Genomic DNA, 288,358 nt, shown 5'->3' on the forward strand with positions numbered 1-288,358 from the left:
GTGTCCGACTTTACTACCCTCATTTACATTTATCAATACTGGCAGTCCCCTACTTACACATGACTAGAGTTACAATTTTTCAACCAGGCGTACAATAATATAATAGACTATACAAATTATACATTACTGTTTTTTATTACTTATTTTTGTTGTATCATGTTACAGTATTATATAAACTGGTGTAAGTAGTTTAGAACAAATTAAAAGCACTTTGAAAACAACTCAAAACATAGTTTATACTACTGTATATGTCCAAATCCAGAGTTGTAATAAAGTAAATCATTTACACATGTTTCCAGGGCGGGCCGAGGCGAGAGAGGCTCCAGCCTCAGGGCGCAGTGTAGGAGGGGTGCACAACACACTCAGCTATCATTCCCCTATTGTGTTTGAAGCAGAGATAAATAAGAAAAGGGGATACATGGCAGTGACTGCAAGTCAGATAACTAGAGATTAGGGTGTTGGGGAGGGGCCCTAGGGCGCCTCTTAGTCTAATAGCAATCAGTGTGTGATGCTGGTGTGGGGGGATGGAGGAGCGCACTTTGGTGTCTCAGGCTTAGCTGCTGTAGGACCTTGTTCCAGTTCTGCATGTTTCCCTATGTATAACATAGGACTCAACTTACATCAAACTCCTGGGTCCAGGGTCGGCCCTACCATGAAGCAGACTGAATCATGTGATTCAGGGCAGCAGACTGTAGGGGGGCAACATCAGCTCCACACAGTCTCCCCCTCTGCTCTGCTGCTTCTGGCTGACAGGAGCACAGAGTTTGCCTGCTGTGAGTCTGTGTGCTGGCACGCCCCTTAATTAGATATGCACCGTTTTTTGCTAGCCTCCTCTCCATGTACCCTTCTGCCCTCTGGTCTTCCTGTGCAGGTAAGATGCAGCTTATTGCTGTGCACGTTGTGATGCTGTGTGACATTGCCGCAAATATACTGTATATATACTGTATATATATATATACATATACCGCAGCACCGCACATCGCTCTTCATCCAAGTTCCAAAACGACATTCTCTCCACACCCCCCCCCCCCCCCCGGGTTATTCTAGCAATATTGGCAATGATGGCATGCCCGGATCAGGTGGAGAGGGTGGAGAGGTTACACAACGACCGCAGCTAGGCTGTGTGCACTTTTTATATCATGTCTTTATATTTCAATTTTCAAGGATGGAGTCAATAATTCAATAACTTCATAACGTTTTATTGATATATTTAATGGCATGCATGTGCAGAAAGACCTTCAGCACAGAAGAATAATGCCACCTACTGGACTAACCTCAGATAACGATCGGCTTCCAGCTACCTGCTTGTTCTTAAAGAGAACCCGAGGTGGGTTTGAAGAATATTATCTGCATACAGAGGCTGGATCTGCCTATACAGCCCAGCCTCTGTTGCTACCCCAAACCCCCCTAAGGTCCCCCTGCACTCTGCAATCCCTCATAAATCACAGCCACACTGCTGACAAACAGCTTGTCAGAGCTGGCTGTGTTTATCTCTATAGTGTCAGTCTACTGCTCTCCCCGCCTCCTGCAGAACTCCAGTCCCCGCCTGCATCCCTTCCCTCCCTGCTGATTGGAGGGAGGGACGGGGGCAGGGACCGGAGCTATGCAGGAGGCGGGGGATCAGCTGAGACTGACACTACAGATGTAAACACAGCCTCACAGCACGGCTGTGATTTATGAGGGATTGCAGAGTGCAGGGGGACCTTAGTGGGGTTTGGGATAGCAACAGAGGCTGGGCTGTATAGGCAGATCCAGCCTCTTTATGCAGATAACATTCTTTAAACCCACCTCGGGTTCTCTTTAACATCACAATAACTAATGACTATTAATGCAGTCTGACCGCACCACTTTAGAGAATGTGCAGAGCGCTTCGTAACATGATCTCCTCGGGTTGATCATGCATGGAACTTTTATTTTTACCAACTTCTGCCAATCATTTGAAATTGAAATGTCCACTCTAGCTTTAGGATTAGAGATGCTCATTCGGATTCCGCGGAAATGCAATTTCTGAAATTCCGATCGGATATTGCATTTCCACATCAGAATGCGGAAATCGGTAATGCAAGTGCGGTAGGCGGATTTCCGCCGAAAATCAAGGAAATTTCCGCCGGAAATTGCGGGAATTTCTGCCGACTTTAACATCGATTTTCTCAAAAACTACAAGGTCTTTTTGAAAACTTTTTTTTGCATCTTGTTCACAAGATTCAGTTTAATAAACCCTGAAAAAGTGTTTCTAGGACTTACAGGGGCTTTGCTATTAACCGCTAAAGTCGGCAGATTTTTACTGTAATGTAAAATGCAGAAAATCTGCATCTGCCTATTTTCTGCATTTTACATTACAGTAAAAATCCGCCGACTTTAGCGGTTAATAGCAAAACCCCCATAAGTCCTAGACACACCAAAAAATTTTTCAAAAAGACCTTATAGTTTTTGAGAAAATCGATGTTAAAGTCGGGCGGAATTTCCGCGATTTCCAGCGGAAATTCCGCATTGGAATGCGGAAATTGGTAGCGGAAAGCGGAATCGGTAATTGGCAATGGCGGAATGCGGATTTACCGCGGAATCGGAAATTGGCATTTTCAACCATCCCTAGGATGGTATTTTTTTTTATTTTTTTTAAAGCTAGATAAGCACATGCCTGAATACAGTATGTAAGAGAAATGCTGGCCCTACCCAGTATTAGTGTAGTGTTCCTAATAAACGGAGACCCTGCCCAGTATTAGTATAGTGTTCCTAATAAAGGGAGATCCTGCCCAGTATTAGTATAGTGTTCCTAATAAAGGGAGACCCTACCCAGTATTAGTATAGTGTTCCTAATAAACGGAGGCCCTACCCAGTATTAGTATAGTTTTCCTAATAAAGGGAGACCCTGCCCAGTATTAGTATAGTGTTCCTAATAAAGGGAGACCCTACCCAGTATTAGTATAGTATTCCTAATAAAGGGAGACCCTACCCAGTATTAGTATAGTGTTCCTAATAAACAGAGGCCCTACCCAGTATTAGTATAGTTTTCCTAATAAAGGGAGACCCTGCCCAGTATTAGTATAGTGTTCCTAATAAAGGGAGACCCTACCCAGTATTAGTATAGTATTCCTAATAAAGGGAGACCCTACCCAGTGTCAGTATAGTGTTCCTAATAAACGGAGGCCCTACCCAGTATTAGTATATTGTTCCTAATAAAGGGAGACCCTACCCAGTATTAGTATAGTGTTCCTAATAAAGGGAGACCCTACCCAGTATTAGTATAGTGTTCCTAATAAAGGGAGACCCTACCCAATATTAGTATAGTATTCCTAATAAAGGGAGGCCTCACCCAGCATTAGTATAATGTTCCAAATGAAAGGGGCTGCCCAGTATTAGTATAGTGTTCCTAATAAAGGTTGGCTGTGCTTAGTATAGTGTTCCTAATAAAGGGAGATCCTGCCCAGTATTAGTATAGTGTTCCTAATAAAGGGAGATCCTGCCCAGTATTAGTATAGTGTTCCTAATAAAGGGAGGCCCTACCCAGTATTAGTATAGTGTTCCTAATAAAGGGAGACCCTGCCAAGTATTAGTATAGTGGTCCTGATAAAGGGAGGCCCTACCCAGCATTAGTATAATGTTCCTAATAAAGGGAAGCCCCACCCAGTATTAGTATAGTGTTCCTAATAAAGGGAGGCCCTACCCAGCATTAGCTTAATGTTCCAAATGAAAGGGGCTGCCCAGTATTAGTATAGTGTTCATATTAAAGGCAGACCCTACCCAGTATTGGTATAGAGTTCCTAAAAAAGGGAGGCTCCACCCAGCATTAGTATAATGTTCCAAATGAAAGGGGCTGCCCAGTATTAGTATAGTGTTCCTAATAAAGGGAGGCCCTACCCAGTATTAGTATAGTGTTCCTAATAAAGGGAGGCCCTGCTCAGTATTAGTATAGTGTTCCTAATAAAGGGAGGCCCTAACCAGTATTAGTATAGTGTTCCTAATAAAGGGAGACCCTACCCAGTATTAGTATAGTGCTCCTAATAAAGGGAGGCTGTGCCTAGTATAGTGTTCCTAATAAAGGGAGGCCCTGCTCAGTATTAGTATAGTGTTCCTAATAAAGGGAGGCCCTAACCAGTATTAGTATAGTGTTCCTAATAAAGGGAGACCCTACCCAGTATTAGTATAGTGCTCCTAATAAAGGGAGGCTGTGCCTAGTATAGTGTTCCTAATAAAGGGAGTCCCTACCCAGCATTAGTATAATGTTCCAAATGAAAGGGGTTGCCCAGTATTAGTATAGTGTTCCTAATAAAGGGAGGCCCTGCCCAGTATTAGTATAGTGTTCCTAGTAAAGGGAGGCCCTGCCCAGTATTAGTATAGTGTTCCTATTAAAGGGAGGCCCTACCCAGTATTAGTATAGTGTTCCTAATAAAGGGAGATCATACCCAGTATTAGTATAGTGTTCCTAATAAAGGGAGACCCTACCCAGTATTGGTATAGAGTTCCTAATAAAGGGAGGCTCCACCCAGCATTAGTATAATGTTCCAAATGAAAGGGGCTGCCCAGTATTAGTATAGTGTTCCTAATAAAGGGAGGCCCTGCCCAGTATTAGTATAGTGTTCCTAATAAAAGGAGACCCTACCCAGTATTAGTATAGCGCTCCTAATAAAGGGAGGTCCTGCCCAGTATTAGTATAGCGCTCCTAATAAAGGGAGGCCCTGCTCCGTATTAGTATAGTGTTTATAATAAAGGGAGACCCTATTAAGTATTAGTATAGTGATTCTAACAAAGCTAGGGCCTACTCACTGCTTGTATAGTGTTCTGAATGAAAGGGGCTGCCCAGTATTAGTATGGTTAGCTAAAGTCCAATTCATTCAGTAGAGAAACAAAGCACTGGCACCAAAATGCAGCAGGGAGGATACAAACCACAAATGGTCTTACCTGCAGCGTGCTCCACAAAACGTTCAATTTGCAGTCCAAAAAAGATAGGAGAAGATGGGCATCAGCTGCATAAAACCCCTTTATTGTGGTCGGGTAGACACAGTGGTTACAGCAACGGGGGGGGGGGGGGGGGGGGGGGTGGAAACAAAGATGTCTGACAGCTGTTTTGCAGAGATTAACTCTGCTTCTTCAGAGACAAAAGTCTTTTTTTTGTCTCTGAAGAAGCAGCGTTAATCTCTTTCTCCCCAGTGCTGTAACTACTGTGTCTACCCGACCACAATAAAGGGTTTTTATGCAACTGATTCCCATCTTCTCCTATCTTTTTTGGTTAGCTAAAGTCTCCAGAGAGTAAATTAAAGCACCCTCACCTTGTGTAGTTCTGCACCATGTTGCACTAAGAACTAAGTGGTATTGCAGAAGACAAAAAACGAAAAATGCTAAAAATGTTACTAATCAAAGACCGACAGCAGACGGGCAAAACATATAGAAAGATAAAAACAGACAACAACAGAAAAGAAAACATGTAAACTGAGGCACAAACCAGATCATTTTATTAGGACTGTGAAATGAAATATGGCTGTGGGACTTGTTTTTCATTCCATCAGCTCCAGAATCAAAGAGATTGGCTTCACTTTGTAGTTTATGGAAACAATGTCCTCCACATCTTCAAGAGAAGGATTCACAGCGCCCCAGTCTCCATAAATATTCTTATCTTTTATTTATTTAAACCGCCATAAAAAACAGCACATTACAGCTTATGTGTTTCAGACCTCAACAGGGTTCTTAGTCATAGTTGCCAGCTTAACTACAATGCAAGGATTAAAAATAATTCCCCGCGTCCTGATTGGTGGATCCACCACTGAACGAGGTGCACAAGAAAACCTGTGGTGGAATACATGGGGAAAAGAGTCATAACAAAACATAAAGTGTAATATAATGACATCACAGAAAAAATTGCTGAACAGATTTTTGTGAGCAGAAGGACCAGAGGGATGAAAAACCTGCAATTTAAATTTCCAAATGATCGTCACATCTAAAAGAACAAATTTGCATACCAATGCTAGTTGATTCCATCTGGTTCCCAAACAGAAGACCTAAGACTTTTCTCACTAAAAACCTTCTGAAAATACCCTCATTTACTCAGGGTCAACCCTTACTACATCCAGAAAACAAAATATGGACATGTTGCTCCCATGGACTTCAGTAAAATGTTTGACAAGACAAGACAAACAGCATTTATATCGCGCTTTTCTCCTGGCGGACTCAAAGCGCCAGAGCTGCAGCCACTAGGATGTGTTCTATAGGCAGTAGCAGTGTTAGGGAGACTTGCCTAAGGTCTCCTACTGAATCGGTGCTGGCTTACTGAACAGGCAGAGCCAAGATTCGAACCCTGGTCTCCGGTGTCAGAGGCAGAGCCCTTAACCATCCAGCCACAGACTTTGGGGTAGTTTGTTTAGGGTTGTGATTGGTAATGGTATAGATCTGCACTAATTCACCTTCTTCTATCCTCCTCTAGAATCACCTCCTCAAATTTACGTGTACAAGACTTCTTGCATGCTTCACCCCTTCTCTGGAATCTCCTTCCAAAACATATCTGTCACTCTCCAGCCTTTTAAGTCTTTAATCTCTTGAGGACCACAGTGTTAAATCCCCCTAAAGACCAGGCCATTTTTCTGCTAATAGGCCACTGCAGCTTTAAGGCCAAGCTGCAGGGCCGCACAACGCAGCACACAGGTGATTCCCCCCCCCCCCCCCCTCCCCTTTTCTCCCCACCAACAGAGCTCTCTGTTGGTGGGGTCTGATCGTTCCCCCAGTGTTTATTTATTTTTTTACAAATATTTTTTATCAATATTTTTCTAACAAATGTCCTCTTTTTTTTTTTTTCCCTTTGAGCGGATCGTTCAGAAACAGCCTTATCAGTCCGTTCACATGCACTACTGCCGGCTGAACGTCCTCCCAGTGGAAGGGTCTGAAGGACCCATTGTTGGCGGCCGTAGTGCGTGTGTACGCACCTTTAGTGGACAGTTTGATTTCACAGAAGTGTGATTAACTTGGAGTTACATTGTGTTGATTAAGTGTTTCCTTTAATTTTTTGAGCAGTGTATTATTGCCAGTATAACTATGTATCCCATGTTTTGTTCTTACTCTGTGCAGTGCCACAGAATATGTTAGTGCTTTATCAATAATAATAATCCTATATAATAATTTGCCTTTGTCTCTACATCCCATCTCGCTGTGTCAGTGCTTTTGCGCTACTGCGCATATGCCGCACTGACAGCCGCTGAGACAGGACGAGGATGGGCCAGGGGGCCAGGCGGGCGCGCAAGCATGCACTCTGACATGCGGCGGAGGCGGCAGTGACAGACCTAGAGCCCGTTTTTAAACGGGCTTAGGTCGACTAGTAATTATATAATGTAGACTATGTCTATACTGAAGGGTTTGAATGGTTTTCATTAGCACCGAAAGCAAACATAATGGAATTCACCTCTGGAGGTCTAGCAGGCCGCACACAGAAGTGGCGCCAGGGGTCAAAGGTAGAAGATTTTCAACCAAGCTAGAGGTCAGAAGCTGGAGAATCATCATCAACCAAGCCAAGTAGCTGGGAAATGAGTCTCCAAGACTGAGAGCTGCTACTCAAGGTAAACAAAGCCTGCAATGTCTTCTCACAGGTCCATAAATAGTAGTTTTTACAGTCAGAAAGAGAGAATCTGGGAAAGTAAAAGATGATGTTCTCGTGTTCTATGCAATTTCCATCCACTTCAGAATGTTGTGTTCTCCCGGAGACAAGTACTCAGGTGATCCATACTAGGAACGTATTATTTATTTATTTATTTAGTATTTACATATGAATTGGATGTTTCCCCCAAGTGGGCTAATCAGGTGCAGCATAAATGGCCAATCAAGCCAGTGTGCTGGCGCCTGATCTGGGAGAAGCACACCGGCTGCAACAAAATGTATACAGCAGGAGGGAAGAGGACCTGTCCCATCAGGCTTACAATCTAAGAGGTGAGGGAGCTCAGGATAAAGTAGGAGGGGAAAAGGACCTGTCCCATCAGGCTTACAATCTAATGCTGGGAATACACGTTGCGTTTTTGCCTTCGTTTTAGCCTTCGATTCGTTCGGTAAACGAATCGAGTGTGGAAAACGTATGTGAAAATAGTCATAATCTCATTATAGTTTCGATTAATAGACCCCAAAAACGAACGACTAGTGATCGAACATGTTTGATATTATCTCTCTTTATCCATCTAATCGAGCCATTGGTAGGCTTGATGGCTGTTCAGATCGATTATATATTCGTTTATGCTAGTCCGTCCCTGTAAAAAGGGATTTTCGTTTCGTTTCTTTGCAGCCTTCGATCATTGGAAAAACGAAACCATCAGAATCGAAAAAAAAAACGAAACCGTGGGTGGTGATATTAACCGTATGATCGATTATTTCGGGATCGAAAAGGACAAAAGGCACAATCGAAATGAAGGTTTAAACGAAGGCAAAAACGAACCGTGTATTCCCAGCATAAGAGGTGAGGGAACACAGAATATAGGAGGAGGGAACAATAACTGTCCCATCAGGCTTACAATCTGAGAGGTGAGGGAACACAAGACACAGTAGGAGAAGAGGACCTGTCCCATCAGGCTTACAATCTGAGAGGTGAAGGAATACAGGATACAATAGGAGGGAAAAGGACCTGTCCAATCAGACTTACAATCTAAGAGGTGAGGGAACACAGGATACAGTAGGAGGGAAGAGGACCTGTCCTATCAGGATTACAATCTGAGAGGTGAAGGAATACAGGATACAATAGGAGGGAAGAGGATCTGTCCTATCAGGATTACAATCTGAGAGGTGAGAAACACAGGATACATTAGGAGGGGAAGAGGACCTGTCCCATCAGGCTTACAATTAAAGAGATGAAGGAACATGGGATACAGTGGAAGGGGAAGAGGACCTGTCCAATCGGGTTTACAATCTGAGAGGTGAGAAACACAGGATACATTAGGAGGGGAAGAGGACCTGTCCCATCAGGCTTACAATTAAAGAGATGAAGGAACATGGGATACAGTGGAAGGGGAAGAGGACCTGTCCAATCAGGTTTACAATCTGAGAGGTGAGAAACACAGGATACATTAGGAGGAGAAGAGGACCTGTCCCATTAGGCTTACAATCTAAGAGGTGGGAGAACATAGGATACAGGAGACCCGGGTTCAAATCTCAGTTCTTCCTGTTCAGTAAGCAAGCACCTATTCAGTAAAGAGTCCTTGGGCCAGACTCCCTAACACTGCTACTGCCTACTGACCATGCCCTTGTGGCTGCAGCTTCAGTTGGGTAATTTTAAACAGTTAATATCTGCATAATGAGTGTCAATTGGTTAGATTGTTTGTTAGCTGGAGTAAGTGAATTATCTGTGCTTGTAAGTATCTGGGTTTCTCCTCCAACCTATTAGACCTAAAGTGAAGAAGTTGTTCATTACGAGTGATGGAACATTCTCTGAAAAAGGTGCCTGGATTCGGCTTCTTCATTTCTGCTTTGGCTGCACCGTTCCCTGGATAAATGAGACCCTTCATAGGTAATGTTCTGCTTGATGCATCACTACGTTTGCTGGTTATCGGATTCGCTCATATGACTCAATCACTTGTTCTTTCTTCCTTTTCCGATGTTATTATCATTTTCCCTGAGTTGTAATTAACTGCAGTTTGTGTCCCTTCACCTGCTATGTTTTGTCATCTAATACCTTTACTTAGCACTTTACGGCTTAAAGAGACACTGAAGCAAAAAAAAAAATGATGATATAATGAATTGGTTGTGTAGTACGGATACTTACTAGAAGTAGTAGAAAAGAAAATATTCTCATATTTTTATTTTCGAGTATATAGTGTTTTTTATAACATTGCATCATTCTCTAATATTTGCAGTTTACACACTACACACACACATCAGCAATCTAAATGTTTTTACAGAGCAATCTTGTGAACCTGTCCTCTGGAGAGAAAAATACATTACAGTGACTGATAGTTGAGATAACAAGCTTCAGAAGACAGAGCTCTCTGTGACTTTGAAAGTCGTGGAGCTTGATGGCTTTTTTGCATAGATAACAAATGGAGTTTCTTAACTCTTCCTGTACTGGAAACAATATTAGACTTATGTCTCTGCTCCTAATGTTTTATTTCTTAGCTGTACTACACATACAAATCATTATATCATTTTTTTTTTTTTTGCTTCAGTGTCTCTTTAAAGTGGTATGAAACTTACAATGACATATTTACTCTGAAACCTTAAACACGGAAAAAACAAACAAATAGAAAACATAAACAATTGAGATAGATGATACAGAGTCGCCAAATAGAACAAAACAATATAAATCATTATATGAGGTAGTGGTAGACTTAATCCCAGGTAGTCGGACACAGGTTGTTTATTTTCCAAAGCAGTTCTTTCTTGGTAAAAAGAAACAGCAACAACAATAGCTTCTCTACCTACGCGTTTCGCAGGCGCATCAGCTTCCTCAGGCAAAATGATGAGGAGCATCTGCTAGTCCAAGCTTAAATGGCCTGGCGTCTCCATAATAGAATTGTTTTATTCCTTTTGGCGCCTCTTTATCATCAATCTCAATTGCTAAGTTGTCCACCCTTGCTGAAGAGGTACATTCCCACCTTTCTTCCTACTACAGAGCGACAATTTTACCTGAATGAAGACAGGTTTTCGATCCTCACCTGCCTTTCCAGTGGTTACCTTGAAGGTAACCCCCATTTGTGAGTATATCTACTGATTTACTGTACATTCTATCATAACCAGAACCTACTATACCATTGGGGCTTTCGGTTTCTTTCCTACTTTTGTAGAAAACATAAACAGACCATCTAATGTCATTCCAAAGCATATGTATACTTCACTGAAGCTATTTGATCAGATTGCCAATTGCAGAATAAAATAATCATATTGTGATTGTCTTGTAATGAACTAATTGTTGTGCAAATAAAGTAAAGAAAGTTCCTTGCTTCCTCCCACATACACACACACCCACACTCGCAGATACAGTAGATTTTCTGCATTGCTTACACAACTTAGTATAACTAAGTGTAGCTGATCATTTCAGAAGGGCAAAGGCGATCTTATCAGTTAGCTTATGAGTGAAGTGGAGGTTTGAGTATTAACCCTTCCAGTGGCTTGAAAACCATTTATGTATATGTTTGCTATTTGTTTTAGGCTGCATTTAATAAAATTTTATAAACCAGACTGGGTGAAAAAGAAAAGAACTGGACATTTCCCCAATGGGAAGAACACCAAGCTGTCCGTGGTTCTAACTATTTATTAAAAAACTAGAAAACAAATTATTATAATTTTAGGTGAAGTCGAATTTATTATTAACTTTGGATACAATATAAAAATGTCACACATTAAATGTTAATACTATATGAAATAATTTTATAAAAATAATAAACATGTAATACAAAAATGAGACTCTCATTAAAGACTTTATTATTATTACAGGTAGTCCCCAAATTACGAACGCCCAACTTACGAATGACCCGCCGATACAAACGGCATGGATTCAGTGTTTCCATGGGAACATGCCCCAAAAATGTTTTCAAATTGTCAAAAGTTTTTGAGAAAATCGATTTTAATAAAAAAAAATGGATTTTAAACTTGTATAAGCAGGCATATACGGCAGAGGTGACACAGAGGGGGACACTGGAGGCACAGGGGGGCACAGAGGAGGTACAGGAGACAGAGATAGCACATTGTTCTGACTTAAGAACAGATTCAGGTTAAGAACGAACCTACAGTCCCTATCTCGTTCGTTAACTGTTACCTGTATTTATTAATAAAGAGGCAACATATTCCGTGGCGCTGTACAGAGTAAGAAACAAAACATAGGGTAAATAATAATACAGATAATGGTATACACAAAATACAGACACTGGTACATAATAATACAGAATTGGTAGACATAGTATTTACAGCAAATATAGTTAAAAAAAATGGGGACCCTTCCTTAACCAATTAACCTTCCTGGACGTAAAACTTACGTCCAGGAGGCCATGTGTGCTCCTGCGCGCTCCCGCGACCGATCGCGTGCACGCGCACTCGTGGCCTGTGGTTCGTTAGCCAGGCAATCAGTGAATCGGGCTATGGTGCCCGATCACTGATTCCTCTCCCCCGCAGAAAAAGCGACAGCTTCTCTCGGAAGCTTCGCTTTTTCTGGCTCTAGCTTCCCCATGGGTCTCTCTAAGCGTACATGTTACGCTTAGAGTGACGTCACGTAAACAAACTCATGGCTGCCATCTTGTGGCCAAAAAGTAAAACTACACCTAAATGTAAAAAAATAATAAATTACATATATATTTACATTTAAAAATTACAATTTACATCCCACCCTCCCAAAAATACCCACATAAAATGTTTAATAAAAAATATATATATATATATATATATATATATATATATATATATATATATATATATAACAATTAAAAAAAAAAAACCTGCAAATATTTACCTAAGGGTCTAAACTTTTTAAATATCAATGTAAAGATGAAATATTTATATTTTTTTTAAATTCTAAGCTTGTAAATAGTGATGGATGCGAAACGGAAAAAATGCACTTTTATTTCCAAATAAAATATTGTCGCCATACATTGTGATAGGGACATAATTTAAACGGTGAAATAACCATGACAAATGGGTAAATACAATACATTGGTTTTAATTATGGAGGCATGTATTATTTTAAAACTATAATGGCCGAAAACTGAGAAATAATGAATTTTTTCCGTTTTTTTTCTTATTCTTCCTGTTAAAATGCATTTACAATAAAGTGGCTCTTAGCAAAATGTACCACCCAAAGAAAGCCTAATTGGTGGTGGAAAAAAACAAGATATAGATCAGTTCATTGTGACAAGTAGTGATAAAGTTATAGGCTACTCAATGGGAGGTGAACATTGCTCGGATGCATAAAGTGAAAACGACTGAATGCGAAGTGGTTAAAGAGAAACTCCGACCAAGAATTTAACTTTATCCCAATCAGTAGCTGATACCCCCTTTTACATGACAAATCTATTGCATTTCACAAACAGACCATCAGGGGGCGCTGTATGACTGGAGTTCCTCTTTAAGGTGGCCACACACCATACAATTTTTTAAATATCTGTTCGATTCAAGAATAGCAATCATTTTTTCTGACTGATATATGTAAGGATCCGCTCAGCTGGCTGCACAGGCAGACAGCTGTTTGACCATTCTTCCAGTCTGTGGGCTGCAGGTTTCTGGAATAGAGACCTGTCTTTCCTTTGCAAGTTTCTGATCTACACTGCTGCTGAGGAATTTGCATACATCGGTTATGCAAATCATCTAGCTGTCTCATTTGTAGGCTGGCAGTATAAGAAGCTATGTTTCCCAGAGTCCTTTGCTGGTCATTCCTTCCTGGTTTGTTGAAACACTCCTAGAGTGTCAGCCATGCTATTTCTTGTCAAAGTTATCTTAGAGTAATTCCTGGGACTGCACTAGGCAGTTTCCCTAGTGCAGTTAGGTTATCTGTTTTGTCTGTCTGTTGCGAGTGTCCTGTCCCAGCGGTGGTCGACAGGAAATCGTTCTGTTTGTCTGGGTGCTAACCGGGGCAGCGGTTGCTACCGGTAGCCCCTTCTGATCTGTCTTGCTTGGATCGCACTAGTCTTGCGCTAGTGCTGTGGATCCTTCTGTTCTGTTTTCCTGGATCGCACTAGCCTCTAGCGGTAGTGCTGTGGATCCTTCTGATCTGTCTTGCCTGGATCGCACTAGCCTTGCGCTAGTGCTGTGGATCCTTCTGTCCAGTTTCCCTGGAGTATAGCTGGAGCAGCGGTTGCTACCAGCTATCTCATCTGCCTGTCTTGCTTGGATCGCACTAGCCCCTAGCGGTAGCGGCTGTGGATCCTTCTGATCTGCAATTCTGTTTCTGTACCTGGATCGCACTCGCTCTGGCGGTAAGAGCAGTGGATCTTTCCTAGCTTATTCCTGTTTTCCGTTTGTTTGTCTTGTCTGATACGAACGCTTGCTGTAGCCTCGGTGAGGTAACCGTTTAGCAAGCGCTCGTGTTCTCTGTTTCGTGTTTGGGTGGCGGGGGCTAGTTAGGCGTGCTTGTCTCTGTTGTGCTTAACACGTGGAGACCGCGCTGTAAACGCGTTCGCTGTATCGAATGAGTGCGGTGTTCGCGTTTAGTTAGCGTTTGTTATTTTCCTTATCTTCTCATTGTATGATTTGCTGTGCCTTTGCTACTCTCGTCCCCTGTCTTGCTTAAGCCTTGTGTCACCTCTAGCAATCGCCTCTCTTGCGGTTGCATTCCTACTTTGTTTCTGCTGATGTGTGTTCACTGTCGCTGGGTTGCGACTAGATTGGTGAACACACATTCATCCTGTACCTGTGCTCTTTCTCTTTAAGGGCTGTTCAGCCCCGCATTGTCTTGATCTATACTATCCCCATCTGGCATCTGTGGCCGTGCAGCGGTTGTACTCGTCTGCACTCCACAGCGCCATCTGCCGGTGGGAATTGCCCTCTACTGGTGCTTGCACCAAAGCTGGGTTTCCCCCTTCATATGCTTGTGGAGGATTTCCGCCGTGTCAGCGCACGCCTTGTGCGCTGATCACGGAGATTATTCCGCAATCGTTACAATATATTAGTGACGTTTCTAAATTCTGACCAATGTACCACACACATGCAAAATTTTTCCTGAATTATGATAAAAATGATTGGAAATTCTGAGAAAATTGCTTGCGTGTATATATTAATAAATTGACAATCTACCACACACCATTCAATTTTCATAAAAACTGATCAGAAAAATCCACCATTCCCGATCAACTTTTATCAAATAAAAATGGGAAATCTGATCGGAATTCTTGCTCCAATAAAAAAAACGTTTGCTTTTTTTTCGGAAATCTGATTTTTTTTTTTATCAAATTGCAGTAAAATTGGATCATTTTGTTGTATCGTTTGTGGCCGTCTTTAATCTAATAAAGGTATAATGACTATAATTTCAGGGGATATCTCTAGCGCTTTTTGTGTTTACCTTTATTTGATTTACTGGTTCCCATTCATCAATTAGCCACTGCTTCCACTAAGCATTGTGAGTAGCCATTCTTTCTAAATCCATTAAAGGGAAGGTTCAGGGTGGCTCTTAAAAAAATAAAAATGCCCATCCACTTACCTGGGGCTTCCTCCAGCCGAGGGCAGCCAGGACGTGCCCTCGGCGCCGCTCCGCAGGCTCCCGGTCCCCTCCGGTGGCCGACCCGACCTGGCCAGGCCGGCTGCCAGGTCGGGCTCTTCTGCGTTTCAAAATGCGCCTCACGGGGGCCTGCGCAGTACAGCCCGGAGGACGTCCGATGACGTCAACGCGCCCTCGTGAGGTGCATTTTGAAACGCAGAAGAGCCCGACCTGGCAGCCGGCCTGGCCAGGTCGGGTCGGCCACCGGAGGGGACCGGGAGCCTGCAGAGCGGCGCCGAGGGCACATCCTGGCTGCCCACGGCTGGAGGAAGCCCCAGGTAAGTGGATGGGCATTTTTATTTTTTTAAGAGCCACCCTGAACCTTCCCTTTAACCTAGAGCTGCAAGGTACGAGTATGGATTCCCCTGTGGGACCATCCGTTGCAAATTTGTTCATGGCTCAGCTTGAAAAATCACTGTTTATCGACAATGCGGAGATTGCTCGAGATATTCTCGCTTACTATCATTTTGTCGACGACATTCTTATTTTATGGCAAGGTTCCTCTGAGAAGTTTGAATCTATGGTGGCACGGCCAATTGTTCTCATCCGACAATCAAGTTTACCGCTGTGTCAAAAACCTGATCGGTTCTTGCCTTTTTCATGATTGCTAACTCAGTAAAGGACCAGCCTTTAAAGCGTTGCTATTATATAAATCCGGCATAGCGGGGTTTGAACCCTCTATAACAGTAATTATAGATTGGCGGTATACCTTGAAATGAATCAGAGCACTCAGTATATGATTTTATATAAAAAATTGTATTTGCTTATCATACAGCATATATACAAAATATGAACAGTTCCAAGTAGTGTTTCGTTCTAACAGTATTCCATCTCATCAAGGCTTTATAGCCAAGCGATCATCAATCTTCTAAGTACATTCAAAAAAGAATATACTGTAACAGTTGTGTTATGTAGAATAAGATCAAAAGTAGTCTCATCTGTATCAATAGCTGTGTATATAATAGCTGTGTAAAACTTGTAGTAATCTTCTTAAAGAAATAGCATAAAAAATAGCTTCTAAAAAAACTTCTTGTTAACATCTGAACAAAACTTAATGCTGAAAAATTAATAAAGTAAATCACCAGAACATTAAGCATTTCACCCCTTCTCTGTCATCTCTTCAGCATCTAGAACCACTTGTGGGAAGGTAGCTTCTGCCTCGTGTCTTCTCAGGAGATTGTTGGGCTTCTGCAAACTATGAGCTTTCAGCTCCTACTTTTATAGGGGCAGGATGCAATATGGCTGCCTAATCTGGAATTTCCCTGAATCCCAGGCTCTAATTGGCTAAAGCTTAGTGCGTCAACTCGCTATCTTTGACATTTAAAATACCCATAACACTTTTTTGTTTTGAATACCTTAATCATAATATTATTGTTTATAAATTCCTTTGTTAACTTATCTTGTGGGAATTAACGTCATTTGGAGTGCTTGACATTTGATATAGGGTTATTTCTGACGCAGTTAATTAAAAATGGCCGTCACCAGCCATCTTGTCTGCTGGCTGCCCCAGACATTGAGGCTAAACAATGTCATTCATGACGCATTTCTGATAAAGTGTTCTCTGCTAATTATGTTGGAATGTCTCGGTACTTTCCCAGACATAAGATTGGTCAGGTTGACACTTACACTATAAAACTGTACACAGACCTGTAAGAGCCTTCAGCAATTTAAGGCTTATTGAAGCATACAGGGCTTCTTATATACTTATTTAAATATAAAGCTTATTATATAATTCTTCTTAAAACAATTAATCATATAAGATATAATTGCATATTAAATCTTAATAATATAAAATCATGTTTTATATATTATGAAGAAATAAATATAATAATGTCCACCGGCAGAGGTCAGCATTTCATAACAAATAATATTAATTTTATAAGACTATTAAACCGCCAGGTAGCATAATTTGTCCTAAATACGGGACAATACAAAAACCTTGGAACTTATTATTGACATTCCAAAGGACAATCTTAGTCAAAACATGGCATTATATTCTTGCTGTCTGTAACGGCCTTGTAACAAGTACGTCAACAATCTTCTAGCTTACAAGTTAAAACAATCTTATACAAGTTTTACTTTCTCTAACTATCACTGACAGAATCCAGCATTAAATGTAATTCAAAGTATTAAATTATATTATAGGTTTTAACAATAATTATTTATTTCTTTAGAAGGACTGTATTGATTATTAATATTTATATATACATACATATATGACAGCTTTTCCTGCATAAATAAAACCGCTAGAATTCTGATAGCTGAGTGTTCTATGATAGCGATTAATTATTTGAATGTGTCCATTGTCAAACAAGATGGGCAATTGGTCACTCGGATGTTTTCCAAACCAACAGAGTGCAATAATCTCCTGAGGACGGACAGTTTTCACGCCAGCTGTGTCAAAAGAGGTATACCTAAGGGTCAATTTTTATGTGTGAGGCGTATTTGTTTGTTCTCTGGAGAATATGATAAATCCTCTGAGAGGCTTATTGAAAAATTTGCTGCCAGGGGATATGATAGGGATCCCCTTCTGAAGGTTTGTTCTGAGGTCCATGAAATGGATAGAGAACGTCTCATCAGACAGATGAGTAGGAAGTCAGTAAGAAAGACCAGTGAACGTATTCCGTTTGTAACCACCTATTGTCACCAGTCTGAACAGATTAGGAAGGTTATCCGCAGACATTGGTCTATCTTGCAGTTGGATAGAGAGTATGGTCAATTGTTCCAAGAAGCACCATTGTTTGCGTATAAAAGAGGCAGATCTATTTGTGTGTAAGTCGGATATTCGCAAAAAGGCGCATGATATGGCGGCACCAGTGCAGAGAGGTACGTTTCCGTGTTTGGGGTGCAATTGTTGCAGTTCAATTTTGAAGGGCAACTATGTTTTGCACCCATGTATTGGGAAAAAGATGTTCATTACCAACCGTTTTTAATGTTACACACCATTTATTGTCTATGGCCTGAAATGCCCATGTGGTCTCGTCTATATCAGCAAGACAACTCGCATGGCCAAAAGCAGGATTCAGGAGCATAGACAAACCATCACAAAATTTGCTCCAGGGAAACCTGAGTATGGGAAACCTGAGTATGAGACACCAGTCTCTAGACATTTTGTGCAGGCTGGTCATGCAGTGTCCCAATTGCGTTGGTTTATTATGGATGCCATTCCCCCCCTTAAGAGAGGAGGCGACAGAGATAAACTCCTCCAACGAGAAGCTAGGTGGATTTGGAGGTTTGACTGTGTGTCACTGAGGGGACCTAATGAGAGTAATAATTATGCCTATTTTCTTTGATTCTACAGATGAATAATGGACATTGACCTCTGTTTTGCTGTAGTCCTTGACTACATTATGTTCGGTTACTTTGTGTATCTGTAATGATCTGCTCAGCTGTCTGCACAGGCAGACAGCTGTTTGACCATTCTTTAGGTCTGAGTGCTGCAGGTCTCTGGAAAAGAGACCTGTCTTCACTTTGCAAGTTTCAGAGTTGCTCTGCTGGTGAGGAATTTGCATATACTTGTCATGCAAATTGCTTAGCTGCTTCCTTTGATGGTTTGCAGTATAAATACCATTCTCTCCCAGAATTCCTTGCTGGTCATAATGGTTTGTTCCTGCTAACTTACCTGGAGTCTCAGCCATTGCTAACTGTTTGCTAATATTATCTTAGAGTAATTCCTTGGGACTGCACTAGGCATCCCTCCTAGCGTAGTCAGGTTGTATATTTGTACTGCCTATTCTGTCTTGTCTATCTGTTGCGATTGTCTTGTCGCCAGCGGCGGTCGACAGGAAATCGTTCTGTCTGTTGGGATCGCACTCGCCCTAGCGGTAGTGGCGGTGGTTCCTTCTGTACTCTGTCTGGGAGTGTAGGCCAGAGCTGCGGTTGCTACTGGTTACTCCTTCTGTCTTGCGATTGTCTTGTCGCCAGTGGCGGTAGACAGGAAATCGTTCTGTCTGTCTGGATCGCATCCGCTCTAGCGGTAGTGGCGGGGGTTCCTTCTGTACTCTGTCTGGGAGTGTAGGCCAGAGCTGTGGTTGCTAATGGCTACTCCTTCTGTCTGTCTTGTCTGGTACGAACGCTTGCTGTAGGCTCGGTGAGGTAACCGTTTAGCAAGCGTTCGCGTTCTCTATTTCATGTTTGTGTTACATTGGTTAGTTAGGGTGGCACGCTTATCACTGGGCGCCTAACACGCAGTGATCGTGTCTTAAACGCGTTCGATGTTGCGAATGAGTGCGGTGTTTCGCTAGCGTTTGTTATTTTCTTTGATGTTCTGATCATTGTTATTTGCTATGTCTTTCTTGCTACACTTGTGCTCTGTCTAATTCGGTCTTGTGTCACTATTTGGCAATCGCCACTCGTGCGACTGCGTTCCCACTTCGTTTCCGTTGTTGTGTGTTCACCATCGCTGGGTGGCGACTAGATTGGTGGACACACATACATCCTGTCTCTGTGCTCTCTCTCTTTAAGGGCTATCTTGCCCTGCATTGCTTCAGCTCGTACAATTCCCATCTGACATCTGTGACAGTGCAGAGGCTGTGTTCATGTGCACTCCACAGCTCTATCTGCCGGTGGGAATTTCCCTCTACAGGTGCATTGCACCAAGCTGGGTTCTGTTATATTACACGCTTGTGGAGGATTTCCGTAGTGTCAGCGCACATCTTGTGCGCTGACCACGAAAATAATTCCGCAATCGTTACAGTATCCTTTTGATTAATAAATGGAATTAATGCTTGTAAGCTACATTATGATTTGTATATTTGATGGTTGTAAGCTACACACACGTGTTCTTTGCTTATTTTGTCAGGGTAGACATTAGTGTGTATAGTGCTTGTTATAATTGTACTTTTTGCTAATTACTATCCCTGATGGGGGGTGGGTATATATATTACCTGTTTGGACTGTGGGAGGTACACCTGAGGAAGGGCTCCACCTGAAACATGTTCTGTATCTTGTGACTTCAATACAGCATGTTGCTACACAGCTTCTGAGTAACATGTCCTTCCTTTTGTCTTGTCCAGTACTTGCAGAGGTTGTGTGCCTGCAGGACACTGGTCGGTCTAGAACCGTTTTTTCCCAGGAAGTGGAGTTTTCCTTTTCATTGCTGAATCCATTAACCTGTAGTCACCCCTCGGGGGGCCCCGGATGCCGCCTCTGGCCTATGTCATATCTGTTGTAATTTGTGGCCTTTCAATGGAGAATGCAGAAAACTGCATTGTGTAACGAAACATCAGGGATTCAATACTAGGGTTATTTAGTAAAAATCACCAAAACCAACCCGAATAACCCGTGCACGGTTTTTTGGAAGGTGTTGCATTAAAGTTATGAGGCCACGTTACATAAAAAAAAAAAAAAAGAAGGAGGAGGAGGAGGAAGAGCCTGACAGACTCTTGAGAGTTATTCGTGGCATACGAGATCCCCAGCGCTGCTTTATCTGATATTCATGCTGACTTAATGAAAAATAAATCTGCAGCCTGGTCGAGAGGATGTAGAAGGTGGGAGTCGGGATCAGAAGAATATAGAGACTTGCTATAGTGTCTATAAAAATATACTAACTCCAAAGAGAACCTGCCTGTCACTAGGTTTTCCAGTGCTGCACTATAGTAAAATTACTGATCATATTAATTATTATATCATGTCAATATATTCTACTGCACTGTACAAATAAGGCCCTCTTACACACGGATGACTAAACTGCACCTTGCTGCGCAGCTGTGCCACAGACGATTCTGCCAGGGACGAAGCAGCATCCAGTCACTGTGTAATGCAGACAGATGGCAGTGTTTGTATCTACATGCGTTTCAGAGATTGACAATATGGTGCGGTTGCTGGGACTGCCCATTTAGCCTGCCATCTAACTCTCTATGGTCAGAAATAAGGGGGGGGTCACATCAGAAGAGAGAACAGATGGGTCAGCAAAGCTTCCTGGATGAAGCTCCATCCATTCGCTGTCACCCTTACTTCCACAGGTCACTTGGGGTCTTTGATCCTGAGCACCATTCTTTTTGTCCCTGGTTTACCTGGCTATTTTTCTAGCTTGTAGTTGGCTATGGCCCCCCATTTGAGGTGAAAAACACTCAAGTAGTGACACACGATTTAAAGAAAGGAAAAAAGGAAACACTGGGCAATGCATTTTGTGAACAACAACTAACTTGTTCAGGTGTTTATAGACAAGTGCAGCACGGCTGGAGCACCAGGGTAAACACACTGGACACAATGGAGCAGTATCTCCATTTTTGCTATGGTTTCTTCACTTCTTGTTCTTTATTTTTACCCCTTTCCTCCCCTGCTTCATCCCTCCACTCCACACTTCCTCCCCTTTTGCTCTCCATATTTTCTCCCGCCTTTCTTGTGATGCTGCTTTTTTTCCCATTTCCTTCTCTTAATTCTCCCCGCCCAATTATCACTCCACCCTTCTTTTCCCCTCTCCTCCCCTTCCCATTCTGTTTCCCTCCCCTCCTTCCTTCACTCCCCCTCCTCAGTCGCCCTCCTCCCACTCTGCTTCCCCTTTCCTTCTCTTTATCCCCTCTGCCCAGTTATCTCTCCACCTCTTTCACCCTTCTCCCCTTCCTATGGTATAGCCCTCTTATTCCTTCATCCTTACCTCCCTCTTCACAGTCACCCTCCCCCTTCCCTCCCCTCCACTCTGCTTCCCTTTTCCTTCTCTTTATCCCCTCTGCCCAGTTATCTCTCCACCTCTCTCACCCTTCTCCCCTTCCTATGGTATGTGACAATGTGACCAGGAGGTCTTGGAGGATGAGGCCCACTTCCTGCTACGCACCTGTGAGGACCACCCACTTCCAGAGACTCTCCGCCTACATCCAGGATTTTACCTCCACAGATGAGGAGAGAAAACTCTACATCCTACTGGGGGAGGAGGAAACTACCGTGCAAATAGCTGCCCGATATGTCACAGCCTGCCACCAACTGAGAGGAACATGATACCACATGGACTGTATACCCCCAATACCCCCCTATGGACTGTATATCCCAGTCCCCCATGCTGTATTTTACATCTTCCACACACCTATGGACTATATACCCTAACCCCCTATATCCTTCCCTTATTCCCACAATCCCCCCTCCCCATGTTAATGTTTTGTTTTGCTTTGGCAATGCTAAATGTATTTGGTCCTGCCAATAAAGCTTTTTTGGATTTGGATTTGGTATAGCCCTCTTATTCCTTCATCCTGCCCTCCCCCTTCACAGTCACCCTCCCCCTTCCCTCCCCTCCACTCTGCTTCCCCTTCCTCCATTTATTTTTAAGCTGTGATTCTAGAGTTTAGCTGTAAACTAAAAATACAAATAAATTTGGAGCTGCTGCCTGCGGGGAATGTATGCAGCCCATTTCCATTTGAAAGCTGTGACATGAAGATGCTGTGGTGGCTGTATTACAAGCGGCCAGAGACTCCGACATGAATTCTTAGTTTCTATCCTCAGTTCCTTGGGAATAAAGCAGCAGATTTTGGTGTCAGTGTTCACCTAAACAGAGGTGCAGCTGTGGATTCCAGTAGTGTGGCAGTGGAATGGTCATTGGCATTAAGGGGAACCCAAGGCAGCCCATAAAAATATAAGATACTCACCTAGGTAGAGGGAAGCCTCTGGTGCCCCCTCTCCCCCACCATTGCCATGCATGGACCCTCTGAACGTATCCGACAAGTGCTTGTAGGATATGTTCTCGTGGCCACACTCCTCACCTTATATAAGCATGATCGTACTACAACTACCGCAAACAACTGTAAAAATACATACCTATAAGGTGTACATTTGATCCACAGTAAAATGCACTATAATTACTTCTTTCCTATGGAATACTGTCTTTGACCCCAAGAACACTATCCCTATGACAATGACCCAAAACAAATGGCCAAGGCACCAAAGGAGTGGCCCAAGAAGAGGCATATGAAGGTGGTCCTGGAGTGGTCCAGCCTGTCTCCAGACCTTAATCCAATAGCAAATCGGTGGACGAAGCTGAAGGTTCCAAAAAAACATCTGCCTTGAAACCTTACTGACTTGGAGAGGATCTGCAAAGAGGAGGGGGCCAAAATCTCTCCTGAGATATGTTCAAACCTGGTGGTCAATAACAAGAAATGTCTGGCAAACAGGAAAATTCTTTCCCTTACCATAAATGGATCAGAGTGTTTTCAGACGAGGGCAGACAAGGTAGGCCACCAGCCGGGGTGGCGTGGCAGAGAGGGTTGAAGCAATTCCATGCAGTGTGTGCAGTGCACCAAAAGGGAGAAGTGTCTCTCCCCTCCTAGATGTCCACCGGCTAAGGGTCCCTCTGGTAGTTACCAACTACTGTGGGATACTTCTGGCTGCCTATACTGGTGGCCTACATAATACAGGATTTTCTTCTGGCTACCGCATCAAAACAATGTGCCCTGGGGAGGGGAGATTTTTCCTTACGTCAACCTCGTGTATAAGTCGACTCTAATATTTGACCCTCTTAAGCTGGATTTTTTTAATTGACTCAAGTATCAGTCTACCCAGCAAAGTATAGGGCTGTAGTTGGGGACCAGGAGAGGTTAACCCATTCAGGTTCCGTCGTTTTCACGTGAGAAATGTTCACCTCCCATTCATTAGCCTATAACTTTATCACTACTTATCACAATGCACTGATCTATATCTTGTTTTTTCCGCCACCAATTAGGCTTTCTTTGGGGGGTACATTTTGCTAAGAGCCACTTTACTGTAAATGCATTTTAACAGGAAGAATAAGAAAAAAATGGAAAAATTCATTATTTCTCAGTTTTCAGCCATTATAGTTTTAAAATAATACATGCCTCCATAATTAAAACTCGCATATTGTATTTGTCCATATGTCCCGGTTATTACACCGTTAAAATTATGTCCCTATCACAATGTATGGCGACAATATTTTATTTGGAAATAAAGGTGCATTTTTTCCATTTTGCATCTATCACTATTTACAAGTTTAAAATAAAAAAAATATAGAAATATTTCATCTTTACATTGATATTTAAAAAGTTTAGACCCTTAGGTAAATATTTACGTTTTTTTTTTTATTGTAATGGTTTTTTTTTTTTTATACTAAACATTTTATTTGGGTACTTTTGGGAGGGTGGGAGGTAAACAATAGATTTATAATGTAAATGTGTGTTAATTCTTTTTGTTTTGTTTTTTCAGGTGTAGTATTACTTTTTGGCCACAAGATGGCGGCCATGAGTTTGTTTACATGACGTCACTCTAAGCGTAGCACGCGCTTAGAGTGACGCATCGGGAAGGAGACGGCCAGAAAAAGCTAAGCTTCCGAGAGAAGCTGTCGCTTTTTCAGCGGGGGAGAGGAATCAATGATCGGGCTCCATAGCCTGATACATTGATTCCTTGGCTACCGAATCCGCGGCCGGGAAAGCGCGTGCACGCGCACGATCGGCCGCGGGGGCGCGCGGTAGCGCGCATGGTTCCTGGACGTAGAAACTACGTCCAGGAACCAAAATAGGTTAATGACTGCACTGCATACAGTATTGCAGCCATTAACCCCTCCTGCCCCTTAAGTGCAGCCAATAACTCATCCAGGCCCCCAAGTGCAGCAATTATGCACCCCTCTTCCTGCAGCCCAGTATGTTTCTCCCTGCCCCTTTCTTTGTTAATTTTTGTGGCCAGGACTTTCAGACCTGTTTTTTCTTGTTTTTTCCTTTATCAAGAAAGTATCACTTACCATAGGGTAAATTGCTGCAAATCGGAATGTCTATAATAGTACACACATTACTCAGTGTGCTCAATGTTACCCATGACTCGTATATAAGTTGATCCCTATACTTTTATTTAGTGAGTCAGACCTACATTTCTAGACTTATAGTCAAATATATATAGTACTCGCCCTGAGAGCTATATAGCCCTGTGATGGAGAAACACAAATCGTCTGGACTCTGTTTCCAGAGAGTCATTCTAGGATCTAATGAAAATGATGACATTTCATAATGGGCTGTTTGTTTTCAGAAAGGCGCATGGGCCCTTTTCTTGTGACCGGTAATCGGTTTCAAGTGTGCACAGAAAAAGAAACAGACAATGTTAATGGCGTCAGACATGAGTGGAGAGCGCTCTTCTCACAGCAGTGCTCGGCTACACTCACCGCCATTCTCTTTAATTCCCAAGGACAATCAGTCAGTGGTGAAAAGGACACACACAATCAATCATCTATTTTTGAGCTTTCAGCGCGTCTTCAGCTGAACGTTACAAATGGTGGAATAAGAAAGAGCTAGAAAACACTTTCCCAGGCTGATTACTTGCAAATTCCACACCTGCATGCTGCATTTTAACATCTCCTAATTACCAGATTCTCATTAAGTCATTAAAAAAATACTACAGGGCCTAAATATCAAATTAATGCTGTCGACGCTGCTAGGTAATGTTAAATAGAGGCTGTCTTGACAGAGATGCGTAGACTGCTATTTACTGCTTAAACATTTATTTTAGGAACCTGGCGGAGGACAAAAGTACAGATGCTATGTGCACAGATGGTCAGAGGTGTGCAGATCATCTATTGGCTGGATGATGCCGAAAAGGAGGCTTGGGGTCACATGTGGATCTTCTGATTAGCCCCACCCCTTTTTTCATAGATGTTTTTGGCCTGGATTGGCAGTCTGAGGGGCGAGCAGGTTTTTCTCCACAGTTTATGAATGGTTAGCTGGAAAGTGAGCTAAAAACACAAATAGATGCTATCATGATGTATTCTACTTATAGCAGCTTAAAGAGACACTGAAGCCACATGAAAAACTTGATTTTACCTGTTATTTAGCTGAAGGGATATGGCCAATGCTAAAACGCTGCATTCCCGCGGCAGAACAAGTGTTTTATAACCCCCAAATCCTGGGGCAAAAATCTACGACTTTCAAAGTCATGGATTTTGCTGCCCGGGGAGGCAGAGCTTAGCGCTGTAGCTCTGCCTCCATTAGCATCAATCCTCTGCTGATCGTCGCCTCTCCCCGCCCCTCACAGTGAAAGAAGACTGAGAGGGGCGGGGAGAGGTGGTGATCAGCGGGGATTGACGTGAGTAGAGGCAGAGCTACTGCACTAAGCTCTGCCTCTATCAGGAAGCGCTCCCTGATTTTTGCCCCGGGGATTTGGGGGTTATAATACCCTCGTTTTGCCTCGGTGTTTTAGCACTGGCCATATCACTTCAGCTAAATAACAGGTAAAATCAAGTTTTTAATGTGGCTTCAGTCTCTCTTTAAAGCCTAGCTGCTTTTAACAACAAAAGCCATAAAAACCATTCCTTGCATTTCTTTTGCTTGAATCCCATGACATTATTATTATTTTATATTTATATAGCACAACATCTTCCGCAGAGCAGTACAGAGTACATAGTCTTCTCACTTAACTGTCCTACAGCGCACACCCGTGGCTGGGAGCGCTCTGCGCATATGTGTGACATAATTATGTCATGTGTATCATGTCATAGGGACGCACACAGCCCGGCCAGCGCCTGCGCAGTAGTGCCCGACACCGGCAACCCGGAAGAGGCTGCCAGAGGGGCATTTAGGTAGACTGCGAGGGCAGAGAGGAGAACGGGGGGAGCGGTAGGCATCAGGATAGTATACACCTGCCACCCGTTTCTCTAGCTTAAAGTGGTCTGAAAGTCAGCATTTCTACTTAGCTCTAAAAGATTCCTCACAGCTTTAAACCTACTATCGCAGAATTTTTTTTAGCAGAACATCACTGAAATGGTTAAACAAAGCACTTTGTCCTGCTATTCAGCTTCAAATTGCATCCAAACTGAAGATAACAGTATCTTTGTTTACATTCAATGTTGATACAGAGTGTGTAACAAGTAAAAAACACTTTGAGAAGCTGTCTCTGCTTCAGGCCCACACACAGTTCAGAAAAACTCATTAGGAGATTTTAATATATAATAAAAAGCAGTTAGAATAAAACGCAATAGCAGCTTTCAGGGCAAGATAAACAACACTTTGTAAACTTGTAATTTGTAGACAGACAATATTGCGTGTGCACAAAAGCAAATATGATTACTGTATGAATAATAATAAAAAGTAGAAAAACACATTTTTATTGAATGTTATGTCAGAGTTTCAGACCACTTTAATTAACATTTGGTATCCTTTAAAAGGAAATAAATATAGCAGCCTCCATATCCCTCTCGCGTCAGTTGTCCTTTAAAGGGAACCAGAGAGGAACGTTCCTAAAAAATAGAAAAAGCTTTTATACATACCTGGGGCTTCTTCCAGCCCCATAAGCCTGGATCGCTCCCACGCCGCCATCCTCCGCTTCCTGTATCGGTGGTACCGGGTCCCGTCACTTCCGGCGGACGCGACCAATTGTCCGCATCACAGGGGCTCCCTCCATACACGTACGCATGCGGCTGCGCAGTAGGCAGCCTCACGCGCAGGGGAGGACTGGCCCAGGGGGACGGGGGGCAATTGCCCCCCGGGCCGCCCGAATCTTAAGTAATTAGGGCCAGCCGCTGCTATACGCAGCGGCCGCAGACATACCACGGGTGACAGGTTCGCAGTGGGGATCGCAACCTCGCACGATATTTCCCGGCAAGTTGAAGTATCCAATCAGAGAAGGGGCTGAGGCGGCCGGCCGTGGTGTGCCCTTGTGCGTGGCTGCGCCTGCGGTGGATGTGAGCGGCACAAGGACACAAATAGCTTAGGTCCTCTCCGGCCCGGTAGGTTGACCCTGCTTGACTCCGCCCCCCGCCTGGAGCCATTGCCGCCCGCAACGTGCTGCTGTGCCTGCGGCGTCATCGGAGTGAGCTGTCTCACTCTTCAGCTTTCTGTGCTGGGGGGGCTGGGGGCCTGGAGCTGTGGCTACGAGTGGCTGGCTGGAGGAGTCGGACACAGTCCTCCCCTGTGCTGCTGTGCCTGAGGTGTCGTCGGAGTGAGCTGTCTCACTCTTCAGCTTTCTGTGCTGGGGGGGCTGGGGGCCTGGAGCTGTGGCTACGAGTGGCTGGCTGGCCTGGCTGGAGGAGTCGGACACAGTCCTCCCCTGTGCTGCTGTGCCTGAGGTGTCGTAGGAGTGAGCTGTCTCACTCTTCAGCTTTCTGTGCTGGGGGGGCTGGGGGCCTGGAGCTGTGGCTACGAGTGGCTGGCTGGCTGTCCTGGCTGGAGGAGTCGGACACTCTGGGGGCTGGGAGTCGGAGATGCCACCAATAGCTGCTTGCTGCTGTGGAGGAGGAGGAGGTGTAGGACTGAGGAGACAGGAGGACAGAGGAGGTCGGGTCCAGGTCGCCAGAGGAGAAGGTGGTTTTTATCAATTTTGTTTCTGTACTTCTTCTCCCTTCTTGTCACTGAGTTACTCACACTTTGCTGCCTGCCTGCTACTGCTGTCAAATTCAATTCTCTGCCCAGGCCAGTGCCCTCTGAGTTTTTTTTTGTGTGATAATCATCCCTATCCTGACCCTGGCCTGAGGGGGAACGTTTTTTCTTCTTGTGGTGTGATTGGCGGCAGGGGAGGGGGGAGGCAGGCAGTTAGGCACTGTCAAACAGGTAGTTGGGAGGGGGGGGGGGGTAGGTGTCAGACAAGTAGTTTGTATGGTGGGTGGGCAGGAGTGGGGTTAGGCATCACCAGGTAGGTAGGTTTGTGTGTGTGTGTGTGTGTGTGTGGGGGGGGGGGTTGTTTAAAGGAGTTATCAGGCATTTTTAATGAAATAAGTGCTACTTACCCGGGGCTTCCTCCAGCCCCACGCTCCCAGCATGTCCCTCGCCGCAGCTCTGCAGTCAGCCATTCGCTGCCGCTGCCTCCCAGTCCCCGGCGATGGCACCAGTCCGACCTGGATGTCGGCCTGTACTGCGCCTGTGCGAGCAGCACTGTCAATCACCGCCACGTGGACCGGAGTGTACTGCGCAGGCACAGTAGTTCTGCGTCTGCACAGTACGCTCTGGTCCATGTGGAGGTGATTGACAGCGCCGCTTGCACAGGCGCAGTCGGCCTGACGTCATCGCCAGGGTCTGGGAGGCAGCGGCAACGAACAGCTGACTGCAGAGCTGCGGCAAGGGACATGCTTGGAGCTTGGGGCTGGACGAGCCCTGGGTAAGTAGCACTTATTTTCATTAAAAAAAAAAAAAAAGCCTGATAACTCCTTTAAGGTTAGGCATCAGACACAGACAGGTAGATTGTGCGGAGAAATTGGGTTAGGCATCAGGTAGTACATAGTGTGTGTGTGTGTGTGTGTGTGTGTGTGTGTGTGTGTGTGTGTGTGTGTGTGTGTGTGTGTGTGTGTGTGTGTGTGTGTGTGTGTGTGTGTTAGTCATCACAATTTGAAGATTTGCACACAAGAAAGATATGGCTTTGGGCTGGGGATGCCGTGAAACGGGCCTCTAGTTTGTGTTGTCCCCCCAGGCCAAAAGGTCCCAGTCCTCCCCTGCTCACGCGTACGTATAATGGAGGGAGCCGACTGGCGGTAATGATGGGACCCGGTACCGGCTGATCCAGCCAGCAGAGGACGGCGGCGTGGGAGCGATCCGTGCGTATTGGACTGGAGGAAGCCCCAGGTATGTATAAAAGCTTTCCCCCAACGTCTCTGGTTTCCTTTAAATTAAAAAAAAAAGAAAAAAAAATGTGCTGTGAGAATCAGAAGAAGTCCAGCACCTTGGACAGTAATTCAGTTCCGTGTGCTCAGACTACTGCATCAGATAAGGAGTTGTGTTTCTTCTGGCTTCTATTGTCTGATTTCGGGTTGTCAGGTCATCTTTGTAATTACTGGCAATTGTAGCTTCTGGTACCTTTAGGCTGTCTGCAGAAATTGTAGCGGTTGTGATTCTACCGAATATGACTGGTTGCCAAGACCTCTACCAAACAAATCCTTCCATAGGATGATATCAACTCTTTCCTTGCACTGGTGAGGCCAAACAAAAGCTTAAAATACCTCCATGCAAGCCGAATCATATGACTTAGTTATTAGGCTTACAGGTGTGCCATAGACCAGATGTATTCCTCGCTCGGACAGTTCTGATGCCCACCACGACCCTCGGTCTGCTTTATCACGTGATGATGCACAACCTGATGACATCACATCCATGGCCACAATAATGCCTCTTGTACATCGTCTTATTATCTTTTGGGAGACACCTATGTCATTTCCTGTCAAAAAACGACTTGCTTGTTGAATAAAAGTATGTTTAATTCAAAATTTGCCAGGGGTATGAATAATTATGGGCAGCACTGTATATTTAATTTAAAAAAACAACAACAACCTTTTAGCCCATCACATTCTTAGTGGGTATTGGGTATATGGGTTTATAGGTAAAGGCGGTTAGTGCTGTTTTTTATGTCTGAATGAATGATCTACAGGCTAACGTGGATCAAACAACATAGACGAATTACATGGTGAGTAAAAATCATTTTTTGATCTATCCTCTATTTTTTAACTCCTTACTTTGTAATGTATTGATTTATCCCCCCCTCCCCCCCCCCCCCCCCCCCACTACTATATTTCAGTAGGTAAAGTGCCTTTGTAAAGGTTCGTACACACGTCCATCAAATCTGCCTGATTGTCACCTGATTTTGGTCTCTTAGACAACAATCAGGCATGTGTACGCATGGCAAACGACTAGACTAGGGACTGAAAACAGGCAGTTTACCCGATCCATCCAGTGGATCAACTCACATGACTGTCGGGCTGATATTCTGCAGTTGATCACGTGTGTACAAGTCGTTCACACGGTGTACTTAATTTGAATGCGGCCATGTCATGCAGTTTGTCGTTTCACTTGCGCACACAGTTCGCTATTCAGTTGCTTGGTGCGCGGAAAGTACAAATCGTGTAAACGGTTTGTCGTTGGATCGGTCATGTCGTGGAGTTGGACGTTTGTACGGGCCTAAGAGCTCTGGTTACTATGGTTCAAGAGGAATTTCGGCAGAGGCAGTGCTGGATCTAGGCGGTACAGTACGTGAGCAGACCCTGCGGAGGAGGCTGGAGGTGGGGTTACATTAGGAGTAGCTCAGGTGATGTCAGCAGATTGGGAGGGACTTGTGACAAAAAAGCCAAAGGCCAGAATGAAACACAGTAACCATCATTCGGAGAGTGGAAGCTCTGGTGATACCAATTGGTGTTGCCATTGGTGGATATCCTCCATGCACCTCAAAATCCCAGCCCCTCAGACCTCATTTAAATGTTTCCAATAATCTAATGTTTCAACTCCATTGAGTCCTCGACCGAGCAAATAATTGTTCAAACACAGTCGTATATCACCATTCACATTTTATTTTGGAAGTGTGCGAGATAAAGTCTCTGCGGGTTGCGAACATCAGCCTAATAATATCATTTAAATGTACTTCCCATGGTTGGGCGCTCCCTTTCAGTGACTTTAATTAACAAAGCTGAGCGTGTTTCATGTAAGGTATCCCCCCGAGTCCGCTATGCTAATACGCAGGTAGTGCTGCTGCGCCTTGTATAATGATTCCGGAGCCGGATGAATTGGGGGGAGGGGGGGTGCGGGTCACAATAATTTGTGATAATTAAACTTGTCATTTTGATAAAAAATGAAAAGTCCAGCTCCGCACTCTCTTCCAGCAATTACTGCCAACTTCGCTGAGCTAATTTTATGCCCAAAGAGTTTATGATAAAAAGGCTCATTAGAATAATCTTTGTTCTGGGTGTTCCTGACGTTCTGCCGGCTGGATATCGGCTTTATAAAGTCACAGCAGGCTTCAGATACGCAGTCCTTACATACGAGAGCGTCAGCAGCGCCGGCTCTAAACCGATACTCAGTCTTATTAATGCCTGCCACGCCTCACTGATGTCATCAGCCTGAATGAATAGAGGGCAATGCCAAAGATCTATCCAGTCTCAGTAATGTCACTAATGTCTAGTGAATGGATAGGCTCCATTCTAAGGGATGTCACTGGTCTCTAGTGAATGGATAGGCTCCATTCTAAGGGATGTCACTGGTCTCTAGTGAATGGATAGGCTGCATTCTCAGTGATGTCTCTAGTCTCTAGTGAATGGATAGGCTGCATTCTCAGTGATGTCTCTAGTCTCTAGTGAATTGATAGGCTGCATTCTCAGTGAGGTCACTGGTCTCTAGTGAGTGGATAGGCTGCATTCTCAGTAATGTCACTGGTCTCTAGTGAATGGATAGGCTGCATTCTCAGTAATGTCACTGGTCTCTAGTGAATGGATAGGCTGCATTCTCAGTGATGTCACTGGTCTCTAGTAAATGGATAGGCTGCATTCTCAGTGATGTCACTGGTCTCTAGGGAATGGATAGGCTGCATTTTCAGTGATGTCACTGCTCCTTAGTAAATGGATAGGCTGAATTCTCAGTGATGTCACTGGTCTCTAGTGAATGGATAGGCTGCATCCTCAGTGATGTCTCTAGTCTCTAGTGAATGGATGGGCTGCATTCTCAGTGATGTCTCTAGTCTCCAGTGAATGGATAGGCTGCATTCTCAGTGATGTCACTGGTCTATAGTGAATGGATAGGCTGCATTCTCAGTGATGTCACTGGCCTCTAGTGAATGGATAGGCTACATTCTTAGCAATGTCACTGGTCTCTAGTGAATGGATAGGCTGCATGGTCAGTGATGTCACTGGCCTCTAGTGAATGGATAGGCTACATTCTTAGCAATGTCACTGGTCTCTAGTGAATGGATAGGCTGCATGGTCAGTGATGTCACTGGTCTCTACTAAATGGATAGGCTACATTCTCAGTGATGTTACAGATCTATAATGGATAGGCTGCCTTCTTAGTGATGTCACTGGCCTCTAGTGAATGCATAGGCTGCATTCTCAGCAATGTCACGGCACCGCCATAGGGCCAATCACTGCATGTGATCAGTAGCAGTGACTTAGGTATCAGCATTGTGACTCCACATCCGCCATCATGCTGGCCCAACACTGTCCCTCAGTATCAAATGTGCCCCCAGTGCACTATTCTTTACCTGTCCGTGTCCCAGCTCTGTCCTCTGTCCATACATTCTCCCTACGTGATTGCAGGAGCAACATGGGCATGTGTGACGTTATTCACGTGCCCATGTGTACGCCAGCGACCATGTGGGGCTTGTGTATGGACGGAGCCCGGAGGAAGCGGCGGACACAGACAGGTAAAGTAGAATGCACCCAGGGGGCAGATTTGACCTTAGGGGGTTCCATCATATTCGCAATCATCCCAATATTGCTCGCCGTTACCACAGCGCACTGGATCGATTGCAGCAACCCGACATCTTGCAGCATTATCCGATTGACATGTTTGGCCTGAAATTGGTCACATCGTCGACTGGGCATGCACTTGGTGGTACCAATTTTCATCCGATTCGATAATAATTATTGAATTGGGTGGTTGATCAGCTGCCAAGTCCATTGGGCAATTTTACTGTATGTTTCTGATAAATAGATTGCAATCTCTATGATATCACTGATCTGTCAGCCATGTTTGTTGTTCTTTATTCTCCGCACTGGTGTACATTGAGTGAGCAGGAGGCATCTTCTGTGCCATTACCTGTTTTTTGCTGTCATCACGGTAGGTCCAGAAAGGCACTCATTAAAGTTAACCATAAAAGAATTGGTGTATGTGACTCGTGTGCGCGAGCTGAGAGATACATGGGAGCGGACCCCGGGAACGAGAAAACAAAATAAATCAGATGTGATATTCCCCGTCCCGAGAGCCGGAACACTCAGCGCTCACAATGAGCAAGACATATAGGTGTAATTACGGGTTTCCAGCCAGCAGAAGCTGCTCCATAGATGGAGACCGCGAAACAGAGCAGCACTTCCAGCTCTGATGAATAGGATTGCCTGGAGCTCGCCGTAATTGCTGTTATTATGTTGGGTAAATGGTAACTTCAACTCTGCCAGACAGCAAATTTTATATCTAAAAATCAACCTGTTTTACATAGTATAAAAAAATCCGCTGTGTCACCCATCGCCGCAAACCTCATGCATCTCAATGGTGAGACCTCTGCTCCTCCGAGAACGCTAAACACCAGCCCGCGGGAGACGAAAGCACGTAATGGGCGGTCAGGGACGGAGAGACACTTCCGGATGGCGGGAGGGGACGGTCCTCAAAGAACGCCATAACGGACACGCACGGCTCTGAATTTGGATTAATCTTTCCCTTTGCCTATTTTTCAGGCACATTTGTTTTGCAAAATTGCAGGGCCCGATGCCTGAGTGCGGAAATTGGCCACCAAAATTCAGTGAGCAGCTTGCGCTGTAGCATTCCAATGGCTCTATTATTAATATCGTTTATATTTTACAAAGTGCACCATTAAAGGGAGTCTGAAGCAAATCTATAAAAAAAAACAACAGATACTTACCTAAGGAGATGGGAAGGCTTTGGGTCCTATAGTCTTCCCACTCCTCTCACAATATGAAGAGAAGCTTGAGCAGACTAGAGTAAAAACATTTTAAAAAACGTTTAAAAGGGACGGCAGTGGTGGGCTTACCTCCCCAACAAGTAAAACTCAGACTGTGTTGATTAAAGTTTCAATAAATATACTGTTTATTTAAGTACTCCAAAATGCAACACAACACATTTCACAGGTTCTATCCCGCTTCCTCAGGCAATCAAAGGAGTAAAAACTAGTACAAATCTGGGTCCAAGCCAAATGCCTCTGAAACTCCTCTCACATAAAAAAGGAGCCCCTGGAGGGGTACTTAACTCGGGACGGAGAAGTCTCTGGATCCTAAAGAGGCTTCCCCCGTCCTCTTGAGCCTCGGTATCCAGCGCTGGCAGCCCCCAAACAGCAGCCTGTAAATATTTTCCTTCCGTGTTCCTGGGCAGTGGGCAGGCGCAGTTGCGTTTTTTTTCAATCGGGCACAGGCGTAAATAGCTGCACAATATTGCACACAGTAGAGCGGACCTGATTGGACTCAGCTATTTCCACTGGAGCCCATCGGAAAGCCACTATTGCGCTTGTTAGCGTTTTTTTTTAGTAGGGCTGCCAGCCATGGATCCCGGAGGGTGAAGAGGACAGCGGAAGCCTCATTAGGATCCAGAGGCTTCCCCCCCGAGGTAAGTACCCCCTAGGGTACTTGTTGTTGCACCTTACCATTCATATCTACTAACAACTTACCCCCCCCCCCCAACTCTATACAACATATGTTCCCCTGCCTTCTGACTTAAAAATACAGTATGTACATTTATATGCCTATAGACACCTAATACTTACTGCCTCTTACCTACAGCTGTATACTCCAATCGAACTGCCTGATGAAGCAGGATCAAGCCTGCAAAACGTGTTGCAAATACTTGTGAAGTGTATCAATAAATATTCATTAAACATATACACGTTTTGTCATATGTCTGGAGTAGGTAAGTTCACCACTACGTCTCCAATATTTTAAAGTTTTAGCATTTTTTACTCTACTGGTGCCTTTGTTCACTATTTGCTGGTTAAAGTGAACCAGAGACGAAGCTCCCTTGTTTATTTTACCATATATATCAGTAAGAACATTAGAGAAAACACCTACCCTGCTCTCTGTTTCATCCTCACTGCTAAAAGTGTCTGTTAACAGCTGTGATAAGAATCCCGGACTGAGCATTCAGTCTGGTTTTGCAGGGAATAATTATAGCTGAGTCATTATAGCAGAACCACGAGGGGGCAGGCTTGGGCTTGAAAAGACACCAGAGAAGACAGACTCAGCTATAATCATTCCCTAGCAAAGCTAGACTGAGTGCTCAGTGGGGGATTCTTATCAGAGGTGATAACAGTCAGATTAAACAGAGAACAATGAAACAAAGAGCAGATTAGGGGCCTGATTCACAAAGCGGTGCAAAGTGTTTGCACGCGAGTGAAAAGCCCTTTATCACGCCTAAACTCAGTTTAGGCATGATAAGAAGAAACTGGCGCGAATTTTCCGCCCGCAACCGCGCACGTGCAGCGCCCCCGCTTCGCGCGCAGCGTCCATTAAGCCCTATGGGACTTTGCGCGCGGGAGCTTCGCGCGAAGAGCAGCACAAATCGGTGATAACTAGGTGGTGCAAAGGTTATCATGCCTAAAGTCTTTTAGGCGTGATAACTGAGTTATCACCGCTTTGTGAATCAGGCCCCAGGTGTTTACTGTCATGTTCCCAATGATTCATAAAGTAAAACACAAGAGGGTGTTTCATCTCTGGTTCTCTTTAAGTCCACCCCAATCTCCTCACCTGCATCTACAGTGGTTGCCTTGTTTGTGAATATACCGATACCTTATAATCTATCCTACCCTTCCCAATACATACGACACTAGATTGGGCTTTCGTTGTCTTTCTTTTCTGTCTTCCTCGATAGGAGCATACAATGTTTGGGGTGTGACTATAATAAAAGAGCATAATCGGGGGGGGAGGGCGGGGGGTGTCTTACTCTACTTATTTATCTATGACGCTGGCCTCATTCTGCTGTAACCAGCCATAGAAGCTAAATAAGCTCTCCAGCTTTACGTTCCTGCAGAGGATAATCTCGCTAGGTCTTAATCACAGGTCAGCATTAAGCAGCAAAGCACTTTGTAATTGAACGGTAATAAAATTAATAACGGTAAAGAATCCGCGACAGGTTCGCGTAGAGTAACAGGAAAACATTTGGATGACAGCGCCGCGCGACCCAATTTGCCAGTCGTAAGACAGATCGGCTGTAAAGAGGAGTGTGAGATTCCAGCAAGTGAAAAAAAAAAGCTATGAATATCTAACACCCCATCATGCATAATTCACTGCTGGCGTACGTGTGAGATTGGGGTTACCGCTATGATCATACACTTCCCTGCAGACACATTCCTGGAGAGGGAAGGTGCTGGAGGGAGAAGCATGCTTATAAAAACCCTCCAAAGCATCGGAATCTGTCTACTGACGGGGGGCTGCCTGCGAGGCTCTCTGGTGGGGTGTTATTGTCTCACATTACACACAGCACACCTTCAAAACCACATTAAGTGCTATTTATATGTAAAATGTCAGTATAACAAAACTCCTCTGTTAACTTAATAACAATACAAACTGCAAATACCACCATTAAACAATATGAGAGTGTTAAATGTAGTCGTGGCTCCATCAGGCAAGTCCTGTGGACTGAGGGAGAGGAGGTGGAGGCATAGCCAGATTTACCATAAGGCACTGTAGGCTTATGTCTACAGGTGCCTTATGTAGAATAGGGAGCTCCCCTCTCCAAATGCCCCCCTATCTATTGGGGGGGGGGGGGGGGGCTACTGAATATCCACTGGGGTATGTGCACCACATGTTGAGAACCTAGGGAATAGATTTCTTCTGGCTGGGGGGGAGGGACACAATACTACACACTCTGAATTATGGGGGGAGCCAATGGCTTTCGGACCATTGTAGGGTAGGAGCATTCCATTGCACATTCTGCATTATGCGGAAGACAGTGGCTGCAGGACTTGTTGGGGTAGATACACTCAACTGCACACTCTTAATGATGGGGGAAGCCATTGTGGGGTAGGGACACTTCACTGTACACGCCACCAGTGGCTGCAGGACTGGCCGGGGGAGGGGGCACCACTGCACTACCCTGCATTATAGGGGGGAGCCAATGGCTTTGGAACTGGCTGGCGGAGGGACACTCCGCTGTACTCTTTACATAATTTGGGGAGCCAGTGGACATGGGACCATTGGGGAAGGTACATTCCACTGCATATTCTGCATTATGGGGGAGATCATGCCTGTGGTACCAGCTGGGGAGAGGTACAGCTATGCTCTGCTCCTCAACCTGCATTAGGGGGCGGGGTGGGTGAGGTGACAGTGGCTTTAGGACCAGCTGGGGGATACACAGCCAACTGCACACTCTGCATTGTCCTGGATACAGAATAAGATCTGATATAAGGGGTAATTTTTAGTGAAAAATTACTATTTATATTGAAGCATTGGGATCAGCAATCAGTGGCGTAACTACAATTCATGGGGCCCCCTCTGCAAATCTTTGATGGGGCCCCCCAATGCTCACACCCTTCCTCTTGCCTCCCCTTGGTGACCCTCATGCCTGGGGGCCCTTCTCACAAGGCTCATAAAACAAGTGTGGTCATCATGATCTTCTCACCCATAACAAGCGTAGCCACAAAACACCTGATCTGAAGTATAATCCCCTGTATTAGAGGAAGGGAAGGTTAGAAGTTGGGCCCCCCCAGGGGCGTAACTAGAAATCACTGGGCCCCCCTGCAGAACTTTGGATGGGGCCCCATCCCGCCAAACCCTACTCCCGCCAGTCATTATAACAATTGTGCAGAGAGCAGAAAGTGCTTTCTCTCCGTGCCCAGACTCCTTAAGCACCACTACAGGACATAGCACTTGGGGAGGGGTACAGAGCTGGGGGTAAAGCAGCCCTGTACACAAGACCCTGCTGAACACTGAATAGGGACTGTCTACAAATTTTAGTCTGCAAAGCTTTGTATGATTCCTTATCAGTGGCTGAGCAGATTAAGTCATTTGAACAATTGTGCAGAGAACAGAAAGTTTTTTCTCTCCTTGCTAATAACTGTCAGTCTCTCAGGACAGGGCCCCCTGTGGCTTCTGGGCCCCCCTGCAGATGCATCCCTTGCGGGGTCTATTGTTACGCCCCCCCCCCCCCAGCTCTGGCCCCCCCTGTGATCTCAGGAGCTGCTCCCCCCTAATTACATCCCTGCCAGCAATTCTCTTTTACTCATTCCAGGCAGACGAGAAACAAATGTTGAAGAACGGACGGACAGGTTTTTTTTTTCTCTCTCTCTCTGTTCTGATTAATTATTCATGGTGATTTTTTTATAATCTCATATTCAATTTAATATGATAATGACTGTAAAAATAATTCACAGACGCCTCGGCTGATAAATATATAAGCGCATCTGTAAATACAGCCGAAAAGAGGGTTGCTGGCTGTGCGCTCACCTGCAATATTCATTCCCTGAGAATTTGTGGCGCCATTAGGAGGGAAATATATGCAAGGTATAACTAGAGCCTAATATCTGCTAAATAGGATGTGAAATACATGACAGAGGCTGGCTGGAAGCAGACCATAGCCCCATCAGCATCAGGGTATACAATACTGAAGAGTTGTATGAACAGCAGCTCTGTGTCTATTACAGGCCCAGACGGCAGAGCTACGGTGAGTCGAGCGAATGGAAATAGATATTGACATGCCGAAGACATCCACTAGATGGCGCTGCTCCTTTATCTGGCTTTATTTGGGTATGTGTGTAAAAACTCTGGTGCCCTATAAGTGGCCTGGAGGCTGCAGACCTTTAGGCCTGTGAGACCTATTAGGCCTATGCTAAAGATTTACAGTATCAACCTTTTACAGAACCATAGAAACTATTAATTAGCTGGAAGTGCCCAAAAACAATAAAATCGTAAAATGGACTTTAAGTTAAACTAGGTGCCTTGGGCCGAAACCAAAGTTGAAATTGTACCAACCTGAGGAAGTGGATTCACGCCACAAAACGCATGGTCACGCATCTACTTCAATGAATCTTCTTATGACCAATCAACAATTTGTCATTCCTGGTGGTAAGTTTTTTACTTAAACTCGATTTTATTATTGCAATTAGTTAATTTGTTTTGAGTGTTTCCACCAATTTACAGTACTAGTTGTTATTATATCATATAGAAAATTACCCTTTTTTTGGGAGTTTGACCCTCTCTCCACCTCCTTCAGTGGTTCCTTAAAGGGTAATCTAATTTTTAATAATAAAGTATTAATAGAACATTTTCACCAACTTGACCAGACATAGCGCTCTATATTAGCTTTTGGTCCTCTGCCTTCTTTTTGTTTTTAAGGCTTTCTCATTCCTAGCTGTCACACTATCACATTTAGAGTCATGCAGATCTGTAGGAGGCTATTCAGTACCATAGGACTACAATTTAAAGTGGAATTTCCAAGCAAATTAAACACACCTTAAAGGAAACATCCAAGCTGTAAAAAAAAAAAAAAAAACCTCCACCTACCTGGGGCTTCCTCCAGCCCCTGGCAGTCGTTCTGTGCCCTCGCCGCAGCTCCTCTTACTCCCAGTGTCCTGCGCTGAAGAAGCCAACCTCGCCAGCCTCGGCTTCATGTGCGCTCCACGGCGGGGGTCACGTGGTGTATGCGACGTCATCTGGTCTCTACTGCGCAGGCGCAGAACTATTGCGCCTGCGCAGTAGAAACCAGATGACGTCACGTACACGTTTTTTTTACAGCTTGGACCTTTCCTTTAAGAACTTCTAGGGACAAACAACTATTTGATAGAAAGTCACAGAAAGGGTTAGTAGACTGTGTTTCACTTTGCCCAGAAGGTTCAATGGTTGCAATGCTGCACTATCACAGGAGGTCCGCAGTGCACAGGAATTGGCTCATTTTTGCTACTCTACAAGAGCCAACAGCTAAGGTGGGGGGGTGACCTGGGGAATGGGGGAGGCAAGCAAAGGAACCAGCTGGGGGGCCCAATGGGTGGGGGGAATTTAGCATCAACAAAGGGGCCCCTAATGCTGCTGTGGGGAAGGGAGGGATCAGGTCTGTCAGGGTGTCCCCAAGTTAATTTTTCCCAGGGGCGCCATTGCAGCTAGAACCGGTAATGTGTAGAATCTACAATAGCGGCTGTCGGAGTACGGTTCAATCGTTGAAGGGGAAGCCACCTGTATTATGCTAAAAATTTCCTCTGACGATAACTCCAGACAAGCCCAACTATCGCAGAGCTGCCCAGGCCTTCCAGATCATGCATAGCCCTCTTCTCCGCACTCTGCTGGCTGCAGGAAATGATTTGTCTCTGGTGATGTCACAGCCACTACAAACATACATAATCAAGAGGGGAATTATTTCCTTATAAACCACCTGTCAGGCTAAGTTCACAGTGGGACATTAAAGTTGCGCGTTAAAACAGCATTTAACGCAGAATAACTCACTGCAATGAAAAATCAATGCTCTGTTCACGGTGCACACATTGCGTTGGTGTCTAACGCTGCACGTTAAGTAAAAGTGCTGCATGCTGTGCGTTATATACGTTATTAGCTGCATTAGTCTGTTTGCACATGCTCAGTAATGACTTGGAAGCATACTTTTCATTGCCTGTATTTTTTACTGTATCTGCTGTATGCGACGGTAACGCTGCGTTGCCACTTTTTGCGTTGTAAGCTTGCGGTGCGACTTTAACGTGGCATCAAAATGCAACGTCCCACTGTGAATCTAGCCTCCATGTTTCCCTGGAGTCCAGCCACTCTCTGATGTGAGATTTCAGTATTACATATTCTTGTCTTGTGCACTGAGCACTGACCTCCCCCCTCCACCAGTCTCTGGACCCCCCAGCAGTCGCTGTGTCTGTTGTAGCACCCCGGCTGCCATCCCCATTATCCCTGCTTCAGCGATGCTATGCAGCCGCCTCCAGTGATATTCCACCCTGGTACATTTCCTTTATCAGAGAGGCTTTTCCTGCTCTCACTGTGAAGCCCTTCAGTATTCTGAAGCTGCACTCCTACCTAGCTGTATAATTAATGCATCAGACCCATAAACTGAGGGGAATCGGGGAGAGCGAGAGGATAAAAAACACAGCCGAACAATTCACATTGAGCGCTTCTCCATAAAAACAACAGTGCTTTTAATCTTGCTTTTGCAACAGGAGAGGGAGTATTCTATCTCTGCGAATGACCAAAATAAATGAGTAATGTGATGGCGGAGAGAGGCACTTCACCGCTTAATGCAGAAACACACCTTCCCCTTCCGCTGGTTTTACACGCCGAGGGGTTCGCTTAATAACATGAGACCCACACGAGGCGTCCAGGCAGCGCTGCCAGGCCATGCGGTAAATTTACGCGGAGGAATCACGGACGTTGGCAGAGCCGGGATTTATACCGGTCACCTGAATCAGAAAGATATATGACCAGCTTATAAAGGAAGCGTATGAACGGCCGGGAGTGATGCATTCCCGGAAAGACGCGTTATCCGTTATGTGTAATTCCTGCGCAGGAGATATTCATGGAATAGGAAGGTGTACCGTTCATTATAACGCGCGTCGCAGCAAATTATCAAAGCCCTCCAGGACTGTCGTTTGTTCTGCAGGAAATAAGACCTATTCAGCAACTATTTCTGCAGTGGGGAAGGTTTTCCAGCACATAGGTTTCGTCTTGATGCCGTATGACAATTGCACGCTTTTTCTTTGTTCTTTTTTTTAGCTGTCGGAGGGCAGTGAATGTTAGATATGCTCCTCTATCCACGGTCACAAGAAAAGAACCTCTTCGGATAAACAGAACAATAGAAAAAAAAACTATCAGTATTCAAATTAACCACATAAAGTAAGGCTAATGGAAATTCACAAAAGCAAACCTTTCTGAAAAAACCTCCAGAAAAAGCATGGTTTGTGATGAGGGGTGTACACATTTATAGACACACAGCCAGTGGTGCAGGCAAAGCAAGCAGCCGCTTGGGGCCTCACCCATAGCAGAGGCCTCCCATGCTTCTGGGTCGCACTGTCTGTGACTTGCTTGTACATCGCTGCCTCTCTGTCACTCACACACAAACCTCAGAGCAATGGCAATGAGAACAGAGGGGAGAGCGTCGCAGTGACCATGGAGTACACTGCAGATGTGGAAGTGAGGTCATTGGTCACTTCCTGCATATGAAGTGTGCTTCACAGTTACTGTGCAGTATAGAGATGGGAAGTTCGGATCTTTTCAATGATCCGGATGATTCGAATCGGATCATTGAAAAGATCCGGATCTTTGATCCGAATCTCGGATCATTTTACTACCGAAGCAATGGGGGGGGGGGGGGGGTGAACTGACTAGCAGGACAGGAGAAGGGGGGGGGGTGGACACACAGAGAAGGAGAGAAGATGGACAGAGGGCAGGGAGTGGACAGAGAAGGGAGGAGGGACGAGCAGAGAGCAGAAATGTTTGTTTGCACACAATACCCACATGCTGCAATCATATGCTTTACATGTATTTCACCTATATGCTCATCTGTGTACTTTGAAAGCAAACGTCGCACAGTGAAAGAAAGCATTCCCCAAAGCATTCCCAGAAGTGAAGTGCAGCTGTTTAGAGGGAGTGCAGGAGGATCAAATTGCGCTGCAATCACAGTGCCTGCAAAGTTACTGAGCTGTGCTGAGCCAAAAGCTTCCAATTTGTTTACTGTGCAGCACAACTATGGAACAGACAGCCTGTAATCAGCAGCACGTTATAGCCAGTATGTGTGCTCTACATATATCTGGCAGTGGCACCCATGTCCCCTCTCTCTCATCTACCTGTCTCCCTGCAAGGCTGGCTCCCATCCAACAGAGCGATCCATCTCAGCTCTGCTTCCAGGACCCCGCTGCACGCTGAGAGGGGGCGTGCCGCTCCTGGCCCCGCCCCTTTTGCGATCCGAATCACTCATTTTGATGATTCGGATGATTCGACTCACAAAATAGATTCGGATCAACGATCCGAATCGTTCATGATCCGGACAACACTAGTGCAGTACTCTCTTCGCTCTGGGTCCCCGCTGATCTACAGGACTGTGAGTGTTGGGGATGGGGAGGCAGCAGGAAGCTACACACCCCCACTGACATTGATGCCCTATACCAGGGACACATTTGGCTACCCTTGCTGGGGTGGCTACCTATGTGGGGAGACACCATAGGCTACCTATTATTATGGGAGAATGGGCCTCTGACTGAGGGGGGGGGGGGGCACAAATGATATGTTGCTTGGGGCCACAAAATCATTAGCAGCACCCTTGCACACAGCTGAAAGGTAGAGACCTTGCTTTAAACTTTCCCTTGCATCCGAAGTTAGGTAGTGGCGCAGCTAAGGAGCTTTGGGCCCCAGTGCAAGTTTTACATTGGGCCCCCCCAAGCACTCTATACATAACAATTGATATGGTGCTCCAAAATCTTTCGGGCTAGGCGCTAGGTTACTGAACAAGAATAGATTCAATCTCTGGTCTCCTGTGCCAGAGCCCTTAAAGGGGTTCTGTAGGGCATTTGAAAAACAAAATCTGACACTTACCTGGGGCTTCTACCGGCCCCCTGCAGCTGTCATGTTCCGCACCGTTCTCTACGATCCTCCGTTCACTGCCGCCGGTCACCGGCCAATTATTTGTGGAACTAGACAAATGCAACTGTGCCTGTGTGGCTGCACGCATCCTCACTCGCACTCGCATCTCCGGGAGCTTCCCTTGCAGGCGCAGTACCAGAAAACTTCGTACTGCGTTTGCATAGGAAGCTCCCGGAAACGCGAGCAAGGACGTGAGCAGCCGCAGTTGCATTTGTCTAGTTACATGAATAATCGGACGGTGACCGGCGGCGGGGGAATGGAGGATTGTAGAGGACAGCGCGGGACAGGACAACGGTAGTGGGCCAGAAGAAGCCCGAGGTGTCAGTTTTTGTTTTTAAAATACCCTATAGAATCCCTTTAACCAGTGCAATATCCAGCCACTCCATTCTAAGTATACAAAAAGTATGTTTGTTGAGCCGCTATAGACTGAGCATGTGTAAGATATCATGAGTTTGAAACCAAAATGTCAACCATGATTATTTGTGCATTGTGATTGGCCGCAGTCAGAGCCCAGGCTTGGAAATAAAGTACAATGGCGATGATTGGCTGAGTGTGGGCATGTGACGTGTCCAAAATAATGGCATTGTGATTGGTTAATACTGTAATTATGCATGAATTAGAATCTCTGTGGTACTTAGGGGTATGTTTGGAGGTTCAACCTTAATTATGCCAATGAGACTCTGGGGAGACCTGAAACCTCAGTTATTTCAGAGGCACAAGCACGTTTATCAAAATTGACTCCTAAATTCCAAATGATTCTGTGTACAGAAAGCTAGTTTGACTACAGCAGCCCTATCAGGGTCGGATTTGTACTCTTTACAACCCTAGACCACTGTCACCACCAGCCGCCCCCTATCAGTATAGGTAGCAAGATGACCCCTCCCCCCTTTCCTTTAGTATATGTAGCCAGATGACTCCTCCCTCCTTTCCTTTAGTATATGTAGCCAGATGACTCCTCCCTCCTTTCCCTTAGTATATGTAGCCAAATGACTCCTCCCCCCTTTCCCTCCAGCATTGGTAGTCAGATGACTCCCTTAATCCCACCTTTTCCCACCCCCACCATTCAGTATAGGTAGCCAGCTCACCTTCACACTGCAGCAGCCATCTGTGTCACTCATTTCTCCGCTCGTCTCCAGTGCAGAAACTTCCTCTTCCTTTCTGTCTCCAATGCTGCCCAAGTCCATAGCCGCCGGCCACAATGCAAACGTGCACCGAGAGCAAGGTGGCTGCTGCACAGGCGGCTAGCAGCAGAGTACCGTGGTTAGGCGCTCGCCTGATCTCCCTGCATTGTAGCATTTGCAAGCTTGCAAATGCTGCACCAGTTTAGCCTGCTGCTTTGGTGCCCTTCCTCCTGTGGTGCCCTAGGCCTAGGTGGCCGTGGCCTTGGCCTAAATCCGGCCCTGAGCCCTATCCCCAACCTCCTCCAATCTGATAATAGGCAGCTAGCAAAACTAGGGTGGTATTTTCAGGGGTCATGTAGCAAACGCTGGGGTTACTTGGCCCAATCTGGGGTGCTGCCTGTGTGGATGCACTCATTCCATTATCTGTAGTGAATAGTAGGCAGTAGCTGATTGGTGGTTGCTTAGCGACAGAATTGCGCAGTTGTTGTGCAGCTCAGCCATCCGTGCAAAGTAGCCATTAGTTTAAAAAGGTTTGGTGATTATGCTGACTGCAGCATCTTCCATTAAGAAATTAGGATGTAAGTGCTGTATTAAATGCAGTATTTCTGAATGATCGCGGTGTGTTTAAATAACGCTTCTGCTGCTTTCCTGCTTTACTCGTCCTCAATTTGTGCGCTATTTTCTAATGAACACTAAAAACACTGAAAAAGGGCTCCCAATCCCAATAATGGTCTGTATAAAAGAGCCACTGCAGTCTACACAGAATGGTTTATAGAGGCCCTGTCATAGGAGAATGCAGCACATTTTTCAGGATATTGCTTAATATTGGTACGAAGCCCCGCCCTCCTAGTGATGTTTAGCCCAGGCTAATTAGCTATGCCGAATTCCCGAATTTTTTAGGCTTCCTTCACACAGTCACACTGTCTCACATCGTGCTGCAGTGCGCTCCCTGCCGTAGCTCATTCTGAGGGTAAGTCTATGGGGAGTTGGGGACTTACACACTATGGCGGCACAGTGTGGTGCAACAGAAGTAACAAAATCGCCACAAGCTCTGCAGTGCATTGCCGCATGATCCATGCCTACCGTACGGATTATGCAGCAATGCAAGTCTAGGGCGATGCAGTGTATTCTCGATTGTGGTAGCGCAGAGCGACAAAACTTCGGTGACGTACTTCCTGTCCAGCAGGGAGCACATCACTGAGCAGGGGTATCGCTTGTATGTCGTCAACTTTTATTCAAGTGTTCCACTTTACAAATGTTTGCATACAGCTCAGACTGGGGCCTGCAGTACTGTAAAAGCAGAAACTGCCAGCACTATCCCACTCTGTCACTCCCTTCACTCAGGGCCGGTTCTCTCATGAAGCAAGGTGAAACATTTGCATCAGGCGGTAGAGATTACAGGGGAAGCATGTTTGTACTGTGTTTACGCTAACAGAATGCAGAGTAAGAGGAGAAGCAAGAGGAGAGCGAAGTAAGGAGGTTATCACAGCTTGTTGTGCTGTATAAGGAGTCTGACAGTGAGTGAGGAGGGGGGAGGCAGGAGAGCAGCAGTGTTTCATTTGACTTGTACAGCAGAAGAGAGGCAGTGGCATTGCTGTCCTGACTGAGGAGGAATGGAGTGGCTGCCTTCGCTGCCTGCCAATCACACCTCATCCACTCTCATCCCGCTTCTCCAGCCCTGTACCCCTCTGTCAGTCCCTTCACTGGCTGCCAATCACATCTCATCCACCTCTCATCCCGCTTCTCTAGCTCTATCCCCCCCTGTCACTTGCTTCACTGTCTGCCGATCACACCTCATCCACCTCTCCTCCCGCTTCTCCAGCCCTATCCCCCTCTGTCACTCCCTTCACTGGCTGCCAATCACACCTCATCCACCTCTCATCCCGCTTCTCTAGCCCTATCCCCCCCTGTCACTCGCTTCACTGTCTGCCGATCACACCTCATCCACCTCTCCTCCCGCTTCTCCAGCCCTATCCCCCTCTGTCACTTACTTCACTGTCTGCCGATCACATCTCATCCACCATTCCTCCCGCTTCTCCAGCTCTATCCTCCTCTGTCACTCGCTTCACTGGCTGCCAATCACACCTCATCCACCTCTCCTACCGCTTCTCCAGCCCTATCCCCCCCTGTCACTCGCTTCACTGTCTGCCGATCACACCTCATCCACCTCTCCTCCCGCTTCTCCGGCCCTATCCCCCTCTGTCACTCCCGTCACTGGCTGCCAATCACACCTCATCCACCTCTCCTCCCGCTTCTCCAGCTCTATCCTCCTCTGTCACTCGCTTCACTGGCTGCCAATCACACCTCATCCACCTCTCATTCCGCTTCTCTAGCCCTATCCCCCTCTGTCAGTCCCTTCACTGTCTGCCGATCACACCTCATCCACCATTCCTCCCGCTTCTCCAGCTCTATCCTCCCCCTCTGTCACTCCCTTCACTGGCTGCCAATCACACCTCATCCACCTTTCCTCACGCTTCTCCAGCCCTATCCCCCTCTGTCACTCCCTTCACTGGCTGCAAATCACACCATATCCCCCTCTCCTCCCGCTTCTCCAGCCCTATCCCCCTCTGTCACTCCCTTCACTGGCTGCAAATCACACCATATCCCCCTCTCCTTCTGCTTCTCCAGCCCTATCCCCCTCTGTCACTCCCTTCACTGTCTGCCAATCACACCTCATCCACCTCTCCTCCCGCTTCTCCAGCCCTATCCCCCTCTGTCACTCGCTTCACTGGCTGCCAATCGCACCTCATCCACCTCTAGTCCCGCTTCTCCAGCCCTATCCCCCTCTGTCATTCCCTTCACTGGCTGCAAATCACACCATATCCCCCTCTTCTCCCGCTTCTCCAGCCCTATCCCCCTCTGTCACTTACTTCACTGTCTGCCAGTCACACCATATCCCCCTCTCCTCCTGCTTCTCCAGCCCTATCCCCCTCTGTCACTCCCTTCACTGGCTGCCAATCACACCTCATCCACCTTTCCTCACGCTTCTCCAGCCCTATCCCCCTCTGTCACTCCCTTCACTGGCTGCAAATCACACCATATCCCCCTCTCCTCCCGCTTCTCCAGCTCTATCCCCCTGTCACCCCCTTCACTGGCTGCCAATCACACCTCATCCACCTCTCCTCCCGCTTCTCCAGCCCTATCCCCCTCTGTCATTCCCTTCACTGGCTGCAAATCACACCTCATCCACCTCTCATTCCACTTTTCCATCCCTATCCCCCTGTCACTCCCTTCACTGGCTGCCAATCACACCTCATCCCCCTCTCCTCCCGCTTCTCCAGCCCTACCCCTCTCTGTCACTCCCTTCACTGGCTGCTAATCACACCTCACCCCCCTCTCCTCCCGCTTCTCCAGCCCTACCCCCCTCTGTCACTCCCTTCACTGGCTGCCAATCACACCTCATCCACTTCTCCTCACGCTTCTCCAGCCCTATCCCCCTCTGTCACTCCCTTCACTGGCTGCAAATTACACCATATCCCCCTCTTCTCCCGCTTCTCCAGCTCTATCCCCCTGTCACTCCCTTCACTGGCTGCCAATCACACCTCATCCACCTCTCATTCCACTTCTCCAGCCCTATCCCCCTGTCACTCCCTTCACTGGCTGCCAATCACACCTCATCCCCCTCTCCTCCCGCTTCTCCAGCTCTATCCTCCTGTCACTCCCTTCACTGGCTGCCAATCACACCTCATCCACTTCTCCTCCAGCCCTATCGTCTCTTCATTGGCTGCAAGTGGCTGGCTGGCACAAATCATAAATGACCGTGGATGACATAAGTCTACTGTGTGTTGGTAGCTGCAGTGATCATTTTGAAGTTGGCAGTCAGGGTTAGACATGAAAAGGTTCTTGGGTTAGGCACATGATAGGGGAACAAACATCTAAACCGCTGGTAAAAACCTACAGCACAGCCAAGATCTGAACCACCAACAAACCTCTACGCCAAACACCCAGCGCCCCCGCGGCCCAACAAACCGCCACCAGATCCAAACGTTCCCGCACAATATCGATATGGCCGCGAGTTTCCTCATGAATTCTGATAGAAGTTGCCTTTTAAATGCTTAAAAGGATGTCTGTTTTCATAAGAGTTCCCCTCTCCGCCGCGAGCGATTTGCCCGCATTTCCTAAAAAATCTGAAGATCTCATTCTGCCGTTAAATATTCATTACATCCGACACGACTCGTGTCTGGGAGAGAGAGGCAAATACCGGTCAAATAACTATTTTACTGCACAGCTGCGAGGGATGAAGTCTTGCGTGCGAAAAAAGCAGATATTTGACATTCACCTCCTCACTTAGTAAACATGAAAATATCTTTAAATCTAGATAGTTTTGTGTAATGGAAAGCTGAGCGGCGGCAGCTCTGTTGGTTCTCCATCCCCTGGGTTTGAGTTTTCTCCTAGCAACAATCAGAGGCGTAGCTATGGGGGGGGGGGGGGGGCGCAAAGGGGGACATATGTCCCTGGGTACAGCACTGTGACAGCGCTTAGCACGGCCGCTGCACCCCCACATGCGTGAGAGGCGGCTCACTGACTGCCCGAAGTGCCCCTGGTTCTCTCCCTCCATCTGCAGGGCAGCGAAGAAGCGTTAACAGCAGCAGAAAAAGTGGGGCATGTATGGCTATCTAAAGGGAGCACATATAGCTATCTATATGGGGGCACATTTGGCTATCCATAGGGGAGCACATCTAGCTATCCAAATAAGGGGGAACATCTGGCTATGTAAAGGGGGGGGGGCACATCTGGCTATTAATATGGGGGCACATTTAGCTATCTAAATGGGGACATATCTGGCTATCTAAAGAGGGGAGCAGATCTGGCTATCTATAGGGGAGCACAACCGGATATCTATAGGGGGCACATCTGGCTATCTATGGGGGGGGGGAGGGCACATCTGGCTATTTAAAGGGTGGCATATTTGGCTATCTATAGAGGGGCACATCTGGCTATCTATGGGGGGCACATTTGCCTATCTATAGGAGACACATCTGGCTATCTATAGAGGGAAGGGGGCACATCTGGCCATCTTAATGGGGGAAGGGGGCACATCTGACTATCTGAATGTGGGAAGGGGGCACATCTGGCTATCTATAGAGTAGCACATCTGGCTATCTGAATGTGGGAAGGGGGCACATCTGGCTATCTATAGAGCAGCACATCTGGCTATCTGAATGTGGGAAGGGGGCACATATAGCTATCGTAAGAAAATTTGACTCCATCCATGACCAGGACCACATTCTGGTGTGTGGCCACACCCATTTTGTCTAGGCAGGGGTCTTTATCCCCGGGCACTGAAAACTCTAGCTACGCCTCTGGCAACAAATGCTTATTTTCAAGGCTAAAACATGCCTCTCGTCAGCGTTAATTTGCAGCACAGATTACATACATAAGCAGTTCTGTGTCATATATCGCGTTTTGCGCTCCGTTGCCTCCAACCGCCGAAAACTCATCCACCTCCCACTTCAGATTCCGCCGCGTGGAGCTGGGAAAATAACTCTGTTTTAACTCAAATAAAAGAGTGATTGAATTCCGTGTTCTTTGTGCGGTTTCCCATGCTGAGCAGTGAAAAATGCCATTAAAGCAATTCCGTAACCAGTGAAGGATTTTCTAGTGGATATTTTTATTATTTTAATGGCGGCGGGCGGCGAGACGCAGAATTTCGGTAATAACGCAAGCCTGCTAAGCCAGATGAGTTTGAGCTGATCAGCCTTGTACAGCTTGTTTTGAGTTTCCATTAACAGGCAGAACTGTACGATGTGTTCCGAGGCTACGCTTGCACTGCAGCGCTCAGGCAGAGTGAATTACAGCAAAATGTTTAGTTGAATGGGAATGCTTGGGGCGGCTAATCTGTGAGCAGTGCCGGGACAAGGTTCTCCAATCTCCAGAACCGGGGCAGAGATGCCAAAGTGCGACCCCACAAAGTGTGCCCACCCCAGTATAGGTAGCCAGATCCCCCTCTCCCCAGTATAGGTAACCAGTCCCCCCCCCAAATATAGGTAGCCAGAGCCCCCCAAAGTATAAGTAGCCAGAGCCCTCCCCTAAGTATAGGTAGCCAGAGTAAGTATAGGTAGCCAGAGCCACACTTTAAGTATAGGTAGCCACTAGCCAGAGTCCCTCCCTCCTTTCCCCAAGTATAGGTGGCCAGAGTCCTCCCCTAAGTATAGGTAGCCACTAGCCAGAGTCCCTCCCTCCTTTCCCCAAGTATAGGTGGCCAGAGTCCTCCCCTAAGTATAGGTAGTCACTAGCCAGAGTCCCTCCCTCCTTTCCCCAAGTATAGGTGGCCAGAGTCCTCCCCTAAGTATAGGTAGTCACTAGCCAGAGTCCCTCCATCCTTTCCCCAAGTATAGGTAGCCAGAGTCCCCTCGTAAGTTTAGGTAGCCAGCGTCCTCCCCCTATGAAGTATATGCTGTTTGCCGGCCAGAGCACACCACATGCAATCTATCCACAGGTGTCTCTGGGCTTACCTTTCATCATAGTCCTCTCTGACCTGCAGTGCCATCATATACAGTCATGCTCATTTGTTTATATGCCATGGCAGAATTTATGATTTCTTAACCATTTTCTTATAGGCCGTTCTCTTTCCTTCGGGGTTGGGGACAATCTGCATATAGCCACAGAACCTGTGGCTTCATCTGGCACTGAATACAGCCTCCCCAGCCTTGCCTCCATTTTTTTGTTTTTTGTTACAGAAAATTTTATCATTTTTTCCAGAATAAGTATAAACGGAACTTAAAATAACCCTGTAACAAAACAGAACAAAAAAAAAAGCAAAAGTCATACTTATCCTGGTAGAGGAAAGCCTCTGGATCTTCCAGCGCGTTCCCCCATCCTTCTCGAGAGCACCGATCCAGCGTTGGGACCCTTTGAAGGCAGTGGCCGCACTCCCATCCATGAACGAGCACGGACGCCTTGTGCATGCACAGTGTAGCACAGTCATTTGGGGTCAGCGGTAAAAGCAGAGCCCGAGCAACTCCATGCTACTGCCCAGTGCGGCTGACCATATGGCGCAGTAGCGTTTCCTTCAACAGAGATCAAACTTCTTGTATCCATATGCAATAGCAAAGTGCTACAGTGACTGTGCATATTTTAGACTGAAATGCCAGCCAGGACATTTTCCCCAGCCCCCCTTTCCCAATCCTTGGCGTTCAATCATCTAAGTAACCAGGTATGAGTCCAAGTGGGCAGAGTCAATCGGACATCCATCTACCCAACATGATCCTGTAGTTATTTAACTGGAAGCACATTTTCCCCCCAACCTTTTTATGAGCATATAGCCCAAAATGACCATCAGCCATCTGTGACCCACCCACCAAGATTGTCATTGAGAACCTGTAGATGTTATGCGATTGTTTGTGATACTTTTTGATACACCAGTTGAAGACTTAACTTAACCAGAATAAATGTGATTGCTAGCAGTAATGGCCTTTCCTCTCTTCCTTGTTTGCCATGTTGAACTGCCTCCTTGCACCCGTGACACCCATCTTCTAGTGTTTGACTACACTTTTTAAAGGGGAACTGAAGAGAGAGGTATATGGAGGCTGTCATGTTTATTTCCTTTTAATCAATACCAGTTGCCTGGCAGCCCTGCTGGTCTATTTCTCTGCAGTAGTATATGATGAAAACCAGAAACAAGCATGCAGCTATTCTTGTCAGATCAGACTTATAAGTCTGAACCACTGAAACACCTGATCTGCTGCATGCTTGTTCAGGGGCTATGGCTAATAGTATTAGAGGCAGAGGATCAGCAGGGCTGCCAGGCAACTGGTGTTGTCTAAAAGGAAATAAACATGACAGCCTCCATATACCTCTCTCTTCAGTTCCCCTTTAAGCATAGCAGGGGGATAGTAGCTTCCATGATGAAACTTGAGAAATTAGTTTATTCTTAGTAGATAAACACAGAGACAAAGCGTGGAAAGACCTCCTCCCAGGACTCCTGTGATAAACTTGGCAGGTCCTCACTCCAAGGGTCAAAGAGTCTATTTATGATTGTGGACTCTATTGGGCAGATAGATTTAAAAAGATAGGAGAGAACCAGAGGAGGGGACTCAATAGAAGGAAGGTCCTCCACAAGGACATAGTCCTCTCCAACTTTTGCTGAGCTGTTGAAAACTGTGCCTGGAAAGCATGGTCGAACAGAAGATCGCGAAATAGCATTTAATTAGGGAGGCTAAACTTAAAAAACTTAAAGGTAGCAAGCTGAGGGGGACACTGAGCACGTCTGTTGCTTCCCTACTCAAGGCGAAGGTCCCAGAATGGTTACTCCTGATTTTACTCTTTCCCTTCCTGGGAATGAAGCCCGGCAGATCTGGTTGGATTTGCTTTGCCTCCCTTTTAGTGATTGGGTAACAGTTTGGGGAAGATTAAGCTGGAAAGGTTGTGTTCTCAGGAATTGCATGCAGGAGCGATTGTTGGGTGAGTAACAATGTGGCTTGGTAGTCCTTTTGGAAGCATCTCAATCTTTGACCAGTGGCCTCTCTCTGTCTGCAGTTATAGGTGGCCAAAATATCTTCCAGCAGTCATAGATCGGCCCCAATATCACCCAGCATTCATAGGTGCCACCCCCCCCAATATATACCAACTGTTATAGGAGGTCTCCAACATCTGCCAGCAGTTAGCCACCCACCCACATCAGCTAGCTTTAATAACTACCAACCCCCTCCCCCTCCCCCACTGCTAAGCTTAACCACTCCCCACCCCCACGGCTAAATGTAACTACCCCCAACCCCGCAACCAATTCGTCACAAAAATAAGAAGTGAAAAAAAAACAACAACTTATTTTTAGGTGCCATGGGTGCTCCTGTTTCCCTTTAAAGCTGATATTACAATGGGCGTCTATGGCAACGCCTAAACCTCTGCCGATAGAGGGTACCCAAGTTTCCGTGATCCAGTATAGTCCTACTCCCACCTACCCACTATTATTCCCTCCTGCCAATCCTAGGAGAGCACGACCCCCTCCCCCAGGCTTCCAAGTCAAATACCATTATATGGCATAACTGGCATAACCCTGCTGCAAAACTGCCCCTCACCTACCTAGTCCTCTATTATAATCTCCCTGTGTCGCTGCGTCCTCCTGTCCCTGTGTCTGTGCTTTTGCGCCACTGCGCATGTGCTGCACGGCCAGCAGTTGGGACAGAAGGATTGGGCCGGGTGGACGGGCGTGTGCGTGTGTGGGCATGTGCGTGCGGGCACGCGGCAGGCACACACGCGTGCTGACATGCGGTGGTGGCGGCGGTGACAGAGCCCGTTTTTAAATGAGCTTCGGTCTACTTGTATTATATACTATTCCCCAATCACAGGGGATTATTCTGTGTGGCTGTATCTATTTACATTTATCAACCCCCAGTTACTTCTGATCTGCGTTTCAAATTTCAACCATTGAGGCTGGAAGCCCCGCAGCAGGCAGAGTATGGCACCGTGTAGCCATCAGATAAAGCTAAACGTTTTGAGTAAGGATGATACGATTTATGAGCTACCTCAGTAGATTGAAAAAGCAAGCTTTCAAAATGCTATAGATTTCTTCTTCAGGCTATCACACTGAATACTGAACTAAATCTTAAAAGCACAACCTAAATACATTTAAGACATTAGAAGGCAGAAAGGAGATTATTTTCACTCAGACAGATCAGATTCCACGATGTTTCTTTTTACAGCAGTCTGATAATGATGACAGTCAGTTCTCTTGAGGAACTACCGACCTAACGCAAAACTTTTTTGCTTTGAAAAAATAAAAACTGTGTACCATATAAACTTGAATATAAACCGAAATACTGTATTTTTCAGACCATAAGATGCACCTAGGTTTAGAGGACAAAAACCGGGGGAAAAAATATATATACTAAACCTGGTGCATCCATGGTGAAGGGGCAACTTGTGGATTATGCCCCCTTGTACCTCTTGTGTCTCCCTGTGTCCTCCTCTGTCCCCCTTGTGTCCTCCTGTGTCCCCCATGTGTCTGCCTCTGTCCTCCTTGTGTCCTCCACTATGCCCTCTTGTGTCCTCCTGTGTCCCCCATGTGTCTGCCTCTGTCCTCCTTGTGTCTTACTCTATTCCCCTTGTGTCCTCCTGTGTCCCCAATGTGTCTGCCTCTGTCCTCCTTGTGTCCTCCACTATGCCCTCTTGTGTCCTCCTGTGTCCCCCATGTGTCTGCTTCTGTCCTCCTTGTGTCCTCCACAATGCCCCTTTGTGTCCCCTTGTGTCCTCCATTTATCCCCCTGCATGGGCACAGTACAGGAAGTCCCTGACATTGCAGCGGGTTGGAGGTACGTATTGTCAGGCGTTCACAAGTCAGGTACTCCTTGCATTTGGACTATACGACGCTTTTGGGGGAGAAAAAGTGAGTCTTATAGTCCAAAAAATACAGTACTTATTTTTTCCTTGAGAACCCATAACATTGTTTTACTCAAGCATAAACCTAGGTAGAATCGAAGGCCTCTACTTTTAACATGCCAGCCCACCCCGATAGTAGTATTTCCTGATGGTCGAGGGGTTCCCCAATCCCCATACAGATTTCCTGGTGGTTTAGTGGTCCCCCTCCACCTTACAGTAGACCCTGGTGGTCTTGTGGTCCCCCTCCCCCTTACAGCAGGCCCTAGTAGTCCCCTTATACCACTTCCTGCTGGTCTAGTGGTTACCCCATCACCATATCGTTTCTCTGGAGGTCTTGTAATCCTTCTGCCCCCCCCCTGCACTTCCCTGGTAGTCTAGTGGCACTCCTCATGTGATCCCCGAATGCAAAGTATCCATTGTCTCTTTGTATGGGTATAAAAGTCAGCCAACACCCAATATTGTCAGCATCTTGACAGGAGTGTTTGTTGACAGCAACTTTGCCGTCAAACCTGAGAAGCTTATCAGGGCATATGGGGCTCCATAGGGATATTGTTGAACCTATCTGACCGAGGTTTGACTAGGGATGAGCTCTCGAAATCGGAACCGTTCAGAGTTTCAATTTTCACATCAGAACTTATCTGTTCCAAGTAAAATTGTGAGAATCGGAAATTACTCTTTTCTGAGTATCGCGTTGCTTTCTGCCAATGCGAAAATTGGCTTCAGAAATAATAATTTATCCAACCACTTTGCTTTCCAGAGAACAGAATAAGACAGGCCACCAATATGTATTCCCCATTGATTCAGTGGTGGGGCTTTGCTAAACCAAAACCCATTCAGTTGAACGGCTCTCAAACCAAAGAGTAGCCTCTTCAAACGGCACTACTGTAGTCTGTTTCTGCTAATTGTCTTCATAGCTTAAGAGGAATTACCTGGCCTAATCTGACTGATCAGTGTGAAATGGTTGCGGAAATAGCAGGCGTGAAACTCGAGAAGATGGCATGAGAGGCAACTGGAGCTACCTTGGATATTACGCAAGAGGATGCTGCTGGCTCAACTCACAGGTTCCTCATCATTCCCCAAACGTACACAATACACAATATAATAACATTGGTAATGTGTTTTCTCCCACAGGACTCAAAGTGCACAGATACTGTATGTCTCAGATCAATACAGGGTTGCAGGCTGGACTGTGCTATAGAAGAAAAAGTCAGGTTTTCATAAATGCCATGCTAAACAGGTGGCTTTTCAGTTTGGATTTAAAGTGAACATGAGACGAGAAGCGTCTCATGTTCAATACTTACCTGGAGCTTAGGGACACTTAAGCCAGGAAAAAAAAAAGAGTTTTACTCACCTGGGGCTTCTACCAGCCCCCTGCAGCAGTCCTGTGCCCTCGCAGCCACTCACTCAACCTCTGGTCCCCCGGTGCCAGCTAGTTTCGTTTTTGCCCACAGGCCCGTCAGGACTGGCTATGCGTAGCTTTTTCCGCATTCCCGACTGTAATTAGTGCTATTGCGGGACGCAACATGTACAAAAATACGCGTTGCCGCATTACGCACGCATAGATATGCGACAACGCGTATTTTTGGACGCGTTGCGGCCCGCAATAGCGCTAATTACAGTCGGGAATGCGGAAAAAGTTACGCATGGCCAGTCCTGATGGGCCTGTCGGCAAAAACGAAACTAGCTGGCAGCGGGGGACCAGAGGATGAGTGAGTGGCTGCGAGGGCACAGGACTGCTGCAGGGGGCTGGTAGAAGCCCCAGGTGAGTAAAACTCATTTTTTTTTCCTGGCTTAAGGTTCACTTTAACCTATTTTGGTTTCTTTGGTTCAGTTTTTTTTCTTATTCTTCCTGTTAAAATGCATTTACAGTAAAGTGGCTCTTAGCAAAATGTACCCCCCAAAGAAAGCCTAATTGGTGGCGGAAAAAACAAGATATAGATCAGTTCATTGTGATAAGTAGTGATAAAGTTATAGGCTAATGAATGGGAGGTGAACATTTCTCAAGTGAAAACGACGGAACGCGAATGGGTTAGAGAACATGTACTGAGTAAAAATTTTTAAAATAAACACACGAGGTAACTTCAAATGAACATTGCATAAGTTACCTTGCCATCCGTTCCTCTCAGAAGCTCACCATTTTCTTCTGACAATGATCCCTTCCAGTTCTGACAATATTTTGTCAGATCTGAAATATATCAGTTGCTGTCAGTAAAATATCAGTTGCTGTCAGTTATAGCTTGAGAGGAAAACTGATGTACAAGGTAATGTCCGTGTTTCCCTATGGCTCAAGTGGGCGAGGTTACAGTTTAACGGTGTGCTGACCAGAAAGCTGTTATGGGTAATGGCCATTTTCAAAATGGAGGACGGAAAATTCCCTTGATCACAGTGAACAAACAGGACGCGGGACAGGAGAAAGACACTGAGGAGTAGACTACATGGAAGGTAAGTATAACTTGTGTATGCTTATTTTGACTTGTATTATTTTCAGTTCAGGTTTTCTTTAAGCCCCCTTATGGTTGCTTGTCTCTTGCCGTTTTCCTGGGTGATTAGTCTTGTCACCCGCAATTGTCCCCTTAAGCTTAGCCGAGTTATGCTCCATCACACATGTGCGGCCCGTCGCGCTCCTAGGAAGTAAACCACGGCGGAGGGAGAACACCTGGCCAGCCACGCATGCGCAAAGGAGTGCGACTCGGCCAGGCTTTCGGGGACAATTGCGGGTGATAGGAGTTACCCAGGGAGACTGAGGGAGGAGCGGCCTTAATGGGACTTAAGGAAACCTCAGGTAAGTATGGAACCTGAGATGCTTCTCACCTCTGGTACACTTTAAATGCTTCTAGGGATGTAGATGTCCTGAATGGGTGTGGCAGGGTGGTCCAAAGTGTAAGGGCAGCATGACTGAAAGATGTGTCTCCAAAGGATTTGTGGTGGACTCTGGGGGGTGACTAAGTTATTAGATCCTTTTGAACGAAGTTGGGGTGGGGAGGCTCGGGGGAGAAGGGGGGGGGGGGGAGTGCAGTTACAACAATTTCTTTTCAGATAAGATACATTACTAAATCAATTAAGATTGCCATAAAAAAAGACACTGCAGCGAAGCAAGCAAATGTATCTGCATCCCATGTTCATGCCTAAGTGATCACGAGAAAACTCTCCTATAGAACTATATTCCAGCAATCTTGCAAAATCAATTCCCCCACACACTTTTCCCTGTAATGATGTAATGAAACTTTTCCCTTGCAAGCTGGCTTCTCTACGTTACATGACTAGGAATGTACAGAATTGTTTTATAGCATACGGGACAGGGAACAAGACACAGTTAAAGTGGTCCTGAACTCTTGCACAGGACAGAAGGAAAACAGAGAAATGAGAAATGCACCCTGTATGTATTTAGAGAGTTTAGCCTGTCTAATCCCCCTCATCTGTGACTAATCACAAGTATAATTTGATCTCTCAGCTGTGTCAGCTGGCTGCCTCGACACAGCAGCTAATGTGTAAACACAAGATGTTAACCCTATGTCTGCTTCCATGAAAGCAGGAAGTAGACAAACTGCAGATTTATTGCAGGATTTGTATCAGCTGTAACAAAAGAAATGTTTTTTTTCTGTAAAGGTTATTATGCTGTTGCTTATCTTTTAGAGTAGACAGGAAGTTCTGAGTTCAGGTCCGCCTTAAACAGCTTTGTCTGAAGCGAGAGATAAGAATTTCCTTGTGCAGGAAGACATGGGCTCTTCCATGCCTGGTAATGACATTCACCTGAGTTCACATACAGACAATGGAAAGGCACAGTAGGTTGCCTACAGAAGAGTTGAGATAAGCAGGTAATATGACTGCTTCCATCATCAGCTGTGTCAGTTAAGCTCTGTGCAGACGGTGGAGTTTTGCCAGCCAGAACAATTGTTCGTGATCGTCTCAGCCAACACTCTGCCCGCGGCCAGTGACAGTTCATGCACGCTAGTCGGCCAAGCGGTGTGTACGCTTCCCTGGAGAAGGGAGGGGGAGCAGGAGGTCCCCCACAGTGCTGTAGACATAGCTACATGAACATTCCAGCCTGTTGCCTGTATTAAGCCAAGCAAAGAAGACAGGAATGCCTGTAGAGACATCAAACGGATGAAGAATAATCATTTCTACCATCAAAGCTTAAAGTGAACCTGAGGTGAGAGGTATATGGAGGCTGCCATATGTATTTCCTTTTATGCAATACCAGTTACCTGGCTATCCTGCTGATCCCCTGCCTCTAGTACTTTCAGCCATAGACCCTGAACAAGCATATTAGATCAGGTGTTTCTGACAATATTGTCACATTTTAGGCATCTTAGGAATCTTAGGCGCCCAGTCTTGTGACTGAACGGATACAGGCACTTGTTATTGACCCGAGGAAGCGGGCTGAGACCCGAGAAACGCGTTGTCTTTAGTGCATCAATAAATATACCTTTCCATTATCTATGGTTTGTTTTCTTCTGAGAAGGTAAGATAGTATACTTCTCATTTACATCAAACACCGCCAACTAATATCATCAAGGGCACCTCCTCCAGTGTTTGTGCATTCAGTCTGGTAAGAATAGCTGCATGCTTGTTTCTGGTGTTATTCAAACGTTAGCAGGGCCGTTGCTACCATAGAGGCAAAGGGGGCAATTGCCCCAGAGCATGTAGGGGGGGCCAAAGGGTCTTCCACCATCTTAACTGTTGCTCCCCGACGCCTCTGCAGAGTCTTTGGCAGAGCAGCGACTCACCTGTGCTGGCGGGCAGCTGATACACTACACTACCAAAGACTCTGCAGAGGCCCCGGGGAGCACAGTTAAGTTGGGAGGTGATTGGGAGGGTTCACAGCCAGCTCAGAGGCCCAGGAGGGAAATTTGGTTGCAACAAAGAACCTCTAATGCTGCTTTTTGGTCGAAGGGTGTCTGTTAGGGGGGCCCCTGGGCTAATTTTGCCTTGGGGCCCCATTGTTACTAGAACCGGCCCTGAACGTTACTGCAGCCAAATAGATCAGCAGGACTGCCAGGCAACTGGTATTGGTTAAAAGGAAATCAATATGGCAGTCTCCATATCACTATCACCTGAGGTTCACTTTAAAGTAAAACTGACCCCTGTGACTGAAAAATCACATATGCACCTGTGAAGAGGGACGGCTCTAAGAAGTGTTCCCCAACCCTGTCCTCAAGGCCCACCAACAGGCAACAGTGCATGTTTTGTAGAAATCCACAGAGGTAGTTAATAACCCTGGCGTTCAATTTTCCCAGGATTTCTGTGCAAAAAGTGATAACATTTATTTTTAAAACTTTATTTTTCCCTGTAACTTGCCAAAATGTGTCAAGCAAGGTTCTAGTATACAGTGCAGGAGAGTATTGATGTGTATGCACATTTATACTGTTCACAGCATGTTTTTATGGACAGGCATATCTGTCCATACTGCTAGGGAGGTAATCAGCTCTGCTACAACACTAATTACTCCACCTGTGCATGTTTGTGGTTTTTGCAAAGCATGTACTGTTGGTGGGCCTTGAGGACAGGGTTGGGGAACTGTGCTATAGAGCCTTACCGGTCCTCTCCTCCTTGTTCCAGCGTTGTCACCTTGATTGATTGTTTTTGACCAACTGGTCAAATATGCCTTTTGGGATCCTCGGGAGCCTTGGGGACACAAGTGCTTCCAAAGACAGGCAGCTATGTACTGTGAGCACGCATGAGTGCATGCGCAGTATGGAGACGTCTATCCTTAGAAGCACTTGGTGGGGCGAGTGCTTCCGTGGGGCTCCCAGAGGTGTCAAATTTGAATGGGGACAGGACACCGAGGGTGGAACGGGAAGGCTCTATAGCAGGGCTGCCCAATAGGTCGATCGCGATCTACCGGTAGATCGCGACCGCCTCCTTGGTAGATCGCGGCCTCTTGGCCGCGTCTCGTTAATGTTTGTTGCGGCCAGCAGCTCGTGTTTAGCTGCTGGCCGCTGGCCAATAGAATGCATGCAGGCGAGGAGAGAGGGAGGAGAGAGGCGGCGCGTCCGCTGCGTCATGGCTGGGGGCGGCGGAGGGCAGCCTGTGTAATGTGCGTGTGTAACGTGCCCGGCGCCGCCCCCAGCCATGACGTAGCGGCCGCGCCGCCTCTCTCTTCGCCGCCGCTTCTCTCCTACATCCCATTGGCCTGCCAGAGTCTCTCCTCGCCGCCTCTTCTCCTCCGCCTGCAGGTACATATACCTGGCTAACCTACACTGGGGGGCCCTATACCTGGCTAACCTACACTGGGGGGCCCTATACCTGGCTAACCTACACTGGGGGGCCCTATACCTGGCTAACCTACACTGGGGGGCCCTATACCTGGCTAACCTACACTGAAGGGACCTATACCTGGCTAACCTACACTGGGGGGCCCTATACCTGGCTAACCTACACTGGGGGGGCCCTATACCTGGCTAACCTACACTGGGGGGCCCTATACCTGGCTAACCTACACTGGGGGGCCCTATACCTGGCTAACCTACACTGAAGGGACCTATACCTGGCTAACCTACACTGGGGGGCCCTATACCTGGCTAACCTACACTGGGGGGCCCTATACCTGGCTAACCTACACTGAAGGGACCTATACCTGGCTAACCTACACTGGGGGGCCCTATACCTGGCTAACCTACACTGGGGGGGCCCTATACCTGGCTAACCTACACTGGGGGGCCCTATACCTGGCTAACCTACACTGGGGGGCCCTATACCTGGCTAACCTACACTGGGGGGCCCTATACCTGGCTAACCTACACTGAAGGGACCTATACCTGGCTAACCTACACTGGGGGGCCCTATACCTGGCTAACCTACACTGGGGGCCCCTATACCTGGCTAACCTACACTGGGGGGCCCTATACCTGGCTAACCTACACTGGGGGGCCCTATACCTGGCTTACCTACACTGGGGGGCCCTATACCTGGCTAACCTACACTGGGGGCCCCTATACCTGGCTAACCTACACTGGGGGCCCCTATACCTGGCTAACCTACACTGGGGGCCCCTATACCTGGCTAACCTACACTGGGGGCCCCTATACCTGGCTAATCTACACTGAGGGCCCCTATACCTGGCAAACCTACACTGAGGGCCCATATACCTGGCAAACCTACACTGAGGGCCCATATACCTGGCAAACCTACACTGAGGGCCCATATACCTGGCTAACCTACACTGAGGGCCCATATACCTGGCTAACCTACACTGAGGGCACGCAACCTATGCTGCAGGCACATATACCTGGCTAACCTACGCGCGGGGGGGGGGGGGGGGCGCGTGCTTAGCATTTGAGACGTTGGTAGATCTCCTGGCCTCGGCAAATTTAAAAGTAGCTCGCGAGCCGAAAAAGTGTGGGCACCCCTGCTCTATAGGGTCCAGAACTTTCCTTCTCCATAGGTGAGTTTGCAACTTTTTCTTTAGGGTCACTACAGATTTGCTTCACTGCAGATTTGCTTTAGTAGGCACTAAAGCAAATCTGTAGTGACCCTAAAGAAAGAAGTCACACACTCTCCTTTTAGTCCATGCAGAAGAATGGAAGTGTTGTCAGAAAACAGATAATTTACAGAGAACAAGGAAGCATTACTGTGATAACATGGGCCACATTTGAAGTCTGAAGATTGTGGCAAGTCCTCGTGGTTCTCAGTGTGTGTTAATAATTCACAGCAAGACGTGTCCATGCATCAATTTTTAAGTGAAAACGAAGTACCCAAGAAAGCATCTGATGTAACAGCTACAACAGTGTACAAGAAATCATGATTTAGAGCCCAGACCAGTCAGCTTTAAAGCGGACCTGAACTCCTCTCTGCTCTATTAGATAGGAGAAAGCATAATAACCATTTCTTTGTTTCAGCTGATACAAATCCTGCAATAAATCTGCAGTGTGTCTACTTCCTGCTTTCATGGAAGCAGACATAGGGTTAACATCCTGTGTTTACAAATGAGGTACTCTGCCATGGCAGAGAAGAGATCAGATCAACCTGTGATTAGTCACAGATGAGGGGGGATTAGACAGGCTAAACTCTCTAAATACATACAGGGTGCATTTCTCTGTTTTCTTTCTGTTCTGTGCAAGAGTTCAGGTTTACTTTAAAGTACTGTTAAAGCAAACCTGAAGTGAAATTAAACTTATGAGATAATAATTTGGAAGCAGGAAAAAAGGGCGCCTGCGGCTAGTGGACGAAAAGGGCGCAGCCATAGACGCTAATGCATTTATCGTTAAATGCACCCTGAGCAGTGCCAGAAATGAAAAGATTACACTTATCTGGGGCTTTTTCCAGCCCACCGTAGGCGGCGAGGTCCCCCAGCGTCCTCCTGGCTCCTCTCCGTATGCCTCCGCCGACCCCCGTTACCGGCGACACCCGCGGAAAATGGCGCATGCGCAGATCTGTCACGCCGGCCGCCGTGATGACAACAAACGTGTAGGAACCAGGAAGAGCCGGCCCGACACTCGTCCTGGGTGTCGCCGGTAATGGGGTTCGGCAGAGGCATACGGAGAGGAGCCAGGAGGACGCCGGGGGACCTCGTCGCCTACGGTGGGCTGGAAAAAGCCCCAGGTAAGTGTAATCTTTTCATTTCTGGCACTGCTCAGGGGTTCCTTTAATACGGCGCCCAAAGCGGAAAAAAGGGAGCCGCAATAAATATCGTTAACAGCATTAGAACATTAAAGTTTTTGAAGTATGTTATCGTTTTAGAAGCTTGCAACGTTATACTTTTTGTCATATTATTTCGTTTGTATGTTCTGATTTTACGTTATCAAAGATATTATCATTTCTATGTGTAAAGGTGTTTTTGCAGAGAGAGTGGTTAGGGTTAGGCGCCACCAGGGGGGGTAGTTAGGGTTAGGCGCCACCAGGGGGGTTGGTAGAGTTATGCAACACTGGGAGGTGGTTAGGGTTAGGCACCATCAGGGGAGGGTTCTGTGTGAGAGTAGGGTTGGGTTAAGCTGTATTGTTGAATTACGTAACGGTATTTATCATTAACCAATTTCGCTAACAATGTTTATTGTTGAGATTTTGTTATCCACTGGCTCCAATTCGTTATCCCTTTTTTCCTGGCGCCCTTTTTTCATGCACGCAATGAATTGTATGTGTAGTACCTCAAAAAGAGCTTCTCTGAGCTATCGGACCCAGATTGTTTGAATACAGTCATGTTTTCTGAAGCACTTAGACAAAGAAACAATGAGACAGCTTGAGATAAGGTTTTACTGCAGGAACGTTCAAAGGATAATTATTTCTGCTTTGATTTATAGCTTGAAGTGAACCAGAGACAAAGCACCCTCATGTATTTACCATATATATATCAATGGGAACATTAGAGAAAACACCTACCCTGCTATCTGTTTCATCCTTCACTACTCAGCCTGCTTGTTATCAGCCCTGATAAAATCCTTGACTGAGCATTCAGTCTGGCTTTGTTCAGGAATCATTATAGCTCAGTCTGTCTTCTCTGATGTCTTTTCAAGCCCAAGCCTGCCCCCTTCTGGCTCTGCTTTCCTGCTCTGTATACTGCAGCATCGAGAGAGCAGTGATGAGATAGGAGGAGCTGCTAATGTAAAGGTATATTGAAAAATGCTTTTTTTTTTAAATCTACATTTGTTAGTTGTAAGAGGTTTTTAGAAATGGTGATTTCATTTTTCACACAGCCCATTAAATAATATGCTTTTCTGATGAACTTTGTTTTGCATGGATTTTTAGTAAAAAAAAAAAAAAAAAACACACAAAAAAAGTCACACTAGAGCGGCAAAAATACCAGGTATAGCATTTATTTTGTAAGATCTATCGGGGACATTTTTATTTTGTGCCAAAGCATTCATCTCTGGTTTCCTTTCAAAGACAGAGTGTCGTTTTAACATTGCAACTGTGACAGTATGATGCAATGTTATAAAAAAAAAAAAGCTATATAACTGAAAATAAAAATATGAGACTATTTTCTTTGCTACTAATGTTCTATCCATAATCCATACTACACATATAATTCATTATATAAGTTTTTCTTTTTGCTTCAGGTTTACTTTAAGTGAAATGTAATGTGGCTAGTTACTTACCTGGGACTTCTTCCAGCACCCTGAAGTCATCCTGGTCCCTTGCCGTCATTCCACCTTGCTGTGCTCCCCCGGGTTTCCCCTCCGTAAGCTGGGCCATCAGTGAGTCGTCACTGCACATGCTCTTCGATCACACTCCCTGCGCATGCGCAACAGCAAGTGCAGAACGCTATCGGCACATGGCCATGAATGCAGCATTCAGAGGAGGACAGTGGAGGAACAGAACAGGGCGGGTTGATGACGTGGGATCAGGAGGAATGGAAAAAGCCCCAGGTATGTAACTGGCCCCATTTTCTCACATTAAGTTTCCTTTAAGTGAACCCGAGATTGAGAACCCAAGAACCCAAGGCTGAGACGCCAAAGTGCGCCCCTCCATCCCTCCCACCCCAGCCATCACACTGATTGCTATTAGACTAAGAGGCGCCCCAGGGCCCCCAACACCCTAATCTCTAGTTATCTGGCTTGCAGTCACTGCCATGTATCCCCTTTTCTTGTTTTTTTGCTTCAAACACAATAGGGGAATGATAGCTGAGCGAGTTGTGCGCCCCCTCCTACACTGCACCCTGAGGCTGAAGCCTCTCTTGCCTCTACCGAGGTGAAAGGTATATGGAGGCTGCCATATTTACTTCCTTCTCAACAATATCAGTTGCCTGGCTGTGTGTCACACACCTGAAACAAGCATGTGGCTAATCCAGTCAGATTTCTGTCAGAAACATCTATATGGTTTTAAAGGCTTGTTTCACACTGTAAAACAGCGTTGGCGATGCACCAACGCACCGCATCGCACTGTAAAAAACAGGCCTTCAGGGAACACCACTTTATTGCGTGGTGGTCCCTGTCTGGCCACCGGCCAAACAGGAAGTGACGTGCGCATGATGCATGATGCGCGCTTACCGTCACTTCCTGCATCGGGTATGACGTCGCTTCGACGTCTCGTTGGTAATCCATGCGTCGCCATAGACTAACATGACTTCCGGGACGGCTTCCAGGACAGATCGCCGCAAGTCGACGCATCATGCAGCGTTAACGTAGTTTTGGACTTGCATCGGGGATGCAGCGATAACGTCACTTCCGTCGCGTTGCGTCATACCGCGGAAGTGTGAAAGTCTCCATAGAATTTAATTGCCCGTCTGTGGGGTGCGGTAAAAATACCGCACCACATTGCCCCAGTGTGACAGCACCCTCAGGGCCCTATGGCTACAAGTATTAGAGGCAATGGATTCAGGAGGACAGCCAGGTAATATGCATTGTTTAAAAGGAAATAAATATGGCAGCAACTATACAACGATATCCCTCTCACCTCAAGTTCCCTTTAAAGAGACACTGAAGTGAAAAAAAATATATGATATAATGAATTGGTTGTGTACTATGAATAATTACTAGAAGATTAGCAGCAAAGAAAATATTCTCATATTTTTATTTTCAAGTATCTAGTGTTTTTTCTAACATTGCATCATTCTCTAATATGTGCAGATTACACAACACTCAGCATTCAAAATGATTATTTCAGAGCAGTCTGTGAACTAATGAACTCTCCTCTGCCAGAGGAAAAGTAAATAGTTAACTAACAGTTGAGATAATAAAAGTCAGAAAACAGCCCTCTCCACGACTTTTGAAAGTCGTAGAGATAATGGCTTTTTTGTATAGAGATAACAACTGGAGTTTCTTAACTCTTCCTGTACTGGAAACAATTAAACTGATGTATCTGCTCTTAATGTTTTATTTCTTAGCTGTACTACACATATAAATCATAATATCATAGTTTTTTTTCCGCTTCAGTGTCTCTTTAAGGGACAATTCTTTTACTTCTCATTTAATGGAAATGTAACAAAAAAAAATATGCAAAAAAAAAAAAAACTGAATAAAAACAAGCCTAACTAACTTGTAGACAGCGAACAGCAGAAAGTGGAGCAGCGAAATTCAAGGTCAAGTCATTGTGTCTCTCTAATGAATAGCTGTTTCCTTTTTTATGATTCGTTATGTAGTGTGTGGGCACAGAGGGAAGACTCCTAATTAGAAAGGGGAAAAAACACAAAGGATAAGCTACATTCATTTGTAAAGTCATCATTTCTCTATAGGTGACGTTTCAAAGGTCAGTGCGAAATGTGAAGCCCACCCGATTCGACGCCCACCTCTGGAGTCAATAAGTGGGGCAGCGCACAATGAGGATCCGTATAGACAAAACGCCTGGGCTGGGATTCCATATGGAGTCGGTTATTTCTTCATCTACAGTAGATTTGTATATATATATATATATATTTTTTTTTAAACATGATCATTAGTGTTACTGCAAACAAAAATCAAACTTCACAGCAATCAATCTTCCCCGAGCGTCCATTTTATCTTCAGGCATAACTCGGTGCCTATGCTGCATCTAACGAAAACAGAAGAAAGAGTTGTATTTTCCTGCTGCTTGTAATCTGTGCAGAAAAATTCTAACAGCCAATCGTGCCGATTGAAGGGCGCCAGTTGCAGGTGGGGATGCTCATCCGGATTCCCCGGAAATGCAATTTCCGAAATTCCGATCGGAAATTGCATTTCCGCATCGGAATGCGGAAATCTGTAATGCAAGTGCGGTAGGCGGATTTCCGCCGGAAATCACGGAAATTTCCACCAGAAATAGCGGAAATTCCACCCGATTTTAACATCGATTTTCTCAAAAACTATAAGGTCTTTTTGAAAACTTTTTTTGCATCTTGTTCACAAGATTCTGTTTAATAAACACTGTAAATTTGGTGTTTCTGGGACTTAAGTGGGCTTTGCTATTAACCGCTAAAATCGGCAGATTTTTACTGTAATGTAAAATGCAGAAAATCTGCATCTGCCTATTTTCTGCATTTTACATTACAGTAAAAATCCGACGACTTTAGCGGTTAATAGCAAAGCCCCCGTAAGTCCTAGAAACACCAAATATGCAGAGTTATTAAACAGAATCTTCTGAACAAGATGCAAAAAAAAAGTTTTCAAAAAGACCTTATAGTTTTTGAGAAAATTGATGTTAAAGTCGGGCGGAATTTCCGCGATTTCCGGCGGAAATTCCGCATTGGAATGCGGAAATTGGTAGCGGAATCGGTAATTGGTACATGATGGAATGCGGATTTACCGCGGAATCGGAAATTGGCATTCCGACCATCCCTAGACTTGCAGGGCAGGATTTACCATAAGGCACAGTAGGCACATGCCTACAGACGCCTGATGATGGAAAGGCGGCTCACTCCCCGCCCCACTGCCTCCCTCCCTCCTTCCCAATGCAGAGTCCTAGCAGAGTGTAAATAAGAGGTTACTCACCCTGCTCTTGGCATTCCACTGACCAGATCTCCCTTCAGTCAGGTGCACCTCTAGTTACTTAATACTGAGGGTACCTCTGGCTACCTAAAACTATTGGACACCTGTAGTTACCTATGACGGGCAAGGGAAGTAAGGGAGGAGTGACCGCTGGGCCAGCCAGCACACTTGTGGTGCGGTTCAGTGGGGTTTGTAGGTTCGTGGAGGGCGAAGTCTGGAGTGCCAGGAAACTGCCAGGAAATCCTGTGATGTAAATTCGGGCCTGGCCTGTTGCAGCTTTACACGGAGACTGCCCTGTGAGCAGGGAGGCCAGCATCATTGTTTGAATCCTTTTTAGGGAATATCTTTATAAAGAAAAAAAGCCTTGCTAAGATTCCCCTTTGAAGAGATGGACTAGTCCAAAACCTGTCACTTCTGTCAGATTTCTACTGCCTACTGTAAGTGACAGCAACATAAGACAAAAGTAATTTATGGCTCATTTTACTCTGGAAGAGACGTACTTCTTATTTGTATATGTTTGCACAAATTTTACATTTTACAGTTTTCCCCTTTAAAGATCCTCTTGAAGTTATTTGTGTGTCTGGCACTATTCTGCGAGGAGATGTTTAAGAGCAATGCGGACGGGGCGAAGCCGCAGCTCGCACATCCTACGCCGAGGACTCAGTCTCTTTGGACTCTACCGGCGGATACTTAATGACCTCCCTGTGGGAGACAGACTACATTTAAAACCCGTGTGCTGTGAAGTATTCCTCTCCTAATGCCCAGGCATAGTCTCCGCTTACAATGAGGAATGAGCTGCAATCTTCTAGATGGTTACTTCTTACAAAGACAAATGGGTCAGATTGCTAAAATCATCGAAATTTCTTCCGTGCGGCAGAACTGGCAGCCCTGGCTGTCATCAGACCGTCTAATGCCGCCGGCGCTGGGAGGTGTCGGTGACGCCGCAGCCGGTGATACATGGGAGTTACTTTACAATTAGGAAAACTGCTTGCTCGCGCGCTTCTCGGTAATGTAATTAGGGGGAATTTAAATTTTGAAGTAATCTATGATTGTATCTGAAAATGACTGTTACAATGGAGTGCGTTGCAAGACACGTCGCCCTGGCAGTATTTGGCTTTTATTTAATGCCATCTTAATAAGATATTAATTATTCAGCGGTTTGGCGTGCCCGCCGCTCTCATCCGGTGACAGGTCGTATTAAGCCGAGATAAACTGCGCGCCTCTTTCTTACAAATGATGTTGATATTTCTGCTGACGTGCGAGGAGGAATAGGTGTCTGGGCTCCTGATTATAAAACATCTACTTAGAACTTTTGCTAATAAGTGAGCGCGCTTACCCTTTGTCTTATATAATTTACAGCTTCCATATATTACGGAGAGAGAGGGCCATTCAAGAGGCCCTGTAGTGATATATAGTAAAATGCAGTAAAATATTCAGGATACCCACTTTTACGTTAAAGCCAATGGGTACCGCTATCAAAATAAAAAAGTCAGATACTCACCTAAGGAGAGTGAAGGCTTGGTCCTAATGAGCCTTCCCTCTCCTCTCCCGGTGCTATCGGTGCTGCGCTGGCTCCCCCGTTCGCGTCCGCCGTCGCAGGAACTTCGGAGGTCTTCGGGAGCACTCGGGCCTCCGAAGACGGGCCGCTCCATACTACGCACGCGCGAGTGCGTCATAGAGGGCGCTCGCGCATGCGTAGTATGGAGCGGCCCGTCTTCGGGAGCCCGAGTGCTCCCGAAGGCTTCCGAGACATCCCTTCGGCGGCGGAAGTGGCAGTATTTGACCGAACTGGTCGAATACTGCTACGGGGGATCCTGCGCGGGACCGGGCACCGGGAGAGGAGAGGAAAGGCTCATTAGGACCGAGCCTTTCCTCTCCTTAGGTGAGTATATGACTTTTCTATTTTTAAAGTGGTAAACATTCACTTTAAATATCCTGGTTTCAGCATCAGAAACACTTCCGCCCTCCCACTAAGGTCGTGGGTATAATGTGCGGTGCAAATTGTGGGGTGTTGTGTGATCATTCCAAATGGCGGGGGGTAAATATACTTGTCGGCCCTCGAGCTGGTCTAAGTTTTACATTTCGGCCCTCTGTCTATTTGAGTTTGACACCTTTGCCTTAGAATGTAAGGTGGAAAGGGCATTGCTCTCTCTTCTAGTGTGTTTTACCTCTGTGTAACTTGTGTACATATTTTCCACCTCTATGTAAGGTTCTTTAGCTTGAAGCTGTATACTGTATACTTCAGCATGTATTCTGTGTTGTACAGCCCCGCAGAAGATGCTGGTGTTATATATAAATCCTATATAATAATAACAATAATAACAATAATGTATCCATCTATATGAGATGACACTTCCTGTGGCACTTTAGAACAATGAAGCGATCCCATAATGTTGATAATACAGAGAATCTGGAAACATGCGGAGATAATTACATTTCCTTGGAGAATTCTTTGAGCCCATCGATGTAGCAGGTGATCAATTTATACTTCAGTACCATTCACAGCCTAAATCAACCCTGACAGCAAGATTGCTTCCATTGTCCCCTCCGCCCCCCCTTACTCTCCCCAACCCATAAATGAGCACTAAATCAGGTCTCCCCAGATAAATCATGTTTTTCATTTGAGAGAAAAGAACTAATGGTGTGCGGGCCCAGCGGCAGCATCCTCAGAGCTGGATGGTCTCCTGCAGTGACAGGCTTCTGCCACACCCAGGGCAGCCATCAGGGGGGGGGGGGGGGGGGGGCAACTGACACTGCAGTGAGGGTCCCAGGGCTTCTGGGCCCCCCCAAAGCGCTGGAAGGGCTGCATGTGCTGGCTGTGGGCCTGTGGCTCACTAACCAGCACACCGCGTTCCAGCACTGAGAGAAGAGTGACATCAGCGCTTGAACGTGGGGAGCAGATGAGTGAGCCCGCTACAGTGGACTCTCTATACTGGAGCACCACCTATATCTGGCTACCTATACTGGGGCTGGAACCACCTATACCTGGCTACCTATACTGAGGCACCACCTATACTTGGCTACCTATACTGAGGGCACCACCTATATCTGGCTACCTATACTGGGCCACCACCTATACCTGGTTACCTATACTGGGGATGGACAAAAGAGAACAGATAAAGTATAAGAACAGACCTACAAGTCCCTATCTCATTTGTTAACCAAGGTCTACCTCTATTTTGCTAGTATTTGGCCCCACCCACAACATGCCATGGTCACACTCACTTTTTGCCGCATCACGCTGGTGAAAAGCTCTTTATCACGCCTAAACTCAGTTTAGGTTTGATAAAAACAAACTCGCGCGAAATTCCTGCACGCAAGGACTTGCGCGCGCAAAGTTTAGTGCGCATAAAGTTTTGCGCGCGTAAAGTTTTATGCACCCATTAAACCCTATGCAACTTTCTGCACGCACCGGACTTTACGCGCGTAAAACTTTGCGCACGAGTTTTATTCCTGAAAACGGTGCTAACCTACTAGTGCAAAAGTTATTACGCCTAAACTACTTTAGGCGTGCTAAGTAGGTTAGCACCACTTTGTGAATCAAGCCCAAACACTCAATGACCAAGTTTGTGAGCTTTGGGGTCCTTGGCATTAATAATTTGTATATTCCCATAGAAATTAAACAAATCAGATTGGCTGTTTGTGGCTTCACCCCCTCTCCAGCATTTGAACCCCAGTCACCCAATGACCAACTGTAGCAGGTTTGAGGCATCTGCTATTACCAGTATAAAAATGGCAGCAATTTAAATATTCCACTTGAAAATTAACAGGTGAATTTTGATTGGCTATTATAGGCTCCACCCACCTCCCTGAATATTAATCTCAGTCACTCAGTGACCATCTGGGCAAAGTTTGGGAACCTTGCCATAAACAGTGTAAGAAGGCTTGCAGTCTACATTTTCCCAGTGAAATTAGTTTTTAGCTCCACCCACTTTTTGTAACCTATATGTACAGTCACTCAATGACCAAGTTTGTGAGCTTTTGGGTCCTTGGCATCAATAATTTGTATTTTCCCATGAAATGAAAAAATCTGATTCACTGTTTGTGGCTCTGTCCCCTTTTCTGAATTTGAACCCCAGTGACCCAATTACCAACTGTACCAGGTTTGAGGCCTTCGCCATTAACAGTGCAAAAATGGCAGCAATTTTAATATTCTCCTTGAAAAGCGACATGTGATTTTTGCGACTTGGCATTTTTAGGCTCCACCCACTTTCCTGAATATTCATCCCAATCACCCAGTAACCAGCTGTGCAAAGTTTGAGAACCCTGCCATTAACAGTGAAAGGTTGCAGTTTACAATTTCCCAGAAAAATCTGTTTTTCACTTCACCCACTTTTTGTAACCTTGACATACAGTCACTCAATGATCAAGTTTGTGAGCTTTTGAGTTTCTGGCATCAAAATTGTGCTAATGGAAGCAGTGTATACAGCAAAGAAATCTGGCTGTTTTTGGCTCCGCCCCTTTACTGAATTTGAATCCCAGACACTTAACGACCGGCTGTAGCAGGTTTGAGGCCTCTGCTATTAACAGTGTAAGAATGGCTGCAGTTTCAATATTCCCCTTGAAAATCAATAGGTGAATTTTGATTGGCTCTTTTAGGCTCCACCTACTTTTCTGAATATTAATCCTAGTCACCCAGTGACCAACTGTGTCAAGTTTGAGAACCCTGCCATTAACAGTGTAAGAATAGCTGCAGTTTATATTTTCTCATGTAAAAAGTTAGTTGCTTTTGGCTTCGCCCACTATTTCTAACCTTGACATACAGTAACTCAATGACCAAGTTTATGAGCTGTGGGGTCCTTGGCATCAATAAGTTGCATTTTACCATTGAAATTAAACAAATCTGATTGGCTGTTTGTGGCCCGCCCCCTTCAGAATTTAAACCCCAGTCTCCCAGTGACTGACTGTACCAGATTTAAGGCCTCTACCATTAAGAGTGCATGAATGGCAGCAATGTAAATATTCCCCTTGAAAATAAACAGGTGAATTTTGATTGGCTGCTGTAGGCTCCACCCACTTTCCTGAATATTAGTCTCAGTCACCCAGTGGCCAACTGTGTCACGTTTGAGAACCCTGCCAATAACAGAATGGCGGAAATCAATCTAACAAATCTGATTGGCTGTTTGTGTCTCCACCTCTTTAGTGAATTTGGACCCCAGTCACCCAATGACTGACTGTATCAGGTTTGAGGCCTCTGCCATTAACAGTGTAAGAATGGTAGCAATTTAAATATTCCCCTTGAAAATCAATAGGTGAATTTTGATTGGCTGTTGTAGGCTCCACCCACATTTCTGAATATTCATCCCAGTCACCCAGTGGCCAATTGTGTAAAGTTTGGGAACCCTGCCATGTAAAAATTTTAGTTTATCAGCTTTGGGGTCCTTGGTATCAATACTTTGTATATTTCCATTGAAAAATAAACAAATCTGGCTGTTTGTGGCTCCGCCCCCTTTCTGAATTTGAACCCTAGTCACCTAGTGACTAGTAAGCTGCGTTATAAGACTTTACAACGCGCGACCATAACATCCCACTGTGAATGCGACCTTAGAGTTCCACTCCTGTCTGACTAAGGACAGCAAGGGAAGTGTCATTTACAGCCCTGAATTCTTAACCTTTACAGTGAGAAGAAAATGTCGGATTGGGACTGCACCTCCTGTACACTTGTTTATCTCAGCATCATGCCACGCCATTTCAGTTATCCTTTATTACAATGTATATTTTCAAACACTAATATTACGTAATATCTTGTAACGAGGACCAGATCAGGACTTATACAACAGCAATGGACATGTGTAAAGCATTTATTGAGAGCAGCCATTAAACCAGCTACAAGCGAGAAAAACAAAACTAACCCATCGTTAATGAAATGATTAAAAAGTCATAAAAATATACTGGTCAAAAAAGTGAAAAGAAAATGGAAAATCTGAACTCTAGAGACAAATATAAAAGCCAAGGTAAAAACCAATAGATGGGGAGAGAATAATTAGCAGCAAATAATTTACATACAAATTGATTTAAAACCATGTTGAAACAGCAATGCCTAAAAAAGGGAACTAAATACATTAGATTTAATTATTGAGGTAGAAAAAAATTAGGTTGGAAGAACAAACAGATGAGAGTAATCATAGTCGCCGGGGCTTCAGAAAAAAATTATGCGAGATGACGATGTTTCAGAAAATTAACAAAAAGTAAAAAAAAAAAAAAAGTGAAAATGTACCGTTCTGTGCTAAAGGGAATACATTTGTTAAAGGGGCACTATGGCGAAAAATGTTAAAATTTAAAATATGTGCAAACAGACAATCAAGAAGTATATTTTTTCCAGAGTAAAATGAGCCATGAATTACTTTTCTCCTATGTTGCTGTCACTCACAGTAGGTAGTAGAAATCCGACAGAAGCGACATGTTTTGGAGTGGTCCATCTTTTCATAGGGGATTCTCAGCAAGGCTTTTATTCTTTATAAAGAGATTCCCTAAAAAGGATTTAAACAATGATGCTGGCCAGCTTCCCTTCTCCCTGCACAGTTTTTTGGCAGTTGGACAGAGCAACTGCCATTCGCTAAGTGCTTTTGAAAATAAATAAATCCCTGAGAATCCCCTATGAAGAGATGGACTAGTCCAAAACCTGTCACTTCTGTCAGATTTCTACTGCCTACTGTAAGTGACAGCAACATAAGAGAAAAGTAATTTATGGCTCATTTTGCTGTGGAAAAAACATACTTCTTATTTGTATATGTTTGCACATATTTTACATTTTACGCCATAGTGCCCCTTTTAAGTTTCAGGGGTCGGACGCACTTCTCGTAGCATCTACTGCATGCGAGTTTCTCACTTTTACAAATCTGCACTAGTGACTTTTCTGTGGTCTTTTTTTTTTGGGTAGAACTTTTGTGTGTGTATTTGTGATTATTATTTGCCTTTGTATGTGCAATTTTTATTTTACAATTTTTTTTGCATACCAATGAAGATATATTAAATGAAAAATACTTCTGATTTACCGTAAAGAATGCATGTGATTTTGTGTGTGTGTGTTTTTAAATAAAACACAATATCAGAATCAGAATAGATTTATTCTCCAAGTACTGGTTATTGTACAAGGAATTGTTTGTTGGCCCAAACAGCACAGCGAATGAACATGGGCAGGGAAATGCAAACGTGGGTACCCATGACACATAACATAATGAGATATGTACATAGTAATTTACATAAACACAAAGTGGATTGCTTATTGCATATTGCGTTTGATTTCGCAGTGGGGTTGCTGATATGGATGGTGGCAGAGCAGGGACAAGGTCCTCCAGCACCCAAGGCTGAGACACCAAAGTGCGCCCCTCCATCCCTGCCTCCCCAGCCGTCACACACTGATTGCTATAAGAGTAAGAAGTGCCCCAGAGGCTCCCCCCCCCCCCCCCCCCCCCAACACCTTAATCTCTAGTTATCTGGCTTGCAGTCACTGCCATGTATCCCCTTTTCTTATTTCTTTCTGCTTCAAACACAATTATAAATGACAGCTGAATGAATTCTGCGCCCCCTCCTACACTGCGCCCTGAGGCTGGAGCCTCTCCAGCCTATGCCTCGGCCCGGCCCAGGATGGTGGGACAGAGTTGAGGGTTCGGACAGCATGGGGGAAGAAGGAGTTCCTGCGCTGCGCCTGGCGGTCCTGTTGGAGATGGTTCTAAAGCGACGGCCCGATGGGAGTAAGTTGAGGTCGCAGTTACCTGGGTGGGAGGGATCTTTTGCAATCTTGGCTGCCCTGGATTCCAGCCTGGAGGAGTACAGGAGGTCTAGAGGTGGGAGGGTGGTCCCGATGATCTTCCCAGCTGCTTTGATAACTCTCTGAAGCGTATGCTTGTCCCTGCAATTTTTATGCATTACCATTGCCTTGCATAAAAATACAAATCGCACATGAACAAAAAATACAGACACACCATCCGCTTGCAACTTCTAATAAGTGTTACAGCCTGCGGTAAACACTCAGTATTTGAACTCCAGAGGTCCGCAGGACACGGTTTGTTTTACAGGCCAATCCAAAAAGCCAGAAAGTGCACTTAATTGGTCAAAATTCCAAGCTGTGTTTAATTTGCATTCATTTTGCACGCAAGCCTGAGAAACTGGCCTCTCGCTGACCATCTATACTCATCACTTGTAGAAGGTGGTTCTGGTTGAACTCGATGGACGTATGTCTTTTTTCAACACAAATAACTATGTAAGGTTATCAATATTTGTGGATACGAAGATAGAAGATGAAGAAAGGGACAACAAAGTACACAGCGAGGAAGAGATAAAGAAATTAGAAAAGGCGAAGCAAGTAAAAAAAAAAAAAAAGCAGACTACGAGACAGGATGATCACAGGAAGGCGCACAGGGAAACATAAGCAGGGCAGGATTTACCATAAGGCACTGTAGGCATGTGCCTACAGGCGCCTGATGATGGAAAGGCGGCTTACTCCCCTACCTGAGGGCTCCCTCCCTCCCTATACAGAGTCCTGATGAGAGTGTAAATGAGCGGTTACTCACCCAGCTCTCTGCATTCTACTGATGAGATTTTCCGTCAATCGGGGGCACCTCTAGCTATTAATACTGTGAGTACCTCTGGCTACCTAATACCTCTAGCTACTTAATACTGAGGGTACCTTTGGCTCCCTAATGCTAAGAGACACCTGTAGCTACCTACACTGCGCCTATAGGCTTCTGTGATGTAAATCCGGGCCTGAACATAAGATAGAAAAAGGCCATTCCCACCAAAACTAGCTCCGTAAATCCAACTTTCCACACAAACTACATCAGTCTCTAGTAAACCTACAACAGCCAAACTAAAATGAATGCTTCAAAATCAAGGAATAGATCTCAGAAGATGACCCCACCACCACACACACTGTGCCGAAGCGTCAAACTGAAGTCAACTTGAGCATAAGCCCCTCAATTTGTGACCCATAGAAGTTAGAAAATGTTTATACTTAAAGTGGACCTAAACTCTTGCACAGGACAGAAAGAAAACAGACAAAATGCACCCTGTATGTATTTAGAAAGTTTAGCCTGCCTGATTCAGCCTCATCCATCACTAATCACAACGGTAATTTGATCTCTCAGCTGTGTCAGCTCTGGAATCTCCTCTGCCATGGCAGAGCAGCTAATTTGTAAACACGGGATGTTAACATGTCTGCTTCCATAAAAGCAGGAAGTAGACACACTGCAGATGTATTGCAGGATTTGTATCAGCTGTAACAAAGAAATGTTTTTCTTTATAGGTCATTATGCTGTTGCTTATCTTTTAAAGCAAAGAGGATGTTTTGAGCTCAGGTCCGCTTTGAAGAAAACCCGTGGAAACAGTGTCGGACTGGGAGCTGGAAAAGCTGAGGAAATCCACTTGCTGGCCAAGCAGCAGTAATCAGGAGTTGCTGCTCACAGTGAAGACTTGCTGCAGGTCTCTATTGGGAGTGATAACACAGGGTTACTGCTGCTTGGCAAGCAGGTGGATTCCCTCAGTTTTTCCACCTCCCAGTCTGACACTGCGTGGGGGAAAAAGAAAGAAAAGTTACATACCGTACTTACCTCATTAGAGGGAATCAGAAAAACTGATTGTAATTCTCAAATTGAAAAATAATATATAAAAAATACAGTTCAGATAGTTTTAGAAAATCAAAGTTAAGTGGAACAACCCTGCCAGCTTCTAACAGAATAATACATTAAAGAGGAACTGTGGTGAAAATAACATAATAAATAAGCAATTGTATTCCTTTTACAATAATTCATTTAAAGATTATTTAGTCGGTGTTTGCCCATTGTAAAATCTTTCCTCTCCCTGATTTATGCTCTGAAATGTATCACAGGTCGTGATATCTTTACTTCTGTCAGGTGCAGCTCTGCGGAATGGTTATTTCTGAGAATTCCAAAACCAGTGAAAATAATACCCGGGCTCCCAGAATGCCCAAACAGCCTAGGCTAAGCATTGCAGGGGAATCCGTGGCTACATACAAGTATACAGAAATATATAGATATAGATATTCTGATGCTGACACCAGGAAAATTACCATAAAAGTGGGTATTCTGAATAATCTACTGCATTCTACTATATGTTACTACAGGACCTCTTTAAGTCATAGAAACATAATATGAACCTGCAGTCTGCATACGGTATATGAAGGAGTACACGAGGCGAAGCGAGCACCACTTCACTGTATATTTCACAATCCTTACAGCTAAATCAATACAATAAGGCGGTTTGTGCAGTAATTAAATGACTGCGAGCGACCGCTTAGCTGACCTGTACTGAAGACACATCATAAACTGTCAGTCAAAGTCCCTATTTTACACATCTAGATTAACTAAAAGGGAAAGCAGAAAAATCAATAGCTTTTTATATATAACCAGAGTTATGGGTAAAGACCTGACACGGTCATTAGGAAGACAGCCGGAGTAAATTGGACTAACATAAAAGAAATGACTTATTAGTAAAACATTCTGATCTTTTCACAGAATACGCTATGGCGGGGTGAAGGACTTTGAAACAGAACGCAAGAAGTTACCTGCAGAAAGTTGGCTGTGATCACATGGTCACAGCTGCAGAAAGTTCGCGGTGGTCACATGGTCACAGCTGCATAAAGTTGGCGGTGATCACATAGTCACAGCTGCAGAAAGTTTGCGGTGGTCACATGGTCACAGCTGCAGAAAGTTGGCAGTGATCACATGGTCACAGCTGCAGAAAGTTGGCAGTGATCGCATGATCACAGCTGCAGAAAGTTGGCGGTGATCGCATGGTCACAGCTGCAGAAAGTTGGCGGTGATCGCATGGTCGCAGCTGCAGAAAGTTGGCGGTGATCACAGGGTCACGGCTGCAGAAAGTTGGCGGTGGTCACATGGTCACAGCTGCAGAAAGTTGGTGGTGATCATATGGTCACACCTGCAGAAAGTTGGCGGTGATCACATGGTCACAGCTGCAGAAAGTTTGCGGTGGTCACATGGTCACAGCTGCAGAAAGTTGGCGGTGATCACATGGTCACCGCTGCAGAAAGTTGGCGGTAATCACATGGTCACACCTGCAGAAAGTTGGTGGTGGTCACATGGTCACAGCTGCAGAAAGTTGACGGTGAACACATGGTCACACCTGCAGAAAGTTGGCGGTGATCACATGGTCACAGCTGCAGAAAGTTGGCGGTGATCACATGGTCACAGCTGCAGAAAGTTGGCGGTGGTCACATGGTCACAGCTGCAGAAAGTTGGCGGTGATCACATGGTCACAGCTGCAGAAAGTTGGCGGTGATCACATGGTCACACCTGCAGAAAGTTGGCGGTGGTCACATGGTCACACCTGCAGAAAGTTGGCGGTGATCACATGGTCACAGCTGCAAAAAGTTGGCGGTGATCACATGGTCGCACCTGCAGAAAGTTGGCAGTGATCACATGGTCACAGCTGCAGAAATTTGTTGGTAATCGCATGGTCACAGCTGCAGAAAGTTGGAGGTGGTCACATGGTCACACCTGCAGAAAGTTGGCGGTGATCACATGGTCACAGCTGCAGAAAGTTGGCGGTGATCACATGGTCACAGCTGCAGAAAGTTGGCGGTGGTAGCACGGTCACACCTGCAGAAAGTTGGTGGTGATCGCATGGTCACAGCTGCAGAAAGTTGGCGGTGATCACATGGTCACACCTGCAGAAAGTTGGCGGTGGTCACATGGTTACAGCTGCAGAAAGTTGGCAGAGATCACATGGTCACACCTGCTGAAAGTTGGCTGTGATCACATGGTCACAGCTGCAGAAAGTTGGCGGTGATCACATGGTCACACCTGCAGAAAGTTGGCGGTGGTCACATGGTTACAGCTGCAGAAAGTTGGCAGAGATCACATGGTCACACCTGCTGAAAGTTGGCTGTGATCACATGGTCACAGCTGCAGAAAGTTGGCGGTGATCACATGGTCACAGCTGCAGAAAGTTGGTGGTGGTAGCACGGTCACACCTGCAGAAAGTTGGTGGTGATCTTATGGTCACAGCTGCAGCAAGTTGGCTCTGATCACATGGTCACAGCTGCAGAAAGTTGGCAGAGATCACATGGTCCCAGCTGCAGAAAGTTGGCAGAGATCACATGGTCACAGCTGCAGAAAGTTGGAGGTGATCACATGGTCACAGCTGCAGAAAGTTGGCGGTGATCACATGGTCACAGCTGCAGAAAGTTTGCGGTGATCACATGGTCACACCTGCAGAAAGTTGGCGGTGGTCACATGGTTACAGCTGCAGAAAGTTGGCAGAGATCACATGGTCACACCTGCTGAAAGTTGGCTGTGATCACATGGTCACAGCTGCAGAAAGTTGGCGGTGATCACATGGTCACAGCTGTAGAAAGTTGGGATAATCAAAATTGTCAAGAAATGCATCTGATTCGGAGCAGTGCTTTTCAGCGCTGCTAGATTTGGGCGCAGCCAGCGCCTCCATAGACTTCAATAGAAATCATTCCTATTGAAGCGCTCAGTGAGTAACGTCAGAAGACGGAGCCGAAGTTGCTTAAAAACATAATAATTCGGCCTCCAGCAATCGCTGGAAGCCGAATTATTTCATTCCCGCACTATCCATGTCGGCCTGGAGGGGGAATAGTAATTAAATCGGCCCGGACTTGTGCAGAAGCAGGATCAGCTATATACCGCTGTATCCTGCGCCCAAGTCTACCGGCGCCGATTTCAAATGTACTCATCTGATAATTCTGATTAGCCCAATTGCAAGCTACACACTCTTTACATTATATCTCTAGTCGACATCCACTGTAAAAGACGTGTTGCCTGCCTTATGAATATAAGTTTGTATATCAGAATCTACCTTGGCTTTGAGCAGTTTGATAAAGGTGTAAACCGAAACAGCAGTCTGTCACTGCTGCCACTTTGGTGCTATTAAAAGAGCTTTGATACAAGACAGCGGTGCCGGTCCTTTCTGTTTTATCTGTATATCAGAATCAGAATTTGCTTTATTTGCACCCAGAATTAGTTGAGGTTCACATGACATTGGCAGTGTTACAAGGTCAGATATCTCATTGGCATTGACAGGACATTGCATTGACAAAAACATGGGGGATATCCATCAAGATGGGCATAGAAGCCTACATTGCGGTGTGGGGTACGACCATGAAGACTTTAGATGGCTAGAGTGTAGGGCAGTACTGCCCAGTGGTGCTCGTAAATGTTCAGAGTGGGCAGCAGGGAACTATTACTTACTAGGGGCTGAAGTGCCTAGGTGGACGGACCTGGCAGCAGGACCTGGAGTTCAGTTGGAGTACTGCCAAGAACTACTGAGAGAAGAATGTACTCCTGTGTCTGGTAGTTCTGGAGGGGAGGGTTCTGTAACGTTGGCCCAATAGAAGGAAGCGCCTGCTTGGATGGTGGGGTCATGTGCAATCCTGGAGGCCCTCCTTTTTGTTCTTGCAGTGTGGAGGAGATCTAGAGGTGGCAGGGGTGATCCGATATTCTTTTGCCGCTGCGCTAATTACTCTTTGAAGCTTGTACCTGTCCCTTGCAGTTGCACCGATGCACCATACGATGGCGGAGGAGCAGAGGATACATTCAATGGTATTGGTGTAAAAGCTGGTCAGCAGCTCTCGTGGCATACCAAATTTCTTCAGTTACTGCAGGAAAAATACCCTTTGCTGAGCTTTCCTCTGGATTCTGGTGGTGATCTGTTCCCATCCTAAATCATTAGTCATGGTTGTGCCGAGGAATCGAAACGTCAGATAACTAGAAACTTTGATCTCATCGATGAGGACAAAGATGGCGCCATGCTGCTGCCTCTGTCACATGGCATATACAGTAGAGTCTCAGTTATCCGGCACCGATGGAGTGTGCCTTCTGGTTGCTTGTTAAAAATAGGCTTAGCTAATACAGTATTGTACCCTGCAGAGCCCACAAACAGCCTAAGAAATTGGCCTTCACCACTGAGTTCTGCTGACGATTTGTGCTTGTTGGTCGAGATTGCTGATCAGTTGAGCTCTGGCTCCTGCTTGGATAACTGGGACTCTACCCCCTATGCGGTCCCCTCTACAACTTGTAGTAATCAGGCAAAAATGGAATCCTCTGTCTCTACTGTAGCGAGTAATTGTTTACTGGCGGTAACGAGGGTATCGATAATATTCACCATTAAGAATAGCACATTTATATTATGCCTTGTACTTGTGTATCAGAGGATCAGATGGGAAAGGTGGGGGGTTGTTACCTTTTATTCCAAGCTTCTTTAGTTACTTTTTTTCTGGGATTGTGCAAAAGCGTAATAAATGTTACAAAAAAAGAAACAAAGTTCATACAGAACCACAGAACACAACCCCTTAAATTCAAACATTCACATGCCCCCCACCCCATGACCCCCCTGTGCAATATCCATAGGTGTGTGCAACTGCTTTCAAGCCCAGTATAGAGAGAGGAAACGTGACAGCCCCGGTTTCCAGGCAATGCTATGATCTACTGCTGAGATGCTTCTTAATAGAGATTTATGTCAGGATAGTTTCACGTTGCTTCCCCCGGATAGCAGATTGGCAGGGGCCTGATGTCTCGGACCCCGCTGTTGGGGCCATATCTCCCGGGTGCTTCTGTAGTGGCTAATTGAATTTTGAAATACAGAGATTCCTCCACACTGCAGTAAGTAATGTGATGAGAGCCCGTAGCTAAGGAAAGACCAAAGACAAGGAGTTGATATTGTTAATGAAGCTGTGAATTTCATATTCTCCCGACATGAGGATTCCAAAGAAGAGCTCTTCACACATATCTCAGTCCTGGTTCTTCAGTCCGCACAATTATAGGATCTTGTATTACTAGCCATCTACCCAGCAAGACCTCTTTTACAAAGGACAAGGATGGGATCCAGGCAAGACAGCGGGTATAGTTGGCAATAACAGTACATCACTCTGGCTTGAGAAATATTGAACTTCTAAAAATGTGTCTAGAACTCACTTCCACAATCTGTAAAGCACTCAACCACTCTCAACCTTTGGACACATTATGCTTTGAGGGGGGGTTTCTGCTAAGGCATACATGTCAAACCCAGGCCCGCAGGCCAAATCTGGCCCTCAAAGCCATTACATTTGGCCCTTAAGTGGTTTCCCACTTTGCTATTATGTTTGGTCAACTCTAGACCACCAGGGAAGTTATAATGGAGGTGAAGCCCTAGAACACCAGGGAAGCCATATGGGGGAGGTAGGGCAAAATCACTTAACACTAGGAAACTGTATAGAGTACGGTGGGGGATTCTAGACACCAGGGAACAGTATGAGGGAGGGTGAGGGCCTCTAGATACCAGGGAACTGTATAGGGGTTGGAAGGGGGTCATTAGACACCTGGGAACTTTATAAGGGAGGAAGGTGGACAGTAGATATTGAGATTGGCCCATGACTAGGTCCCAGTGTACAACTTTGGCCCACTTTGTATTTGAGTTTGACAACCCCGTGCTAAGGGGACAGGGCACCTTAACAGTATCGAAGGGACAACGGTCATGTACTGTCAAATCTTTGGCGAGCAGTGCACCTCCTCTCAGTGAGGGCATTGAAAATGGGTCATGGATGGGTATTCCAGCATGACAATGACCCAAAGTAGTGGTTCAAAAAGTAGCACATGAAAGTCCTGGAGAACCAGAGCCACTTTCCAAACTGTAATCCAATAGAAAATCGATGGAGGGAGCTCAAGGTTTGGGTTGTCAAACATCAGCCTGAAAACCTTACTAACAGCAGAAATAACTATGCACAGAAATAACTATGCTGTGTTCCTTTTTTTCTTTCTCTGTCTGAAAGAGTTAAATATCAGGGGCCATATGTAATTCACTTTTTCACCTGAGTTTTCTCCTAGGAGATAATTTTTCATCTTTGATTTAAAAGAACTTTCCAGCACTTTTCAACTAAAATAATACCACAAAGTAGGTGAAAAAGTGCTATCAAAATATTATTTTCTTGCTTTCTGGTGGCTTTAAAGGCATTTTATTGACAAGTTTAAAATTATCACCTAGGAGAAAACTCAGGTGAAAAAGGGAATTGCATATGGCTCCAGGTATGTAAGTGGCTGACTAAATCCTGACTCAGACAGGAAGTGACTACAGTGTGACCCTCACTGATAAGAAGTTCCCCTTTTTACCTCTTTCTTGCTCTCAGAAGCCATTTTCTGCTAGGAAAGTTTTATAGTTGGAATTTCTTATTAGTGAGAGTCACACTGTAGTCACTTCCTGTCTGAGTCAGGACTGAGTCAGCCACTTACATACCTGATATTTAACTTTTTCAGGCAGAGAAAGAAAAAAAGCATAACACAGCCTAGTTATTAGTGTGCTTGGCACTGTACATACACATGTCTATCTCATCATGTCACATGTCACTTCGGGTATCCTTTAAAGGAACCTCTTTAGTTTCATTAACCATCATTCATTATATGGGTCCAATACTGATTTTCCTTCACAGGATCATCGCACCCTCCCCATGCCAGTGCTCTATTCACAGGTATTAGTGTATTAATTTTTAGAACGCACGATCAGCAATTCCATATACATATTAATTCACCATCTCCGCTATCTCACAGTGCAATTATTTCTACCCCTTTACTCCATCTCCTACCTGTACCGGATACATATTTATATTTCAGACCCCTGTAAGAATCTATACGTTGGTTGCTATGGGCAACAACACTACACCTTTGTTCGTCACCATATCACAGGAAGTTGGATAACTCGACACTCATCACAGCAATAGCATAGGAGATAGAACTTCTTAGGTGTCATCACAGTTTCAAGGCGTTTATTCAGTAAACAGATATACAGAGGCTTATCTAACAGCTAGATGTCAGCGAAGCAATTGGTCTGTAGTAAGTCCTCTTTGCGTTACTTGCATACTTGATCTATCTCTAATAGCTAGATCAGGCCTCTCTTAGGTTACATCTACAGTATACTACGTGACACAGAGGCCTATATACAGCATACAGTTAGATAATATGACAATACGTTACAAATAAAAGTAAAGGGCGGAAGTCATCAGCCAAACATCAGAAGAAGCAGCAGTAGTCAGAAGTGGCTCTCTGGAGCCCGTCAGCTGCTTTAGTACCGACCACTAAAGAGTTACATGTGACATCATCTGAGCAAGACCCCATCGCCTGCTATTGGCTGATAAAACCTCGTGATATAATGACAGGCACGGTCTTTACTGCGCATGCCCGAACTATCACCTAGTTCTAAGAACTGTCATCTTGTTCTGAAAAGCCCATTTGTTTAATGTTCTTGTGAGAATATTTTCATAACAATGGCTCATGTTTATGTTGTTTGTCGCCAGCTGGTCTGGCCTCTGCACTTGATATCTCTGATACAGCCTTGGGTGTTCCCGTATCACACTGTTCTTCGGTAGAGTTGGGCCGAACGGTTTGCCTGCGAACGGTTCCATGCGAACTTCCGTGGTTCGCGTTCGCGTCCCGCAGGCGAACCTTTGCGGAAGTTCGGTTCGCCCCATAATGCACATGGAGGGTCAACTTTGACCCTCTACATCACAGTCAGCAGGCCCAGTGTAGCCAATTAGGCTACACTAGCCCCTGGAGCCCCACCCCCCTTATATAAGGCAGGCAGCGGCGGCCATTACGGTCACTCGTGTGCCTGCATTAGTGAGAGTAGGGCGAGCTGCTGCAGACTGTCTCTCATAGGGAAAGATTAGTTAGGCTTAGCTTGTTCCTGGCTGCATACCTGTTCAGTGAACCTACCACTGCATACCTGTTCTGTGAACCCACCACTGCATACCTGTACTGTGAACCCACCACTGCATACCTGTACTGTGAACCCACCACTGCATACCTGTTCAGTGAACCCACCACTGCATACCTGTTCAGTGAACCCACCACTGCATACCTGTTCAGTGAACCTGCCACTGCATACCTGTTCTGTGAACCCACCACTGCATACCTGTTCTGTGAACCCACCACTGCATACCTGTTCAGTGAACCCACCACTGCATACCTGTTCAGTGAACCCACCACTGCATACCTGTTGTGTTCAGTGAACCTGCCACTGCATACCTGTTCTGTGAACCCACCACTGCATACCTGTTCTGTTCAGTGGACCCACCACTGTATACCTGTTCTGTTCAGTGAACCCGCCACTGTATACCTGTTCTGTTCAGTGAACCCGCCACTGTATACCTGTTCAGTGAACCCGCCACTGCATACCTGTTCTGTTCAGTGAACCTGCCACTGCATACCTGTTCTGTGAACCCGCCACTGTATACCTGTACTGTTCAGTGAACCCGCCACTGCATACCTGTTCTGTTCAGTGGACCCGCTACTGTATACCTGTTCTGTTCAGTGAACCTGCCACTGTATACCTGTACTGTTCAGTGAACCCGCCACTGCATACCTGTTCTGTTCAGTGAACCTGCCACTGCATACCTGTTCTGTGAACCCGCCACTGTATACCTGTACTGTTCAGTGAACCCGCCACTGCATACCTGTTCTGTTCAGTGGACCCGCTACTGTATACCTGTTCTGTTCAGTGAACCCGCCACTGTATACCTGTACTGTTCAGTGAACCCGCCACTGCATACCTGTTCTGTTCAGTGGACCCGCTGACACACATACCCTGCATGGCACATGTCATGAATCTAGTTGTTCAAAGATTTGTGGCAAAGTACCCTGGCTTAGCGGATGTCCTGAAGCAGGCCAGGAAGTTCTGTGGGCATTTGAGGCTGTCTTACACAGCCATGGCACGCTTTGCGGAAATTCAGCGGAAAAACAACATGCCGGTGAGACGCCTCATTTGCGATAGCCCGACTCGCTGGAATTCGACCCTGCTTATGTTCTCCCGCCTGCTAGAACAGAAGAAAGCCGTCACCCAGTACCTCTACAACTACAGTAGAATGAAACAGTCTGGGAAGATGGGGATGTTCTGGCCTGACAACTGGACACTGATGAAAAATGCATGCAGGCTCATGCGGCCGTTTGAGGAGGTGACCAACCTGGTGAGCCACAGTGAGGGCACCATCAGTGACTTAATTCCCTACGCTTACTTCTTGGAGCGTGCTGTGCGTAGAGTGGCGGATGAAGCTGCGAATGAGCGTGACCAGGAACCGTTACGGCAGGAACAGGCATGGGACCAATTTTCATCAGACCCAGCTGTTTCCTCAACACCTGCGGCAGCACAGAGGGGGGAGGAGGAGGAAGAAGTCGTGTGCAGAAGATGAGTCAGACTCAGAGGATGATGAGCAAGGTGTTTCTTTGGGGGAGGAGGAGGAGGGGACGGTGGCAGGAGAACACCTGCAGCAGGCGTCACAGGGGGCTTGTGCTGCTCAACCTTCCCGTGGTATTGTTCGCGGCTGGGGGGAGGAGGTTGACTTACGTGACGTCACTGAGGAAGAGCAAGAGGAGATGGAGGGTACTGGATCCGACTTTGTGCAGATGTCGTCTTTTATGCTGTCCTGCCTGTTGAGGGACCCCCGTATAAAAAAACCTCAAGGGGAATGAGCTGTACTGGGTGGCCACACTACTAGACCCTCGGTACAGGCACAAAGTGGCGGACCTGTTACCAACTCACCTGAAGGTGGAAAGGATGCAGCACATGCAGAACCAGCTGTCAACTATGCTTTACAATGCCTTTAAGGGTGATGTGACAGCACAACGCCAGCAAGGTACCACTGCCACTAATCCTCCTCCCGTGTCCACGCAGTCAAAGACAGGACGCTCCAGCGATCTCATGGTGATGTCGGACATGCGGACGTTCTTTAGTCCAACGCCTCGCCATAGCCCTTCCGGATCCACCCTCCACCAACGCCTGGAACGGCAGGTAGCCGACTACCTGGCCTTAAGTGTGGATGTAGACACTGCTGTGAACAGCGATGAGGAACCCTTGAACTACTGGGTGCGCAGGCTTGACCTGTGGCCAGAGCTGTCCCAATTTGCCATCCAACTTCTCTCCTGCCCTGCCGCAAGCGTCCTGTCAGAAAGGACCTTCAGCGCAGCTGGAGGCATTGTCACTGAGAAGAGAAGTCGCCTAAGTCACAAAAGTGTTAAGTACCTCACCTTTATCAAAATGAATGAGGCATGGATCCCGGAGGGCTGCTGCTCGCCCCAAGACTAAGTCAGTCCCCGCACACACAGCATCTCTGCCTGCACGCCGTGTGACTGGCTGCCTGGCCTGCCCCAAGAAGACTAAGTCGCTCCCAGTCCCTCCACACAGTATGTCTGCCTGCAGGCCGCTTGACTACCTTCTCCGCCACCACCAACAGGGTCCGGGACTCCAGGCGGATTGCTGAATTTTTTTAGGCCGCTGCTAGCAGCGGCCGCTGTAATAATTTTTCTGGTGCGTGTACATGACTGCCTAATTTTTCTGGCTGCACTGCGGGCAGCTGCAACAACAAAAGAAAAGGCAGGTACATGCGCCCATTCCCCTTCGTGATCATTACCTTGCCGTGGTGAAGGGGCTTGCGTATCACAATGAAGCAATGACCGGCGCCTAGATGAGTGTCTCGGGGGGCACACAAAAGATAATAAGGTCGTTGCTTCATTGTGGTCAGACCAAATTTGATCAGCTGGACAGTCACTGTTCTGTCATTCAGCTACATCAGCCAGGCGACCATATGGGCTGTAAAGCCACCAAAACCTGCACTCTCGCTATGGTGCGCACCAGTCCAGCACGGCCGTCACTACACAAACAGCTGTTTGCGGTGCGTTACACGGTGAGTTTGGTGTGTCAGTGTAAAGCAGTACCTTAATTACACTCCCTGATTGATGTATACACATGCAAGATGTTTTAAAGCACTTTAGGCCTGTCATTTAGCATTCAATGTGATTTCTGCCCTTAAAACGCTGCTTTGCGTCAAATCCAGATTTTTCCCGGGGACTTTTGGCGTGTATCCCACTCCGCCATGCCCCCCTCCAGGTGTTAGACCCCTTGAAACATCTTTTCCATCACTTTTGTGGCCAGCATAATTTTTTTTCTTTCCAAAGTTCGCAACCCCATTGAAGTCTATTGCGGTTCGCAAACTTTAACGCAAACCGAACCTTCCGCGAAAGTTCGCGAACCCGGTTCGCGAACCTAAAATCGGAGGTTCGGCCCAACTCTATTCTTCGGTGGTTCTAGAAATTATCTTTAAAGGCATACTCTGCAAATCAAGTCTTTTAACTAACCTCAGTTAAAATAACGGAGGCCTACAAATTTAATCATATAATACTTAAATTCTAACAACCTCCTTTATGTCACATGCTGCATAATTAGTTGTCTGCTATAAAGCAATTTAAATCAAGGTCTATATTATGTCCCCCTGGTTGCAAACAGCCCATGTCATAGCCCCAATGAAGCGGCTACACAATATAACCTTGCCCTCTCATCTGCTTTAGACCAAGCTGCCCCCTCAATCTTCCGCCCTAACAAGCCCCCCAACCCCCAACCTTGGCACAACACCCACACACGCAACCTCAGAAAAGAAACTCGAGCAGCCGAACGGAAATGGAGGAAATCACATCTCAATTCTGACTTCCTAGATTACAAGGCCAAACTGTTACTCTTCCACACTGCCCTCTCTGAGGCTAAACAAAGGTACTTCGCAGCATTGATTGGAACCCAAGCTTCCAACCCTCGACAGCTTTTTGCTACCTTTAATTCCCTCCTCAACCCCACTCCTCCCCCTCCCAGCTCCTCCCTCTCAGCCAACGACTTTGCCAACCACTTCACCACTAAAATTACAACAATACGCAATGAAATTTCCCTCCTCCATCCCTCCCTTCCCAACGCCTCTCAGGTTGTCCCCTTGCCTTCCCTCCCAGCTGCTCCCCTGTCTCATCCACTCCTCACCTCTTTTGCTCCTGCCACCATTGATGAAGTCAGCCTGCTGCTAGCGGCTTCCCCCACATCCTCTCCCTGTGATCCGGTACCTGCCAATACTCTTCGTCCCCACTTCCCTGACCTGGCCCCAGTCCTCACCTCCTTGTTCAATCTCTCCCTTTCCACAGGCACCTTCCCCAAACCATTCAAACAGGCCACTGTACTTCCCATGCTGAAATAACCCTCACTCGACCCATCCCTACCCTCAAACTACCGCCCAATCTCCCTCCTTCCCTATGCTTCTAAACTCCTTGAACGCCTAGTACACCAACGCATTACCCAATACATCAACACCAATACCCTACTTGACCCCCTACAGTCTGGATTCCGACCTGCACACTCAACTGAAACAGCCCTTGCCAAGGTGGTCAACGACCTTATCCTTGCCAGGGCCAAAGGCAGTTATTCCATCCTGCTCCTCCTTGACCTCTCCGCAGCATTTGACACCCTTGACCACCCCCTCCTCCTCCAATCACTACAGTCCATGGGCATCCATGGCCTTGCCTTGGCCTGGATCTCCTCCTACCTATCCAATCGCTCCTTCACCACTTCCTTCAATGGCTCCTCCTCAACCCCTGCACCCCTCGCAGTTGGGGTCCCCCAGGGCTCTGTTCTAGGCCCCCTTCTTTTCTCCATATACACTTCCTCCATTGGCAAGCTTATCTCCTCCCTGGGCTTCAATTACCACCTTTATGCAGATGACACTCAGATTTATCTCCATACCCCCGATCTCTCATCCACCACCATAAACAAGGTCTCCTTGTGTCTCTCAGCAATTTCCTCCTGGATGTCAGCTAGGTTCCTGAAGCTTAACCTAGACAAAACTGAGCTCCTGATCTTTCCACCGCATGCTGCTGCACCCCTCCCAGATTTCCACCTCACTATCGACAACACAACCATTCGCCCTACCTCCCAGGCCCGCTGTCTGGGTGTCACCTTGGACTCTGACCTCTCCTTCATCCCACACATCCAAAACATCACCAGAGCCTGCAATTTCCACCTCCGTAATATCTCCAAGATCCGCACCTTCTTAACCCCGGACACGACCAAACTGCTCATCCATGCCCTAATCATCTCCCGCCTTGATTACTGTAACTCCCTCCTTTCTGGCCTCCCCCTAAAACGCACTGCCCCCCTTCAATCAGTGATGAACGCGGCTGCAAGACTCATCCATTCCTCGCACCGCTCCGCATCCTCATCTCCCCTTTGTGAATCCCTGCACTGGCTCCCTATCCGTTTCAGGATAACTTTCAAGATTCTATGCCTGGCGTATAAATCTGTGCACAAAACCTGCCCTACCTACATCTCGGAGCTTGTTCAGAGGTATACACCAGGTCGCCCCCTCCGATCCTCCAACGACCTTCGCCTCACCACCCCACGCATTTCACACTCCCATGCCCGCCTGCAGGATTTCTCAAGGGCTGCCCCCACCCTCTGGAATGCCCTTCCACCACCCATCAGACTTGCTCCCTCTTTCAACACATTCAAGCAAGCCCTTAAAACCTACCTCTTTAGGATGGCCTACCCACCTCCTACCGCACAGTAACTCTCTAATGAGTATTTAACAGCCCCACCTAGTGTTTCCACCCCACCCTTTAGATTGTAAGCCTCTGGCAGGATCCTCCACTCCCTAGTGTAATCTACAGGATTGTGTGCGCCTGTCCTATGACAGCCTGTACTTGTATTACTGGGCCTACCTAACCAGCCCATTCACACGATCATGTATTTTGAACAATTTGCATGTTTACCTTTGTTCTATGTTGTATAACCCTATGTATGTCATCCTTGTATCATTGTATATATTTATTGTCCAGCGCTGCGTAATATGTTGGCGCTTTATAAATTCAATAAATAATAATGTCATAGATCCATTTGGTCTCCCTTCTGGAGACCTGTCTCACTTTATGGCATCCTCTCCAACTATATTTAACTTTTTGAAGTCCACAAAAGAAGAGCTCTCCAGGGTCACAATTATGCTGGACCCTAAAATGCTCTAACACGCTGTGTCCAGTGTAACCTCTTTTCACATTTCTAATGTGCTCCAGCACTCTGGTTTTCAATGCTCTTGTGGTTCTACCAATATACTGCTTCGCGCAGGTGCACCATAGCATATATACCACACCCCTATACTGCTACATGTCATGTTTTCCAGGATTTTAAATTCACCTTAGTAAATGATGTTACTTCCTTCACTTTCCTCCCATTGGCCTCCTCAAAGGCAGTACTTCCGGGATGGGAAGAATCCCTTCTTTTTCCACAAAGGGTCCATGTTAGATTTTGGTCACTCCACTAAGCTAGGTGCCAGAATTTGCTTCACATTTGGGGCCCTTCTATATATAAACTGTGGATGTGGTTCCCCATAAATAAGTTTGCCAGTGAAGGTGCAAACCATGCGCCCATAGCACCCCCCCTAATTTGTATGTAATACTGTCCTTTATACCAAAAATAGTTTCTTTTTAAGGCAAATTTCAGCAGCTCCAATAGGAATTCCCCCTGTTGTGAATTTAAGTCACCTTCTATATCCATATAGAATTTTACTGTCTCTATGGCTGGTATATGGGGTATATTGGGATACAAGCTGGCCACGTCTGCTGTGACCATAATACTATTTTCTCTTACTCCTTCTACCTCCAATATCTGCAGCATATGTGTTGTATCCTTTACAACCTGGGGTAATTTCTGGACTAGGGACTGCAAGAAGAAGTCTATATACTGGCCCAACCTGTGTGTGATTGAGCCTATCCCACTAACCTGAACATTTAATGGACTTGCATGTATAAGAACTCTTGTGAGAGGTGTGCGCTAGAATCTTTTATTGACATGTGATTTGGTTTTGCCTACACCTGATTGAAGTGCACTCCCAGGAAAATACGTGATTTTTATTTGAACACCCGCTGGAGTGCGTTGATATTAATCATCTGTACTGCTGGCAGACAAAAAAAAACACAGAGAGAACCTACTGCAGTTATCTATAAACACTACCGCTAACAACCACTAACAATGTGATAGGCTAAAAGGTTATTTCCCACAATGCAACAAGGTCACAATATCAGCAACACAGACATAGGTGGCATCAGCTACTGATAGGTATGAAGTTCAATCCTGGATTCTATCACCAAAATCCTGGATTCAAGTTCCTCCTAAAACAATACTAATTGCCTTGCAGTCTCTTTGGCTTCAGTCATGTTCAATCACCCACCTTAAAAACCTTAAACAAACATGCAGCTAATCTAGTCAGACTTCAGTCAGAAACACCTGATCTGCTGCATGCTTCTTCAGGGTCTATGGCTAAAAGTATTAGAGGCAGAGGATCAGCAGGACAGCCAGGTAACTAATATTGGAAATATTGGAAATAAATGTTGCAGCCTCCATATCCCTCTAGCTTCAAGTTCCCTTTAAAACCTGACTCATTCTATCCCTTCTTCAAATTATCCAAAGAGGCAATTCTTTTTTCCTGCCAGATCTCAGCTCTATGCGTGATACGCAATTCTCAGTAAAAGCAGAAGAGGACTGATGAGCGCAAATGACTTTTTATACAGTTACATTGTAAACTTGGCCTGCTCGTGCTTTTCAAAGATCTCTTTGTCGAGAGTGAATAATAGAGGAATAAAGAAAACAAAATATTCAGATCTCCCCCTTGGGTGATAATGCCATCAGTTCTAAAAGATTATCCCTTTTGCTTTTTTTCAATAACAGCATTATCAGAAAGGAAGCCAGCAGGCCGCTGCGCAACAGGAGCAGCTACTGAGCCGTCCGCCATCAACGCGTACGGCGCCAAAAAACTAATTTACTATCAGATACATACATTACCTTCCACAATAGAGACAGAGCTGCATTACCATGGAAGAAAGATGCTCACTCCAGAGGCTGGAGAGCCTTGCACAAGACGTTCCACCCCTCGCATCCATCTACCACATTATTCCCCTGTGACACCTACAATTCAGGACTCTTTACCACAAGTTGAGCGTCAGAGATAATCACAGACGGCCTCTTTGCCTTTGTGTAGCGGAGTATGTGGCGAAACACAGTCACGTCTTCTGGGAAAAAACACAGTCGATTGCAAATGGTGTGTGTGGGAAGAAAGCCTGGCAGGACATGGTCCGGGGAATATGTAACAAATAAACAGGCAGCAAGGATCGTGTGTAGGCTGCAGCTGTTAAAATGTAGCAATATTTCAGAGGATCGGAGCTAGTTTTTCTTGCTGCAGCCACTTCGGCTGGTTTTGCAGGCCCTCTGCGGGCCTATGTTTAAATCCATTATATCTGGGCAATGGATCTTGCCGATAATTAGGGTATTATAATTGCAGTATTTTGTTATATTTGTATTGCTATATCACTCTCTCGGACACACTACTATTAACTTTTTGACAATCCGTTTGTCAATGCTTTTCATGTTGCTTGGCTATCCCTAACTAATTTACAGTTAGGGCCTGTTTCCACTACACGCAGATTGGATGCAGAATGGATGCAGAGAAACTGACTCCAATTAGTGTTGGGCGAACAGTGTTCGCCACTGTTCGGGTTCTGCAGAACATCACCCTGTTTGGGTGATGTTCGAGTTTGGCCGAACACCTGATGGTGCTCGGCCAAACCGTTCGGCCGCATGGCCGAACTAAGAGCGCATGGCCGAACGTTCCCCGAACGTTCGGCTAGCGCTGTGATTGGCCGAACGGGTCACGTGGTTCGGACCCGAACGCGCTCTGATTGGCCGAACGGTCACGTGGTTCGGGTAAATAAATACCCGAACCACGTCATATCTCCGCCATTTCTCTGTGGGTTTAGCTTTGGGTAGGCAGGCAGGGTAGTTCGCTCTCCAGCCACGCTAGCCAGGGTCCCCCCCAGTCATTGTGTGTCGCTGCTGGGAACAGTAGTACACCGCTCGCTCAGCCACACTATATATAGCATTGTTTACTGCCACTGTGTACCTCGCTCAGCCACACTATATATAGCATTGTTTACTGCCACTCTGTGTACACCGCTCAGCCAGACAATATAGCATTGTGTGTACTGCCACTGTGTACCTCGCTCAGCCAGACTATATAGCATTGTGTGTACTGCCACTCTGTGTACACCGCTCAGCCAGACTATATAGCATTGTGTGTACTGCCACTCTGTGTACACGGCTCAGCCAGACTATATAGCATTGTGTGTACTGCCACTCTGTGTACACTGCTCAGCCAGACTATATAGCATTGTGTGTACTGCCACTCTGTGTACACCGCTCAGCCAGACTATATAGCATTGTGTGTACTGCCACTCTGTGTACACCGCTCAGCCAGACTATATAGCATTGTGTGTACTGCCACTCTGTGTACACCGCTTAGCCAGACTATATAGCATTGTGTTTTTGCCACTCTGTGTACACCGCTCAGCCAGACTATATAGCATTGTGTTTACTGCCACTCTGTGTACACCGCTCAGCCACACTATATAGCATTGTTTACTGCCACTCTGTGTACACCGCTCAGCCAGACTATATAGCATTGTCCGACCCCGGAAAACATGTTGTATCGTGTGTTTAGGTACTAAAATCTGCGTTCCCAGTAGTGTTGGGCGAACAGTGTTCGCCACTGTTCGGGTTCTGCAGAACATCACCCCGTTCAGGGTGACTATATAGCAGACTATATAGCATTGTGTTTACTGCCACTCTGTGTACACGGCTCAGCCACACTATATAGCATTGTGTTTACTGCCACTCTGTGTCTGCTGGGAACAGTAGTACACCGCTCACCCGCCACTGTATAGCATTGTACTCTGTGTCGCTGCTGGCAATAGTGGTACACCGCTCACCCACCACTGTATAGCATTTCTGTACTGCCACTGTACTGCAGCCAGTCAGCGTGTACTTTAAGGATAAGTGAAATGAGGAAGAAATCCGGTGAAAGAGGGAGGGGCAAGGGAAGAGGTGTTTCCCCTGACGGTTCACGTACAGGCCACAGGGGAGCACCCAAGGAAACCCACTCAATACCGCCCATGTTGTCCAGGACAACCACCCTCACAGATCCAAAAGAACAGGACCAGATAATTACTTGGATGACCTCTCAAGCGTCCAGCAGTGGGTTAAGCAGCACCAGCACATCACGCACGAGGTCCGAGTCCTCAGCCAGTTACAAGGAGCCAGTGGGCACAAAGCTGACTCAACCGGCAGCGACACCACGCACACAACTGCCAGATAACCAGACGACGTTGGAGTGAGCTGCGCAGAGGTTGTTCTGGGGGGGTCTACATGAAAAGGGCGCCGGTAAAAAAGGGCGCCTGGTGGAGCCCATATATATACCAACTTCGGCTACAAAAAAGGCGCCTGGTGTAGCCCATATAAACTTCGGATACAAAAAAGATGCTTGGTGTAGCCCATATAAAAACTTTGGCTACAAAAAAAACAAGGCGCCTGGTGTAGCCCATATAAAAACTTCGGCTACAAAAAAACTCCGGGATGTGTTAATTACTATTCCCCCTCCAGGCCGCCATGGATAGTGTGGGAATGAAATAATTCGGCTTCCAGCGCTTGTAGCCCATATACAAACTTCGGCTAGAAAAAAACTCCGGGATGTGTTAATTACTATTCCCCCTCCAGGCCGCCATGGATAGTGGGGGAATGAAATAATTCGGCTTACAGTGCTTGTAGCCCATATAAAAACTTCGGCTACAAAAAAAAGTCAATAATATGGGCTACAGAGGGGCACCTTACTGTAGCCGAAAAAAATATGGGCTACAAAGGGGAGCCCGCTTGTAGCTGAAAACCTTGTAGCCAAAAAAATATGGGCTACAAAGGGGAGCCCACTTGTAGCCTATATCAAAACTCGGGCGCCCTTTTCTACACCTTGTAGCCCATATTTCCAAAAATAACATTGATGTCTATGGCGGCGCCCTTTTTATACAGGCAGCTCGGGTGCCCTTTTCAACCGATCCCGTTCTGGGGAGCTCTACTCCACGGCGGCGGCCCCCCACAATGACATATGACGAGTTTGAGGAGATGGAAGAGGAGGGTATGGACAATGTGGACATAGACCCAGATTTTGTTTGTGAACGAGAACATCGCCGTCGTAGCAGCAGCACAGATGAGTCTGTTGAAGAACCCACTGCTGCACGAGTTCGCCTTGTGCCACAAGGTAGGCGGCGCGCAATTTCAGGCACCACAAGCGTGGAAGTTCAAGTGAGAGGCAAAAGAGGCGCAAACAGAAATCGCCAGCAAGGCAGGTGCTCCAAAGTCTGGGCTTTCTTTGAAGACTGCACTGAGGATGTTACCATGGCGATTTGCAAGGTGTGCAAGACCCGCCTGAGCAGGGGGAAAAGTATTAACAACCTCTCCACCACCAGCATGAGCCGCCACATGCTATCCAAACATCCCACTCTGTGGGCAAACGCGGCAGGACAGGGTACCACCAGCAACACTGCCTCCCTTGGGGTCACCAGACTCACCACCAGACCCGCCTCAGCAGCAGCAGTAGCCCAGCCATTGCGTGGTTCACAACATTCACAAACATCAGACGACGCTGACACTGTCACTTTCCGGAGTAGTGCTCTTGAGGTCTCCCAGTGTTCATCAAACACAACAACCAACAGCCCTTCGGTGTGCAGCCCTACGGTTCAGTTGTCTGTCTCGGAGATGTTTGAGCGCGAGAGGAAATTGCCAGCAAATGACCCCCGGGCCGTGGCAGTAACAGCCAGCATAGCCAAGCTTCTGGCCTGCGAAATGCTGCTATATCGAGTGGTGGAGACAAACAGCTTCAAGGGCATGATGTCAGTGGCCATCCCACGTTACGTGGTTCCCAGCCGCTACCACTTTGCGCGCTCTGCAGTGCCTGAGTTGCATGAGCACGTGGTCAGCAAAATAACCCGAAGCTTGAAGAATGCCGTTGCCTGCAAGGTTCACCTCACCACTGACACCTGGACGAGTGCGTTCGGCCAGGGTCGATACATCTCCCTTACCATGCACTGGGTGAACCTTGTGGAGCCTGGCAGCGATTCCTCACCTGCTACGGCGCGGGTGTTGCCAACGCCGCAAACAGCTGCACCGCCGTCCCTCCCACTGGATAACAACAGCAGCACCTACCTCTCTGACTCCTTCTCCTCCAACGCATCTCAAAGCTGTACCTCATCCGGAAACGCTAACCCAGCACCAGCAGCAGTAGGATCGTGGAAGCAGTGCAGCACAGCTGTTGGCATGCGTCAGCAAGCGTTGCTGAAGCTGATCTGCCTTGGGGATAAGCAGCACACAGGGGAGGAAATTTGGAGGGGAATAAAGGAACAGACGGATTTGTGGCTGGCACCGCTGGACCTGAAACCGGGCATGAAGCTAGACACCTGGCACGAACTGGCAATGTACGCAATAGAGGTGCTGGCTTGCCCGGCAGCCAGTGTTATGTCGGAACGCTGTTTCAGTGCTGCCGGAGGCATCGTCACAGATCGGCGTATCCGCCTCTCCACAGAAAATGCAGACCGTCTGACTCAAATTAAAATGAATCAATCCTGGATTGGAAACGACTACGCAACACTCCAGGACCCCAACAGAGTAACATGACCAATGAACATCTGGGATGGTTTAGCGTTTCCGGTCCCTGTTTATTGAACCTCTCATCTGTATTACATTTATGACTGCATGGCGGCAAAAAGCATTGCTGCTATATCCGCACGCTTTTTGTCCTCATGCAAGGCCTGTGTTGTTGTGTCTCAAAAAGCATGGCCTTCTCCTCCTGCGCCTGCTCCTGTTCCATCACGTGTGCTGCTGCTGCTGGGTTACCGTTGCCGGTCCCTGTTTATGGAACCTCTTATCTTTATTACATTTATGACTGCATGGCGGTACAAAGCATGCTATCCGCACGCTTCGTGTCCTCATGCAAGGCCTGGGTTGTTGTGTCTCACAAAGCGTGGCCTTCTCCTCCTGCGCCTCCTCCTCCTGTTCCATCACGTGTGCTGCTGCTGGTGCTGGGTTAGCGTTACCGGTCCCTTTTCCTGGAACCTCTTCTCTGTATTACATTTATGACTGCATAGCGACAAAAAGCATGTTACCTGTGCAAAGAAACATGACATTTTCCACATTTAAAAGACAGTTTTTTCTTTGAAACTTTACAATCAATTTTCTCAAAAACTATAAGCTCTTTTTCAAATATTTTTTTTCCTCTTGTACCCACTCCCAAGGTGCACATACCCTGCTAATTTGGGGTATGTAGCATGTAAGGAAGCTTTACAAAGCACGAAAGTTCGGGTCCCCATTGACTTCCATTATGTTCGGAGTTCGGCGCGAACACCCGAACATCGCGGCGATGTTCGGCGAACGTTCGCGAACCCGAACATCTAGGTGGTCGCCCAACACTACATCCAATCTGCGTGTAGTGGAAACAGGCCCTAAGGGCCCATTCTCACTTGTTCTTTACAAGCGATTTCAGCATCGCTGAAAAGCGCTAGCGTTTTGAAAAGTGCTTGTACAATGCAAAGTATATGGAAGTGTTATCATCTAAGCAATTTGTTGAAACGCAAACGCGATGCCTGCAGCATTCTTTCAGCAATTCTGAGCGATTAGCGTTTCAAGGCCCATTCACACTTACAAACCGCCACACGCTAGGGATTAGCGCTAGGGTTTTGCGCGGGTGATTTTTTTCGCGATTTAACTCAGAAAAATCACTGGACACTTCCGGGATTTCAGAGCGATCGCGGTCATTGCTTTAATAGTACTGTACTGCGATCGCTCCAGAATCGCCTCAAAACTGCTGCAGGTAACATGTTTGCGATTGGTGCTAATCGCAAAACGCCCACGATCGGCACCAATCGCGGCAGTGATAACACTGCCATAGGGTAGAATAGCACTAGCGATTTTTTTTTTAAAGTTAGCGCTTTGGCGATTAGCGGTAATCACCCGCTAATTGCCGTAGTGTGAATGGGCCCTCATTGTTAAAGAGAATCTGTACTCATTCTATTCATTATGTTCTCCTGGGCCCCTCTGTGCTGTTTCTGTCACTCCCTGCTGCAATCCTGGCTTGTAATTGCCAGTTTTGGGCAGTGTTTACAAACAAAAGACATGGCTGCTAACTAGAGTGTGATAGGCTGAGAGGAGAGCTTGGAGAGGGTGTGTAAAGTTTCTGCCTATCACAAGCAGTGCTGCACATTCCACAAAATTCTAGCCTGAGCCCGACACAGCCGACAGAGGAAAGAAGATAAGATTTATTACAGAGTCAGTGCAACTAGAAAAGGCTGCAGTAAGCCAGACCACATTAGAACAGGTATAGGAACTTACAGGATAGAAGAAATAAGGCTTACAATTTTTACATTTTTAAATCTTTAAGTTGGTAAATCGCTCTGAAAACGCTAGCCTGTTCACAATCAATAGAGTTTTTCCAGCGATTTTACCCATCAAACTTTGCAGTTAACCCAATCAGAATGTATCAAGGGCCAGGGAGCCAATCAACTCAAAAGAAAAAACTTCTCACTAAGGGCTCAAACCCTCTAACAGCCTTTCCTAAGTGCTAGTGATGTGAAAAGCTCTTGCTAATGCATTGCTATGGGGGATTTTTACAAAATCACATCGCTCAAGTAGGATCGCACCCATAGCATTACATTAGCAAGAGCTTTTCAGATCGCAAGTTCTTACTAACGGCTTAGTAACGTACTGCTAGTGGGTTCCAGGCCTAAGAGTGGATACAATGTGGAATGTATTACCACAGGAAGTATTTATGCCAAATTCTATATCTGTATTTAACCATTTGCAGGGGCGTAGCAATAGGGGGTGCAGAGATAGCGACTGCATCGGGGCCCTTGGGCCAGAGGGGCCCCGTATGGCCCTCCATCAACCACAGTATTAGCTCTCTATTGGTCCTGTACTTGTAATAAATCACTTCTATAGATGCTTTGAATAGTAGTGATCATTAATATACTGTTCCCCATCCCCTTCTTGCACCTCTAACACTGTAGTTGACATTGGCAGGTGTTTGTGTGCCGTATCAATTGTTATGTATAGAGAGCTTGGGAGGCCCATGTAAAACTTGCATCGGGGCCCCCAGCTTCTTAGCTACGCCACTGACCATTTGAGGACCAGAGGATTAAACCCCCCTAGTGACCAGGCCATTTTTTACAATTCCGCACTTCACAACTTTAACGGTTTATTGCTCGGTCATTCAATTTAGCTCCCAAATTAATTTTACCACCTTTTCTTCTCACAAATAGACCTTTCTTTTGGTGGTATCTGATTGCTGCTGCAATTTTTAGGTTTTTTTATTTATTTATAAAAATAAGAGTGACATTTTTGTATATTTTTTCCTCCCTCACTCTCCCCTTCCCCCCTAAATTGGCCCTACACTACAATATAGACATTACAGTACACATACCTAGGCATTTGGCTATGTCAGGGATTAGTGCGAGCGCTCGCTCCCCGCTAATCTTGCTCTTCACGAGATGACGTCATATGGCGTCCTGGAAGAACAAAAGAGCCACGCTGCGGCCGCCAATCTGCGCTAGACGGTCGCAGAATGGTTAAAGGGGGCTTGGATACTTTCCTTGCATCAAAGGACATTACTAGGTAATTCCCAGCTATGTTCATTCAGGGATTTTATCTGACTGCCACCTGGAAGCCGAGGTGAGAGGGATATGGAGGCTAAGATGTTTATTTCCTTTTAAATAATGCACATTGCCTAGCTGTCCTGCTGATCCTCTGCCTCTAATATTTTCAAGGACCACTGTCGTGAAAACCTTAAAATTTAAAATATATGTAAACACATACAAAGAGGAAGTAAGATTCTTCCTGAGTAAAATGAGCCATAGATTACTTTTCTCCTATGTTGCTGTCACTTACAAAAGAAAGAAATCTGACCGACAAGTTTTGGGCTAGTCCATCTCTCCATAGGGGATTCTCAGCATGGCCTTTATTTTTTATAAAGACACTCCCTGAAAAAGATTTATACCAAGATACTGGCCAGCCTCCCTGCTCACCGTACACTTTTTTGGCAGTTGGACGGAGCAACTGCCATTCACTAAGTGCTTTTGAAAATCGAGAAAACCCTGAGAAACCCCCATTGAGGAGATGGGCTAGTCCAAAACCTGTTGGTTCTGTCCGATTTCTACTACTTACTGTAAGTGACAGCAACATAGGAGAAAAGTAATGTATGGCTAAGAACAAATGTGCTTCTTATATGTATTTTTTTAATATAGTTTTCATTTTATGATTTTTGCGACAGCGGTCCTTTAAAGAGACTCTGAAGCGAGAATAAATCTCGCTTCAGAGCTCATAAATAGCAGGGGCACGTGTGCCCCTGCTAAAACGCCGCTATCTCGCGGCTAAACGGGGGTCCCTTCACCCCCAACCCACCCCCCGCAAAAGTGTGTCGTGAAAAAGTCGCTGGCTGTCTCTTCCTGGAGGCAGGGCTAACGGCTGCAGCCCTGCCTCCAGTCGCGTCTGTCAGCGGCGCATCGCCGCCTCTCCCCCGCCCCTCTCAGTGAAGGAAGACTGAGAGGGGCGGGGGAGAGGCGGAGATACGCGCTGACAGACGCGCGTGGGGCAGGGCTGCGGCGGTTAGCCCTGCCCCAACCAGGAAGCGTTCCCCGGCTGTATTGAGGGGGATTTGGGGGTGAAGGGACCCCCGTTAAGCCGCGCTATAGCGGCGTTTTAGCAGGGGCACACATGCCCCTGCTATTTATGAGGTCTGAAGCGAGATTTATTCTCGCTTCAGACTCTCTTTAAGCCATAGACCCTGAACAAGTATGCAGCAGATCAGAGGTCTATGGCAAATCTGACAAGATTAGCAGCATGCTTGTTTCAGGTGTGTGATTTAGACCCTACTGACCAGAAAGATCAGCAGGACTGCCGGGCAACTAGTATTCTTTAAACAGAAATAAATATGGCAGCTTCCATAGGTCTCACACTTCTGGTTCCTTTTAAAGTTTAATTGGCATAAGCCTTGTAATTGTTTTCTGGCCTTCCTCTGGATGATCTGTGTTCTGTGAGGCTGCAAGACAGAAATGTCTGATCACAATCACTGTGCCTGCTGCCCTTTTTGTGCAGGAAAACCGCATAACAATCACACCGCTATGCAATTTTTTTTGAAATTCAGAATATTTTACCGCCCATTTTTTTCCTATTGGAAAATCACAAATGCATTGTAATCGCACTGTACACAAATCAGATCGCAGCTGAATAGAAGAGGAATCGCGGTAGTGGAAATAGAAATATATGCATTTGCATCACAGCTGATTGCACTACGTTTCCACTAGTGCGGTGCGATTCCGTTGCGGAAAATGCGTAAACAAATTTGCATGCGGATGTGAATTCATACGCGCTTGTATGCGAATTTCAACACGAAAACGCATGCATTTCCACGCATTTTTGTAAGTTTGCGATTTTAGCAATGTCAGTGCCTGTGTGCTTTTACATTCATTTTATGCGAAAACGTACGCGAATTCGCCTGGAGAATTTGCATGTAGAAAAGGCATGCGATTTTCCTATTAATTACATTACATGCGAATTGCACACTATGCTTGCGGTGTGCGAATTCTGATGGCTCTGCTGTGCAGATGTTTTCTGTACAGCCCAGCACACAGATTTTTTTGCTACTAGAAACAGGCCCATTGACTTGTATTGTATTTACACACATCAAGCCATAGGTTATAATGTTACCGAAGAATGCATATTTTAATATTTCAACAACAGACCAATTCCAAGTAAGAAATACAATATAAAATACTGACTAATTGTACACCAAAAATACAAACAAAATAAAACAGTTGTATGCAGATAGCTTCCTATGCCAGCCTAAGTAAATGTAAAGTTTGACTGAATATATAAATATGAAATTTGGGCTATTTTCTTTTTCTCTGGCCAAAGATAATAAACAAAGCACCCACTTCATTCATTCGCACTTACATGCACTAAAGTGTACTGTGCTGTGCAAAACACTGGAGTCGGGGGGCCCCCTTAGGATGAACCATCAGTAGTTGCAGTGTTTCTAGGATCTCCCGGCTAACTGGTCGATTCCCACAATAATACAAGCAGTTCAAAACAGCTCTGCAACTGGCCCACAGCAATGGGACAATCTCATCCGGCTTCAGTGTACAGTTCCTCTCTAGTCGGTGTGGCTCATCTATAACGATGCAAAGGACACCACATGATCCGGTTCATCTGCCAGCGTTAGAGCCCGACGCCCCTTACCATCCGAGAGGCACATACAGGAACAAACAGTCACCTCAGTGACAGAACGCTGCCAAACATGCGGCCGGCTGAAGCTCCGCCCACCTACGCGTTTCGAACCGTCCACTGGTTCTTTGTCAGGGTGTATTGGTTATGTGAATCCGCATGCAGAAAATGCATGCGAATTCGCGCTAGCGGAAATGGGCCCAGAAACAGAAGGTTGCGTAACAGACACAAGTGTCTCTGCAGTAGCCCTAATCATAATATTTATCCACAAAAATGCGTGAGTGGCAGTGGGTTTGTTAAGAATGTAAATGAGTACATTATAGGAGATTTCTGCCGCGTTCCTCTACGTGTTCTTTTCTCCGTGTTTGAAGAAGCACAAAATACAAGAATTAGATTCAGCCGAGGTGGTAATTATTGGCAGCCCGGAATAATGCCTTCTCTCCGCGTTCTCTGTTTTCGGAAGTTTTTTTTGCTCAGCGAGGGACGAGGAAGAGGTGTTATTGTTCCACGATAATTATCCTTGGTAAAAACTTCTCACCAGGTCTGAGAAAACACAATGTTTAATTCAAAGCCACGTAACGAGTTCCCCTGCTGGCTGCGAATGCAGATAGATGTACACGGGGAAAGCATTGAGTTTTTATTTGCCAAACATTTTATAAAGTAGAAGCACTTAAGTTCCGTATCGACATCTAACAAGGGAATCCTGGAGCAACTGCCGAGGAGGCCTCTGTGACCTTTATGTTTTCTAAAAGAAAAGTGCCTGAAGGAAATTGAATTCTGCCTGAGCCTCACTGTATACATTTTATTAAAGTGCCCCCCCCCCCTCCCTCCCCTTATATTTTTTTTCCAAACGAAGATATATATATATATATATATATATATATATATATATATATATATATGTATATATATATATATATATATATATATATATATATAATTGAGTAAGTGCCTCAACCTTCGAGCAAGAAGAAGAAGTACTTTGCATGAGAAAATGTATGCGTGCTCAATCACCAAGTTTTAGGCTTCTTTTCCACGGACTGTTGAGCTGTGTGCTCAGCAAGCAGTTACCAGGCAGCAGTAAGCAGTTACCAGGCAGCAGCAAGCAGTTACCAGGCAGCAGCAAGCAGTTACCAGGCAGCAGCAAGCAGTTACCAGGCAGCAGCAAGCAGTTACCAGGCAGCAGCAAGCAGTTACCAAGCAGCAGTGAGCAGATACCAGGCAGCAACAAGCAGTTTCCAGGCAGCAGCAAGCTGTTACCAGGCAGTAGTGAGCAGTTGTAAGAGTTTGAGAGGCATGTTACTGCCTATCAACTGTCCGTGGAAAAGAGGCCTACCCTAGCAAGTCTGGCTTTGCAAATCTGGCCTAATTGGCTATTCATGAGGCAATGCTCATGCAAATATGCATTTGCTTTTGCATGCCAAACTATGCAGGGTCAAAAAACCAATACTGCAAAGCAGTCGCCCTGCTACATGCCAGTGATGAGCGAAAATGCAAAAATTTGTTTCGATAAATTTTTACCGAATTTTCGCCTAATTTCGTTTTGACAGGCAAATTTTCCATCTAATTTTTTCACGTTAATTTTCGCCTAAGGCCAGTCATTTTCGCATTACTTGCGTATGATTGCGGACATTTTCCACATAAGGGCATTAGCGCCCGCATTCAGAGAAGTTTCTTGCGCATTATTGCGGGCATTTTTCCGTATAAACGTCCGCATAGATTGAATTTCCATGCGGATTATTGTGGACATTTTTCCGCATAAGGGCATAAGCATCCGCATACAATGAATTTTCGATGCTGGTCGAAAACGCAAATATTTCTGAAGATTTTCGTGAAAATTCGCCAAAAAACGAAAACGGGATTTTCGAGGCGAAAATTCGCAAGCAACACTGCTACATGCTACATTAGCACTATCCAGGAGCGCCACGGGGAGGATTCCCAATGCCCCCCTTTTATACAACCGGGGGGACCACAGGGTCCCAGGCTCTCTCACTGCCTGGGAACCACAGCGACACCCCGGAGGGGGAGGCGCAGGCGACCCCCCCCCCAAGCGTGGCCAGCGTCGGGGAGAGCCGTCCACACCCACCTCCCAATATTAAAAACAGGCACTTACCTTAACGTCCATTGCGTTCTGCTACATGCGCATTAACTTGGGGGCACCACATGAGAAAGGAGTGAAGCATGGGTCACCCCGAGCTTTAGAGCTCAGGGCTGGCTCACATACAGCACTCCAGAGGGGGGGGGAGGACAGGTGCAGACAACTCACTCCAGGGCTCACACCACCGGAGCAAGCCATCCACCACCTGCCTCCAAAGGATACAAACTGCACAAAATGCTTTCCATGAGAAAATTAATGCGCATGTAGCAGAACGCAATGGACGTTAAGGTAAGTGCCTGTGTTTAATATTGGGAGGTGGGTGCAGACGGCTCTCCCTGGCGCTGGCCACGCTTGGGGGGGGTCGCCTGCGGCACCTAGCCTCCCCCTCCGAGGTGCCGCTGTGGTTCCCGCGGTCCCTCCGGTTGTATAAAAAGGGGGCATTGGGAATAGGGATGCTCAAATTCGGCTTCGGGAGATATCCGGATTTTTGCTATCCGGATATCTCCCAGTAATGCTGTGCGGGCTGGGCGGGGGGGTCAAGCTTACCTCTCTGACGTCTTCTTCGGTCGTCCCTCGGCGCCTCCCACGATGCACTCCATGCGCGTCACGTGATTACAAACACTTCCTCCTTCAACCCGGAAGGAGGAAGTGTTTGTAATCAGGTGACGGCCGCTTGGACCGCATCGTGGGAGGCGCTGAGGGACGACCGAAGAAGACGTCAGAGAGGTAAGCTTGACCCCCCCGCCCAGCCCGCACAGCATTACTGGGTGATATCCGGATAGCAAAAATCCGGATATCTCCCGAAGCCGAATTTGAGCATCCCTGATTGGGAATCCTCCCTGTGGCGCTCCTGGATAGTGCTAATGTAGCATGTAGCAGTGTTGCTTGCGAATTTTCGCCAAAGTCATTTTCGCATCGAAAATCCTGTTTTCGTTTTTTGGCGAATTTTCACGAAAATCTTCAGAAATATTTGTGTTTTCGACTAGCATCGAAAATTCATTGTATGCGGATGCTTATGCCCTTATGCGGAAAAATGTCCACAATAATCCGCATGGAAATATAGACTATGAATGTATTTTGTAGGTACTGATCTTTTGCAGGAACGGATCTTTTGCAGATAATGATCTTTTGAATGTGTACAGCAACTTTGTGTGCAGCATCTTGCAAATATTTCTATCTAATGGGGAGTGCAGCTCAATAAATAGAATAGACTGTGTAGGTGTGGCTCCGATACTACATGGAAGGGGGTAAAGTTGGTCTGTGATCTTTCATTTTTCCAAAGACTTTTATCTGATGTGTGTACCCACCTTTATTCTTCTTGCTTCAAGGTTGAGGCACGTACTCTATTAGATAGATAGAATATGCGGCGTATGCTACGATGCGGGACGGCTAGTATATATATATATATATATATATATATATATATATATATATATATATATATATATATATATATTAATATAGTTTAACCCTTACTGCTTTGACGCACAGATGGGTACATGACAATTTCCTCAGATCTGGACATGAATCTGTGAAGTTCTTTTCTGAGATGAAAATTCCCAAAAAGCCGATGAATGTGGAGTGGAGGTTCTGCTGGTGTCAGGTCTACCCAACTCCAACTGCTATGCCCCAATGGCAACCGCTCATCATAAACTCCATCGCTTGTTATACACTCTATTTCTCATCATAGTTAGGGCTCTGCCTCTGACACCAGGGTTGGAATCTTGGCTCTTCCTGCACCTATTCAGTGAGACCTTTGGAAAGACTACCTAACACTGGTACTGCCTATAGAGCGCACCCCAGTGGCTGCAGCTCCAGCCCTTTGAGTCCACCAGGAGAAAAAACGCAATATAAATATTCTGTGTCTTCTCACCTTATATAGACTCTGCTACTTGTCACATACTCGTCATAGACTCTTCTTCTCATCATAGCCGCCACCATCTTACCCCAATTCCACCACTTGTCATACACTCTACTTTTCCTCTCAGTCTCCAGTCTCCACCACTTATCACGTACTCATCATAGACTACATGGTTCATAATAGACTTTACTTCTCATCATAGCCTCCACCATCTTACCCTAATTCCACCACTTGTCATACACTCTACTCCTCTTATCATGTTCTCATTATAGACTACATGGTTCATCATAGACTCTACTTCTCTTCATAGTCAGACTCCATAACTCATCATATACTTTACTTCTCTTCATAGAATCAAATGGCGTAGATTCTACAGCCCTTATTCAATTCACTTTTTCTCCTAGGTGATGTTGTCACTCCTTATAAATAAAATTACTCTTCAGCCACCAGCAAGCAAGAAAATACTCGGGATAATTTAGGTAGTACTTTTCCACCTACTTTTCTGTACACTTTCAATCACAGAGATCAGAACAGAAGAACAGAAGATGAATAATATATATATCCTTAGCGAGCTCCACCCCTATATTAACCTACACATTCACTGTGGGCTTGCTGCAAATTCAAATGTTACACCAACACAACAGTCTAAAAATTATATAAAAATTGCGCTGCCTTACAGTTAGAGTTGGGCCGAACGGTTCGCCTGCGAACGGTTCCATGCGAACTTCAGTGGTCCGCGTTTGCGTCTCGCAGGCGAACCTTTGCGGAAGTTCGGTTCACCCCATAATGCACCATGAGGGTCAACTTTGACCCTCTACATCACAGTCAGCAGGCCCAGTGTAGCCAATTAGGCTACACTAGCCCCTGGAGCCACTCCCCCCCCCTAATAAAAGGCAGGCAGCGGCGGCCATTACGCTCTCGTGTGCCTGCGTTAGTGAGAGTAGGGCGAGCTGCTGCAGACTGTCTCTCATAGGGAAAGATTAGTTAGGCTTAGCTTGTTCCTGGCTGCATACCTGTTCTGTTCAGTGAGCCCACCATACCTGTTCTGTTCAGTGAGCCCACTGGATACCTGCATACCTGTTCAGTGAACCTGCCACTGCATACCTGTTCTGTGAACCCACCACTGCATACCTGTACTGTGAACCCACCACTGCATACCTGTTCAGTGAACCCACCACTGCATACCTGTTCAGTGAACCCACCACTGCATACCTGTTCAGTGAACCCACCACTGCATACCTGTTCAGTGAACCTGCCACTGCATACCTGTTCTGTGAACCCACCACTGCATACCTGTTCTGTGAACCCACCACTGCATACCTGTTCAGTGAACCCAACACTGCATACCTGTTCTGTGAACCCACCACTGCATACCTGTTCAGTGAACCCACCACTGTATACCTGTTCAGTGAACCTGCCACTGCATACCTGTTCTGTGAACCCACCACTGCATACCTGTTCTGTTCAGTGAACCCGCCACTGCATACCTGTTCTGTTCAGTGAACCCGCCACTGTATTCCTGTTCAGTAAACCCGCCACTGCATACCTGTTGTGTTCAGTGAACCCGCCACTGCATACCTGTTCTGTTCAGTGAACCCGCCACTGCATACCTGTTCTGTTCAGTGAACCCGCCACTGTATTCCTGTTCAGTAAACCCGCCACTGCATACCTGTTGTGTTCAGTGAACCCGCCACTGTATACCTGTTCAGTGAACCTGCCACTGCATACCTGTTCAGTGAACCCGCCACTGTATTCCTGTTCAGTGAACCCGCCACTGCATACCTGTTGTGTTCAGTGAACCCGCCACTGTATACCTGTTCAGTGAACCTGCCACTGCATACCTGTTCTGTGAACCTGCCACTGTATACCTGTTCTGTTCAGTGAACCCGCCACTGTATACCTGTTCAGTGAACCTGCCACTGCATACCTGTTCTGTGAACCCACCACTGCATACCTGTTCTGTTCAGTGAACCCGCCACTGCATACCTGTTCTGTTCAGTGAACCCGCCACTGTATTCCTGTTCAGTGAACCCGCCACTGCATACCTGTTGTGTTTAGTGAACCCGCCACTGTATACCTGTTCAGTGAACCTGCCACTGCATACCTGTTCTGTGAACCCACCACTGCATACCTGCTCTGTTCAGTGAACCTGCCACTGCATACCTGTTCTGTTCAGTGAACCTGCCACTGTATACCTGTTCAGTTAACCCGCCACTGCATACCTGTTGTGTTCAGTGAACCCGCCACTGTATACCTGTTCTGTTCAGTGAACCTGCCACTGTATACCTGTTCTGTTCAGTGAACCTGCCACTGCATACCTGTACTGTTCAGTGAACCCGCCACTGCATACCTGTTCTGTGAACCCGCCACTGCATACCTGTTGTGTTCAGTGAACCCGCCACTGTATACCTGTTCAGTGAACCTGCCACTGCATACCTGTTCTGTGAACCCGCCACTGTATACCTGTTCTGTTCAGTGAACCCGCCACTGCATACCTGTTCTGTTCAGTGAACCCACCGCATTAGTGCGCATACCTGTGCAGTTAAGTGAACCCACCTACCTACGTGAGTGCACGCAGTGTGATATACCACTCCGTGCATACCCGATATGGACAAAACAGGTAGAGGAAGAGGTAGTGCCAGAGCCAGAGGAAGGCCACCCGGCAGGTCTGTGCGAGGTCGTGTAAATGTAATTTCGTGTGGACCTGGCCCACAGTACAGTGCTCGGAAGAAGGCACGTCCCATCACCTCCCAAGATTGTCAGGACGTGGTTGAGTATTTAGCGACACAGAACACCTCATCTTGCTCAGCCACCAGCGCTACTACTAGCACCACTTCCGCTGCATTTGACACTTCGCAAGAATTATTTAGTGGTGAAATCACTGATGCACAGCCATTGTTGTTACAGCCAGATGAATTTTAACCAGCTCATATGTCTGAGTTACGTGCCAACACTATGGATGTAACGTGTGAGGAGGATGAAGGACCTACTGATGGTGCATGTTTGGATTTTTCGGAGGCAAGCGAAGCTGGGCAGGATGATTACGATGATGACGATGATACGGATACTCTGTATGTTCCCAATAGAGGAGATGAAGAGGGGGACAGTTCAGAGGGGGAGTCAGAGAGTAGTAGGAGGAGAGAAGTTGCTGAAAGAAGCTGGGGCAGCTCTTCGTCAGAAACAGCTGGTGGCAGTGTCCGGCACCATGTATCGTCACCTATGTACAGCCAGCCAACTTGCCCTTCAGCATCAGCTGCTGAGGTCCCCATAGTGCCCACATCCCAGGGTGGCTCAGCGGTGTGGAAATTTTTTAATGTGTGTGCCTCAGATCGGAGCAAAGCCATCTGTTCGCTCTGCCAACAAAAATTGAGCCGTGGAAAGGCCAACACTCACGTAGGGACAAGTGCCTTACGAAGGCACCTGGAGAAAAGGCACAAACCGCAATGGGATGGCCACCTGAGCAAAAGCAGCAGAAGCACACAAAAGAAAAGTCACCCTCCTTCTCCTCTTCCTCCTTCAGGTGCATCATCTGCTTCTGCCGCTTTCTCCCTTGCACCTTCACAGGCACCCTCCTCCACTCCGCCTCTGCCCTTGAGCGGTTCCTGCTCCTCTGCCCACAGCAGCAGTCAGGCGTCCGTGAAGGAAATGTTTGAGCGGAAGAAGCCAATTTCGGCCAGTCACCCCCTTGCCCGGCGTCTGACAGCTGGCGTGGCGGAACTGTTAGCTTGCCAGCTGTTACCATACCGGCTGGTGGACTCTGAGGCCTTCCGTAAATTTGTGGCCATCGGGACACCGCAGTGGAAGATGCCAGGCCGCACTTATTTTTCTAGAAAGGCCATACCCCAACTGCACCGTGAAGTTGAGAGGCAAGTGGTGTCATCTCTTGCGAAGAGCGTTGGGTCAAGGGTACACCTGACCACGGATGCCTGGTCTGCCAAGCACGGGCAGGGCCGCTACATTACGTACACAGCCCATTGGGTCAACCTGGTGAACGATGGCAAGCAGGGTGCAGCGGACCAAATTGTGACACCTCCACGGCTTGCAGGCAGGCCTCCTGCCACCTCCTCTCCTCCTGCTACATGCTCTTCACTGTCCTCCTCCTCCTTGGCTGAGTGGCAGTTCTCCTCTCCAGCTACACAGCCCCAGCTCCGCAGGGCCTATGCTGCATGCCAGGTACGACGGTGTCATGCCATCTTAGACATGTCTTGCCTGAAAGCGGAAAGTCACACTGGAGCAGCTCTCCTTGCTGCTCTTAAGAAACAGGTGGATGAGTGGCTGACCCCGCACCACCTGGAGATAGGCAACGTGGTGTGCGACAACGGCAGCAATCTCCTTGCCGCTTTGCATATGGGGAAGCTGACACACATACCCTGCATGGCACATGTCATGAATCTAGTTGTTCAAAGATTTGTGTCAAAGTACCCTGGCTTAGCGGATGTCCTGAAGCAGGCCAGGAAGTTCTGTGGGCATTTGAGGCGGTCTTACACAGCCATGGAACGCTTTGCGGAAATTCAGCGGAAAAACAACTTGCCGGTGAGACGCCTGATTTGCGATAGCCCGACTCGCTGGAATTCAACCCTGCTCATGTTCTCCCGCCTGCTAGAACAGGAGAAAGCCGTCACCCATTACTTCTACAACTACAGTAGAACGAAACAGTCTGGGAAGATGGGGATGTTCTGGCCCGACAACTGGACACTGATGAGAAATGCATGCAGGCTCATGCGGCCGTTTGAGGAGGAGGTGACCAACCTGGTGAGCCGCAGTGAAGGCACCATCAGCGACTTGATTCCCTACGCTTACTTCTTGGAGCGTGCTGTGCGTAGAGTGGCGGAGGAAGCTGTGAATGAGCGTGACCAGGAACAGTTACGGCAGGAACAGGCATGGGACCAATTTTCATCAGACCCAGCTGTTTCCTCAACACCTGCGGCAGCACAGAGGGGGGAGGATGAGGAAGAAGAGAAGTTGTGTGCAGAAGACGAGTCAGACTCAGAGGATGATGAGCAAGGTGTTTCTTTGGGGGAGGAGGAGGAGGGGACGGCGGCAGGAGAACAACCGCAGCAGGCGTTGCAGGGGGCTTGTGCTGCTCAACCTTCCCGTGGTATTGTTCGCGGCGGGCAGAAGGCGGCAGTGTGCAGAGGAGACGTCCTCAGGATTGTTTTATGATATGCCTGTAATCTTTTTATGCTTGTGAGTAGTACTCTTTTTTAAATTGATCTTATTAAATGGTTTTACACTATTTAAGCATGTTCAGTTGCAGTGGGCTGCGTATACACTAATTGCCCTGGAGGATCACACACTGGCTAAACATTGTTGTGAGGATCGCTCACCAATAAGCTAGATAGCTGTCTGTGAGAGGGGCAGCCGGTACCAAAGGTGAGCTTGGTCCTGTTAGGTGGTGGATCACCTTGAGTGAAGTGGTGACCCCCATAGAGTCATAAGCACGGTGTAATCAGTGTGGGAGTGGTCCACCTCAGAAATCTATGTGTAGCAGCCTATGCAATGATATTTTATATTTTTCTTCAATTGTGATCTAAATCTGGAATCACTTTGAGCATTGGGAATGATCTGAAGCAAGTTGAAACTTGGACCTGGTGGTTACCTTAGGCGCTGTTGGCTGTCTGTAGGGTCTGGGCAGCTACGACCAAAGGTGAGGGCGGTTCCTTCGGGTGGTGGAGCACAGGAGGAAGGTGTTAACCTCTAAACATCACACGGGGCCTAGTTGGTGGAGGATCAAGCTTGGACTGATAGTCTACGCGATGATCTTGTTTGTTTCTTTTCTTTTCTGAGGATCATTGGATGTGAAGACGAGTGGAAGTATACTTGGTGGCCAATTGGTGAAGGACTTTTGCTCATGAGTGGACTGTGAGGCAGTGCAATTTTTATATAATTTTTAGAAGATGAATAATGATCTCCTAGGAGAGAGGAGTGTTCCATGGGAAAAAAAACAAGCCACTTCCTAGAATCCAATAGAAATGCAGGGGCAAACTCAGCATTTTCAAAGGGGGAATTTCTGAAAGGTCTTCCTCTGCCACGCACAATATAATAATATGGTAGGACATCATGCGGGGTACACATGATACAATTTCCCATCCGATTCATGGGATTATATCCAACATGTCAGATTTGCTACCGCTCGACAACGGAATTGATCGGGAGCAGTTTGGATACAGATAATAATGAGGACAGCTGCCATTTGTAATGCAGGGGAAAGTGAAGCATTCTGCGAGGTCCTAACTCCCTTCTTTACCAGCACACAGCAGGGCACGGGGCTGTGCTCATACCTGGCTCTGTCAAGTTCCCCAGAGCTGCTCCATGCTCTGTACGCACACTGCTGCTCCATGCTCTGTACACACGCTGCTGCTCCGTGCTCTGTACACACACTGCTGCTCCATGCTCTGTACCAGCCTTTCTCAACCTTTTTACCCTGGAGGAACCCTGCAAATACTTTTTGGATCTCAAGGAACCCCAGCAAGTAATTTTGGGATCTCAAGGAACCCCTGGCATGGTCTTTAAAAGCTGGTCGGGCTGTTTATGTCACTACCCCCTATTACAGTGCCATCATTACAATGTCTCCTTACTCTTGTCCTTTTTTATTAATGTGATCATTATTGTTCTGACCCCCAATTTAGTGCTTCTTTTTTCAGTACCCCCTATTATAGTATGCTCTCTCTCATACTTCCCCCAACCCCCACGATGGGAAAAAATGCCAAGGAACCCCTGCAGAGTACTCAAGGAACCCTGGGTTCCAGGGAACCCTGGTTGAGAAAGCCTGCTCTGTACACACACACTGCTGCTCCATGCTCTGTACACACACTGCTGCTCCATGCTCTGTACACACACACTGCTGCTCCATGTTCTGTACACACACACTGCTGCTCCATGCTCTGTACACACACACTGCTGCTCCATGCTCTGTACACACACTGCTGCTCCATGCTCTGTACACACACACTGCTGCTCCATGCTCTGTACACACACACTGCTGCTCCATGCTCTGTACACACACACTGCTGCTCCATGCTCTGTACACACACACTGCTGCTCCATGCTCTGTACACACACTGCTGCTCCATGCTCCATACACACACTGCTGCTCTATGCTCTGTACACACTGCTGCTCCATGCTTTGTACACACACTGCTGCTCCATGCTCTGTACACACACACTGCTGCTCCATGCCCTGTACACACGCTGCTGCTACATCCAAAGTCAACTGTAGCCAGGAAAGAAAGGGGGCGGTACGGTACATAGTGCAGGCAGCAGGCGCTGTGAGCTGCAGGATGCCTCAACTTGTGCCTGTCCCCAGACTCTGCAGCGGCCTCAGTCTAAGGGGGTACAAGTAATCCCCCCTAAACTTGCCACTGAAATACTCAAATACCATGAAAAATATAAAACTACCCACATAATCTAACCTGGGCAAGCCTTCAAGACCAGTGCATTTAAAACAAGGTTTCTTTCACCCAATTTCTGACCATTTCCTTGGAGACCAGCTTGATATCCTCCCTCACCAACCTCCATTGCTGAAGAACCTTCAGATTTAGCGCAGCATAGGCTGGAAGATGATCAAGAGAGAGTCCATTAAGGTAGCCATACACTGGTTGATTTGCCATCAGATTCGACCAACAGATAGATCCCTCTCTGATCGAATCTGATCAGAGAGGGATCGTATGGCTGCCTTTACTGCAAACAGATTGTGAACCGATTTCCGCCTGAAACCGTTCACAATCTGTTGTGGTGGTGGTGGTGCTGCCGGCGCCCCCCCCCCCCCCCGCCCGCATACATTATCTGCTCCGCCGGCACGACTGCCCCCGGTCACGGCTGCTCCTTCTCCGCTCTGGTCTCCAGGTCCGGCATGCTTTACTTCTTCCTGCCCGGCAGGAAGTTTAAACAGTAGAACGCCCTCTACTGTTTAAACTTCCTGCCGGGCAGGAGGAACTGAATCATGCCGGAGACCAGAGCGGAGACGGAGCAGCGGTGACCGGCCGGGGGCAGTCGCGCCAGCGGAGCAGGTAATGTATTGCCGCTCTATTGCGTCGGGCACTCGAACGCTGCTAGCGACGCGCTCCCTACGGGACGGGATTGACGAGATCGGACGAAATGGATCGAAATTCGGCATGTAGCGCGAACGATTGGCAGCAGATTCGATCCCAGTGATCGAATCTGCTGTCGAAACGGCGGCAAATCGGGCCAGTGTATGGCCAGCTTTAGACTCCTTTAATGGCCTCCAGTCTCCCAGTCCACAAGTAAAGGCCTAGATCAGGGGTGTCAAACTCAAATACAAAGTGGGCCGAAATTGTACACTAGGACCTAGTCGCGGGCCATCCTCCATGTCTACTGGCCACCTTCCTCCCTTATAAAGTTCTCTGGTGTCTAATGGTTCTCCGCCCCTATACAGTTCCCTGGTGTCCAGCGGCCCCACCTTCCCCTATACAGTTCCCAAGTGTTTAGTGCTATCCCCCTACCTCCCCATATGGCTTCCCTGGTGTTCTAGGGCTTCACCTCCAATATAGCTTCCCTGGTGGTCTAGAGAGGACCAAACATAATGCAAAGTGGGGAAACCCCTTAAGGGACAAATTTAATGGCTCTGAGGGCCAAATTTGGCCCACGGGGCAAAGTTTTACATGTATGGCCTAGATGAAGAATGTATGTAACACAGAACAAGAAATCCCCAGCATCCTCACTTATGTTCATCCAATGTGCCACAGTCCTTTCTAGTCAACATTAATTACCTTTAAACTTTGTCTACACGAAAACCAGTATGCGCCAAAGCTGTGGAGTCGGAGCAATTTTTGGGTATCTGGACTCAGAGTTGGTGGTTTCCTAAACTGAGGAGTCAGAATTGGGTGATTTTTGTACCAACGCCCCAGCCCTGGTAAGTATTAAACTAAGGAGTTGGAGTCGAGGTTGGAGAAATTTTGGGTACCTAGAGTCAGAGTTGATGGTGGTTTCATAAACGGAGGAGTTTGATTACCGTAATTTTGTACCAACTCTGCAGCATTGGCAGACATCACGTTAAGACTTATTCCATTTTCTTTTGTTCAATCTTGATACACTACATCATTATTTCACATAATGACATTGTAATCTTTCTTCATCCTTAGGACTGAATGCTTCACTGTATAAATAAATCATTTTTATACACTGCCACAATGCAACTATGTCCTTCAGCCAGTAGATTTGAGGAAGTTACTAGGAGTATTGTGGTTTATGTTTATATGTGGTGCTTATAGGTTTGTGATTTATATATTAGGACACTCCCAATCCTAATAATGAAGACAGACTGCTATGTCATTATGTGAAATTATGATGAACTGGATGTACAACACAACAATGGAATAAAGGAATGTTACATTAAAATTGAAGGACTTTTAAAATTCAATCACCACATGTGGTGTTTATGATCACTGCAAATCGAATACTCAGCTCACCAATCTTGTAGGAAAGGCTTTACTAATACTTGCTAATCATACAATGGATTACAGAGACTCAGAAAGCATCTGACATTATGGAAGAAGGAACTAGAAAACTATCATAGAACAAAGCAACATGACAGACTAGAACACAGAATATGCACATTCGCAAGATGGACAGAGCCTTGTGGGCTTTAAGAACAAACACGGTCTAAGCATGAAAGCTGTTGCATATTTGAACAGCCAGATCATTAACCTCCCTGGCGGTAAGCCCGTGCTGAGCACGGGGTATGCCGCCGGGAGGCACCGCTCAGGCCCCGCTGGGCCGATTTGCATAATTTTTTTTTGCTGCACGCAGCTAGCACTTTGCTAGCTGCGTGCAGTGCCTGATCGCCGCCGCTACCCCCCGATCCGCCGCTATACGCGTCGCCGCAGCCGCCCCCCCCCCCCCCCCAGACCCTGTGCGCTGCCTGGCCAATCAGTGCCAGGCAGCGCTGTGGGGCGGATCGGAGTCCCCTTTGACGTCACGACGTCGATGACGTCGGTGACGTCATCCCACCCCGTCGCCATGGCGACGGGGGAAGCCCTCCAGGAGATCCCGTTCTTTGAACGGGATCTCCTGATCTCCGATCGCCGCCGGCGATCGGAGGGGCTGGGGGGATGCCGCTGAGCAGAGGCTATCATGTAGCGAGACCTCGTCTCGCTACATGAAAAAAAAAAAAATTTAAAAACGTATTTGCTGCCCCCTGGCGGATTTTGACAAACCGCCAGGAGGGTTAAAGGAATACTTAAGCCAAAAAAAAAAAATGATTTTTACTCAACCGGGGCATCCCTCAGCCCCTTGAAGCTGTATGGTGCCCTCGCAGCCTCGCTCCGATCCCCCTGTCCCCGCCGGCGGCTACTTCTGGGTTCGGCGACAGCCGCCGACAGGCTGGGAACGCGGCTGATTCACCACGTTCCCAGCCGCTATAATCACCCTCTATGCTGCTATAGCGTATATATACATGCTATCAGGGCCGCCATCAGAAATTTTGGGGCCCCTCACACATCATCAGGCCTGGGGCCCCCCTCCCTGGGCCCACCCACTGGTTGCTGTGCCCGCCCACTAGCCACCCCATCCCCGTGCACGAAGTGTGCTGCGGCAAAAAAATTTTCATGGCTTCCGACACTGAAGAAAACGGCATGCGCAGCAAGATGCAGCAAAAAGTGGACGTGGCCATGGTATGTTGTGTCAAATACTAGCAAAATACAGGTAGTCTCCGGTTAACAAATGAGATAGAGACTTGTAGGTCCATTGTTATTCTTTAGCCATTCTCTTTTGTCCCCCTCTTTTCTTCCTGTGCCTCTTTTGTCAGTGCTGGAACGCAGTGTGCTGGTTAGTGAGCCACAGGCCCGTAGCCAGCACAGGCGGCCCTTCCAGCACTTGGGGGGCCCGGGGCCCCCAGAAGCCCTGGGCCCCTCACTGTAGTGTCAGTTGTCCCCCCCTGATGGCTGCCCTGCACGCTATAGCAGCATAGAGGGTGATATAGCGGCTGGGAACGCGGAGAATCACTTGCGTTCCCAGCCTGTTGGCGGCTGTCGCCGAACCCGGAAGTAGCCGCCGGCGGGGACAGGAGGATCGGAGCGGGGCTGCGAGGGCACCATCCAGCTTCAGGGGGCTGAGGGATGCCCCGGGTGAGTAAATATAATTTTTTTTTTTTGCTTAAGTATTCCTTTAAGGCCAGGGGCATAGGGACTTGATAGGGCCCCCCCCCCCTGCAAAAATGATAGCATGGGGCCTCCTTTGTCCCCAAACACCAGGGGATTGGGAGCCAGCGAATGGCAGCAGAGAGTGTTCGCTGTGAAGCAGGCTCTGGAAGCAGGAAATAATTACACATGCTCCTGCACACGGTTTTCTTGAGTGAATGGGGAGGTTTCTTTGCTAATTGGCTGCACATGCGGTTGGGGAGAGGAAGGAGGGGCCCCCATAGCCTCTGCCCCCCCCCCCCCCCCTGCAATGGCAGGGGTCGCAGGGGTGATTGCTACGCCCATGATTAAGGCTCAAGGACAGACCGAATAATAAGATAAAACAACTATCTATTCTACTTCTATGACTACCTTGATGAAAAGGTCACCAGGCTATGGTAGATAGAGTTGGGCCGAACCTCCGATTTTAGGTTCGCGAACCGGGTTCGCGAACTTCCGCGGAAGGTTCGGTTCGCGTTAAAGTTCGCGAACCGCAATAGACTTCAATGGGGATGCGAACTTTGAAAAAAAAAAATAATTATGCTGGCCACAAAAGTGATGGAAAAGATGTTTCAAGGGGTCTAACACCTGGAGGGGGGCATGGCGGAGTGGGATACACGCCAAAAGTCCCCGGGAAAAATCTGGATTTGACGAAAAGCAGCGTTTTAAGGGCAGAAATCACATTGAATGCTAAATGACAGGCCTAAAGTGCTTTAAAACATCTTGCATGTGTATACATCAATCAGGTAGTGTAATTAAGGTACTGCTTCACACTGACACACCAAACTCCACTGAACAGAACAGGTATGCAGTGGCGGGTTCACTAAACAGGTATACAGTGGCGGGTCCACTGAACAGAACAGGTATGCAGTGGCGGGTTCACTGAACAGGTATGCAGTGGTGGGTTCACAGAACAGGTATGCAGTGGTGGGTTCACAGAACAGGTATGCAGTGGCAGCAGGATCACTGAACAGGTATGCAGTGGTGGGTGGGTTCACAGAACAGGTATGCAGTGGTGGGTTCACAGAACAGGTATGCAGTGGCAGGATCACTGAACAGGTATGCAGTGGTGGTGGGTGGGTTCACAGAACAAGTATGCAGTGGCAGGATCACTGAACAGGTATGCAGTGGTGGGTGGGTTCACAGAACAGGTATGCAGTGGCAGCAGGATCACTGAACAGGTATGCAGTGGTGGGTGGGTTCACAGAACAGGTATGCAGTGGTGGGTTCACAGAACAGGTATGCAGTGGCAGGATCACTGAACAGGTATGCAGTGGCAGGATCACAGTACAGGTATGCAGTGGGCTGAGGGCTCACTGAACAGAACAGGTATGCAGCCAGGAAGAAGTTAAGCCTAACTAATCTTTCCCTATATGAGAGACTGCAGCAGCTCGCCCTACTCTCACTAATGCAGGCACACGAGTGGCCGTAATGGCCGCCGCTGCCTGCCTTATATAAGGGGGGTGGGGCTCCAGGGGCTAGTGTAGCCTAATTGGCTACACTGGGCCTGCTGACTGTGATGTAGAGGGTCAAAGTTGACCCTCAGGTGCATTATGGGGCGAACCGAACTTCTTCCGCAAAACGTTCGCGTGCGGTACCCGCACGCGAACCACCTAAGTTCGCGCGAACCACGTTCGCCGGCGAACCGTTCGGCCCAACTCTAATGGTAGATGCACTTGCAATAGTATAGGGTGGGGTGCCTACATTAGCAGTGCAGGAGCAATGGTGGTAGAGAAGGGTTAAGGTGGCCATTCTTGTTATAGTTATTGCACTAGCTTTATATGACCCCAGGGGTCACCAAGGGAGAGAAGGGTAGTAATGTGGGGGCATTAAAACGTGACTGGGTGACCCCTGATTTGTTTTCACTGAAAGCTCCTTTAGTGTAATCCAGCTCTATTCTCTTTGTATCGACTCAAGCAGACCTGCAAGCAGTTCCAGGGATTTTATGCCTGCTCTTTTGCTTTTTGACAGCCGTTTTAAATCCTTCAAACAGGTTGGTGTCTTTTTTGCTCCTAGGCAGTGGTGCTCAGCAGAGCTCGAATATTCGAGTAGCTCGAATATTCGAGCTCTTTTCCAGCTATTCGAGCTCGGTATTCGAGCTCCGAATAGCTGTAGCTATTCGAATGGGCTATTCGAGTACACTCGAATAGCCCATTCACTATTCGAGCTATTCGAGCAAACGGCGCTATTCGAGCTCGGTACCGAGCTCGAATAGCGTCATAGCCCAGATTGATGTCCTTAGAGCCAATCAGAGGGCTCCCAGGCCCTCTGACGGCAGCCAATCACAGAGGGGGACCCTGGCCAGCCCCTACCCTATAAATAGCGGCCGCCATGTTCCGTTTCTCCGTGCTTGCCTGAGACTTGTACAGAGAGAGAGTTGCTCCTTTGTGCTTTGGCTTAGCAAGAGCTCTATTGTGGTCATTTACCTAGCGTTTTTGCTCACATACACCTCCTATACACACCTATATTGTTGTTAGTTAGTTAGACATTGTATTTTAGTTAGTAGCTTTTGTGTTACATAGAGACAGGCCAGCTGCTGCAGGCTTACAGCTTTAGGCCTCAGGGCCTTGCCTGTGTGGGCAGCTGTCCTCCTGTCCTCTGTTTATTTCTCTCTATTCTATACCAGTATTTCTGCTGTCCTTTACTACTGATTGTATTAGTATTGTAGTTATATACTGTAACTGTACTAGGACACTCACTGTCACTGTTCATAGGCTACTAGCTGCTCCTGCGTGTGTGCACTCACTTTCTGTGTACACACTACACACACTCTATTTCCAAGTTCTGATAACTGATTGATTATTGTAATTAGTTAGTTGTACTTACTGTTACTACTTACTGTACTAGGAGTCTAGGACACTCAGTCACTGTTCATAGGCTACTAGCTCCTGCGTGTGTGCACTCACTGTCTGTGTACACACTACACACACTCTATTTCCTTCTGATAACTGATTGATTATTGTAATTAGTTAGTTGTTTGTACTTACTGTTACTACTTACTCTTACTGTACTAGGAGTCTAGGACACTCAGTCACTGTTCATAGGCTACTAGTTCCTGCGTGTGTGCACTCACTGTCTGTGTACACACACTACACACACTCTATTTCCTTCTGATAACTGATTGCTTATTGTAATTAGTTAGTTGTACTTACTGTTACTACTTACTCTTACTGTACTAGGAGTCTAGGACACTCAGTCACTGTTCATAGTCTACTAGCTCCTGCGTGTGTGCACTCACTGTCTGTGTACACACACTACACACACTCTATTTCCTTCTGATAACTGATTCATTATTGTAATTCGTTAGTTGTTTGTACTTACTGTTACTACTTACTCTTACTGTACTAGGAGTCTAGGACACTCAGTCACTGTTCATAGGCTACTAGCTCCTGCGTGTGTGCACTCACTTTCTGTGTACACACTACACACACTCTATTTCCTTCTGATAACTGATTGATTATTGTAATTGATTATTGTAATTAGTTAGTTGTACTTACTGTTACTACTTACTGTACTAGGAGTCTAGGACACTCAGTCACTGTTCATAGGCTACTAGCTCCTGCGTGTGTGCACTCACTGTCTGTGTACACACTACACACACTCTATTTCCTTCTGATAACTGATTGATTATTGTAATTAGTTAGTTGTACTTACTGTTACTACTTACTCTTACTGTACTAGGAGTCTAGGACACTCAGTCACTGTTCATAGGCTACTAGCTCCTGCGTGTGTGCACTCACTGTCTGTGTACACACACTACACACACTCTATTTCCTTCTGATAACTGATTCATTATTGTAATTAGTTAGTTGTACTTACTGACTGTTACTACTTACTTACTTACTGTACTAGGGACACTCACTCAGTCACTGTTCATAGGCTAGCTCCTGCGCGTGTTTGCGCGTGCGTGCACTCACTGTCTGTAGTGTACACACACTAAATTTACTTGTGATTACTACTGATTATTGTAACTGCTAGTTGTACTTCCTGACTGTTACTACTTACTTACTGTACTAGGGACACTCACTCAGTCACCTCACCCACCAACCCACTCCATTAAAGTACCCCACTTTTCACCCGCCCTTTTAAAAAACTTTTGTCTATACGCCCAAAACATCGAAGATGTCTGGAAGTGGCAGCCAGCGCGGTTTGGGCAAGGGGAAGGGCAGCAAGGGAATCAGGAGGAGAGGGAGCAGCATTGTGGCAGGCCGCGGCCGCGCCACCATGCACAGTTCCGCAGCAGCAGCAGCAGCGTCAGTGGCTAACATTCCTCCCATAGCCACTGGCCGTGGACGCCTTGGGCGCCGCCCAGCAGGAGCATCTGCAACTCACGCTGCAGAGACACAGCAGCAGCAGCGTGTAGCACCTGCTCCGATTTTCCTCCAGCCGGGTCGGAAACGTCCCATTGAGGAAAAGCATGCAGACACTGTGGTGCAACTCATGACGGAGGATGAGCAGCCCGCCATCAGCTCTGCATCCGAGGCCTCCACCCTCACCACCACCACCACCACCACCCCTGTTCGCAGCAGCCGCCCAGCAGGGTCTGGGGAGGAGGCCAGTTCACCGTCACAAGTTGGCGACCTGTCACTCAGCAGTATTTTTACCCCAGGCACCATCAGGGTATTGTCTGCTGTTGTTGGCGATTTTGAGGAGGAGATGCTGATGGGCACTTTGGGGGATGAGGGATTGGACAGCAAGACTGTGGCGACAGTCAAGCAGCCCATCCATGCATCAGGAGAGGAGTTTGGGGGGTCATCATCCCAGCAGGACATGTTTCAGGAGGGGGAGGATGATGATGACCCGGTGACAGACAGAGACTGGGTGCCACCACCTCCAGGGGATGTCGTCCTCAGCAGCTCTGAGGAGGAGGATGCTCTTGTGGGCCTTGCAAGGAGGCGCATCATTGCAAGCATTGGCAGCAGTAGGCAGGTCCCACAGCCTGCTGGTGTCTCAGGCTCAGCAGCAGCAGCAGCAGCATCTGCCAGTACCACCACCAGCCGCACCCAAGCCCCCCCCCCCCAACCACCACAGGGAGACAGGCAGCAGCGCTTCCATGCCGTAGGGGGATGTTTCTGTCACCAATCTGGCGATATTTCACCATGCCCACTGTGTACAGCAAGTACGCCACTTGCAACCACTGTCAGCGGAAGTTGAGCAGAGGTGCAGACCCCTTAAAGTTCAGCACCAGCTCGCTCATCAACCACCTTGCTGCGAAACATTTCCACCAGCATGAGGAGTTCCAGAGGCTGAAGGCATCTGGTGCTGGCAGTGGCACCACACCCATCACTGCACAGCCTTCAGCAGCAGCAGCAACAGCAGCCACCCGCCCTCCTGCTCCTCCAGCAGCACCAGCAGGAGTGCGGAAACGCACTGCTCCTCCACCCTCTGCAACTCCTGCCGCCGACACTGAGGCCTGTTCTGGCAGCCAGTCCTCAGTGGCCTCCTCCGCTGTGTCTGCTGATTCCCGTGCCAGCAAAAGGCCACGCCAGAGCCTTTTGAGCGAGTCCTTCCAGGGGGTGGTTAGGGCTCTGCCTCCCAGCAGCCGTCGCGTGCGGCAGCTGAACGGCTTGCTGGCACGGGCCATGTGCTCCCAACTCCTGCCGTACACGCTCGTGCAGGAGGGGAGCGACATTCGTGCGCTGCTTGCTTGCGCAGCCCCAGACTGGCAGCTCCCCAGCAGACACTTTTTCTCCCGCAAGGCCATTCCTGCACTGCACCGCTTTGTGATGGCCAATGTGGAGCGAGGGCTGGAGCACGCGGTTGGTGAAAGGGTCCACGTCACCATGGACTCCTGGAGCAGCCGCTTCGGGACAGGCCGCTACCTGTCCTTCACTGTCCACTGGGTCAGCTTGGTGGAAGGGGGTGAGGATGGGAGAGCAGCAGCGGGCACAGCAGCAGCAGCAACACAGTGGGTGGTGCCACCCCGCAGGGTCAGGGGAACTGCAGCAGGTTCCTCCGATCCTCTGCCATCCTCCAGCACACCTGGCCAAACCCCCCGCCTCAGCAGCAGCGTGAAGGCCCGCCACTGCCAAGCGCTGCTGCACTTGGTCAGCCTTGGGAAGACCAAGCTGACGGCAACCCATGTGTTGGCCAAACTCCAGGAGCAGGAGAGGATTTGGCTGACCCCCAGAGGCCTCAGAGTCGGAGAGGTGGTGGCCGACAATGGGGCCAATCTGGTTGCCGCAATAGACAGGGGAAACCTGACCCACATCCCCTGTCTTGCCCACGTGCTGAACCTGGTGGTGCAGAAGTTCTTGCGCACCTACCAGGGGATGGGCGAACTGCTGGAAACGGCAAGGAACGTTGTGCGTCACTTCCGGCGCTCGGCTGCAGCCTGTGCGAGCCTGGAAGACGTGCAAAAGGAGCTGGATCTGCCACGCCATCGGCTGATCCTTGACGTTCCGACTCGCTGGAACTCCACCCTGACGATGTTGGAGCGTCTGGTTGAACAGAAGCACGCTGTCAACCAGTACCTTGCCCTGGCCACTGTTTCCGCCGCTCAGAGAAGGGACAAGACCAGCAACATCCCGTCCATCGTCCCCGATGATGACTGGAGGCACATGCAGCAGGTGTGCTTAGTGCTGGCTCCCTTTCTGCAGGCCACTAACATGGTGAGCAGGGACCATGCTATGGTCTGCGAGTGGGTGCCCCTGGTTTGTCTGCTGAACAGGGCCCTCGATGCTTTGCTGGAACAGGGAGCGGCAGCCTTGGACCAGCAGGAGCGGCAAGCAGCTGCACAGTCCACCTCTCAGGGGGAGGAGGAGGAGGACTTGGTGGAGGTCCCTGACCTTGCTGGTGATGAGGGGGAGCAGCACAGTGCAGCTGAGTTGGTGCGGGGGTGGAGAGAGGATGAGGCTGACGAGGCAGAGGAGGAGGATGAGGACAGCAGCACTGCCGTCGATGTGCCAGCAGACGTGGCCCGCCTCTTCCCAATGGCAGCGCACATGCTGACGTGCCTGCGCAGAGACCCCAGGGTGATCCAGATGAAGCAGAGGGAGGACATCTGGATCAGCATGATGTTGGACCCACGCCTCAAGGGGAAGTTGAGCCAGTTCCTGCCGCCTGCAGGAGGAGACCCAGCGCAACAAATAAGGAGCTTGCAGCAGGCCCTTGTTGAGCGCTTGGAGGAAGCCTTCCCCCAGCCTTCCACCCCCACTGTCCAGCAGCCAGCACAGAGGCAGCAGCAGGTGCCTGCATCCAGCAGCAAGCGCCCCACAGACCTGCTGTCTCTCAGCCATGAGCTCTACAGGACTGTAGAGGCTCCGGCAGCAGTGACTAGAGAGGAGGTGCATGCAGCAGCATCCTCCACCGGTCACAGCCAGCGCCTGACCCGCATGGTGGCTGACTACATGGGGTCCTACAGCGGGCTTGACAGCGATGCCCCTGTTGATCCCATGGAGTATTGGGTCAAGCGCCTGGAGATCTGGAGCGAGCTGGCGCAGTACGCCCTGGAAGTGCTGTCCTGCCCCCCTTCCAGCGTGCTGTCCGAGCGCTGCTTCAGTGCAGCTGGTGGTGTGGTCACCGAGAAACGCTCACGTCTGTCTCACAAGTCTGTGGACAGACTGACGTTTCTCAAGATGAACCAGGCGTGGGTGGAAGGCGAGTTCCTGGCCCCTGTTGTCGGCGAGAGGGGGACATGAACTGGCTAAGAACCATCGTTAATGTGCCTTACCACCCTTTACCACCTCCTGGCTCCTGCTCACTAAGCCAGCCTGGTTCACTTTGACTATTACGTCGCCTGCAGCCACACATTTTACACCTACAGTGGGCTGCTGTGTACTGCCCTTCTGCTGTCTGTCTGTGTTTCCCACTGCCAGGGTACACAGATTTACCTTCTGCTGCCACTCTGCCACCAGCTATTACGTCAAACAATAGCTATATATCTGTGTAATTTGTTTTACAAACAAAACCAAAAAACCATTAAAAAAAAAAAAAAAAGGTTTAATTTTTCTGAGGTGCCCGGGTTGAAAACTGTGTTGTCCCAGTTGTGTATTGGACACGATGTGGGCTGCACGACCACTGTCTGGGACCTCCTGTTGTGTTCATTTACGGCCTGGTATCACCGCTAGGTACCAGGGCTATTATGTCACGCTGCCTACCTGCTGCCACACTCACACTACTCCTCCATTCCTCCTGCTGATGCTGCTGTCTGTCTGTGTTTCCCACTGCCAGGGTACACAGAATTACCTTCTGCTGCCAGTCTGCCACCAGCTATTACGTCAAACAATAGCTGCACACATAATTACTCCTCCATTCCTCCTGCTGCTGCTGCTGTCTGTCTGTCTGTGTTTCCCACTGCCAGGGTACACAGATTTACCTTCTGCTGCCACTCTGCCACCAGCTATTACGTCAAAAAATAGCTATATCTGTGTAATTTGTTGTAAAAACAAAACAAAAAAAACCAAAAAAAAAAAAGGTTTAATTTTTCTGAGGTGCCCGGGTTGAAAACTGTGTTGTCCCAGTTGTGTATTGGACACAATGTGGGCTGCACGACCGCTGTCTGGGACCTCCTGCCTGCTGTGTTTATTTACAGCCCTGGTATCACCGCTAGGTACCAGGGCTATTATGTCACGCTGCCTGCCTCATTGACTGCCTGCTGCCACACACTCATCCTCCTCCTCCTGCTGCTGAATTTACCTCCTGCTGTCTGTGTGTTTCCACTGCCAGGGAGCACATACAATGGCGCTTCCAACATGCGTGCGCCACCAGCTATTTGTTACGCTCAAAAATAGCTGCATTTCTTTAAAAAAAAAATTTGAAAAGAGAAATAAGTGAAGAAGAAGACGATATTGAAGAAGAAGAAGAAGATGATGAAGAAGAAGAAGAAGAAGAAGAAGAAGAAGAAGAAGAAGAAGAAGAAGAAGAAGAAGAAGAAGAAGAAGAAGAAGAAGATGAAGAAGAGAAAGATGAAGAAGAAGAAGATGAAGATGATGAAGAAGAAGAAGATGAAGAAGATGAAGAAGGTGAAGAAGAAGAAGATGATGAAGAAGAAGATGATGAAGAAGAAGAAGAAGATGATGAAGAAGAAGAAGAAGATGAAGAAGAAGAAGAAGAAGATGAAGATGAAGAAGAAGAAGAAGAAGAAGAAGAAGAAGAAGAAGATGAAGAAGATGAAGAAGAAGATGAAGAAGAAGATGAAGAAGAAGATGAAGAAGATGAAGAAGAAGATGAAGAAGAAGAAGAAGAAGATGAAGAAGATGAAGAAGAAGATGAAGAAGATGAAGAAGAAGATGAAGAAGATGAAGAAGAAGAAGATGAAGAAGAAGAAGATGATGATGAAGAAGATGAAGAAGATGAAGAAGAAGATGAAGAAGATGAAGAAGAAGATGAAGAAGATGAAGAAAAAGAAGATGAAGAAGAAGAAGATGATGATGAAGAAGATGAAGAAGATGAAGAAGAAGAAGAAGGCAATATAAAAGAAGAAGAAGATATAGAAGAAGATATAGAAGAAGAAGATATAGAAGAAGAAGATATAGAAGAAGAAGAAGAAGAAGATATAGAAGATAAAGAAGAAGAAGAAGAAGTATATACAGTACTGAACAAATTTCTGGACACAACTTCTCTTTTCAACTTTTTTTTTTTTAAAGGAACATCCCCACATAATCACTTGCTGTTGTTACTTGGAAAAAAAGAGGTTTCTTGCATCATTCACCCTCAAAACAAGTGTTGGAAGCTATTTAAGGCCATTTCGAATAGTCAGCTCGAATAATGAGCTCGAATACCGACTCGAATAGTGAGCTCGAATTCCGAGGTCGAATCGAATAGTAAAAATTATTCGACTCGAATATTCGACTGACCTCGAATAATTTAGTATTCGAATTCGACCTAACTCGAATTTTGAAAAGGGGTATTTGAGCACCACTACTCCTAGGATTTAAAAGTCCAGACACACTTTTCCTACCAGAACATTTCCACACACTTTCTGTTGCCTGGTTGTTTTTGTTGTTGAGGCTCTTGAGGCACAGGAGGTCCATGGGCAGACATTGTTTCTGAGAATACTGGTGTCTGCTTTAGTAGCTCCACCTTCTCTTCACCACAGGAGGCTTCGAGCATTCTTATCCTTTTATGGTTTATGGTATGGTTATAGCTTTTCATGGTCCTTCAGCCCTTCCACAAACATCCCTCTAGAAGCTTCCAGTGAATATGTGATTGTATTCCTGGGGTGCAATCTGCTTCAAAAGTTCCTTCAAAGTTTTGTTGCATTTAATTATTCCTTTTGCCGGGTTTTCCCATATCTATCAAGTCTACTTATCACTAGGTCCAACTGGGGGTAATGCAGCCTTTCTTAGGACACTTTTGCTGACTGAAGTAAATCTACACTACCAACAGTAAGATGCCCCCAGGGGCGTAGCAATAGGGGTTGCAGAGGTTGTGACCACATCAGGGCCCTGGGGCCAGAGGGGCCCCAAAGGGCACTCCTTCAACTACAGTTTTAGCTCTCTATTGGTCCTGTGCTCATAATAATCACTTCTATAGATACTTTGAATAGTGGTAATCATTAACAAACTGTTCCCCATTACCTTCTCACTCCTCTCACACTGTAGTTGCCATTGGAAGGTTTTGGTGCGCCGTATCAATTATGTATAGAGTGCTTGGGGGGCCCCATTGTAAAACTTGCATCAGGGCCCACATCTCCTTAGCTACGCCACTGGATGCCCCGCTGACAGCAGTGGAGGATACCTGGGCCAGTGGACACTGGAAGGCCAAAATATGCTGTAGAGAAAACTGGATCCCTGGGAAACACTATATGGGACACTGGGAAGAAGCGATAAACCCTAAGAGGACACAGGGAAGCTAGGGAAACTACTGAAAACCCCTAGATACAGCACAGAAGACACTGAAAAGATGGATATTGGAGAGCTTGGATATGCTATATAAAACATCAAGCTTCAAATTTTGGGGGGCATAATAGCTGGCTGGGCCCATTTGGGTGATCACAATTGATGTTAGTTTGGTAAACTTTAGATACCTTTTGCCTAACTCAGTTGATAAAATTAAATCTAACTAGTTCAGTGATAATAGGAGCTAAATGTAAACATCACAAACACAAATCAGAGGCTATTGAGCAGAGCAGATTGTCTAAATGATGGTGCTATTATTGAAGAAAGGTTACCTAGTAGTAGCCTAATACCTCAGCTATAATGATTCTTGAGCAAAGCCAGACTGAATGCTCAGTTGGGGATTTTATCCGGGCTGATAACAAGCAGGCTGAGCAGTGAAGGATGAAACAGAGAGCAGGGTAGGGGTTTTCTCTAATGTTCCCACTGATATACATGGTGAAATACATGAGGGCGCTTCATTTCTGGTTCATTTTAAGCCGTGCCTCAGGACTCTACAAGCAAGGGGAGGGGGAAGAAGCAGGAGGCAGGGAACTTCAGAGGAGCACAGTGATTTCTGGGGGAAACAGTGCCACAGCGTGCTCCTCACCAGACCTTAGCTCAAATATGCAAGGAGAGAGGGAAGTTCCGGGGGGGCAGGGATAGCTCTTCCACTAAAGAATGAAGTGCAGAGGCTGGGACAGCTGCAGGTGGAGGCAGAGGAGGCCGGTCATATTCATCACCAGTACATGCCAGCACAATGTTGTGCACCGCAGAATGTCTGCTGTGTTTTCACATAATACATAGAGTGTAGTCAGGGACAGATTTAGGCCAAGGCCACCTAGGCCATGGCCTAGGGCACCACAGCAGCAAGGGCACCAAAGCAGCAGGCTAAACTGGTACAGCATTTGCAAGCTTGCAAATGCAGCAATGCAGGGAGATCAGGCGAGTGCCTGACCATGGTACTCTGCTGCTAGCTGCCTGTGCAGCAGCCACCTTGCTCTCTGTGCATGTTTGCATTGTGGCCGATGGCTACAGACTTGGGCAGCATTGGAGATGGAAAGGAAGAGGAAGCTTCTGCACTGGAGACGAGCAGTGAAATGAGTGACACTGATGGCTGCTGCGGTATGAAGGCGAGCTGGCCACCTATACTGAAAGGTGGGGGCAGAGGCGTAGCTAGGCTTTTCAGAGCCCGGGGACAAAGACAGTTACAAATTTGGCATGCCCATGCATCAGAATATGGGTGTGGTCATGGGTGGAACCAAATGTACAAATGCCCTTTAGATAGCCAGCTGTGCCCCCCTCTTTCTTCTGCTGCTAACACTTCTGCACATCTCTGCAGAAGGAGGGAGAGAAGCAGGGGCTCTTTGGGCAGTCAGCGAGCTGCCTCTCACTCACTTGGGGGTGCGATGGCCATGCTCTGCGCCCCCTTACAGTGCTGCGCCTTAGGAAATGAGCCCCCCCTTGCCCACCCATAGCTATGCCTCTGGGTAGTGGGGGAGGGATTAAGGTAGTCAACTAGCTACCTATACTGGAGGGAAAGTGGGGAGGGATCATCTGGCTACCTATACCGGGGGGGGGGGGGGGAGTTTAGGCTACCATACTAGAGGGAAGGGGGAGGGGTCATCTGGCTACCTATACCTATACTGAAGGAGGGCAGCTGGTAACCGTGGCCTTGGGTGGTAAAGAGTACAAATCCGGCCCTGGGTGTCGTACTACCCCCTGTACACCGGAGGGTGCCCTGGGCCTTTGCCTGGGTAGCCTGTGCCGAGAAACATCCCTGTCCACACCTGCCACTGACATCACTGAGAATCTCACTCAGCTACTTCTGCAGTGTAGCAGAGCACAGAAAGCAGCTGGAGGGACAGATTTCAAGCAGCAAAGCAAGAGAGGTAAACATCTCATTTTCTAGAGTAAGCCTTTCTGTAAATGTTAATCATGATGTTCGCAGACACACTGCAAACAGTTCATCAGCACTAGACAAATAAGACAAGGTGCAAATGGAGCAATTACACTGAATTCACATCTGTATTTACCTTTCTGGACTAGGCAGGTACACAACATTTAATGCCTAAACTGTGTCTCATATGGTGGCTGATCTTTCACTCTCACAAAAAAAAAAAATTCCCCTTTCCATGAAACATGAGCCAGGAATACACCATGCTTGATCCCAGATATAATCCATATGTTCCCCGATGGAATGTTCATCTACCGCCTGGCATCAGTTAATGATGACAACCTAATTTCTGCGGAGAAATCAATGGAACAGCACCAACTCTAGATCTGTGACTAATAATGCAGTACAAATCTATGCAGCTGTCAAAGGGACCCCGAGCAGAGTAATGAAATTACTAAAATCTGAACTTACCTGGTGCTTCCTCCATGTAAGGGACCCGTAGCCCGTGAGGTCCTTTGGCATCCTCTGGGTCCCTTCCGAGGTCCCGCTGGCGGCTCCATTAGGTGTGCAACTTCAGCTGAAGCCTTGTGCAACTGCACATGTGCGGGCCATCCGCGCACCCGGCTCGATCACACGCCTGCCGTGGGCGTTCTGCGCAAGCACGGTTCTTGAAACACTGAACCACAGATGCGCAGGATGCTTACTGTGACAGGTGCGCAATTTAGCCGTGTGTGCGGACAGGGTGCACAAACGCAGTTGCGCACCTAATGGAGCCACCAGTGGGACACGGCGGTGACCTAGAAGACGCGGAGGGACATTGCGGGCTATGGGGGAGCTGGAGGAAGCCCCAGGTAAGTTCATATTTCAGTTTTATTACTCTGCACAGGGTCCATTTAATGGCAATGACCCCGACATTGCCTATAATTCACCAGCTGTTATCTCAGCCTGTGACCTTGACATTACTTGTTATTGTTAACCACCATCCCTTACTTCAGCCTATGACCTCAACATTGCTTGTTAACCACTATTCCTTATTTTAACCTGTGACCCCAACATTGCTTGTTAACCACCATCCCTTATCTCAGCCTGTGACCACAACATTGCTTGTTAACCGGATCCATCTGAAAATGGCGCCTGCGAATAATGGCGCACGGTGTTCTAATCCGTTTGCCGCTTATCGCTATTTAACGTTAAAGCCTTATCGTTATTTAGCTCGGTTTATTTTATTGATAATTAGTGTTAACATTGTATCGTTATTTATCGTTGTGAAAAGTGGTGATATAAAAGGTATACCTAACCCTACTCTCACACAGAATCCTCTCTGTACCTATCCCTATCCCCTAGACCCGCCCTCCCTGGTGGTGCCTAACCCTAACCACCCCCCTGGTGGTGCCTAACCCTAAGACCTCCCTGGTGGTGCCTAACCCTAAATCTCCCCTGGTGGTGCCTAACACTAACCACCCCCCTGGTGGTGCCTAACCCTAAGACCCCCCTGGTGGTGCCTAACCCTAACCACCCCCCTGGTGGTGCCTAACCCTAAATCTCCCCTGGTGGTGCCTAACCCTAAGACCCCCCTGGTGGTGCCTAACCCTAATACCCCCCCTGGTGGTGCCTAACCCTAAATATCCCCTGGTGGTGCCTAACCCTAAATCTCCCCTGGTGGTGCCTAACCCTAAGACCTCCCTGGTGGTGCCTAACCCTAAGACCTCCCTGGTGGTGCCTAACCCTAAGACCCCCTCCCCTGGTGGTGCCTAACCCTAAGACCTCTCTGGTGGTACCTAACCCTAAGATCCCCCTGGTGATGCCTAACCCTAAATATCCCCTGGTGGTGCCTAACCCTAAATCTCCCCAGTGGAGCCTAACCCTAAGACCCTCCTGGTGGTGCCTAACCCTAACCTTGACAGTGTTACATTAAATCCATTCACCGTTTTGCAGTTAAATAACGTCTGCAGTTTGGCTTATGTAGGGCGCTATTGATAAATAACGTTAGTGTGCGCAATAACGTCTGCTGTTTGGCATATGAACGGCACTATTGATAAATAACGTTACTGTGTGCCATTTTTCTTCTTATTTCCCTGTACGCCATTATTATGCAGTACTAACGATAAATAGCGATAAGCGTATCTCTTTAATTTGGCGCCATTTTTATGCATAGGCGCTGTGCGCCATTATTCACTGACCCGTGTTAACCACCAGCCCTTATTTCAGCCTCAAACCTCCATTTTGCTTGTTAGCCACCAGGTACATTGATTGGTAGCCAGGTACAGGTGCCCCAGTATAGGTAGCCAATTACAGGTGGTGTCCCAGAATAGGTTAGCCAGGCATCGGGAAATGGAGACTTACATAACCCGGTTTCAGCACCAACTCCTCTTACCGTGCTCTCCTCCTTTTGCTGCGCTCTCCTTCTCTTGCTGCCTCGCTGTGTCTTACCGCCATGGTTACTCTGATGTCATGAGAGGTGCTGTCGGGGTAACCATGGAGACAGGACATGAACCAGGTGAGGTGGCAACAGATGGAGAGCAGCGGTGAGCCGAAATTTTACAATTATGCAATTATGCATCGTAATGCAAAATTTCAGAGAAAATCTTAATTGATTTCGTATGTAATAGTAATATTTCATAATTTTGCTTAATTTCTCACATAATTTTGTGGGTACAAGTAAAAAAAAAGATTTTTCCCAAAATACCTTGTAGATTTTGAGAAAATCGATTTTAAAAATGCAAAGAAAAATATTTTTGAAACTGTTATTTTTCTGAGTTTAAAAACCCTTTTTTCTGTGCATTTTCAAAAATCGATTTTCTTGAAAAAATGTAAGTTTTTCTTAAAACTTTAAGATTTATTTTTTGACTTGTACCCACTATTCTCCTTAACATATGCTGCAATTTTGGTGTCAATAACATGTATGAGGGTGAAATTGTACGCAAAATTAAGAATGACTATACAAAATCAATTCAATTTACAAATTGTAATTACGTTACATAGTTACATAGTTATTTTGGTTGAAAAAAAACGTACAGTGGGTTGCAAAAGTATTTGGCCCCCCTGAAGTTTTCCACATTTTGTCACATTACTGCCACAAACATGCATCAATCGTATTGGAATTCCACGTGAAAGACCAATACAAAGTGGTGTACACAGGAGAAGTGGAATGAAAATCGTACATGATTCCAAATTTTTTTTACAAATCAATAACTGCAAAGTGGGGTGTGCGTAATTATTCAGCCCCCCTGAGTCAATACTTTGTAGAACCACCTTTTGCTGCAATTACAGCTGCCAGTCTTTTAGGGTATGTCTCTACCAGCTTTGCACATCTAGAGACTGAAATCCTTGCCCATTCTTCTTTGCAAAACAGCTCCAGCTCAGTCAGATTAGATGGACAGCGTTTGTGAACAGCAGTTTTCAGATCTTGCCACAGATTCTCGATTGGATTTAGATCTGGACTTTGACTGGGCCATTCTAACACATAGATATGTTTTGTTTTACACCATTCCATTGTTGCCCTGGCTTTATGTTTAGGGTCATTGTCCTGCTGGAAGGTGAACCTCCGCCCCAGTCTCAAGTGTTTTGCAGTCTCCAAGAGGTTTTCTTCCAAGTTTGCCCTGTATTTGGCTCCATCCATCTTCCCATCAACTCTGACCAGCTTCCCTGTCCCTGCTGAAGAGATGCACCCCCAGAGCATAATGCTGCCACCACCATATTTGACAGTGTGGATGGTGTGTTCAGAGTGATGTGCAGTGTTAGTTTTCCGCCATACATAGCGCTTTGCATTTTGGCCAAAAAAATAAATTTTGGTCTCATCTGACCAGAGCACCTTCATCCACATGGTTGCTGTGTCCTCCACATGGCTTGTGGCAAACTACAAACGGGACTTCTTATGCTTTCTGTTAACAATGCCTTTCTTCTTGCCACTCTTCCATATAAGCCAACTTTGTACAGTGCATGACTAATAGTTGTCCTATGGACAGAGTCTCCCACCTGAGCTGTAGATCTCTGCAGCTCGTCCAGAGTCACCATGGGCCTCTTGACTGCATTTCTGATCAGCGCTCTCCTTGTTCGACCTGTGAGTTTAGGTGGATGGCCTTGTCTTGGTAGGTGTACAGTTGTGCCATACTCCTTCCATTTCTGAATGATCGCTTGAACAGTGCTCCTTGGGATGTTCAAGGCTTTGGAAATCTTTGTGTAGCCTAAGCATGCTTTAACTTTCTCAATAACTTGATCCTTGACCTGTCTTGTGTGTTCTTTGGACTTCACGGTGTTGTTGCTCCTAATATTCTCTTAGGGCTCGTTTCCACTATAGCGAATCCGCATGCGAGCACTGCATGCGGATTCGCTTACTTAATGTTAGTGGATGGGGCTGTTTCCACGTGTGCGGCGGCGGCGGCGTTTTTCGGTGCGGGGAAAATCTGCACGACAGGGTCGTGCAGATTCGCGTGCGGCAGGAATGCGGGCGAATCGCCGCTAATGTATTTAATAGGGAAATCGCATGCGGCTTTGTCATGCGGATTTCCCCGCGATTTCGCATGCGATTTCGCATGAAAGCCAATGGAACTTAACACAGGCAGTGACATGGTTAAATTCGCATGGCTCCTTGCCATGCGAAATCGCATGCGAAATCGCGGGGAAATCCGCATGGAGAAACGCAGCCGCATGCGATTTCTTCAGCGGTGGAATCCAGGCGATTCCGCACCGCTACAGTGGAAACAAGCCCTTAGACAACCTCTGAGGCCGTCACAGAGCAGCTGTATTTGTACTGACATTAGATTACACACAGGTGCACTCTATTTAGTCATTAGCACTCATCAGGCAATGTCTATAGGCAACTGTCTGCACTCAGATCAAAGGGGGCCGAATAATTATGCACACACCACTTTGCAGTTATTTATTTGTAAAAAAATGTTTGGAATGATGTATGATTTTCATTCCACTTCTCATGGGTACACCACTTTGTGTTGGTCTTTCATGTGGAATTCCAATAAAATTGATTCATGTTTGTGGCAGTAATATGACAAAATGTGGAAAATTTCAAGGGGGCCAAATACTTTTGCAACCCACTGTACGTCCATCAAGTTTAACCAGAGAGTACAACTCCAGCCTGCTCCCTCACATATCTCTGTTGATCCAGAGGAAGGCGAAAAACCCTTACAAGGCATGGTCCAATTAGATCCAAAAAGGGAAAAAATTCCTTCCTGACAACAGATGGCAATCAGATAACATCCCTGGATCAACATCATTAGGCATAACCTAGTAATTGTAGTCATGGATGTCTTTCAACGCAAGGAAAGCATCTAAGCCCCCTTTAAATGCAGGTATAGAGTTTGCCATAACGACTTCCTGTGGCAATGCATTCCACATCTTAATCACTCTTACTGTAAAGAACCCTTTCCTAAATAAATGGCTAAAACGATTTTTCCTCCATGCGCAGATCATGTCCTCTAGTCCTTTGAGAAGGCCTAGGGACAAAAAGCTCATCCGCCAAGCTATTATATTGCCCTCTGATGTATTTATACATGTTCATTAGATCCCCTCTAAGGCGAATTTTCTCTAGACTAAATAAACCCAGGTTATACAACTTATGTATAGGCGTAATTGCGAAAATGTACACAAAATTTTGCGTAATCATAATTAGCTGATTACGATCATCACTAGTGGGGAGCAGGAGAGAGTGGCGAGAGGAGTCTGTGCTGGGTTATGCAAGTTACTGGGGGCCCCCGGGGATGCACAGCACAGGGCAGCCCGGCAGCCACCAATAATAAAGCAAGACCCCTCTAATGTGAGGCCCAAAGCAGGGGTGTGCATCGCTTGTATGCTTGCGGCGCTTCTGTCATTAGCATTTGTTCACGTTTTGTGTGCGTGGGGGGGGGGGGTGTTTCCTGAAGTTTGAAATCGCTCAGCATTCTGCTTTTTTTTCTGCTTGACTTGAATGTTTGTGATTACGGTGTATTCTGCCAAATAAAAAACAAAACATGGAACAAATGTGAAAAATTATGTGCAGAAGGCAGGATTGCAAACGCATATGCACATTGATGGAAATCCAGGGATTGTTTGAAGGGAAACCCCCTGCAAGAGTGTTTCCTATCTCACTGAAAACATTTTCTTACTTAAAGTGAAGGTCCAAGCTGACAAAAAAAACAAACTCCACTTACCTGGGGCATCCTCCAGCCCCTGGCAGTCGTTCTGTGGCCTTGCGCAGCTCCGGGTCCCCTCCGGTGTCCTGCGCTGAAGAAGCCGACCTCGCCAGGTCGGCGTCTGGGTCGGCTTCATGTGCGCTCCACAGCGCGGGTCATGTGGTGTACGTGACGTCATCGGGTCTCTACTGCGAAGGCGCAGTAGTTCTGTGCCTGTGCAGTAGACACCCGATGACGTTGCATACACCACGTGACCCCCCCAGCCGCGGAGCGCACATGAAGCCGACCCGGATGCCGACCTGGGGAGGTCGGCTTCTTCAGCGCAGGACACCGGAGGGGACCCGGAGCTGCGCAAGGCCACAGAACGACTGCCAGGGGCTGGAGGAAGCCCCAGGTAAGTGGAGTTTTTTTTTTTTTGTACAGCTTGGATGTTTCCTTTAAAGGGAACCTTAACTGTGAAGCAAAAAAAAAAAGTTTCACTCACCTGGGGCTTCCCCAAGCCCCCTGCAGCCACCATGTGCCCTCGCAGAGTTTTCTCTGGTCCCCTGCCGTGACTTAGTTTTGTTTTTGGCGGACTGACAGTCGGCCCCACCGTCAAGCACGACATGCGCAGGCGGCCCCCATACTCTGCCTGTGCATGATGCGTTTGATGGCGAGGAAGGCGAAGAAGAGGACGCGTTGCCGGGGGGCGACTGTCAGTTGGCCGGAAACAAGACTAAGCCGCAGTGGGGGGCGGGAGGACACACTCGATGAGCTGCGAGGGGACAGAATGGCTGCAGGGGGCTTGAGGAGGCCCCAGGTGAGTGAAACTTTTTTTTTGCTTCACAGTTAAAGTTCACTTTCATTGAGGTTAAACCTCCCCTGCCCTAAACACCAACCAGAATCAAATTAATTGATAATTACATTATTTCCCAATCAGCATGCCAATATTTTGGATAAACCAAACACACTATCAGCCAATCATTATTTCCAATAGTTATTTCCAAGCCAGTATTGCTTAGTGCAGCCAATCACATTGCTCAAATTGTCATGGCACTTGAGTTTCAGAAAATGGCTGCACATTTTCACAGCCATTCCTTTGAGTTTCCAATACACAACAGCCAGGTGATTGTCAGCAATAGGAATCGCACGGGAAGTGCAAAAAACAGAAACAAAGTTGGTATTGTACTGTAAGGCACACAACTAAAATGTTAGTACACGCTCTTATTATATGTCGCTTGGACTACTGTAATATATTGTTTGGTGGACTTCCAAATAACCGACTGGCACCCCTCCAATCTGTACTGAACTCTACTGCTCCTCTCATTCATTTCTCTTCTCGTTCTTCCTCTGCTGCTCCTCTCTGTCAATCTCTTCATTAGCTGCCAATTAACCAGAGGATCCAATTCAAACTCTTCACCCTAACCTACAAAGCTCTCCACAATCTCTCTCCCCTGTACATCTCCTCACTAGTTTCCAGATACCAACCCAACTGCAATCTCAGATCTGCACATGAACTTCTTTTATCCTCTTCTAGAATTACCACCTCACATTCACGTATACAAGACTTCTCACGGCCTCACCCCTCCTCTGGAATGCCTTTCCACAGCACATCCGTCGCTCTCCCATCTTTGACATCTTTAAACGCTCCCTCAAAACTCACCTTTTCCAACAAGCATATGCTCTAACTTAGGCCATTCACCCTTTGACCTTGCGTCTCGTTTTACTGCTTACTAAATAACCTTAACATGTACTGTGTGAATGGATACTGTATACTTCCCAACCTCTTGTCTCTCCCCCCTTTCCTTCATTCCTTTAGATTGTAAGCTCACAAGGGCAGGGATCTCTCACCCTTTTGTGTCTTGGAATTTTTATTTATTCAATAGCTTGCTCTCTGTTTTATTCATCAAGTTATATCTGTCATTGTAATCACCAGTTCTGTATTTTGTCCCAGTGTCCATATTTGATGTATATCATTGTCTGTATCATTATGTTCCCCTTGTTTGTTTTCCTATTTTGTACAGTGCCACGGAGTATGTTGGTGCTTTATAAATTAATAATAATAATAATAATAAGGAGCAGTGATTTTATAAATGTTCTATATGCATCTGAAAAAAATAACATTATTTCAGAAATAAATGGTCTGTCTCCGCTTTAGGTGTGGAGCTACTGTTCACTGTCTATTCCTATCCATTCTGGGGGTCCACAGCTACTAAACAGAGAGTTCTGTGCACAGCTTCCATCCCACCCACCATGCAAGCAGAATATTCTACAGCAGGAGATACTGTAAAGCCTCTGCCTATTTTACTACATTATCTCCAGTTCTTAGAGACCTGTCACCTCATCAGCTTCATACCGTAAGGTCGAGGTCTACACGATGATTAGGAAAAATGTATATTTTCCATTCATATCTGACACAAAGAACATCTCCTCACACGGCCTCCGCTACCGCCGGGTTCAGACAGCTACATCGCTCTGAATAAACCGGTAATTTGGGTCAAAATCTACCTGTGGTGGACGGGTTGCTTTTAGCAGAACAAATGCATTACTGTCTCTATGTGCTGGAACATTGAAATGAGAGAGTTCAGCAAGTCTATCATTAGGGCAACAGAACAGATAGAATATAATTCCGACACAACTCGCCTGCTACTCATGTTTTATTAAAAAAATTATCTTTTCATTTGCTGCATAAGTGAACTCTTGAACTATTTTTTCTCTCCCTTAAAGGAAACCAGAGACGAAGCACCCTTGTGTATTTTACCATATATATCAGTAAGAACATTAGAGAAAACACTTACCATGCTCTCTGTTTCATCCTCACTGCTAAAAGTGTCTGTTATCAGCTGTGATAAGAATCCTGGACTGAGCATTCAGTCTGGCTTTGGAAGGAATAATTATAGCTGAGTCATTATAGCAGAGCCACAAGGGGGCAGGCTTGGGCTTGAAAAGACACCAGAGAAGACATACTCAGCTATAATCTTTCGTAGCAAAGCTAGACTGAGTGCTCAGTCAGGGATTCTTATCAGAGGTGATAACAGTCAGATTAAACAGAGAACAATGCAACAGAGCAGATTAGGTGTTTACTGTCATGTTCCCACTGATTTATAAGGTAAAATACAAGAGTGTGCTTCATCTCTGGTTCTCTTTAAAGAGTACCTGAGGTGGTTCTTCAAAAGGTAGATGGGACACAGAGGCTTGGTCTCTGCCTCCTGACATGCCTCTGTGTCCCCACACCGCGCCCCCCCCCCCCACTGCCACGCTATAGCCCCCGAGATTAGAGACAATCTTTGTCGCTATCTCGGAGGTAAACATTAAGGAGAGGAATTCCCTGCTTAAAATGCCCACCAGGGATGTTCCTATCGGGTTTACAGAGCTGCCATTAGGCAGCTCTCTCTCCCTGGCCACGCCCCCTGCCGCTCCCCCGCCTACCTGCACGCTGTGTGAGACACACTGTCTTTCGTTGCAGCGCTGTGACCGATAGGTCCCGCAAGTGAAAGTGGGCCATTGTGGCCACAGGAGCGGTGGGGAGCTGCGTTTTTTTGCAGCTACCTGATCCACTCAGCCCTGTGGATCAGGTAACCTACTTTTTTTTTTAGCCCACCTCAGGCTCTCTTTAAAGGGAACCAGAGACGAAGCACCCTCTTGTATTTTACCATATATATCAGTGGGAACATTAGAGAAAACACCTACCTTGCTTTCTGTTTCATTCTGCACTGCACAGCTTGCTTCTAATCAGCCCTGATAAAATCCCCGACTGAGCATTCAGTCTGGCTTTACTCAGGAATATTTATAGCTCAGTCTGTGTTCTCTCGTGTCTTTTCAAGTCCAAGCCTGCCCCCTGCTGAATGCTCAGTCAGGGATTTCATTGCGTCTGATAAGAAACAAGCTGTGCAGTGCAGAATGAAACAGAAAGCAGGGTAGATGTTTTCTCTAATGTTCCCACTGATCTATATGGTAAAATACATGAGGGTTCTTTGTCTCTGGTTCACTTTAAGGCTAGTTGGAAAGTGGATGGTAAAGAGTAATTCCAGAGTTACCATCAGGGCCGGATTTACAACTCAGGGGCCCAGGTGTTTTGGTGCTCTAAACTCCGTCCCTGAACACAGGCCACACCCTCAAGTAAAAATAGTCTGAATTCTAATCCCTTCTTTATGTCACTAACTGTCCTTAGAATCTTACACTTTAATCACTGTCTCATTTCATCCTTAGTGACATGAGACAAGGATAAGGATGTAAGCGCCTGAAGTCAGTAATATGAGACAGGGATTATTAGACTGTAAGCTCCTGAGGTTAGTGATCTGCGTAGGGGGGCCACCTCTTCCACATAAGGCGCCTAAAGGCATATGCCTACAGTGCCTAATGGAAAATCCAGCCCTGGTTACCAAAAACAATTGGGAACCAAAACTTCTCTCCTCACCGTGGGGGAGGGAAAAGGGGTGCGAACATAGGAGGGGCCCCACTTAAATTTTTGGGACTCGTGGTTTGTGGTTACAGAATTGTCCATAGACTCTCTCATCCCGACAACAAATCTGCCCTTCATGAAAACCTCTGTGGTGCCAAAATGTAACTTCTTCTTTTTACAAATTGCCCCCCTCCCCCCCCCCCCCCACAATTGATCCACAACCCTAACCTTCCCTCCTTAATGATAAAACAACTTGTACACACTTGGAAATAGACCTATCAAATTCAGCATTTGTAAGATTACCCTGAAATAATCAAAAATAATCAATGCAGAAGTATTTACATCTGACTGCTCTAATCTTGGTGGAGGGCTGCTTCACTTCACTGCTGGGAATTGTGAGCACTAATTATATTACATTGCTGTTTGTACAGGGGCGTAGCAATAGGGGTTGCAGAGGTTGCGACCGCATCGGGGCCCTTGGGCCAGAGGGGCCCCGAAGGGCCCTCCCTCAACTACAGTATTAGCTCTCTTTTGGTCCTGTGCTCATAATAATCACTTGTATAGATACTTTGAATAGTGGTAACCATTAACAAGCTATTTCCCATCCCCTTCTTGCACCTCTGACACTGTAGTTGCCATTGGCAGGTATTGGTGCACCATATCAATTGTTATATATAGAGTGCTTGGGGGGCCCCATTGTAAAACTTGCATCGGGGGCCCACAGCTCCTTAGCTACGCCACTGTGTTTGTATATTGTTTTTTGCTGCTGCAATATCTGGTGGATTGTCTGTTTTGGTTCATCTGATATTAAGCAGCAAGTGTCAGTTTTTAAAAGTACAATTTTTTTTTCTTTTCCCTCTAGTTTGTTTTGCAGCAGGCAATTGGCTAGGGGGAGGGACTAGCTGCAACAGGAGGTATTTGGTCAGCTTCAGGACTCAGTACTGAGCTTGCTCAGTCTGTGGCTTGCTCACTAAGTGGCTGCAACACAAGTGGCATAGGCGTTAAAAACAGGCGTTACAACACAGGCACAAAGAGAGTGGTGAGAGGAAGTAGGTAAGGACTAAAAAAAAAAAAAAAAAACCTTCAATCAATATTGCGGTTTTTTGCATTGGTTAGAATGTGCTAGGCACGTTGTGGTGTAGTCTTTAAATTTTGAGGACTCCACCCCAACTTCACTCACTCCACCATCACTCCTCCACCCCTCCCGCCCCTCCTCCTCCCCTCCTCCCCCCTCCCCCTCCCGCCCCCTCCCCCCCTTCTCCTCCCCTCACTCCCCACACTCCCCAACTTTACTTACTCTCCCTTTCCTCCTCCCCAGCTACACTCAATCTCCCGTTTCATCTTTTACCGCCACAGTTTACTTTAAATAACTTTCCCCACACAATAGTCATCATGTTGGACAATGCAGTACAGTGTACATCCTGCAACATGTATGCATGCCTTGATCAGCGGATTGAGGGTGTTTACTGTTGCCCTGGGTGTGTGCGTGTTGCTCAGTTAGAGGTGGAAGTCGCAGAGCTAAATAAGCATCTCGCAACACTGAGAAGCATACACAACATGGAGAAGAGCTTGGATCTCACGATCCAGACACTGGATGGAACCGTTGAAGATGAGGAGGGTGGAGTACAGCCGGACCAAGAAGCAGAGGCAGCCGCTAGTTGGGTCACAGTTAGAAGGGGTAGGGGAAAAAGTGGCAGGGAGGCTAGTCCCGAGTTGTCCCTCACTAATAAGTATGCTTGTTTGCGTAATATTGGGGAGGATGATTCAGGAGTAGCAATGCTGCAGCAGGATGTGCTCCTTAGCAACCAAGGGGCAGACTGCTGTAACGAGAAAGGGAATAGGAGTGCAGCTAAGGCTAGACAGGTACTGGTGGTAGGGGATTCAATTATTAGGCGCACAGATAGGGTAATCTGTCGAAGAAACCGCGAATGCCGTACAGTATGTTGCCTCCCGGGTGCTCGGGTTCGGCATGTAGCGGAAAGAATTGACAGATTACTGGGTGGGGCTGGGGAAGACCCGGCTGTCATGGTACACATTGGCACCAATGACAAAGTTAGTGGGAGATGGAAGGTCCTCAAAAATGATTTTCAGGTACTTGGAGATAAACTTAAAGCAAGGACCTCCAAGGTGGTGTTTTCTGAAATACTGCCAGTGCCACGTGCTACATCTGAGAGACAGAGGGAGCTTAGGGAGTTAAATAAGTGGCTGAGAAATTGGTGTAGGAAGGAAGGGTTTGGGTTCCTGGAGAACTGGGCAGACTTTGCAGTCGGCTACAGGTTCTACAGCAGCGATGGACTGCACCTTAATGGGGAGGGTGCAGCTGCATTGGGGGAGAAGATGGCTAAACGGTTGGAGGAGATTTTAAACTAGGATCTGGGGGGAGGCGGGAGGATAAAGTCTCAATACGTAGACAAGAGGAGGTAAAAAGACAGTGGGAACCTATCATTATGGAGGGTGGAGAGGGGGGTGGGGACAGTGTAAAGATTAAGGAGGTTGGTAAAAATTCAAGTAGCCCATTTCATGTAAACAAAATTGGTAAATGTGGTGGTAAAAATATAAAGTGCATGGTAACCAATGCTCGGAGCCTTGCAAATAAAATAGACGAACTAGAGTTCATTCTGAATGACAAAGGCTATGACATTGTGGGAATAACCGAGACATGGATGGATGAAAGCCATGACTGGATAGCTAATTTAAAAGGATACAATGTGTTTAGGAGGGATAGAACAGGGAAAAAAGGTGGAGGGGTTTGTCTCTTTGTTAAGAATTCTCTTACAGCTGTCCTCAACGATGAGATGGAGGAAGATTGCCAAGATGTGGAGTCCGTTTGGGTAAATATTCATGGTGGAAATAAAAGTTGCCAATTGCTTATTGGGGTATGCTACAGGCCACCTCTTATTAATGAAGCTGCAGAACTGCGATTACTACAGCCGATTGAAAAAGCTGCAGGTAAAAATGAGGTCATAATTATGGGCGACTTCAACTTTCCAGACATTGACTGGAGTATTGAGGCTACCCATTCTGGTAAAAGCAGCAGATTTCTGGCAGCACTACAGGACAATTACTTGACTCAAATGGTAACTGAACCAACTAGGGAGAATGCGTTACTGGATCTGATCATTTCTAATAGACCAGATAATGTATCAAATGTGCAGGTTCAAGAACATTTGGGAAATAGTGATCACAACATGATAACGTTTGATCTGGTGACTGATAGGCCACGGGGCAGCGGGACCACTAAAACTATGAATTTTAGAAAAGCAAAGTTCACTCAAATTAGGCAGGCACTAAGTTTGGTGAACTGGGATAATGTACTACAAGGGGAAGACACTGAAGGGAAATGGCAAGCTTTTAAACTTATACTCAATCAATACTGTAGTATGTATATCCCATATGGAAACAAAATGTCTAGGAATAAAAAAAGGCCTCTATGGATGAATAGAAAGGTTAAAGATAAAATGAAGAGGAAAAAGAATGCCTATAAGGTCTTAAAACAGGAGGGGACCGAGGCTGTACTAAGCAATTATAAGGAGTGCAATAAAAATTGTAAAAAAGAAATTAGGCAGGCAAAGATTGAAGCTGAAAAAGAAATCGCTAAGGATATCAAATCTAACCCAAAAAGGTTTATAAGTACATTAACTCTAAAAAAAGAAAGGTTGACTGTATAGGACTCCTAAAGGATGAGGATGGGAACTCAATGGTGGATGACCAAGGTAAGGCAGAGTTATTAAATGCTTTCTTTGCTTCTGTCTTCACAAAAGAAACAGCACTGTTGCAAACTACAGAGGCGGAAGAGTCTCAATCTTCTAACTGTAATATTAAATACTTAACGCAGGAAGAAGTGAAGGCAAGACTAAATAAATTAAAAATAGACAAGGCACCTGGCCCGGATGGCATGCATCCTCGGGTCCTAAGGGAATTAAGTTCAGTTATAGATAAACCCCTTTATCTTATCTTTTGTGACTCTCTTGCAACTGGCAGAGTCCCAGTGGATTGGCGTACAGCCCACGTTTTCCCATTATTTAAGAAGGGCAAAAAATCTGATCCAGGAAATTATAGACCTGTAAGTTTAACATCAGTTGTATGCAAACTATTTGAGGGGTTACTAAGAGATACTATACATGACTTCATAGTAGAAAATAATCTTATTTCTCAGCATCAACATGGGTTTACTAAAGACAGGTCCTGTTTGACTAACATGCTCAGCTTTTATGAGGTAGTGAATGCTAATATGGATATTGGGAATGCTGTAGATGTGATATACTTGGACTTTGCAAAGGCCTTCGACACTGTTCCCCACAAAAGTCTGGTGCAAAAGTTGAGGATGCAAGGACTGGGTAAGAGTCTGTGTTCATGGATAGGGAACTGGCTAATGGACAGAAAACAAAGAGTTGTGGTCAATGGATCGTACTCAAAATGGGAGACTGTTAGCAGTGGGGTCCCACAGGGGTCTGTTCTGGGTCCAGTGCTCTTCAATTTATTTATTAATGACCTAGTAGATGCAGTAGTGAGCAATGTTGCTATTTTTGCAGATGATACAAAATTGTGCAGAATCATCAACTCTCAGGAAGATAGTGTCATATTGCAACAGGATCTGGATAGGATGGCTATATGGGCACATACATGGCAGATGAAATTCAATGTTGACAAATGTAAGGTCATGCATTTTGGACGTACTAATGGTCTAGCACCATACAAAATAAATGGGATACAGTTGGGGACATCAAACTTGGAGAAGGACTTAGGAGTACTCATAGACAACAAGTTAAATAATCGTACTCAATGCCAAGCAGCTGCAGCTAAAGCTAACAAAATTTTGGGATGCATTAAAAGGGAAATAAAAACTCGAGATGCTAGCATAATATTGCCCCTGTTTAACTCTCTAGTAAGGCCACATCTGGAATATGGAATTCAGTTCTGGGCACCACATTACAAAAAAGATATTGCAGTTTTAGAGCAGGTGCAGAGACGAGCAACAAAATTGATGCGTGGGATGGAAGGTCTCACTTATCGAGAAAGGTTAGATAAACTGGGTTTATTTAGTCTAGAGAAAAGACGCCTTAGAGGGGATCTAATTAACATGTATAAATACATCAGAGGGCAATATAATACCTTGGCGGATGAGCTTTTTGTCCCTAGGCCTTCTCTAAGGACTAGAGGACATGATCTGCGCATGGAGGAAAAACGTTTTAGCTATTTATTTAGGAAAGGGTTCTTTACAGTTAGAGTGATTAAGATGTGGAATGCATTGCCACAGGAAGTCGTTATGGCAAACTCTATACCTGCATTTAAAGGGGGCTTAGATGCTTTCCTTGCGTTGAAAGACATCCATGGCTACAATTACTAGGTAATGCCTAATGATGTTAATCCAGGGATTTTATCTGATTGCCATCTGGAGTCGGGAAGGAATTTCTTCCTTTAGGGGCTAATTGGACCATGCCTTGTAAGGGTTTTTTCGTCTTCCTCTGGATCAACAGGGATATGTGAGGGAGCAGGCTGGTGTTGTACTTTATACTGGTTGAACTCGATGGACGTATGTCTTTTTTCAACCAAAATAACTATGTAACTATGATAATCAATAACCTCCACTGGCCGTGTCCTCTAAGCTCAACTGCCTCATATTTGCTCTTCAGTGTCAGTTCTCAATTCCTGCACTCGGGTCTGGCGCTGCCATTGAGGTAAAAGTGGCAATTGCCCCAGGGACTCAACCACTTCAGGGGCCCCTGTGTCTCCACAATCCCCCACTTAGCCTCCTCCTGTCTGCTCCCCGTAGCCCCACAGGTTTGGAAGTTCAGCTTCCCTGAAATATCTCACTTGTCCCGGCGGCTGCTCTGTCCCGATTTCTGTCTTCAGCCACGCTGCCTGGCCTGCCTCTTCTCTATGTCGGATGGAGAAAACGCTGGCAAGCGGACTGAAGACGGAAATCGTGACAGAGCAGCTGCCGGGACAGGTGATATATTTCAGTGCAGCTGAACTCCCGAAGATCCGGGACCACAGGGAGCTGTCAGAGGAAGGCCACCTAGGGAGTCCGGCGGTGCAGGGGGCCCTCGGGAGCTGACTTTGATGGGAGGGTAGGAGCACCCCAAGTTACTTTTGCCACAGTGCCTCTGTGTGGCTTAGACCAGCCCCACCTCCACCTCTCCTGTAACCTTCTCAGACACACAACCACAGCACAGTTTTGGCATCAGCACCATGTTCCCGAATCCCTGCCCAAGCCCCCTGCCCCACCTCCGGGGCAGGTGGTGTAGCAATGCATTGGTGCCTGAATCTGCCAACTACCATGCTATGTGTTGCTTGTCAACATTTTTAGTTTTTTTTACTATTGTACTTGTAACATGTAAAAGTTTTCCACATCTAGCTCAAGACAAAGAATTCAGAGCACCCAATCTGCTTACTTGACCTGAGTTAGTGACTCATAAAGGTGCAGTGGCGTAACTACAATTCATGGGGCCCCACAACAAAACTTTGATGGGTCCCCCAATGTTCACACCCCTTCCCTTGCCTCCCCTTGGTGCCCTTCACTTCCAGGAGGTCCATCTCACAAGGGTCATAAAACAAGTGTGGGCATCACGATCTTCCCACCCATAACAAGCGTAGCCACAAAACACCTGATGTGAAGTATAGTTCCCTGTATCGGAGGAAGGGAAGGTTACTAGTCGGGTCCCCCCACAGCTCCGGGCCACCCTGGGATTGCAGGGGCTGCTCCCCCCCTAGTTATGCCCCTGTAAAAGAGTAAAGGTCGAGGGGAGCAGGATGGTACTCAAAATCTTTAGAAAGAAGCCAGGAAACACAACATGGGTCTCCTTTAAAGGGGTCATCAGGCAAAAAAAACTCCCCCCCCCACTCTATTTACCCGGGGAATCCTCCAGCCCCTTGCAGCTGACATGTCCTACGCCGCAGGTCTGCTCTCAGCCGTTGGCCCGCGGTCACCGCCGCTGCAGAGGCTGACCTCCTCTAGTGCGCCTGCAGGAGTGCCGCTGTCCATGAAGTCCACGTTGTCTGCAGTGTACTGCGCAGGCGCAGTAGTTCTGTGCCTTCGCAGTACACCATGGGCAACGTGGGCTTGATGGACAGCAGCACTCGCGTACTAAAGACAACCTCGAGGTTGCCCTCTGCACCGGCGGGGACTCCGAGCTGGCGGCTGAGAGCAGAGCTGCGGCGTGGGACATGTCAGCTGCAAGAGGTTGGAGGAAGCCCCGGGCAAGTAGAGCGGCGGCCAGCGGGGAGGTTTTTTTGCTTGATGACTCCTTTAAATGGTTACAAAGCCCACTCAGGCCTCACACTGACAAGAAGTGAAACACAAAGCTCCATATTATCATGCAGAGAGGAGAGTCAGGACGTCTGAGTGAATTCCAGCTCTGGTATAATAAGAATCTTCTCTTATTAAGTGGTGTTGTAGATGGGCGGCCAGGGTGGTGTTCTAGTGGCTCTGTAATCAGCACAGAGATGCCTCTTGTTGTGGATTGTATCTCGAGGAGCTGGATAATGCAAGAGGAATACGCAGCATGGAACAGTGTCTCAGTGTGAACAGATTATCAAGAGCTCCAGGAAGTAGTCATAATCATCGCTGGAATATATACGGGCTGTTTTAAAAGAGGCAGAAAAGTTTGGTTCTGTCTTCAAAAGCTTCCCAAAGGAATGCTATCAAACCACCCAAAGACTTGACATGCGCACTCCTTTCAACAGAACCTCTAATAGAGCTGGATTTTAGTCCAAGTACTCACTCGTTTGTTCAGGGATGGTAGCATCAAAAAGGAGGTTGAGGAACTGTCATAATCTAGTAACTACAACTAGAGTCTAGTATTTGTATAAGCCGTAGTTTCTTGAAGAATTAAAGTTCCAACAAGCTAGATACTTACCTCAGTTATAGGAAGCCTCCTTCAGTTGTAGGAAACCTCCCACAGCCCACCAATCCAGCGTACGTTCCCTCTAAACCTTCTCAACTCAGCCCAAGTGGAATAGGTTGCTTCTGGTTATGAGCTGTCATGGACAAGCACGTCTATACTGGGCATGTGTGAGTAAGGTCTGTGCATGCCCAGTAGAACAAAGCATTTGTGCACCAAAGAAAAAAGCCCTGTGGTTTCGATGTACTGGGCATGCACAGATCCTACTTGCCAATGCCTGGTAGAAATGCACGTCAGCTCTGATCTAAAGAGCAGATTTCTGACGAGATAAATAACATTTATATGGAGCTTTTCTCCTGGTGGACTCAAAGCACTCGAGCTGCAGCCACTGGGGTACGCTCAGTAGCCCTGTGTGTTTAGCAGTGTTATGGAGTCTTGCCCATGGACTCCTTGCTAAACAGGTGCTGGCTTACTGAACAGGAAGAGCCAATATTTGTGATCTTGAGTCAGAGACAGAGCCCTTAAAGGGAGCCTTAACTGAGTTAAAAAAAAAAAAAAAGTTCACTTACCTGGGGCTTCCCCAACCCCCTGCAGACATCCTGTGCCCGCGCTAACACTCACCGTTCATCCGACCCTTCACCGTAGCACAGTTTCATTTTCAGCAGTGCACCTGCGTGGCTCTGGCCGTGCGCGTCCTTGATCGCACTCCCATCCCTTTGGCCGTTTTGTGCCTGCGCAGTACGTATGCAGTACTACACATACTTATGTACGTAGTATGCATCCTGCTCAGTTGCAAGACAGCCACAGGGACAAGAGCATGATCGAGGATGCGCATGGTCAGAGCCACACAGGCGCACTGTTGAAAACGTAACTTAGCCACGGCAGGGGACCGGATGAATGGTGAGTGACGGTGCAGGCACAGGACGTCTGCAGGGGGCTGGGGGAAGGTAAGTGAGACTTTATTACAGCTGAAGGCTGTAGAGAAGGTTTTTGGCTTCTAATACAGACCTGGCCCTCATGCCCTCAGTGTACTTAAACTTTCAGTGAGAGGTTGGTAGGCTGCATGCCCTCAGCATACACCATCACTGAGTGTTTGGAGGTCTGCATGCCCTCAGCATACTTCCTCCATCAATGATTGGTTGGTGGTCCCATTGCCCTCAGCATACAGTACTTACAGCATCAATAAGTGGTTGGTGGTCCACATGCTCTCAGGGCTGGTGCACACCGAGCGGCTTTTTCAGCGTTTCTGCAGCTGCTTGCGGCTGCGGATCCGCTTGGTCAATGTATCTCAATGGGGTGGTTCACACCAGAGCGGGAGGCATTTTGCAGAAACGAAAAATGCCTGGGTGAGGCATTTTTTGGATTTCGGATGCGTTTCTGCCTCAATGTTAAGTATAGGAAAAACGCAAACCGCTCTGAAAAACGCCTGTTCAGAGCGGTTTTGCCGGCGTTTTTGTTACAGAAGCTGTTCAGTAACAGCTTTACTGTAACAATATATGAAATCTACTATACTGAAAACCGCAGCAGCAATCCGCAAAACGCTAGCAAAACGCCATAGAAAAATAAGAAAAAGCGTTTCAAAATCTGCTAGCATTTTGCGGATCTGCTAGCGGTTTTTGATGTGCACCGGCCCAAAGTGTACTTACACCATCAATGAGTGGTTAAAAGTCTGCATGCCCTCAGTGCACTTACATCATCAATGAGTGTTTGGTGGTCCCCATGCCCGCATACTTACACCATCTATAATTGGTTGGTGGTCTACATGCCCTCAGTGTACTTACACCATTAGTGAGCGTTTGGTGGTCTTCATGCACCATCGGTGAATGAATACTTACACATTCCAGCTATTTAGGACCAACTTAGCACTTAAGCATAGAAGGCACCAAACAAAACGCAATGGCATCACCCCTGCTGGATATTTCTACACGGCAGTAATCACAGCGATACCGTTTTTCTGCTGTAATCGTCAGGGACACAGGTAATTACGCTCTTCACAAATAATAAGTAGAATAGCTCAGGTCAAAGATCAAGTTCTACCAATTAAAGTGAAAAGGCGGTAAGTGTGTGTAGAGGAGAAATCCTTTATGTAATGCAAAATGTCGACAGTTTACTGTGACTGAGGAAGAGTAGCGCTTTTATGGGGCAAAATAATGGGGGTCAAGGCTATTTATAATAGTAATCATAGCAAGCTTCCAAAGAGGAACAACCATCAGAATTCTGCCTCTGCTTCATTAGATAAGCCACACTACAGTATTATATTCTAAGAACAACTTTTTTTTTTAAAGGGAACCTTAACCCTGGCACTTAATAAAAGTTTCACTTACTCGGGGCTTCCCCAAGCCCTCTGCAGCCGTCCTGTGCCCTCGCCGCTCCTCGAGCGCCTTCTGGTCCCTGTTGCGCGTTAGTTTCTTTTCGTCTGACTGCGAGTAGGACTACAGGGGCCCGTATTCTTCTCCGCCTTGCCGCAATTAAGCACATCCTGCGCAGGTGCAGTACGTCTGCGCAGGACGCAGTACGCGCTTGATGGACGGCCAGGGTTAAGATTCGCTTTAAGGCCTTAAAGGACACCTGAAGTGAGAGAGAGGTGAAGTCGGCCATATTAAATGCCTTTAAAAATGTACGTTGATTGGCTGTCCTGTTGATTCTCTGCCTCCAATACTTTTAGCCATAGACCGCGAACAAGCATGCAGATCAGGTTCTCTGACTGTAGTCTGACTGGATTAGCTGCATGCTTGTTTCAGGTGTGTGATTCAGACACTACTGCAGCCAAAGAGATCAGCAGGACTGCCAGGCAACTGGGTTTGTTTAAAAGGAAATATATATGGCAGCCTCTCATTTCGGGTGTCCTTGAAGGGGTTAATAGGTATAATTTGATTTTGTCTTATATGTTTTTGTATCTCAGACTTGCAGGAGATAAAAGGCTAATTTATAACATGGAGCTTCTGTGTGCAAGTTACAGTGATTGCAATTGTATTCTCCTGACAGCAAAACTTTATCATTGAACTAGATATTACATATTTTCTGCAAGATGCCCACCTCCAGGTCTAGTCGACTGGGACCAGGAGGAGAATTGTCATTTTGATACAAATGTCATTACTTTGGGTCCAAGGCAGGTAGGATAACTATATAGGCAAGGAGGAGTTGGGAGACAGATCTGTGATGATATGTAAGTTTGCCTTAAAGGGAACCTGAAGTGAGAGGGACATGGAGGCTGACATAATTGTTTCCTTTTAAATAATGCAAATTGCCTGGCTGTCCTGCTGATCTTCTGCAGGTAATATTTTTAGCCATAGACCCTGAACACGCAGCAGATCAGATGTTCCTGACTGAAGTGTGACTGGATTAGCTGCAGCATGCTTGTTTCAGGTGTGTGATTCAGACACTACAGAAGTCAAAAAGATCAGCAGGATAGCTAGGCAACTGGACGTAAATATGGTAGCCTCCATATAACTATCAGTTCAGGTTGCTGGATAGTGTAATGGTTAAAGAGTACCAGAGATAAAAAATAATAAAAGATTTATAGATACCTGGGGCTTCCTCCAGCCCCTGTGCACGGATCGCTACCACGCCGCCGTCCTTCGCTGCCTGCAGATCCGGTATCGGATCCCGTATCTTCCTCCAGTCGCAGTCCGTCTGCGCAAGAGGAAGTGCGCTCTCTACGTATGTCTCTAGCGGCCGCTGGAGAGTTACGTAGAGAGCGCACTTCACTTGCACAGACTAGCCGCGACTGGTGGAAGTAATGGGACCCTATACCGGAGCTGCAGACAGCGGGGGGCGTCAGCGTGGGAGCGATCCGTGCACAGGGGCTGGAGGAAGCCCCAGGTATGTATAAATATTTTATTCTTTTTTATCATTGGTTTCCTTTACGGGCTTCGCCTCTGACATAGGAGACCAGGGTTTAAAATCAAATCTCAGCTCTGCCCACTTTCAGTAAGCCAGCAGCTATTCAGTAAGGATTTAATGGGCGAGACTCCCTAACACTGTTACTGCCTACTGAGAGCGCTCTAGTGGCTGCCTCGCAAGCGCTTTGAGTCCGACAGGAGAAAAGTGCTATATAAGTACTGGAATTATTATGGTTTAAAAGCAACCCGAGGTTTGAGACCTATGGCAGCTGCCATATTTATTTCCTTTTAAACAATACTAGTTGCCTGGCAGTCCCTGCTGTTCTTTCTGGTCAGTAGTGTCTTAATCGCATGCAGCTAATCTTGTCAGATTTATCATAGACTGATCTGCATGCTTGTGGAGGGTCTATGGCTTAAAGTATTACAGGCAGAGGAAGTGCAGGACTGCCAGGCAATCTACATTGCTTAAAAATAAATAAACATGCCAGCCTCCATATGCCTCTCACCTGGGGGGGGGGGGGGGGGGGAGGTTAGTGTTAGGAGTGGAGAGGAGGAGGTTAGTTTGGGGATGTTGGAGGCAGGGGCATTGCTAGGATTCTAAGAGGTCCGTGGGCACTCCAGCCAAAAAATGGGTGTGGCCATGCACCAGGATGTGGGTGTGGTCATGGGTGGAGCCAAATTTACACGAACTTAACAGCAGTCTAAGAAGACCTGCCCAGCAAAATGTTGAATGAAGCTCCCCTCTCCATTGATACAAAAAAAAAAAAAAGGAATGCTGGGGCATGCTGGGTATTGTGGTGCCTTTATGGAACATACTGGGTGCTGTGGTGCCTCTATGGGACATGCTGGGTGTTGTGGCGACATGCTGAAAGCCAGGGAGCATGCATCGTTGTTTGTGTCCTTACTGTTACTCCCCCCAAATCCCCCCTACTCATCTCCTCCATCCACTCTCCAAGTCTGGAGAGATCCTCTCTAGCTGGCAATTCTCCCCCTAGCATTCGAGAATCAGCTCTAGCTTCTGATTCCTTCTCAGACACTGATGCTTTGTTCACATTGCGTTCAGTCCGCGTGTCCATCCATGTTGGCTGGTTTTTGAAGCTTTTTTTTTCGATTTCTCTGCGTTGGACGGTTTTCTTAAGTGCATTTCTAAGCGCTTTTGCAGAGCGATTGCGTTTTTTGATCCGGAAAAGAATGAATACAATGGGCTTGATTCACTAAAGCGTGCAAAGTGTTAGCACGCCAGTGAAAAGCCACTTTGCACGTGCTAAGTAGTTTGCATGTGCTAACTAGGGTGCTAAGTAGTTTGCACGTGCTAACTAGGGTGCTAAGTAGTTTGCACGTGCTAACTAGGGTGCTAAGTAGTTTGCATGTGCTAACTAGGGTGCTAAGTAGTTTGCATGTGCTAACTAGGGTGCTAAGTAGTTTGCATGTGCTAACTAGGGTGCTAAGTAGTTTGCACGTGCTAACTAGGGTGCTAAGTAGTTTGCACGTGCTAACTAGGGTGCTAAGTAATTTGCACGTGCTAACTAGGGTGCTAAGTAGTTTGCATGTGCTAACTAGGGTGCTAAGTAGTATGCACGTGCTAACTAGGATGCTAAGTAGTTTGCATGTGCTAGCTAAAAATTATCAAAATTTCCCCTAGTTTGAATGAGATTTAAGGGGAGAAGCCCAGAAAAGATGTCTGCAGAATCTGGAGACCAAGCAGCTGGAGAAGAGTACTGCCGCCCGCTGCCTGACTCTGCCTGGGGGACATCCGGGGCACCCTAGCATAGATCCGGGGCACGTGCCACTGATATTTGGGGCTATCAACACCCCTGAGGTGGGGGAAGGTTAGTATGAGAATTAAACTAGTTAAAGTGAAAGTAGAGTACCAATAAAATTACCAGTATTCTACTATCGCTAATCTTAGGCCCCCAAAATCTCGGGCACTGCTGAAGCTGCATGGGCTGCTCCCACCGACATTACACCTCTGAGGCTGGTATTTACCAGTACAGGTAGCCTCTAGATAAGTCTGCTATGAGAACCAGATGGTCAGTGGATAGGCACCAAAGTAAAAAACAACAAAACAGTGTTTCACTTACCTGGGGCTTCTGCCAGCCACTTGCAGCCTTCCTGCCCTGTGCTGGTCCTCCACGATCCATCCATTCTCCCGCCGCCAGATACTTTCGGTTCGGTTATACTGTCGACTTGTAATTCGAAGGCAACTGCGCCTGCGCCCCCAAGCCACGCGTAGCTTTCTTTGCGTCCTGTGCTTATAGTGCAGGGCACCATAGCGGGCGTAAACGCTAAGAATGCTAAGCGTGGCCCAGGGCGAGCAGACGCAGTTGTCGCTTCAACCAAACCGAAAGTAGCTGGCGGCAGGAAAACGGAGGATCGTGAAGGACCGGCACGGGACAGGAAGGCTGCAAGGGACTGGCAGAAGTCCCAGGTAAGTGAAATACTTTGTTTTTTTTTTGTTTGTTTTTTCAATTTTCAGTTCTGTTTTAAGTAAGCCTGGTAAGGGTTAAAGAGAATCCTATGTCCCCTGCAGCTTGGATATGAGCCAGTCAAATTCACTTCCTGCTGATTTGGACTGGCTGAGGCTGCCTACAGTACTTGCATTGGCAGCAAGCCAGAATAATTAGTATCTGAATGACCACCTGCATGCACCAACTGCGACGGCGAGTCCACCTGTCACCATTAGAGGAGCACAACGAAGACGTACAAACCGATCACTTCAACTCCTTCTCATGTGAGCCGACACCGGCAGGCTCCACATCTGACCTGGAAATCTTCAATAAAACGAGAAGGAAAAAAAACAACCCAGATCTGATATGGGAGAAAAGCCTAACGCTCCCAACACGGTAAAACCATCTTAACTCCTCCACTCAGTCCGCGTCCGCCGCTCATCGCCGTACAGTGCGTAGAAAGACTCTTAGCATAACCCCTTTTACCAGCGTCGTTATTCTAAGTGCGTTTTGTGGCGAGCTGCAGGAAGTAGGTCATCCAGCAGCAAGTACATGGAATTATGTAAACCTACTTAGACTCTTCCGCAGTCGCCGAGAAAGGCAGAACGAAAGCGCAGAAATCATCCCCTCCGGCATCTGTTTTATTTCACTGTGTATGCAAAGCTCACACGAAGCCGCTCAGGTATTAAACACAATGGCGTGATTAAATACGACTGCTCGTAGGAAGATAAACCCACCACACAAAAAACGGTATAATTCGATCCGGAGAGGACGTAAAGCGAGATTGCAAGCGGGCCTAGGATGATTGCTCTGATCGAGATGACCCGAGCGCCATCCGCCGTGCCTCTCACCGACGCCGTTTCCCGGCCTGGCCGCCAAAGCAGGTTTGGCGTAATTGTTCCAGCTTTTATCTCCCACTCATGGGTCTCCTACCATGCGGGTAAATGGTTGTCTGCGTAAGAAGCAAAGAACAACATTAAAATCCAGCATTACAAATAGAACGAGTACATAAAAAAACAAAGAAAGGGACGTTCGCACAAACACACACACAGGAACTGTACTGAGCCAAAAACGAGAAAGCCGTGCAGAATGTTTAGTGTGAGATACGGGATTAGTCTGCGGAGGGGAAGGAGATGTATGTCAAGCGCTGCATGGCTTCTCCGCTCCCTTGGCTCTTATATTACACATCCGGACATCTATTTTCTTTACCGTTGCGCTGTAATGGTGAAAAATAACATGTCTGCGGGGAAGAGGCTACAGATGACTCCGCTCTGAGTGTTGTGGATGGAGAGGCCGCATGGTTCTACCCTACAGTATATACCAGAAAACCCAGAGAAATAGAAAACACAGAAGAGATGTTCACTGACACCCCCCCACCGCAGCTGCAGCAGGCCCCGAGTCTGGCTGTATGCTGCAAACAAGAGAGGAGATCTCACTGTGCTACACTGTATAAATCTGTATGTTTGTTTCATACTAATCAGAACTACACAGGACTCTCTCCTCTTATTTAGTCAACTCCGACCAGTAGCAGCCATAGGCTCGGTTAACACTGGCGTTAAAACAAACAAACAAAACATTCCATTCGCGGTTCGGAAGGGAACGGATCGGAATGGATGCAAAGGGTCCAATGTTAAGCTATGGATCTGTTCAAAGCCGTCCGTTCAAACGGATCTGTTACACACGATACACTAAATGGGCCAGGAGTTCCCTGCTGCAGCAATTCTTCCAGACCCACGCTGAGCCAAGCGGAACAAAAACGGAAGCTGAAGCCCTGCAGTGGGGTAAATGAGAAAACGGAACGTTTCTTCACACTATAGAAGAAATGGACCGATCGGCCGCTCCATTTTCATGGATCCGTTTGCCACTCCAACGCAAGTGTGAACCGGGCCATAGCAACTGCTATAGGGCCCATAGCCAGGCAGGGCCCTGGTCCCAGCATTTTTTTTAGGTGTTAAATTATTCTTTATTGTCTATCCCTTCCTTCTGTTTTTCTGGCTCTCCCCCCAGAGGGGAGGGGGCCCTACACCACCAGGGAAAGCTATATGGCAGGGGGGGGGGGGGTGACCACTAGACTATTATGGAAATTAATATAAGAGGGGGCCAGAGCACCAGCGAAAGCTAAATGGAGTGAAAGGTTTGCTATGGGGCTCAGTGAGTTCTAGTGACTCCCCTTACTCTGACATTTTGTAACCATGTGTACTTCTGCATGCCAAATGTCTTTGTCAACCACTGCTTCTTTCAGCTGTTGCATAGGCACTTTCATAGCTTCACATACAGTATTCTTTCTATCCACTTTAGCAAGGGCTCCTGGTCCACAAGGCATCTCAAGCAGTCGCCTGGGGCACCAAACAGGGGAGGGGCACTGCCGTGTGGGGGGGGGGGGGATTCTGTGCCCAACCTCTGCCAGATTGTGGTACCCCCATGGTGAACTGACTTGCGGGGTCTCCAGTTCACTGCCCACAGCTGACCTCAGCCTGCAGAGTCTTCCAGCAGACAGAGCAGGGCTACGGGAATATGTCGTCCAAAGACCTGCACTAGAGACTAGTTATTTTCTAGTGAAATATTGCCACATTACGATTATTTTCTAGTGAAGCATTGCTGCGGTACGATTGTTTTCTGGTGAAACATTGCAGTGTTAAAATTATTTTTAGGTGAAAGATGGTCACATTACGTTATTTATTAGTGAAACATTGCTGCATTACGGTTATTTTTTGGTGAAATATTGCCGCATTACGATTATTTTATGGTGAAACATTGCCACGTTATGGTTATTTTCTAGTGAAACATTGCTGCATTACATTATTTTCTGGTGAAACATTGCCACATTATTATTATATTCTGGTGAAACATTGCTGCATTACGATTATTTTCTGGTGAAATATTGCCGCATTACTATTATTTTCTAGTCCATACATTTGTAAATTGTTTATTGCAACAGATGACATGACTTTATTTTTTTTTACGTTAACCAGTAGACCAGCTTTGCCGCTTTCTTGTTTGGCATTCATGATTAGGCTTAAAGAGAATCTGTATTGTTAAAATCGCTCAAAAGTAAACATACTAGTGCGTTAGGGGGCATCTCCTATTACCCTCTGTCACAATTTCGCCGCTCCTCACCGCATTAAAAGTGGTTAAAAACTGTTTTAAAAAGTTTGTTTGTAAACAAACAAAATGGCCACCAAAACAGGAAGTAGGTTGATGTACAGTATTGTCCACTCATAGAAAAATACATCCATACACAAGCAGGCTGTATACAGCATTCCTTTTGAATCTCAAGAGATCATTTGTGTGTTTCTTTCCCCCATGCACTGAAGTTTCAGGCTGCTCTTTTCTTCCTGCAAACAGCTTTGCCCTGGTTTGTAATTCCTCAGTATGTGAAAGCCCAGCCAGCTCAGAGGACGATTTATCCAGCTTGTAAAAGATAAGAGAGAAGAGAGAAGCTGCTCTAATCTAAATAACACACAGGCAGTGTGCAGAGAGGGGCCTGGAAGGGTGAGTTCATAGCAGAACCACAACACTAAAGAACTTGGCAGCCTTCCAGACACAGGCCGACAAGTCTGACAGGGGAAAGATACATTGATTTATTACAGAGACAGTGATAGTATAAAGTGCTGCAGTTAGCCAGAACACATTAGAATAGCTTTTGGAACTTGTAGGATGATAAAAAACAGGATGCAATTTTTGTTACGGAGTCTCTTTAATTCTTCCTCAGTTTAGGTGCGTACACACATGCGACTATAGTCGTTTGAAACGATCATTCCCCGATCGTTTCAAACGACGATCGTTTAAAAAAAAAAGCAGCCAACGACCATTAAGTCTAACGACGGACGAGCTAGATCGTTCAAAACGAACGATCTATCTTGGCGGATTTTTTCCAACGACGATCGTTTGCAAAAGTAGTACATCATTGGGAACGGTCGTTCGTACTAGGCTTGACATGCGCATTTCACTATTTCTCTATGGAACTTTTCATTTTTATGCGCAAGCGCAATAGTTGCTTTCTGTGATGTAACGTTCGTTCTAATGATCTGATCGTTACACACCTTTTAAAACTAACTTTACTTAGGTCGTTCTTTCATCAATTAAAAGTTAGTTCGTCGTTGACAACGAACGATCGTTGTCGCATGTGTGTACGTAGCATTTCAGCCACTAGAGTGGTATCATCAGCAAATTTGCAATCACTGCACACATCTTATGTAGCTTGTTTTTTGTGTTAAGTGATACTTAAAGTGACACTGAAGCGGAAAAAAAACTTATGATATAATTAATTCTATGTGTAGTACAGATAATTAATAGAACATTAGTAGCAAAGAAAATAGTCTCATATTTTTATTTTCAGTTATATTGATTTTTTTTATTTTTTTTTATAACATTGCATCATTCTCTAAGATGTGCAGTTTACACACTACTCAGCATTTTAAATCATTTCACAAAGCAGAGCTAATGATCTTTTTAAAGTTTCTCTGCAGGAAAACCATAAACAAACAAAAAACGATGAGAGACAGTTTAGATAAGTGCTTCAAAAGACAGTGCTGTCCACGACTTTTGTGGTCACAGAGCTCAGTGAAGCTCTTTTGCATACATAGCAACTGGAGTTTCTTAACTCTTCCTGTACTGGAAACTCATACTCCAATTTGTGCTGCTAATGTTTTATTTCTTAGCTGTACTACACTTACAATTCATTATATCATAAGTTTATTTTCACTTCAGATCCCCTTTAAGTGAAAATAAAGTGAGGAGATAAACAATTGTATCTATCCTGCTACTCCTATAATAAATGATAAAGCCCTATCTACACAATACGATTCTTTGTGCGATTCGATTACGATTCTATTTACAATAGAATTCCAATTCCATTCTATTTACGATCCGATTAAATCCGGCATGTCCGATCAGGATTCGATTCCATTTGACATTGCAAAACAATGGCAAATCGAACTGAATCGAATCGAATCCCGATCGGACATGTCGGATTTAATTGGATTGTAAATAGAATCGTAATCGAATCGCACAAAGAATCGTATCGTGTAGATATGAACTCTTGACCTTTTTTTATCTATCCTCTCCTGGCAGAGAACTGGGCTTCCTAGAGCAAAGTCATTCTTATGGCTGTGGTTCCTCATTAGTAGTCTGACTGGGACTGGAGATAAACTGCCAGTTGCATTGTGGGATATTAACTCTTTCAGGCAGGAAAAGAAGAAAAGCATCACAGCATATTTATTTGTGTGCTATGTATGTACATACACATGTCTATCTCATCATGTCACAGGGTCACTTAAGGTTCCAAGCCTTTGAGACTGCAGAACACAGGTTCACTTTGAGTCCCCAGGGAGAAAAGTGTTATAAAAATACTATAATTATAATTTAAAAACAAATCTCACCATGGTCGGAGTGTCACTTGTCCCAGTGAATCTAAAAACAATGAAGACAAAAAGAGTATATTAGAAATGGTACAAACATATAAATATATACAAAGGAGCAGACACCCAGATTGCCTGCTTTGGTGTGCAAGGGCCCATACAGGCAGAACATTAGCAGGACAGCCAAGCAATGTGCATTGTTTAAAAGGAAAATAAATATAGCAGCCTCCATATCCCTCTTGCTTCAGGTGTCCTTTAAAGCGGGATTGTCACCATAAAAATCAAATTTTAACAGCAACTGGTCTGAGTGTATTAAGTGATAAAGATGCTAATCCTGCATTTAAAACTTTCAAAACTTTTTCTGCTGTTATGGTTTGGAGTTATCACATACCTTAGGAGCACTGGCCCTTTAATAGTCAGTGCCAAACAGTTGCATGCTGGGGGTCCTTTTTATCTATAATATATTCCTCCTCTTCCCTTTATTTCCTTGCCTAGCTGCCTGTCTGAAACACAATCCTCTGCTCACTTGTGTTTACAAGCAAGGCTGAGGTGACTCAGCGATTGGAGGAGAAAAGAAAAAAAGTTAAGGGCAGAAATGATACCAGGATTTAGCCTCAAACTGTGGGCAAAAGACATGGTTCCCACCAGGAACAGAATTCTCTTCATTTACTATATACAATTCACTGAAATCAAATTGTGGACAGTACAATATATGTGTTATGTAAGTAGGTCAAGTATTTATCTATTTATATTGGTGTTTTTTTTTCCCCTGACATAGTATGGCCAATCCTACTGCTTTAACTTCTCAGTATGTTTTTGGGTTGTTCAAGGAAACCGGAGTGCCTGGAGAAAACCCATGTAGACATGGGAAGAACATACAAACTCCATGCAATGAGGCAATGCGTTAAGAGGCAATGCGTTAAGAGGCAATGATTGCACTGCTCCACGAGCATGCATGTGAGCAAGGCCAAAGTATTATCGTCACAAGCCTATGTAGAAAGAACAGCTCACTAATCATTGCTGACAACATCATACCTATTATTATTTCACAAGAACTCATACACTGAATGCCCTGCGTGTAATTAACACATCGCCATAATTACAACAAGCTCTTCATTACAGCGGTATAAAGGCAACACTTGAAAGGCATTCATACCATGAGCAGAACATGTCCCATATATCACCCACATCTATACAAATACAGAATAGGGGCCCCGCTGCCTATAGCACAGAAACATACACACGTACATCTCCTGGTACAAGTGCAGAATATCAATTACAGAGCCCGTCATTGTAGTGAAGAGGCTGCTGTAAGGAAGGCTATCCTATGAATCATCGTATGGAGTGTATGTATTGTAAGAATCCTTGTAATATTATCGGGTACTGTGCCTTGAGTCTGAGAGGGCGGGAGCAAGCTTATAATGAGATGCTAATGATTCCAATCAAATACTTTTCCTGACAAATTGGATTGGCCCAGTGAAGGAGTATATTTGCATAAAATTTGCATGTTAGCAAGTAATCTCAGTGAGATCGTCTCCAACCAGCACCCCACTTTAGATAACTTTTTTGTTTTGTTTTTGTGTTATTTTGATATGTGAAGGGAGGGCATTCCTGATCAATATTAAAGGGAACCCGAGGTGATAGGGATAAGGAGGCTGCCATATTTATTTCCTTTTAAACATTACCAGTTGCCTGGCAGTCCTCCTGGTCCTCTGTCTCTAATCATTTTAGCTATAGACCCTGAACAAGCATGCAGCAGATCAGGTACTCTGACTTAGCCTGATTAGCCATATATAGCCATATTTTCCTGAAGCCTGGCTGCGCAGTAGCCATGCAAGTCCGCTCGCGCATGCGCAGTACCAATGGAGTCCACTGCTCCGGCTTACTACGCATGGGTAGGCGGGCTGGGTGGACTATTGCGCAGCCACGCTGGAGGAAGAAGAGATATGCGGCATCGATATAATTTAGCGACAGTGCAGGGGCGTAACTAGGAATCGCCGGGCCCCCCTGCAGAAATTCTGAGCGCCCCCCGGGGGGGCCCAGAGGGGTCACAGCATGAGCGGAGAGCTCTGTAGCAGGTCGGTGGGGATGGTCCCCCCCTCCCTCACCTCTGGCTCTCCCCTCTGTGCTCCCGTCCAGCATTGAATAAAGTGTATGCAGGCGGCGGGGCAGCGGCAGATACATACCTTCCGTGCGCTCCTCGGATGTTCCTCTCTCTAGCTTCTGACGCGACTTCCTGTATAAACAGGAAGTCGCGTCAGACACTAGAGGGAGAAACATCCGTGCTGGAGCTCACGCAAGGTATGTATCTGCCGCTGCCCCGCCACCTGCATACACTTTATGGGGGGGGGGGGGACCACACTCAGCGACGGGGGCCATCAGAGCAGGGAGGGAAGCCTCAAGAGGATCCTGGGGCTTCCTTCTCTTTAGGTAAGTAACTCATTTTGTACCCGACCTTCAGCTGAGCTAAGGTACACTTTAATCAATTAATGAAACTTTTTATTTATTTTATTTTAGACACACTGTATGTCCTGATTATTTCCACAGATTCACTTACTTTATTTAGACATAGTTAAACAAGGAGAAAACGAGCATGCATAATCATGCAATAAGTATAGCTAATAAGCTATACCACTAGTGTATAAAAAAGGGGGGTAAGGTCACAGACCTGGAATCATACCTATCAAAAACACAAAAGGACAAGACTACCCCCTTAAGTATATAGAAATGACCGTCTGAAAACAAATAATTGTTCAAAAAGCCAAGAGTAAATGCAAATCTCTTTATTCAAGCCAACTACAAAAATTCACAAAAAACATTAAAACCAAGGCAAGCCGTAACCAAGCCAGGAAGGCCCCCTAACATCATGCAATAAGAGTTCTGAGCCTTGCAAAAAATGCTAATGCACAAAAATATATATAAATGTATATGTTACTCTCAAGGAGTAGTGGTAAAAAATCTCCAGTGTCAAATGTATATACAGTGGGTTGCAAAAGTATTCGGCCCCCTTGAAGTTTTTCACATTGTGTCACATTACTGCCACAAACATGCATCAATTTTATTGGAATTCCACATGAAAGACCAACACAAAGTGGTGTACACATGAGAAGTGGAACGAAAATCATACATGATTCCAAACATTTTTTTACAAATAAATAACCGCAAAGTGGTGTGTGCATAATTATTCGGCCCCCTTTGATCTGAGTGCAGTCAGTTGCCTATAGACATTGCCTGATGAGTGCTAATGACTAAATAGAGTGCACCTGTGTGTAATCTAATGTCAGTACAAATACAGCTGCTCTGTGAGGGCCTCAGAGGTTGTCTAAGAGAATATTGGGAGCAACAACACCATGAAGTCCAAAGAACACACAAGACAGGTCAGGGATGAAGTTATTGAGAAATTTAAAGCAGGCTTAGGCTACAAAAAGATTTCCAAAGCCTTGAACATCCCACGGAGCACTGTTCAAGCGATCATTTAGAAATGGAAGGAGTACGGCACAACTGTAAACCTACCAAGACAAGGCCGTCCACCTAAACTCACAGGCCAAACAAGGAGAGCGCTGATCAGAAATGCAGTCAAGAGGCCCATGGTGACTCTGGACGAGCTGCAGAGATCTACAGCTCAGGTGGGGGAATCTGTCCATAGGACAACTATTAGTCGTGCACTGCACAAAGTTGGCCTTTATGGAAGAGTGGCAAGAAGAAAGGCATTGTTAACAGAAAGCATAAGAAGTCCAGTTTGCAGTTTGCCACAAGCCATGTGGGAGACACAGCAACCATGTGGAAGAAGATGCTCTGGTCAGATGAGACCAAAATGGAACTTTTTGGCCAAAATGCAAAACGCTATGTGTGGCAGAAAACTAACACTGCACATCACTCTGAACACACCATCCCCACTGTCAAATATGGTGGTGGCAGCATCATGCTCTGGGGGTGCTTCTCTTCAGCAGGGACAGGGAAGCTGGTCAGAGTTGATGGGAAGATGGAAAGAGCCAAATATAGGGCAAACTTGGAAGAAAACCTCTTGGAGACTGCAGAAGTCTTGAGACTGGGGCGGAGGTTCACCTTCCAGCAGGACAATGACGCTAAACATAAAGCCAGGGCAACAATGGAATAGTTTAAAACAAAACATATCCGTGTGTTAGAATGGCCCAGTCAAAGTCCAGATCTAAATCCAATTGAGAATCTGTGGCAAGATCTGAAAATTGCTGTTCACAAACGCTGTCCATCTAATCTGACTGAGGTGGAGCTGTTTTGCAAAGAAGAACGGGCAAGGATTTCAGTCTCTAGATGTGCAAAGCTGGTAGAGACATACCCTAAAAGACTGGCAGCTGTAATTGCAGCAAAAGGTGTTTCTACAAAGTATTGACTCAGGGGGCCGAATAATTACGCACACCCCACTTTGCAGTTATTTATTTGTAAAAAATGTTTGGAATAATGTATGATTATCGATCCACTTCTCACATTTACACCACTTTGTATTGGTCTTTCACATGGAATTCCAATAAAATTGATGCATGTTTGTGGCAGTAATGTGACAAAATGTGGAAAACTTCAAGGGGGCCGAATACTTTTGCAACCCACTGTATAATATCTGTAGTAACTGACACTGTACCACTACAGTTGAAGAGAGAAAGACATACATGGGAGTAAAAATATGCATAATCTGATCAAAAACTCCTGCAATATGCAACTAAAGAAAGATATATAAAGTGCTGGTGCTTTAAGTAAGACCTCTATGGAGGAGAATAAGGTCGTCCATAAGCAGCTTCGGCGGAACTAGTCGGCGGGCTCAGGTGCGCCAATGCAGACGTCTCCAGGCCTTTGTACTGTTTCATCTAGGTGAGCTTTGCATATTATCTCTTGCTCTCCGCTCCTATTCTCACTTTCTATTCACCTCGCTTTAATATATACCTTCATGGCCATGTTTGTTCGATGATTAAATCTTGGCACATTTAGATGTTTCTCCCTTATTTGTTTTTTTCTATTGATGAATTTTGGCACCTTATTTTCCTTGCCTTGGTTTTAATTGTTTTTATGAATTTTTGTAGTTGGCTTGAATAAAGAGATTTGCATTTACCGTACTCTTGGCTTCTTGAACAATTATTTGTTTTCAGACTGTCATTTCTATATACTTAAAGAGACTCTGTAACAAAATGTTCAGTCTTAGTTCTTCTATCCTATAAGTTCCTATGCCTGTTCTAATGTGCTCTGGCTTACTGCAGCCTTTCCTAATTGCACTGTCTCTGTAATAAATCGCATCTCCTTTCCTCTGTCGTGTCTGTCGGGCTAAGGCTTGAATGTGTGAAATGTGCAGGGCTGCTTGTGATTGGATAGAAGCGATACACACCCTCTGCAGGCCCCCTGCACACTCTGTATGACTCACACACTCTGCTTATGTGAGCCTATCACAAGCTGGTTAGTTTGTTTGTAAACACTGCCTAAAACTGTTAATTACAAGCCAGGATTGCAGCAGAGAGTGGCAGAAACAGCACAGAGGGGCACAGGAGAAAATAAGGAATAGAATGGTATGCTTTTTAGTGTAAGAATATTAGAGTACAGATTCTCTTTAAGGGGGTTGTCTTGTCCTTTTGTGTTTTTGATCACCTTCTTTATTTAGAGCAATACTGAAGCAACACTGAAAAAAATAGTTAGAGATACTCACCTATGTAGAGGGAAGGCTCAGGATCCCATAGAGCTTCCCCGATCCTCTCTACGTTTCATTGTTCCATCCCGTCTAAGTTATTTGACCAACTGGTCGGGTCTCCTCGGAAGGCTTTGGAAGCACTTATGTCCTTGAGTACTTTCGAAGACAACAGGTCCGTTCTGCGTACACAAGAGTCCAGGCCTGCGCATGTGCAATATGGATGTGCCCGTCTTCAGAAGCACTTGGGGTGAGGACACGAGTGCTTTAGAAGCCTTCTAAAGGCCCAAAGGTCTGGAATTTCTATTTCAAAGGTTTTATGAATTTTTTCCCTTCACTACTCTGTGCTGGCCTACTCTAACCTGGTGCTAGTCACCCGAATGGCCCTACTCTGTGCTGGCCTACTCTAACCTGGTGCTAGTCACCCGAATGGCCCTACTCTGTGCTGGCCTACTCTAACCTGGTGCTAGTCACCCAAATGGCCCTACTCTGTGCTGGCCTACTCTAACCTGGTGCTAGTCACCCAAATGGCCCTACTCTGTGCTGGCCTACTCTAACCTGGTGCTAGTCACCCTAATGGTGTATGAGAGATAACGGCGCGGGAGACTTGGGCGCAGGATACAGCCGGTATATGGCTGATCCTGTTGCTGCACAAGTTCCCGGCCATGTTAAATACTATTTCCCCTCCAGGCCGCCATGGATGGTGGGAAATGAAATAATTCAGCTTCCAGCAATTGCTGGAGGCTGAATTATAGTGTTTTAAAAGCAACTTCAGCTCTTCTGACGGCGCCGAAGTTACTCCCTGTGCGCTGCTATAGCCGAAATTCCTATTACGGCTTATGGTGGCGCCGGCTGTGCCCAAGTCTCCAGCGCTGGAATCACGGTGTTTGACCCTAATGGCCCTACTCTGTGCTGGCCTACTCTAACCTGGTGCTAGTCACCCTAATGGCCCTACTCTGTGTTGGGTGCTGTGTGTGTGGTGTCTGTGCCCTACTCTGTCCTGCCTCTAGTGTGTGCCATTGGGTGGAGGAAGAACATACTTTAACCCTATGACCTGTGTAGTTACCCCTATGCTACAATCCATGGTATGGGGAGAGTCTGAGTATGTCAATCTCAATATGTGTCATTGGGTATCAGTTAGTGTGTGTGTCTGTTAATGGGTATGTAAGGGAATGGTGTGTGTCAGTGGGTGTGTATCAGTCATTGTCGTGTGTCTTGTGCGGTGGTCATATAAACTACTTTAGGGTCCTCTTACATCCCAGCAAGAACGATGGTTTAGTTTCCTGTCCGTTGATTTATCCAGTTCTGAAGAGAAAAGGATGCACAGGGCCCAAAAGGACTACTGTATAGGTGCCCAAGTACCATCCCATCAGACACCGTCCCACTGGCGTAACAATAGGGCCTGCAGCCCCTGCACCCGCGGGGGGCCCGCTCAGGGCCGTTTTGGGGGGCTGGAGGGGTCACAGCATGAGGGGAAAGCCATGCTACACAGTCCCCCCACCCACTCCCTCACCTCGGGCTCTCCCCTCTGCACTCCCCTCCAGCATCAATAAGTGTGTGTGTGTCTAGGCTAGGCGGCGGGCAGCAGCAGATCCACATACCTTCCTTGTGGTCCAGCGTGGACGTTCCTCTCTTTAGCCTCTGATGCAACTTCCTGTTTAAACAGGAAGTAGCGTCAGACACTAGAGGGAGAAACATCCGCGCTGGAATGCAAGAAAGGTATGTGGATCTGCCGCTTCCCGCTGCCTAGCCCTAGACACACACTTATTGATGCTGGAGGGGAGCGCAAAGGGGAGAGCCTGAGGTGAGGGAGGGGGAGGTCTGTCCCCCCTCCCCACCGATGTGCAGCATGGCTTTCCCCTCATGTTGCGACCCCTTCAGCCCGCCAAAACGGCCCTGGGCGGGCCCCAGAGGGAGGAGGGCCTGCTCAGAATTTCTGCAGGGGGGCCTGGTGGGACCTAGTTACGCCCCTGCATCGTCCGTACCCAATAAGGATTTTTGGAACACTCCATCTGTAACAAACTGGGATGATCGGGGTACTGTACCTATACGTCCTCAGTAAAGTGGTATTCCCCTCATTCCCTACTTTACAGTCGTGTGAGGCAATCAAACCATATAGACAACAAAGTGGACCTTTTATTGAAATTTATAACGAAATGTATAATTATACAATCAAACAGCTGTATCATAAAAATACTGTACATTATGAAGACGGATACCATGCATGTGATCCTGTGTTTTGGACCCTTCTGACTTAAGGTGACCACTAATCATCCAATCTTTTTCATCCAATCTTACCATTTCTATGTAATATAAGGTAACTACCGGAAGTATCCATTCAGTATATTCACTCAATTTACCTTTCTACTACATAGATTTGGTAAGATTGGATGTAAAAGATTGGATCATTAGTGGCCACAATAAGTGGATGTTCAAAGGCACACATTTACAATACATTATTTGAGACTCTCGAGTAATTCTACAGTATCCAATATTTCCAAGTTATAGGTTCAGATTCAAACCTAATTTACCAGCAACGATGCTAATGCTGGATACACACGGTGCGTTCCTGCACTCGATGCGCCGCTCAATTCTTGGCCGCTCAATTATTTCCGAGCATTTCCGAGTGCATTTCGCTGATTGTTAGGTCGATTCTCATGCAAAGTATGCCAAATCGATGTAACGATCCATCGAAACGGGAATCGGACATGTCGGAAATAATCAAGCAGCCAGAAATCGTCGGGAATCGAACGGGGAATCGAGTGCGGGAACGCACCGTGTGTATCCAGCATAATTTTGAGGAAGAGATTAAAGAAAGATTAAGAAAGAATACATAAAAGAAAAATATCTAAGAAATTAATAGTGGTCTTAAAAACGTTGTAATCTCAATAAGGTGGCATCGACAGACTGAGGGCACAGAGAGAGAACCAGGAATTCAAATCATGGGGCCCTCCCAGAAAAGCTTTGATGGGCCCTCCCCCAATGCTTACATCCCTTCCTTTGCCTCCCCTTGGTGCCCTTCACTGCCTTGGGTTCTGTTATACAAGGGCTATAAACAAGTGTGGCCATCATGATCTTCAAACCCATAACAAGTGTAGCCACAAAAACATCTGATGTGAAGTACAGTCCCTGTATCTGAAGAAGGGCAGGTTAGTAGTTGGGGCCCCTCACAGCTCTGGGCTTCCCTATGATCGCAGGGGCTGCTCCTTTCTAGTTACCTCGCTGCCAGGAAGGTTCAATGGGAAGCAGAGCCTACCTTTGTCAGCAGGGCCGGATTTGTACTCGTCACAGCCCTAGGCCACTGTCACCAGCCGTCCCCCTTCAGTATAGGTAGCGAGATGACCCCTTCCCTCTAGTATAGGTAGCCTGATGACCCCCCCCCCCCCCCCCCCCAAGATAAAGGTAGCCAGAAGAAGACCCCTCCCCCTTCACTCTAGTATATGTAGCCAAATGACTCCCCCCCCCCTTTCCCTCCAGTATAGGTAGCCAGATGACTCCCTTAATCCCTCCTTTTCGCACCCCCCACCTTTCAGTATAGGTAGCCAGCTCACCTTCACACCGCAGCAGCCATCTGTGTCACTCATTTCTCTGCTCGTCTCCAGTGCAGAAGCTTCCTCTTCCTTTCTGACTCCAATGCTGTCCAAGTCCATAGCCGCTGGCCACAATGCAAACGTGCAAGGTGGCTGCTGCACAAGCAGCAGAGTACCCCGGTCAGGCGCTCACCTGAACTCCCTGCATTGCAGCATTTGCAATCTTGCAAATGCTGCAGCAGTTTAGCCTGCTGCTTTGGTGCCCTTCATCCTGTGGTGCCCTAGGCCATGGCCTTGGCTTAAATCCAGCCCTGCTTGTCATAGGTGAGTATCTAACTTCGTTCAATGTCACTTTAGATTTGATTTAAGAATATATTGTATCTTTTTACAAGGTTGGAGGAGTTGGAGAGTTCCACACAGCTAATCAGCCTAGGTTAAGCATCACTGAGAGGGCGGGGCTAAATACCAATACACAACAATAAATAGATAGGAAGCACAGTGCTGTAGTGGTTAAAGAGAGTCTGAAACCTTTCAAAATACCTCTTTTTATGCTGCAGGCTTCTCCATTATTATAACCCAAGATGAGGTCTTAATCCTTCCAAAATCCCTGGGGGGAAGATTCAGGGCTCCTTCTGGGTAGAGGCAGAGCTTTCTGCAGTAGCTCTGCCTCTACTCGCGTCAATCTGCGCTGATCGCCGCCTCTTCCTGCCCCTCTCAGTCTTCTTTCACTGAGAGGGGCAGGGAGAGGTGGCGATCAGCGCAGATTGACTGGACTGGAGGTAGAGCTACAGCGATAAGCTCTGCCTCCCCCGGGCAGCAAAATCCATGACCTGGAAAGTTGTGAAATTTTGACCTCAAAATTTGGGGGTATAAAGCCCTCGTTCTGCTGCGTCCCCGCGGCGAATCAGCTTGGGTTATATTGATGAAGAAGCATGCAGCATTTAAAGAGGTATTTTGAAAGGCTTTAGTCTCTCTTTAACTCTATCGCCTTGCAGCGCTGGGTCCCCGGCTCGAGTCTCAACCAGGTCAACATCTGCAATGAGTTTGTATGTTCTCCCCGTGTCTGTGTGGGTTTTCTCCAGGCACTCTGGTTTCCTCCCACATCCCAAAAACATACAGATAAGTTAATTGGCTTCCCCCTAAAAAAAAAAAAAAAAAAAAAATTGGCCCTAGACTTCGATACATACACTACACGATACATATGACTATGGTAGGGATTAGTTTGTGAGCTCCCCCGAGGGACAGTCAGTGACAGGACTATGTATATACTCGGTAAAGTGCTGCGGAAGATGTCAGCTCTATATAAATAATCTATATATATAATAGAGTAAGTGCCTCAACCTTCGAGCAAGAAGAAGAAGTACTTTGCATGAGAAAATGTATGCGTGCTCAATCACCAAGTTTTAGGCTTCTTTTCCACGGACTGTTGAGCTGTGTGCTCAGCAAGCAGTTACCAGGCAGCAGTAAGCAGTTACCAGGCAGCAGCAAGCAGTTACCAGGCAGCAGCAAGCAGTTACCAAGCAGCAGTGAGCAGATACCAGGCAGCAACAAGCAGTTTCCAGGCAGCAGCAAGCTGTTACCAGGCAGTAGTGAGCAGTTGTAAGAGTTTGAGAGGCATGTTACTGCCTATCAACTGTCCGTGGAAAAGAGGCCTACCCTAGCAAGTCTGGCTTTGCAAATCTGGCCTAATTGGCTATTCATGAGGCAATGCTCATGCAAATATGCATTTGCTTTTGCATGCCAAACTATGCAGGGTCAAAAAACCAATACTGCAAAGCAGTCGCCCTGCTACATGCCAGTGATGAGCGAAAATGCAAAAATTTGTTTCGATAAATTTTTACCGAATTTTCGCCTAATTTCGTTTTGACAGGCAAATTTTCCATCTAATTTTTTCACGTTAATTTTCGCCTAAGGCCAGTCATTTTCGCATTACTTGCGTATGATTGCGGACATTTTCCACATAAGGGCATTAGCGCCCGCATTCAGAGAAGTTTCTTGCGCATTATTGCGGGCATTTTTCCGTATAAACGTCCGCATAGATTGAATTTCCATGCGGATTATTGTGGACATTTTTCCGCATAAGGGCATAAGCATCCGCATACAATGAATTTTCGATGCTGGTCGAAAACGCAAATATTTCTGAAGATTTTCGTGAAAATTCGCCAAAAAACGAAAACGGGATTTTCGAGGCGAAAATTCGCAAGCAACACTGCTACATGCTACATTAGCACTATCCAGGAGCGCCACGGGGAGGATTCCCAATGCCCCCCTTTTATACAACCGGGGGGACCACAGGGTCCCAGGCTCTCTCACTGCCTGGGAACCACAGCGACACCCCGGAGGGGGAGGCGCAGGCGACCCCCCCCCCCCAAGCGTGGCCAGCGTCGGGGAGAGCCGTCCACACCCACCTCCCAATATTAAAAACAGGCACTTACCTTAACGTCCATTGCGTTCTGCTACATGCGCATTAACTTGGGGGCACCACATGAGAAAGGAGTGAAGCATGGGTCACCCCGAGCTTTAGAGCTCAGGGCTGGCTCACATACAGCACTCCAGAGGGGGGGGGGGGGGAGGACAGGTGCAGACAACTCACTCCAGGGCTCACACCACCGGAGCAAGCCATCCACCACCTGCCTCCAAAGGATACAAACTGCACAAAATGCTTTCCATGAGAAAATTAATGCACATGTAGCAGAACGCAATGGACGTTAAGGTAAGTGCCTGTTTTTAATATTGGGAGGTAGGTGCAGACGGCTCTCCCTGGCGCTGGCCACGCTTGGGGGGGGGGGGGGGGTCGCCTGCGGCACCTAGCCTCCCCCTCCGGGGTGCCGCTGTGGTTCCCGCGGTCCCTCCGGTTGTATAAAAAGGGGGCATTGGGAATAGGGATGCTCAAATTCGGCTTCGGGAGATATCCGGATTTTTGCTATCCGGATATCTCCCAGTAATGCTGTGCGGGCTGGGCGGGGGGGTCAAGCTTACCTCTCTGACGTCTTCTTCGGTCGTCCCTCGGCGCCTCCCACGATGCACTCCATGCGCGTCACGTGATTACAAACACTTCCTCCTTCAACCCGGAAGGAGGAAGTGTTTGTAATCAGGTGACGGCCGCTTGGACCGCATCGTGGGAGGCGCTGAGGGACGACCGAAGAAGACGTCAGAGAGGTAAGCTTGACCCCCCCGCCCAGCCCGCACAGCATTACTGGGTGATATCCGGATAGCAAAAATCCGGATATCTCCCGAAGCCGAATTTGAGCATCCCTGATTGGGAATCCTCCCTGTGGCGCTCCTGGATAGTGCTAATGTAGCATGTAGCAGTGTTGCTTGCGAATTTTCGCCTAAGTCATTTTCGCATCGAAAATCCTGTTTTCGTTTTTTGGCGAATTTTCACGAAAATCTTCAGAAATATTTGTGTTTTCGACTAGCATCGAAAATTCATTGTATGCGGATGCTTATGCCCTTATGCGGAAAAATGTCCACAATAATCCGCATGGAAATATAGACTATGAATGTATTTTGTAGGTACTGATCTTTTGCAGGAACGGATCTTTTGCAGATAATGATCTTTTGAATGTGTACAGCAACTTTGTGTGCAGCATCTTGCAAATATTTCTATCTAATGGGGAGTGCAGCTCAATAGAATAGACTGTGTAGGTATGGCTCTCATACTACATGGAAGGGGGTAAAATTGGTCTGTGATCTTTCATTTTTCCAAAGACTTTTATCTGATGTGTGTACCCACCTTTATTCTTCTTGCTTCAAGGTTGAGGCACGTACTCTATTAGATAGATAGAATATGCGGCGTATGCTACGACGCGGGACGGCTAGTAATAATAGATTTAAGAAATGTTACTGAGGCTGAAAGCAGGAAAATGACTGTAAAAGTAGGTGACCTGAATAATTTACTGCATTCTACTATATGTCACTTCAGTGCCTCTTTAATGCAGATTTTGTGATTATTATACCACCGTGGAGAAATCAATAATGACATTATGATTAATTAACAAGCATGTGACATCTGCATGGATTTACATGCTCAGTACACGCTGTCATATGGCAGCCTGAAGGTGACCTGAATGCATCTGAGGCCCTCGTTAGGTCTGAACTTTGCAATATTATGAAAAAAGAGATCTTTTGTTTTTTTAGGTTTTACAAACCTATCATGTTACCATAGTTGCAAGCAATTGCCTGTGCTTCTAATGAAGTGAATTTCTAATGTATATGTGTATGAGCGAGAATCCAATTATATGCATACCGGCAGTAAGCTAGATGGAAAAAAAGCACATATGTTAATCAGGTTCAACCTTTTGAGCCTCAATGCACCTCAATCCAGAGGAAAGTATAGTCACAAGGGCAGAAACTATCTCCTAACTGGATCGAAGTATTACATTCAAACACCGAACAGTCATACGGTAGCTGTGGATGCCCTTTAAAGAGAGTCTGAAGCGAGAATAGATCTCGCTTCAGACCTCATATATAGCAGGGGCACGTGTGCCCCTGCTAAAACGCCGCTATAGCGCGGCTTAACGGGGGTCCCTGTCCCCCCAAACCCCCTCCGTGCAGCGGGGGAGCGCTTCCTGGTTGGGGCAGGGCTAACCGCCGCAGCCCTGCCCCATGCGCGTCTGTCAGACGCGTATCTCCGCCTCTCCCCCGCCCCTCTCAGTCTTCCTTCACTGAGAGGGGCGGGGGAGAGGCGGCGATGCGCGTCTGATAGACACGCTGGGAGGCAGGGCTGCAGCCGTTAGCCCTGCCTCCAGGAAGAGAGACAGTCAGCGACCATTTTCCGACCATCTTTTGCGGGGGGTGGGTTGGGGGTGAAGGGACCCCCGTTAAGCCGCGGGATAGCGGCGTTTTAGCAGGGGCACACGTGCCCCTGCTATATATAAGACCTGAAGCGAGATTTAGTCTCGCTTCAGTGTCTCTTTAAGGTAAAGAAAGCACCCAAGCCACTGTTTAATGCAAGTACAGAACTTGCCATGACTACTTCCTGTGGGGAAATATTCCACATCTTAACCACTCACACTTGAAGAACCTCTTCCTAAATAGGTGATAAAATCTATTTTCCTCCATACACAGACCATGCCTTCTTGCTCTTTGTACAAAACTAAAGATAAAAAGCTAATTGGGCAAGCTTTTGTGCAGCCCTTGGATGTACAGTATTTATACATGTTAAGTTACTTCTAAGTTGTCCTTTTCCAACCCACATAAGCCTATTTTTTCTAACCTTTCATGGTGAGACTTTCCATCTCTTTAATTAATTTAGTTGCCCGTTTGTATCTGTTCTAAAACATCAATATCCTTCCTATAGTTTGGTGCCCAAAACAGTAACTCGTACTCCAGATGTGGCCTCACAAGTGAGTTATAATGAGAAAGTAGAATACTAGCAACTTCTGATTCAGTGGCGTAGCTAAGGAGCTGTGGGCTCCGGTGCAAGTTTTACAATGGGGACCCCCAAGCACTCTATACATAACAATTGATACGGCACACCAAAACCTGCAGAGGACAACCACAGTGTCAGAGGTGCAAGAAGGGGATGGGGAGCAGATTGTTAATGATTACCACTATTCAAAGCATCTATAGAAGTGATTATTACCAGCACAGGGCCAATAGAGAGCTAATACTGTGATAGAGGGTGGTTCCTTCGGGGCCCCTCTGGCCCAAGGGCCCCCGATGCGGTGGTTACCTCTGCACCCCCTATTGCTACGCCACTGTTCTGATTGTATATCCAGTTTTATTCATCCCAGAATTTCATTGGTTTTACCTGCAGCTGCTTGGCATTTAACATTATTGTGGAGCTTATTATCAATCAGTATTCCCAGATCTTTCTTCAAGTTTGATGTTCCTTGCGGTTTTGTATGTGGCTTTCTAAGATTGCCTCACCGACTATGCATGACTTTCCATTTAACAACATTCCATCTGCCACAAGTTAGCTTACATAGCCAAGCTGTCAAATCCTTCTGTAGTATTTGACATAGTAACATAGTTATTTGGGTTGAAAAAAGACATATGTCCATCGAGTTATTATTATTTATTATATTTATAAAGCGCCAACATATTACGCAGCGCTGGACATTCATTTAGGTTACAGACAATATTTAGGGGTGACATACAGCAATATGACAATACCTGATACAAGAAAACCAGATCACACACCATAGTATGAGTGCCAGGTAATGCTTAGTCACTGGATGGAGCATGTAGATTAGGCAAGTTAGGTTCACTAAGATGCATAGCATGGGTTCACAGTAACGGAGGTGCATGATCAGGTAGGACACACAAGGAGGAGGACCCTGCCCAAAGCCTTACAATCTAGAAGGAGAGGTAAGGACACGAGAGGTAGGGGACCAGAGTTCAGCTGTGGGTTTTAGAGCACTTGTGAGGGGTGGTAGGCCAGAGTGAAAAGGTGAGTTTTGAGGGCCTTCTTGTAGATGTTGAAGGAGGGGGCTGCCCTAATGGGTTCAACCAGGAAATATGGTGCAACGCTAGCCTGCAGCCTCATATATCCCTGTTGATCCAGAGAAAGGTAAAAAAAAACCTTACAAGGCTTTGACCAATTAGCCCTAAAAGGGAAAAGAAAGAAATTCCTTCCAGATGGCAATCAGATAAAATCCCTGGATCCACACCACCAGGAATGACCTAGTAATTAAAGCCATGGATGTTTTTCACTGCAAGGAACTAAGCCCCAGTAATCGCAGATAGGGCCCTTTTCCACTAGAGGCGCTTGCGATTGCAGAATGGCAAAATCGCAAATCGGTAGTGATTTTAAAATCTCTAGGGTTTGCTAAATAACATAGGAATTGCGGTAGGTTATTTCCACTACCGTGATTCGATTTTTACAAAAGAGTGATCGCGCCGCAGAGCGATTATTGCTGCGATTTTGCTATGCCATGCAGTGCATAGCAAAATTGCAATCGCCAGGAAAAAAAGGGACTTTGCTGAATCGCAAATGCTAGCGATTGCTGGTGGAAAAGGGCCCATATAGAATTTGCCATAACAACTTCCTGTAGTAATTACATAATTATGTATCGTCTGTTATGCTGAGAATACACCATGCATTTTTTCCGCAAATAGATGGTTCGATAGATAATTTCCGACATGTCTGATCTTACTTTCGATCGTTTTACCGCTCGATTTCTGATAGAAGTCAATGGAAAAGATAAGAGAGTCGAGTGGGAAAACGACCGAAAAAATGCATTGTGTATTCCCAGCATAAAGGTGGCTATATTATTCTGTATACTATCCACTAGGTCATTAATAGCTAAACTAACCGGAGCCAGTACTGAGCTATGCAGGACTCCCCTGCTAACAGATTTCAATGGCCAGTAAGATCCATTTACAACTACTCGTTGCCTTCAGTCCCTTAGCCAGTTCTCTATCCATGTTTATACATTTTCTGCTAGTCCCTGTATCCTCATCTTCTGCACCAGGCTATTGTAGGGAACAGTGTCAAAGGGCTTTGCAAATTCCAAGTATACTACAGCTATAGTCTTCCTCAAGAAGATCTACATTCATCTTCACCACTTCATAAAAGCTGAGTATAGGGGTTAGGCAAGACCTGTTTTTAGTAAACCCATGTTGATGATGTGAAATTATATTATTCTATATGATTTTGTATAGCATCCTATGGAATACCTTCAAATGGTTCAAACACAACTGATGTTAGGTTTACAGGCGTATCGTTTCCTGGTTCTGATTTTTCCTTTCTTGACTAATGGGAAAACATCAGCTGTACACCAGTCATAGGCAAGCTGACCCAATGAAGTGGTCTACTGATACCTCCACTCCAATGAAGTGGTCTATTGATAACTTAACTCCTTTAATACCCAGGGGTGGATGCCCTCTGGGCCATATACTTACCGATCTTGATTTTACATAAATGGGTCTGTACACCTATGGACAAAGCTGTGGGTGGAAAAACCTCCAGTCCAGCCAGGTTAATGATTAAATTACCATGTAACCATTTTGACTGAAGGGCATGAGACTAAGGTGTGTAGTCTGACATACACTGTGGTGGGGGATGTCCAGACTAAAAAAACTGTTCTTTTTAAGTCTCCACACATTATACAAGAAAAGACAAATAACATTTATATTGCACTTTTCTCCTGGTGAACTCAATGCGCCAGAGCTGCAGCCACTAGGACGCGCTATGTAGGCAGTAGCAGTGTTAGGGAGACTTGCTTAAGGTCTCCTAGGGAATAGGTGTTGGCTTACTGAAGAGGCAGAGCCAAGATTTGAGCCCAGGTCTCCTGTGTCAGAGGCGGAGCCCCTAAACATTACACTATCCAGCCACACTACAACACGTTTTACAGATTATATGTTCAATAAGAGTGATTTAGAATCTAATGAAAATTGATATTTGATATTGACTATGCTTGATATTTTGTACCTAACTAAATTATGGTATCCTGGGAGGGGGGGGGGGGGGTGGACATGGGTGTCAACGGTACACAACCAACAGCTGCAGTAGCTGGGTAGTCCTTTGAGTATCTAGTGGTGGCAGCAGTGTGACTGATATTAGATCTTTGCTTGGACCTGATCTAATGACAAGTAGGGCAAGGAGGCAAGTAGGTAAAGTTCAATGTCATACAAGACAATATCTTTTACCTCTTACATCTTATAGTGTATGGCTAGTCAAAATGCTCATCTCAACACATTTTCTGTATTTGAGCACTCGGTGATAAACCACTGCTCAACTTAAGAACTGACTTTAATATTCCCATTTGCAAAAGTGTAGATCTGATCTCAACAAATCTTTGCCACGCCTCCAGCCAAGCCTATATCATACCCCCAAAACACACCTCCATCCATGCCCATATCATGCACGCCCCCAAGACCCAGAGCATGGTTCTTCCATGACTTACGTGCTTCAGGGCAGCAACAATTAGAGGGCGGCAAGAGGCGGCTCCCCTCTCCAATGTCCCCCTCCTCACACTCCCCGTCTCTCCCTCCATAAATGCGTGATGCCGCTTCACTCACCTTCTCTCAGGGTTTCTGCAATGGGATCTCCATCTGCCCGACCAGTGTTCTGTATCCATGGCTACATCGGTGCCTCATGTGACCTGTTACGTGCTGCCGGGTCACTTGAGGCACCACTGTAGTCAGAGAGAAAGCAGGACTTCACGTGTGGCTGGTGATCACATTGCTAATCTGCTGAGAGTGAATGAGTGATGCGGCGCTGGCGCAGCACATACCCGACATTCAGGGGATCAGATGCTGCGGGCCAGCAGGGAGGAGATGCTGTCTTGGAGGAAGCAGAGGGAGGTAAGCGTAGTGCTAGTGCCTGCAATGTACAGACAGATCTGTCTCCTCTCTACACACACACACACACACACACGCACACGCACACACACACACACACACACACACACACACTTGCTCAAAAAATCTAGCACCGTCCCTGGGTCAGAGGGTTCCATAAGATGATCTGTCCTTCGGAAAAGAGGACAACTGGGACTTATGCTGTCTTCATTTTACCTCCGGGAACCCCAGAGCAATTTCTTTTTGCACTCTATCCTCTGAACAATTATAGGAATAGATTTCTGTTACACTGACAACCCTAAAAAGCATTTGAGATTAGCATTAGACATATGAGTAGGCGGATAACTGTTTTGGCAACTAGCACTCCGACATAAGATACTAAAATATCTCCAACTAGTCCCCCCTACTGTGATTAGACCATATTTCAGTCTTTAAAAACGTTCTATAACAACTAATTATCACAGATAGATCAAATTCCTTGCAAGGTACAATAAGTTAAAGAAGTGAACAGAGAGTCATTACAAAATATATATCTGTATAAAAAGGGGTCACCATGCTTGGGAGACCCCCTAAACATTTGGCCATGGCCAGAAAGGCCAATGGTTTTGAGTAACTTATTTGGTATCTGATTTAATTTCGATTTCCACAAATGCCAATTACCAATATCCCAACATTCCAGCGGATTTTTGACTTCTGCAGAAAATGTTTTTTTTTTTCCCATTTTCGTTAATAAAGTTAGGAGATTTAAAAAAGGTTATTTTTTTTACAGAATCCGTAATATAGTCTGACTTGGAAATGTTTGGTAGTATTAGACCAACCAGAGAATGCAAAACTGTTTGGCAGAAATCGGAAAACCACAGAAATTTTAAATCACAAGACTCAGAAAAACACAAGCACGTGAGCAAGCGCTGTAACAGCGAGAAACACAAATCCGCTGGTCACCGTACCTCCCTCCACACGTCACACATATGAAGCATGCTTGATGCAAGTTGTCTGACACAGGCTTGATGCATCTTATCATTGGACTTTCATGATGTCAATCTTGCCGTAAAGTTTGGCAATAAATGCTGATAGCAGGACAGTGCCCGGTCTATTTGCTTTGTTTTGCAACATGTTTTCATGCTGTCCCTAATCTTTTAGAGCAGGTAATCCAAGTACGGCTAGCACACCAATGTAAATATTCCAGGAAGTTTATTCCTTAATGCATGCGCAACATAAACTTCCTGGAATATTTACATTGGTAAGGTGTGCTTCTCCAATACCTGACATTGCATGGGAATTTTAAATTAATTTCTTGAGTTAAGCAGCGGTTTATTGCTAAGTGCACAAAACAACAGTAATGTTTACATGTAAAAATGTGTTTTTAACTTAAACAAAATCAAATGTATAGCTTTGGCACTGGCCCCTTTCCTTAGCAGCTGAGAGAATCTGTTACATAATGTGACTACAGACACGACATGAGGAAGATAAACAAACAGTAAATCTTGTGGACAACCAGCACCACCTTGTGGTAAGCTGGAAAAATAGCATATGTTAACACAGTTGTAACTGAAGAATGATTTAATTACAATAGTAAATGTGGGCTCAAAACCATTTCTACCATAAGTTTAGCAATTTTGAGTTATATTATATTAACCACTTTACCCCCACCCGTACGGATTTCTCCGTCCCTTTTTCCATCCTTTAACCCCCAGGGACGGAGAAATCCGTACTTTGCGCACTCCCACCGCTGCCCGTGCTCCCGCTCGTAAACACGCCACCGGCCGCTCGTAAACACGCTGCCCGCCCGGAGATCAATGAACGGAAAAATCCATTCCCGTTCGTTGATCTAAGCCCCGCAATGATCCGCTGCTCTCCGATGAGCAGCGCGATCATTGTGAAAAAAAAAACACTTACCCAGCCTCCTAGTACTTTCTCCAAGAGTCCGGAAGGACTCTTGGAGGTCGCATTAAACAAAAAGTTACTGTGGCCATCTTGTGGCCAAATAGTAAAACTACACCCTAAACATTTTTCACATACAAATAAATTACTTTTACACAAAAAATTAACTCATTACCTCCCCCACTCCCAATTTTTTTTTTTTTTGTAATTAAAAAAAAAATAAAAAATGTACAATAAAAAAAAATACATAAATAGTTACCTTAGGGACTGAACTTTTTAAATATTTATGTCAGGAGGGTACAACACTGTTACTTTATAAACGATGGGCTTGTAATTAGGGATGGACGCAAAACTGAAAAAAATGCACCTTTATTTCCAAATAAAATATTGGCACCAAACATTGTGATAGGGACATAATTTAAACGGTTTTATAACCGGGACAAAAGGGCAAATACATTTCATGGGTTTTAATTACAGTAGCATGCATTATTTAAAAACTATAATGGCCGAAAACTGAAAAATAATACATTTTTTCCCAAATTTTTTCCTATTTTCCCATTAAAACACATTTAGAATAAAATAATTCTTGGCATAATGTCCCACCTAAAGAAAGCCTAATTGGTGGCGGAAAAAACAAGATATAGTTCATGTCATTGCGATAAGTAATGATAAAGTTATAGACGAATTAATGGAAGGAGAGCTGAAAGGTGAAAATTGCTCTGGTGGTCAGGGGGTAAAACCCCTCAGTGGTGAAGTGGTTAAATAATGAATTCATGTATAAACAAAATTTGATAAGTGTTAAGGGATTTACAAACAAAAGGGAAATCATCTATACATAATCTGGGTGTACTGCTAATACATCTATAGGTGTCCATGGTTCTTGGTAGGCACAGGCGTTTATAAAGCGGTACATGCCAAAATCACACTGGCCTACTGGCTTCCCTTCCAGCTCCAAAATGAATTGATGACAATATTACATGTCCAAGGATGTGGCACACAAACTTTTCAGGAGCAAAAAATACTGTGTTAAGTGATTTTTTTAACCACTTCCCCTCCCCCGGGATGAGTAACTACATCCCTGCATTTCCCATATCTTCTTGCAGGGACTACATCTGTCCCCGTTGCGCACTCCCGCTTTCCCCCCGCGCTTGTTACCGCTGCCGATCGTTAGCCGGGAGATCAATGAATGGGAACACAGTTCACATTCATTGATCTAAGTCCCCGTGTGAATGAATGCCGCTGTCTATGAGACGGCGTCGCCATTCACAAAAAACGATACTTACACACCCACGCATTGCTTCCTATTTGCGTAGTAATCCTATGCATAAGGAAGTTATGCGCGAGGACATCTTGTGGCCAAATAATACAATTACATCTATAAACATTTTTATATTTTTTTTTATATTTAAAATTAATAAAAGAAATATTGACAATCTTCCATGTGGAGATGGACTAATCCAAAATCTGTTACATCGGTCAGGGTTTCACTACCTACTGTAAGTGACAGCAGCATAGGAAAATAGTACTTAAAATGCATTTTACTCCGGGGGAAATGAGCATTTTTTTATGCATGTATTTAAAATGTTACAATTGTTAACAATAGTACTTTAAGAATGTATTTGAAATGTTCACTTGAAGATACAGCAATCTAAGAAAAGATTGAGCCATGGAAAATAAAATATATCTTGGAAGAGTCACTGAGTCCCTTTAGACCGCGCCACAAACACACATGGTTTAGAGGCTAGAAGTGTTATGGATGCCGAGCTGCAGAATAATGGCTCCCCAGTCATTACTGAAACTCAAGGAAGCTGTCATTCAGAATACTGCTGTCCTGCGGCTTGCATTGAATCATTGTGCCTGCTCCTCCTGGCAGCGGGAAATATCATCACACCGGATAATGCCATTCTGTGAGTCGTCTGCTTTCCAATCTCATTCTCTGATTCTCTCTCAGCAGCCGAGAGCTCTGCGGAAGCTCAATACAATCCACCGCCAGCCCACCGCAGCGCAAACACCGCGCCGAGATGCTGGGGAGATGCAGATGCTGGGTGCTGGCGCTGTGGGTACATGGAGGTGACCACAATCATCCACACACACAGCTGTGAGTGTCACTACAGACACCAGGGAGATGCAGATGCTGGGTGATGGTGCTGTGAGTACATGGAGGTGTCCACAATCATCCATACACACAGCTGGGAGTGTCACTACAGACACCAGGGAGATGCAGATGCTGGGTGATGGCGCTGTGGGTACATGGAGGTGACCACAATCATCCACACACACAGCTGTGAGTGTCACTACAGACACCAGGGAGATGCAGATGCTGGGTGATGGTGCTGTGAGTACATGGAGGTGACCACAATCATCCATACACACAGCTGGGAGTGTCACTACAGACACCAGGGAGATGCAGATGCTGGGTGATGGTGCTGTGAGTACATGGAGGTGTCCACAATCATCCAGACACACAGCTGTGAGTGTCACTACAGACACCAGGGAGATGCTGGGTGATGGTGCTGTGAGTACATGGAGGTGACCACAAGCATCCACGCACACAGCTGTGAGTGTCACTACAGACACCAGGGAGATGCAGATGCTGGGTGATGGTGCTGTGAGTACATGGAGGTGTCCACAATCATCCACACACACAGCTGTGAGTGTCACTACAGACACCAGGGAGATGTAGATGCTGGGTGATGGTGCTGTGAGTACATGGAGGTGTTCACAATCATCCAGGCACACAGTTGGGAGTGTCACTACAGAGACCAGGGAGATGCTGGGTGATGGTGCTGTGAGTACATGGAGGTGACCAAAATCATCCACACACACAGCTGTGAGTGTCACTACAGACACCAGGGAGATGCAGAAGCTGGGTGATGGTGCTGTGAGTACATGGAGGTGACCACAATCATCCATACACACAGCTGGGAGTGTCACTACAGAGACCAGGGAGATGCAGATGCTGGGTGATGGTGCTGTGAGTACATGGAGGTGACCACAATCATCCATACACACAGCTGGGAGTGTCACTACAGACACCAGGGAGATGCAGAAGCTGGGTGATGGTGCTGTGAGTACATGGAGGTGTTCACAATCATCCAGGCACACAGTTGGGAGTGTCACTACAGAGACCAGGGAGATGCTGGGTGATGGTGCTGTGAGTACATGGAGGTGACCAAAATCATCCACACACACAGCTGTGAGTGTCACTACAGACACCAGGGAGATGCAGAAGCTGGGTGATGGTGCTGTGAGTACATGGAGGTGACCACAATCATCCATACACACAGCTGGGAGTGTCACTACAGACACCAGGGAGATGCAGAAGCTGGGTGATGGTGCTGTGAGTACATGGAGGTGACCACAAGCATCCACACACACACAGCTGTGAGTGTCACTACAGACACCAGGGAGATGCAGATGCTGGGTGATGGTGCAGTGAGTACATGGAGGTGACCACAATCATCCACACAGACAGCTGTGAGTGTCACTACAGACACCAGGGAGATGCAGATGCTGGGTGATGGTGCTGTGAGTACATGGAGGTGACCACAATCATCCACACACAGCTGTGAGTGTCACTGCAGACACCAGGGAGATGCAGATGCTGGGTGCTGGCGCTGTGAGTACATGGAGGTGTCCACAATCATCCACACACACAGCTGTGAGTGTCACTACAGACACCAGGGAGATGCATATGCTGGGTGATGGTGCTGTGAGTACATGGAGGTGACCACAATCATCCACACACACAGCTGTGAGTGTCACTACAGACACCAGGGAGATGCAGATGCTGGGTGATGGTGCTGTGAGTACATGGAGGTGTCCACAATCATCCAGGCGCACAGCTGGGAGTGTCACTACAGACACCAGGGAGATGCAGATGCTGGGTGATGGTGCTGTGAGTACATGGAGGTGTGCACAATCATCCAGACACAAAGCTGAGAGTGTCACTACAGACACCAGGGAGATGCTGGATGATGGTGCTGTGAGTACATGGAGGTGACCACAATCATCCACACACAGCTGTGTGTGTCACTACAGGCACTAGAGAGATGCAGATGCTGGGTCATGGTGCTGTGAGTACATGGAGGTGAGCACAATCATCCACACACAGCTGTGAGTGTCACTGCAGACACCAGGGAGATGCAGATGCTGGGTGATGGTGCTGTGAGTACATGGAGGTGTCCACAATCATCCACACACAGCTGTGTGTGTCACTACAGGCACTAGAGAGATGCAGATGCTGGGTGATGGTGCTGTGAGTACATGGAGGTGTCCACAATCATCCACACACACAGCTGGGAGTGTCACTGCAGGCACTAGAGAGATGCAGATGCTGGGTGATGGTGCTGTGAGTACATGGAGGTGACCACAATCATCCACACACACAGCTGTGAGTGTCACTACAGACACCAGGGAGATGCAGATGCTGGGTGATGGTGCTGTGAGTACATGGAGGTGTCCACAATCATCCAGGCGCACAGCTGGGAGTGTCACTACAGACACCAGGGAGATGCAGATGCTGGGTGATGGTGCTGTGAGTACATGGAGGTGTGCACAATCATCCAGACACAAAGCTGAGAGTGTCACTACAGACACCAGGGAGATGCTGGATGATGGTGCTGTGAGTACATGGAGGTGACCACAATCATCCACACACAGCTGTGTGTGTCACTACAGGCACTAGAGAGATGCAGATGCTGGGTCATGGTGCTGTGAGTACATGGAGGTGAGCACAATCATCCACACACAGCTGTGAGTGTCACTGCAGACACCAGGGAGATGCAGATGCTGGGTGATGGTGCTGTGAGTACATGGAGGTGTCCACAATCATCCACACACAGCTGTGTGTGTCACTACAGGCACTAGAGAGATGCAGATGCTGGGTGATGGTGCTGTGAGTACATGGAGGTGTCCACAATCATCCACACACACAGCTGGGAGTGTCACTGCAGGCACTAGAGAGATGCAGATGCTGGGTGATGGTGCTGTGAGTACATGAAGGTGACCAAAATCATCCACACACACAGCTGTGAGTGTCACTACAGACACCAGGGAGATGCAGATGCTAGGTGATGGTGCTGTGAGTACATGGAGGTGACCACAATCATCCACACACACAGCTGTGAGTGTCACTACAGACACCAGGGAGATGCAGATGCTGGGTGATGGTGCTGTGGGTTCATGGAGGTGACCACAATCATCCACACACACAGCTGTGAGTGTCACTACAGACACCAGGGAGATGCAGATGCTGGGTGATGGTGCTGTGAGTACATGGAGGTGACCACCAGAGCAGGGACAAGGTCCTCCAGCACCCAAGGCTGAGACACCAAAGTGCGCCCCTCCATCCCTCCCACCCCAGCTGTCACACACTGATTGCTATTAGACTAAGAGGGCCACAGGGCCCACAACCTCCCCAACACCTTTATCTCTAGTTATCTGGTTTGCAGTCACTGCTATGTATCCCCTTTTCTTATTTCTTTCTGCTTCATACACAATTAGAAATGACAGCTGAATGAATTGTGCGCCCCCTCCTACACTGCGCCCTAAGGCTATGCCTCGGCCCGGCCCTGGTGACCGCAATCATCCACACACACAGCTGTGAGTGTCACTACAGACACCAGGGAGATGCAGATGCAGGGTGATGGCGCTGTGAGTACATGGAGGTGACCACAATCATCCAGACACACAGCTGGGAGTGTCACTACAGACACCAGGGAGATGCAGATGCTGGGTGCTGGCGCTGTGAGTACATGATGGAGGTGACCACAATCATCCATACACACAGCTGTGAGTGTCACTACAGCTACCTATTATGGTCAACCCCCCCGTCCCGTCCCGTCCCTTCACCCTGCCAGGCGGACAGACCTGCGATTTTCCAATTGTGATCCTACAACTCCCTAGATTTCTCTCTCAGAAGAGGCAAAACTGAACAAATGCTGAACACCTGTATTTTTCTTTAGTTTTGAGGGGGGCATATGTTTTTTATTATGAAAGGCGGGATTATTATGAAGAAAGGGGTTCCTTGCTGTACAGGAGCGACAACCTGCCAAATCCCCGGTGGCACTGTACCCCTGTGAGTGCAAACACATCCCCCCCCCCCCCCCCCCCCGCTTAACTGTTTTCAGGCTACAGCAGCATACACTGAACATGATAGGGTCTGCAAACAACAAACAACTCTCGATGTCAGCCTGAGTCTATGCAGGTGTTAAGTAAACCAAGGTCTTATCTATTTGCCATAAATACCTCACAGTCCTTCCAAGATCCCTTGTAATTAATGTATCTGGATGAAACTTATATTTGCAAAAAATCTCTCTACCTCCTTCTGATTGTATGTTCTAATTGTCAGACAACAGGAATAGAATCTGAAGAATGCTTACTAGCTGAAAGCTTACTGGTTTTCTTTAAAATTAGCCAATACATGATTTTATCCTAATTCAAAACTTCCTTTCTGTAAAATACAAGCTTTAGTCTCCAGCAATGCTTAACTATTAGGATAAGGAATTACACACACAGTGTTTCTCTCCCTCCTCCCCTTGCTTGTAGAGTCGGCAGGCACAGGCTGGGAGCTGGCATGATTTGTCTGTGATCTGTCCACACAGGAGCAGCTTGCTAGTAAGTAAGGATTAGAGCAGGCCAGCCAACTAGCCAAGTACATCTGTAGGTAACATTTCTTCCATAAAAGAACCATCATTTGGATATTCAGCTCTGTTCAAAAGCCTCTGAGTTCTGTTTGTGATATTTACATTTGGTTTCTATCATTGCTGAACTAGTCAGCCTTAATTGAATTGAATTTGAAGCTGGGGCTGCTACTGCAAATCCCGCAGCACATCCCTTGAATTTCCAGTACACGAACGCACAACCCCGCTGCAATAAAGCTGCTCTTTAAAGGCAAATTATTCTTTAAGGTTAAGGTGAGCGGAGTGCTTACACTGAAGGATCACTAATAGACATAATGAGGTACCCTATCATCCAAACTGTAACACCAAATAAAGGTTTCATAAAATAGCAGCTCCCTCGGAAACCTATTATTACAGAGGGATAGCAAAGCAATAAAGCCGTTTGAAGATTGCTTACAATGGCTCACAAAGATCACTTTACAATTGCCGGTTTGTGGTTATAAATAAGAAAAAAAGGGAAAGGAGAGATCTTCCGCTGGGGTAAGTGTGCAGATATTGTTAAAAGCACAAAGAACGCCAAGTGAAGAGCATAAATCGGGAAAACGTTTACTCGATGAGGCTTCAGATCAAACGCACGTGAACGTCGAGCATAAAAATTCTGCATTTTAACTTCCCCCGGAGGCCGACCTGCTGAGCAGCTGTAATATTCATCCTACCTGACCATTAAACAATCAAATTTCCCAGCGGTCAGCCTGCCGGCCAACAAAGAGAATGTAATTAGGGCCCGTGTGCCTGTCCAGTGTATGAATGTAAATGTCTTGTTGGCACGTATCTCCCAACATACAGTATGCGGAAGATACAACAGGAAGCCAGGAATAAAGACAACTCCGGCTAAATTATAGCACTGATTCGCTGGGGCTCTCCGGAGGGAAGTGAATAATTCAGCAAAAACATGGACTAGATTAAATATATACAGTATATATCATCTGCTTTTAGGCTACTTGCACACCAAGACGTTGCGTTAGGTGCCACGTTAAGGTCGCATAACGTGCACCTAACACAACGTATGGTGCTGCAAGAGCCGACGGTAGAGTGAGCCGCGTTAGGCGGCTCTATCCGTATAATGTCTCCCAGAGTGGCGCTGATTGGCCAGCGGGACCACGTGATGCGGAGCGAGACACTCCGCATCACGTGGTCCCGCCGGCCAATCAGCTGCCACCAGTGCAGTGAATATTAAGTAGCCATGTGCGCGGCTACTGTAGCTGGCTCTCCCCGCCTCCTCTCCGCCCCCCACTGCGCATGTGCAAACAGTCTAACGCGGCTATAGCCGCTCCAACGCCGTAGCATGCTGCACTTTGTGGAGAACGTGCAGCGTTACATGTAACGTAACGTGGGCTGTGTGAACAGCCCACTTGTGTTACATTGCTGTGCGTTGGGGGAGCGTTACAGGCGCACTAACGTGCGCCTGTAACGTCTTGGTGTGTAAGCAGCCTTAAAGAGGAACTGTAGTGAAAATAATGGAGTGAAGAATAATTTATTTATTTTTTACAGCATTCATTTATAGATTATTTAGTCAGTGTTTGCCCATGGTAAAATCTTTTCTCACCTTGATTTACATTCTGAAATTGTCAGGTGCATCTCTGCGGAATGTTTGTTTCTGAGAGTTCTAAAGTTAGTTAAAAATATACCTGGTCTCCCAGAATGCACACACCACATCATTTTGCCTGCATGAGACCATGTGCTCGCTGGAAGGCCACAGCAGGGCAGAGGTGAGTATGACAACTGCATTAAAGTGGGCCGTACAGAATTATATATTTTTTTTTTAATTAAAGCAGATCTGAACTCAGAACTTTCTCTCTGCTCTAATAGATACGCAACAGTGTTATAATCTTTACAGAAAAATAAGTTCTTTGTTACAGCGGATACAGATCCTGCAATAAATCTGCAGCTTCTACTTCCTGCTTTCATGGAAGCAGACATGGGGCTTGATTCACAAAAGAGTTCTAACACTTAGCTGCTTTGCACGTGATATCATGTGCGTAAAGCTTTATGCGCGTTAAAGAGACACTGAAGCGAGACTAAATCTCGCTTCAGCTCTCATATATAGCAGGGGCATGTGTGCCCCTGCTAAAACGCCGCTATCCCGCGGCTTAACGGGGGTCCCTTCACCTCCAACCCAACCCCCGCAAACCTTGGTCGCAGACTTGGTCGCTAATTTCTTCTTCCTGGAGGCAGGGCTAACGGCTGCAGCCCTACCTCCCAGCGCGTCTATCAGACGCGCATCGCCGCCTCTCCCCCGCCCCTCTCAGTGAAGGAAGACTGAGAGGGGCGGGGGAGAGGCGGAGATACGCGTCTGACAGACGCGCGTGGGGCAGGGCTGCGGCGGTTAGCCCTGCCCCAATGCGGAAGCGCTCCCCCGCATTACGGAGGGGATTTGGGTGGACAGGGACCCCCGGTAAGCCGCGGGATAGCGGCGTTTTAGTATGGGGCACACGTGCCCCTGCTATATATGAGGTCTGAAGCGAGATCTATTCTCGCTTCAGACTCTCTTTAACTAATGACTGCACGTGAAGTCATTCATTTACTTGCGTAAAGTTTTGTGCGCATTACATCGCGTGTAAACCAGCTCAGCAAGGGCGTGCTAAGCATACACTTTAATAGATTAGCACAGTTAACACGCGAGTACTAAAACTTTGCACGCGCATCACGCGCGCAAAATGGCTTGCACGCAAGTTTGCATGTGCAAAGCTTTTAGGCGTGATAACTCAATTATCACTGTTTTGTGAATCAAGCCCATATTGTTAACATGCATTGCTTTCAAATGAGCTTATCTGCTTATCTGTTGTGGCAGTCAGTTGACACAGTGGAGAGATCAAATTACAACTTGTGATTAGACACAGATAAGGGGGAATTAAATTCTCTGATACTGGGTACACACGATGCGTTTTTTCCCGTCGATTTTCCATCCGATTGATTTCCTATTTGATTTTCCGATCAATTTCCGATTTTCAAATGAGGTATAATTGGCGCAAGTGTGTGGTGGGGATACAAGGGGTTATTTACCCATAATTCCACCGTCCGCCGTGCGTTCCAAAGAGCTTGCACGCATCCTATTGGTCGCACTTCCTCCTTCCGGCTTGAAGGAGGAAGTGTGCCGGGGTTAGGCTTGCAACGCGACCAATAGGATGCATGCAAGCTCTTTGGAACGCAAGGCAGACTGTGGAATTATGGGTAAATAACCCCCTGTAACCCCGGCACACACCTGCGCCAATTAAACCTTTATTATTATTTAGTATTTATATAACGCCAACATCTTCCGCAGCGCTGTACAGAGTATCTATTGTCTTGTCACTAACTGTCCCTCTGAGGAGCTCACAATCTCATCCCTACCATAGTCATATGTCTATGTATGTATCGTGTAGTGCATGTATCATAGTCTAGGGCCAATTTAGGGGGGAAGCCAATTAACTTATCTGTATGTTTTTGGGGTGTGGGAGGAAACCGGAGTACCCGGAGGAAACCCACGCAGACGGGGAGAACATACAAACTCCTAGCAGATGTTGACCTGGCCGGGATATGAACCGGGGACCCAGCGCTGCAAGGCGAGAGCGCTAACCACTACGCCACTGTGCTGCCCGAAATCTCATTTGAATCACGAGTAATCACTCATGACTTCTTGTGAGAGCATCCGGTGAGCATCGCTGCTCTCTAAATACATACAGGGTGCATTGTTCCTTCTGTCCTTTGCAAGAGTTCAGGTCCACTTTAAGCATTCTCCCCTGCAGGGGCTGCTGCACATCTCTCTGTGGGTATGATTTTTTTTCTTGCTTTTAGGGTCTAAAAGATCATGAAAAGAACTGTACCACTTTTAGACCCTAATATACAGGTTGTTATTATGTTCATGTTAAATAAGATAAATGTATTACCATGCCCCCACAAGGGCCAGCCATAGCCTACCAATTACTCCCGGGTATAATAAAGGTGACTTGTGGGGAGACACAGTGCTGGGAATCCTACGCAGGGCAACAGAAATAAATCTGGATCGGGGGTTATGCTCTATAAACCCAGCACAATACACATAAATAAACCGCGACAGACCATTTAAGAGCTAATAAAGGAAGTGAATGGAAAACAGATGCATGATTTTTTTTTCTAGCCAGGTTCTGCTATTGTAATCAATGGAATCCTCAGCTCCCACCAAGCCAGGCGGAGGGGGAAGCAGCCAAACAGGTGCGCAAGGTGCTTGAAGTCTCCGCGCTGCTGAATGTCGCACAGCAAGCCATTTACATATTACGCTCCGCACACTTCAGCGATCTCAGCTCAAAGATGGCTTCCAGGAATACCTCCAGAAACAGCGGCGGAGCAACAGTGGGATGCAAAAGATCACACCTGGACCAGAGAGTTCATCCGAGGCCCCCCGCTGCCTCCTCCACGACCCCCTCATTGGTGCTACAGCCGAAATGATCACCTCTAGGAGGCCTGTTTATAAAGGTGGCGGTCGGCCAGATTTCTGCAAAATGTCATTACTTTTCAGATCCACGATTTTGTAAAAGCAATGTTCAGTAAAAAAAAAAAAAAAAAAAAAAAATCGCCACTCTAATTCACTCACAATTTCAGCAGAGAGGCACAATCAATATCGGCGATTGCAATATTTATACATTGTTTATAAATAGTCATAGATGCATCTGCCAGTATGGAGAATGCCCCAGGCAGTGGTACATGAGGGACACAATGGGGTGGTTTTTCAGACAAGCTGTTTACCATTTTTGCACACGTGGAGACAACCCACCATTGTGAGTACCTCTCCCCATTCCTATCCTGGGTTTCCAGGTGTTTGGGGTAATACAACAGTTCTGGCTACCTGTATTTTTCTTTTTTTTCTTCTTGACAGTGCAAAGGAATTCCTGGAATGGCCTTCAGATGTGCAAACAAATGGTATTTGCCTATGTGAGCAGAACTTGATTACTTGCAATTTTGTTTGCAAAAATAGGCATAGATCTAAAAATATCATCTAACATCCCAGAAATAAGGGTGTTTCAGTTTTTTTCAGTAACTTTTGTTTCCTGCAGTTAAAAATTTCAACCTTCGATCACATGACCAGAAGCTTGGAATTCTGTGAGTTAGTTTTAAGGCTCTGTGGGTGCTAGGAGGCGGGGCAAAGACTCTGTCTGAGGAGATTGCAGCCAACAGCACAGGCAGTCTGTGAAACAGGAAGTGGCGAGTGTCTGGACTCCAGACAAGGCATTTTACAAGTGAAAACATCATCTAATCAAACCCCTATAGCAAATTCTGCGTCTTCGAATTTTAAAAAGTATTTCTAAACCCACAAAAAGCATGTAGTGTAGTGTGTATAAGGCTGGACAAAGGAAGAACCCGCCCCTCGTCCCCTCCTGTACAGTGTGAAAGATACTATGTAAAGAAGGTATTTGGGCGCCAGCAAAGTAAAATGGGCATCACATAGACCAGGGGTCCCCAACCTTTTTAAGCCCGGGGCCCACTATCCCGACCAAACTTTTCTCTGGGGCCCCCGGGGGGAGGAGGGGTGTGGTTAGTGGCGGCGGCAGCCCCCCTCTTCTCCCTGATTTTGAGTGTAGTATATAGGTAAGTAGGTATCTAGGTATAGTTGCCCCCAGTATAGGCAGCTAACACAGTTGCCCCTGTATAAGGACTATAGTTGCCTCAGTATAGTTAGTTAGGTAGTATAGTTACCCCAATATAGTTAGTATAGTTACCCCAGTATAGTTAGTACATTTACCCCAGTATAGCAAGTACAGTTACCACACTATAGCTAGTACAGGTACCACAGTATAGCAAGTACAGTTACCACACTATAGCTAGTACAGGTACCACAGTATAGCAAGTACAGTTAGCCCAGTATAGCAAGTACAGTTAGTCCAGTATAGCAAGTACAGTTACCACAGTATAGCAAGTACAGTTACCCCAGTATAGTAAGTACAGTTACCACAGTATAGCTAGTACAGGTACCACAGTATAGCAAGTACAGTTAGCCCAGTATAGCAAGTACAGTTACCACAGTATAGCAAGTACAGTTACCCCAGTATAGTAAGTACAGTTAGCCCAGTATAGCAAGTACAGTTACCACACTATAGCAAGTACAGTTACCACAGTATAGCTACTACAGGTACCACAGTATAGCAAGTACAGTTACCACACTATAGCAAGTACAGTTACCACAGTATAGCTACTACAGGTACCACAGTATAGCAAGTACAGTTACCACAGTATAGCAAGTACAGTTACCACAGTATAGCTAGTACAGGTACCACAGTATAGTAAGTACAGTTACCACAGTATAGCTAGTACAGGTACCACAGTATAGTAAGTACAGTTAGCCCAGTATAGCAAGTACAGTTACCACAGTATAGTAAGTACAGTTAGCCCAGTATAGCAAGTACAGTTACCACAGTATAGCAAGTACAGTTACCACAGTATAGCAAGTACAGTTACCACAGTATAGCAAGTACAGGTACCACAGTATAGCAAGTACAGTTACCACAGTATAGCTAGTACAGTTGCCACAGTATAGCAAGTACAGTTACCACAGTATAGCAAGTACAATTAGCCCAGTATAGCAAGTACAATTAGCCCAGTATAGTAAGTACAGTTAGCCCAGTATAGCAAGTACAGTTAGCCCAGTATAGCCAGTACAGTTAGCCCAGTATAGCAAGTAAAGTTAGCCCAGTATAGCAAGTACAGTTACCACAGTATAGCAAGTACAATTAGCCCAGTATAGCAAGTACAGTTACCACAGTATAGCAAGTACAATTAGCCCAATATAGCAAGTACAGTTAGCCCAGTATAGCAAGTACAGTTAGCCCAGTATAGCAAGTACAGTTAGCCCAGTATAGCAAGTACAGTTAGCCCAGTATAGCAAGTACAGTTAGCCCAGTATAGCAAGTACAGTTAGCCCAGTATAGCAAGTACAATTAGCCCAGTATAGCAAGTACAGTTAGCCCAGTATAGTAAGTACAGTAAGCCCAGTATAGCAAGTACAGTTAGCCCAGTATAGCAAGTACAGTTAGCCCAGTGTAGCCAGTACAGTTAGCCCAGTATAGCAAGTACAGTTAGCCCAGTGTAGCCAGTAGTTACCCCAGTATAGCTGCCCCAGTGTAGCTAGCAGAGGTGCCCTCTCCCCCCCGCGGCCGCCGCTCCTGTTACCTTATGAACGGGCGGCCGCTTCCTTCCTTATATTCCTCCAGCCGCGGCTCTCCTCTTCGCAGCATGTCGTATTACAGCAGCGCTTCCAGCGCGGCTGCTGTAAGGAGGGAAGGAGGTGGAGTAGCGGCTTTCTGTAGCGGCGATACGCATCACCGTTACTATGGGAACCGCTGTCCCGGCTCCCTACAGCAGCCGTGCAGGAAGCGCTGCTGTAATACGACATGCTGCGAAGAGGAGAGCCGCGGCTGGAGGAATATAAGGAAGGAAGCGGCCGCCCGCTCATAAGGTAACAGGAGCGGCGGCCCCGGGGGGAGAGGGAGAAGCCGCGGCCCCCCAGAAATCTGCCCAAGGACCCCCAGGGGGCCACGGCCCCCAGGTTGGGGACCCATGGCATAGACCACAACGTTAATTATGGCTATAGCGGCACGCTGAGGTTACTTTGGATGCCAGCAGCGATAAACAGTGGAAGAAAGGGTAGATTAAGCAGAGAAGGCGGTGCGTATATCAGCAGAAACTGGGAGGGTTGTTTAGTGTTAGTCCTCGGTAGAAGGAGGGTTAGTGGAAGAACAAGTATTAGTTATGTATTAGTAAAATATTGGATAAAATAGATCATCTACAAGGCAACCTAGGCAGGTGCCTGGTGCCTAGTGGGCGTTAAAGGGCCCAGCTGCCACTTTATCTGACCACTCTCCCACCTACATTTACCAAAAAGACTATAAGAAGAAGCAAATGCTGGGCCCAATTTCATCTTAAACCCTTTTTTGCAATATTTTTCTATAGGAATCAACCACTGACGATAGTGGAACTTGAGTCATGTTTCCTATCATCCACTAGAAGCTCTCCCCAGCACCCAAATTACCGCTGCACCCTTTTTCAATGTCCACCATACTGTGTACATGGCGAGTAATTCCAGAGCTCTGCACCACGCCGCATTCCAACACAGCAAACGCACAAGAGGTCGATAAATCACGTCGTCTGTAAATAAAATTACTTTCTTGCTCTCCTTCTGGAGCCATTCATCAATTCTGCATCGCTATGCTAATATCCCGGCTAAATGACTGATTCCCAATGCTGCTGATCGTCCTTGTGTTGTAAAATGGGCAGAGAGTAATCCGCAGTAATGTCTACATCGCTTGTCACCTGCATGGCGCTCGTGTTTATACAGCACCTGTCAGCACTACAAATACTCATCATTGCCAGAGCGAGACTCCTCCCCTCTTGAGCTGCCCCATGTGTCAAGTGATTAGAGGCTGGAGGCAGCATAAAGTGGGATGCGAAAGTTTGGGCAACCTTGTTAATCGTCATGATTTTCCTGTATAAATCGTTGATTTTTAAGATAAAAAAATGTCAGTTAAATATATCACATAGGAGACACACACAGTGATATTTGAGAAGGGAAATGAAGTTTATTGGATTTACAGAAACGGTGCAATAATTGTTTAAATAAAATTAGGCAGGTGCATACATTTGGGCACTGTTGTCATCTATATATATAATAGAGTAAGTGCCTCAACCTTCAAGCCAGAAGAAGAAGTACTTTGCATGAGAAAATGTATGCGCGCTCAATCACCAAGTTTTAGGCTTCTTTTCCACGGACTGTTGAGCTGTGTGCTCAGCAAGCAGTTACCAGGCAGCAGCAAGCAGTTACCAGGCAGCAGCAAGCAGTTACCAGGCAGCAGCAAGCAGTTACCAAGCAGCAGTGAGCAGATACCAGGCAGCAACAAGCAGTTTCCAGGCAGCAGCAAGCTGTTACCAGGCAGTAGTGAGCAGTTGTAAGAGTTTGAGAGGCATGTTACTGCCTATCAACTGTCCGTGGAAAAGAGGCCTACCCTAGCAAGTCTGGCTTTGCAAATCTGGCCTAATTGGCTATTCATGAGGCAATGCTCATGCAAATATGCATTTGCTTTTGCATGCCAAACTATGCAGGGTCAAAAAACCAATACTGCAAAGCAGTCGCCCTGCTACATGCCAGTGATGAGCGAAAATGCAAAAATTTGTTTCGATAATTTTTTACCGAATTTTCGCCTAATTTCGTTTTGACAGGCAAATTTTCCATCTAATTTTTTCACGTTAATTTTCGCCTAAGGCCAGTCATTTTCGCATTACTTGCGTATGATTGCGGACATTTTCCACATAAGGGCATTAGCGCCCGCATTCAGAGAAGTTTCTTGCGCATTATTGCGGGCATTTTTCCGTATAAACGTCCGCATAGATTGAATTTCCATGCGGATTATTGTGGACATTTTTCCGCATAAGGGCATAAGCATCCGCATACAATGAATTTTCGATGCTGGTCGAAAACGCAAATATTTCTGAAGATTTTCGTGAAAATTCGCCAAAAAACGAAAACGGGATTTTCGAGGCGAAAATTCGCAAGCAACACTGCTACATGCTACATTAGCACTATCCAGGAGCGCCACGGGGAGGATTCCCAATGCCCCCCTTTTATACAACCGGGGGGACCACAGGGTCCCAGGCTCTCTCACTGCCTGGGAACCACAGCGACACCCCGGAGGGGGAGGCGCAGGCGACCCCCCCCCCCCCCCCCAAGCGTGGCCAGCGTCGGGGAGAGCCGTCCACACCCACCTCCCAATATTAAAAACAGGCACTTACCTTAACGTCCATTGCGTTCTGCTACATGCGCATTAACTTGGGGGCACCACATGAGAAAGGAGTGAAGCATGGGTCACCCCGAGCTTTAGAGCTCAGGGCTGGCTCACATACAGCACTCCAGAGGGGGGGGGGAGGACAGGTGCAGACAACTCACTCCAGGGCTCACACCACCGGAGCAAGCCATCCACCACCTGCCTCCAAAGGATACAAACTGCACAAAATGCTTTCCATGAGAAAATTAATGCGCATGTAGCAGAACGCAATGGACGTTAAGGTAAGTGCCTGTTTTTAATATTGGGAGGTGGGTGCAGACGGCTCTCCCTGGCGCTGGCCACGCTTGGGGGGGGGGGTCGCCTGCTGCACCTAGCCTCCCCCTCCGGAGTGCCGCTGTGGTTCCCGCGGTCCCTCCGGTTGTATAAAAAGGGGGCATTGGGAATAGGGATGCTCAAATTCGGCTTCGGGAGATATCCGGATTTTTGCTATCCGGATATCTCCCAGTAATGCTGTGCGGGCTGGGCGGGGGGGTCAAGCTTACCTCTCTGACGTCTTCTTCGGTCGTCCCTTGGCGCCTCCCACGATGCACTCCATGCGCGTCACGTGATTACAAACACTTCCTCCTTCAACCCGGAAGGAGGAAGTGTTTGTAATCAGGTGACGGCCGCTTGGACCGCATCGTGGGAGGCGCTGAGGGACGACCGAAGAAGACGTCAGAGAGGTAAGCTTGACCCCCCCGCCCAGCCCGCACAGCATTACTGGGTGATATCCGGATAGCAAAAATCCGGATATCTCCCGAAGCCGAATTTGAGCATCTCTGATTGGGAATCCTCCCTGTGGCGCTCCTGGATAGTGCTAATGTAGCATGTAGCAGTGTTGCTTGCGAATTTTCGCCTAAGTCATTTTCGCATCGAAAATCCTGTTTTCGTTTTTTGGCGAATTTTCACGAAAATCTTCAGAAATATTTGTGTTTTCGACTAGCATCGAAAATTCATTGTATGCGGATGCTTATGCCCTTATGCGGAAAAATGTCCACAATAATCCGCATGGAAATATAGACTATGAATGTATTTTGTAGGTACTGATCTTTTGCAGGAACGGATCTTTTGCAGATAATGATCTTTTGAATGTGTACAGCAACTTTGTGTGCAGCATCTTGCAAATATTTCTATCTAATGGGGAGTGCAGCTCAATAGAATAGACTGTGTAGGTATGGCTCTCATACTACATGGAAGGGGGTAAAATTGGTCTGTGAGCTTTCATTTTTCCAAAGACTTTTATCTGATGTGTGTACCCACCTTTATTCTTCTTGCTTCAAGGTTGAGGCACGTACTCTATTAGATAGATAGAATATGCGGCGTATGCTACGACGCGGGACGGCTAGTTTTATTTATTCCAAAACCTTTAGAACTAATTGTTGGAACTCAAATTGGCTTGGTAAGCTCAGTGACCCCTGACCTACATACACAGGTGCATTCAATTATGAGAAAGAGTATCTGAGGGGGTCAATTGTAAGTTTCCCTCCTTTTTTAATTTTCTCTGAAGAGTAGCAACATGGAGTTCTCAAAACAACTCTAAAATGACCTGAAGACAAAGACTGTTCACCATCATGGTTTAGGGGAAGGATACAGAAAGCTGTCTCAGAGATTTCAGCTGTCTGAATATACATTTAAGAACATACTGAGGAAATGGAAGACCACAGGCTCAGTTCAAGTTAAGGCTCGAATTGTCAGACTTAGGCTCAACACACCCCATGCAATCTTGTTTGTTCAATCTTACCACTTTTATGTAGTATAAGAGCTTATTGTAACGTTTGCGGAATCGTTTTCGTGGTCAGCGCACAAAATGCGCGCTGACACAGTGGAAACCCTCTACAAGCGTGTAATTAAGTGAACCCAGGCTAGGTGCAATGCACCAGCAGAGGGCAATTCCCACCAGCAGATGGCGCTGTGGAGTGCAGACGAGCACAGCCCCAGCACGGCCACAGATAACAGATGGGAATTGTACAGATCTAAGGCAATGCAGGGCTGAACAGCCCTTAAAGAGAAAGAGCACAGATACAGGATGAATGTGTGCCCACCAATCTAGTCGACACCCAGCAACGGTGAACACACATCAGCAGAAACAAAAGCAAGAAGGCAATCGCAAAGAATGGCGATTGCCAACAGACACCAGACAGAAAAGGACAGAGCACGAGAGGAGCAAAGGCACAGCAAACAACAATGAGAAAATAATGAAAACAACAAACGTTGGCTAAATGCGAACACCGCACTCATTCGCAACAGCGAACGCGTTTACGGCGCGGTCTCCGCACGAAAAGCGCAACAGAGACAAGCACGCCACCCTGACTAACCAATGACAGACAAACATGAAAAGAGAGAACATGAACGCTTGCTAAACGGTTACCTCACCGAGCCTACAGCAAGCTTTCGTAACAGACAAGACAGACAAACGGAAAACAGGAATATGAGAGACAAGGTCCACCGCTCTTCCGCCAGAGCGAGTGCGATCCGGGTTCAGGGGCAGGATAGGAAAGATCCACTGCTCTTTCTGCCAGAGCGAGTGCGATCCGGGTTCAGGGACAGGATAGGAAAGATCCACTGCTCTTTCCGCCAGAGCGAGTGCAAGCAAGACAGACAGATGAGGTAGCCAGTAGCAACCGCTGCTCCAGCTTACACTCCAAGAACATAGATCAGAAGGATCCACAGCCGACCGCTAGAGGCTAGTGCGATCCAAACAAGACAGACAGATGAACAGAAGGAGCTACCAGTAGCAACCGCTGCTCTGGTTAGCACTCCCAGACAGACAGAACGATTTCCTGACGACCACCGCTGGCGACAGGACAATCGCAGCAGAGAGGCAACACAGACAAAACAGATAAGCAAGCTAACTGCACTAGAGGAGCTGCCTAGTGCAGTCCCAAGAATTACTCTAAGATAACTTTAACAAACCAACAGGGAAGGCTGACACTCAAGGAGTGTTTCTCAGTAACAAACCATGAAAGGATGACCAGCAAAGGATTCTGGGAAAACATGGCTTTTATACTGCCAGCCTTCAAAGGAGGCAGCTAGGTGATTTGCATAACAAATGTATGCAAATTCCTCAGCAGCAGAGCAGGTCAGAAACTTGCAAAGGAAAGACAGGTCTCTCTTCCAGAGACCTGCAGCCCACAGACTAGAGGAATGGTCAAACAGCTGTCTGCCTGTGCAGCCAGCTGAGCGGATCATTACACTTATCCAATCAATCATTCAAGGTATTAAAGAAAAATCTCAGATAGACAGAAGCAACGAATGGTGAGAAAAGTCAGAGTCAACCCATAGACCAGCACCAAAGACCTACAACATCATCTTGCTGCAGATGGAGTCACTGTGCATCGTTCAACTATTCGGTGCACTTTGCACAAGGAGATGCTGTATGCGAGAGTGATGCAGAGGAAGCCCACAGCACAGAGCCGTTTGAGGTCTGCTAAAGCACATTTGGGCAAGCCAGCTTCATTCTGGAATAAGGTGCTGTGGACGTATGAAAATAAAATTGAGTTATTTGGGCATAACAAGGGGTGTTATGCATGGAGGAAAAACAACACAGCATTCCAAGAAAAACACCTGCTACCTACAGTAAAATATGGTCATGGTTCCATTATACTGTGGGGCTATGTGGCCAATGCAGGGACTGGGAATCTTGTCAGAGTTGAGGGATGCATGAATTCCACTCAGTATCAGCAGATTCTGAAGACCAATGTCCAGGAATCAGTGACAAAGCTGAAGCTGCGCTGGGGCTGGATCTTTCAACAAGACCACAACCCTAAACACTGCTCAAAATACACTAAGGCATTAATGCAGAGGAACAAGTACAACGTTCTGGAATTGCCATCTCAGTACCCAGACCTGAATATAATTAAAAATCTGCGATGTGAGTAAAAGAGAGCTGTCCATGCTCGGAAGCCATCAAACCTGAAATAACTAGAGATGTTTTGTAAAGAGGAATGGTCCAAAATATCTTCAACCAGAATCCAGACTCTCATTGGAATCTACAGGAAGCATTTAAAGGCTATAATTTCTGCAAAAGGAGGATCTATGAAATATTGATTTAATTTCTTTTTTTGGTGCACAAATTTATGTACCTGACTAATTTTGTTTAGACAATTTTTGTGCACGTTCTGTTTATCCCACTTCTCAAATATCACTGTGTGTGTCGTCTATACGATATATTTAACGGACATTTTTTATTGTAACAACCAACTATTTATACGGTAAAATCATGACGATTAACAATGTTGCATAAACTTTCGCATCCCACTGTAATAGTCTATTGTTTTCAAGCATAAATAATCAGTGTGAATAAGGCTCCATTCACACTGGGGATCTCAGAATGCTAGCAAAGTCCCTAGCGTTTCGCAAAAGGCGTATGTTTTACTGGACAATTTTACGATTTTTGTGCAATCGCAATTTTTTTAACATTGCGATTGATGTATAAGCGTGAAAAAGCATTGCATAATTCCCCGTGTTAGCATTTTACAGCAAGTTGCGGATCGCCGGCGAACACTGCAGTGAAATCACTGCCATGAATGCCTGAAGGGGCATATAGTTTTTATTTATTGTATTTATATAGCGCCAACATATTATGCAGCGCTGGACATTAGTTTAGTTTAGGTCATAGACAATATTTCCAATAGATCCGCTATGTACTTGGGTACCACGTGGTTTAGAGCCTTGAATGTCAGCGGGCATATCTTAGAATGGATTCCCCATTTCACTGGGCACCTGGTATAGCCGAAAAAGCTAGTTTTAGTTTATAAAAAGGATGCTGTTATAGGCAAAATTGGTTGGGCTATAAAAGGGCTCTAGATATAGCTAAGAAAAGAGATTACTATAACCTAACTGCTCCCTACTCTCACACAGAACCCTCCCCTGATGGTGCCTAACCCTAAGATCCCCCAGGTGGTGCCTAACCCTAAGACCCCCCCCCAGGTGGTGCCTAACCCTAAGACTCCCCAGGTGGTGCCTCACCCTAAGACTCCCCTGGTGGTGCCTAACCCTAAGATCGCCCAGGTGGTGCCTAACCCTAATACCCCCCAGGTGGTGCCTAACCCTAAGATCCCCCAGGTGGTGCCTAACCCTAAGACCCCCAGGTGGTGCTAACCCTAAGACCCCCCAGGTGGTGCCTAACCCTAAGATTCCCCCCCCCCCGCTTGTGATGCTTAATCCTAACCTCCCCTGCACCATCGAATCAAAGATCTCGGCTATAAAAGGGCGCCCTTTTGTAGCAGAATCAAAAACCTTGTAGCCTAAAACCTTGTAACAGAATAAAAAATATGGGCTGCAAAAGGGCGCCCACTTGTAGCCTATATCAAAACTCGGGTGCCCTTCACCACCTTGTAGCCCATATTTGCAGAAATAACATTGATGTCTATGGAGGCACCCTTTTCATACAGGCAGCACAGGAGCCCTTTTCAACGGATCCCGTGTGGCGTCTTGACTTGAGGCGCAGCTATATCATACTTGGGGCACATCTGGCTATGGGGAGGGGGGCTGACTTGTCCCAGGGGCACATCTGGATTCTATGGAGGGGGCTATACTAGGGAGGGGCTTATATGCGAGTCATTCACTTTTTTCCTGTTTTCTTAGGGAAAAGTGGGTATCTCGGTTTATACGCGGGTCAGCTTATATGCGAGTATATACGGGTATATTTCTCAGATTGAAGAATGAGAAATTGAGGAGTGTTAGCTTTCTGCACGCCATCTCCCCAATAGCATGAAATTGGGAGAGTTTGGGCCTTTATCCATTACCACCTAGACCACTTACCACTAATATCTCTGTTTTGTCAGAGTTCAGCCTCAACCAGCTGGTGTTCATCCAGTTTTGTAATTCCACTAGACAGGCACTGATGTGCCAGGCTTGAAGGACAGATACAGTGTGTGTTGTCTGCATGAGATACACAAGTGGCATGCCTGTTGTATGTATGTATGTATGTTTAGCGTTTACTCTCATATGTCTTTGCTTCTGGTTACTGGAGTTCAGTACCTAGGTATTATCTGAGTTCAGTTCCAGATGTCCTGAATCTTATTTGGGTTCAGTGAAGTATGATGATGCATTCCTGCATCCTGCTACAACCAGTTTCAGCAGGTAGTCCTGAGATTTTGGTGCATGAGATACGCAGGCGTAGTAAGTAAGACATTGTTTTCCCATTCAGTGAGCACGAGGTGTCCACGCTTGGCTGTGCTGTATTGCGCAGAAGCAGATATCATAGATTAGTACTGTGATCACGCGCCTACCACAGCGACCATATATGCGCTTGCGTGTGTATCAGTTTAGGGAGTATAATTGGGTTGGGAAACCGCCTGGACTCTGGGAGACTTTGCTGAGACTAACAGATGTGATGGATTGTGTCGCCAGGTGTTTTCCCCTACGGAGGATTGACGGAGTCCCCTCTTCCTTGGGTGATACTGGTAGGAGAACAGAGGCGCCAGAAGAATAAAAGTGCATAAAATTGAAAAAAAAATTCTGGGAGGAAGTGATGGACTTACCTCCGTAAATCGGACACAAATGACTGTCACTATGTAAACATACACATTTATTGAAAGTACCCCAAGAATGCAACGCGTTTCGCAGGCACAGCCCACTTCATCAGGCAATAAGCAGGAGACAAAAATAGCACTTCAGTTATAGCCAGTGGAGCGCCTCTGTGTGACTTCCTTGGATGATGTTGCTACAACACTTGGTAAAGAAATGTTGATGCATGCTTACTAATAATTACTAACCCTTAAAGAGACACTGAAGCGAAAAAAAATATGATATAATGAATTGGTTGTGTACTATGAATAATTACTAGAAGATTAGCAGCAAAGAAAATATTCTCATATTTTTATTTTCAGGTATATAGTGTGTTTTCTAACATTGCATCATTCTATAATATGTGCAGATTACACAACACTCTGCATTCAAAATGATTCTTTCAGAGCAGTCTGTGAACTAATGACCTCTCCTCTGGCAGAGAAAAAGAAAACTGTTTACTTACAGTTGAGATAATAAAAGTCAGAAGACAGTCCTCTCCATGACTTTGAAAGTCGTAGAGCTTAATGGCTTTTTTTGCGTAGAGATAACAACTGGAGTTTCTTAACTCTTCCTGTACTGGAAACAATTACACTGATGTATCTGATCTTAATGTTTTATTTCTTAGCTGTGCTACACATACAAATCATAATATCATAATTTGTTTTCGCTTCAGTGTCTCTTTAAACTATGATTACGATTCTGCAAGCCTAGAAGATTAATATAACAGGATTGTAGCTCAATAAATATTATTTTTGAACCTTTCCTCATGTTTTGCTGCAATTCATTTTACCCACTACGGTGGTGAGCGAAGTTAAAGGGTTTAAAAACCCTTCCCGTGAGGCAAGACACTGCATCACTATGGTTTCCTTAGGTAAGCATTTCATTATTTTTTTTATTACCGCCTCAGGTACACTTTAAGCTAATCTTCCATCATACACTTAAAAACAACAGAAAGTTTGTCATTCGGCTTTAAGACCCAATCCACAGACTCTGCTTTGTGAACTTGCAGAGTAGAATTTACAGCGAAGCGTTGAGAATCCCAGCAGTAGCTCTGCCGCCTGTGTGCCGCGTATATTAATAATGATTTACTAAGCCGCCCCACACCCCGCTGCTTTCTACATAAATTAAGTGTCAAGACAAATGCTGCGCTCTCGTGTTTAAAGAAGAGAAAAAGCGCCATTTGAGAGGACTGCGGGAGCGCCTGGTCCAGATAATATTTGGTATGTATCGCCGGGGCCCAGCCATGTTTCCGCATTAGCTCCAAAGCGTGCCGGGCCTGTGATAACATGCTTCTCCCTTTTAATGTCTATATCGGTAACATCAGCAATTCTGTTGGAACATTTGTCTCTCCAAGTTCAGCGAGGAATACAAATAGATTGGGGATGGTGCTGCTGTTATCTCCCTCTTGTCAGCGAAGACCTCGCGCCCAGTCTTTTTTTCTTCTTCTTCTAAAATGCGTTTAATCGCGCACTTGGTTTGCTAATGGTATTCAGATCTAGAAAGTATAGCCAACCGCCGACTGTTTTAGTATGATGTCCGAGCACAATCAAGGTTTTAAAGAGGAACTGTAGTGAAAATAACTTAATGAATAAAATTGCTTATTTTTTACAATATTCATTAATAGATTATTTAGTCAGTGTTTGTCCATTGCAAAATCTTTCCTCTCTCGGATTTACATTCTGAAATGTATCACTGGTGGTGATATCTTTAGTCCTGTCAGGTGATCTGTACGGAATGTTCCTTAGTGAGAGTTCTATGCACAGAGGGAGATGCTGCTTGCTTGGCGGTTGGAAACAGCTGTTATTTCCCACAATGTAACGAGGTTCACAGACAGGAAACTGTCAGGACCTTGGTCATGACATCACACTGGGGGAGGGGTTTCACCACAATATCAGCCATACAAACACTCCTAATGATCTATTCAAGAAAAGATAAAAATTTCTCATGGGAAAGGGGTATCAGCTACTGATTGGGATGTAGTTCAATCCTTGGTTAAAGGTTCTCTTTAATTTAACCATGCTGGGCCCCTGTCCCCCTCTACATGGTGTTTGGTGTGAACCCCCCACTGTGTGAGCAGCTATGAAATGTACTTCACTCCCCCCCCCCCCCCCCACACACACACACACACACCACCACCACCACCAGATTTTGAGGAGTAGCATGGAAGTGGAGCTTCATACTGCACCAAGTTCCAGCAGTGGACAGTTCCTCTTCACTACCTCTTTGGTGTAGTCATGTGCATCAAATCACCTAGTGGCATGTCTTGCGGCAGGCATCCAGAGCTCCCAGATGATTGGCTGCCCTGGGGCTACTCTGAAGAGGATGTGAAGAGAACTTGTCCGCTGCAGGAACACAAGGTATAGTATGAAGGTCCACTGCAGCTGCTCTGCTCCCCTGGACTAGGCCCCTTAGCCCTTTCCCCCCCACACAATTACAGGGGTCGTGGGGGCTATTGTTATGCCCCTGAGATCAATGGATGCTAAACTTGTGTCCCTTATTCTATATAAAAAAAACTCCCAATACCCTGTATTCCTTATTATAAAACCTGCCTGGAATGTAAACCCTAGCACGATTTTTCAGAATTTTTCAAGATGCTCGAAATACAAGTCCTACTCCAAAAATAAGCCCTAGAATCAGTTTATAAAAAAAGTCTATGCATGTACAATACATTTGCAATAGAACTGGGGACTGTTCTAGCTACAATAGGAGCCCCGGGAAAAATCAACTTGCCCCTCCCCCGACAGACCCAACCCCCAAGCCCCTCTTGCTTGAGAGCCAAAGGACCTGATAGCGCATGACTCACCTGTGACAGGAGTGACACCAGCAGGACTACCCAATCTGTCTATGAGCGCCCGTATTCCATCCACCATCGGTACTGGCCAAACCTAATTTTTGGGAGTCTCAAGGAGTCTTAAATGTGATTCTTTTGGGGTAGCCTTCTCTCTTTGTTGAAGGGTCTATCCACCATTTACTACGGTACAGTAACCATGGCCGGATTTCTGGCAAGGCCACATAGGCCATGGCCTAGGGCACCAGATAAACAAGGGGCGGCCTGCAGACAATGGGCATTATTTGCAGGGGATTATTTGCAAGTGTCCAAACAAATGAAAGGGGTCAGGATAACTGCACTATTAGTACCAGCTGGCATCTGCCTGTGCTGTGCTACAGGCAGCTGCAGTCCGTTAACCAAACGTTTGTGAACAGTGTGTGACTAGCAAAAAGCCAGGCCTTGTCCAATGACATAGCAGCAGCTGCAGGCAGTTACAGAAGGCCAGGTCTCACGCACTTGGCGTGGGGGATGAAAGGACCAGGGGCAGCACCAGCAAATAGTACAGAATACAGAAGGCAGCCTCTCACAGTACCCATTTCTTAATTATTGATTGGCCAGCGCTGTTACCCTGAAAACAGCAGTGGGTACAGGACTCACTTTTATGTGTTGCTGACCCCACCCAATGTCCAATTGTGAGCCACTTTTGACAATGTGTGTGTGGTGGGTGGCTCCCACCACGCCCATCACCTGTAGATCGCTTGATTAACCAGTTCCCCGTGAGACGTGATTGATTCACTTCATATTGCCATGGAGACCTCGGCACTAGCCGCAATAGAGGACACCAGCGGCCCAAAAATGTTTGGGTGGGTGTGTGTGTGGAGAAAGGTGGTAGGATACGGTTTCGGTTGGGGCGGCTGGTAATAGTCGGCCTTGGGCAGTAAGAAGTACAAATCCGGCCCTGACAGTAACTTGTGTAAGAAAAAAATTGGGGGGGGGGGGGATGGTAGACCCAAAAAGATTGTCAGTGTGGCTGGTCAACTTGTGCAGGTGTTGGGGGGAAGAGTAGATGTCCAGTCCATAAAGCTGACTGTCACGTTAAGTGACATGGTCTAGCGGCAGAAGTGTGATAACGTGGATCTGAATGAATATTACAAAAAGTTTTCCCAGGTGTAACAGAAATTTAGCTTGTCTTGATGTCTGTCAATGGACTGGAGGAAATGATGTTGAAAACAGAATCATGTGGCTGAACTTCAATACAACACTTGGTGTCTGCACCGAATCCATCCACACCTGACTCATACATACTCAATAGAGGCAGGAAACGGTATCTGTATTACTTTAGAAGGAAAGAAATGCTAAAGATGTGGATGTGAAGAAGGGTCAGATCTCCATATGTGGTGGAGCTACCCAATAGTAAGAACATTTTGGGGAAAGATAGAAGACTTTGGTAAAAAGCATTTGGTAAAAATCATCTCACAACATCCCCCTTATCGGCTATCTTTGGACTTTTGACAGAAGTGATGGAGGAAATCGGCACACTAGCAGCAAGACAAGTGATCGCCAAAAATTGGAAAGATTGCAGGAATAATAATGGATAATGAAGATGTGCAATTTCTTTGAGGACTTAGGTATAGAAACATGATTGAAAAGGAAAAATACATTTCAGAAAACTTTTTGGAACACTAAACCTACCAAAAAGGAAGAGAGAGGCCTACGTATTATCCCGCCACCGGTGAGTTGGGCGCAGGGTGGGCCGAATGACGGCTCACCCTGCTGCCGCTCAAATTCCTGGCGGCGTTAAATATTATTCCCCCAAATCATAGCAACTTGAAAGGACAAGTAGTTTGTTGTATGGCAATCGCTGGCACCCTAATAACCCATTGGGCGGCCCGCGCATTATAGCACTAGAGCTATAGCAGCACCCAACTCAGGCACTACGTGGCTGGCACCATGCGCCAAAACCACCTGCATCAAAGAGAGAGGAAAGAACAAATAAATTGGAGGGACTTAAAGAGGAACTGTCCCGAAAATCTTAAAATTTAAAACACATACAAATAAGAAGTAAGTTTCTTCCTGAGTATAAAATGAGCCATAAATTACTTCTCTCCTATGTTGCTGTCACTTACAGTAGGTAGTAGAAATCTGACCTTACCGACAGGTCTTGGGTTAGTCCATCTCTTCATGGGGGATTCTCAGCATGGCCTTTATCTATATATATAAAATCGGATGTATATGTGTGTGTGTGTGTGTGTGTGTGTGTATGTGTGTATGTGCCGCGATCACGCAAAAACGGCTTGACCGATTTGAACAAAACTTGGTACACAGATCCCTTACTACCTGGGATGATATGTTCTGGGGGTCTCGCGGCCCCCCTGCACACCTGGGCGGAGCTACAAACAGCAAATCAGATTCCACCCATTCAAGTCAATGGAAAAAATGTAAAAGCCTGCCATTCTCACAGTAATCAAGCCAGAGTCCCCACACTTGGCACAGTTGGTCACTTGGTGACCGAGGTTACAAATCCAGGAAAAGTGGGCGGAGCATAAAACAGCCAATCAAATTTCAGCCGTTCATTTTAAATGGGAAAATGTAAACTGCAGCCATTCTTAGACTGTTAATCGCAGGGTTCTCAAACTTGCCACACTTGGTCACTGGGCGAATGCAATTAAGATTCAAGAAAATGGGTGGAGCCTAGAACAGCCAATCAAATTTCACCTATTGATTTACCTATTGATTTTCAAGGGGAATGTTTAAACTGCTGCTATTCTTACTCTGTTAATGGCAGAGGCTTCAAACTTGCTACAGTGGGTCATTGGATGACTGGGGTCAAAATTCACTAAAGGGGCGTGGCCGCATACAGCCAATCAGATTTCCTTGGTGGATAAACTGCTTCCATTCACACATTTTTGATTCCAGGAACCTGAAAGCTCACAAAACTTGGTCATTGAGTAGCAGTAGGAGAACAGAGGCGCCAGCAGGATAAAAGCGGATAAAAACTTTAAAATTTGCTGGGAGGAAGTGGTGGACTTACCTCCATAAAGCAGACACGAAAGACTGTCTGAATAGTAGCAATCACATTTATTAAATAGTACCCCAAAAAAGTGCAACGCGTTTCGCAGGCCCAGCCCGCTTCATCAGGCAATAAACGCGGGGACAAAACTGTAGACAAGAGACAGTACATTATGCTATAGTAAATTCTGCAGTTACAAATTTGCATATATATTGCATAACATAAAGCATACCATATGAAAAATTGCTTCGTGGAGATAGCATAAAAGAGTTAGGTGTGCAAGTAAACAATAGGGGGTAGAGGCTATGGTGCTCGCGATAGTAATGGGTTATGGGGTGTTTTTTACGCAGATTTGCAATGAGTGGTATTGGTAATGGAAAAGGGTATATGTCAGCAAGAGAAATGGGTAATAGAGCATTGAGAAGAGAACAGGGTGCCAGAAATACAGGGTAAAGTGTGCAAATAAAATAATATAAAGAACTGACCAGAATTTCGGCATTAGCAGGTGTAGCGCCTTAGTGAAGTGGTGAGGACACTCAACTCCTTATATATACACAGGTTCTTGCTAAAAGGGCCAATTGGATGTGTGGGAGGTGTAAGGTGGGCGGGGTTAGGGCAAGTGTGCGAGCAGCCAATGGGCTCTCGACACCTGTGTTCAGTGAGTTGGATTTTTGGGAAGGGTGGGTGGGGTTAGGGCGGGCTTGTGAGTAGCCAATGGGCTCTCGCCACCTGTGTTCAGTGTATTGGGTAGTTGGGGGGCGGATACAGGTATCATGGTGACCAAATGTGTAGATGAATAGTGTACTGGCTGAATAGAGTACTGGTTAAGGAAACTGCCCTTGACATGGGGGACCAGGGTTCAGACCCCGGCCAAGGCCAGTGGTGTTTGGATGCTGTAAATGGGCAAAATAATAAATTAAGTAAAAAAAAGAATATGAAAAGGTCTTTATCGAGAAGTAAATAAATATAATGATTCGATCCAGTGGGAATATAATTAGTATATTTGACAGAGGGATTGATGTGTAAAAGTATTTAGCTGCCATCTAGTGGACCAAAAAGTTATGACCCGGTCCTAAGACACAAGCATAAATAGACATGTAAGAGCAACATAAAAATTAATAGAAACATAATAAAAATATAATAAAATATATATATATAAAAAAAAAATTTAAAAAGAAAAAGCTCATACCAATAATAAGCAGATATGGATCAACTTAATAGTCCTGGACAATTGTAGCAATGGGTAAAAAGCACATAACAATCAAACCAAATTACACTTTTTGACATAAAAATATGTAAAATAATGATCAAGCCAGAGGTGTAGTTGTAAAAATGGACAATGTTACACTAAAACTTGTTGGGACAAATAAAATTCAAATACATAAAAAAGTAATGAAACAAGATAAAAAAAGAGTAAAAGAGAGCGGCCAAGATAAAAGAAAAACAGTATAGGAGGTATTTTAGTAAATTTTTTTCAGAACTTCATTGAGACCCTCAGGTATGAGGGTTCTTATAGTTTGTATCCAGAACATTTCATATTTTTTAAGTTGTTCGAATGCGTTTCATGAACTTGCATCAATTGAGTCAATTAGTGTAATGTTAAAGAATTGTGGGTTGTTGGCGTGGTGAGTGCAGAAGTGCCGTGATACGCTGTGAAGGGGGAATTTTTTAGTGATGTTTCTTTTGTGTTGTCCGATTCTGCTGCGGGCCAACTGTGTAGTCCTCCCCACGTACTGGAGTCGACAGGGGCATGAAATGAGGTAGATGGCAAATTTAGATTCGCAGGTGAGGTGTTTTTTTATGGGATATTGAATACCGGTACTGGAGGACACGAAGAATGTGCAGGTGTTGATAAATTGACATGCTGTGCAACGGTTTTTGTTGCAGGGGAAACAACCAGGCTCCTGTGTTTGCAGGGTGGTTGGTTTGGTGTACGTAGTTTGCTTGGCGCTAAGAGATTGCGGAGATTTGGTGCTCTCCTATATGTAATTGATGGTGTTGTGGGTAATATAGGTCGTAGATAGGGGTCTTGCATCATCATGTGATTTGATTCTATGTATAAAGTGAGATCGAGAAATTCAATGGAGGAAATGTGGTGATGGTGTGTGAATTGGAGTCCTGCTGTATTAGAGTTGAGGTAACTGACAAAATGTGGAATGCGTGAAGCGTCGCCTTTCCAGATGAAGATTAGGTCGTCAATATACCGCTTTTATAGTACAATGTTGTCGGAAAACAAATGATGTGTGGATAGTTTAAGTACTTCCAGGAGCCCCATTGTAAGATTAGCATACGAGGGGGCGAACGAGCTCCCCATCGCGGTCCCACTCGTCTGATGGTAAATTTTATCATTTATCGTGAATATGTTGTTTTTTAAGATGAATTCTGCAGATTGCAGAAGGAAGGTTTGTTGTGTAGGTGGCATGGAAGGGTTGGTGGCTAAATAATATTGTAAAGCTTGAAGACCGAAGGAATGTGGGATATTGGTATAGAGGGAAGTGACATCGCATGTTAGGCAGACATAATCCGGCTGCCAAGCGATGCCGCGTAGGAGTAGTATGAGTTGTTGTGAATCCTTGAGGAAGGAGGGAAGAGACTGTACGTGTGGCTGTAGATGTTGGTCCAGGAATCTGGAAAGGTTGCTGGTGATGGAGTTGATACCTGAGATAATGGGTCTACCGGGCGGTTTTTGTAAACTTTTATGTATTTTTGGTAAATAGTAGAAAATGGGGGTAATCAGTTGGGCATTGATAATAAAATTTCTTTCATGTTTGGTAATGATGTTAGACAGGAAGGCATTATTGATAAGGGTTTTTAATGTAATATTTAGAGAGGGAGTTGGATCTGTAGTGAAGGTTTCGTAATGTTTGGGATTGTCGAGGAGCCTGGCTGCTTCCTCTAGGTAGTCTGCGCGATTGAGTATGACAATGCCCCCTCCCTTATCTGCAGGTTTAATAAACAGGTTATGGTTTTTTGGTAGATTTTTGAGGGCATGGGATTCGCGTGGATTTGTTTGGTTTGTTGTATGGCAATCGCTGGCACCCTAATAACCCATTGGGCGTCCCGTGCATTATAGCACTAGAGCTATAGCAGCACCCAACTCAGGCACTACGTGGCTGGCACCATGCGCCAAAACCACCTGCATCAAAGAGAGAGGAAAGAACAAATAAATTGGAGGGACGTAAAGAGGAACTGTCCCGAAAATCTTAAAATTTAAAACACATACAAATAAGAAGTAAGTTTCTTCCTGAGTATAAAATGAGCCATAAATTACTTCTCTCCTATGTTGCTGTCACTTACAGTAGGTAGTAGAAATCTGACCTTACCGACAGGTTTTGGGTTAGTCCATCTCTTCATGGGGGATTCTCAGCATGGCCTTTATCTATATATATAAAATCGGATGTATGTGTGTGTGTGTGTGTGTATGTGTGTATGTGCCGCGATCACGCAAAAACGGCTTGACCGATTTGAACAAAACTTGGTACACAGATCCCTTACTACCTGGGATGATATGTTCTGGAGGTCTCGCGGCCCCCCTGCACACCTGGGCGGAGCTACAAACAGCAAATCAGATTCCACCCATTCAAGTCAATGGAAAAAATGTAAAAGCCTGCCATTCTCACAGTAATCAAGCCAGAGTCCCCACACTTGGCACAGTTGGTCACTTGGTGACCGAGGTTACAAATCCAGGAAATGTGGGCGGAGCATAAAACAGCCAATCAAATGTCAGCCGTTCATTTTAAATGGGAAAATGTAAACTGCAGCCATTCTTAGACTGTTAATCGCAGGGTTCTGAAACTTGCCACACTTGGTCACTGGGCGAATGCAATTAAGATTCAAGAAAATGGGTGGAGCCTAGAACAGCCAATCAAAATTCACCTATTGATTTTCAAGGGGAATATTTAAACTGCTGCTATTCTTACTCTGTTAATGGCAGAGGCTTCAAACTTGCTACAGTGGGTCATTGGGTGACTGGGGTCAAAATTCACTAAAGGGGCGTGGCCACATACAGCCAATCAGATTTCCTTGGTGGATAAACTGCTTCCATTCACACATTTTTGATTCCAGGAACCTGAAAGCTCACAAAACTTGGTCATTGAGTGACTGTGTGTCAAGGTTACAAAAAGTGGGCGGAGCCAAAACAACTTTTACTGGGAAAATATAAACTGCAGCCATTCTTACACTATTAATGGCAGGGTTCTCAAACTTTGCACAGTTGGTCATTGGGTGACAGATTAAGATTTTGGAAGGTGGGTGGAGCCTACAACAGCCAATAAAAATTCACCTTTTGATTTTCAAAGGGAATAGCTCATCTGCTACCATTCTCTTATACTGGTAAAAGCAGATGCCTCAAACCTGGTACAGTTGGTCACTGGGTGACTAGGGTCAAAATTCAGGAAGTGGGCGGAGCCACAAACAGCCAGATTAGTTTATTTTTCAATGGGAATATACAAAGTATTGATACCAAGGACCCCAAAGCTGATAAACTTGATAATTGAGTGACTGTATGTCGAGGTTAGAAAAAGTGGGCGGTGCCAACAACTTCATTTTTTTACATTGTAGGGTTCCCAAACTTTACACAATTGGCCACTGGGTGACTGGGATGAATATTCAGAAATGTGGGTGGAGCCTACAACAGCCAATCAAAATGTACTTATTGATTTTCCAAGGGGAATATTCACATTGCTACCATTCTTACAGTTAGTGGCAGAGGCCTCAAACCTGACACAGTCAGTCATTGGGTGACTGGGGTCCAAATTCACTAAAGGGGTGGAGCCACAAACAGACAATCAGATTTGTTAGATTGATTTCAGCCATTCTGTTATTGGCAGGGTTCTCAAACGTGACACAGTTGGCCACTGGGTGACTGGGACTAATATTCAGAAAAGTGGGTGGAGCCTACAGCAGCCAATCAAAATTCACCTTTTGATTTTCAAGGGGAATATTTACATTGCTGCCATTCATGCACTCTTAATGGCAGAGGCCTAACATCTGCTACAGTCAGTCACTGGGAGACTGGAGTTTAAATTCTGAAGGGAGCGGGCCAAAAACAGCCAATCAGATTTGTTTAATTTCAAAGGTAAAATGCAACTTATTGATGCCAAAGACCCCAAAGCTCATAAACTTGGTCATTAAGTGACTGTATGACAAGATTAGAAATAGTGGGCGGAGCAAAAAACAACTAACTTTTTACATGGGGAAATGTAAACTGCAGCTTTTCATACACTGTTAATGGCAGGGTTCTCAAACTTCACACAGTTGGTCACTGGGAGACTAGGATTAATATTCGGAAAAGTAGGTGGAGCCTACAAGAGCCAATCAAAATTCACTTATTGATTTTCAAGGGGAATATTGAAACTGCAGCCATTCTCACACTGTTAATAGCAGATGCCTCAAACCTGCTACAGTCGGTCGTTAAGTGTTTGGGGTTCAAATTCAGCAGGCGGAGCCAAAAACAGCCAGATTTCTTTGCTGGATAAACTGCTTCCATTAGCACAATTTTGATGCCGGGAACCCAAAAGCTCACAAACTTGGTCATTGAGTAGTCACGGTGTGTCAAGGTTACAAAAAGTGGGTGGAGTTAAAAACAGATTTTTCTGGGAAATTGTAAACTGCAGCCCTTCTTCACTGTTAATGGCAGGGTTCTCAATCTTAGCATAGCTGGTTACAGGGTGACTGGGATTAATATTCAGGAAAGTGGGTGGAGCCTAAAAATGCCAATCAAAAATCACGTCACTTTTCAAGGAGAATATTACAATTGCTGCCATTCTTGCACTGTTAATGGCACAAGCCTCAAACCTGGTACAGTTAGTCATTGGGTCACTGAGGTTCAAATTCAGAAAAGGGGACAGAGCCACAAACAGTGAATCAGATTTGTTTCATTTCGTGGGAAAATACAAATTATTGATGCCAAGGACCCAAAAACTCACAAACTTGGGCATTGAGTAGTGACTTTGTGTCCAGGTTACAAAAAGTGGGCGGAGCCAAAAACAAATTTCACTGGGAAATTGTAAACTGCAGCCCTTCTTACACTGTTTATTTCAGGGTTCCCAATCTTTGCCCAGATGGTCACTGAGTGACTGAGATTAATATTTAGGGAAGTGGGTGGAGCCTATAATAGCCAATCAAAATTCACCTGTTGATTTTCAAGTGGAATATTTAAATTGCTGCCATTTTTACACTGTTAATAGCAGATGCCTCAAACCTGCTACAGTTGGTCATTGGGTGACTGGGGTTCAAATGCTATAGAGGGGTGAAGCCACAAACAGCCTATCTGATTTGTTTAATTTCTATGGGAATATACAAATTATTGATGCCAAGGACCCCAAAGCTCACAAACTTGGTCATTGAGTGAGTGTTAGGGTTAGAAAGTGGGCGGAGCCAACACCAGTCAAATACATACCCAAGCAACGCCGGGTCATCAGTGGGTGGAGACAAATACAAATTTCACTGGGAAAATGTAAACTGCAGCCATTCTGTTGATGGCAGGGTCTTTAAACTTTGCACAGTTGGTCACTGGGTGACTGGGATTAATATTCAGAAAAGTGGGTGGAGCCTACAAAAGTGAATCAAACTTCACCTGTTGCTTTTCAAGGGGAATATTTAATTGGTACCATTCTTGAACTGTTAATGGCACAGGCCTCAAACCTGGTACAGTTGGTTATTGGGTGACTGGGGTTCAAATTCAGAAAAGGGGGTGGAGCCACTCACACCCAATCAGATTTGTTTCATTTCAATGCAGATTATTGATACCAAAGACTGCAAAGCTCACAAACTTGGTCAGTGAGTAATTGTGTGTTAGGGTTAGAAAAATTAGGCGGAGCCAACACCAGCCAAATACATACCCGGGCAACGCCGGGAAATCAGCTAGTTCTTTATAAAGACACTCCCTGAAAAAGATTTATACAAAGATGCTGACCAGCCAGTCCCTGCTCACTGTACACTTTTTTGGCAGTTGGATGGAGCAACTGCCATTCAGTAAGTGCTTTTAAAAATATAGAAAACCCAGAGAACCCCGCATGAGAAGATGGACTAGCCCAAAATCTGTCGGTAATGTCAGATTTCTACTACTTATGTTAGTAACAGCAACATAGGAGAAAAGTAATTTATGGCTCATTTAAAGAGACTCTGAAGCCTAAAAATCAGTTTTTAGCTCTTATTTATGTTAAGGATCTATGCCCGACCTAAAACGCCGCTATCCCACGGCTGAACAAGGGTTTTATCACCCTCAAATCCCCAGGGCAAAAACGGGGGAGTATTTCCTGGAGGAGGCACAGCTGCCTCTCCTTGTATCAATCCCTGCTGATTGCCGCCTCTCCCCGCCCCTCTCAGTCTTCTTTCACTGAAAGGGGTGAGGGAAAGGCGGAGATCCGTGGTGGATTGACACAAATGGAGGCAGAGCTAAAGCGCTAAGCTCTGCCTCCCTGGGCAGCAAAATCCATGACCAAGAAAGTTGTGGATTTTCGCCCTAGGATTTGATGGTGATAAAACCCTCGTTCAGCCGCGGGATAGCAGCTTTTTAGGTCGGGCATAGATCCTTAACATAAATAAGAGCTAAAAACTGATTTTTAAAGAAGCTTCAGAGTCTAACTATGGAAGAAACATACTTCTTATTTGTATGTGTTTGCATGTATTTTACATTTTAAGATTTTTGCGACAGAGGGCCTTTAATAATGGGGAATTCATGTATGGGCTGGAGTTCCTGGGTGATGGAAAAAGTGGGGTGGTTGAATTATTATTATTAATTTTTATTTATATAGTGCCAACATCTTCCGTAGTGCTGTACATAGTACAAACAAATAATGGGGAACAAATATACATAAGAAATACAAGACACTGTACAGTCATGACATTGAATAGAGTAAATACAGATACATACATAGTTGATATGTAGTTGGTACATATACATATGTTAAAATTACAGCAGTATGAGAAACACTAGGAGGAGGTCCCTGCCCTTGCGGGCTTACAATCTAGAGGGTAGTGGGGAGGAAACAAAAGGGAAGGAAACACAAGGATTAGTGGGTGAGCCAGTGTGCCTTCAGTGCTGCCTATAGCAAATTATAGGCTTGTCTAAACAGGTGTGTTTTCAGAGTGGGTTTGAAGGTTTACAGACTCGTGACATGACAAACCGGCTGAAGTAGAGCGTTCCAAAGGAAAGGGATAGCCCGTGAGAAGTCTTGGATGCGAGAGTGAGAGGAGTTGACTAGGCTGGAGGCTGCTCTTCTCCCTGTACACAAATGATTGCAGATTCACGGTAGACTCTGTCAAAGTCATACAATTTGCGGATGACACCACCATTGTCGGCCTGGTCACCAAGGACAACATCCAGGATTACCAGCAGCAGATGGAAAGACTATGCCACTGGTGCAAGGAGAACAGCCTGGTGCTCAACACGGCCAAAACCGTCGAACATATAATTGACTTTAGGAAGTCGGCACCTCCCCCACCCCCCATCTACATCAATGGCACCGAGGTGGCCAGTGTGCCCTGCACTCGCCTGCTGGGCACCACCATCTCCAGCGATCTCAGTTGGAGGGTCAACATCACTCAACCCAACGGAAAGCCCAGCAGAGACTCTTCTTCCTCCGCCAACTGCGGAAGTTTGACACGGCGCAGGAGATTCTAACATGCTTTTACACTGTCACCATTGAATCGATCCTCTGCTCCGCCATCTTGGTCTGGTATGTGGGAGCCACCGCCAGTGACAGGCACAAATTACAGAGGATCATTAGGTCAGCGGGGAGGATCATTTGGAGACCTCTGCCCCCACTTGACCACCTGCACAACACAAGATTGCGAAAAAGAGCACTGAGGATTGCAAGTGACCCCTCTCACCCAGGCCATTGTTTTTTTTTACCCCACTTCCACTGGGTCGGAGACTCCGGGCCATCCCCACCAAGACCACCAGACACAAGAACTGTTTCTTCCTGATGGCCGTCAGCTTCCTGAACTCCCTAAACATTCTACCACCCTCTATCAGCGCCCTACCACCTGCATAGGAGCGGTAGACTTCAGCAGTGTGTTTTTGGAAGATGTACACAGATATATGTATATCTAATGTTGACTGTATATTGTGTATGCATTTTTTGGAGTACGAGGTACTACTGTCATTCTAACCCTTTTCCTGCCTTTCTTTCTATGTACCGCTCCATTGTGCCAAATCCAATTCCGGGCATGACCCAGTCATGCTTGGCGAAATAAAATGATTCTGATTCTGAAAAGGGTCTCCTGTGAGGAATGGAGGGTCCGGGCGGGGAGGTATCTGGGTAGGGAACTGGCTGAGATTGTATGGTGTGTGTGGTTCCTAGTGTTTTTTTTTTTGGACTACATAACTTTATCCTCATTAATAACGAATAATAATGACAGTTTAGATCTGCCAGAAAGTCATACAATTGGAACAATTGAAGCAAAATAGAGACCCAACAATGAAGCATTGCAATGAAGTCTTCTCTATCTTTGTGCAGTTGGGTGCATGCCAAGCTGAGTTCGAAAGGGGGGGGGGGGGGGGAAATTGTAGGAGTATTTTTTGCTGGGTCAGCTGCATGTTTGAACAGGGATGGTTTTAGGTAAAATGAGTGGATCAGGTGAATTGGGTGCCGCGATCTCAGGGACGTAACTAGAGGGGAGCAGCACCTGCGTTGTAGGAGGCCTCAGAGCTGTGGGGGGCACCAACTACTAAACTTCCCTTCCTCCAATACAGGGGACTGTACTTCACATCAGGTGTTTTTGTGGCCACACTTGTTATGAGTGTGACTATCATGATGTCCACACTTGTTTTATGACCCTTATGGGATGGGCCCTAAGGCCATGAAGGGCAGCAAGGGGAGGCAAGGGAAGGGGTGTGAGCATTTTAGAGCCCCATCAAAGTTTCACGGGGGGCCCTATAAATTGTAGGTGTGCCATTGCGTGATCATCAGGCATCTGAAAGGCTCCTATGTTAATTGCAGCTAGATGCCAATCGATCATAGACGGTCAGCTACAACTATCAGTTGTTTGAGCGTCGTGGATTTTAGGTTAGTTTTAGGCACTTACCGGGAGGAAGGGGGGGGGGGGGGAGGGGTACTGTTATGCATTAGGTGGGGGATGGTACATGGTGGGCCCTTACTGGGGGTTTAGGGTTAGGCATTAAAGGGATACTGTAGGGGGGTCGGGGGAAAATGAGCTGAACTTACCCGGGGCTTCTAATGGTCCCCCACAGACATCCTGTGCCCGCGCAGCCACTCACCGATGCTCCGGCCCCGCCTCCAGATCACTTCTGGAATTTCTGACTTTAAAGTCAGAAAACCACTGCGCCTGCGTTGCCGTGTCCTCGCTCCCGCTGATGTCACCAGGAGTGTACTGCGCAGACACAGACCATACTGGGCCTGCGCTGTGCGCTCTTGGTGACATCAGCGGGATCAAAGACACGGCAACGCAGGCGCAGTGGTTTTCTGACTTTAAAGTCTGAAATTCCAGAAGTGAACCAGAGGCGGGGCCGGAGCATTGGGGAGTGGCTGCGCGGGCACAGGATGTCTGCGGGGGACCGTTAGAAGCCCCGGGTAAGTTCAACTCATTTTACCCCGACCCCCCTACAGTATCCCTTTACGTGGGAGGATAGGGTAAGGCACCTGGGGGGAGATTAGGGTTAATCATCTACAGCTAAGGATTCAGGTGAGAATGGGTGCCAGCAGGGGGGCCCAGAGCTGGGAGGGACCCCCAACTACTATCCTTCCATCCCTCCAATACTCCATATCTGGTGGGTTTGTGGCTACACTTGTTATGGGTGTAAAAATCATGATGGCCACACTTGTTTTATGACCCTTGTAAGGCAGGCCCACAGACTGTGAGGGTCACCAAGGGGGGGGGGGGGCAAGGGAAGGGGTGTGACCATTAAGGGGGCCATGTCAGAGTTTTGCTGGGGGCCCCCTTGATTTGTAGTTACACCCCTGGGTGCCAGGTATGCATAAGAAATAAAAAAAACAAATAAAAGAAACATAAAAATATTATCTAAATTACCAAAATTTACTAATAGAGGCACCACCCACTGCCCAGCTCATGCAGCACCGCAATATGTACTCAAAATAGGCAAAAATGAATGTCGGCCCCTTACATCTTTATACTGTACTGACAGTGATCTCATTACTACAGTCCCAAACTTGTGGGATCCATAGGTAGCTTGGGGCCCTGGGCGATTGCCCAGCCTGACCGTATGGTAGTACCGGCCCTCAGTGGCGTAGCTAAGGAGCTGGGTGCCCTGATGCAAGTTTTAAATTGGGGCCCCCCAAGCACTTTATACATAACAATTGATACGGCGCACCAAAACCTGCCAATGGCAACTACAGTGTCAGAGGTTAAGAAGGGGATGGGGGACAGATTACCACTTTTCAAAGTATCTATAGAAGGGATTATTATGAGCACAGGACCAATAGAGAGCTAATACGGCAGTTGAGTGAGGGCCCCGATGCGGTCGCAACCTCTGCAACCCCTATTGCTACAGCCCTGCCGGCCCTTTGTTTGAGGCGTGTGTTTGTCTCTCTGGTTGGAGTTTTCATGTTGCTGTCTCTTCTAAGGCTGCAGCTTCCAATAAATGAGCTTACAGAGACATTAATATGTACAGCGGGTCGGGTGGCCTGTGAGAAGCCTCTCTATCCATTGCAGAGATGTAAGAGGCTGTTTTGTGTCTTTGCTCTATATGTGAACAAAAGGTCTTTTAATGTGATTAAATTCTGCAGAAACGGGGCAGATGTAACCTTTCAGAGAGGGCTGACGTCACTCGGATTTGGGCTGCGGCTGACACTGATCTATCTGGTGGTTCTCGCCTCGGTTACAGGTTGTGGCCGGGGTCTGCGGAGCTGATGGTTTCTGTAGAGGATACTCCAGCCGTCCTCCTCTCTCTCTGTGCGGCTAATTATCCTGCGGATCCATGTGTGTTGATTATAGAATCAGCTGTGGATTATCCCGGCCCTGTGCCAGAGGTTTGGCAACAGACGTTCCATCTGCTTTCTGTAACCCGCAGACTATGTCTTCATTATAGCGTTACCGCTACTGACTGTACAGCTCACAGCATATTGCTGACAGCCCGTCTTAGGGCTTTAGTGAAACAAGCAAATTGTGGGTATATCTGGGCAGTGCCACAAAAAGGGAGAAAACAGATTGTTCTGCAGCAATGCATTGTGGGAAGGCTTTCAGTTGAAATTGTGTAAATGTGAACTGAGCCATAGGGAACCATGGACAGTACCTTTACCTGGGCTCCGATTTTTACGATCAAATTGTATAGAAAATCCACCGTTTATGAAGGCAATCGATAGTGAACGATTCTTTGGTCGATTTCTTTATAGGAAAATCGATCCGAAAGTTGGAAAATATGATCGCATTTGAAGAAAGAATCGTTCAGTAAATGTGAACATTCGATAATTACCTTCAGAATACTTACAATCATTGAAATCGCATCAAAAGATTGCATTTAGTGAAAAATGCTACAGTTAATGGGAACCTTAACAGTGATATACTTTCACTAAGATGTTACTAGGGAAATAGAGGCGGAGAGGAGATCCGTGGAAGTGCAGCTGCTTCTGCCCCTAGAGGAGGGTCACTGGAAGTGCAGATGCTTTTGTCTCTAGAGGACATCACTGGAAGTGCAGCTGCTCCTGCCCCTAGAAGAGATCAGAGGAAGAGAAGCGACTCCTGCCCCTAGAGCAGGTCAGAGGAAGAGCAACTACTCCTGCCCCTAGAAGAGGTCAGAGGAAGAGAAGCTACTCCTGCCCCTAGAGGAGGTCAGAGGAAGAGCAGCTACTCCTGACCCTAGAGGAGGTCAGAGGGAGTGCTGCTGTTCCTACACCTAGAGGAGGACAGAGGAAGAGCAGCTACACCTGCCCCTAGAAGAGGTCAGAGGAGGAGGAGCTACACCTGCCCCTAGAAGAGGTCAGAGGAAGAGCAGCTACTCCTGCCCCTAGAGGAGGTCAGACAGAGCAGCTACTCCTGCCCCTAGAGGAGGTCAGAGGGAGTGCTGCTGTTCCTACACCTAGAGGAGGACAGAGGAAGAGCAGCTACACCTGCCCCTAGAAGAGGTCAGAGGAGGAGCAGCTACTCCTGACCCTAGAGGAGGTCAGAGGAAGAGCAGCTACACCTGCCCCTAGAAGAGGTCAGAGGAAGAGCAGCTACTCCTGCCCCTAGAGGAGGTTAGAGGAAGTGCTGCTGTTCCTACACCTAGAGGGAGTCAGAGGAAGAGCAGCTACTCCTGCCCCTAGAAGAGATCAGAGGAAAAGCAGCTACTCCTACCCCTAGACGAGGTCAGAGGAAGAGCAGCTACTCCTACCCCTAGAGGAGGTCAGAGGAAGAGCAGGTACTCCTGTCCCTAGAGGAGGTCAGAGGAAGAGCAGCTACTCCTGTCCCTAGAAGAGATCAGAGGAAAAGCAGCTACTCCTACCCCTAGACGAGGTCAGAGGAAGAGCAGCTACTCCTACCCCTAGAGGAGGTCAGAGGAAGAGCAGGTACTCCTGTCCCTAGAGGAGGTCAGAGGAAGAGCAGCTACTCCTGCCTCTAAAAGAGATCACTGGAAGTGCAGTTGCTCCTGTCCCTAGAAGAGGTCAAAGAAAGGAGCAGCTACTCCTGGCCCTAGAGGAGGTCAGAGGAAGTGCAGCTGCTCTCTCCTCTAGAGGAGGTAACTAGAAGTGCTGCTGCTCCTGCCCCTAGAGGACATTACTGGAAATGCGGCTGCCCCTGCCTCTATAGGCATTTAGGACAGTTGGAAAGCAGCCTGTAAACTGTATAAAATCCTCCCTTTACCCATCACCAGCCACAGGAGGTGGCTAAAAGAGTAAGAGAGACAGTCTTTTCCTGTGACTCCACCCACATAAGAAAGCAGAGAGAGAGAGGTGGGTGGGATAAGGTGATGGTGTACACAGTAAGAAACTCCCACTCTGCACAGATCTCTGGGTCATGTGATTGACTTTTCCAAAGGGACTTTTTTTTTTAAATAGTTGCATCAAATATGAAGCTAGTGTTTTAGTAATGGCATCTTCTCCTGTTCATCATTACTAGCGATGGAAAATCTGGGAGCTTTAAGAAAAATGACTTTATTCTGAGCTGATGTCACTGTCAACATGCTGGTATTTAAATAAAGATACACAGGAAAAGCAGAACATAACATGATTACTGAGACAGCGACGGCAGTTCACCTCCGCGGGGGGTCGCTTTAGATACAAAATTATAGCATGCAAGTATGACATTAGTCAAACATTCTATCATGAGCCCATCACGCTTGAAAAGCGGGTTCTCTCGCTGCGTAAAATATCACCTGAGCGGAATGGAAGGTTCTCAGCGGAGAGCTCTCTGTGCCTGGCTGTGTGCGCAGCGGTGGAGTACGCGGGCACAAGAGATGAAATATACAGCCGAGTTATGGAAAGACACAGCACCCAGGTCAGCACCTTGATCTATCCGGGCCGGATGGAGTCTGGTAACACATGAAAATGTCAATATTTGCCCAGCGGACGTGTCGGAGATTTAACCACTGGCTGAGTTTTATGGCTCTGGGTGGTTAATTTCTGTTCAAAGTATAAAATGCTTGATGCGCCTGCAGTTATTGCATCGATAGCTGCTCATCAATTACTCAAGCGTTTTACACTCGTGTTCCTGCACTGCCACCTGCTGACACCATTCTGGGACTGCATGGTACAATGTGGCTTGCTTTGAGCCAATGTAATCTACATTGGAATTTTTTAGAGGTTTTCTGGGGGAGATATTAAGCAGTATTTCAACTTATTATAAACCTATATTTAAGGGTAAACTCTGCGTTTGTAATAATGGAGAGCCAGCAGAGAGGGGTAGGTGGAAGTGGCAATCTCTATACATTACTACTCACTGTAGCTGTGCAATCACTGTGACTAAGCAACCACAGCATCATGGCACCCACTACTTGTCTCTCACTCACTACTTGTCACCCACAGTATCTATCACTGTTAGTACCCAATATCTGTTACTTTCTGCCTGCCTGACAAGTGTAATGTCCCATCTTATTATTATGTGTTTATATAGCACTGACATCTTCTGCAGCACTTTACAGAGTACATAGTCATGTCACTGACTGTCCTCAGAGGAGCTCACAATCTAATCCTACCATAGTCATAGTCTAATGTCCTACCATTATATTATTATTATGTATTTATATAGCACTGACATATTCTGCAGCACTTTACAGAGTACATAGCCATGTCACTGACTGTCCTCAGAGGAGCTCACATTCTAATCCCTACCATAATCATAGTCTAATGTACTACCATATTATTATTATGTATTTATATAGCACTGACATCTTCTGCAGCACTTTACAGAGTACATAGTCATGTCACTGACTGTCCTCAGAGGAGCTCACATTCTAATCCTACCATAGTCAGTGTAATGTCCTTCCATATTATTATGTATTTGTATAGCACTGCCATCTTCTGCAGCACTGTACAGGTTATCTAATTATGGCAGTGACTGTCCTCAGAGGAGCTCACAGTCTAATCACTACCATAGTCATAGCCTAATGTCCTACCATATTATTATTATGTATTTATATAGCACTGACATCTTCTGCAGCACTTTACAGAGTACATAGTCATGTCACTAACTGTCCTCAGAGGAGCTCACAATCTAATCCTACCATAGTCACAGTCTAATGTCCTACCATATTATTATTATTATTATGTATTTATATAGCACTGACATCTTCTGCAGCACATTACAGAGTACATAGTCATGTCACTGACTGTCCTCAGAGGAGCTCACAATCTAATCCTACCATAGTCCTAGGCTAATGCCTCTAAATGTCTAAAGATGACCATTAACATACAATTTCTAGTGAACTGTATTTTTGATAAGATCATTCAGGCTGTATTGTATGAAAACAAAGAAGCTGGTGTGCCCACTGCCCAAATCATTCCATATAATTACATTATTGATTGTTTTCTTAAAGGGAACCAGAGATGAACGATTCACACAAAATAAACATATCAGTTGATAGCTTGTAAAGAATAAATGCTCTACCTGATAATTTTGCCGCTCTGGTGTGCCTTTTTAGTGTTTTTTATCCATTATTGCTCCAGGAAAAATCAAATATGGCCGCCGGCTCATATCCCTTCTGCTTCCGGGTTGTTCTGGATGTGCTGTCTAGCCTATATGAGACTAGGCTACTATCTAGGCTAAATGCAGCCTTTCATCTGTGTGCTTTCATTTTGGTATGATGTACAGCTGCCTGTAAGAAGTGTCTCTCATAGGAATGAAACTGCCGTTATTATCAGTATCTAGTGCACACAGAGCACACAGGGATCATATTGCAGCCACAGAGCTTCTCTCTCAGCAGAGCAGCCCCTCCCAGTCATCACAGCTCTCAGTATGCAAAGCAGGAAATCTAAGCCAGGAGGGGGAAGGCTTGGGCTTGAAAAGACTACACAGAAGAGTGACTCAGCTATAATGATTCCAGGTCAAACCTCTACTGAATAGTCGGTGGATTCTTATCACAGTTGCTAATAGACTAATTAAGCAGATAACAATGAAACTAAAAGCAGGGTAGGTGTTTACTGTCATGTTCCCACTGATAAATGTAATAAAATACATGAGGGTGCTTCCTCTCTGGTTCTCTTTAACCACTTCAGTACCAGCAGCCTCTGCCCCCTTAAGGACCAGAGGCTGCTGGTACAGTAACACTGCTTCCTGATGAATTGCCGCTAAACTCTGCAGGTAACTCCGCTCTGTCACCGCCGCAGGCTCCTCTCTCTGCCGTCTCTATGATGGCAGAGCGTTGTGAGCCGGCCAGGAGCCACTTTCATTGGCTCCTGACCCTGTCACTCAATGTAAGCCAATGGGATTCGCTTACTGTGATGATAGGGCCAGGAGCCATGAAAATGGTTTGTGACCTGCTCACAGAGCTCTGCTGTCATAGAGACAGCAGGGCGAGCGAATTGCTGCGGGGACAGATCGGCGGTAACGCACGGTCAATGCGACGTAGAGTCTATGTCCAGTCGGGGCCGCAGCACCACCTGTTGGACGTACCAGGAAAGGTTAAAGGACAACAGAAGGGAGAAGTATATGGAGGCTAACATATTTATTTCCTCCTAAACAATACCAGTTGGCTGGAAACCCTGCTGGTCTATTTGGCTGCAGTAGTGTCTGAATTACACCAGTAACAAGCATGCAGCTAATCCTGTCAGATCTGACAATAATGTCAGAAACACCTGATCTGCTGCATGCTTGTTCAGGGGCTATGGCTAAAAGTTACATAGTTACATAGTTATTTTGGTTGAAAAAAGACATACGTCCATCGAGTTCAACCAGTATAAAGTACAACACCAGCCTGCTCCCTCACATATCCCTGTTGATCCAGAGGAAGGCGAAAAAACCCTTACAAGGCATGGTCCAATTAGCCCCTAAAGGGAAAAATTCCTTCCCGACTCCAGATGGCAATCAGATAAAATCCCTGGATCAACATCATTAGGCATTACCTAGTAATTGTAGCCATGGATGTCTTTCAACGCAAGGAAAGCATCTAAGCCCCCTTTAAATGCAGGTATAGAGTTTGCCATAACGACTTCCTGTGGCAATGCATTCCACATCTTAATCACTCTTACTGTAAAGAAGCCTTTCCTAAATAAATGGCTAAAACATTTTTCCTCCATGCGCAGATCATGTCCTCTAGTCCTTTGAGAAGGCCTAGGGACAAAAAGCTCATCCGCCAAGGTATTATATTGCCCTCTGATGTATTTATACATGTTAATTAGATCCCCTCTAAGGCGTCTTTTCTCTAGACTAAATAAACCCAGTTTATCTAACCTTTCTCGATAAGTGAGACCTTCCATCCCACGCATCAATTTTGTTGCTCGTCTCTGCACCTGCTCTAAAACTGCAATATCTTTTTTGTAATGTGGTGCCCAGAACTGAATTCCATATTCCAGATGTGGCCTTACTAGAGAGTTAAACAGGGGCAATATTATGCTAGCATCTCGAGTTTTTATTTCCCTTTTAATGCATCCCAAAATTTTGTTAGCTTTAGCTGCAGCTGCTTGGCATTGAGTACGATTATTTAACTTGTTGTCAATGAGTACTCCTAAGTCCTTCTCCAAGTTTGATGTCCCCAACTGTATCCCATTTATTTTGTATGGTGCTAGACCATTAGTACGTCCAAAATGCATGACCTTACATTTGTCAACATTGAATTTCATCTGCCATGTATGTGCCCATATAGCCATCCTATCCAGATCCTGTTGCAATATGACACTATCTTCCTGAGAGTTAATGATTCTGCACAATTTTGTATCATCTGCAAAAATAGCAACATTGCTCACTACTGCATCTACTAGGTCATTAATAAATAAATTGAAGAGCACTGGACCCAGAACAGACCCCTGTGGGACCCCACTGCTAACAGTCTCCCATTTTGAGTATGATCCATTGACCACAACTCTTTGTTTTCTGTCCATTAGCCAGTTCCCTATCCATGAACACAGACTCTTCCCCAGTCCTTGCATCCTCATCTTTTGCACCAGACTTTTGTGGGGAACAGTGTCGAAGGCCTTTGCAAAGTCCAAGTATATCACATCTACAGCATTCCCAATATCCATATTAGCATTCACTACCTCATAAAAGCTGAGCATGTTAGTCAAACAGGACCTGTCTTTAGTAAACCCATGTTGATGCTGAGAAATAAGATTATTTTCTACTATGAAGTCATGTATAGTATCTCTTAGTAACCCCTCAAATAGTTTGCATACAACTGATGTTAAACTTACAGGTCTATAATTTCCTGGATCAGATTTTTTGCCCTTCTTAAATAATGGGAAAACGTGGGCTGTACGCCAATCCACTGGGACTCTGCCAGTTGCAAGAGAGTCACAAAAGATAAGATAAAGGGGTTTATCTATAACTGAACTTAATTCCCTTAGGACCCGAGGATGCATGCCATCCGGGCCAGGTGCCTTGTCTATTTTTAATTTATTTAGTCTTGCCTTCACTTCTTCCTGCGTTAAGTATTTAATATTACAGTTAGAAGATTGAGACTCTTCCGCCTCTGTAGTTTGCAACAGTGCTGTTTCTTTTGTGAAGACAGAAGCAAAGAAAGCATTTAATAACTCTGCCTTACCTTGGTCATCCACTATTGAGTTCCCATTCTCATCCTTTAGGAGTCCTATACAGTCAACCTTTCTTTTTTTAGAGTTAATGTACTTGTAAAACTTTTTTGGGTTAGATTTGATATCCTTAGCGATTTGTTTTTCAGCTTCAATCTTTGCCTGCCTAATTTCTTTTTTACAATTTTTATTGCACTCCTTATAATTGCTTAGTGCAGCCTCGGTCCCCTCCTGTTTTAAGACCTTATAGGCATTCTTTTTCCTCTTCAGGATGGCATCAGCAGGATGGCCAGGCAACTGGTATTGCTTAAAATGAAATAAATATGGCAGCCTCCATATCACTCTTGCTTCAGTTGTCCTTAAAGGAAAAGGTTGATTTTCTTCATAGATACAATTGTAACTGATTTAAATACGATTTAAAATTGGCATATTGGAATGTTTCTTTTCAATCCAAATGATTTTATGGAAAATAAGATTGTTTGCTAAAAATTGTGCCATTAATGTGCATCCCAAGTCCAATTTGGGGGAATGCAATTATCAGTATATTTTTTCATCCTGTGCTGCCAGGAGATATGACATACAAAAAAAAATAAATTAAAAAAAAAAATGGTCTGCAGTTCCATATATTAACCACTAGAGGGAGCATTTCTTCCCTTGAGAGATGTGGATAACATGACAACAAAAGTTGTTTAGCTGAGACCTTTAACCCTCTGGGCAATACAATTACATCGCCCAGGAGGGGGTGCAGCACTTTTTTAAAAATGTTTTATTTTTTTAAATCATGTAGCGAGCCCTGGGCTCGCTACATGATAGCCGCTGCGCAGCGGCATCCCCCCACCCACTCCGATCGCCTTCGGCGATCAGAGTAAGCAGGAAATCCCGTTCAGAACGGGATTTCCTGCTGGGCTTCCCCGGTCGGCATGGCGACGGGGCGGGATGACGTCACCGACGTAATGGACGTCGTGACGTCAGAGGGAGTCCCGATCCACCCCTCAGCGCTGCCTGGCACTGATTGACCAGGCTGTGCAAGGGGTCAGGGAGGGGGGGGCTGCGCGGCACGGCGGGTAGCGGCAGATCGGCGGCGGCGATCGGAAGTTACACTCAGCTAGCAAAGTGCTAGCTGCGTGTAACAAAAAAAAAATATGCGAATCGGCCCACCAGGGCCTGAGAACTCCTCCTGCGCGACATACCCCGAGCTCAGCTCGGGATTATCGCCCAGGAGGTTAATGACTAAGGCCCTGTTCACACTGCACGCGTTTCCAGCCGCTTTTTGGAAACTCGTGCGGGAGGCCGACACGCACGACATCAGACAGTGCATAGAGTGCACTGTCTGATTTTCACCCTGCATGCGTTCCGGACCTGTGCGGTCCGGGAACGCATGCTGCACGCATTTTTTGCAAAAACGCGTGGCTGTCTAATTCACTTTTCAGTGATGCGATCAGCCACGCAATGCACACAAACGCGGATGGCGTGCGTTCGCATGCGTTGCGTTCCGCATGCATGGCCATCCGCGTTTGTGATGTGAACAAAGCTTAAAGGTGGCGCTAATGATCCAATTTCAAGCAAAAAATCATTTGAGCAATAAGATAATTCTGATCGGAAAAAAAATTGTTCACTACTCGAAGCAATCTTTGCTTCCTATCACCAACCAACAAGAAAATCTAAATTTTGGTTTGACGGAAATCCAATCGGACAACTTTTATAATCGTTCGTAATCGATTGTGCACATCAACGCAAATTATTTACAACCAATCCGATCAGAATTTCTGATCACTCTAACGATTATTCGCTAGAAATTGGACTTTTAGCGACTACCTTTACTGTACAAGATTTTTCTGCAAGCTTTCGAAACTTTAAGTTTCTACTTCAGGCATGTTTCAGAACTGGTTCTGAAGTTCTGTACTGTAAAAATGTTTCTTATTTTAGCATGAAAATGTAAAGTTCAGTCTGCAAGCTATCTTTGGTGGCCAGATAATCAGAGGCAACAGCTTGCAACCTTCTCTGCCTTCTTCCTGTGTGATGTCATGGTGGGCAGGCCCAACTTCAACCCCTTCTGCAGCCACACCTCCCCATTGCCTAGGGAGGTGTGGCTGCCACATCTCCCATTCACATGGACCATGTTACTTCCAGGGTCACACGACCCAGCCAGTTGCTGTGGCTGGTGGCCGGGAGGAGATGAGGAGGAGCCAGAGTGAGTGAGAGGGAGGAGCAATCTATTGGTGATGAGATCCAGACAACAGTGTGAAGCATTTTGCTAGTATCTATATACTGAGAAAAACGGAATGTTTTTGATATACAATTTCTAGCAGCCTGATGTAATGATCTGCTAATGATCTAGCCCTGCAATGCCAGCTCAGGGGCTTGTTACAGTAGATTCCGATCATTCAAAAGACTTATTATTGCAGCAATTTGAATAGAACAGGTCTATTCTTCAATACGGATTAAAAACACCTATTGTACTGCTCCCATTATATTGCCATTTATTGAATTTCTTCCCATAGTATAGTGCTGTTTTATTATACTGCCCCAGTTGCTCCTCCCAAATTTCTCATTCCTAGTAAAAGGGGCTGTGTTGTTTCTTACACAGTTTTTATATTTGATGCAGATATTCCACAGAAATTCCCTTTGGAAAGGTCAATCACATGATCCAGTGATCTGTACATAAAGAATACAGCTGCTAGGAGAGTTAGAGTTTCTCGCTTTGCACAGAGACATCACCTGACTCTGCCTACTTCCTCCCTAGTCTGGTGAGAGATTGAAGCTGGCCATACATCAGCTGAATTAACCAGATCGACCATTGATCTCTCTCTTATTGTATCTGATCAGAGAGGGGTCTATTGCCTGCTCACACACTGCCCAGCAGTTTCCAACAGATTTTCGCATGAAATCTGATGGAAATCGTCCTCACTCTGCCACTGCCTGCTAGGCCCCCAAGTGTAAAGGGTCCATACCCACCTTCTTCCCTGTGCTCTGTGGTTTAAAGCCTCACTTCCAGGCAGGCTGTGGAGTTGGAGTCGGAGTTGGAGTCGTGGTTTCGTAAACTGAGGAGTCGGAGTCGGGAGTCGGATGATTTTTGTACAAAATCCACAGCCCTGTTAAGTATTAGACTAAGGAGTCGGAGCCATTTTGGGTACCCGGAGTCGGAGTTGGAGTCGTGGTTTCCTAAACCGAGGAGTCGGAGTTGGAGTCGGAACATTTTTGTACCGACTCCACAGCCCTGCCTCCAGGCCAGGAGTAACGTGTCATCCTTACCTTCCCCCATCCCCCCGCCTGGCAGGGATCAGAATAAGGTGATACTTGCCTCCTCTTCTCTTGCAGACAGTACCAGCCTCCTGCATGAGTTGCTCACAACCGCATGGCAACTGTTGTGTCATGTGACAACCACATGGTCATTGTGTCATAGATAGAGATGTTGCGAACATAGAATTTTCCGTCAGCGAAACGGCGAACGTGAACTTCCGCAAAATGTTCGCAAACAGGTGAATCTGGCGAACCGCCCTAGACTTCAATGGGCAGGCTCATTTTAACACTTACAAAGACTGTTCCTGATGAAAAAGTTGTTTCAAGGTGTCTAACACCTGGACAGGGGCATACCGGAGGGGGATCCATGCCAAAAGTCCCACCAAAAATTATGGAGTTGATGCAAAGTCTGGTTTTAAACCCTAATTGGCAGAAATCACATTCTGCACAGCTCTGGGTGTCAGTGGGCTGTGAAGTGTCTCACATAGAGAGATACAATAGTACTATCAGAACACAGTGAAATAATAATGCACTGGGTGGTTCTGTGCCTGTAACTTAATGAGGCAGCAGCAGTAGTGTGCACACAGCTCTGGGTGTCAGTGGGCTGTGGAGTGTCACACACAAAAAAAACCACAGGAGACCGATGTGCTCAATAGGGCTGTTTGGGGTGCTTTCACAGCAAGTGAGGAACAAGAACACAGGCCTAGCTAATGCTTTCCCTACCTATCTGCAGCAAGTCTGACCCTGCTCTCACTAACAGTCAGCAGCCAGCAGAGAATGTACCCAATATGGCCACTACAACTGCTTTTTGATAGGGGGTGGGGGGTCCAGGAAGGGGTGCTAGCTGATTGGCTGCCATCGATCTGCTGACTGTGAGGTAAGGTGTCAAAGTTGCCCGACTGACAGGATCTGACAATTATTTCCTAAATGTCAGATCTGCTCCTGATCAACTGCTAATGAAGGGGAAAGTGAAGCATTTACACAGCAGGGCACAGGACTGTGCTCATACCTGAATCTGTTAAGTTCCCCAGAGCTGCTCCATGCTCTGTACACGCTGCTGCTCCATGCTCTGTACACACGCCGCTGCTCCATGCTCTGTACACACGCCGCTGCTCCATGCTCTGTACACACGCCGCTGCTCCATGCTCTGTACAAACGCCGCTGCTCCATGCTCTGTACACACGCTGCTTCTCCATGCTCTGCACACACGCTGCTGCTCCATGCTCTGTACACACGCTGCTGCTCCATACCCTGTACACACTGCTGCTCCATGCTCTGTACACACGCTGCTGCTCCATGCTCTGTACACACGCTGCTGCTCCATGCTCTGTACACACGCTGCTGCTCCATGCTCTGTACACACGCTGCTGCTCCATGTTCTGTACACATGCTGCTGCTCCATGCTCTGTACACACACTACTGCTCCATGCTCTGTACACATGCCGCTGCTCCATGCTCTGTACAAACGCCGCTGCTCCATGCTCTGTACACACGCTGCTTCTCCATGCTCTGTACACACGCTGCTGCTCCATGCTCTGTACACAAGCTGCTGCTCCATGATCTGTACACACACTGCTGCTCCATGCTCTGTACACACACTGCTGCTCTATGTTCTGTACACACCCTGCTGCTCCATCCAAAGTGAACTGTAGCTGGGAAACAAAGGGGGCAGTGCTGTGAGCTGCAGGAGACCTGCAGATATCCTGGTGTCTCAACTTGTCCCTGTCCCCAGACACTAAACTGGACCTGGTCTGAGGGGGGATTCTGGGCAGCTGTAATCCCCCCCTGCCTTTGCCTATGCAGTCCCATGCACTGCCTGTTGCTATTTTCACGAATGTTGCCCGAACTATGAAAAAAGGTTCCAGGTGGAAGAACACAGTGGCTGCGCACCACAGCGGCACCCCTAGCCATGGCAATACCCGGGGCTCTGAGCACCTGCAGCCTTATGGTATGTACGCCACTGTGACTGCGCAGATGAAATTTGCTGAAGGTTGCCTAATCTTAGGATAGATCATATGTCATTAGCCAAAAACGGTCAACTCTGTTTTGTAATTCTACTAAAGGAGGATACATTTTAACAAATTTTGGAATGCCTCGTGGATGGAGGAAACCATGTTAAAAAAAAAAAAAGAGGACATGTTCTCTTTTTGGGGGACATCTGGTCACTCTACACTCATGCAAAAGTGACAAACAAGGCAAAACTGAATATTTTTTTCTGGGAGGAAACATGGGTTCCCTTAAAGGACATCCGAGGTCAAAATAAACTGATGAGAAAAACAATTATATCCATCCTTCTTGTCCTAAAAATGACTTTTTTTTTAGATAACCCACAGTTTTATTTTATATTAGAATCTAGTTTTTGCTATTTCATTATTTCGGCTCAATGACATGCACATTGAAGTATGTTAGAGCTCAAATCTATGAATTATTGATCTTTTTTATCTCTTTCCTGCTCTCAGAAGCCATTTACTGAAAAAGTATTTCATGGCTGTAATTACTTACAGTATCAGTGAGAGTTATGCTGTAGTCTGACCCAGTCCGACCCAGTCCCGAACCAGACAGAAACTGTCACTTGCATGCCTGATTTTTAACTCTTTCAGGCAGAGAAAGAAAAAAAAGAACAAGGCCTAGTTATTTGTGTGCTAGGCTCCGTACATACACATGTCTATCTCATCATGTCACACGTCGATAAAGGTTATCCATTGATAACGATCATCTTCGGGCCCACCAACTGGGGAGAAAATTCAGTTTTCCAGTAAGCAATCCAGCCAGACTAAAATAATCATTCAGAAATGTGGATCGACTGAATGATCAATAGAATAATGGTAAACAAACTGATCGGTCGCACGGTCGATCATATCGTTAATGGGCAGAACGGCATTCAAACAGTTAACAAAGCACTTTGTTCTTCAGTGGAAAGCTCCTTGCTTCAGTGGTCAGCTTCTGGCCGCAACCAAAGAGGTGATAACTTTATCTTTTGTTTACATTCCTTTGTCAGATACATTTAATAAATATTAGCAACCGAGCTGTACTGAGCTGAGAAGCAGAAAGAGCTGAGAAGTGATCACTAGATTTTATTATCGAAATACAGCAGCTATTCAATAAAATACAATGGCAGCTTACAGAGCAGATAAACTGTACTTTGGCCATTTATATTTTGTAATCAGACAATATTACTTGTGCACAAAAGCAAATATGGTAACTTTATGGGTAATAAAAAGTAGGAAAACATGTTTTTATTTAATGTTATGTCAGAGTTTTATCCCACTTTAATGTAACTGGTTGCCCCACAACAGTGGCAATAAAAGGAGAGATGTCCTCATGCTGTATGTGGGACAGGCAGAGAGATGTGCTCTGTTTGATGAGGGGGTAATTAGTAATCAGTGACAGCCAGTAGCTGCCCCTATCCTCACCCCCCTGGCCAGCAGGTCATGAATGTAATTTATGGAGGGAAAACAATGTGACTGCTATGGGACGTTTGGGGATACTTTGGAGCTATTTTCGCTGCAGAATGTTTTTTTGCAGAGAGAAAGAATGTGTCCATCTATTACTCAGCACTCAGAGAGCCGGCTTTGAAGACCACTGCCAGGAAAAGCCTGGTGAATAAGCTGAACACATAAATATTTGTGGACAGCAGGGCTGGGACCAGGGAAATTATTTATCGCCTTGGCACAGCTGTGAGCCGCAGGGGATGCTGGGATATGTGGCGGCACATATGGCTGCAGCAGGTGTTTCTGGCCCTCAGTTCGCACCTGTGATCCCGGCACCCATACAGATGCGCGACCGGGAAAAAGGGCTCCGTGCCGTCCGAATATATTTCCACGATTCCCAGGCCTGATGGCTGCCGTGCACCTGAGACAAAGCCATTTACACCGACGGCGAGGCCTTCTGCCTAATGGCGCGATTTCTCCGGAGTCACCCACTCTGAAAATGAAAGCATTTACTGAGCAAACAAAAAGTAAATCACACAGCGCCAAAGATAATAATGCGATTATCCAGGAGGGAGAAAAAAAAAACGTCATTCAATTCTGCTGTTCGCAATATCGCTAAGAAGAAGCGGTTACACTGCAATTCTCACTTTCAGTGTTTTCTGAGAGATAAGTGGTGGAATCAGGCAGACTAGCACATCGTCGCTGCTAAACGCTGCTGTGCGGAAAAACATGAAGCCCACCATCGCCGCTGCCCGCATCACCTTCCATGGTGTTTACCAGGAGTACTAACAGTCATATGACTTGCAAAGTTTTGCATAAAAATGTTTGCAATAATGACCACACATATTTACGATTCCAAAAATTGTATTGATTTTGCACAATCCATTCTTGAATTTTGCATGTTACACATCATTACGAACGTGACAGTCGTAAGCAATTTTTTTTGCATAAACTGTAAAAAAAAAACGATATTGCATCTCAGAATGGTTAGGGGGGATACTCAAAACAAGTAAAAAAAATATTCAAAAATACCTTTTCATTTTTGAGAAAAACAAAATTTTCAAAATTAAAAGTCTAGAACAGGCTCTGGGAGTAATGTGACTGCTGGGGGCATATAGGGAATGCTGGGGGTGGATGGGGGGGGGGGATTGCTGTAACTGCTGGGGCAGATTGGGAGTACTGAGACTGCTGGTGGCCGGGATAGGGAATGCTGAGGGAAGATGGGTGGTGCTGTAACTTCTGGGTGCATATTAGCAGTGCCATGACTACTGGGTGCAAATTGGGGTTGCTGTAACCACTGTAAGTATATATGGGCGCAGTAACTGCTGGAAGCATATTATTAGAGGGGGTGGTGCCAGTATGGACATACCTCTTAACGTACCTTAGCCCTGGGTCAGAGTGATAGGAGGCCCTTGATGTGGGGGATTTGGGGTACAACAGCTATTCCTATCTCTAAATGCAGGGTGGAGAGAAGAGAGGTCAGTGGGCAGCGTTGCTTAGCCCCTTCGGCGGTATATATGGGGAGACAGCTAGTACACAGGTTTGCATGCAGCACCATTATTTTGCCCCTCGGATACCCGCCTATGGATCAGAGAATAATGGCGCACAGCGCCTATGCATAAAAATGTTGCTGCATTAAAAAGATACGCTTATCGCTATTTATTGTTAGTACTGCATAATAATGGCGTACAGAGAAAAAAGAAGAAAAACAGCACACAGTAACGTTATTTATTAATAGTGCCGTTCATATGCCAAACAGGAGACGTTATTCAGCACAGTAACATTATTTATCAATAGCGCCCTACATAAGCCAAACTGCAGACGTTATTTAACTGCAAAATGGTGAATGGATTTAATGTAACACTGTCAAGGTTAGGGTTAGGCACCACCAGGGGAGATTTAGGGTTAGGCACCACCAGGAAGGTCTTAGGGTTAGGCACCACCAGGAAGGTCTTAGGGTTAGGCACCACCAGGCGGGTGGTTAGGGTTAGGCACCACCAGGGGAGATTTAGGGTTAGGCACCACCAGGAAGGTCTTAGGGTTAGGCACCACCAGGGGGGTGGTTAGGGTTAGGCACCACCAGGGGGTCTTAGGGTTAGGCACCACCAGGTGAGGTTAGGGTTAGGCACCACCAGGGGGGTGGTTAGGGTTGGGCACCACCAGGAGGGTCTTAGGGTTAGGCACCACCAGGGGGGTGGTTAGGGTTAGGCACCACCAGGGGGTCTTAGGGTTAGGCACCACCAGGCGGGTGGTTAGGGTTAGGCACCACCAGGGGAGATTTAGGGTTAGGCACCACCAGGAAGGTCTTAGGGTTAGGCACCACCAGGGGGGTGGTTAGGGTTAGGCACCACCAGGGGGTCTTAGGGTTAGGCACCACCAGGTGAGGTTAGGGTTAGGCACCACCAGGGGGGTGGTTAGGGTTAGGCACCACCAGGAGGGTCTTAGGGTTAGGCACCACCAGGGGGGTTTTAGGATTAGGCACCACCAGGGGGTCTTAGGATTAGGCACCACCAGGGGGGTGTTAGGATTAGGCACCACCAGGGGTTTTAGGATTAGGCACCACCAGGGGGGTCTTAGGGTCAGGCACCACTAGGGGGTGCTTAGGGTTAGGCACCACCAGGGGGGTGGTTAGGGTTAGGCACCACCAGGGGGGGTTTAGGGTTTAGGGATAGGTAAAGAGAGGGTTCTGTGTGTTAACGCTAAATAATGATTAGGCTTTAATGCTGAATAACGATAAGGCTTTAACGTTAAATAGCCATAAGCGACAAACGGATTAGCGGCAACACCATGCGCCATTATTCGCAGGCGCCATTTTCAGATGGATTCGCCCGCCTCTGCCCCCTTTAGGCAGCGGAGTGACAAGGAATGCCCATGTAACTCTATCACAGGCTTTCTCTTTATCAGACTACGAGCTGCATTGATTTATGACTGTGTTTTGTTGAGGTGTAGAATATTAATTGCTGAGATTACATTATCCCGCGTCCCTTTGTTTGCAGAGAAGTGTGCCCTATGGGGACCCATCAGCCTCGACACGTATTTATCGCTTGTTCTACACTGATTTGGGCATAGCTATTAATATGCGCGCTAATGAGAGAACTCGGTCTGTAATTACTACATGATGAACGCCTTTCCCCGCTCTGTAAACTGCAGAGATAGGGCGATGCTTTGAACACGCAAACTTCAAGTAAACTTTCCTAAACTGTAAGCCACTTCTGTCTACAAATGTAAATAGCCATGTTTCATCACTGCCTAAAGTGCCTAACTGCTGTGAAACATTCCTTTCTTCACCTGTGGAACATTGCAAAGATTAAATGGGACCTGAACTCTTGCACAAGACAGAAGGAAAACATAAAGAAATGCCTCCTGTATGTATTTAGAGAGTTTAGCCTGTCTAATTCCCCCTCATTTGTGACTAAGCACCAGTGTAATATGATTTCTCAGCTGTGTCAGCTGGATGTCATGGCAGAGCAGCTAATTTGTAAACACAGGATGTTAACCCTATGTCTGCTTCCATGAAAACAGGAAGTAGAGACACTGCAGATTTATTGCAGGATTTGTATCAGCTGTAACAAAGAAATGTTTTTCTTTAAAGGTTATTATGCTGTTGCTTATCTTTTAGAGTAGAGAGGAAGTTCTGACTTCAGGTCCGCTTTAACCACTTAATGACAAGCTGACTTATAAAATATGTCCTGCTAGAGCCTCTTAATGGCTCCAGAACGTTTTTATAAGTCAGACAGTGCTGCTGCCGCTGTGTGCGTGCGCGCTCCCGCTCGTGCATTCCCGTGCGCATGGACATGAAAATAGTGTAAAAAAAAAAACACCAAAGAAAAAATACACCTTTACTTCCAAATAATATATTGTCACCATACTTTGTACTAGGGACGTAATTATAATCTTGTGATAACCAGGACAGATAGGCAGATACAATGTGTGGGTTTTATGTACAGTAGCCGTGTTTATATTAAAACTGTAGGAGATGAAATTGGAGAAATAGTGTATTGTTTCTTTTTTTCCTTGTTTTTACCTTTAAAATGCATAGAAAATAAAGCAATTACTGAAAACAAATATTAACCCCAAAAAGCCCAATTGGTGGTGAAAATAACAAGATATAGATCATTTCATTGTGATTAGTAGTGATTAAGCTATTGGCAAATGAAAGGGATGAGCGCTGAAAGGTGAAAATCGCTCTTGTCCTTTAGAGTAAAAACCGCTTTGGGGTGAAGTGGTTAAAGAATATCTCCATCCTAAAATTGAAAATCCTTCAGCGCTGCTGTAACGCAAAGTTATATTTACCTGCAGAGTTTCGTCCCACGAAGGTGTCCCGAAGACCCCGCATGACTCCACTTCTGCGGCTGGCCCCACCTTCCTTGTCTCCTCGGACAATTTACTGCAGTTCATGCCTTCATCACATCACAGCAAGACTATTGCAACGCCCTCTATACAGGCCTTTCAATTAAAGACCTGCACTGCCAGCAGCCAGTACAGAATGCTGCCACAAGGCTGTTAGCAAGGCAACCCCGCCATTGCCACATACAGCAATCCTTTGCTCACTACACTGGCTACCTATAAAATGGGGAATCTTCTTCAAAATTGCCATGCTAACATTCAAATCACCACACGATGTAAGCCCCGGACACCTGAAGGATTTGTTGTAACTGCCTGGTGGACGCTACCCCCCACCAAATCTTATTAAGAAAGCCAGGAGATCATCAGCACTGGGCAAAAACTGCTATCTTGCCGAGGGCCCCAGTTTATCTTAATACTTTTCTGATCACCAGGGAGCATGCTGTAGGAGATGCTGGGAGGAGTGGGGATATAGCGAGAAGGCCATCACAATAGCAACATGATGGTAGGTGGTAAGTGAAGGATTCCATTAACCGTGCTTGGTTGCCATAGCAACCCTATTGAGCATCAGCCACTAAGTGATATGTGACGCTGTAATTATCCATGTACGCATTGCAGCGGTTGTGGTGTGCACGTGCAGGCTCTGGTGTGTACATGCACATACTTGGCATTCGCGTTGTATTGTGCGCTTGTGGTGTGCACTAGCAGGCCTTGGAGTGTATCCAGGCATGCTTTGTGTAACGGTGGCATTCGCCTTGTAGGTGATGGTGGTGGTGTATGTGCGCACGCGCTGGCTTTGGGCATCAGTAGTCTTTGGGCAGCGTGGGTACTGTTGTAGGTGGTGGTTGTGGTGTGCACGTGCAGGCTTTGTTGTGAATGTGGCTTTGGGCGGCAGTAGTTTCTGGACACAGGGGCGTAACAATAGGGACTACAGCCCCTGCACCCGGGTTGGGGTCCGCTCCAGGCCGTTTTGGGGTGCTGGACGGGTCGCACTATGAGGGAAAAGCCATGACCCCCCACCTCGGGCTATCCCCTCTGCGCTACCCTCCAGCATCAATCAGTGTCTGTGCAGGTGGTGGGCAGTGGGAAGGAACACATACCTTCCTGCGTTCCACCGTGGATGTTTCTTAGGACTGGTGCACACCAGAGCGGTTCTGGAGCGTTTTTTAAAACGCTTGCAGGGGGAAAACCGCTTGGCTAATGAAGGTTAATGGGCTGGTGCACATTAGAGAGGTTCGTTTTTCCCACAAACGCAAACTCGGGGGCTGCAGCATTTTGTAGATTTCTGAGGCGTTTCTGCCGAAATGTTAAAGTATAGGAAAGTGGAAAACCACTCTGAAAAACGCTAGAACAGAGCGGTTTTCCAGGCGTTTTTGTTACAGAAGCTGCTCAGTAACAGCTGTACTGTAACAATATATGTAATCTGCTACACAAAAACACTCCAAAAACGCTAGGCATGTTTAGAAAACAAACATGCCTAGAATCGCTCTGAAATCTGCTTCAAAAACCTCTAGTGTTTTGCGGATCTGCTAGAGGTTCTTGGTGTGCACTGGGCCTCGCTCTAGTGTCTGACGCTACTTCCTGTATAGGAATAGAAAGAGGAACATCCACCGTCAGAATTTCTGCAGGGGGGGGGCGGGGGTTCCTAGTTACGCCCCTGTCTGGACAGCGGTCACATTCAGATCGTAGGCAGCAGTTGTGGTGTATGCATGCCGGCTTTGGTGTGTGCATGTGCTGGCTTTGGGTGGAGGTAGTCTTTGAGCAGTGGGGGCATTCACATTGCAGGCAGCGGTTGTGGGGTGCACGCACAGGCTTTGGTGTGCACCCATACATGCATGCCCGGTCCGCCCATGATGCCAAGTGAGGTGACTTCCTCAGACGTCAGAAGTCTGGGGACAGCACCAGGCAAAAACAGGAAGCGAAGAGAGTGACTGGCCAACCTATACTGGGGGCAACTGTGCCTAGATACCAATACAGGGGGCACCTATATACCTGGCTGCTTACCTATACTGAGGGTGTTTTGGGGGGGGGGCTCACCGTAGCTATAACATGCAGTGCAAATTGTCAGATGCAGTGCGATCATTCCAATTCGGGGGGGGGGGGGGTGCATCCTCGCAAGTTTGCCTCAGGCAGCAAAAAAGTGTACAGAGCCAGGACAAGGTCCTCCAGCACCCAAGGCTGAGACACCAAAGTGCGCCCCTCCATCCTTCCCACCCCAGCCGTCACACACTGATTGCTATTAGACTAAAAGGCGCCGCAGGGCCCCCAATCCTCTCAACACCTTAATCTCTAGTTATCTGGCTTGCAGTCACTGCATGTATCCCCTTTTCTTATTTCTCTCTGCTTCATACACAATAGGGGAATAGTAGCTGAGTCCGTTTTGCACCCCCTCCTACACTGCGCCCTGAGGCTGGAGCCTCTCTCGCCTCGGCCCGGCCCTGAAAGTGTAGAACCGGCCCTGCACGCATGCTTTGGGTAGCTGTGGCATTCACAATATAGGCCAGGGCTGCCCAATAGGTCGATCGCGATCTACCGGTAGATCGCGACCGCCTTCTTGGTAGATCGCGGGCTCTCGGCCGCGTCTCGTAAAAGTAAAGTTTGTTGCGGCCAGCAGCTCATCGTTTAGCTGCTGGCCAATAAGGATGCAGGCGAGGAGAGAGGGAGGAGAGAGGCGACGTGGCTGCTATGTCATGGCTGTGGGCGGCGACGGGCAGCCCGCAATGTGCGTGCTTGTAACGTGCCCGGCGCCGCCCCCAGCCATGACGTAGCGGCTGAGCCGCCTCTCTTCGCCGCCGCTTCTCTCCTGCATCCCATTGGCCTGCTAGTCTCTCCTCGCCGCCTCTTCTCCTCTGCCTGCCTGCTAACCTACGCTGCAGGTAAATACCCCTGGAGGGCCCATATACCTGGTTAACCTACACTGGGGGCCCATATACCTTGCTAACCTACACTGGGGGCCCATATACCTGGCTAACCTACACTGGGGGCCCATATACCTTGCTAACCTACACTGGGGAACCTATACCTTGCTAACCTACACTGGGGGCCCATATACCTTGCTAACCTACACTGGGGGCCCATATACCTTGCTAACCTACACTGGGGGCCCATATACCTTGCTAACCTACACTGGGGGCCCATATACCTTGCTAACCTACACTGGGGGCCCATATACCTTGCTAACGTACACTGGGGGCCCATATGCCTGGCTAACTACACTGAGGGCCCATATGCCTGGCTAACCTACACTGAGGGCACATATGCCTGGCTAACCTACACTGAGGGCCCATATACCTGGCTAACTACACTTAGGGCCCATATACCTGGCTAACCTAAACTGAGGGCCCATATACCTGGCTAACCTACACTGAGGGCCCATATACCTGGCTAACCTAAACTGAGGGCCCATATACCTGGCTAACTACACTGAGGGCCCATATACCTGGCTAACTACACTGGGGGCCCATATACCTGGCTAATCTACACTGAGGGCCCATATACCTGGCTAATCTACACTGAGGGCCCATATACCAGGCTAACCTATACCGAGGCCACGTAACCTATGCTGCAGGCACATATACCTGGCTAACCTACGCGGGGGGGGGGGGGTGCTTAGCATTTGGGACGTTGGTAGATCTCCTGGCCTCAGCAAATTTTAAAGTAGCTCGCGAGCCGAAAAAGTGTGGGCACCCCTGATATAGGCAGTGGTTGTGGTGTATGCGCGCAGGCATAGGTGTGCGCCCATGGGGTAGCTGTAGTCTTTGGGCAGCGGTGACATTCGCTTTGTAGGCAGCGGTTGTGGCGTGCATGCGCAGGTGCATCTGTGCCTGCGATTCCTTCGCAGAATGAAGGGTTTACTGGTAATTTATAATTTACACCAAGCAGTATGAATGCTTTGAGAATTGCCTAGTCAGTCTTTCAGTATAAGAAGAGTAACACTTAAACCCCCTTCCAACAAGTGTGCCGCAGGATTCTATTAACAGTAAAATATAGAGGAGCCCAGTGACCGGCGTCAGGAGGTGATTATCCCCTTGCCTGCACCGCCGCTGCTCAGCTATGCACAAATTTCAGTTTATTTAGTGCATAAGGAGCACGTATCCCCCTGTTCTTTCTGGAAGCAATTCAAATAAAGCTGATCTTGTGAACAAGTTGAAAATTAATTTCTTTCACCATTACACATCTGGGAGAGAAGTTGAACTAATCTGTGGAGTCGGAGACTGGCTGTCACCACTCAACCAAACCTAATGAATTCTAGCCCGAAATAGTTTTCTTGTTCTTCTTGAAAGTCACTGAGTGAATCTAGTCAAGACAAGAGCGGCGTCTGCGCTCTCCCATCGTGGCGGAGCTTCAATATTCCAGGCGAAGAGAACATTCAGCTCAAACCCATCCTGCTCTAATGAAATCAAATCTCACATTCTTTATACATTATATATTTCACCGAGCCGCGCTTGTCAGAAGAAAAAAAATGAAAGTAGGATGCATTTTTTGTTTTAGATTTGTTTAGAGCGTAATAGAAAAAGTTTTTACAGGTTTTATTGCTGCCTGTATTTCTGTAAATGAGGCCATAGATGTTTAGATAGATTGCCACCCAAAGCGGCCAAGAGGTCAATACCTCTCTGATCTAAAGGTGGCCACGAATCAGGCGACTTGCCAGCCGATCGACCATCCGATTTGATTATTATAATCGAATCGGATGAAAATCGGTGCCGCCAAGTACATGCCCGACCGACACTCTGCAAGATAATACATGCTGCAAGATGTAGGGCCGACATGCTCGATCGGGTGTGCTGCAGTAACGGCGTGCGTTTTCAGGACGAGCGATAAAAGCCCCCGGCGCTGTCCCCACTAATGTTTAATGTGCCCCCCCGGTGCCCAGTGCAAGTTATACATAACCTGTCCGTGGCCTCTGCTTGACCTCCGCTGGCTCTGGGATTCCTCCGTTCTGCATACATGCATTGCCCCACGTGCTTGCCTTTTAAGGGCGCGCTTGTGTGACTTCAGAAGTCACACACGTGGCCACGTTACTAGGCAATGATGTGGCGCACGTCTATCTAGAACGGAGGAATCCCGGAGGCAGCGGCAGACAAGCAGAGGCCGCGGACAGGTATAATTTGCACTGGGCACCGGGGGGGGGGGGGGGGGGGGAATTTAACATAGGGTGGCGCCGGGAGTTTTCGTCGCTCGTCTTGAAATCGCGAGCCGTTACTCTAGTGCACCCGATCGAGCAGTAAGGACAGGCGGAGGCCGCAGACATGTAATGTATAACCTGCACTGGGCACCGAGAGGAGGGGGGACACATTTAATTTTAGGGGGGGTCTGGGCACTGGGCACCGGGTGGGGGGGGGGGGGCGGCGAGTCGGTGGATGTGGCGTCACAAGGCCGATTTCGAATCGATTTCAGCATGAAATTGATAGGGAATCGGTCTGCGGTGTATGGGCAGCTGACAGATCTCTCTCTAATCAGATTTGATCAGAGAGAGATTTGTCTCTTGGTTGAATCTGCCCATCATCGCTAAAATCTGATCAGTGAGGAATTGAATCCGCTCCATAAATAGCAAACATATTTTAAAGGTAACCTGAGACTCAAGGAAAGAAAAAAAAATATACATACCTGGGGCCCCCTCCACCTCTCTTCAGGCTGATCGGCCCCTCACCATCTTCCAGGCCGCCTGGATCCTCCGCTACGTAATTCCGCCACTTGGGGCATACTGCATATGCGTGGCCAAGCGTGCACGCCCCATTGTGCTCCAGTCCCAGCGACGGGGGAGTGCGTGGCCGAACTGCACCTGCGCCAACTGGCGGAATGACCAAGATTCGAGGTCTGTGTGTGCGCCGAGAAGCCCTGCCTCAGAAATATTTCTGCTATGTGTGACTAGGGGTGTATCAGGTGCATGAGTAGGGGCGTGGCAGGGGTGTGGCTTAAGTGTCCCTGTTTCTTATCTCACAGAGTTGGGAGGTACAGTATGTTCAAGTGTGAACTAGGTCACTGATTAACATTGGTTCTCTATTTTTCTATGCAGAAAATGCACATAGAAACAGACAAGTGTGACCCCTGCCTCGAAGTTTAATTAGTCTTATGTGGAAGTGCTCTCTGTGTCTCCTTATCTCACAGGCATCCATGGAACACTGACGGACACATCAGATATGGACGCTGCTGCTTTTCTAAGTGATTTCAGCCAATTAGTAGTGTGTTTTATAAATGACCCCTAAATAAGTAGCTGGTGGCACAGCGAGCCTTGATTTATGGCGGCGGTTCATTACGGGGCGCCCAGTTTTCCCGCATTTACATAGAGCGCACAGATATTTTCATTTTCATCATGCCATTAATTTTCATTTGGCATGTTTGCTGCAGTGCACATGTGTAATTAATGCTAAGCCCGTGTGACGGATTACCCCGGCGCCCGGCAAATTAGCCAATCGAACCGCAAGGATTGGAGAAGAGCAGGGCCGCTGTGAGGTTCATGAACTGTTTTATTAACCCTGCTGCTGATTGAAACAGATTGGACATGTAAAGTGTGTATATTAAGGAGCTGATAACGTGCAATCTGCAGACAAGGCAGCGCTCACACAATGAAGACAGAAGATTGTTATTAGGGAAATGCAGCGTGAATCTCCCGACAGGCAGAGAGAGCTCTGGTGGGGATGGAAGAATAAGGGCTTGTTCACACTAGGGGCGTTTTCGCCTTTTTTGTTGAAGCTGTGGCGATTTGCAAAATCGCCTTAAAAGCGCTTGTGCAATGATTCCCTATGAGAGTGTTCTCATCTGAGCGGTTTGTTCCGCTCAGCAAAGCGCTGCCTGCACCATTTTTGGGGCGATTTGCCTCAATAGGATGTATAGGGAAATCGCAAAGCGCTTGAAAAAACGCTTAGTATAGTGATTACCCGAGCGCTTTTTAGAATAAATACATTGTACTTATTCATTTCCGGGTAAAAGAGTTATGTCAGGAAGTGGAAAAACAGAATCGCTCTGCTTTATTAAAAAAAAAAAAAAAAAAAAAAAAAAATCGCAGAGCACAGGTAAGCGCCAGGAGGCACTAGAAAAAAAAAAAAAGAAAAAAAAAATCGCGCAAAAACTCTAAAAGGGCTGGCGTTAGCCATTTCAATTTTAGATGTGAACATAGCCTGAAGGTGGTCATATATCTATCGACTCGGCGGCCAATCGACCATCTGATTAGATAATTATCGAATCGGATGTAAACGGTGCCGCCAAGAGCATGCAAGAGCGATGCAACCAATATCGGGCCGAAATTGGTTGCATTGTATCAATGAGGCATGCTGCAAGATGTCGGAGCGTCGTGGTCGATCAGGTGCGCAGGGGTAATGGCGAGCGATATCAGGACGATCAACGAACGCAACAAAACATTCAGCGCTGTCCCCCCCTAATGTCCAATGTGCCCCCGGGTGCCCATTGCAGTATACTTTACCTGTCCATGTCCCCCGCTAGCTCCGTGCTCCATCCTCCATCTAAACACGCAACCAACGTGGCTGCCTGCGTACACATGGCCACGTGTGTGACATAACACACATGCTTACGTTACTCAGGCTACCACGTGGTAAAGGTAAAGTATACTGCAATGGGCACCAGGGGGGCACATTGGACATTAGGTTGGACAGAGTTGGGCCGGCGAGGCAACAGATGCAGCGTCACAAAGCCGATTCCGGATCGAGCATGAAATCGATTAAGTATTGGTCTGCGGTGTATGGGCTGCTGACAGATTTCTCTCTATTCAGATTAGATTAGAGAGAGATTTGTCTCTTGGTCGCATCTGCACATCAGCGCTAGATGTATGGCTACCTTAACCACTTAAAGAGACTCTGAAGCGTTATTAAAAACAGCTTTTTACCCTATATTCAACATGGGCATGTTTGCCCCTGCTAAAACGCCGCTATCCCGCGGCTGAACGAGGGGTCTTTACCCCCCAAATCCCCCCCAGCAAAATCCACGACCAACTTGGTCATAGATTTTTCTGCTCATGGAGGCAGGGCTAATGGCTGTAGCTCTGCCTCCGTGCGCATCTATCAGCCGCGGATCTCCGCCTCTCCCCCGACCCTCTCTATGAAGGAAGAGGGAGAAGGGCGGAGGAGAGGCGGCGATCAGCGCTGATAGACGCGCTGGGAGGCAGGGCTGTGGCCATTAGCCCTGCCTCACATGGAAGCAATCCCCAGACACTTCCGAGGGGATTTGGGATTAAAGACCCCTTGGTCAGCCATGGGATAGCGACGTTTTAGCAGGGGCAAACATGACCCTGCTGAATATAAGGTAAAAAGTGATTTTTAATAACGCTTCAGACTCTCTTTAAGCCTATCTGGATGTATATATACGTCTAGTGTAGTTGTGGAGAGTACACCACCAGTTTGTTGCTAAATGAGGCATATATGGTACCATTTTAACCATGAAGAGTTGTAGAATACATTTTGGTGTGTCTTAAAGCTTGGACACACATCACATAAAAAGTAGGTAGGGACAAACACAACCCAACATAAAAAAAGTTTTGTCAAAATTATGATCAAACTTGGGAAAGTCTTAGCAAAACTACAACAGACATATGTGGTAATATTTTAACCCTGATAAGTTGTATAATGGAGTTTAGAAAGAGTTTTAGGGTTGAGGCCCATGTCTTGTGTATTCTTTTAGTCACAAACAGAATCAAAAGCAATTCAATTTTCGCATATTCTGTACCAAAAATAAAAGACTTCTAAAATGAAAATAAAGTGACAGAATTTAGAGAAAATACATGAATTGTTTCCTTAGGAACTTGGCTTTTTTTAAATATGTATACCACGAGAGTATATTACTATCATTTTTGCAAATAAGGTTTAGTAATCATCGATGGTGTACAATAAAAAAAAAAAAACAAGGCACCTTGATTTCCAGATACAATATTGTCACCATACATTGTACTAGGAACAATCTAAATTTTAATCTAAATGTTGTAATAACCAGGATGGATAAGCAAATAACATTTGTGGGTTAAACTTATACTTAGCACTGTTTATTGTAAAGCTATAATGGATGTGAATGGAGAAATAGTGTGTTTTTTTCAATTTTTTACCTTAATTTCCCTTTAAAATGCATAGAAAATAAGGTATTTACTAAACAAAATTTTCACACACTAAAAGCCTAATTTGTCCTGAAAACAACCAATATCAGAATCAGAATCAGAATCAGAAATTGGTTTATTCGCCAAGCACGACTGGGTCGTGCCCGGAATTAGGTTTGGCACAGGAAACAGCACATATGACAATAATAATAGGAAAAAAAAAAAAAAAAAAGTACAAATCAAGAACATAAAAGTAGAGAGTAAGAACAGATTTCAACGATGTGTGGCCCTAGGAGTTGATGCAAGTAGACCGCCGTCAATAGTTCTGTTGGGAGCACTCCCCCCGCTACAGATCTGGGGGGGAACCCACTTTATAGAGTTCAACAAGTTAACAGCGGAGGGGAAGAAGGAGTTCCTGTGCCTGGTTGTCTTTGTGGGAATGGCTCGAAGTCTCCTTCCAGAAGGGAGTCGGTTAAAGAAGCGGTGGCCTGGATGTGTGGGATCATTTGCAATCCTCTGTGCTCTCGATCGCAGTCTGGAGTAGTAGAGGCGGTCGAGTGGAGGGAGGGGTTTCCCGATGATTCTTTCAGCTGACCTGATGACCCTCTGTAGCTTGTACTTGTCTCTGTTCGAGGAGCCAGCAAACCATACCAGAATGGATGAGCAGACGACCGATTCTATGGTGGCAGTATAAAAGTTTGACAGAAGCTCCTGGGCCATGCCAAACTTCCTCAGTTGGCGAAGGAAGAAAAGTCTTTGTTGTGCCTTTCTCTGGGTGGTTGCAGTGTGAGCCTTCCATCTCAGGTCGCTGGAGATGTGAGTACCTAGTAAGCGGACTTCGGCTACCCTCTCCACCTCAGTGCCATTGATGAAAATTGGAGGTGGGGTGGGAGAGTGCTTCCTGTAGTCCATGATCATCTCAACGGTTTTGGTCGTGTTAAGGACCAGCCTGTTTTCCTTGCACCATCGACATATTCTGTCCACCTGCTGGCGATAGGCTTCCTCGTCATTCTTGGTAATAAGACCAACAATGGTGGTGTCATCTGCAAATTTGATGACCTTGACCGAGTCCGCTGTGGATCTGCAGTTATTGGTGTAGAGGGAAAACAAGATTGGGGACAGGACGCATCCCTGTGGGGCACCTGTGTTGGTGACCCTTGATTGAGAGGAAATGTTACCCAGCTTGATGACTTGGGATCTGTTGGTCAGGAAGTCCGTGATCCAATGTTGTAGGGTCGGATGGACCTCAAGTTCCGCCAGGTCGTGCTGAAGGATTTGAGGGCAGATTGTATTGAACGCCGAGCTGAAGTCCAGCAGGAGGATTCTGGCATACGTGTCAGGTTTGTCCAGGTGATTGCCGATGAGCTCAAGGCAGATGTTAACCGCGTCATCAGTGGATCTGTTTGCCCTGTAGGCAAACTGAAATGGATCCAGTCGGGGCATGGTGGATTGCTTAAGGTCGGACAGGACAACTCTTTCCAAGGTCTTCGCAATGACAGAGGTGAGAGCCACAGGTCTGTAGTTGTTGAGGTCGGAGATGTCTTGCTTTTTGGGAACAGGGATGATTGTGGACCTTTTGAAGCACTCAGGCACTTGGCTCTCCTGAAGGGACCTGGCATAGATGGAGGTGAGGACAGGAGCTAGCTGCTGCGAGCATGATTTAAGGCAAGCCGGTGACACACCGTCCGGGCCAGAGGCTTTCCTGTGGTTCAGTGTGGCCAGGTGACGTTGGACCACAGCTTCGCACACCCTTGGTGGGGGTGCACTCGCTCTTGGCACTGTGTCAGTGTTTGAGTTATGTGCAGGGGGTGTGGGGGCCCCTGCCAGTGCTGGCTTGATCTCAAACCTGCAATAGAACACGCTGAGCTCCTCCGCTAACTTAATGCTGGGTGTGGCATGTTGAGGGGGGGGCTTATAGTTGGTGGCTGACTTGAGCCCCTTCCAAACAGCTCTCGGGTCATTTGAGCTTAGATTTTCTCTCAACTTCACAGAGTACTCCCTTTTTGCCGCCCTAAGTTCCCTGTTGAGGTCGTTTCTTGCTGCTCTGTAGTCCTCCAGGTTGCCCGATTTGTGCGCCATTTCTTTGCGGTTCCTCAGTTTCCGCAGTTTGTTGGAGAACCACGGTTTGTTATTTGGGTAAACTTTGAAGGTCTTAGTTGGGACGCAGGAATCTTCGCAGAATGTGATGTATGAGGAGACATTGTCGGCCCACTCATCCAGATCTGGGGCTTCGAGGGCTTTCCAGTTAGTACAGTCAAAGCAGGCCTGAAGTTGAATCTTGGCCTCACTGGACCACACTTTGGTTGACTTGAGGACTGGTTTTGCTGACTCCAGCTTCCTCCTGTAGGTGGGGATCAGTTGGATGAGGCAGTGGTCAGAGGAGCCAAGAGCTGCAAGCGGGACCGCCTTGTATGCATCTTTCAGGGTCGTGTAGCAGTGGTCCAAGGTGTTCAGGTTCCTTGTTGGACATGCAACATGCTGATGGTAGCGTGGCAGCTCTTGGCGGAGGTTGGCCTTGTTGAAGTCTCCCAGAACAATGAACAGCGCGTCAGCGAGGGAGGACTCCCATTGAGTGATGGTATCACTGAGGTCCCTCAGGGCTTGTTTGATATCGGCATCTGGGGGAATATATACCCCCACTACGACGTAGGAGGAGAACTCTCTGGGCGAGTATGTTGGCTTGCAGTTGACCAGTAGCAATTCGAGATCAGGCGAGCATTTTCTGGCTAGTACTGAAGTGGAGGGGCACCATAGGGAGCTGATGTAGAAGCAGATTCCACCACCTTTGCTCGTTCCAGAGAGGGTGGTGTCCCGGTCTGCTCGGATAAGGCTGAAGCCTGGCAGATGGAGGGCATTGTCCGGGATGCTGTCATGTAGCCATGTTTCAGTGAAGCAGAGGATTGGTGTATTGTTGCTAAGTTCCCTCTTGTCGCTAAAAAGACAAAGTTCATCTAATTTGTTTGGGAGCGAGCGGACATTCGCCAGGAGGACTGAGGGGATTGATGACCTCAGGCCTTTCTTTTTCAGTCTTACTAGAGCCCCCGCTCGACAGCCTCTCCTGCGCTGTCTCATCCAGGGTCCATGGGCCAGACCAGCAATCTTTAGGGCATGGCTCCAGACAGAGTTGAAGAGTAGCTTGTCCTCTGGGTGAGAGGTGGTATGGGCCTCCCAGAAAATGAGCTGCGACCTGCTGTAGGCGGTGACTGGTGCATTTGGTGGCATTGGACAAGCAGGACTTAGTGATTTGCGCAACTGAAACCCTTAGCAGTAGAGGATATGCGCGGTTCTGGTGTATGTGCACAGTGCACAAGGACAACCAGTGCCAAGCAGAGCAATATATGTATGGGGGGGGGGGTATGGTAGATGCAGAAGACACCATATAAGCAGAAACAGTGCAGGGTATGCAGATGCAGAAAAACACCATATAAGCAGAAACAGAGCAGGATATGCAGTAAGCTCCGGTTAAGAGTAGCAGAGTGTACGGTATTGAGCACAGCCGTATAGTATATAGGCAGCCAATGAGCACATGCATAACAAAGGTTCAGTGCCAATATATCACGTATAGCAGTCTTACCGGACACGGTTATGGAGCAGTGCCTCTGGGATGAGTATACACGTGAGATCAGGGGGAGGCAGTCGTGGAGAGTTGAGGCCAGGTTAAATGCTGGTTTAAGGCTTGTGCAACTCTGGTGCTGTGCGGAGCTGTGTGCAGCATGGGCTGAGCTGAGTCTATCTGCCAGCAGCGATTCAGCAGCATCAGTGGCAGAGCACACTTGCGGGCCTTACCACGTGGTGAGCACGTGGGAGGCCTTGGATATCAGCTGCGATGGATGGAGCGTGGGGGTGGCGGTAGTCTGCCGATGCTGGAGTGGGTGTTAGCGCGCTGCTTACCGCCGGTCAGGTAGCGGTTCTAGGGCTGGAGGGTCGGGCAGCATCCGTGATGAGGCATCCGTGTTCAGAGCAGTGGGGAGTTGGTGCGGCGGATCATCCGCATCTGGGTGCGCTTGGCGGCGGCAGTGATGAGCAGCGGTGGGTGCCTGGGTCGCTCCTGTTAGGTGCAGGTTGCCGTGATCTGAGGGCTGCGGCTTGAGTGACAATTGCGGGTGAGTGCTGTCCGGGCCCGGCTGGGCTGTCTGTCTCCTGCCTGTGGCTGGGAACTCAGGAGAGGTCGTCCGCTTCCCGTGGGGAGAAGGTGAGTTCCATGTTATGAGCAGCTTAAGCAAGTCCACAGATCTAAGAATCTAAATCTGAATCTATGATTAAGCTAAACTTACATCTATGATTAAGCTAAACTTACATCTAATCTGAAGGGCCAGAATTTAGCTGTTGAAGTGAAAAGGATGAAAAAGGATGAAAAAGGTCAGAGCTGTTGTGCCGAGGCTGCCCTCCTGGGCGCCATCATATATAGATCATTTAGCTGTGATAAGGAGTAATAAAGTTATTGGTTAATGAATGGGAGCAGCGCTGGTATGCAAAATTGCTCTCATCCTGAAGTAGTTAAAGGCGTCCGTACATCAGGTGATGTATGGGCGGATCGACCATGAGACAGATCTATCTCTGATCAAACCTGATCAGAGAGGGATCTTTTGACTGCCCACACACCACAAGACCGATTTCTGAAATACAAGGTCGGATTTATAATTTGTATGCCTCTACGCCAAGTATGTTGTGGTGCACCCATAGGTGTAGCTGTGTTAAATGGATCCTGCTCTTGTCCAACTCTGGTGACACCCACAACCTCTAGTGATACACGTGAACAAGCAGTATAAAGCTAAGCAATTTCATTGGATCTGGAGAACCAGTAACAAAGATAAAATTAACAATTTACCTTCTAGCAATATGTTCTAACAGATAGGTCATAGCATCTGAACTCACAGTCACGTCAATAATGGAATACCAATTGCTTGCAAAGGAAGGCACCAGAGAATGACACCTCCAAAGTCCCTGGAAAGGGTTTGGACCAAAGAAGCACCAGAAAATCCAGAGATGTCAAATCCCAAAGATCCCAGTAAATCATTAAAGGGAACAAAAGACGAAGCACCCTTGTGTATTTTACCATATATATCAGTAAGAACATTAGAGAAAACACTTACCCTGCTCTCCGTTTCATCCTCACTGCTAAAAGTGTCTGTTAACAGCTGTGATAAGAATCCCAGACTGAGCATTCAATCTGGCTTTGCAGGGAATAATTATAGCTGAGTCATTATAGCAGAGCCACAAGGGGGCAGGCTTGGGCTTGAAAAGACACCAGAGAAGACAGACTCAGCTATAATCTTTCTGTAGAAAAGCCAGACTGAATGCTCAGTTGGGGATTCTTATCAGAGGTGATAACAGTCAGATTAAACAGTGAACAATGAAACAAAGAGCAGATTAGGTGTTTACTGTCATGTTCCCACTGATTTATAAGGTAAAATACAAGAGGGTGCTTCATCTCTGGCTCTCTTTAAGTGCACTTTAACCATTTACCGCCATCCTAACGTATTAAAACGTCATGCTTACCGCTATTAACAGCAACATGACGTTTTAATACGTCGCGCATTCCCGCCGCTGCTACCGCCGTGTGTCCGCCGCTACCGCCGCCATTACCGTCGGGATCCCGTGCTGGGCGATTGGGGAAGAGGACTGAACAGTCCTCTACCCAATCGCAGTGCCTGGAGTGAATGGACGTGACCGCGAACAGCGGCTACGTCCATTCACATAAACAGGAAATGTAACAGTTTAATAAAGTGTGTAAAAAAAAAAAAAAAAAAAGTGAACACGTCCTATGAGTGTTCACCAGCGCCATCTTGTGGCCAAAAAGTATATTACACTTACAAAATACATACATTTTCAAGTATATACACATCATTAATAAAATTACACTTCCAACCCTCCCCCCCAAATAAAACACTTGTAAAAAAAAAAAATCAGCTTAAAAAAAAAAAAAAATAGTTGCCTTAGGGACTCAGCTTTTTTTATTCTATATTTTATGGGGGAAAATTAATTTTAATTTATTACATAGGGGCTTGTAATTATGGCCAGAACAAACAGAAAAATAACCACTTATATTTCAAAATAATATACTGTCGCCATACATTGTGGTAGGGACATAATCTAAACGGTTTAATTATCGGGACCACTGGGCAAATAAAACGTGTTTGTTTTATCCACAGGAGAATGTTTAATTTTAAAACTATAAAGGCTGAACACTGAGAAATAATGATTTTTTTTCTTTTTTTTTCTGTTTTTCTCATTAAAATGCATTTAGAATAAAAAAATTCTTAGCAAAATGTACTATCCACAGAAAGCCTAATTGGTGGCGAAAAAAACGAGGTATAGATCATTTTCTTGTGATAAGTAGTAATAAAGTTATTAGGGAATAAAAGGGAGGAGCGCTGACAACTGAAAATTGCTCTGGTCCGTTAGGATAAAAACCCTTGGGGGTGAACTGGTTAAATGGCAAATGTATAAGCAGTCTGCTATAATCAAACTCAGATACAAATTTAAGATAATTTCCATAAACATTGACCAATGTTACCACTTAAGGACCATAGGCTTACATCCCTTAGTGACCAGGCTATTTTTTACAATTCAGGCCATTGCAGCTTTAAGGGTTTGCTGCAGAGCAGTACAACTCAGCACAGAAGTGACCCCCCCTTTCTGCCAACCAACAGAGCTTTCTGTTGGTGGGCTCTGATTGCTGCTGCAGGGCTTTGTTTATTTTTTAATCTATTTGTTTTTGTTTATAAAAATATACATTTTAATATTATTTTTGTAGCCCCGATCCCTCCCCCCGTCAGCCAATAACAGTGATTGGCTCTCATACACATCAGCCTATGAGAGCCAATCACTCTCTGTGCCTCCCAAGGGGAAAGCCGAGTGACACGACTGTCCCCAGTACAGCGCTGCCGTAGATCGCAGCACTGTACAATGTGCCGGTAGATAGACAGCGGTTTTGGTGGGAATAAACTTTAAAGTCAATTAAGCACATTTTCAGTAGAAAAATACATATATTTACATAAATCTGTATAGGGGCTTGTTTCACTAAACCGTGATAAATCATATCATGGCCGTTTTCGTCTGCATTTTTGCATTTGTGCACAAATTACTTTTGGGCGAAAACACACAATTGCGTGTGCAAATTCGCGATCGCGAGCAAATGCTAATAAATTGCGAAAATGGTTGTGATATGAGTTAGCACGGTTCAGCGCATCAAGCCCTATGAGTCCTAAAAGAGGGACAAATGAGGAATAAAGAGGGACAGAGGGACTGGGTTCCTAAAGTGGCACTGTCCTTCGTAAAGAGAGACAGCTGGGAGCTCTGCACACTGTGGCCTGGCTGTCACAATAACAAACTGCTATTGTATCTGGTAAGAGTGGAGAGTCCGTATGAGGCTTTACCTGCATCCAAAAACATTACAAGATTAGAAAATAGATAAAAATAGAAAAAAAGTTTTAAAACTTCCCTCCTGATAAAACATATATACTGTAAATAAAATAGGATGGGATCTTTGGCTTACAGCAGATAGACTTTATTCTCACAATACAAAGAAACACAGAAAGCACAGAGCGTCCCAGAGACGCAGCACGCCACAATGCTACAAATGCCTGAGACTAAGCACGCCACAATGGTACAAACGCCTGAGACGCAGCACACCACAACGCTACAAACGCCTGAGACGCAGCACGCCACAATGGTACAAACGCCTGAGATGCAGCACACCACAACGCTACAAACGCCTGAGACGCAGCACGCCACAATGGTACAAACGCCTGAGACGCAGCACACCACAACGCTACAAACGCCTGAGACGCAGCACGCCACAATGGTACAAACGCCTGAGACGCAGCACGCCACAATGCTACAAACGCCTGAGACGCAGCACGCCTCAACACTACAAACACCTGAGACTCAGCACGCCACAATGCTACAAACGCCTGAGACGCAGCACGCCTCAACACTACAAACGCCTGAGACTCAGCACGCCACAATGGTACAAACGCCTGAGACGCAGCACACCACAACGCTACAAACGCCTGAGACGCAGCACGCCACAATGGTACAAACGCCTGAGACGCAGCACGCCACAATGGTACAAACGCCTGAGACGCAGCACGCCACAACGCTACAAACGCCTGAGACGCAGCACGCTACAACTCTACAAATGCCTGAGACGCAGCACACCACAACGCTACAAACGCCTGAGACGCAGCACGCCACAATGGTACAAACGCCTGAGACGCAGCACGCCACAATGGTACAAACGCCTGAGACGCAGCACGCCACAATGCTACAAACGCCTGAGACGCAGCACGCTACAACCCTACAAATGCCTGAGACGCAGCACGCCACAAATGCCTGAGACGCAGCACGCCACAATGCTACAAACGCCTGAGACGTAGCACGCCTCAACACTACAAACGCCTGAGACTCAGCACGCCACAATGGTACAAACGCCTGAGACGCAGCACGCCACAATGGTACAAACGCCTGAGACGCAGCATGCCACAATGGTACAAACGCCTGAGATGCAGCACGCCACAATGGTGCAAACGCCTGAGACGCAGCACACCACAACGCTACAAACGCCTGAGACGCAGCACGCCACAACGCTACAAACGCCTGAGACGCAGCACGCTACAACTCTACAAATGCCTGAGACGCAGCACGCCAGAAATGCCTGAGACGCAGCACGCCACAATGGTACAAACGCCTGAGACGCAGCACGCCACAATGGTACAAACGCCTGAGACGCAGCACGCCACAATGGTACAAACGCCTGAGACGCAGCACGCCACAACGCTAAAAACGCCTGAGACGCAGCACGCCACAACGCTACAAACGCCTGAGACGCAGCACGCCACAACGCTACAAACACCTGAGACGCAGCACGCTACAACTCTACAAACGCCTGAGACGCAGCACGCCAAAACGCTACGAACGCCTGAGACGCAGCACGCCACAATGGTACAAACGCCTGAGACGCAGCACACCACAACGCTACAAACGCCTGAGACGCAGCACGCCACAATAGTACAAACGCCTGAGACGCAGCACGCCACAACGCTAAAAACACCTGAGACGCAGCACGCCACAACGCTACAAACGCCTGAGACGCAGCACGCCACAATGGTACAAACGCCTGAGATGCAGCACGCCACAATGGTACAAACGCCTGAGACGCAGCACGCCACAATGGTACAAACGCCTGAGACGCAGCACGCCACAATGGTACAAACGCCTGAGACGCAGCACGCCACAATGCTACAAACGCCTGAGACGCAGCACGCCTCAACACTACAAACGCCTGAGACTCAGCACGCCACAATGCTACAAACGCCTGAGACGCAGCACGCCTCAACACTACAAACGCCTGAGACTCAGCACGCCACAATGGTACAAACGCCTGAGACGCAGCACGCCACAACGCTACAAACGCCTGAGACGCAGCACGCCACAATGGTACAAACGCCTGAGACGCAGCACGCCACAATGGTACAAACGCCTGAGACGCAGCACGCCACAACGCTACAAACGCCTGAGACGCAGCACGCTACAACTCTACAAATGCCTGAGACGCAGCACACCACAACGCTACAAACGCCTGAGACGCAGCACGCCACAATGGTACAAACGCCTGAGACGCAGCACGCCACAATGGTACAAACGCCTGAGACGCAGCACGCCACAATGCTACAAACGCCTGAGACGCAGCACGCTACAACCCTACAAATGCCTGAGACGCAGCACGCCACAAATGCCTGAGACGCAGCACGCCACAATGCTACAAACGCCTGAGACGCAGCACGCCTCAACACTACAAACGCCTGAGACTCAGCACGCCACAATGGTACAAACGCCTGAGACGCAGCATGCCACAATGGTACAAACGCCTGAGATGCAGCACGCCACAATGGTGCAAACGCCTGAGACGCAGCACACCACAACGCTACAAACGCCTGAGACGCAGCACGCCACAACGCTACAAACGCCTGAGACGCAGCACGCTACAACTCTACAAATGCCTGAGACGCAGCACGCCAGAAATGCCTGAGACGCAGCACGCCACAATGGTACAAACGCCTGAGACGCAGCACGCCACAATGGTACAAACGCCTGAGACGCAGCACGCCACAATGGTACAAACGCCTGAGACGCAGCACGCCACAACGCTAAAAACGCCTGAGACGCAGCACGCCACAACGCTACAAACGCCTGAGACGCAGCACGCCACAACGCTACAAACGCCTGAGACGCAGCACGCTACAACTCTACAAACGCCTGAGACGCAGCACGCCAAAACGCTACGAACGCCTGAGACGCAGCACGCCACAATGGTACAAACGCCTGAGACGCAGCACACCACAACGCTACAAACGCCTGAGACGCAGCACGCCACAATAGTACAAACGCCTGAGACGCAGCACGCCACAACGCTAAAAACACCTGAGACGCAGCACGCCACAACGCTACAAACGCCTGAGACGCAGCACGCCACAATGGTACAAACGCCTGAGATGCAGCACGCCACAATGGTACAAACGCCTGAGACGCAGCACGCCACAATGGTACAAACGCCTGAGACGCAGCACGCCACAATGGTACAAACGCCTGAGACGCAGCACGCCACAACGCTACAAACGCCTGAGACGCAGCACGCCACAATGGTACAAACGCCTGAGATGCAGCACGCCACAACGCTACAAACGCCTGAGACGCAGCACGCCACAATGGTACAAACGCCTGAGACGCAGCACGCCACAACGCTACAAACGCCTGAGACGCAGCACGCCACAATGGTACAAACGCCTGAGACGCAGCACGCCACAACGCTACAAACGCCTGAGACGCAGCACGCCACAACGCTACAAACGCCTGAGACACAGCACGCCACAACGCTACAAACGCCTGAGACGCAGCACGCCACAACGCTACAAACGCCTGAGACGCAGCATGCCACAATGGTACAAACGCCTGAGACGCAGCACGCCACAATGGTACAAACGCCTGAGACGCAGCACACCACAACGCTACAAACGCCTGAGACGCAGCACGCCACAATGGTACAAACGCCTGAGACGCAGCACGCCACAATGGTACAAACGCCTGAGACGCAGCACGCCACACCGCTACAAACGCCTGAGACGCAGCACGCCACAATGGTACAAACGCCTGAGACGCAGCACACCACAACGCTACAAACGCCTGAGACGCAGCACGCCACAACGCTACAAACGCCTGAGACGCAGCACGCCACAATGGTACAAACGCCTGAGACGCAGCACGCCACAACGCTACAAACGCCTGAGACGCAGCACGCCACAATGGTACAAACGCCTGAGACGCAGCACGCCACAACGCTACAAACGCCTGAGACGCAGCACGCCACACCGCTACAAATGCCTGAGACGCAGCACGCCACAACGCTACAAACGCCTGAGACGCAGCACGCCACAACGCTACAAACGCCTGAGACGCAGCACGCCACAACGCTACAAACGCCTGAGATGCAGCACGCCACAATGCTAAAAACGCCTGAGACGCAGCACGCCACAACGCTACAAACGCCTGAGACGCAGCACGCCACAACGCTACAAACGCCTGAGACGCAGCACGCCACACCGCTACAAATGCCTGAGACGCAGCACGCCACAACGCTACAAACGCCTGAGACGCAGCACGCCACAACGCTACAAACGCCTGAGACGCAGCACGCCACAACGCTACAAACGCCTGAGACGCAGCACGCCACAACGCTACAAATGCCTGAGACGCAGCACGCCACAACGCTACAAACGCCTGAGACGCAGCACGCCACAACGCTACAAACACCTGAGACGCAGCACGCCACAAATGCCTGAGACGCAGCACGCCACAACGCTACAAATGTCTGAGATGCAGCACGCCACAAACGCCTGAGGCGCAGCACGCCACAACGCTACAAATGCCTGAGATGCAGCACGCCACAAACGCCTGAGGCGCAGCACGCCACAAAGCTACAAATGCCTGAGATGCAGCACGCCACAAACGCCTGAGGCGCAGCACGCCACAAAGCTACAAATGCCTGAGATGCAGCACGCCACAAACGCCTGAGGCGCAGCACGCCACAAAGCTACAAATGCCTGAGATGCAGCACGCCACAAACGCCTGAGGCGCAGCACGCCACAAAGCTACAAATGCCTGAGACGCAGCACGCCACAAACGCCTGAGGTGCAGCACGCCACAACGCTACAAATGCCTGAGACGCAGCACGCCACAACGCTACAAACGCCTGAGACGCAGCACGCCACAACGCTACAAACGCCTGAGACGCAGCACGCCACAACGCTACAAACGCCTGAGACGCAGCACGCCACAATGCTAAAAACGCCTGAGACGCAGCACGCCACAACGCTACAAACGCCTGAGACGCAGCACGCCACAACGCTACAAACGCCTGAGACGCAGCACGCCACACCGCTACAAATGCCTGAGACGCAGCACGCCACAACGCTACAAACGCCTGAGACGCAGCACGCCACAACGCTACAAACGCCTGAGACGCAGCACGCCACAATGCTAAAAACGCCTGAGACGCAGCACGCCACAATGGTACAAACGCCTGAGACGCAGCACGCCACAACGCTACAAACGCCTGAGACGCAGCACGCCACAATGGTACAAACGCCTGAGATGCAGCACGCCACAACGCTACAAACGCCTGAGACGCAGCACGCCACAACGCTACAAACGCCTGAGACGCAGCACGCCACAACGCTACAAACACCTGAGACGCAGCACGCTACAACCCTACAAATGCCTGAGACGCAGCACGCCACAAACGCCTGAGACACAGCTCACCACAACGCTACAAACGCCTGAGACGCAGCACGCCACAATGCTACAAATGCCTGAGACACAGCACGCCACAACGCTACAAACGCCTGAGACGCAGCACGCCACAATGCTACAAATGCCTGAGACACAGCACGCCACAACGCTACAAACACCTGAGACGCAGCACGCCACAAACGCCTGAGACACAGCTCACCACACCGCTACAAACGCCTGAGGCGCAGCACGCCACAATGCTACAAATGCCTGAGACACAGCACGCCACAACGCTACAAATGCCTGAGACGCAGCACGCCACAACGCTACAAATGCCTGAGACGCAGCACGCCACAACGCTACAAATGCCTGAGACACAGCACGCCACAACGCTACAAATGCCTGAGACGCAGCACGCCACAACGCTACAAATGCCTGAGACGCAGCACGCCACAACGCTACAAACGCCTGAGACGCAGCACGCCACAACGCTAAAAACACCTGAGACGCAGCACGCCACAAATGCCTGAGACGCAGCACGCCACAACGCTACAAATGTCTGAGATGCAGCACGCCACAAACGCCTGAGGCGCAGCACGCCACAACGCTACAAATGCCTGAGATGCAGCACGCCACAAACGCCTGAGGCGCAGCACGCCACAACGCTACAAACGCCTGAGACGCAGCACGCCACAAACGCCTGAGGCGCAGCACGCCACAAAGCTACAAATGCCTGAGATGCAGCACGCCACAACGCTACAAACGCCTGAGACGCAGCACGCCACAACGCTACAAACGCCTGAGACGCAGCACGCCACAACGCTACAAACGCCTGAGGCGCAGCACGCCACAAAGCTACAAACGCCTGAGACGCAGCACGACACAACGCTACAAACGCCTGAGACGCAGCACGCCACAAAGCTACAAATGCCTGAGATGCAGCACGCCACAAACGCCTGAGGCGCAGCACGCCACAACGCTACAAACGCCTGAGACGCAGCACGCCACAAACGCCTGAGGCGCAGCACGCCACAACGCTACAAATGCCTGAGACGCAGCACGCCACAACGCTACAAACGCCTGAGACGCAGCACGCCACAACGCTAAAAACACCTGAGACGCAGCACGCCACAAATGCCTGAGACGCAGCACGCCACAACGCTACAAATGTCTGAGATGCAGCACGCCACAAACGCCTGAGGCGCAGCACGCCACAACGCTACAAATGCCTGAGATGCAGCACGCCACAAACGCCTGAGGCGCAGCACGCCACAACGCTACAAACGCCTGAGACGCAGCACGCCACAAACGCCTGAGGCGCAGCACGCCACAAAGCTACAAATGCCTGAGATCCAGCACGCCACAACGCTACAAACGCCTGAGACGCAGCACGCCACAACGCTACAAACGCCTGAGACGCAGCACGCCACAACGCTACAAACGCCTGAGGCGCAGCACGCCACAAAGCTACAAACGCCTGAGACGCAGCACGACACAACGCTACAAACGCCTGAGACGCAGCACGCCACAAAGCTACAAATGCCTGAGATGCAGCACGCCACAAACGCCTGAGGCGCAGCACGCCACAACGCTACAAACGCCTGAGACGCAGCACGCCACAAACGCCTGAGGCGCAGCACGCCACAACGCTACAAACGCCTGAGACGCAGCACGACACAACGCTACAAACGCCTGAGACGCAGCACGCCACAAACGCCTGAGGCGCAGCACGCCACAACGCTACAAATGTCTGAGATGCAGCACGCCACAACGCTACAAATGCCTGAGACGCAGCACGCCACAACGCTACAAATGCCTGAGACGCAGCACGCCACAAACGCCTGAGGCGCAGCACGCCACAACGCTACAAACGCCTGAGACGCAGCACGACACAACGCTACAAACGCCTGAGACGCAGCACGCCACAAACGCCTGAGGCGCAGCACGCCACAACGCTACAAATGTCTGAGATGCAGCACGCCACAACGCTACAAAAGCCTGAGACGCAGCACGCCACAACGCTACAAACGCCTGAGATGCAGCACGCCACAACGCTACAAACGCCTGAGACGCAGCACGCCACAATGCTAAAAACGCCTGAGACGCAGCACGCCACAATGGTACAAACGCCTGAGACGCAGCACGCCACAACGCTACAAACGCCTGAGACGCAGCACGCCACAATGGTACAAACGCCTGAGATGCAGCACGCCACAACGCTACAAACGCCTGAGACGCAGCACGCCACAACGCTACAAACGCCTGAGACGCAGCACGCCACAACGCTACAAACGCCTGAGACGCAGCACGCCACAACGCTACAAACACCTGAGACGCAGCACGCCACAAACGCCTGAGACACAGCTCACCACAACGCTACAAACGCCTGAGACGCAGCACGCCACAATGCTACAAATGCCTGAGACACAGCACGCCACAACGCTACAAACGCCTGAGACGCAGCACGCCACAATGCTACAAATGCCTGAGACACAGCACGCCACAACGCTACAAATGTCTGAGACGCAGCACGCCACAACGCTACAAATGCCTGAGACGCAGCACGCCACAACGCTACAAACGCCTGAGACGCAGCACGCCACAACGCTACAAACACCTGAGACGCAGCACGCCACAAATGCCTGAGACGCAGCACGCCACAACGCTACAAATGTCTGAGATGCAGCACGCCACAAACGCCTGAGGCGCAGCACGCCACAACGCTACAAATGCCTGAGATGCAGCACGCCACAAACGCCTGAGGCGCAGCACGCCACAAAGCTACAAATGCCTGAGATGCAGCACGCCACAAACGCCTGAGGCGCAGCACGCCACAAAGCTACAAATGCCTGAGATGCAGCACGCCACAAACGCCTGAGGCGCAGCACGCCACAACGCTACAAACGCCTGAGACGCAGCACGCCACAAACGCCTGAGGCGCAGCACGCCACAACGCTACAAACGCCTGAGACGCAGCACGACACAACGCTACAAACGCCTGAGACGCAGCACGCCACAAACGCCTGAGGCGCAGCACGCCACAACGCTACAAATGTCTGAGATGCAGCACGCCACAAACGCCTGAGGCGCAGCACGCCACAACGCTACAAACGCCTGAGATGCAGCACGCCACAAAGCTACAAACGCCTGAGACGCAGCACGCCACAACGCCACAAACGCCTGAGGCGCAGCACGACACAACGCTACAAACGCCTGAGACGCAGCACGCCACAACGCTACAAACGCCTGAGACGCAGCACGCCACAAACGCCTGAGGCGCAGCACGCCACAACGCTACAAACGCCTGAGACGCAGCACGCCACAAACGCCTGAGGCGCAGCACGACACAACGCTACAAACGCCTGAGACGCAGCACGCCACAAACGCCTGAGGCGCAGCACGCCACAAAGCTACAAACGCCTGAGACGCAGCACGCCACAAAGCTACAAACGCCTGAGACGCAGCACGCCACAACGCTACAAATGCCTGAGATGCAGCACGCCACAACGCTACAAATGTCTGAGATGCAGCACGCCACAACGCTACAAATGCCTGAGACGCAGCACGCCACAACGCTACAAATGCCTGAGACGCAGCACGCCACAAACGCCTGAGGCGCAGCACGCCACAACGCTACAAATGTCTGAGATGCAGCACGCCACAACGCTACAAATGCCTGAGACGCAGCACGCCACAACGCTACAAACGCCTGAGACGCAGCACGCCACAAACGCCTGAGGCGCAGCACGCCACAACGCTACAAACGCCTGAGACGCAGCACGACACAACGCTACAAACGCCTGAGACGCAGCACGCCACAAACGCCTGAGGCGCAGCACGCCACAACGCTACAAATGTCTGAGATGCAGCACGCCACAACGCTACAAATGCCTGAGACGCAGCACGCCACAACGCTACAAACGCCTGAGACGCAGCACGCCACAACGCTACAAACGCCTGAGACGCAGCACGCCACAATGCTAAAAACGCCTGAGACGCAGCACGCCACAATGGTACAAACGCCTGAGACGCAGCACGCCACAACGCTACAAACGCCTGAGACGCAGCACGCCACAATGGTACAAACGCCTGAGATGCAGCACGCCACAACGCTACAAACGCCTGAGACGCAGCACGCCACAACGCTACAAACGCCTGAGACGCAGCACGCCACAACGCTACAAACGCCTGAGACGCAGCACGCCACAACGCTACAAACACCTGAGACGCAGCACGCCACAAACGCCTGAGACACAGCTCACCACAACGCTACAAACGCCTGAGACGCAGCACGCCACAATGCTACAAATGCCTGAGACACAGCACGCCACAACGCTACAAACGCCTGAGACGCAGCACGCCACAATGCTACAAATGCCTGAGACACAGCACGCCACAACGCTACAAATGCCTGAGACGCAGCACGCCACAACGCTACAAATGCCTGAGACGCAGCACGCCACAACGCTACAAACGCCTGAGACGCAGCACGCCACAACGCTACAAACACCTGAGACGCAGCACGCCACAAATGCCTGAGACGCAGCACGCCACAACGCTACAAATGTCTGAGATGCAGCACGCCACAAACGCCTGAGGCGCAGCACGCCACAACGCTACAAATGCCTGAGATGCAGCACGCCACAAACGCCTGAGGCGCAGCACGCCACAAAGCTACAAATGCCTGAGATGCAGCACGCCACAAACGCCTGAGGCGCAGCACGCCACAAAGCTACAAATGCCTGAGATGCAGCACGCCACAAACGCCTGAGGCGCAGCACGCCACAACGCTACAAACGCCTGAGACGCAGCACGCCACAAACGCCTGAGGCGCAGCACGCCACAACGCTACAAACGCCTGAGACGCAGCACGCCACAAACGCCTGAGGCGCAGCACGACACAACGCTACAAACGCCTGAGACGCAGCACGCCACAAACGCCTGAGGCGCAGCACGCCACAAAGCTACAAACGCCTGAGACGCAGCACGCCACAAAGCTACAAACGCCTGAGACGCAGCACGCCACAACGCTACAAATGCCTGAGATGCAGCACGCCACAACGCTACAAATGCCTGAGACGCAGCACGCCACAACGCTACAAATGCCTGAGACGCAGCACGCCACAACGCTACAAATGTCTGAGATGCAGCACGCCACAACGCTACAAATGCCTGAGACGCAGCACGCCACAACGCTACAAACGCCTGAGACGCAGCACGCCACAAACGCCTGAGGCGCAGCACGCCACAATGCTACAAACGCCTGAGACGCAGCACGACACAACGCTACAAACGCCTGAGACGCAGCACGCCACAAACGCCTGAGGCGCAGCACGCCACAACGCTACAAATGTCTGAGATGCAGCACGCCACAACGCTACAAATGCCTGAGACGCAGCACGCCACAACGCTACAAACGCCTGAGACGCAGCACGCCACAACGCTACAAACGCCTGAAACGCAGCACGCCACAATGCTAAAAACGCCTGAGACGCAGCACGCCACAATGGTACAAACGCCTGAGACGCAGCACGCCACAACGCTACAAACGCCTGAGACGCAGCACGCCACAATGGTACAAACGCCTGAGATGCAGCACGCCACAACGCTACAAACGCCTGAGACGCAGCACGCCACAACGCTACAAACGCCTGAGACGCAGCACGCCACAACGCTACAAACGCCTGAGACGCAGCACGCCACAACGCTACAAACACCTGAGACGCAGCACGCCACAAACGCCTGAGACACAGCTCACCACAACGCTACAAACGCCTGAGACGCAGCACGCCACAATGCTACAAATGCCTGAGACACAGCACGCCACAACGCTACAAACGCCTGAGACGCAGCACGCCACAATGCTACAAATGCCTGAGACACAGCACGCCACAACGCTACAAATGCCTGAGACGCAGCACGCCACAACGCTACAAATGCCTGAGACGCAGCACGCCACAACGCTACAAACGCCTGAGACGCAGCACGCCACAACGCTACAAACACCTGAGACGCAGCACGCCACAAATGCCTGAGACGCAGCACGCCACAACGCTACAAATGTCTGAGATGCAGCACGCCACAAACGCCTGAGGCGCAGCACGCCACAACGCTACAAATGCCTGAGATGCAGCACGCCACAAACGCCTGAGGCGCAGCACGCCACAAAGCTACAAATGCCTGAGATGCAGCACGCCACAAACGCCTGAGGCGCAGCACGCCACAAAGCTACAAATGCCTGAGATGCAGCACGCCACAAACGCCTGAGGCGCAGCACGCCACAACGCTACAAACGCCTGAGACGCAGCACGCCACAAACGCCTGAGGGCGCAGCACGCCACAACGCTACAAACGCCTGAGACGCAGCACGACACAACGCTACAAACGCCTGAGACGCAGCACGCCACAAACGCCTGAGGCGCAGCACGCCACAACGCTACAAATGTCTGAGATGCAGCACGCCACAAACGCCTGAGGCGCAGCACGCCACAACGCTACAAACGCCTGAGATGCAGCACGCCACAAAGCTACAAACGCCTGAGACGCAGCACGCCACAACGCCACAAACGCCTGAGGCGCAGCACGACACAACGCTACAAACGCCTGAGACGCAGCACGCCACAAACGCCTGAGGCGCAGCACGACACAACGCTACAAACGCCTGAGACGCAGCACGCCACAAACGCCTGAGGCGCAGCACGCCACAAAGCTACAAACGCCTGAGACGCAGCACGCCACAAAGCTACAAACGCCTGAGACGCAGCACGCCACAACGCTACAAATGCCTGAGATGCACCACGCCACAACGCTACAAACGCCTGAGACGCAGCACACCACAACGCTACAAACGCCTGAGACGCAGCACGCCACAAAGCTACAAACGCCTGAGACGCAGCACGCCACAACGCCACAAACGCCTGAGGCGCAGCACGACACAACGCTACAAACGCCTGAGACGCAGCACGCCACAAACGCCTGAGGCGCAGCACGACACAACGCTACAAACGCCTGAGACGCAGCACGCCACAAACGCCTGAGGCGCAGCACGCCACAAAGCTACAAACGCCTGAGACGCAGCACGCCACAAAGCTACAAACGCCTGAGACGCAGCACGCCACAACGCTACAAATGCCTGAGATGCAGCACGCCACAACGCTACAAATGCCTGAGGCGCAGCACGCCACAACGCTACAAACGCCTGAGATGCAGCACGCCACAACGCTACAAACGCCTGAGATGCAGCACGCCACAACGCTACAAACGCCTGAGACGCAGCACGCCACAAACGCCTGAGGCGCAGCACGCCACAACGCTACAAACGCCTGAGACGCAGCATGCCACACCGCTACAAACGCCTGAGACGCAGCACGCCACAATGCTACAAATGCCTGAGACACAGCACGCCACAACGCTACAAACGCCTGAGACGCAGCACGCCACAAACGCCTGAGGCGCAGCACGCCACAACGCTACAAACGCCTGAGACGCAGCACGACACAACGCTACAAACGCCTGAGACGCAGCACGCCACAAACGCCTGAGGCGCAGCACGCCACAACGCTACAAATGTCTGAGATGCAGCACGCCACAACGCTACAAATGCCTGAGACGCAGCACGCCACAACGCTACAAACGCCTGAGACGCAGCACGCCACAACGCTACAAACGCCTGAGACGCAGCACGCCACAATGCTAAAAACGCCTGAGACGCAGCACGCCACAATGGTACAAACGCCTGAGACGCAGCACGCCACAACGCTACAAACGCCTGAGACGCAGCACGCCACAATGATACAAACGCCTGAGATGCAGCACGCCACAACGCTACAAACGCCTGAGACGCAGCACGCCACAACGCTACAAACGCCTGAGACGCAGCACGCCACAACGCTACAAACGCCTGAGACGCAGCACGCCACAACGCTACAAACACCTGAGACGCAGCACGCCACAAACGCCTGAGACACAGCTCACCACAACGCTACAAACGCCTGAGACGCAGCACGCCACAATGCTACAAATGCCTGAGACACAGCACGCCACAACGCTACAAACGCCTGAGACGCAGCACGCCACAATGCTACAAATGCCTGAGACACAGCACGCCACAACGCTACAAATGCCTGAGACGCAGCACGCCACAACGCTACAAATGCCTGAGACGCAGCACGCCACAACGCTACAAACGCCTGAGACGCAGCACGCCACAACGCTACAAACACCTGAGACGCAGCACGCCACAAATGCCTGAGACGCAGCACGCCACAACGCTACAAATGTCTGAGATGCAGCACGCCACAAACGCCTGAGGCGCAGCACGCCACAACGCTACAAATGCCTGAGATGCAGCACGCCACAAACGCCTGAGGCGCAGCACGCCACAAAGCTACAAATGCCTGAGATGCAGCACGCCACAAACGCCTGAGGCGCAGCACGCCACAAAGCTACAAATGCCTGAGATGCAGCACGCCACAAACGCCTGAGGCGCAGCACGCCACAACGCTACAAACGCCTGAGACGCAGCACGCCACAAACGCCTGAGGCGCAGCACGCCACAACGCTACAAACGCCTGAGACGCAGCACGACACAACGCTACAAACGCCTGAGACGCAGCACGCCACAAACGCCTGAGGCGCAGCACGCCACAACGCTACAAATGTCTGAGATGCAGCACGCCACAAACGCCTGAGGCGCAGCACGCCACAACGCTACAAACGCCTGAGATGCAGCACGCCACAAAGCTACAAACGCCTGAGACGCAGCACGCCACAACGCCACAAACGCCTGAGGCGCAGCACGACACAACGCTACAAACGCCTGAGACGCAGCACGCCACAAACGCCTGAGGCGCAGCACGACACAACGCTACAAACGCCTGAGACGCAGCACGCCACAAACGCCTGAGGCGCAGCACGCCACAAAGCTACAAACGCCTGAGACGCAGCACGCCACAAAGCTACAAACGCCTGAGACGCAGCACGCCACAACGCTACAAATGCCTGAGATGCAGCACGCCACAACGCTACAAATGCCTGAGGCGCAGCACGCCACAACGCTACAAACGCCTGAGATGCAGCACGCCACAACGCTACAAACGCCTGAGATGCAGCACGCCACAACGCTACAAACGCCTGAGACGCAGCACGCCACAAACGCCTGAGGCGCAGCACGCCACAACGCTACAAACGCCTGAGACGCAGCATGCCACACCGCTACAAACGCCTGAGACGCAGCACGCCACAATGCTACAAATGCCTGAGACACAGCACGCCACAACGCTACAAATGCCTGAGACGCAGCACGCCACAACGCTACAAATGCCTGAGACGCAGCACGCCACAACGCTACAAATGCCTGAGACACAGCACGCCACAACGCTACAAATGCCTGAGACGCAGCACGCCACAACGCTACAAATGCCTGAGACGCAGCACGCCACAACGCTACAAACGCCTGAGACGCAGCACGCCACAACGCTACAAACGCCTGAGACGCAGCACGCCACAACGCTACAAACACCTGAGACGCAGCACGCCACAAATGCCTGAGACGCAGCACGCCACAACGCTACAAATGTCTGAGATGCAGCACGCCACAAACGCCTGAGGCGCAGCACGCCACAACGCTACAAATGCCTGAGATGCAGCACGCCACAAACGCCTGAGGCGCAGCACGCCACAAAGCTACAAATGCCTGAGATGCAGCACGCCACAAACGCCTGAGGCGCAGCACGCCACAACGCTACAAACGCCTGAGACGCAGCACGCCACAACGCTACAAACACCTGAGACGCAGCACGCCACAAATGCCTGAGACGCAGCACGCCACAACGCTACAAATGTCTGAGACGCAGCACGCCACAAACGCCTGAGGCGCAGCACGCCACAAAGCTACAAATGTCTGAGATGCAGCACGCCACAAACGCCTGAGGCGCAGCACGCCACAAAGCTACAAATGTCTGAGATGCAGCACGCCACAAACGCCTGAGACGCAGCACGACACAACGCTACAAACGCCTGAGACGCAGCACGCCACAACGCTACAAATGCCTGAGATGCAGCACGCCACAAACGCCTGAGGCGCAGCACGCCACAAAGCTACAAATGCCTGAGATGCAGCACGCCACAAACGCCTGAGGCGCAGCACGCCACAACGCTACAAACGCCTGAGACGCAGCACGCCACAACGCTACAAACACCTGAGACGCAGCACGCCACAAATGCCTGAGACGCAGCACGCCACAACGCTACAAATGTCTGAGACGCAGCACGCCACAAACGCCTGAGGCGCAGCACGCCACAAAGCTACAAATGTCTGAGATGCAGCACGCCACAAACGCCTGAGGCGCAGCACGCCACAAAGCTACAAATGTCTGAGATGCAGCACGCCACAAACGCCTGAGGCGCAGCACGACACAACGCTACAAACGCCTGAGACGCAGCACGCCACAACGCTACAAATGCCTGAGATGCAGCACGCCACAAACGCCTGAGGCGCAGCACGCCACAAAGCTACAAATGCCTGAGATGCAGCACGCCACAAACGCCTGAGACGCAGCACGCCACAACGCTACAAACACCTGAGACGCAGCACGCCACAAACGCCTGAGACGCAGCACGCCACAACGCTACAAACGCCTGAGACGCAGCACGCCACAACGCTACAAACACCTGAGACGCAGCACGCCACAAACGCCTGAGGCGCAGCACGCCACAACGCTACAAATGCCTGAGATGCAGCACGCCACAAACGCCTGAGACGCAGCACGACACAACGCTACAAACGCCTGAGACGCAGCACGCCACAACGCTACAAATGCCTGAGATGCAGCACGCCACAAACGCCTGAGGCGCAGCACGCCACAAAGCTACAAATGCCTGAGATGCAGCACGCCACAAACGCCTGAGGCGCAGCACGCCACAACGCTACAAACACCTGAGACGCAGCACGCCACAAACGCCTGAGGCGCAGCACGCCACAACGCTACAAATGCCTGAGACGCAGCACGCCACAAACGCCTGAGGCGCAGCACGCCACAAAGCTACAAATGCCTGAGATGCAGCACGCCACAAACGCCTGAGGCGCAGCACGCCACAACGCTACAAATGCCTGAGATGCAGCACGCCACAAACGCCTGAGGCGCAGCACGCCACAACGCTACAAACGCCTGAGACGCAGCACGCCACAAACGCCTGAGGCGCAGCACGCCACAAAGCTACAAACGCCTGAGATGCAGCACGCCACAAACGCCTGAGGCGCAGCACGCCACAACGCTACAAACGCCTGAGATGCAGCACGCCACAAACGCCTGAGGCGCAGCACGCCACAACGCTACAAACGCCTGAGATGCAGCACGCCACAAACGCCTGAGGCGCAGCACGCCACAACGCTACAAACGCCTGAGATGCAGCACGCCACAACGCTACAAATGCCTGAGATGCAGCACGCCACAAACGCCTGAGGCGCAGCACGCCACAACGCTACAAACGCCTGAGACGCAGCACGCCACAACGCCACAAACGCCTGAGGCGCAGCACGACACAACGCTACAAACGCCTGAGACGCAGCACGCCACAAACGCCTGAGGCGCAGCACGACACAACGCTACAAACGCCTGAGACGCAGCACGCCACAAACGCCTGAGGCGCAGCACGCCACAAAGCTACAAACGCCTGAGACGCAGCACGCCACAAAGCTACAAACGCCTGAGACGCAGCACGCCACAACGCTACAAATGCCTGAGATGCAGCACGCCACAACGCTACAAATGCCTGAGGCGCAGCACGCCACAACGCTACAAACGCCTGAGATGCAGCACGCCACAACGCTACAAACGCCTGAGATGCAGCACGCCACAACGCTACAAACGCCTGAGACGCAGCACGCCACAAACGCCTGAGGCGCAGCACGCCACAACGCTACAAACGCCTGAGACGCAGCATGCCACACCGCTACAAACGCCTGAGACGCAGCACGCCACAATGCTACAAATGCCTGAGACACAGCACGCCACAACGCTACAAATGCCTGAGACGCAGCACGCCACAACGCTACAAATGCCTGAGACGCAGCACGCCACAACGCTACAAATGCCTGAGACACAGCACGCCACAACGCTACAAATGCCTGAGACGCAGCACGCCACAACGCTACAAATGCCTGAGACGCAGCACGCCACAACGCTACAAACGCCTGAGACGCAGCACGCCACAACGCTACAAACGCCTGAGACGCAGCACGCCACAACGCTACAAACACCTGAGACGCAGCACGCCACAAATGCCTGAGACGCAGCACGCCACAACGCTACAAACGTCTGAGATGCAGCACGCCACAAACGCCTGAGGCGCAGCACGCCACAACGCTACAAATGCCTGAGATGCAGCACGCCACAAACGCCTGAGGCGCAGCACGCCACAAAGCTACAAATGCCTGAGATGCAGCACGCCACAAACGCCTGAGGCGCAGCACGCCACAACGCTACAAACGCCTGAGACGCAGCACGCCACAACGCTACAAACACCTGAGACGCAGCACGCCACAAATGCCTGAGACGCAGCACGCCACAACGCTACAAATGTCTGAGACGCAGCACGCCACAAACGCCTGAGGCGCAGCACGCCACAAAGCTACAAATGTCTGAGATGCAGCACGCCACAAACGCCTGAGACGCAGCACGACACAACGCTACAAACGCCTGAGACGCAGCACGCCACAACGCTACAAATGCCTGAGATGCAGCACGCCACAAACGCCTGAGGCGCAGCACGCCACAAAGCTACAAATGCCTGAGATGCAGCACGCCACAAACGCCTGAGGCGCAGCACGCCACAACGCTACAAACGCCTGAGACGCAGCACGCCACAACGCTACAAACACCTGAGACGCAGCACGCCACAAACGCCTGAGACGCAGCACGCCACAACGCTACAAACGCCTGAGACGCAGCACGCCACAACGCTACAAACACCTGAGACGCAGCACGCCACAAACGCCTGAGGCGCAGCACGCCACAACGCTACAAATGCCTGAGATGCAGCACGCCACAAACGCCTGAGACGCAGCACGACACAACGCTACAAACGCCTGAGACGCAGCACGCCACAACGCTACAAATGCCTGAGATGCAGCACGCCACAAACGCCTGAGGCGCAGCACGCCACAAAGCTACAAATGCCTGAGATGCAGCACGCCACAAACGCCTGAGACGCAGCACGCCACAACGCTACAAACGCCTGAGACGCAGCACGCCACAACGCTACAAACACCTGAGACGCAGCACGCCACAAACGCCTGAGGCGCAGCACGCCACAACGCTACAAATGCCTGAGACGCAGCACGCCACAAACGCCTGAGGCGCAGCACGCCACAAAGCTACAAATGCCTGAGATGCAGCACGCCACAAACGCCTGAGGCGCAGCACGCCACAACGCTACAAATGCCTGAGATGCAGCACGCCACAAACGCCTGAGGCGCAGCACGCCACAACGCTACAAACGCCTGAGACGCAGCACGCCACAAACGCCTGAGGCGCAGCACGCCACAACGCTACAAACGCCTGAGATGCAGCACGCCACAAACGCCTGAGGCGCAGCACGCCACAACGCTACAAACGCCTGAGATGCAGCACGCCACAAACGCCTGAGGCGCAGCACGCCACAACGCTACAAACGCCTGAGATGCAGCACGCCACAAACGCCTGAGGCGCAGCACGCCACAAAGCTACAAACGCCTGAGACGCAGCACGCCACAAAGCTACAAACGCCTGAGATGCAGCACGCCACAACGCTACAAATGCCTGAGACGCAGCACGCCACACCGCTACAAATGCCTGAGATGCAGCACGCCACAAACGCCTGAGGCGCAGCACGCCACAACGCTACAAACGCCTGAGACGCAGCACGCCACAACGCCACAAACGCCTGAGGCGCAGCACGACACAAAGCTACAAATGCCTGAGATGCAGCACGCCACAAACGCCTGAGGCGCAGCACGCCACAACGCTACAAACGCCTGAGACGCAGCACACCACAACGCTACAAACGCCTGAGGCGCAGCACGCCACAACGCTACAAACGCCTGAGACGCAGCACGCCACAACGCTACAAACGCCTGAGATGCAGCACGCCACAACGCTACAAACGCCTGAGACGCAGCACGCCACAATGGTACAAACGCCTGAGACGCAGCACGCCACAACGCTACAAACGCCTGAGACGCAGCACGCCACAACGCTACAAACGCCTGAGATGCAGCACGCCACAACGCTACAAACGCCTGAGACGCAGCACGCCACAATGGTACAAACGCCTGAGACGCAGCACGCCACAACGCTACAAACGCCTGAGACGCAGCACGCCACAACGCTACAAACGCCTGAGATGCAGCACGCCACAACGCTACAAACGCCTGAGACGCAGCACGCCACAACGCTACAAACGCCTGAGACGCAGCACGCCACAACGCTACAAACGCCTGAGACGCAGCACGCCACAACGCTACTAAATACATAGTTTTTTCTTCATTGTGAGGATGAAGTCTACATACAGCAGACATAAACATTATATGGCCACGTTTCACCTCCTACTCTTCTATCTACGGTACTTTAAATCTTTTATCACTGTTTGGTCGCCTCAAAGTTTCCTCCACTTTTGTAGCATTTGACCTCTGGTCTCTTTTTCCGTCCGCCCGATATGCAGCTGCGTTCCTCCGAAGACTGTCTAGGCAGAACAAAGGCTTTCAGGTCAGTTTATTAAACTATAATAAAATAGTGAAGAGTATTTTTCCCCCCACTTTTATCAATATTTAACCTTGTTCAGGCGCCGTGTCTCCTGTTTTATAGATTACTAGCCGTCCCGCGTCGTAGCATACGCCGCATCTTCTATCTATCTAATAGAGTACGTGCCTCAACCTTGAAGCAAGAAGAATAAAGGTGGGTACACACATCAGATAAAAGTCTTTGGAAAAATGAAAGATCACAGACCAATTTTACCCCCTTCCATGTAGTATGAGAGCCATACCTACACAGTCTATTCTATTGAGCTGCACTCCCCATTAGATAGAAATATTTGCAAGATGCTGCACACAAAGTTGCTGTACACATTCAAAAGATCATTATCTGCAAAAGATCCGTTCCTGCAAAAGATCAGTACCTACAAAATACATTCATAGTCTATATTTCCATGCGGATTATTGTGGACATTTTTCCGCATAAGGGCATAAGCATCCGCATACAATGAATTTTCGATGCTGGTCGAAAACACAAATATTTCTGAAGATTTTCGTGAAAATTCGCCAAAAAACGAAAACAGGATTTTCGATGCGAAAATGACTTAGGCGAAAATTCGCAAGCAACACTGCTACATGCTACATTAGCACTATCCAGGAGCGCCACAGGGAGGATTCCCAATCAGGGATGCTCAAATTCGGCTTCGGGAGATATCCGGATTTTTGCTATCCGGATATCACCCAGTAATGCTGTGCGGGCTGGGCGGGGGGGTCAAGCTTACCTCTCTGACGTCTTCTTCGGTCGTCCCTCGGCGCCTCCCACGATGCGCTCCAAGCGGCCGTCACCTGATTACAAACACTTCCTCCTTCCGGGTTGAAGGAGGAAGTGTTTGTAATCACGTGACGCGCATGGAGCGCATCGTGGGAGGCGCCGAGGGACGACCGAAGAAGACGTCAGAGAGGTAAGCTTGACCCCCCCGCCCAGCCCGCACAGCATTACTGGGAGATATCCGGATAGCAAAAATCCGGATATCTCCCGAAGCCGAATTTGAGCATCCCTATTCCCAATGCCCCCTTTTTATACAACCGGAGGGACCGCGGGAACCACAGCGGCACCCCGGAGGGGGAGGCTAGGTGCCGCAGGCGACCCCCCCCCCCCCCCAAGCGTGGCCAGCGCCAGGGAGAGCCGTCTGCACCCACCTCCCAATATTAAAAACAGGCACTTACCTTAACGTCCATTGCGTTCTGCTACATGCGCATTAATTTTCTTATGGAAAGCATTTTGTGCAGTTTGTATCCTTTGGAGGCAGGTGGTGGATGGCTTGCTCCGGTGGTGTGAGCCCTGGAGTGAGTTGTCTGCACCTGTCCTCCCCCCCCCCCCCCTCTGGAGTGCTGCATGTGAGCCAGCCCTGAGCTCTAAAGCTCGGGGTGACCCATGCTTCACTCCTTTCTCATGTGGTGCCCCCAAGTTAATGCGCATGTAGCAGAACGCAATGGACGTTAAGGTAAGTGCCTGTTTTTAATATTGGAAGGTGGGTGTGGACGGCTCTCCCCGACGCTGGCCACGCTTGGGGGGGGGGGGGGGTCGCCTGCGCCTCCCCCTCCGGGGTGTCGCTGTGGTTCCCAGGCAGTGAGAGAGCCTGGGACCCTGTGGTCCCCCCGGTTGTATAAAAGGGGGGCATTGGGAATCCTCCCCGTGGCGCTCCTGGATAGTGCTAATGTAGCATGTAGCAGTGTTGCTTGCGAATTTTCGCCTCGAAAATCCCGTTTTCGTTTTTTGGCGAATTTTCACGAAAATCTTCAGAAATATTTGCGTTTTCGACCAGCATCGAAAATTCATTGTATGCGGATGCTTATGCCCTTATGCGGAAAAATGTCCACAATAATCCGCATGGAAATTCAATCTATGCGGACGTTTATACGGAAAAATGCCCGCAATAATGCGCAAGAAACTTCTCTGAATGCGGGCGCTAATGCCCTTATGTGGAAAATGTCCGCAATCATACGCAAGTAATGCGAAAATGACTGGCCTTAGGCGAAAATTAACGTGAAAAAATTAGATGGAAAATTTGTCTGTCAAAACGAAATTAGGCGAAAATTCGGTAAAAATTTATCGAAACAAATTTTTGCATTTTCGCTCATCACTGGCATGTAGCAGGGCGCAGGGCCGGGCCGAGGCATAGGCTGGTGAGGCTCCAGCCTCAGGGCGCAGTGTAGGAGGGGGCGCAGAATTCATTCAGCTGTCATTCCTAATTGTGTTTGAAGCAGAAAGAAATAAGAAAAGGGGATACATAGCAGTGACTGCAAGCCAGATAACCAGATATTAAGGTGTTGGGAAGGTTGTGGGCCCTGTGGCGCCTCTTAGGCCACATACACACATCAGACCATAGTCTTTGGAAAATGAAAGATCACAGACCAATCTTACCCCCTTACATGTAGTATGAGAGCCATACTCTACACAGTCTTTTCTATGGAGCTGAACTCCACATCAGAAAAAAATCTTTGCAAGATGCTGCACACAAAGATGCTGTACAGACACAAAAGATCAGTATCTGCAAAAGATCTGTTCCTGCCAAAGATCCATTCCTGCAAATTGCAATGATAGTCTATGAGATCTGCAGATCATCATACACACATGATTTAACTGACATTCATCTGCAGATCAGATCCACCAGGATGGATTTTCAGATCTGCGGATCTGCAGATGAATGTCAGTTAAATCATGTGTGTATGATGATCTGCAGATCTCATAGACTATCATTGCAATTTGCAGGAATGGATTTTTGGCAGGAACAGATCTTTTGCAGATACTGATCTTTTGTGTCTGTACAGCATATGTGTGTGCAGCATCTTGCAAAGATTTTTTCCTGATGTGGAGTTCAGCTCCATAGTAAAGACTGTGTAGAGTATGGCTCTTATACTACAGGAAGGGTGGTAAGATTGGTCTGTGATCTTTCATTTTCCAAAGACTATGGTCTGATGTGTGTATGTGGCCTTAGTCTAATAGCAATCAGTGTGTGATGGCTGGGGTGGGAGGGATGGAGGGGCGCACTTTGGCGTCTCAGCCTTGGGTGCTGGGGGACCTTGTCCCGGCTCTGGCAGGGCGACTGCTTTGCAGTATTGGTTTTTTGACCCTGCATAGTTTGGCATGCAAAAGCAAATGCATATTTGCATGAGCATTGCCTCATGAATAGCCAATTAGGCCAGATTTGCAAAGCCAGACTTGCTAGGGTAGGCCTCTTTTCCACGGACAGTTGATAGGCAGTAACATGCCTCTCAAACTCTTACAACTGCTCACTACTGCCTGGTAACAGCTTGCTGCTGCCTGGAAACTGCTTGTTACTGCCTGGTATCTGCTCACTGCTGCTTGGTAACTGCTTGCTGCTGCCTGGTAACTGCTTGCTGCTGCCTGGTAACTGCTTGCTGCTGCCTGGTAACTGCTTGCTGCTGCCTGGTAACTGCTTGCTGCTGCCTGGTAACTGCTTGCTGCTGCCTGGTAACTGCTTGCTGCTGCCTGGTAACTGCTTGCTGAGCACACAGCTCAACAGTCCGTGGAAAAGAAGCCTAAAACTTGGTGATTGAGCACCCATACATTTTCTCATGCAAAGTACTTCTTCTTCTTGCTCGAAGGTTGAGGCACTTACTCTATTATATATATAGATACAGGTGGGCTTCTCGCAGCTCTGATGTTGTTTTCCAGACTTTACTGCTGGATGCTGCAGTCTGACATCATCACTTTCCAAAGCAGCAAAAATGCTGTCAACATTTGTCGATATTTACAGAGCTTGCCCAGCAAGCTCATGGTGATCCAGAACTAAGAACTTAGGAGTGTGTAAAGGGCAAAAAAAGAACTGAAAGCCCTGCAAAAACGCTATGCAAAAACGCTATGCAAAGTAGAAATGTGCCTTTTTTTAAAAAACAGAAGGTATTTGCGATTATACAGGTTAGAGAGAGCCACTTGCACACTCCAATGAGTTCTGGTTCCCCATGAGCTTGCTGGCTAGTCTGTACTTCTGGGTGTTTCAAGTCCTACTTCATAGAGCCACATTATCCCCGCCATGCTCTGATGAGGCTCAACCAATCCGAAACAGTCTGTAAGCATGTTGGATTATTATGGCTCTGTACAATTAACAAACTGACGTATCATTGCATTCCAGCGGCTCTGGGAGTGTGTTTGCCTTTCAGGGACAACAAAGGATAATTTGCATGTTCGGCAGTGATGCATTGTGGGATATCTCATATGCTCACTCCAACTTGAACAAACACAAGGAAAATTTCTGTCTACTGTATATTTAAAGAAAATCTGTAACCCCACCCCTGTTCTGGCTCATATATTTAGCATCGACATATTACGCAGCGCTGTACAGAGTATACAGTCTTGTCACTAACTGTCCCTCAGAGGGGCTCACAATCTAGTCCCTACCATAGTCATACGCCTATGTATCATAGTCTAGGGCCAATATAGGGGGAAGCCAATTAACTTATCTGTCTGTTTTTTGGGATGTGGGAGGAAACCGGAGTGCCCAGAAAAAACCCATGCAGACACGAGGAGACCATACAAACTCCTTGCAGATGGTGCCCTGGCTGGGATTCGAACCAGGGACCCAGCGCTGCAGGGCAAGAGCGCTAACCACTGCGCCACCGTGCTGCCCATGTCTCATGGCTTCTTATTCTGGTGAATTTTACATTTTAGATGGACTCCCATAATAATTAGATTGCAGTTTTTTATTTCCAGCCTCCACTCTCATTTCTGCTAACCACAAGAAAATGTATGAGTGCTCAACACCGAGCTTAGCCCTTACAAGTCTGGCTGTGCAAATCTGGCTTATCATGAGGCATTGCTCATGCAAAAATGCATTTGCATGCCAAACTTTGCAGGGTCAAAAACTAATACCGTGAAGCGGTTGCCCTGCGGGAATTAGTTCATGCTACATAGCACTATCCAGGAGCGCCACGGGGAGGCTTCCCAATGCCCCCATACAACCGGGGGGACTGCGGGGCCCCAGGCTCTCTCACTGCCTAGGGACCACAGCGACACCCCAGAGGGGGAGGCTGGGTGGCGCAGACAACCCCCCCCCCCCCAAGCGTGGCCAGCGCCGGGGAGGGCCATCCGCACCCACCTCCCAAAATTAAAAAGAGGCACTTACCTTAATGTCCATTGCGTTCTGCTACTGCGCATCCACTCTCATTTATGCACTGTTTTGAATTTATACCCCTAAAAAATTGCACCTTGACCCAGCCAGAACATTTATAGATGGGATGGGCAGCTGGAGGCTTGTTTGGTGTCAGCATTTTACCTCCATTAGCGCACTAATCGGCCACTATTACAGCTACGATATATTGTGAAGTTCTTTTTAGCTTCTGGTTGCTGGGCTCCAACCAAGAGCTGATTTCAGCCGACTGGAGTCTCTGCGCTTTGTTGTGTGTCTGCAGCCCAGAGAAGCATTTGTGCCGCTCTGTAATGTATCTTGACATTTACGGAGTCGGGGCAGCGTAATCCAGACACTTTGAAAGCCAGACATGCAGTTATTGGGTCATCGAGCGCTCAGGATCCAGCGCAGAACCTCCATTATAAGTCGCCAAGCTAAAGCAAACTATTATAGACCTGCAATTACCGCGCAGCATGATCCATCTCCCGCACAGCGACTGGCTTCAAGACTTTCACTTCTAAGACAGAAAACTGACTGGTGCGATGTGTGGTAGTGCATATATATATATATATATATATATATATATATATATATATATATATATATATACATACATACATATATATACAGAGAGAAAGAGATATAGATATATATATATATATATATATATATATATATAACAGAGAGAAAGATATATATATATATATATATATAGATATAGATATAGATATAGATATATATATATATATATATATATATATATATATATATTGGGTTGCAAAAGTATTCGGCCCCCTTGAAATTTTCCACATTTTGTCATATTACTGCCACAAACATGAATCACTTTTATTGGAATTCCTCATGAAAGACCAATACAAAGTGGTGTACACATGAGAAGTGGAACGAAAATCAAACATGATTCCAAACATTTTTTGCAAATAAATGACTGCAAAGTGGTGTGTGCATAATTATTCTGCCCCCTTTGATCTGAGTGCAGTCAGTTGCCTATAGACATTGCTTGATGAGTGCTAATAACTAAATAGAGTGCACCAGTGTGTAATCTAATGTCAATACAAATACAGCTGCTCTGTGAGGGCCTCAGAGGTTGTCTAAGGCCTGGAACCCACTGCAAACCGCTATCGCTAATCGCAAGCGGTAGCGTTTTGTATGAGCAGTTTGCAAGCGGTTTCATGCGGGTTTTCGTGCGCGTTTTGCAACATTTTTTTTTTTTCGTTGCGGTTTGCGTTTTGCGGTTTTTTCCTGATTGGTCCTGTGAATTATTTTTCAATTTGTTACAGTGTGCTGAACCGCAAAACGCTAGCAGAACCGCTCAGTTCTGAGCGTTTCTGCTAGCGTTTCAATACTTTACATTGAAGCGCTAGCGCTCCCAAAATGCTGCATGTCCTGCGTTTGCGTTTCTTGGAAACGCAAACGCTCCTGTGGAAGTTGCCCCATCCATTAACATCAGATGAGCGTTTTGGCAAAGCGCTAGCGTATCGCAGCGCTGCCAAAATGCTCAAAAAAACGCTCTTGTGGGTTCCAGCCCTCAGAGAATATTGGGAGCAACAACACCGTGAAGAACACACAAGACAGGTCAGGGATCAAGTTATTGAGAAATTTAAAGCAGACTTAGGGCTTAATTCAGTAAACAGTGCTAACCCAGTTAGCACGCCTTAAGACTTTTGGCATGATAACTAGGGTGCTAACTGGGTCAGCACCATTTACTAAATTTACATCGCGCGCAAAGTCCCACACTGAAAACTTTGTGTGCCCACAGCGCGGTGTGCGCGAAATGTCGCATTGCGGTGCGACGAAAACGGTGCGTTGATGCGCCTATAAGGTCGCACTGCGTGCGACTTTAACGTCACATGGTGCGACATTAAGGTCGCACCCAATGCGACCTTATAGGCGCATTGGGTGCGCTGTTTTTGCTGTGCGCGCACAAAGTTTTGCGTGCGGGACTGTGCGCGCGATGTGAATTTAGTAAAGGGTGCTAACCCAGTTAGCACCCTAGTTATCACGTCTAAAGTCTTTAGATGTGAATTTATCATGCCTAAACTAACTTTAGGCATGATATAGGGCTTTTCACAGGCATGCTAACACTTAGCACGGTTTACTGAATCGAGCCCTTAGGCTACAAAAAGATTTCCAAAGCCTTGAACATCCCACGGAGCAGTGTTCAAGCGATCATTCAGAAATGGAAGGAGTATGGCACAACTGTGAACCTACCAAGACAAGGCCGTCCACCTAAACTCACAGGCGAACAAGGAGAGCGCTGATCAGAAATGCAGTCAAGAGAGGCCCATGGTGACTCTGGACGAGCTGCAGAGATCTACAGCTCAGGTGGGAGACTCTGTCCATAGGACAACTATTAGTCATGCACTTTACAAAGTTGGCCATTATGGAAGAGTGGCAAGAAGAAAGGCATTGTTAACAGAAAGCAAAGGAAATCCCATTTGCAGTTTGCAACAAGTCGTGTGGGGGACACAGCAAACATGTGGAAGAAGGTGCTCTGGTCAGATGAGACCAAAATGGAACTTTTTGGCCAAAATGCAAAACGCTATGTGTGGCGGAAAACTAACACTGCACATCACTCTGAACACATCCCCACTGTCAAATATGGTGGTGGCAGCATCATGCTGGGGGGGGGGGGGTGCATCTCTTCAGCAGGGACAGGGAAGCTGGTCAGAGTTGATGGGAAGATGGATGGAGCTAAATACAGGGCAAACTTGGAAGAAAACCTCTTGGAGACTGCAAAAGACTTGAGACTGGGGCGGATGTTCACCTTCCAGCAGGACAATGACTCTAAACATGACTCTGATTAGCATGTGACGCTTAGTGTAATGGAGCACACACGCAGCCCAGGGGAGGCAGAAGAATCAGCGTGCTTCTGAGCCGATCGTTATGCGCCGGCCAGAAGTGAAGAGGGGATGACATACTGCGCGCACAGGGCGCAGTATGTCCAGGTGGGGGGGTCAAGAGAGTCAGCAGACACCGGGAGAAATATTAGAGGAATGGCGGCACACGGAGGGGGGCAGGAGGAGCTGAAAGTAATTACTTGTACTCCCCCACACACTGCCGCAATCTTTGTTTCAGTTGTGGTATCCTTTAAAGTGTTTTACAGGAGAACTGTAGTGAGAGGGATATGGAGGCTGCCATATTTATTTCCTTTTAAGCAATCCCAGTTGCCTGTCAGCCCTGCTGATCTATTTGGCTGAAGTAGTGTCTGAATCACACCAGGAACAAGCATGCAGTGAATCTTGTCATATCTGTCTAATTTGTCAGAAACACCTGATCTCCTGCATGCTTGTTCACGGCCTATGGCTGAAAGTATTAGAGGCAGAGGATTAGCTGAATAGCCAGGCAACTGGTATTGCTTAAAAGGAAATAAATATGGCAGCCTCCATATACCTCTCACTACAGTTCTCCTTTAAACTACTTATAACAGTACACACACACACACACACACGCGTACGTGTAGTCCCCGCCAATACGAGTGGCCACAGAATTTAACTCCATGGGAACAAGTCAAAAGATTTTTTTCAAAAAGACCTTAAAGTTTATGAGAAAATTGATTTTTTTTAATGTTTTTAAATTATATCTTTCTGTGGTACATTGAGGGGACAGAGGTAACACAGTGACGGGGGGGGGGGGGCAGCGGTGGCACAGAGGGGGCAGTGGAGGCACAGGTGGAGGTACAGTGGACAGAGATGGCACAGTGTTTTGACTTATGCACAGATTCAGGTTAAATATGAACCTACAGTCCCTATCTCGTTCCTAAGTCCAGGACACTTTTGGGACATTGAGTGGACCTGAACGCAGAACTCCCTTTCTGCTCTAAAATATAACCAACAGCATAATAACCTTTAAATAAAAAACTTTTCTTTGGTACAGCTGATACATATCTTGCAATACATCTGCAGTGTCTACTTCCTGCTTTGATGGAAGCAGACATAGGGTTAACATCCTGTTTTTACAAATTAGCTGCTCTATTGAATCAGTCAGCTGCCAGATTAAATTGCAGTTGTGATTAGTCACAGATGAGGAGGAATTAGGCTAAACTCTCTAAATGTATACAGGTTGCATTTCTCTACATTTTCCTCCTGTCATGTGCAAGAATTTAAAGAGAACCCAAAGCGGTGCCAAGGGAGCAGATGGGACACAGAGACATGTTCTCTGCCTCATGACATGGCTCTGTGTCCCCACACTGCCCCCCCCCCCCCACCCACCGCGCTATAGCCCCCCCAATAATTGTCGCTATCTCGGAGGGTAATAGGAGGAGAGGGATTCCCTGCTCAAAACGCCCACTGGGGGCCTTCCTGCAGGATTTTCAGAGCTGCCATTGGGCAGCTCTCTCTCCCTGGCCGCGCCCCCTGCCGCTCCCCCGCCTCCCTGCACCTCTCTCTCCTTCCAGCGTCGTCACCCAGGGGTCAGGAAAACAAAGGTAATTGATTGCAGGCCCGAGAGCGGCGAGGATGGCGGCTACCTGATCCGCCTAGCCCCCCAGATCAGGTAGCGTAGGATTTTTGTAATTATCTCGGGCTCTCGGGCTCTCTAAGTCCACTTTAAAGAGAAAGAAACAGACCAATAGATGTACATGCATAATGATTATAATAATAAAAGGGCTCCTTCACTCAGTACAGAAGAGTGTGAGAAGCTGCTTCCGCCAGGTGCTTGTGCACACAGGATGAGGGGATTGCAGCGCGGCTGGCCCTGGCTCTCGCCGTTATGCCATTGTGCGGCATGCGCGTCTGTTCTCAGCCTGCCAGTCCCCGTTATCGACAAGCTATCCAGGAAACATCATTCACAGGCCAAATGAAGCACATCTGAAACCATCCCTCTCCCCTCACACGGCTCATAAAAAGCGCTGGCATTATGTCCAATTAAAGACGCACTCGTGCATTTTCCAGGTCCTCAGCTTCTGGGAAGTTATTTTCGGCTGTTGCACGCTATAGCGGTGCGATCGCCCAGCGTTAGCACTGCAACGTCATAGGAAAGTCGCACTAAATATAGCCACAGTGGTGCAACCGTTTAAAAAT

At 47.2% G+C, this 288,358-nt stretch overlaps 1 long non-coding RNA gene across 2 annotated transcripts; it reads right to left on the reverse strand.

Annotated features, from left to right (window-relative positions):
• Window positions 1–25,712: 25,712 nt before the first annotated feature.
• On the reverse strand, window positions 25,713–227,827 carry LOC137522989 (uncharacterized). 2 transcript variants are annotated; one of them, XR_011022495.1, is made up of 3 exons: window positions 227,527–227,827; window positions 162,496–162,526; window positions 25,713–25,790 (listed from the first exon to the last, which is right to left on the reverse strand). It is a non-coding gene; the product is annotated as an uncharacterized lncRNA (long non-coding RNA). The 2 variants fall into 2 exon arrangements; XR_011022494.1 differs by lacking the exon at window positions 25,713–25,790 and adding an exon at window positions 67,367–67,487.
• Window positions 227,828–288,358: the final 60,531 nt, after the last annotated feature.

This window comes from Hyperolius riggenbachi, chromosome 6, assembly GCF_040937935.1.
Source record: "Hyperolius riggenbachi isolate aHypRig1 chromosome 6, aHypRig1.pri, whole genome shotgun sequence".
Taxonomy (NCBI): domain Eukaryota; kingdom Metazoa; phylum Chordata; class Amphibia; order Anura; family Hyperoliidae; genus Hyperolius; species Hyperolius riggenbachi.